The following is a 288,358-nucleotide window of genomic DNA, read 5'->3' as shown; positions in this document are numbered from 1 at the left end:
CGGGCTTTTACTCTTTATTAACAGAAAAATGTTAGGCCTGAGCCCGAGCTCAGCCCGACCAATGGGCCTACAACTTGGGCTCGAGCCCGGCCCTGATAAAAAGCCCGAAGCCCGACCTAATAAAAGAAATTCGAATTTTTCCCTATTCAAATGGACATTATCTATTTTAATTCAAATGTTTTTTCCCCTATTTAAATGAACAATGGGCTTACAATTGAATCAACAACCTTCTTAAATCAAAAAATTTATTCAAATGGACATCACATAGGGCTTTTACTTAGGTTAAACTATATGTTGGGCCGGGTCAGGCTCGGGCCGGGCTATTTTGGCAAAGCCTGAACTCGGCTCGAATTTTATGCGGGCCAGGCTTTTTGGCCCGAGGTTAAGCCTACGGGCCAAAAAACCTGCTCAAGCCCGTGCAGGGGCCGGGCCAGGCTGGGCCACCCGGCCCATGAACAGATCTAATGCGGATAACCCTGCTAGGTTTGAGCCGTGTGCATAGGCCAAGATGCATGCCACCGTTCCGGCATTGACATGCTTCGGCCTCAAAGATATTTGTCAAAATGCCTAAAAGAATACTACTTCAGTCGAGCTTGTATTTGGTCCACATTTCCTGTGGTCACAGGGCCCGATATGGTACAAAGTACTCACTGTGAGGTACTCGTCGTGGTACCAAATAAATTACGACATTTCCCAACAAATGAGATATATTTTTTTTGTTTATCACCATACACATGATTGCATCATTGTCGCAACCTGTGCACAATTCGGGGCCCATTTCCCTCGGCATTTGTCGCATTCTTGGTGTAAGTACTATGTTTTAGATCTGACCTGCCGAGTTACAAGTTTTGTGGTAACTTCTAGCATTCTGAAGGACTACAGGAGGAATTCCAGATGCCATTTGGGTATATAAACAGGAACTGTAAATATTTCCTTTTTTTTTTGGGGGGGGGAGGGGCGGGGGTGGGGTGAAGGATTCGATGCTTGGTCTTTGCTGAAAATGGTCCCATGTGCTCTGTTTCCACCCTCTATCCATGGGGCAGCTTCAGTCGAGAAATCACTTCCTTGTCTTCCCTGAGATCCCTTTTGGTGTTTTATTCTTTATTATTTGTAAATTGGAAAATAAGAATTTTGGACGGTTCATTTCAATTTCGGTAAGGTTACGATAATTGAATTTTATGATCTTTGGATCCTATAATTGACATATAGACCAAAGTTCCCTATTTTCCAAGGGGCAGGTCATTTCATTTCCTTGGAATTGGGGTAGAATCGAATTTCAAATCCATTCTTATTCTACTAGTGCATGTTATATAAGTCAAGGAGTCACTTCTGGCCCTGTTAGGGCTATTTAAATTATAATAATGTCCCATGCACAATAAGTGAGGGAATAGGGAGGAGGGATCTCCTGAAAGAAAAAACTCTATTGACACTACAAATGGATGGACATTGGAACATCTCCCCACGAATATATATAAAGAGGAGAGGTGAAGGGTCCTCAAACCATGGATCTCACATGTGTCTTCTCCTATTATTTTTTTTTTACACACATATTTATTTGGGTCCTTATTATCTCTCATAAAAACCATATTTACTCTCTAATAATACTGTTCTTCTCTCTCTCACACACACATTAATAGTCAAACTTATAATAGCTCCCTTTTCCAATTAAATCCCCCTTTTCCTCTTAAATCTCTTTTAACCCCTTTTGGTTGGGGGTATCGACGGTATTTGAAAATCCGATTTTGAATTCGATATTCAATATAATCAAATCAAATTTGGATGATTCGAATATCTAATCGATCGAATTCAGATATCCTATTCATACCGAATAGTTAATCGGATTCGAATTCGGATATGATCTGATTTGATTTGATAAATATCCGAATTTGACCGATTATTTAATTCTTATATATAATATATAAAATATTTTATATAATTTACATATATAATAATTAAGTTATATAAATATTTTATATATTTATTAATTATCTAAAATAATTAATTAATCAAATTTTGTTCGAATCGAATTGAATATTAAAATATTTAATCGGATTCGAATTCGGATATTAATTTTCAATACCCGTCGGATATCGAATCGAATTCAGATATCAGATTTTCTAATTGGATTTGAATTCGGATATTGCCTGATCCGATTCGAATTTGATTTGTTTATATCCCTACTTTTGGCTCTTTCTAATAAAGTAGGGTTGTTAATTAGATGAATTGGGTTAGGTTAAGGGCCAACCTAACTTTAACCCAAACTAATATCAAAACCCAAAATTTCCCACTAATACATGGGGTGAACCAATTTTCTTGTTATATAAAAGTTTAAAGAAATCATTTCTCCTTTCCATGGGTTGTTAGGTTTTTCTCCTTTGGTTATCTTTGTTTGTTCGGTTTTGAAATTGTTTTTTAGGCTCGATTATTAATCTCATGTTAAGCACATTTTTTGGCTATATAATTTGAAGCTCAATAACTAAAAAAGAAAAGAAGGTTATTTTTTCTACTATTTTATATGTAAATAACTAAAAATATATAAAACATTGGTGAATCACTATTACTTCAAAAATTTCCCTTAAAAATATATTTTTAAAAAGCAATCCATGCATTGTACAAGTCACCACTAGTTTATTAAATAATGTAAAGAAGATATTTTCAATATGCACTTGGATGCCAAGTTCTCTGGAGATCCTATCCCATATACACTTAGCGTCTGTTTTGCATCGATGCTTTTGCTCCAGAAAATGGTGACACATTAGTGCCACATTGGAAAAAACAGTTCTCCAGGAAACGCCTATTTGTTTGGAATAGATCTGTTCATGGGCCAGGCCGGGCCGGGCTCGCGCTGGGCTTTTACTCATCATTAATGGAAATACGTTAGGCTTGAGCCCGAGCCTGACCTGCAATAAATTCGATAAAGCATATGCTTTTTTAATCTTCTTACCAAACGAGAATTCCAATAAAGCATATGCTTTTTTAATCAAAAGCCCACTTGAATGTAAATTTACTTCTTTTTTATTGATGTACCTTTACATCTTATTATTAATGTAAATATACATTGGTTTGTCATTTGTCAATGCAAAAATGCAATGTTGCCAAATACAGGCAAAAGTGAACCAGAGTGCAAATTTACCCTAAACTGGGATTTACACTCCATTTGCATCGTTTGCAAACGCAGCCAAAACAGAAAATGAAGAAGGAAAATACACCAGATGGAGTTTGGTTCCCAAAATCAATGGAGTTCCAACACCCTTAGAATTTAGCTCTTAGGCTACTTTTGGTTGCAACGTAAATATGGACCTGTTGCAAATTTTGTACCCTGTTCAATTTTACATTTGTTTGTTTTAATTATGATTTGCATTCTTATCTGATAAAATGGTGACCACGTCATCTTGTTTCCTAATTCACTCCTAAACACATGGCTCTCCTCCTAGCTCTATTCTCTTGCATATAAGGTGGGGCTACACCATTTTACTTCCTAATTTACTTTTTACAAACAAACAAGTTAAGGTCACATCTAAAGCAAAATTAAATCACAATTTATACTCAATCTATTTGCATTTCTTTGCATTTACACAAGTGCAAATGAACCAAACTCAGCCTAAGTTCATCTAAGACTCCCTTGAACTTAACCAGGACGACTTATTAGTAGGGTAACTGAACCATAACACTTTTTTGTAAATCGAATCGGTGGTACCGATTTTTTCAATTCTCCAAACCAAAATCGAACTGGTACTGCCGGTTTTGGTTTTTGACTAGTTTAAATCTTTGGTTCTTCGGTTTTTTATATTTATAATATATATTATACAAATATATGTATAATATTATATAATAAATAATAAATAATATATGATATATTATAAATATTTGAAAAATATATAATATATAATTATTTATAAATAGATCATTATAAATATAATATAAATATATATTTATATATAATACATAAAAAATATGTGAAATATATTAAAAATATATATAAAAATATATATACCGGCTGATTTGATTAACCGTTGATTTTTTTGTAAATTATCCAAAAACCGAACCGATTCTTTGGTTTTTCAAAAATTCTAAACCAAAACTAATCAAACCAAAACCATATTTTCTCGATTCGATTCGGTTTTTCGATTTTTTATGGACCTACTTATTAGATTGTTAGTTGATGAACATGAACCGATCATAATGGGAATCCCATCATTATTTTCGAAAAGCTCCTTTTTTATTAGAAAAAAAGAGCTCCTGAATAGATGGGTTGCTTACTTATATTGTTCTTTAACTCTTCACAAAATACTGTCTCACCAAACTTAAATTATTTCTTCAATCCAATCCATTTGAATTGCTGATTTGAAATTTGTCTGGACATCTTCTTTTCTTTTAAAAGTTGCTTCACTTCTACTTTTTTTTTTTTGTTTTGTTTTGTTTTCTAATATTTAACTCTATAGTTTGCTTTTTGGATTTGTCTTTTTGTATGTTTGTGTGACCAAGCAAGCTTTATTGGGCTGAGTCATCCATCCACTTGGACGTGAATATTCAAATGCAGATCTGGTTATCCGGATCCAACCAAACCCGTTACATATAATACTAAGAAATCTTTGCTTTAAAGGAAGAAATAAAGGTCAATTTCTCATATCTTTATACTTTTGAGTGTGTCTTGTCTAGAATAATTCTTGTCTTAGTAACTAAAGGCAATATCATGGATTGAGGGACGGTTTTCGTGCCTCTAATTTGCCACGTGTCCATGATATACGCATTACTGGACAAATATCAGCTCAATATATGGTTCTATTTGTTTGTTTTTCTGTTGGAAATACTTGGATAGTTTGGATAATGAATATTCTACATGGCAAGTATTGGGCCCCATGCTTCAACTACATCATATCCTGTGGGCTCTGGCCCAGACGGCCAGACCCACCACAGTCCCATAACTAGGGCAAGATCTAGGGTTTGCAGGAAAAGACTTTGGATTTTGATGGATTTGAGCTCCCATAACTCCCAGCATTGAACATTGTTTTGAGCATTGATTGGGAACCACAACCAGATGTTACTTGTATTGCAATTCTTCAATTGGGAGTTTAGGGCCCTTTATTTATGGGTTCTGTGTAGCCAAGTCCTAGAATCAAGACCGTTCCTTTAAGATCTTTTTAAGTTGGGACATATGATGAATTGGATCCGGATCTAAGAGCCACGTGACCAAAATTTGAATTTACCGAAAGCCAATCTGGATCTGACCGTTTGCAGTTGCAGCCTATTTGACTTTGCTCTGACAGCAACATGACCAGCATTTGGATTTTATCGAAATACAATCTGGACCCGGCCGTTTAGCCCCCGTGAACGAACCCGGATCTAAATTTAATGTGACCCAACATTGGATATATTTTTTTTTCAATCCAATCTGGATATGACCGTTTGAGCCCAAATCCGACCGTTTAGGCATTTGGACCCTTCTCTCTCTACACACTTCTAACGGTCCGTTTTTTGATGATTATTTTAACGGTCTGTTGGATGTAACAACAGTTTATTAGGGAACTCCTCTGCACGTGGGATTCTCAATAAGCAAACACTGTACACACTCTGGATGTCCGGACATTTAAAACATTTACGTATGAATACATTTATCATATGGTAGAGATATTCCAAATGTACAGCTGGATGCTATGCAAGTAAAGTTTTTGTTCACGGGACGAGGTCGGGTTCCTCTCTTGCACGAATTATGGTTTTTAAAACTGGATTGAACTGGATGGTTGGACCGAAAAAACCAGGAATGACCGATTCTATTTTACCCCAAAACTGTTAATTTGCCCAAAAACGTTGAATGTATTTTCTCCTCATTATCATGGGTTTTTGAAAAGAGTAATTGTAATTGTAATAATATTTTTTAATCGAAAAGAAATATAAGTAATCAAAGGGGTAACGTCGCATGTATTTTCTCCTCATTATCAATCTTTCTTTGTTGAGCTTTTGAAAGATTCACTTAAAGGGATTTATCAAAAACCTGATTCGGGCAATCGGGCTTGGGCTTGGGCTTAGCTTTTACCGAAATTAGAATATGCCCGAGTCAAAGCAGTATAAAATGTTCATGAAGCCCAGTCCAGCCTGTGAACAAATCTACCAAAGACCCACTAAAAATATGTCATCTCTGACTTTAAAAAAAAAAAAAAAACAAACACAGCCTAAGAATGTTCCTCCATGACTACCGAAGAAATACATGGAAGAGGATCATTAAACCAATACATTTCTCTGACCCTTTTTGGGCCTCTTCAACATGGGCATGCCCAAATAAAATTAGTTTAAACCCATATTGAATTTTAAATATTATGGGCCTTTACATCTACTATCTAGTTTGGGCCATCTCAACCGAGTTATTCAGATATTAAAGGTTCAGTGTCCAACAAGGTAATACCATTGTAAAGAGCTTAACCAAACTATTTCTCTAATAAGGTAAAATAGAAGAAGATCCGAAATAGCAGACAAATGGGTTGGGATGTCTTTGGTGCTCTTGATCCTGAATTTGAGAGCTTGAACATTCGTCATAGACCTTAGAGAAATTACTTCTATAAAATATATATTACTTAAACCTATTTTTACCATTAGTATTAATTATCAAGGTCCAAATTAAATTAATAGACTTCATTTGGAAAGAATGCAAATATCAATGCCATTATTTTCACGAACCTTGCATATTTGTATTTGCACTCTTTTCAAATGGAACCTAAGGATGCGTTTGATTGCAGTGCAGAGATGCAAAACTATGGTAGTGCGAATGATTTAAGTGCAAATTCTGAATTTTCTTTTGCTTCATAGTTTACCTTATTTTGTTTGACTGCAGTACAAAAGAAGTAAAATAAGACCTTAGACAGAATAAAACAAAACCCACAATAAAATTAAATGAGAATTTGCATTCTTTTCATTTGCACTTCCGTAAATTTATACTAGTGCAAATAAAATTGTACTGCAATCAAACATGGTCTTAGATTCAATTTGAAAATAGTATAAATGCAAATATTTACAATATAAATTCATACAAAATAATATAAAATACAAGGTTTTACACTCTACATGTACTCCTTCGAATACAAGGAGAGAAGAAGAGACAAGTTTTAACATAATTTCAGCAATTTTTTGCCTATGTTTATGTTTTATTTTATATCTTTTGTTTATTTACTCTCGGTGATCAATAGCTCAAATTGATTAAAATAAGTCCTTTGTCCTTCTTCATTGTTACTTTCTGGGGCCTATTGATAGTAGAAACTGGGCCCTAATTCTCGACATATCTCATTTTCAGAGAATTATGGCCCTGTCTATTGAATGAGAGTCAAGTGATTTAATCGGCCAAACTCCCGGAAGATTTATCACAATTAAGCTGTGGGTCTCAATTCTCTGAACTAGATGGGGGCCAAGCCCACTATGGGTCCAATAACTTAGTCTGAGAATTGAAGTTTGTTACTTCTAATGATGGGACACAATTAAGCTGTGTCCCATCATTAGATTTGGTCTATGCAATATCTAATTCTTCACTCCTCCTAACTAAAATTGTGATTATCTGAGAATTCATATTTTTAGACATTTTCTTGCTAAAGGTCTTTAGGCTGTGTTTGGTTGCAGTGCAATATTATTTGCACTAGTATAAATGAAAAAAATGCAAAATCTCGTTTAATTTTATTTTGGGTTTTATTTTATTTTGCTTTATGTCTTAATTTACTTCATTTGTATTACAGTCAACAAAATAAGCTAAAATTTGAAACAAAAATAGGTTAGAATTTATACCCGAATCATTTGCATTGCCATAATTTTGCATCAGTGCAAATGTATTTACATTTCAACCAAACACAGTCTCATGAAAATTGTCATTGACAAATTCCATGGAAAATTGGAAATGAATCTCATCCGTGAACTGCCATTGACCACTAATTTAAGCCTTATTCCTATTATATGGGATTTATTACATGAATCCTGTTTTTCCATTCCATTCTGTTCACTACAATATCTATGGTCAAATTATGAGCACTTAAATCATTTCTTACTCCACCTGAATCCTTTTTGGTCTCGTTATCTCTTCTAGTTTCTTCAACTTATAACAAATCAACTCTTTTAAAGGGATATTGTAAATGGTCTTCTATGCACCTTACCAAACTATTTTCTCTCATTTTTATTTTAATTTATACTATTTAATAAGATTATTAAAAATATGAATACAGCATAGTCTAGGGACAGTTTAGGCACAAGGAAGAAATCTCTATTATTACTGTTTATAAAGTATTTATCATTGCAATTGGTATGCTTTGCTGGACTAGAACCGGAAAACCAGTTGTTTGCAGTGGGACCCACTTCTCGATCAAATAGTGTGCTAGGCCCATAACCAAACATCTCACCACCTACTATCATGCGTATGTCAATACCTTGTCTATTTCAGGATCCAGGCATTATTTTGGACCATTATTGTACAGCTTGTAGACAAACAATCAGCTTAATTACATGTCTCTACCCATCTGATCCAGACTAGTCTTGTGTTTCTAGCCATCCAAAGTAGATGCACTAATATTATGTAATTATAAGGCCCATATTTGTCTACCACGGGCCCACAATCTGAGTACCCCACCCATAGTATTAAAGCCGAAGCCAATGCATCCAAGGATGAGGTGTTTCCTAAATAATCCAATGATGCAAACCCCATAATTAATTCTTTGTTTCATTTTTTCAAGTTATAAAAGTTACAGGGTAACAGGGTCAGACCAGTAGAAAAAGTCTTGGGTCCTATTTACTTTCCATGTGTATTGGTCTCAGAGGGCTAGGGCCCAATTTTATGGGTCCCACCTAGGGTATTAATTCTGATAGTTAACAAATGTGAAAAGCAAAAGATTATGCTTTAAAGTTCACTCCTAACTGGGAAGGACAGGGAATGGAGGGAGGGACCTTTTTAATGTTAATGACCTTTTAATTAGACCCATTAATGGTGGGTTTAATCCTGAGAATATAAACTTGTGGTGCTTATAGACAAATAAAAAAGAAAAAGAAATTGAACCATCTTGATCTTCACTAGTACAGTTGTCCCATTGGTTGCTTCCTTCTTGTGAGCAGAGTTACTACTTTCTTAGGGGTCCCCAGCGAGCCCAACCAATAAACAGAAATGCCAAATCAAGGCCATATAGGGGGGGCCCTAAATTGGGACTGTTATTATTGTAAGATGTCTGATAATTCTATCTGTGGTCTCTGTTGAAGTTTGTATGCCACATCTGAGTGTTTCCCTAGGCTTGTATGTACTCTCAGCAGTCCCTAGGCTGTAATTACTTCTTTTCTATAGTTGATCTATTAATTCCATTAATAGTAAAGGAGGTTTGATATTTCATGGGCTCTAATTATTTGCGGTGCTATTTCATTTGCACTAGTAAAAAATGCATACAGGTGTAAATGGGAAGAATGCAAATCCTGATGCAATTTTGTTTTGGGTTTACTTTATTTTGTTTCAGGTTTTATTTCATTTCATATGCATTACAATTAAGGGTATCAATGGACTGGTTTTGGATTGGACCCCATTCAAACCAAAATCAATTTGGATGGATTGGACAAAATGTCAAGACATTAAATTGGACCAGTCCAGACTTAATGGTCCAAAGTATTTATTGGATTGGATTGGACCTGATCCATCAGTAATGAATTTATATTTGATAGGGTTGGATTGAGCCTGTATCTTGTCCATAGATAGAAAATAAGAATATGGGTAACAATGGACTGGGTTTGGATTAGAAGTAATCTAAATTGTAAAACAATTTGAATAGATTGGACAGTCCAAACATTGAACTGAACCGATCCAAAATAATCATTGGATTGGATTGGAACTGATCCATTTGCAATGGAATCACATTTGACTGGATTGGATTGGACCAAATCCAGTCCAATTGACACCCCTAATGACAATTAAACAAAGGTAAAATGTGGATTAAAAATAAATCAGAATTCACACTCCCATTCCTTTCTGATCCAAAATATTCATTTGACACCATTTTGTATGGTTATTTCTGATAATTTCACAGAATGGAATGGCATTCCAACATAATTCCTATATCTGACCACATATAGTTGGGATAAGGCTTTGCTCAATTAAACTCGAGTTGCTTCTGGCTATTAAGAAACCAACAACTCTGAATATGCTTCTAAAGCTGAGTGAACAAATGTACAGAAATTCTATATATCTGATTGACATGTCATCTCCTTCTATATTTAGATTATATGACCTAATGCTATGTTTGGTTTAAAGGAAAAAGTAGGGAAAAGTAAGGAAAGGGAGTAACCTTGTATATATTTTCTTACCTTTCCTTTCCTTTCTCTACCTTTCCCGGCCTAATTGTATTTTAATATGCTTCCAAAGTTGTATTTGCATTTGCGCTCTTCCCAAACCTTAGGCTCTGTTTAGAAGGAGTATAAATACAAATTTGTAAAATACAAAACTTTGTATTTTATATTATTTTCTATGTATTTGCATTGTATATATTTGTATTTATATTTTTTTTGGCTCAATTTAGAAGTAACACAAATACAAATATGTAAAACTCAAAACCTTATATTTTATATTATTTTGTATATATTTGTACCGTAAATATTTGTATTTGTATTCCTTTGAAACTGAGCGTAAGTTCATGCTCATAGAAGTTATTTAGATGGACTTTGATACTGGAAAAATATGATATGGAAAAGATTTACAGCCAGCCGATCAACCCGTATCATAAAAGAGGTGACGAATAAGATAGTATTGACGATGGTGCTTTGATTAGTCAAAGCTCATTCGATACCATATCTTTCTGGTATCATAGATTATACCATTTTTATGTCATATCATGATGTGGGGTATAGTGATTATGCAGGTTTCTTGACTCTTCATCAACCTCCTCTTCCCAATGGCAGCTATTGTTCTTGCCGAACTCTCTCAATTGTTCCTCCCATCTACGTCCAATCCTGTAGAGGCCCATAGAGAGGATAAAATAGTTACTTCTGAGTGGACTCGTACTTTGATATGTCGTGTTTTTACTGATAGACCAGTCAAGTTTGCAGATTTTAAAGAAGGTTGGAAGATTGATGGGAATCGTATTTCTGAGTTTACAACTACTTCTTATCTGATCAAATTTCCCAGAAAGGTGAGGCGGACAAACAACCTGATGAGTACACTTGGGATTATGCAGATCTTTGAACACATTGCCGCAGCACTTGGAAATTAAGCCGTTTGAACCGGCAGCAAATGAAGTTGAAAAATGGAGTAAGCTTGTACACATGTCGTTCCGTATAAACTTTTGAATGGAAGACTCATAAACATTCGGGTTCAATGTGAACGACTATCCCGATTTTGCATGTTTTGTGCTCGCGTTGGCCATGACAAGGGAACTTGTCGATTAAAACATCGAGTTGAGACTGCTATTCAAGAATGTTCTCATGATGAGATTCGCCAGAAACCTGAAGCTTTATCGGTGGCAAATATTACAATGGACATATGACCTTCACTGCCAACAAAACTTGCGCGTGCCTGCAAGATCTCATCTTCATCAGCCTGTACATCGCCAACATCCGTTCGTCCTAACCGGAAAACAACTGTTCCGATGACCGGCGTCAGTTTCACTCAGTCCCATTGGACGGCGGAATTACTCCCGTTTTTGACGGCAGTGGTTCCGCCAAATCAGGTGAGCAGTTACCACCACCCTCTTCAGTTTCAGTTCATGATTTTGTTATTATAAATCCTGCAGCACGATCCGTGCACTCCTAGCTGGCTGCTGACTAGTTCCTTATTGGCAACGGACAGCACCTGAGAAGATGGAAAAGAAGGATTCCTGGGGATTTTACCCGGTAAAAATATTCCGATGCTTAAGTTAGAACGCAAAAAGGAAGGAAAAGAAGAGCTGATAGCTAAGAGTGTAGGTTGCGCTTTATCACTATACTTGAGATATTAGAGGTCTCAAGAAGAAGCTTCTCTTCTGCCTTGAGGGCTTTTATAGGGGCGTTCTGGTCAGATCCGGCATAACCGCCACTGGGCCTCTGCCACAGTCGTTACCTGCTAGGGCTGCGTAGGTGGCCGTTGTGACGTACTCCTCGCCCGGGTGAGTGACACGTCTCCAAAGTGACAAGCATGCCTCTGCCTGCTGAGAGACGTGGGTGCAGACTATCGAAAGGACATGCATGCCTGATCGGTATGGCCTGTCAGATAGAAGCTTCCTGAGGAATGCTCGTGCGGCCCATTCGCGAGCTCGGAATACTTCAAGAGTACCCTTAGTAGAAACTGGTCCTCGGGATGACTTGTCTGCTTGGGAGCTCGGGCGAGCTGGTTTTCTTAGCTCGCGAGCTAAAATTGCCTTAGAATATCTCTTTAGAGGTAGCTCGGGGAACCTGGAGCTCGCGCTGTGGTGAGCTCCTCCTTTTGTGCGCTATGATGTAGCGAGCTGCCTTACGGGCCCGTTACTTGGTTGTACTGGGCCACAATGCTGAGCTGTCGCTTATGCTGAGCCAGTGTCCACGTGTCGCCGTCTCATAGGTCGGGACAAATCATCCTCCATCAATTGCCCCCCACTCTTTGAGTTGAGAGCGTTGCCTTAGCGCGAGGAGTTCATGAAGCGTGATGGACTGATTTGACCAAAATTCAAACTCGATTGACTACTCACATTAAACACATTTGCGGGAATCAAGAGATTTTCTGACTTTTCAGACTTTTCGGGTTCCAAAAATGTGCTGAAGTGGCTCTTAACTCCGGACGTCGTGCAACCACCATTTCCTTAATCATGGAAGACGTGCCGCCAATCACCTTCGATTTTCAGAAGACGTGCGGTCAGTGCGCTTGCGAGCCGTTGGATCTGCTTTGATCTGGCCCATCGATTCAGGGACGTGGAAGCTATAAATAGGAGGGCCTTCTGGGCCTCGTTTCCCTTCACGCTATCTTGCTGTCTTCGGATCCTGTGGTCGTGCACCTGTCAAGTCTACTCAAGTTCCTCAACTTATTTCATCCCGTCCCCTTTTGGTGAGTCTTATTGTCAATCATGTCGGGTTACCCATACCATGCTCGTCACCGGGGCAGTGACCAGGATGATGATGCTCCCTCGAGCTTGAGGGGAGCTTGGGAGCAGGTTCTGGGGGCCAGGGAGGTCTCCAGCGAAGGAGGTTCCACTTTGCGAGGAAGGGAGCCTGATACTTTTGGCCCTTCCTCCATGATAGAGGGGAGACTTAGGTCTCTGATTAGCTATTTCCACCTTCCTACGGACCTCCTCTACTACATCCCCACTAGTAATTTTCCATGGGAGCACGGTCCTAACGATATAGTCATTTACCAGGAACAGCTCGAGGCTGGCCTACGTCTTCCTCTGCACCCCTTGATAGTGGAGGTGCTAAACCACTTCAATGTCACTATTGACCAACACCATCCCAATGTCATCCGGAACTTGGTTGGGACGATATCCTTGTGTTGGGAATACTGTCTTCCCTTGAGTCTGGACATCTTCTCCGCCATCCTCTGTATAAGAATGCCACTCCTGGGGCTCCTCTGGAGAGGCGTCTCTACTACTTCTCTCCCCGTCGTGGCTACAAGCTCTTGCATGAGCTCTCGAAGAAAATCCCTGCCTAGAAGCGGGATTATTTTTTGGTCTGCAATCTCGAAGGGTGGCCCTTCCCTACTTCTTGGAGGGGCGCCATCCAGGACTCTGGGGTTGAATTGGACCCCGAAACTTAGAAAACGATACTGTCTTGGGCATCGGTTGGCTTCCTTTGTTCGGATTACTTGGCCGAGGAGAAGCTTGTGCAAGCCGGACTGAGCCCGGGTAGGTTGTCCTTTTAGGTCATGTGGTTTTTGTCACGACTGTGTTCATATGCATATATATCTCGTTCTTACTGAAATAATACTATGATTTCTTCTTGGCAGCCATCATGTTTGGTATCGACTCGCGCCACCTTCTTTCAAGCAACCAGGGACGCAAGGTGAAGAGGTCGCGTCCCGATTGGACTCCTACCTCGGGGGGTACTGAGTTCGGATCTACCGAGCCGACTTTTTCCTCCCCTTCACTTGAGATCCCGCCGCCTAAAATCCTGCCACCTCATCTGAGGGAGCTAGTGAAGCTGGTCTTGAAGGGGGCGAGCTCCCACAGTAGGGGGTGACTCCCCGTAACCCTCTTCAGCCATCCCCTTACCCTCCGTTCCCAGTGGGGAATTGGGAAGGGGTGAATGACTTCACCGTGGCTCGACGGAGGAGCCAGAAGGCGATTTGCAACGACGAGGTCACCCACTGGGGGAATATGGAGCATGGGGACCTCGCCGCATTTGCCTCCTCTCACTGCATGGTGGTAAGTGATTCTTTCCTTTCTTCTCTTATTTCGCTTCCTTTTGCTATCCTCTGATCCTCTTTTTTGTTGGCAGGTGAATACCGCCATCCATGCTATGACTCTCCAAATGCACATCCACCACGTCGACGCCATCGATCAGCGGACTACTAATAAGAAGCTCTAGGGCGAGTTCAATCGGATTCGGGGCTTGCTTAATCACACTCGCAGGGGGAGTGAATCTTAGGAGCTGCTCGTCCGCGACCAGGAGGCTCAAATTGCCCGGCTTTCTGAAGAGAGCACGCGTTACAGGGAGGAGTCATCGAGGGTGGCGGCGGAGAGGGAGCTCCTTCGGTAGTAGGTGCAGGACTTGGAGTCCTTTTTTCCCTTTTTGTTTCTTGTCGATGTAGAACCATGTGCCATTCAATAGAAAATTCTAAAAAACGAGTAGTTCTAGTAAGATTTAGATGGATTTGGTTCATAGGAAAAATTCATAGGAAAAAAAAAAGAAGTAAAAATCCCGAATTGGATCCCAAATTGACAGGTTAAAAATACTTATGTGAATAAAAAAAAGTAAAATACTACTAAATAAAATAAAATAAAATAAAATAAACGGGCGGGCATTTTACCAGAGGTTTCTATTGTATCAATCTACCCTTGTGTGATTCCTGTTGAGAATATTTCAATCTTTTTTGATTCTATCATTTATAATCCTCTTCCAGTTGGATTATAAATTTTGACCAGATGGTGGAGGCCGAGCGAGAGAAGGCGGTCTGGGATTTCAAGGACTCCCAGGAATATCACAACCTCCAGGTGGAATATGACTTGAGTTCGTACCGCTCTAGGTTTAAGCTCTACCAGTGGTTGGTTTGGAAGAAGTTCTCCGGGATCAACCTCTACGACATCACTATGAAGGGCCTGTCTCCCGAGACAGCAGACCAAGCGAAGGAAGAGGAGCTTGACTCTTCGGAGGACGAGGATGAGGAGGCGGATCCCTAAGGCGGTGTTTTTCCTAGACTTCTGGTGGCTCCTGGGTGCCACAAACCCAGTCTTTCAAAAGATCTTTGGTTGGGCGGTTGTGCCCTGTAATTGTCAAACTTTCCCGAGCTGATTAGCTCGGTTATTTCCTTGTTATTTTTCTCTTTCTTTCTTCTTTTCTTTATTTTTTTTGAAATGGTAATGAAAGTTCTCCCTTTTTCTTCCAAATATGATGTGCTCTCTTTACCTTTGCTAAGGCAATCTCAACACCCAAGCTATTAGAGCTACATACCCGAAGTGGGACTTCTCGATAATCGTTGTCTCGGATTGTCCCTTAAATCATTTAAGGCATCTCTATGGCGCATGGCGAAGTGGTTACCACGTGTGCTTGAACTATGCACTCGTCGATTTTAGTTCAATCATCGTACTGTAACGAGCTATGCTTGGCGGGGTTTTGGCTCGAGCTGTTCACGCTTTTCATACTTAATCCCCATCGTTGAAATGGCTAAGTCTCTCTTGTTGCCGAGGTGTTGGTTAGCTCGGTGCCTTAACTCGTAAGCCGAGGGGTGACTTGTGGTCTGCCTTTGAAGTTTGTCCATGTCATGGGGACGACTGGGTCTTATTGCGTCGAGGTCATGTTAGCTCGACATTTTGGCCCTTAGGCTTTGGAAGTGACTTACAACCCACTCTTGGAGTTCGCCTATGCCATAGAGGTGACTGGATCCTATTGTGCCGCGGTCATGTTAGCTTGGCATTTTTGGCTCTTAGGCTCTGAGAGTGGCTCATAGCCCACTCAGCTATTACAGGTAATACTGTCTTAAGTTGACAATATTCCATGCCCGAGGTACCTGTCTTCCTTTGAGAGTTTCGAGCTCGTATGTTCCTTCCCCGAGCACTCGCTTCACTCGGTAAGGTCCTTCCTAGTTGGACCAGAGCTTGCTAGTGCTGGGCTCAGGTACCATAACTTTACGTAGGACCAGGTCGCCGACGCGGAGATTCCGCTTCTTGTCCCTGGTGTTATAGTACCGAGCTACTCTCTATTGGTAAGTTACAGTCCTGATGTACGCGAGGTCCCATACTTCATTGAGGAGATCGAGGTTGGTGCGTAACTCATCCTCATTTGTCTTATCATTGTATGCTTACAGTCACAACGTGGGTACTTCGATTTTTGCCAGGATAACTGCTTCGGTGCCGTAGGTGAGGTTGAAGGGAGCCTCTCCTATGGCGGTTTTCTCCATGGTTCGGTATACCCATAGAACACTAGGTAGCTCGTCTGCCCACAACCTTTAGCTCGGTCCAACCGTGCCTTCTCTGTTTGTGATCTCTGCCTGACCGTTTGCTTGAGGGTGTGCAACTGAAGTAAAATTCTATTAGATTCCCATGTCTTGACACCAGTTCTGGAATTCAATATCTTCGAACTGCTTGCCGTTGTTAGAGATTAATACCCGAGGTAACCCGAAGCGACACACAATGTTCTTCAAAAAGAAGTTTTGGACGTTCTGAGCTGTGATCGTTACAAGGGGTTTGGATTCTACCCACTTGGTGAAGTAATCCACTGCTACCACGAAGAATATTCTTAGGCATGCTGCTGGCGGGAACGGCCCAAGTATGTCAATGCCCCATTGCGCAAAAGGCCACGGGCTGGTGAGATACTTGAGGTCGGCAGCGGGTTGGTGGTGAATATTGGCGTGCTTCTGGCATTTGTCACATTTTCTAATGAGCTCAATGGCGTCTGCCTTCATTGTTGGCCAATAATACTCTTGTCGAAGTGCCTTTTGGGCGAGGGCACTGCCCCCCAAGTGTCTGACGCACAGACCCTAATGAGTGTCGCGGAGTACGAGCTCGGCTTCGGTAGGTTGCAAGCAACACAGGTAGGGGAGTGTGTAGGATCTCCGGTATAGCTGTTCGTCTATCATGACGTATTTGGCTGTCTGGCACTGCACCCTTCTGGTTGCATTGCGATCTACAGGGAGGGTCCCGTGTAGCAAGAAGCTTGCGAGCAGGTCGATCTAGCTCGGCTCTGCTTGAACAACGAGAGCGACCTCCTCTGCCGGCCCCCCCCCCCCCCCCCCCGAGAATTCTAGGCTGATGTAGGTCCTCTATGTACACGATTCTCATGGTGATGTCAATGGTGCTAGCTAACCTGGACAGGGCGTCGGCCTCAGCGTTCTCTGACCTCAGGATTTGCTTGATGAAGTGTGACTGGAAGTTGAGCGGGGCCTCTCTGACTTTGGCTAAGTAGGTAACCATGGTTGGCTCGCGAGCTTCATACTCGCCAATGACCTGGTTGACCACGAGCTAGGAGTCACTGTAGATAACGATGTGCTTGACTTTTACTTCTCTGGCTAAAGCTAGTCCAACTATCAACGCCTCGTATTCCGCTTCATTGTTAGATGTCGCGAACTTGAAGCGTAGCGCATACTCCAGTTTCGTGCCACTTGGGCCATGCAGAACTATTCCGGCTCTGCTGCCCTATTGGTTTGAGGAGCCATCTACGTGAAGGATCCAGGGCTCCTCATCCTAGCTCGCGCTTGGCTGAACTAGGAAAGATGCCACACTGGGTGCTACCTCACAGGACTCGGACTGAACCAACCTAGGAGCTTCAGGCTCACCCGAACTGGGGACCTCGTGCTCAATCGGCTTGGGAACTTCGGAGCTGAATGTGCATTCGATGATGAAATCTGCTAAGGCTTGGGCCTTAATGGCAGTTCGCGGCTTATACCGGAGGTCATACTCCCTGAGCTCAAGGGCCCACTTCGTTAGCCGACTAGAGACCTCGGGCTTAATTAAGACTTGCCTCAGAGGTTTGTCGGTGAGGACGGTAACAATGTGAGCCTCAAAATACGGGCAGAGCTTTCGAGCTGCAATTACCAGTGCATATGCTAGCTTTTCTATCTCCGAGTACCTCTTCTCTGCTCCTTGCAATACTTTACTAACATAATAGATGGGTCACTGGACCCGATCTACTTCCTTTATCAGTACCGAACTGACCACTTCGTCGCTCTCCGAGAGTTACAGTTCTAAAACATCGCCGTCCTTGGGCTGGGTTAAGATTGGCACACTAGCGATGTATTTCTTGGGTCCACTCGAACCCTTTTGCTCTTAATTGCCTTAAAGAATGGGAGACAGCGGTCCGCCGACTTGGACATGAAGCGGCTCAGGGCTGCTATGCGGCCATTTAACCTCTGAACCTCATTCAACTTTAGGGGTGGTCTCATATCTAAGATGGCCTTAATCTTATCTGGGTTGACCTCAATGCCGCGCCGATTAACGATGTACCCTAGGAATTTACCTGAGGTAACACCGAAGACACACTTGTTCAGATTCAACTTCATATTAAACTTACGCAAAATTTCAAAAATAGAATCATAATCTTGAATTAATTAATGCAAAAATTGTGTTTTGACGACCATGTCGTCTACATAACATTCTACTTTTCTGCCAATTAATGGATCAAACAATTTATTTACAAGCCTTTGAAAGGTTGCCCCTGCGTTTTTCAACCCGAAGGGCATAACCTTGTAACAGTATAGACCGAACTCTGTGATGATGGCAATCTTTTCTTCGTCCGCCGGGTCCATCTTAATTTGGTTATAGCCCAAATAGGTGTCCAAAAAACTTAGCAATTCGTGCCATGAGGTTGTGTGCACCAAGCGGTCGATTCTGGGGAGGGGGAAACAGTCTTTTGGGCAGGCTCGGTTTAGGTTGGTGTAGTCGACGCACATGCGCCACTTGCCGTTAGCCTTCTTCACCAGTACGGGGTTGGCTACCTAGCTCGAGTAGTGGACTTCTCTTAAGAAGTCAGCTACGAGGAGCTTCGCGACCTCCTCGTCGACTGCTTTCCACCGCTCTAGGGCTAGGTTGCGTTTCTTCTGTCTAACGGGCCTAACTACATGATCAGTATTGAGCTTGTGAGTTATAAGGTTAGGGTCTATACCGGGCATCTTTGCCGCGAACCATGCAAAAATATTTAAATTATGAAGTAAGAAACTTACTAGTTTGAATCATAGAGGTTCCTGGATGGAAGCACCGATCTGAAGTGTCTGAGCTGGGTCTGCTGCTAAAGTCAGAACAACGACTGTTTCTTCCATGGGTGTAGCTCATTCTTTACCTTGCTCCGTAGGCCGCTCTAGTTCGAGGTCGTTGGCCACCTTGGTCTTTCCCTTTAGGGCGGCAACATAGCAATTGCGGGACTTGAGCTGATCGCCCCGCACTACCCGTACACCGAATTCTATAGGGAACTTCATTGCCAAATGATTAGTGGAGACCATCGCCCGTAGGATATGGGTGATCGGTCATCATATTATGGCATTGTATGGGCAGGGGGTCGCGACCACCAGGAAGTCGTGGTTGAGCCTGACTGCGCAGAGCCATGTGCCGACTTCCACATGTACTTCTACTTTTCTAAGGGGCCTGACCTCGTCTCTGCTAAAGCCGACCAAAGGAGTATTCACAGACCTCAAGTCGCTTCCCTACAACTGAAGCTGGTTGAACTCGGCTTTGAAGAGAATATTGCCGAGCTACCTGAGTGAACGAGTACGCGCCTGACCTCGAAGTCGTTGATCCTCAGCTTTATCACAAGCGCGTCGTCGTGGGGGTAGTGGACCCCTCGCGCATCATCCTCCGTGAAGAAAACTGGTTCTTCTGTCTTCAGCCGCTTCGGAGGATTTTGCTCTTCCCGGGCAGCTTCACGAACTGACGTCCGACCTGCTGCTGAAGTACAACTTGTGACAATTGATCCTCCCACTATCACGTGGATGTTGCCCCAAACCGACCTCTCTTCCGGAGGCTACCTCTGTGGTTGCTCGGCCGGCCTATTGTTGGACTCAGGAGCATCCTTATCGTGCTCCCCTTACCGACTTGCCTTATTATTATTATTATTATTATTATTGTTTTGTACAAAGTTCCTTAAATATCTGCGACAGATGAACTCCTCTATCTCGTTGTGGAGGTTTTTACAACTCTTGGTACTATGGTCGTGACCTCTGTGAAAACTATAGTACAAGTTCTTATTTCTTTCATTGGGATTCCCCCTCAGGCGGGGTGGCCACTTCACGTACGGGGCATCCTTGATTGCCATCAGGATTTCAGCCTGCTTCGCGTTCAGTGGGGTGTAATCAGTTCGGTCCGATACAAGAGCTCAGAACGGCTGACCCAACTTTGCCCCCTGAGCTACATCTTTCTTCTTTCGGCTGTCTCCCTGGTTGGAAGGTTCTCCTTCTCTTTTTCTTTTCTTGGGCACGCTCTCGCCCTTCTGGTTGATCTCTTCCTCCGTGCCATTTGACGACTATGTGCCATTTGAACTATGTGCCATTTGAACTCTTTATGGTTGCTAGTTGGTTGACGACTATGTGCCATTTGAACTCTTTATGCATCACGCCTTTCTTGGCTGCTGCAAGGTGCACGGCGGGGTCCATGTGCGGTATCTGCATACACACATCATTGAACCGCTTGATATAGCCCCAGATGGACTCTCCCTCTCTCCGCACTATGCTGAGGAGGCTTTCTTCAGTTCGCGGGCACTGCTTGTTGGTGACGAAGTGGGATGTGAAGGCTTGCACGAACTGCACCCAACTTCTTATCGATCCGGGTGCTAGGTTCTTGTACCACGTGCGGGCCACTCCTCTGAAAGTGGTGGAGAAGGCCACACACATGCATGACTCACTGGCTCTCGCTAGGTGCATCTGTGACTGGAAGGCGTCTACATGGTCATTTGGGTCAAACGTCCCGTCATACTTGTCAAGAGCGGGGAGCTTGAAGTCCTTGGGCATTGAAACTGCCAGGAGCTTGGGAGACAAGGGAGATGTAACCGAAAGGAGGGGAGCCTTAGCTTCGCTCAAGCTTACCTCTTCTTTGCTTCCGAGCTCGGGCAGGTTGTGTGTGGCAGATCGGCGAGGTCGGCGGCGGCGTCTCTGCTTCTTGGCGGGCTCCACATTTGTGCTACTCACCTCCGTGATGCTAGGAATGGTTTGTGTAGGAAGTAGCTCGGGCCGCTGGTGATGGCTGCGGACAGAGGGATCTTGCTTGGAGTCTGCAGCCAGGATCTCAAACTGGTTCTCCAAGAGTGGGGTTTCGAACTTCGACTGCCTAGGTGATGTAGGCCTGGCGAGCTGGGGTCCTCCCGACCTGACCACCCGCGGTGAGACCAGGGTGGCTGGCCTATCTTGTCTGCCGCGGGAGGAGGCCTAGCTCTTAGGAGGGTTTTGGGAGGCTTCTTCTTGGCGAGAAGGGCGTTCATCTCGACGGTGAGACCTAGCTTGGTGTGAGGCTGGGTGCCGAGGTGGGAGCTGTGGCTGCTGAAGCTGAGGTTGAGGTAGCTGAGAGAATTGCTGCTGGTAGTGGTATTGGGAGATGTGGTGCAACACTTGCTGCTGGTAAAGTTGGTGTTGCTAGAGTTGCTGCACTTGGGCTTGCATGGCCCACATGCACTGCATTAGATCGTCGAGTTGGTTCTGGCTGGTCGCTAGAGGGATGACAGTTGGTTCAGCAAAGGTCGTTTCTACAGAGAAAGGAAGGGGAACACCCACAGGCGTTGTTGCTCGCGGCATGTTCTGTTAGACAATTTTGTATGCCCTTAGCTTTAATCGAAATGATGTACTTTATGAGTTTATTATAAATGAATAAAAGTGCATATTTGATTCATGTTCCCTTGGTATGTTTCTGTGTAATACCCTTAAACTGGACACTTAATGAGACTCGTGTTAGTTTAGAATGTTCACAGCCAGTGGGTCGGTCTGGGGAGACCTATCCTGACAAGGCTAACACTGTGGTGCCACCAAGTCGGTTGGGGTGGCTTGTCTCAACTACCGGGGTGAGACCCTAGGCACATACAATGTAGGATTAATTGAATCTTTGAACCAGACCAGATTTCCAGTATTGCCCTGGACCTTGGAGATTGATGGGCAAAACTGAAAAGTTACACCCGACCCCTAGACTCGATTATTATACTGCAATAGGTGTCGGATTAGGCTGTCTTTGATGTACCAATCAGTGAGATCCTTAGCGGGGGTCAAAACCTGGGTATGTTGGGACAGTCTGAGAATTCATCTGAGTGGGTGATCATAGTGACAGGATCAGCCCCTTTGTCGGACAAAGGTAATGATTGGGGATGCACTCTCACTGATGGAAACCAAGACTGCCGGCAACCGATTTCAATCGTTGAGATTTGTTTTGCAAAATATATTTTATATGAGATATAAAAGTATACATATTATGGTTTCGAAATGTTTGCAAATAGGTTTTAATTACCGGGATCCATATAAGCATAGAGTGCAACACTGATCCTTACAGCCGAGGGAGAAGTCCTCCATATAAGACCATTGAGGATAATACCTGATGGGCTAATTTTGCATCTGCCCACAGTCCCTGGGTGTTACAAGGTGGCTTGGTCCAAGGACCACTTAGGGTAAGTGTTGGGCTCATAGAGCCCATCTGATGGGTTTCAGGGGGTGCACTATCCATAACAGTGTATTCGGCCAGGCCTTGTAACAAAGGCTGGGCTGAACCCATGTGGCTGATGTGTAGATCAATGTTTGGGACCCACGCCATACAAGGAAGCCCAACTGGGCAACAGTTTGGAAGGCTTAATGAATACATAACCTTAAATGGGCCTTAAGCCCATTTCGAACTGGGCTAATTTGATTAGTCACTTAAGGGGTGAATTCTGAGATGGATCAGTTGATAGGATTGGGCCCACACCCTATCCACTTATAGAGTCCAAGATCTAAATAAGATTTAGATCTGGAAACTCCTAATTAGATTAGGAGATGACTGATCTAATCTACAGATAAGATAATGGTTATCCCTTATCTTAAAGGAACTTCTAATCCAGATATGATTTGGTTAGCAACTCCTAATGGGATTAGGAGCTGATCCCTTTAAGTCTATAAAAGGAAGAGGGGGCGACAGCCTTTAGACATCACAAGTAAGCAATAGATAGTCTTGTCTTCAGAGCTGAAATCACAAAAGAGAGAATTCTGCACCCTGAAAATACTCTCTTGCCGCCTCCTTCCTGCGGCCGCCGCATACAGCAGTTCGATCTCCAGTTCTTTCGAGAAGTCAAGATTGGATATTGATTCCAATCTTTTGGAGAAAAGATTGGTGGGAGTTGTATTCACAAGCCATCCAGGTGATTCTTGAGAATGATCAAGTTCTTTTGGAAGAACACTGCTGATTCTGCTCCACCTTGCACTGCGCCATCTTCAGTGGGAGCAGATTTTGGATGATTCCTTGGGTGTGAACACCTCCTTTGGGAGATACTATTTCTTTGTATCAGGTATTATCTCTCCCTACTCCTTTTGGTTCAGATGTGGTTATGTTTATGATTCAAGAATGATCCTTGAAAATATGATTTTCTAAATGAGGAATTCGATTCACAATTGAAGGGAGAGAAATTTTTTTTGAAATTTGCCCCCTTATTCTGCAATCTTTGGGCATCCATATGATGGATTTTCTATCCCTTCAGTGGTATCAGAACCATGGTTCAAATCTTGAACCATTATGTTTCAGATATGAACCTGCGCAAATAGGGAGGAGATCGAAATCTTGGTTTGAGCTTGAATTTATTTATTACATTTGGTCTATAAATATATTTTTTTAGACTCAATGTCTTGGCATTCAACCTCATGTAATTATTAATGGAAATAGGATTTTTATTTAATTTTTAATTTTGGATCGAAGATGGCGGCGCAGTGAAGGAGATTTCGCAGATGGGAGACTTAGAATCTGCGATTTGCAGTTTTTGAAACTACAATCTGTGATCTAACCTCTATTTTGCAGGATGGAGTGTGCGAACAATCCTGATTAACTGATTCTTGATTTTCTTTTATCAGTTATTTAATTTCAGATTATTTTCTTGAATTAATGATTTTATTAAAGATCCAACCCTAGACCCATTCGAACCAAGATTGGTTCAAAACTGTTTGGACCAAATCTAGGGTTTAATCAAGGCTGGAAGTCAGCCCTAATTTTTCCCACTAATGGGCTTAAGGATTGATATTTAATTAAATGGTTAATTCGGCCCAACCTGTAAAGGCCCGATTTTAAATAGTTAAAACTGCTATAAGCCCACTTCAAAGGATAAAGCTATATGGGCCGAACTGGGTAACCCTAATTCAGCCCATATACCTAGATAATATTAATGGTTAATATTATGGATTTTTAACGGGCTCCCAATGGGCCTTACAAATAATTAATTGATTGGATCAATTTATCCCTGCATGAGATGTATGGATGTATGATGTGTTGCGTACATGGGCCATAAGTGCTTGGCCCATGCTCATTTGACAGTGGCTCTTACGTACACCATGGCTGAATGCACATCATTGCCATGGTGTCCCTTTTGGTCATTCGATGACCTTTTCAGTGGTAGACCCCACACCTCATCAAGAGGTTACGTGCGGAACCCTAGCCGATTTAAGGCCCACTAAAATCTGACTTTATGAAAGTCAGTGGGAACCACTTTGGTTTGACCTAAATCAAACTAGGACGTAATTAACTGTTCCCTCCAGCTAATATGAGTGCAAGTGATAGAGAGATTCATATGATGAACTCTCTAAAGGCCTTCCGTCATTAGCATGAGGATGAGTCCTTCAGTAATGAGGAAATGCACAAGAAAATGGGCTTTCCATTTGCTGTTGGGCTTGTCTAAGTGTTTCATGAGATCATAGGGGCGTCATAGACCGATGTGGGAGGGGCTTCACCAGAAAATGGGAACTCTCTCACGGTACCTTGGCGTCTACGAACATGAAGGGTGAGCACTCACTAGACAGAAATGTTTACCTGAAAACGGCTCTGAACCTTGTCTGACAGAGGCCAAAGGAAAAACTCATATGATGAGTGGATATGATCCTTCACAGAAAGGTGGTAGGGTTATGCAGCTGAAACAGTTGGCTCCATGCACCCAATGTGATTTCCCACATTTCTAGAGACAACCCGTAGTCTCCATCACTGAGAAAGGAGGGAAATCTCAGAGATGAATAAATGGAAATGGCGTAGATTAAAATCCATATCTATGAAATGAACATGAATCAAATTAGGTTGTGGACTGATGTTTGCTCTTTTATCAGAAAATGGCAAATAGATCATTTGCAAAGCTTCTTGACGACAACAAGCTTAAGGGCCCAAACTATGCCGACTGGTACAGGAACCTTATGCTGGTTCTAGCTTCTGAAAAGCTAGACAAAGTGGCAAAGAATCCTGCCCCGGAGCGTCCGACTGACAGGGCTTCTGAGGCCCGAAGGAGAGACTATCAGGAATGGGAGGAGAAAAACTCCCTTCCCTGGTGTTACATCATTGCCTCCTTGGACAACCCAATACAGAGGTAGTTTGATCAGATCAAACTTGCCAATGACATATTGGATAGTCTCAGGATGATGTATGAAGAGCATAATCGTTCTACTCGACAAAAGGTCTTGAAACAGTTAATGACCACACAAATGTTCAAGGGCCAACAAGCTCGCGACCATTGTCTTCGGATGATGGGATACATCAACGAACTGGAGGATCTTGGATCTGGGCTGGACCTTGCAACCCAGATAGATGCTATCCTTAATTCTTTGCCTCATTCTTTTAATCTGTTCATCATGAACTATAACATGAACAAGCTGAATGTCAACTTACAAGAGCTCAACAATATGTTGCAAAGAGCCGAAGAACTGATTAGAAAGGATGAGCCTATAGCTATGCTTGTTGAAGCTAGCAAGACGGGCAAGAGAAAGAGGAAGGCAAAGAAGCCTCAGAAGAAAGCCACTAAGGGTAAGAAGCAGAAGAAAGACAAAGCATCGGATGCCTATCACTTCTGCAAGAGGACCGGCCACTGGAAAAGGAACTGTCCTGCCTACCTGGGATCCAAGAAAGGTAATTTCGAATCTTGTGTTATAGAAACCAATTTATTGGTACCCGGGTGAGTGATACATCTCCAAAGTGACAGGCACGCCTCCGCCTACTGAGAGACGTGAGTGCAGACTGTCGAAAGGACATGCATGCTTGATCGGTACGGCCTGTCAGATAGAAGCTTCCTGAGGAATGCTCGTGCGGCCCATTCACGAGCTACTTTGCAGCGAGCTCGGAATACTTCAAGAGTATCCTTAGTAGAAACTGGCCCTCGGGATGACTTGTCTACTTGGGAGCTCGGGCGAGATGGTTTTCTTAGCTCACGAGCTAAAATTGCCTCGAAATATCCCTTTAGAGGTAGCTCGTGGAACCCGGAGCTCGCGCTGTGGCGAGCTCCTCCTTTTGCGCGCTACGATGTAACGAACTACTTTATGGGCTCGTTACTTAGTTGTACTGGGCCACAATACTGAGTTGTCGCTTATGCTAAGTCAGTGTCCATGTGTCGCCGTCTCGTAGGTCGGGACAAATCGTCCTCCATCACAATCACAAGTGATGCTCCAAGGTCACAACATGGTAAGGGTGTGCTTCCCCGTCATCAACTCTCCTTCATTTGTTATGATGCGCCTTATACAAGCTCTACCAATGATCACTCGCAACATATGATATTGGTGGATCAAAATCAATCTTGCGCCACAAATGTGGAAGGTGGACCTACAGCTATCATTGATGGTTGTATGTCTACCAAATCAGGCAAGTCACTCTTAGCTTCGCCTCCCCTACATAATTAATTTAAAGTCAGCGTTTGCTACCACTGATAAGAGTTCTGCTTTCATGGTGGATGTCATTACATAAGATAAAACGGCTACTGCTGTCAAAAGTGGGGAGCCTCCTATTGTGCTGAGTTGCAAAAGAAAGGATGAGTCACTCAACTTTCCTGCTTCATAGCATTCAGTATGCCTGATGATTTATCACGACCAGTTCGTTTGAAGTCTTGCTTGAGGAAGTAGTGAACCTACCACAACACAAGTACCAATCGACCAATCTCTTAATGTTGCACTATTGCCTGAGTAGAAAGGGCAAACTGATGGGCTGAGGGTGGCGAGCCCACAATCGCCCCCATTGTCATCATGAATGTTTTGTGTTGGAATTGTCAGGGGCTGGGAAGTTCCTCTACAGTTCCTTATTTGAAAAAACTTATCAGCTCAAAGAAGCCAAAGTTTTTCTTTTTATCTGAAACCAAATGTCAGGAGAAAAAGGCCCGACGACTTCTTCGTTTCACTTATCATTAGGAGAAACTCGTAATCCCTCCTATTGGTCGTTTTGGTGGCCTCATTTTAGGCTGTGATAAGCAAATTAAGTTGCAAATTGTTGATTCCTCTTCCCAGTGTATGTGTCAAAGTGTTAAATTATCCAAGTTTCTCAGAGTGGAATTTATGTTGTTTTTATGTACATCCAAGTGTTGAGGGCCGTACTGCTTTTTTTGCTCATTTGGATGGCCCTACCTGTGCGTTGGGGGATTTTAATTGCATCCTTGATCGGACTGAAAAGTTCGGTGATATCACTCGTTTCCGGGATATGTTGTCTGTTTGTCGATTGTTGGATCTGGGCTTCCAAGGTCCTCACTTTACTTGGTGCAATAATCGGGCCGGAGACTTGATTCGAATGCGCTTAGACAGAGTAGTTGGTAATGCTGAATGGATTTCTTTATTTCCAGCTGCAAAGGTTCACCATCTTACTTCGGTTGCAAGTGATCACTCACCCCTCATGCTGCAAATGTTATCTTACCCCACCAGTCCGTCTAGAAAACGATTTGAAGCCTATTGGTTTGAAGATCAAAATTTCAAGAGACACTTTCAGGATATTTGGTGTGTCAATTGCTTTGAAACGTGCTGCTGTTCTGAATTTTTTTAACAACATGGGTAGGAGTGGCATTGCTTTCCGAAAAAAGATTACTGATTTGGAGAAACAATTAGCCGCCTTACAAGAGACAGTTTTGTCATCAGATCAGGTTTTTCTTGAACATCAAATTCGTCATGAATTAGAAGAATGGTTGACTAAAGAGGAGTCTTATTGGATGCAACGGGCTAGAGTGAATTGGCAAAAAGACGGAGATCGCAGCACGAAATATTTTCATGTCTTAGCCTCAAATCGTCGAAGGAGAAATATTTTCATGTAAATTGGTTGAAAAATTCTGATGGTGTTTGGACTTCCTCTGCAATAGAAATATCTCAAATTATAACATCTTACTTTCAACAGTTGGTTTTCTTCTACCAATCCTGTCCTTCATGATTTTCATGGTTTTCCTTCACTTCTTACCCAAGCAGAGACAGAATTGTTGTGCGAGCTACCTGAGGCCTTAGAAATAAAAAATGTTTTGTTTAGTATGGGTGCTTATAAAGCACCTGGACCAGATGGTATTCCTGTTGTGATCTTTCAAAGGTGTTGGGATATAGTAGGAAGTGATATTGTGAATTTGGTTCAGAATTGTTTCTCCAATCTAGAAGCAATTGATTCTATAAATCAAACACTCGTATTAAAACTGACCATGTGGAGTTTCCTTCAGATTTTAGACCCATTGGGCTAAGTAATGTGTCGTACAAGCTCATTGCCAAAATCATGGTTAATAGACTGAAACCTCTTTTGCAGAAAACTATTGGCCCAGAAGGCAAATTATTGATAATATTGTCATTGCAAAAGAAGCAAATAGGAAAAACTTGTTACTTTATGCTGAAATTGGACCTTTCCAACAAGGCTTATGATGGTGTTGAATGGCCGTTTTTATTGAAAATTCTATCTTCTTTGGGGTTTCCTCCTAAGTGTTTCAGGAATCTGGAGGGATTCGTCAAGGATGTCCATTATCTCCGTACCTTTATGTTTTATGCGCTGAAGTCTTATATCGTATGCTTACGCTTACTATGAAGATGTAGGAAGGAGGTTTAAGGGGAATTCATTTTGAGAGGATATGCTACTGTTTGGTAGGTTCTCTTTAAAGGAAATTGGTTGTCTGAAACAGCAATTAGATATTTCCTGTCAATGGTCGGGACAACTCATAAGTTTTCAGAAATCAGCAGTCTACTTCAGTTCTAATACAGAACGCAGAGTAAGAAATCTTATTTCAAATGCTTTGAATATATGGCAGACACATGGATAAGGATGAGATGTACTTAGGGCCTAGGGGTTCCCCGGAATATTAGTGGATGGTCTTATGTTTTAGAAGGAATGAAAGCTAGATTGGTAGGATGGAAGATCCCTTTATAATCTCAGGCGGGTAGGACTGTTTTAATCAAATCTACTTTAGAGGCTATCCCCTTATACTAAATGCAATCTCAGCTCATGCCTAAAGAAATTTGTCATCATCTTGATATATTACGGAATATATCAAGCTAATAGAATTCTGCCTACGGGCTTCTTTCGAAAAAATAATAATAATAATAAATAAATTGAAAATAATTTCTAGCTCATTTTATTAATAATATATACTTTTTTGATGATTTTTTAGTTAATTGAATACTGATGTGCGATATCTGAGATTAGGACAGTTGCGGCTTGAACTTGACGGGGAGGATCTGATTGGATCAAATTTGAATCTTGATATGCCTAATTCAAATGTAATTCATTTGCAGAACTACCTAGCTAATTGCTCTCTTTATGTGGACAATTTCAGCTTTAAACCCTTTATCCAACTGTGTCTAAAATAAAACCTTGTTTCGGGGCATCTTTTGAATTAAAATACTTGTACACTTTGGATAGGCTTTTACTTTTTGAGCTCTGTGCTTTGGAAAATAAAAATGAGCCAAAATTGTTTTGAGCATTTTTACTTACAACGAAGAAAATATGAAGTCAAAACCAGGGGTGGCCACGAGTCGAGTTCAAATATGAAGAAAATATGAATTCAAATATGATATTATAATTCTTACTTAAATAAAAAATATTTTATATATTTAATTTTTAATTTCTATAAAATATTGTTTTTCTCAAATCGAACTCGAGTTTACGAGGTTTTGACTCGGGCTAAACTTGAACTCAAGGCTTTAGCTCGAACCAATCTCGAGCTTGAGCCTCATACAATTCAGTTCGACTTGGCTCAAATCCACCCCTAATCAAAACATTTTTAAAACCCAAAGCACAGAGTATAAAATTGAGGTTTTATGCTTTTGGGTTAAAAAAAAGGGTAAAATACAAAAACCGTTTCTGAAGATTCTGAAAATCATAAAAACCCCCTCTCAGGTTTTACTTTAACAAAAACCTTCCTTAAACTTTTGAAAAACTCTACACATACCTCCCTTCCGTCACTTACCGAGACAGAAAACATTCAACCGATGCATTAAGTTTTACAAAATACGCATTCTACCCTTTGCATTTTAACTTGAAATAACCCATCTATCGTTCTCTTTCTTTTTTCAATCTCCTACTGTGAAACTCCGTCGAGTCACGAAGAGAGGTAGCATTCAGCCACCATAGACTCTTTCTCCCCTAAAACTTTCTCCGGTTAAGTACAAATAAATTTTCTATATTGAATATAGAGGATGCGAGCTCTATTCTTCCCATCAGAAGAGCCCTTAATCGTGTTTCCGTTAATTTTTCTATACTGAATACAGAGGATGTGTGCTCTGTTCTTGCTATCAGAAAAGCCTTTAATCGTTGTTTCAGCTGTAGACAACCCAATGGGGGTGGGTGATCAGTAGATTCCAAAAATACTTGCAAATCAACATTGCTTATTCGAACCCCAATTCCTCCACGACTACAAATTTCAGCTAGAAATTTCATCCTTTATCAAGCTAAAGCCCAAGCCCTAGAATATCCTGACCTTGCTTTCAATTCTCCTAAACCCACACACTAACGTTGCTCTCATTGAGCTTCGGAAATGGAACCACCTCCCTTTCATTGTCCACCTCGACCAAGATGATGCGAGAGGATTACAATACGTGAAATGTGTTGGCATGTAGTAGCTTGAGGCCATCAGGATTATGGATTCCATCCGGTGAGGACCATTTACTTACCTTTTATCCCCGATGAGGAAATCGGACGTCATGATTCTTGCCAACTAAATTTCTTTTATTAAAGTAGATGATGCTGTACAATCTGGGCACTCCTACCTGACTGTGATTTGGCTTCTAGTTGAAACGGGTGACACTTGAGAGGAAGAAGGTGAAGGGTTCCCGGGGAGTTCTCCGGGTGGAAACACTCTAATGGCTAAGTTAGAACTGGAGAAATCTCAAAGGAAGAACAAAGAGTAGGAGTGTTGAAAGTGCTTAAGCTTCAATACCTTTGCTTTGTGAGTGTCAATGTCCTTTTATACCGGAGCTTGGTCACATCAGGTGTAACCGTCACTGCCCTAGCCGTTACTGATAGGACAAAGGTGACAGGTGCAAGCTGCTATTATAGGCCGCTATTGTAGGGCACGAACTTGTCAGGCGTGCCATGCCTTTCAGTGACGGCAGGCAGAACACCGCCTGGCAAGGGATCCGAGCACTGCCACTGGATCCGGCAGGTACGGATGTCAGGCAGGCATGGATGTTAGGCAAATCTCCCTGCAGTCTACCGAGCTATCGTGCACCGAACCACCTGGGGCAGGTTTGCCTTGCACTGAGGCGCTAAGACACACCGAGGTGCCCGCACTGGAGGCGAGCTTTAAGTAAGTATGAGCAGGAGTCTCGATGGTGCTGTCCCGAGGTGTTTCTCCCTCGGGACACTTAGCCAAAAGTTGGGGTGCTTCCTTCTTAGGAAGGGAGAGTCTCAACTTGAGCTCGGGTCCCTATGCATGGGGGAGCTCGAGTTTCAGGAGGAGCTCAGGTCCCTTCGCATGGGGGAGATCGGGGTGCTCCATCGTCAGGTTTCAGGGCGAGCTGGGCCTTGCTTCTCGACGAGCTGTCACACCTGCCAAGTTGTTTGGCCGAGCCTATGTGAGCTCACTGCATCGAGTAGTGGCCAGGCTGTCACGCTGAGTTATCACTTATGCCAGGTCATGTCCACGTGTCCCTATGCTACGAGGTCGGGCCAAATCACCCTACATCAATTACTCCTCACTCCCCATCCTAGGGTTGTTGACCTAGCGCGGGGAGTCCGTAGTTTGCCAGGTGAATTTGGCTTGGAGTCCAAACTTTCTTGTCTGCCAGCTCATAGGTTGGACCCATCTTTTGCTCAGTTCTGCCAGGTGCAACTCGGGTTGCATACAGTCTACACGCGGATGTCACGTAACTTATAGATTCTACGGACGTAATAAATGCGCTAAACTAATTTTGCCTCGAAGATCGTGCAGCCGGTTTTCATGAGGGCCGTCAGATTGCTTCGATCTCAACCATTGATGCCCATGGATAGTGGCTATAAATAGTGGGGGTCCTGGTCATTTTCCCTCACCACAAACATTCAGATGTATTCTTGAACTCGCGTCCAAAACCTTCAGCTCGCGTCCAAAGCCTTCAGCTCAGGTTAGTCCCTTTCCAGTTTGGTCTTATTTTTCTTTGGTGAGTCACCCTAGCTTCTTCCTTAGTTTCAATTATGTCTTTTTTTGATAGTCTTTTAGATGAGCCCGAGGTGCCCGGGGTGGGTACCTTGGCTCAGGGTAACCCTACCAAAGTCCAATCTCCCAAGGCGCAGGAGGTCTCGGGTCACCAGGCATCCACCTCTCACCGAGTTCGGATGCCGGATAGGTTCGAACCCTCCACCATGACCATGGAGAGGCTTCGCCAAGTCATTCGACAATATAACTTGCTAAGGGAGTACACCTACAGTTTACCTGTGGGGAACTTCCCGTGGGAGCACGGCCCTGATGAGGTCGTGATCTTCCGAGAGCAGCTCATACCCGAGCTGCGCCTTCCCTTCCACCCACTCTTAGTGGAGGTCCTGAAATACTTCAACACTATGATAGACCAGCTTCACCCGAACTCGGTCCGTAACGTGGTCGGGACCATCTCTCTTTGTTATGAGTACGCCATGCCCCTTAACTTGGACATACTCTGCTCCACCCTCACCATCAAGAAGAGCGCTTCATGTGTTCTCCCCGAGCACAGGAGGGCTTACTACTTGTCCCCCCGCCCGGGCTTTAAGCTAATGCACAAGCTTCCTAGTAAGGTCCTGGCCTGGAAGCAAGACTACTTTGTAGTCCAGAATCTTGCAGGGTGGCCCTTCCCTACTCACTGGAGAGCGGCTATCCAAGACCCTGGCGTCATACTTGACAGGAAGACCAAGGAGGCATTCCAGTCGTGGGCTGAGGTCAGCTGCGATTTCAAAGATTATATCAAAGAGGGTATGCTTTTCCAGGCTGGCTTGAGCCCGGGTAGGTAGTTAGTACCTTAGTTGTTTGGCTTGCTCTTCTTTTCCCTCTTTTACTCGAGTACTAATACCAAACTATTTTGTAGGTCCTATGGAGGCAGACAAACTCAAGGGAGACCGGCTCTTTAAGCATATGAAGGGGAGGATGAAGCGGGCTGCCAAGAGAGCTCGCATCGAGTCACCGCCTGCCCCCACTCCCGATCCCCAGCTTCCACCGGCTCCGATCTCTAAGCACAAGCTCCCTGGGGCTCCTCCGATCATCGACATGGAGGAGTCCCTACCACCTAGGGAGCCTGAGGCCTCGGCTGAGGCTGTTGTGAGGTTGGCAGCCGAGGTTGAGGTTGCCACTGGAGCTGCGAACGTTGCAGCTGGAGTCTCCACCGTGCCCATTCACACAGCCGAGATGGCTGTCTCCAGTTTGGGGAGCCCAGATGGGGGCCGAAGCATCATGCTCCCCCAATGCAGTCTTCGAAAGAGCAAGGGGGCCACTTACTCCAAGGAGATTTTAGTTTGGGCCGATATGCTCAACCCTACTCAGTTTGGAGCCCGGGCTGCCACCCACACTATGGTGGTAAGTTTCCTTCCCTTTTCTTTTCCTTTTGTATTTGTGCTTCTTCAGTACTAACTATCTTCTTTGTCAGGCGAACTCCGTCGTGCACACCCTTACCCTTCAGTTCGAGAGGAACCTAAAGCAGGCTTTGACTACCGAGGAGTCTTCCCGCTCTACCAATACCGAACTGAGGATAGCTCGTGAGCAGATCCATCGGTTGGAAAACGGTGCCATGGCCCAGAGGGGTGTCATCACGGTGCTTACGGTGGAGTAGGATGATTTGGCCCGTGAGAACAACGAGCTGAGGGGAGAGATGGAGGCCCTTAAAGCGGAGTTGACACACGAGAAGGCCGTGCTGAAAGGCAAGCTGGATGCCTTAGAGCAGAGGCGAAAGACCTCAAGTAAAATAAGAAGGTTCTTCTACACGAGGTGGAGTACCTCAAGGTGGACATCGCAGAGAAGATTGAGATCTTTACTCAGGCGATAGAGGAGACGAAGGCCAAAGCCGTCGCTGAGTATATTCAGCCTGATAAGTTTGATGCCATTCTGGGGGAGGCCTACCGGAAGAGGTTCAAGCTCATCAGGTGGCTGATAAGGCATTCGTACCCCGAGCTCGACACAAGCGCCATCACCACTTCGCGAATCACGGGCAAGATAGCTCGTCAAGTTGCGGAGGACTCGGACTCAAAGGAGGAGGGTGGTGACGAAGAAGATACCCCTGACCAGCCTGAAGCTCCTAAGGAGGTCTCACACAAGGGTGGGGAGCCCCCGAAGTAATTACCTTTGTACTCTGAGCCTGAGAGCTCAGTCCTAGTACTTTGTTGTTTTCCTTTTTGTTGAACTCGTTGTACAAACTTTACCTGTTAATGAAATTGACCCTTTTCCAAGTATTGCTTTATCCGAGCTTATCATGGTTGAGTGTGCGGAGTGGTTTCCAAGTGTGTTATGGTGTCGAGCTCCTTGGTCAGCTCAGTGTTTCAGCCCTTTACGTTCATTCGCGTCATAGAGGTGGCTACTTGAGCCCGAACTGCCCAAACTGCCTTTTGGCTCTTGAGCCCTGAGAGTGACCCACAGTCTACTCCGTTACTCATAGGTAATACTGTCTTAGTTGACAATATTCCATGCCCGAGGTACTTGTTTCCCAATGCCGGGCTCAGGCACCATAACCTTACAGAGAACTAGGTCACCAACGCAGAGAGTCCGCTTTTTGACCCAGGCATTATAATACCGAGCTACCCTTTGTTGGTAGGCCGCAGTCTTGATGTATGCGAGGTCCCGTACTTCGTCAAGCAGGTTAAGGTTGGTATGTAGCTCATCTTCATTTGCTCTGTCCTCGTAAGCTTCTAATTGCAGCAAAGGGACTTCAATCTTGGCTGGAATGACTGCTTCGGTGCCGTATGTAAGGTTAAAAGGGGTTTCTCCCATGGTACGGTAGGCCCATAGTACACTGGGTAGCTCGTCCGTCTACAGTCCCTTAGCTCAGTCCAGGCACAATTTTAGTCCTCGAAGGATAGCCCTGTTCGTAATTTCCGTTTGGCCATTTACCTGAGGGTGCACCACAGAGGTGAAGTTCTGCTGAATTCCCATGTCTCGGCCCCAGTTTTGGAACTTAATGTCTTCAAATTGCTTACCATTGTCAGAGATCAGTACCCGTGGTAATCCGAAGCGAACTTCAAATTGAAAAGAAGTTCTACACATTCCGAGCCGTAATTGTTGTGAGAGGTTCAACTTCGACCCGCTTTGTAAAATAGTCCACTACCACCACTAGGAACCTCCTCTGTTCTGTTGCTGTTGGGAATGACACGAGTAGGTCAATCCTCCATTGTGCAAATGGCCATTAGCTAGTGAGGTATTTTAGGTCAATAGCAGGCCGGTGGTGGATGACGTGCTTCTGACACTTGTTGCATTTTTTGACAAGCTTGGTTGCATTTGCTTTCATTGTTGACCAATAATACCCCTGTCGTAGTGCTTTCTGAGTGAGGGCCCTACCCCCCAAGTGCCCATTGCACATGCCTTCATGAGTATCGCGGAGGATGAGCTCGATTTTTGAGGATATCGTAGGTAGCGCCGGTAGGAGAGCATGTAGGATCTTTGGTACAACCGTCCATCTATCATGACGTATTTGGCTACTTGACGCTCTACCCTCCTGGCGGCATTATGATCTGCAGGGAGGGTCTCATATAGCAGGAAGTTCGTGAGTGGATCAATCCAGTTCGGCTCTGCTTGAACGACGGGAACTACCTCCTCTGCCCCCCTAAGAATGCTAGGCCGAGGCAAGTTCTCTATATACACGATCCTCATGGTGTTAACGCCAGTGCTGGCTAAACGGGATAGGGCATCAGCCTCGACATTCTCTGATCTTGGGATTTGCTGGATGAAGTATGACCGGAAGTTGAGCAGAGCCCCTCTTACTTTGGCTAAGTATGCTACCATGGTTGGCTCGTGGGCTTCGTACTCACCCATAACCTGATTTACCACGAGCTGGGAGTCACTGCAGACGACGACGTGCTTGGCCTTCACTTCCCTTGCCAGGTCCAGCCCGACTATCAGTGCCTCTTACTCTACTTCATTGTTGGTTGCCACGAACTTAAAGCGTAGTGTGTGCACCAGTTTCACACCGTTTGGCCCGCACAGAACGATCCCAGCTCTGCTGCCCTGCCGGTTTGATGAGCCATCTACGTGAAGGATCCAGGGTTCATCATCCCAGTTCGGGCTTGGCCTAACTAGGAGAGATACTGCGCTGGTTTCTACTCCATGTGGCTTGAGTTTAACCTGCTCGGGAACCCCAGGCTCGCCCACACTGGGGGCCTCGTGTTGCATTGGCCTAGGGACCTCAGAACTGAAGGTACACTCTGCGACAAAATCTACTAAGGCTTAGGCCTGGATAGCATTTTGGGGTTTATACTGGATTTCGTATTCGCTGAGATTGATGGTCCACTGCGTTAGCCTTCCTGAGACCTCGGACTTGAGCAGGACTTGCCTCAGAGGTTTGTTGGTAAGGACAACGGTGGTGTGAGCTTGGAAGTACGAGCGGAGCTTTCGGGCCGCTATCACCAGTGCATAAGCTAACTTCTCTATCTCGAGGTACCTCATCTCTGCTCCCTGCAACAATTTACTAACATAATAGACAGGCTACTGGACCTGATCTACTTCTCTTATTAGTACCGAGCTGACCACATCGTCACTCGCCGAGAGGTACAACTCTAAAACATCACCCTCTTTAGGTTGGGTTAAGACTGGGATGCTGGCCAGGTGCCTTTTGAACTCGTCAAATGCGAGCTGGCACTCTTCAGTCCATTCAAATCCTTTGTTTTTTATGGCCTTAAAGAAGAGCAAGCAGCGGTCTGCTGACTTGGACACGAAGTGGTTCATGGCGCCTAGCTGATCGTTCAACTTCTAAACCTCCTTTAACTTTTGGGGTGGTCTCATTTCTAGGATGGCTTTGATTTTGTCCAGGTTGGCCTCAATGCCTTTCCGGTTAATGATGTACCCTAGGAATTTACCCGAGGTGGCACCGAAGACACACTTATTTGGATTTAACTTCATATTAAATCTACGCAATATTTCAAAAACTGAGTGTAAATCTTGTATTAATTCATGTGAAAATTGGGTTTTCATGACCATGTCGCTACATGACACACTACTTTTTTGCCAACAAGTGGCTTAAACAGCTTATTTACATTTGGAAAGTAGCCCCAACGTTCTTCAGCCCGAAGGGCATGACCTTGTAGCAGTATAGGCCGAACTCGGTTATGAAGGCAGTTTTCTCCTCATCAATTAGGTCCATTTTGATTTGGTTATAGACCGAGTAGGCATCCAAGAAGCTCAACAACTCATTCCCCGAGGTCACCTCCACTAGCCGGTCGATCCTGTGAAGGGGGAAGCAGTCCTTTGGGCAAGCTCGGTTCAGGTCGGTGTAGTCGATGCACATGCGCCACTTACCATTAGCCTTTTTACCAGAAATGGGTTGGCCACCCAGCTCGGGTAATGGACTTCCTTGATAAAATCGGTTGTAAGGAGTTTTCCAACCTCTTTGTCGACTGCCCTCCATCTCTTCGAGGCTAGATTGCGTTTCTTTTGTCTAACGGGTCTAACTACAGGATCAATATTAAGTCTATGAGTGATAATGTTGTGGTCTATGCCGGGCATTTCTGCTGCTGACCATGCAAAAACATCTAAAATTTTGAGTAAGAAGCTTATTAGTTGAGACTGCAGGGGCTTCTCAAAGGAAGCACCTATCTGAAGTACCCGAGCTGGGTCTTCTGTTGAAGCCGGGATGGGGATGGTCTCCTCGGTAGGTGTAGCTTGCTCCGTGAACTGCTCTACAGGTTGCCTTAGCTCGAGGTCATTAGCTACCTTGGCCTTCCCTTTGAGGGCAGCTACGTAACACTTGCGGGACTCAAGCTGATCGCCTTGTGCCACTCCGACTCCAAAGTCTGTAGGGAACTTCATTACCAAGTGGTAGGTGGAGACTATCGCTCGCAGGACATGTGTGATGGGCCGACCTACTATCGCATTGTACGGAGAGGGGGTTGCAACCACCAAGAACTCATTATTGAGCCTTACCACATTGGGCTAGGTACCGACCTCCACCGGTACAGTGACTTTCCCCAGAGGCCTGACCTCCTCGTCGCTAAATCTCATCAGTGGAGTGCTTGCGTGCTTCAGGTCGCTTTCTGGGAGCTGAAGCTGATTAAAGGCTGCCTTGAAGAGGATATCCGTCGAGCTGCCCGAGTCTACCAGGACGCCCCCTCGTGCATCGTCTTCAGTGAAGAAGATCGACTCTTCCATCCTTGGTTGTTTTGGGGGGTTTAGTTCTTCTCTAGCGGCTTTGCGGGTTGATGACCGAGCTACTGCCGAAGTGCAGCCCGTGATAATCGATCCTCCGATGATTACACGGATGGTTCCGCAGACTGGTCTCTCGCCTGGAGGCTGCCTTTGCGGCTGCTCTGCCTGTCTGCTGGACTCGGGGGCTTCTTTATTTTGCTCCCCGTGTCGACCTGCTTTTATTATTATTACTGCTATGCTGTACAAAATTTCTCAAATATCTAGAACGGATGAGTTCTTCTATCTCATCGCGGAGATTCTTATAATTTTCAGTACTATGATCGTGATCTCTATGGAAACTACAATATAAGTTTTTGTTCCTAACATTAGGATCAGCCTTGAGCCGAGGTGGCCACTTTACATACGGGGCATCCTTGATTGCCATGAGGATCTCGACCCATTTTGTGTTGAGGGGCGTAAACACACTTTCTGCTGTTAGAGCTCGAAAAGGATGGATTGGCTTTGCCCCCCGAGCTTGGTCCTTCTTCTTGTAGTTACTTGGAGCCAAGTATTCCGGTTTCCTTTTTCTTTTTTCAAGGACGTGCTCGCCCTTCTGGTTGATCTCCTCCTCTGTTCCTATGAACCGATCTGCGAGCTCGAGGAACTCAGTCACGGTCTTGGGTTGGTTGACAACCACGTGCCATTTAAACTATATGTGGGTGATGCCCCGTTTGGCCATAGTGAGCCGAACTACAGGGTCCAGGTCGGGTATCTGTAGGCAAGCGTCATTGAACTGCTTGATGTAGCTCCGGATAGACTCCCCATCCCTCTGGACTATGCTGAGGAGGATTTCTTGAGTCTTCGGGCACCTCTTATTGGTGACGAAGTGGGAGGTGAAGACCTGCACGAACTACGCCCAGCCCCTTATTGAATCCGGTGCGAGGTTTCCGTACCAAGTGTGGGCTACTCCCTTGAATGTAGTGGAGAAGGCTACGCACATGCAAGATTCACTTGCCTTGGTCAGATGCATCTGGGACAGGAAGGTGTCGACATGGTCGTTGGGGTCGAAGGACCCGTCATATTTGTCCAATTGTGGGATCTTGAAGTCCCTAGGCATGGGGACAGCGAGGAGCTCCGAAGACAGAGGAGAGGGGACTGAGAGAAGTGGTGCAACTCTTACCTCTCCCGAACTTATTTCTATTTTGTCCTTGAGCTCGGGCAAATTGTGGGTGGTGGCAATTCGGCGAGGCTGGCGGCGTCTCCGCTGCTTCTTGGATGGCTCAATGTTGGTGTTGCTGGCCTCAGTATTGCTGAGCTCGATGGGCCCAGGGGAAGGCAGGGATGACTATCGCTAGCTGTGGGCAGGACCTTGTTCCAGGTCGTCGGCTAACACTTCAAACCTATTCTCCGCAAGCAGAGGCTCGAACTGTGAATGCCGAGGTGACGCTGGCCTTATCGACTAGGAAGCCTCTGACCTGACTGCGGGCCACACGGCAGGGGTAGGGAGTCTTCGCTTCCTTCCATGAGATGATGCTGAAGTCTCTCCCCGGCGGGAAGAGAGTTCATTGCGGTGATGATTCTTAGTTGGCTCTGTAGCCGAATGCCGGGGAGGGAGTGATGGGAATTGTTGTTGGTACTGATACTGGGACACTTGGTGCAACACTTGCTGCTAGTGGAACTGAAGTTGTTGAAACTGATGCATCTGGGCCTACATGGCCCTTATGCATTGTGTCAGGTCTTCAAGTTGACACTGGCCGACCACCAGAGGGAGGATGGTGGGTTCAACGAAGGTCAGCCCGACTGTAGGGGCAACGGGACAGTCACGGGTGCCACCGTCGTAGGCACGTTCAGGCTAGGAACCCCGTCCACCAAGAGGGGGACGTTGAACTACCCGATGCAGACGATGGGCAGTTGGAGTTGCTCCTCTGGGATGTTCCGGTGTCTGGAGTTGCTGGGAGAAGCCATGGATGTCGGTGGGGCCGATGAGTTAAAGAGAGGGAAGTTTTATAGAAGTTAGAGGGAGGCTTTTTGAAGCGTTTCCTACAGACAATGCCAAATGATGCTGCACAATCTGGGCACTCCTAGCTGGCTGTGATTTGGCTTCTAACTAGAACGGGCGGCACCTGAGAGGAAGAAGGTGAAGGGTTCCCGGGGAGCTCTCCCGGTGGGAACACTCCGATGGCAAAGTTAGAACTGGAGAAATCTCAAAGGAAGAATAGAGAGTAGGAGTGCTAAAAGTGCTTAAGCTTCAATACCTTTGCTTTGTAAGGGTCAGGGTCCTTTTATACCGGAGCTCGGTCACATCAGGTGTAACCGTCACTGCCCTAGCCGTTACTGACAGGGTAGAGGTGGCAGGTGCAGGCTACTATTACAGGCCGCTACTGTAGGGCACAGACTTGTTAGGCGTGCCATGCCTTTCAGCGATGGCAAGCAGAATGCCGCCTGGCAAGGGATCCGAGCACTTCCACCGGATCCAGCAGGTACGAATGTCAGGCAGGCACGGATGTTAGGTAGATCTCCTTGCAGTCTACCGAGCTACTATGCACCGAACCACCTGGGGCATGTTTGCCTTGCACCGAGGGGTTGAGGTACACCGAGGTGCCCGCACTGGAGGCGAGCTTTAAGTAAGTACGAGCAGGAGTCTCGATGGTGCTGTCCTGAGGTGTTTCTCCCTCGGGACACTTAGCCAAAAGTTGGGGTGCTTCCTTCTTAGGAAGGGGGAGCTTGAGTCTCAGGAGGAGCTCGGGTCCCTTCGCATGGGGGAGCTCAAGGTGCTCCATCCTCAGGTTTCGGGGCGAGCTGGGCCTTGCTTCTCGACGAGCTGTCACACCCGTCGAGTTGTTTGGCCGGGCCTTAGCAAGCTTTCTGCACCAAGTAGTGGCCAAACTATCACGCTGAGTTGTCACTTATGCAAGGTCATGTCTACATGTCCCCATGCTACGAGGTTGGGCCAAATCACCCTACATCAGTAGATATGCCAAGTGAATTTCATTCTTTTTCCTCTTCTTTGATTGATATTAATTTAAATATTCAATTGCACTAGTTATTATCTCTTTGATTACATAAAGCTGAGTTTGGAAGGAATACAAATGCAAATATGTAGAGCATAAAACCTTATATTTTGTATTATTTTGTATGTATTTACGCTATACATATTTGCATTTGTACTCATTCCAAAGTGAGCCTAAAATTTTGTGTCACCAATCATCATTATTTATCATCTTGACGAGATTTAAGGGATTCTAACCATATGAAAGTTGAAGCATTCACATCATTTTGATATAATAGTTACAAATCAAAAAACTTCACTTGGTTTCATTCTACTGCAAAGGTCCTTCCGAAGCTCCTCTGTTGTTGGCGGTGGCGACAGGAAAGTCTCTAAGAAGTCACACCAACAACACAATGGCACTAAAGATGAGGATGAAGAGAGATATCGTAGCTCGCTCTCTAAGTCTTGGCCAGAGTTGCGGAGAGATGCCAATTGAGAAGCAAGAGCGGCTTTCAATCGGAAAGCCTTCTATAGTAATGGGTATTTATTTTATTTCAGCATCCGGGGGCATCTGATTTCAGTATCCATTTTACAAAAGGTAAAATGGGTATTTTGGAAAAAAATTATGCATCAATTTAACGTGTTTTTTTTTTTTTTGTCTTGATTAACGGAAGGGAAGTTTTAGTCAAAGTGAAACTATAGGGGAAATTTTTATGATTGTCAAAAATTTTAAGGGAGCGTTTTGTATTTTACCCTAAAAAAACAAATGTTCATGCTTAGTAACTACGTCCTTGATAAGTTGGGGCTTGTAAAATCTTGTATTTTATATTGTTTTGTATATATTTGTACTATACACATTTATATTTGTATTCTTTCTAAATTGAGTCATTTTCTTTTGCCTTGTTTTATTAAATTGGACTTTTTTCCTTTTAAATGGTTTTGGTGGTATGATAAGTTGAAGTGTTTCTAAAACGCCATGGTTTTCAAACCGTCACTGATTCGAACAGTTGGGCTGTTTGGCTCGAAAACTATTAAAGGAATCAGATCTGTTTTACTCTTAACTGTTCCTTTGTCAAAAACAATTGGCTTGGTCAGCCATCACTAATATGATCCATGTGGTCGAACATTTGAGCCAGTCAACTAGGATAATGGTTTTTAGCTTTTTTTTATGTTTAATTTTTAACTAGCGAAGGGGGCCCTACGTTGCAGGGGCTTGCTCATAAACTATCAAGCTCGAGCTCGATTCGAATTAGAGACTTGAGCTCAAGCTCGAGTTCGGCTCTAGTCAAAAGCTTGGAAGTTTGAGCTTGGCTACCTTTGAGCTTGGCTACCTTTGATTGCAGGTCTCTCAAGCAATCAAGGTGTCGAGCTGAGGTCTCCCTCAATTGCCGATGTGCCAAACCAAGGTCTCCCTCAACTGCTGAAGTGTCGAGTTGAGGTTTCCCTAGCAGGTGAGGTGTTGAGCTAAGGTCTCCCTTGGTTGTCAAGGTGCCGAGCTAAGGTCCCCCTCAGTTGTCGAGGTGCTAAGCCGAGATCTCCCTCAGTGATCGAGGTGCCGAGCCCAGGTCTCCCTCAGTGGTTGAGGTGTCGTCTAGCTCGAGCTCAATTCGAATTAGAGACTTGAGCTTGAGCTCAGAAGTTCGAGCTCGGCTCGGCTCAAACTCAACTACCTTTGATTGTAGGTTCCCTAGCAGCCGAGATGCCGAGCTGAGGTCTCCCTCAATTGGAGAGAGAGTGGCATTCTTGTAATTTAAAAGGAGAGAGAGAGAGAGAGATGGTAGGAGAGAGAGAGATTGGTATTCTTGTAATCTGTAATAAAAAGAGAGAGAGAGAGAGTGGTAGGAGAGAGAATGACATTCTTGTAATTTGAAAGAAAAAAAAACAAGAGAAAGAGAGAGTGGCATTCTTGTAATTTGAAAGAAAAAATGCAAAAGCGAGAGAGAGTTGGTAGAGACTGGCATTCTTGTAATTTCTATGAAAGAAAGGCAAAAAATTAGATTCCATTTCCCTCATCCTCATGCCTTCTTACGTACACATTTCAGCTTAATATATTTACTAGCGGAGGGAGCCCTGTGTTGTAGGGGCTCGCTCATAAACTTTTCAAGCTCGAGGTCGATTCGAATTAGAGACTTGAGCTCAACCTCGAGCTTGGCTCGAGTCAAAAGCTCGAAAGTTTGAGCTCGACTACCTTTGATTGTAGGTCTCTTAAGCAGCCGAGGTCTCCCTTAGCTGCTGAAGTATCAAGCTGAGGTTTCCCTAACTGGCGAGGTGTCGAGCTAAGGTCTCCCTTAGTTGATAAGGTGCTGAGCGAAGGTCTCCTTCAATTGTCGAGGTGCTGAGCTGAGATCTCCCTCAATGATAGGTGTTGAGTCGAGGTCTCCCTCAGTGGTCGAGGTGTTGTCTAGCTCGAGCTCAATTCGAATTAAAGACTTGAGCTTGAGCTCAGAAGTTTGAGATCGGCTCGGCTCGTTTCGAACTTGATTACCTTTGATTACAATCCCCTAGCAGCCGAGATGCTGAGCTGAGGTCTCCCTTAGTTGGAGAGAGAGTGGCATTCTTGTAATTTATAAGGAGAGAGATGCCATTCTTGTAATTATGAAAGAGAGAGAGAGAGAGTGGCATTCGTGTAATTTGAAAGAAAAAAGCAACAGAGAGAGAATTGGTAGGAGAGAGTGGCATTTTTATAAATTTTATGGAAAAAGGCAAAAAATAATGTTAGATTCCATTTCTCTCATCCTCAGGCCTTGTTACAAACACATTTAAGCTTAATATTTTACTAGTGGAGGGGGCCCTGTGTTGTAGGGGCTCGCTCATAAACTATCTGGCCCGAGCTCGATTCGAATTAGAGACTTGAGCTCGAGCTCAGATCGAGTCAAAAGCTTGAAAGCTCGAGCTCGATTACTTTTGGTTGTAGGTCTCTCAAGCATCCAAGGTGCCAAGCCGAGGTCTCCCTCAATTGTTGAGGTGCCAAATCGAGGTCTTCCTCAACTGCTGAAGTGTTGAGCTGATGTTTCTTTTGCAGACGAGGTGTCGAGATAAGTTCTCCATTAGTTGACAAGGTGTCAAGCTAAGGTCTCCCTTAGTTGTCAAGATGCTGAGCTGAGATCTCCCTCGGTGACCAAGGTGCCGAGTCAAGTTCTCCCTCAGTGGTTGAGGTGCCATCTAGCTTAAGTTTGAGCTCGACTCGGCTTGAACTCGACTACCTTTGATTGTAGGTCCCCTAGTAGCTGAGATGTCGAATTGAGGTCTCACTCAGTTGGAGAGAGAGTGGCATTCATGTAATTTATGAGGAGAGAGAGATGACACTCTTTTAATTTCTAAGAAAAAAAAGAGAGAGTTGATAGGAGAGTGGCACTCTTATAATTTGAAAGGATAAAAAGAAAAAGCAAAAGAGAGAGACTTGATAGGAGAGTGACATTCTTATAATTTCTATGAAAAAAAACAAAAAATACAATTAAATTTCATTTCCCTTGTTCTCACGCCATCTTAAATACAAATTTCATCTTAATATATTTATATTGATTGATTTAGACATAGATTTTTTAAATTGAAATGAACCGTCTAGACCATATGATTGAACCGCTGACAACAGAAACTGATGACAAAAGCAATTTCGGTTCCAGATCGATTTTTAAAATATTGTAAAAAGCTCTGCTTTTTGGTGGTGGTAGTGGTTACGCTTACAAGAAGCGTTTCTGCTGATTTTCTGTTCCCGGGAAGCAATAAAGGAGTTAGTTATTTGTTGATTTTTTCCCTGCTTCCAGGAACAGAAAAAATACTGGAAACGTCACCAAACGGGCGGTCGGGATGGGGTAGAAAGTAGAAACAAAGTGGGCTAACAGTAATACATACTAATGCCTTGTTTCTCTTCTCTCACTCATCAGTCAGCCCCACTTCTTCAAAGGGCGTTTGGTCCTGAAAGAGTGAAATTAACCTACATGCGAAAGGTCATCAAGTTCACCCTCTCTGCACCAGACTAATCAGTCTAACCAATTATTTGCAGACTTGATTAATTATGAACAACATCGATGGTTGCTTCTTTTTCCCAACAGGAATGAGAATCCCCTCAAAACCTTTGGCCTTGGTAATAGAAACATTTCCCATCAACCTATCCATGAACACAGGTTCTGTACTTTCAAGCGATCAACGTGTTCGACGATATTGTGCAGAGGGTGATGATAAAGGCTCTCATGTTGAGCCCGTGATTTACAAACCCACATTTTGCCAAGAGATGGGGTCAGATCAGACCATGAACTCGATGGGTCCGATGCTTCCTAAAGGGGGAACCATCCAGCGAACTCTTTTGAGCAACGTGGAGTTATGGGCTAACATGAATCCCCGTGCAAACCTTGGGAACCAAAGTTACCAAATGTCTAGTTACCCGAGGAAGAGAGAACGAGGCTCAAGTAGTGAGGTCATATTTCAACATCTACTCACCTCTCTCTCTCTCTCTCTCTCTCATATTGCGATGCCAACTATAGATGGTTGACGCTATCTGTTGTTGAATTTTGTTGTGCAGGCATGCATTACTTTGATAACTGTGCAGAGGTGAGAGGCCATATCCATGTATAAACATGCAATGCAGGAAATAGCAGCCAACAACTTCCAGCCTCTCTGTATGCGCAGAAGGTCGTCCGCTCCTCGTCCACCATATGCATTTTGATCCGCCATTGAAATGACAGGGCGAAACATGTAATACATGGGGAAGCTTGTCGCCTCTTCTTCTCACTGCAAGTGGAGGGTTATCGAACGTCGCAATTTATATGTGGCTATGAATCTACACAGTACTCCACCTACACATCTCCATTTACGCAGTTGGGCTGCAGGCCATCCCTGACTCGGTTTGGCTTGGAGATTTGGGGTCTGGTCTGCCATCTATGATCTACCCATTCCGACTCCCACCCGCAATGGACTCGGCTATCATCACTTTCTTGTCTTTTAGCGTGTGGATGTGACAATTAATTACACTTGTTATTGCAACCTCATTCGCGTTTTTCATCATCCAAATCGGGTCAGTATCTACCTGGTTCGGTCGGACCGTTGAATTTGAATTGAATGCATTCGTGTTAAATACCCATTTGGGTCCCACTTCCTCCTACTTGGGTTCTGCTAAAACGGGTATTAACCCAGGTGGGTCCTAAGTCCCAAGTATAACATTATCAGTATGGCCATTTTTTTATTCTATCAATAAATTTTGATAAAAAGGAGTTTTTTTTTTCTTCTAATTTTGATAGAAAGAGATGGTTATTCATAACAAGCCTTGACCCATCATGAATCCGATGTTCCCAAAGTCCGGATCAATTCTTGGGTAGAGAATGGATGATAAAATTTCGGGCTATGTTAAGGATGTATATTGGAGTTTACATTGCGCTCCACAACATTCTACAGAACATTCTGGCCGTGTATTAGGAACATCTTCCGATGATGACATCATCAATTTTAGTCTATTATGAAAAGATGTTCAAAATATAGGGCGGGAATGTGCTGTGAGACATTGTGGGGCGCAGATCTAAACTTTATGTATTAAATATTCAATTTGAAGAATTTACACAATTTCAGACTTGGCTCTCTGAGCCTAGCTCATTCAAATTTTAACATATGTGCTCAGCCAGACCCTGTCCAAGTTGGAGCACTAACAACACCCCCTAAACATGACACTTGTCTTACTTGGAAAAAGAGGGTAGGCATTTTAGAATTGGGATCTCACAGAGTGCTCATCACACGGAACTCACAGCCACATTCCACAGTGTATTGGAAATATTTCCAATACACTGGAACATGTTGTGAGGTCTGTGTGAAGAGCGTACAGATCTGGAATCGGCATTTTAAGACTAGAGAGAGTAGGTGTCTCATTTGAGATGGGACCACATCTCCCATGGACCCCGACTCTAGTGAATAGCTGAACTGGATGGCTGTAATTTTTTGGGTGGTCACAAAAATGGTCGCAGCAATTGTGAATTCAATTCATTTGAGACTCTTGAAAGCATAAACCCTATGAATACTCTTCAAGTGTGGGCATCCAGTTGTACATTCGAAACATCTCATGAATTTAAGATGTATATGCACACACACACATGAAATATACCCGATGTGTGGCTAAATTCTATATTCTCAAGGATTTTGCTTTTGGGAGATTCAAGTTCGATTAGAGAACTCCCTTGTGACACAACCAAATATAGGCATTGCCACCAATAGAAATTAAAAAAAAAAAAGAAAAAAGAAAAAGAGTTAAGATGATATTATGTATTTATTTCCATGTTTCATTGGAAGGTTGCAAGGGATTGCATGTGCCCTCTTACATTTTTTATTACTTGTATATTTGGTAATTTCACCTACTTTATTCTGCTGTTAATATTATAGTTTTCTCTTAAGCTGTGTTTGGTTTGAAAGAAAATATAGAGAAAGGAAGGAAAAGATAGGGAAACCCATACAAAGTCTGCACAGGTTTCCCTGCCTTTCCTTTCCTTCCCTACCTATTCCTTCAAACCAAACATAGCCTTATATATTATCTCTGCTAGATTTTTGGTCCCCCTTATAAAAATTTTCTGCATAAAATGTCTAAAAGGAAACTGAACTTGTCATGGGTAATTTTAAATAACCCCATATATTTATGTAACAAAAAACCCATGATTTAAATAAAAACACAAAATTCTAAGCTTGAATCTACTGCTCACATTGCTATGTGTAGGTGGCTATGTAAGTGAATATGTCAATGTTCCATACACACGGGCGTGGTGTGATCGCATAACCACTTACACACAGCAGTGCGAGTATCCCGAGAATAAAAATTTAAGGGGTTGGAAAGCAATATGAGGATGAGAGAGAATAAACTGACGTGGACAACTGCATTTTCTTAAGTATATGGAATAGATTGGAGTGTAGGAAGCAAAGATTGGTGACTCTTCATTTATAGAGAAAAGATGTCACTTTAAGTGGTGACTCCATTTATAGAGAAAACAAGGAGGGGAACCCACAGGACAACGACCTGCATCCCCATGTCATGATGGTGAAACATTATTTATGTGTTTTAGTGAGTGCGGATTTGTTGCTGAAGCTTTGTCAGCAAAACATAGATTGGATATTTAGATCAGTACATGTATTGGCCCACATGCCCCCACACAAATGCTTGCATATCCAATCATGGTGCTGAAGCCTCAGCAGCAAATAATCGATCCATTGCTCTGATTTATTAATTGGATTATTCTTGAAGTTTATGTTATTGGTGGCAAGTATATATACTAGAATGGGAATGGCCTCAATCATTTGGAATTTCTATTTGATTAATCTTTTTTTTTTCTGTATTTTCATATGAATTTCATTGTCATTTAGTGATGAATATTTCTAATTTTCATTGTATAAGAGTGCTAGCTGATTGCTGGTTTTAATTACATGGGGAGTTATAGATCCATTGCATGTCACCTAATTTGGCCTTAACACCTTGACAATTATGATTGGAGATGAAAAATCAACTTGAATTCTTATACGAAATATTTGAATAAATAGTTCTATTTACTCTTTGAAAGTTCTGAAAATGATGCATGGATCAGATTTTCATTTTTCTGACAAAAAATGTTCAAGGCAAACTGGCTTTAAAAATTCTGTTTTTAGTATATTTTATAAGTTCACAAAAATAAACCCACCATCCCCACAATGAAGAAAATGAATAAAGGCTAGTTCTTTGGAAAAGGCCTATAAAAATCAGTTGATCCTTTTATTGAGACCCAAAAAAGAAAAACCTAAAAGGTTGCCCAATGTTAATATTTCAGACTGATTAATCAAGGAAATATGGTCTACTGTCCATCATTCACTTACCTCATACATTTCTTCTGGTAAAATTCTAAGTAAAATTAAAGAAAAAAAGTCAATCATTTAAAAAAAAAAAAAGACCCTAATGAATACTGACACCCACTATTAGGTGAATAGTGAGTAATCTATTTATTACAAAAACATCGCAAATCTAATTCGGAATTTCACATTTGATTATGATTATCAAAATGTGAGTAGAAAAGCAAAATAAAAGGAAAAAAAAAAGGAAAAAGGGTCAAATCTACTGTAGAAGATACCAGTTTTCTGTTACCCGGTCCATCACCGTCATCATCAGAGACAACCTGTGTGTGTTTGATCTGAAAACTATAAATGCAGAGACAGATCAAGCTTTTGCTCTTTATCCCCCTCACCAGTTTCAATGCTCTGGTTTTGGTTTTTATTCTCCGAAGACGTGGACCTTAACATTAACGAACGCGACGATTCTCCACCACAATCGCCGCATCTGAAGCTCTGCCAATTCAAGCTGCTCTGCTCTTCCTTGCCAAACCGATATGAAGCAGATGAAGAACCCACACCAAAGCAATTGTAGGACCCATTTTCGAACCTGGGTGCACCGTTGGATGCGAACCCATCACAGAAGTGATGGCCAGGAAAGTATCCAACGCTGGACGAGTGTGCATTAATGCATACGGAGGGATTCAGAAGGCCGAGTTGATAGCTTGGAGACAAAACGTAGGTTGGTGGAAGTGGTGGTGTTGGTGCAGGAGGGCATGAAGCCAGGCTGCATAGTCTGTACTCTGAAGCCCTCTGGGCTTTCTTCGCCGCTGTTCTTTCCTTTTTGTGGGCATTCTGATGACCCCCCAATGCTTGGGAACTGTAGAACTTTCTTGAACAGAAGAGGCAAGGGAACATTCTTGATGCTGTCTCCTCTTCATTACCACCACTGCCTTGCATAGCCATGTCTCCTGCAACTTCTGGGCTTGTTTTATCTTCATCTCCCATGTCTGTAATCAAGCAAGAAACAATAAAACAGGCATAACATGAGAATAACACCAAGCAGATCAGAAGAAGAAAAAGGAATGGAGCTTAACTGTGTGTGGTCTGCAATGGATGTTCGATCTGACCAAAGGGAAGAAAAACAAGAAAAGGAGAGAGTTTGCACCGGGTTGGAACTTGAAAGTAGGAACAGGAGATAAAGAGGAGAAAGAAAGGAGAGAAATAAAGAGAGAGAGAGAGAGAGAGAGAGAGAGAGAGAGAGAGAGAAGTTTGTTGGCAGACGTTTTGCATGCGAAGAAGAGAGGAGTGATTGGTGGGTATTGAAAATGGCATCTCTCCGTCACTCCCTCCCTCTTTCTCTTTCTGACATTTTATCGGTTTTATGGGCACTTGGGTTTCCTTTTACAGACGTTCTTTCTCTTTCCCCTCTCTCTCTCTCTCTCTTTGACTAATGAGATTTAAATTAGGGTATGAGTAATTAAGTAACAGTTATTATGACTTATTTAGAGTTGTTGAGAATTGAGAATGGGTGACAGTCAGACTAAACTACTGCAGTCTGAGATGATCAGGGTTCCCCCGTCTCAATGGCCAGTGTGGACGATTGGATTGGATGACTTAAAAAGCTAAAACAACAAAACAAGTCCCCACTTCTGCACTGAGTAGTTGGCTTTGAAGCCTTGTTGATTGATACCCTCTCTCTCTCTCTCTCTCATATATATATATATATATACTCTGTGCATGCAACGGCTGTGCCTAACCTGTTAAAAGAGTTATGGGGCTTCTTGGGTCATTAGTTAGTGTTTATCTGCCACTCTGTACTCTGCCCTCTCCACCTCCAATCGATATAATTTGTCATTTTTCATCCATTCGTTGCATGCACTGAACTTCATGCCTTATAAATAAACTGAAAAACCATTTATGGAAAAGCTTAAACATACTTTCTTTCTTTCTCTTTCTAGGCTCCCAAACGATCAGTTTTGAATCGGGTCCAATCTCTTGGATTCAGATTAGACTCAATATTGGATATATATGGATGAATTCAATTATATTTGAAAATAATTTAAATGGTTGATTGGTTATCAGTTTTTTTAGGTACCATAGCTCATACTTTTACTGGTGTCACAGTCGGATTTGGGGTGAATCATCCAACTTTGAATTTTGATTGATTTGTTCATTGGCTCAGTTTGAAAAGAGTACAACAGTGCAAATACATACAAAATAATATAAAATATAAGATTTTGAGCTCTACAAATTTGTATTTATACTCTTTTAATTCCATACTGAGCCTTTGGATTCAAATTGAGATTCGGGCAAACGGATACCATTTGTCGCCCTCTCTTTGACCTTTTCTCCAATGTTTTTATAGGCGCTGCACTGTGCCCCAGGACAAATGAGGTTGATACACGTAAACAACTTTTCCAATCAAAGAGATCTTTTGCCTTTCGGGCCTCACATTTATTAATTTAAGTAGTTATGTTTCCATCAACCATTTCCCATGAAAAAATATTTATCCTTGAATTAAGTTTTTTGTAATTGGTCAAAAAATTTTCAGACCCTTATCATAGTCGAACCCTTGACGTTCAATCTGATTATGTTTCCCTCAGTTTGCTTCATCAAACACTACGAAACGATTTAGATTATGGATAAATCCTTGTGGCAACGCTTAAAACCAAGATCCTCTACACGATCAACACCACTCCACAATTGACATGGGGTTCCTCTTCTAAATGTAATTGTGAGAAGCCCAGATCTCTTAAGCAAAAACTCTGCGCACCAGTGTTTTTCAAATCGTGATTTACCTGGAAGGTCGGACCATTCGGCCCAAGAACCATTCAGGCAACTATTTCTATTTCACCCTTAACCTTTCTTTGACCGAAAACTGTTGACATGGTCAGTGACCCATTGATCCGAGTGATTGAATCATTGACCCATTCAACCTGAACAATGATTTTGACCTTTTTTACTTTTTAAATTGGAACAGGCTGCCTGTTTGAACTAGATGGTCAAACCACTGACCCAGAAACCCATGACCAAAGTGATTCTAGTTCTGGGTTGAATTTTAAAACATATCTGTGCACACAACATCTAACAATACATGGGGAATGTTCTCCTACGTATATGTTAAATTCATAAAAAGACATTCCCAATGTGCGGTTGGCTGTCTATATTTTCTAAGTGTGGACAGTTTTTTTTGCACACAAAAGGCCCCAGATACATTGCGAGAAATATGGACTGTGGACACTCCCAACAAAACTTGTTCTAATACGCTTTCAATGTGACTTTAGCTATAAATTTCAAACATGTTTCGTATTATCCATTTACCCCATCAATGAATACAAAACATATTTGAGATGTGTCACTATGAATCATGTTGGAAATGTGTTGGGACATGTTTTGTTAGGAGCAAATCCCAACTCCATTGCGAGGGTGCATTATGACCTTATTACCAATTCAATTATGATTCCCAAGTGGATTGGCAAGAGGTTCACAAAGACGTTCATTGCTTCTTAGAAAGGTGGTTCCATTTTTATTTTTATTTTTTCTTTCAATTGATAAATATTTCAGTCTCAGTTTGGCACATGCACTTTCAATGTTTTAAAAACCAACTCAAAACTGGTTGGCCACTGGTTTCTAGGTCAGCGGTTCAACCATCCAGTTTGAACGGTTTAGGGGTGAAATGGAACCGGTTGCCTGAATAATTTTGGGGCTGAACAGTTTGATCGTTTGGATCAACAATGATTTGAAAAAAGTATATACTTGCTGTGACCATGGGTGCAACTATCCAACTTGAGTTAGGGTTTGGGCCCATTCACCCAAGTTTCGAGTCCGGATCTCCTGCCCACAAGAACTCCACCCACGTCTACCCACATAATATTGCAGCCACACATGGGGAACATCTCATCCTCCTACATAAGATTATGCACGGGGAGATGTTCCCAATCCACGGAGGTAGGTGTTGTGGGTAGACGTGGGCAGAGTTCTTGTGGGCAAGAGATTCGGAATCCCAAGTTTCTGCCTTAACCTTGAAAGTGACCAATAAAATATAGGCAGATCAAATAGACAAAAAAAAAAAAAAAAACTGATCACGTTGATGCAGTGATGCTTTGGTTTTAAACAAAGGGCATTGTATCCGTGCTTTGTAGGGGTGCAACTTGGATAGGCCCAACCCAAGCCCAAACTGGCCCAGCCCCAAATTTTACATGGGCTGGGCTTGGATTTTCGGTCCTCGGACTGGACTCGGGCCCAAGAAATCGCTTTTTTATTTTTCGGGCCGGACTCGAGCTTAGCCCTTAGGTAGCCCGAGCCTGGTCCTATATATACACATACATATTTGCATAAATACATATATATGTATAATTTTAGAGTGGATTCATTGATCAACCCGAACTCAACCCGAGTTCATCAAATAACAATGCGGGCTGGGCTTGGATTGGGAAAATCGGGCTTAACCTCAGGCCCGGTCCAGGCTCGGGCCTTAAGTCCAAATTTTAAGGCCAGGCCCGGGTTGATCATAAACCCGGCTCAACCCGCCAACTTGCACCCCTAGTGCTTTGTTGGGATTACAAGAAAGTGTTGCAATTATAATGTGAACTCTTCAGTTTTGGGCTTTGGGCACATTCTCTATGCTTCTTTTTCTGGAATTCAAAATTCAAAAGAAATTGAAATAAAATCTTTCTTTTTTTTTTTGGGTAAAACCAAAATGCTAGTTCCATTCATCAGATCAAAATAAACACAGGATGATCCTTTTTAGCATTTACAGCATCCACAATAACCAGGTCTAATTTTCTCCACTCTCAACTGCACTTTTGGCAAGTTTGTCATTAGCTTTATTGAATCTTCAAGAAACATGACTAACCACCATTTTAGTGCTTCTCAAAATCTGAAGCCAGTTTGCAATAATATTTTCAATTTCCATGAAACCTGTATCATAGATGACCTTCACATCAACTTGTAGAGTTGCTTGAGAGAATCCAGTCGCACCATCTACATTAATCTTCAAGAAACTTTCAGGTGGATGAATCCATTTAGCTTCCTCAGGAAAAGTTGACGCATCATTTGTTGATGTAAAACCCCTGCCATCCACAACAGCCATGCCTCTAGCTAGGTTCACCTAGATGACCATTAATTAACTTGTTGAATGGTTCTAACAGGATCTGGAGCTTTTTTTTTTTTCCTCAAAAATTGTTGAATTATTTTGATTCCACATATATATGCCATAGCATAAGGACATTAATTTTCAAATAATACAAATTCTTCTTCTCCCTTTTAAAAGTCTAGGGCATTTTACCATTTTAGCAGTCAATCTTTTAGGGTTATTTGGGTATCCTCCATTCTTAGTGTTAAGGCCAAGCCAACCCATGTGCTTTGCCTTTGAGTGAAGCACTGGTGCTACTGAAATGCCTAGAATATGTTAAGAGGAATGCTGACGCAAGTTACAGTGAGTGATTAAGGGAGATTGTCTCTCACTCATCAAGAAGGTCAACAACATCAAGCCAGATGTTCCATGGTCATATATATTCTAGACAACCTAATATCAACTAAGGATATCTCCACTCCCAGAGAATTAAACAAAGTACCTCATAAGCTAGCTACTACGTAGTTTTCTTTTTTCAGATGTTTGTTTGGAATGGTCTATCTATTGACCCACCTGATTGTTTATCTTCATTAAAATTCCTTTACTTGAAGCAAAAAATAATAAAAATAGAGCTTTGGATAAAATCCATTTTTCAATAAAAATAGACCTTTTCTCCCCTTCTTACTTTTCATATTCGCGTGAATCTCTTTGCCATTATAGAGTTGTAAAAGCATAAACTTGCAAAATGCCATAGACCCAGTTGACCCGACTTGAACTCAAATCAGGTCAGCCCGATCCAAGCTGAGATAGCAAGCCAAGTCACCTGATCAGAACCATTTGCACCAACCTAACATCCAGAACATTATAAAATATTAATGAAAAGGAGGAATAATATATATAAATAGGGGAGTCATACCCGAATGTGTGACCCTAGACCCAGATTCTCTCTCTCTCTCTCACCCCATTTTTCTTTCTTTGAAATCTCCCTCAGAGTTGTTCTATCAACACCGCTGTCTTGGCCAAACCTGCCGACCTTACAGAGTTATCAAAGGTTTATTAGCTAGCTTGCATGAATGATGAAACATGTGCTTCTTTAAGTGATAGATTCAATTTGTTGGCAAGTTGTTTTGCAACGCGACGTGACCAGCAATAAAATAAGGAGGTCTCAAAAATAACCCCCTTAATAATCTATTCTTTTTCCGACAATTTTATAATAGATTTATTCTCTTATTGAGTGATGTCAAGCAGTTTAAAGAACTCTTCTAAATTAGGAATCTGTAGCTTATACTGCTACACTTCTCTTGATTATCTGACCATTCACCATCTACACTTCTAAGATTCCTGTGTCTTCTCTTTAAGATTCAAACAAAACAAAAAGATTGTATTATTGTCACCGTCGCGTATCCAAGCTCCTCAAGCCCTTTGTCTCCGATACAGCTCTTCTGTTGGTTGGGATTGGTAATTCCTTCCTGTTGCAGGCTGCTTCCATATGCTTTTAATATCTTTAATCTTGGTGGAGAGATTACCATATCTCTCAAGTATTTTCACCAGAAATCGGCTGAATAAGCATTACTAAACAAAAGAAAATGCAAGCATATATTAAAATGGAGCCATGCTTTCCATTTCCTCTGTTCTGATCTTGCAAACTCTGCCTCAGCCCGTGCTAGTTTCACAGACGATTCTTCACTCAACTCCATGGGAAACAGATTGAGATGGACGCCTCGCCGAGTGGTGACTGTCTTTATTTATAGGTGCTCTTGACGCAATGAAAAGGTCCACCCATTAAGGACCTTGATTTCTCTAAACGTTTCAAAAATACTTCAATTCTCTAGCTGTCCAATAAATGTATTTAATCTCCAACAATATGACCAACTACGTGATTAGTCTAGCAATCTCTTCTGTCCTCATCTATCCAATTCTACTTGGGTTGCTTTTCCTTTTTCCACAAATGAACTTTGACTATTCACGCTCCAAGCCACTGCTTGAAGTTGAAGACATCAGTTAAATATTTATCTTTTACCCACATTGCTTCTATTTTAATGATTCAGACTATTCCAGTTCAGAAAAGAAGAGAGAAAGAGGAAGAAGAGAAGAAGGAGAAGAAGAGAAGAGAAGATAAGCTGTCAATTAAGAAGTCCCATCTCTCCTAGTCGACCAAATATTTATATGTTTACTAAATCAGGGTACAATGTCCAATATGTCCTTATTTAAGTGTGGGACATGTGACTTAAAAAGAAACTAAATTGTCAAAACACACCATAACATATAATGAAAGGACAATTATCCTTACTCAGCCAACTTTTACACTCCCCCTCAAACTGGAGAGTATATGTTATATAGTCCCAGCTAGTTACATAAATAATTTACTCTTCCTGAATTCAACCCTTTTGTAAACAATTTTACCCATTAACCACTTGAATTCACATGCTTTATGCTTATCACTCTAGTGAGGACTTTCTCCCTTACAAAATGGCAATCAACCTTTATGTGTTTTGTTCCTTCATGAAAAACTGGATTTGATGGGATGTGGATTGCATCTTGGTTGTCAGAGTATAGTCTCATAGGTTTACTCATTAAGAATCCAACTTCCTGTAGAAGATATTTCAACCATACTAACTCACATGTAGTGTGTGCCATAGCCCCGTATTCTGTTTCAGCACTATTCCTTGCCACAATAGTTTGTTTTTTATTTTTTCATATCACCAAATTTCTTTCAAGAAATGTGCAATAACTTGTAGTGGATCTCCTATCAGACACCGAGCCTGCCCAATCTGCATCAATATAGCCAACTATTTCAAGACTTCCTCTTGGCTTGTACAACAACCCATGACTTGGAGCTCTCTTCAAATGCCACACAATTCTAAGAACTGTATCCTAATAAGGGACTTGGGGATTCTGCATAAATTGGCTTACACTAACAACAAAGGAGATATCTAGTCTAGTAATAGTTAAGTAGTTCAACTTTCCCAATAACTGCCTATATCTTCCAAGATCATCAAACAATTCACCTACAACACTACTTAACTTAACATTTGGTTCCATTGGTGTCTCAGTTGGTCTAGCACCTAATAGTCCAGTTTCTTCTAATAGATCAAGAACATATTTCCTTTGGCATAAATTTATACCCTACTTTGACTTGGCAACTTCTATACCCAATAAATACTTCAACCTCCTAAGGTCCTTTGTCTAGAAGTGATCATGTAGGAAAGCCTTTAGCTTGCCAATCTCCAATCTATCACTTCCAGTTATGATTATGTCATCCACATAAACCACTAGTAAAATCTTTTTGGATTTAGAATGATAGTTGAGCACTGAGTGGTCAACCTGACATTGTCTCATTCCAAAATATTTTACTACTTTACTGAACTTACCAAACCAAACACAAGGATATTGCTTTAACCCATAAATTTCTTTCTTGAGTTTATGCACCTTATCATCCTCCCCCTGAGCAATAAACCCTAGTGGTTGCTCTATGTACATTTCCTCCAATAGATCACCATGGGAAAAAATATTGTTAATGTCAAGCTAAAGTAGTAGCCAATCATACATAACTACTAATGAAATCAAGACATGAACCGAACCAATCTTAGCAACAAGAGATAAGATTTCCACATAGTCCACCCCATATAATTGAGAATATCCCTTAGCAACCAATAGGGCTTTCACTATTTTCACTGTACCATCTAGTATTGAACGGTACACAACCATTTACAATCAACAACATGGTTACCTAGATGAAGATTAGTGAGTTCCCATGTGTGATTGTATTTAATAGCAAAGATTTCTTCCATAGCTTGATACCACTCTCGTGAGGTAAGAGCTTCTTAGACATCCTTAAGTAGAGATATAGATGATTACGCAGAAACAAACTAGCGATGTAAAGTAGAAAGATGAGAGAAAAACATAATTAGAGATGGGATGCAAAGTACAACTACGTTTAGCTTTCTACAAGGCAATGGGAAGAACAAGTTCACAAGGAGGCAACACTAGGGCAAAAGCAACTACGGGATCCGCTGACGAAGTAGAAGACGAAGGAAGTGTCGGTATCTATTGATGAGTATACACTTGTTAGATTGATGGTTGTTCGGTATAATTCTATGTTGGAGGAACTGAAGGCAAGTCACAATAGGAACTACTAGAATGGGATCATCAACTAGAAGTGGAAAAGGAAGAGGGACCACAGGAGAGGAGGAAGACACATCAAGACCCGAGAAGAATGACACATTCAAAAAATATGACATTAGGACAAATAAACGATTCTCGAGTGATAGGATTATAGCACTTATACCTTTTTTGGATCTTAGAATAGCCAAGGAAAATACACTTAGTAAAATGTGCATCCAACTTGTCTAAACCAAGACCTACATTATGAACAAAGCACACACACCCAAATATTCTAAGAGTCAAAGGGATATGGAGATAGAGTGGGAAACAAAATAGAAAATGAGATCAACCACTTAGAATGAATGAGGGCATCTGATTAATGAGAAAACAAGCCATAAGCATTGCATCACTCCAAAACCATTTAGGAACATTCATATGGTGAAGGAGGGATCTAATAATCTCAAGTAAGTGTCGATTCTTCCTTTCAATAGCCCCATTTTGTTGAGGGGCGAATATACAAGAAGTCTAATGAATAATGCCATGTTGCTCCAAATACTATTGAAATGAAGTGAGAAAATATTTTTTTTCCATTCTTTAAATGAAGAACTTTTATTGAAAAACCAAATTGCGAGCGCATTTCAGCATGAAATTTTTGAAAAATAGAGAATAAGTCACTCATTTCTTTCGTTAAATAAATCAATGTCATTCTTAGGTAGTCATCAACAAAAAAAAACTTATAAACATTATAAGACTCAATTTTAATCGAACCCCAAACATCTAAACAAATTAAAGAAAAATTATTCAACATACGACTATCAACTATAAGACTAAAGAAAACCTGATGGTATTTCCCATACTAACACGACTCACACTACGAAGAAGAAAGACGATTCAATGAAGGAACTGGTAACTTGAGAGCCTTGAAAAATGGATGATCAAGCCCACAATGCCACTAGAGAGGAGTCAAGGAAATTTGAAGTACAACTATAGATCCACCACTATCAAGGTAATACAATCCACAACCGTAAAGGAAGAATGTGGTATGAACATTACCAACAAAATAAATGGGGGAAGTGGAACCATTGGATAGGATAACAGTTTGTGATGTGGAGGTTTGAGAGAGTGAAGAGAATACACTTGGAGTCCCGATCATGTGATTAGAGGCTCCAAAGTTAATAGTCCAATGAGAAGGTTTTGATGCCAGACAAGCCATACCTAAATGCGCAGGGGTGACAATATTTTATTGTGAAGTAGCTTGAAGGAACCTTTCATACTCATCACATATGGCACTCATCATCTTCTTCCTAAAAACAACTGTAGATGTGGGTGGTGTTTGATTAGTTGACTGATTATCATCCACTTCACCACCACCAACTGCTTGATTAGCCCAAGTGGAAGATGGGTTATGTAGATTATAACAGAAGTTAACTGTGTGTCCCTCCAGTCCACAATGTGTACACTCTCTAGTAGTACTACCTCTTCATCGACCACGTGTTCCCCCAGAGTCATGACCACCACCACGACCAAACACAGGGGTACGACGACCTCCCCAAATCAAACAACCTCCACCTCTATTTCGATGACCTCCTCTCCTTACGACAACAAACACTAATCTGTCCAAAGTTGTGGTACTCTCTATGGGTTCTAGAGAGATCCTACGGAGACAAGCAAACACCTCTTCAAGAGTAGAAATGGTAAATTCACCCAATATCTTTGCTTTGACTAGTTCATATTCCGACTTCAGCCCCACCAAAAACTTATTTACATCAAGTTGCTCTCTCTGTTGTTATCGAATTTTGACATGTGAGGTTAAGGGATGATAGACGTTAAGTTCATTCCTGAGATTTCTCATACTGGCATAATACTCTTTAAGGGTCTAATTTCCTTGTTGCAAACTAAAGTACTCCTGATAGAGTTGATATCCCTTGTAGTATTGTCTTATCTAGAGTATGGTTTCTTAGCATAATCCCATATTTCCTTGGTTGTATCTAAGAACATAAAATTTACACTTATCTTGGGTTCCATACTATTGCACAACCATGTCATAATTTGAGCATCCTCCTGGTCCTAATCACTAAATCATAGGGAATCAATAGAAAGTTTCTCCTCCCTCACATGTTTTACTTTCTTCTTGGCCCAACCTCCATCGACTTGGCCCATGGCACATAATTTTAACCATTGAGTTTAATTGATGTCATCTACACATTTAGAAAATCCAAGGGAATCATCACACTAGATTTATGATCACTACAAACATCCCTAACTGCTACCATCATGTTCTCAACTCAAGAAATTGTCACTACCTTCCTAATATTCAAATATCAACCCAAAAACAATCACTATTGTTCTCTAAACACTACAGTAGTCCATTCACCACCTTACAATACTTTCTCATCCAACCATCACGACAATACATATGGGATACCACTCAAATACATTCAGCCACCTTCTCTATCATAGAGAAAACATCACAACTTCTTCTTGCAACAAAACAAAGGGTCATCACTTCTAGCATCAAACACTATCAGCAAACTAGAGAAAACCCCCTTGAAACTGTTTAGTAGAGGGTTCAGACCACCATATATATCACCTCATGCACATGGTGATAGCAGTCCAATGACACCAAACTAGGCTGCCACATCTTTCTCTTGCTTGTAATCCAAATTGCAACAGCCCAAGAGCACTAGAATAGCTGAATAGGGATGTCACACCTTTCTCCTACCTATAACCCAGATCACAGCAGCCCAGGAGCACCAAAATAGGTTACTGCAGTCTTTTATCCTCTGTAACCTAGACCACAACCTAGAAAAGAAAAAAATCACAACACCAAGAACTTGAAATCATAGCCATGTTTCCTTTTATTTAATGCTCTAATACCATGTTTTAATGGCTTAGACTATTCCAGTTCAGAAAAGGAGAGATGAAGAAGAGAAGAAGAAGGAGAAGAAGAATTGGAGAAGAGAAACTGTCAAATTGAGGAGTCCCATCTCTCACAGTCGACCAAATATTTATATGTTTACTAAATCAGGGTACAATGTCTAATATGTCCCTACTTAAGTGTGGGACATGTGAGTTAAAAGTAAACTAAACTATAAAAACACTGTTAAACAGTGTATGCCCTTAGCTCCAATCAAATTGATGTGTTGATACATTTATTGTAAATGAGTACAAGTTTATAATTGTTTCATGTTATGATTGGTGTATTTTTGTGTAATTACCCCTTAAACTGGACACTAATGAAACTCATGTTAGTTTAGAATGTTCTTAGCCGTTGAATAAACTTGGAGAGTTTATCCTGCCAAGGCTGACACTAATGTGCTGCACCTTGGAGACTGATGGGAAAAACTAAAAAGTTACACATAACCCTTAGATTCAATTATGGTACTGCACTAGGTGTTGGATCGGACGTGAACCATTTGTTTATTGTGACTAAAACCAATGATTAATTAGATTAATTGAGAGGTCACATGACATGTTAAGCAGTCATGTGACTTGGGCGAATATGGGTTTAGATAAGGGTTTGGAGCACCCATTAGGATAAGAGGATAAGTCTATCCACTTATAGAGTTCAAATCCAAATAAAGATTTGGATTAGAAACCTCCTAATTTGATTAGGAGTGGTGCTACTTAAGGCTTATAAAATGAGAGATTGAACTGTTCTAGTTACACATATGCTCTCAGATCTTTCTCTCTTCTCTTGCCACCCTAGAAACCCTAATTTGTTCTCCATCTTTGTGACTGATCTTGATCAGTTCTGATTTTTGATTTTTGCAAAAAAATATCATATTTATTTCGTGCTCACCTCCCTTGTATGATCCAAAGAGTTGGATTGCAGTTTTTCTGAAAACTGTGTTGCTGAACCGACTTCATTCCAAGTTGCACCATCTTTAGTGGAGGATGGTTTTGGGATTCAATTTGGGTGTGAACTACCACTTTGGGAGCTACACTTGTGGAATCCGTATCAGGTATACTTCTCCCTTTCTTTTGGTTTTAGAATTGGTCCGGTTTCAGTGCAAGAACGAATCTTGAAAACTGTAGTTTTTCTAAAACTAAGAATACGATTCCCAAAAGGTTGTAAGAAAATTTTTGAAAATTTGCCCAACCATCTAGCATTGTTTGATAATCCATATGATTGATCTAACCTTCCTTCACACAACATAACATATAATGAAAAGAGAAAACTATCACTACTCAACCAACTCTAACAACTTCAAATCTGATGCATGGGGCTTAGGTCCATTCTTATGAGATACCTAAATCCCATATATCCTATTACCGGTGTAATTTGTGGTTTTTCTAAAGCACTAGCACTACAAACAATCACCATATATATCATCTAAAATAGATGTTTTTTTTCCTCCTTAAGGTTTCTGTGTTTTCCTAATAAAGTCTCATCTAAAATAGTTTCAAGGACCAGATGAAGTTTCTTAACTAAATGTCTTAATCATGTATTTTGATGCAATGTTTAGAATATCTACAATCTTTTTTTTTGGGAAAATTCCTGATTAGTACCCTATACTTTAGGCATAGTGTCATTTTGGTCCCTAAGCTTTCAAAATGTGTCAATCTAGTACCTGTCGTTAATCAGCTGTTAATCAATCTTTAAGTGATATTTTAAAAAGACACAAATGCCCTTCAAGTATCATCTAATTTTCTTTATCAACCATCCAAACGTTGGCAAAAAATTAACAGTCCCAAATCCTTGTCTCTTCTCATCAAGAAAGTTGGGGTTTGTAATTTTTTTGTCAACGTTCTTGAAATGAAAAGTCAAGGATTTGGGATTGTTAATTTTTTGTCAATGCTTAGATGGTTGATAAAGAAAATTAGATGACAATTGAAGGGCATTTGTGTCTTTTTAAAATGCCACTTAAAGATTGGTTAACAACTAATTAACGTCAGGTACTAGATTGATGCATTTTGAAAGTTCAAGTACTAAATTGTCGCATTTTAATGTTTGGGGACCAAAATGGCACTAGGCCCAAAATACATGGTACTAATCGGGTATTTTCCCCTTTGTTTTGGTAAAAAATAACAGGAGCCACCCAACAGGGGGTAGCTCAGCCCCTAACATCTGCTCTACAAATAGAAAGCAATTCAATAGGAATGTTAAAAGAGCAAAAATGCAAGGTGGTGTCATGGGAGAGGAGAGCTTCTTGAGCAGCCCAGGCCGCAGCTTGGTTGGCTTTACGAAACTCATGATGATAAGAAATCCTAAATTCCAGAAACTCGCTCAGCTTGCAACATTCATCAATGATGATCTTCAATCTCCAAGGGGTTTCGGACTTCCTGTTTAGACAAGAAATGATAAAAAGAGAATCACCCTCAATAGTAGTAACAAGGGAGTTAGCAAAGTTTAATGCCATTTTGTGGGCTTCTCAGGCCGCCTAGGCTTTTGCGAGATTAATGGTGGTGATTCCCATAAGATAAGCCTTAACTTCGAGCACCTCACCATAGAAGTTTCTGGCCACGCAGGCAATAGCACAAGAACCATCTCTGATTCGAGAGGCATCGAAATTTATCTTGATCCCCTCCCTTTAGGTGGTATCCACCCAATTTGTCTCCAAGTAAATGTTTTATCTTGCTTGCTGGCAGTCAACAATATTTTGATGGTTGATATTTGGATAGGATAAGTTCTAGCTAGCAGCCATCCAAACTTGATTTGCATAAAGCGCAACTCTTGAAAACATGATTTGTATCTTCCTCTTTCCCACAAAAGCCATCAATGGGAAAACCTTTCTTAAGAAGAAGGGCTTTTGTGGAGAGACGACCACAAAAGAGAAACAAGAAAGTTTTAATTTTTGGGCGTAACAAGAGCCCCTAGATTTTGCTTAGCATCATGTTTGGCTCTCTTAAAACTCTTGCGGTAAGACTAGCCTCATTATATGTCGACCTAACCGTAAACTTTCCTTTAGGCTCTGTTTGGTTAGTGCAAAGATTTTAGGTGGGATGGAAAAAGATGGGATGGGATGGGAAAGTGTAAAAATTCATATTTCCTTGGTTTTATATGGGAAAATAATGGGAAAAATACTATTCATCATCTCTTACCTTCGGACAGTGCTGTTGGAGATGATGAATAATGCTTCTCCCAGTCTTCCACTACCTGCCACACTGCCACATCGTTGTACGCGATTACATTTCCGTGCAGTAGAAATGTGCACGCCCGCAAATCCCCCGAAAGCATCTCCCCAGCAGAAGCAACCGTTGGGTTCAATTCGCGGATGACAGTTCACTGCTATTTGGAATGTGGTTGCCTTGGAAGGAGGGTTACTATCAGCTTCAGTATCGCTGGTTAATCTCAGCTTGAGTGTTCAATATCGTTGGATTTCAGCTGGTTAATCTCAGCTTTAGTATCGCTAGACCTGTTAATCTCAGCTTCAGCCTCGACTGGTTATTATCACTCTGGATTTCAGCTTCAGCATCGCTTCTCTGCTGAAATGAAAGATTCTCACTTCAAGGGGTGTTGGCAGAGAACGTCACCTGGCGACTGTCTTCAAAGAAGGGGAGGTAGCAGATCGCCGATGGTTTTGGTGTGACCCCTCCAGCTCCTGCTTCTGGGTTCGAATGCCACTGTCACCGAACCAGCTCCTCTTCTGTATCTTTCACACAAACCGTTCCTCACTCCCTCATCTTTCTCAAAATTTTCCACTGGGATGGTAAGGTTTTGGTGCAACCCCAAATCTATGATTTTGCGATCTGACATCCCACATATTTCTCATCCCATCCCTCTTTTTCCCTCAAAATAAAGAGAAAAAAGAGAATATTTTTAGAAATATTCCCTTTTTCTCATCCCCATCCCACAAACCAAACGGAGCCTTAAGATCAAACCTCCAAATCATTCCATCAACAACAGGGCTTGAGGGGAGAAGGATTGTTTTGATTTTTTGCCACACTTCCAAGGGAACTAATTCCCGAATACTACCTTCTTTCCACACCATTCTCTCAAAATCAATCAACTTAGCAGAGATTATCATTTGGGTCGATTGCTTGGTTAGTGATTTCTTTTTATCAGCCCAATTGTCTTCCCAGAAATTTACTGAATTACAAATTCCCTATCATCCAACCAATACTTTTTTTAGGAGATGTCTCGATTGGTGGACCCCTTCACACCCAAGAAATGCCTTTGGCAGTCTTGGCTTTCTAAAAAAATTCTCTTCTAAGGTACTTACTTTAGACAACTTACCCATAATTTGTTTTGATCGTTTAGAACTTTCCACCCAAGCCCGCCCCATCTCTTAGGGGTGCACACTCTCCCAATTTATTAGATGAATTGGCTTTCTGTCATATTCTTTTCCTAAATTAAGCTTCTCTACATCTTATTTATATCATTTATAGTGTTTCTTGAGATTTTGAAAAACCTCATAATGAATTGAGGCATCATGCTCGTGGAAGCATTAATCATGGTGATTCGGCCTGCAAGAGAGGGTATTTTTATTCCACCCAGTAAGCTTCTAGGTACACAAAAGTTGCATATCGAGCATTTATTTCAAAAGATACAATAACATTTTTATTTATTTTTTCAGCATAATATATTAGACAAGTAGACAAGGATGGGCATTAACATTTGAATCCATTAGAATACCCAGACTCAGTATTTATCGTGCCATATTGCCTCGATACTGATACAATACGCACAAAACAATGCGATTTGCTTTAAACCTTGTTTTAATGGATAGAATGGTCAAATAACAAAATATTCAAGTGTTTGTAATCAACCCAACTTCAGCCTCAATTGTGAAGGACCTCATAACCTCTTTAATAACTTATTCACTATAAGAAAAAGCAGTTCAGCCACTTCAATTGTTATCAATGCCCCCCTATTACCAATTGTCAAGAAGAAATCAGATATGTGTTTGTTTCCTTAAAATCCTAAAATAAATTTATTTATTTTTAAACCATTTCCTGTTGTCAAAGAATGGCATCACTTTAGATCGTCAGCTTCAGCTAAACCTATAGGCGAAATCACAATAGAGGTAATTCAATATCATGGAAGTTTTGTTTTTTAATAGGTTGTGGAACATTTTAAGGTGGCATCTGGAGTAAATTTTGGAGCTAAAAAAACTAATAGGTTGTGGAACACACCATGATAATTTGTTTTGCCAAAAAACTCAAATGCAGATTTGAATGACACCCAAAAACAAAAGGAAAAAACAAAGATAAAGAGAAGTAAACAGAGAAGACGTAAGAATTTACGTGATTTGGCTTATTGCTTATATCCATAGGCAAAAAAGGAGTATAAATCCACTATAAAATCAGGAATGGAGAAGAATACAGAGCTGAATATGAATCGGTTTGGATCCCAAATCCCAAATATACCCAGTCTCTCAACTTCTCTTACAAGACAAAGACCTAAATATACAAGAGAGAAAAACCCCAAAATGCATAACTCTTCATATTCGGTTTGGATCCTATAAGCTTAATATGAATCAGGTCTGTACTCTTGCGGGATGCTCCACCCCAGCACCCCCAATGATTTTCCTTTGAGTTTCTTCTCCACTTAATTTAGAGCGGGTTCATGAAGCAGGTCAAAATAAAGAATTCAAGACACAACCATACCAGTTTGAAAATAAATAATCTTGTAGTTGATGGAACATACGTAAATCTCGTGTTTTCAACCACACCAATGGCATTTTGGCTTACGTTTTGCAATATTTGATCAAATATATCTTTCACCTAAATTGTTTATACACCTTAAAAGTTAAACCGGCTATAGAACGCACATACCATAATCTACAAAATTCTACTTTGGAGTGTGTAGTAGTTAAGAACATGTGATTCTAATCACACCATAATAGATTCCCGTAGTTAATTATAATTTTATTAAAAAATCTACGCTTGACTATAATTTCTAAATTATAATTCTTAAGTTTATGGGATGGGGAAAATCCAACTCTCCTATCCAACCATAAAACATGCAATTACACAACTTCTAAGTGAAATATAAATAATAACTACTTATTATTTTATTTTCAAAAATTATAAAAATAAAAATAAATAAACATTATACAACATATTCAAAAAGTAGTTATTAAAGAAGAAATTTCAATTGCTTTCTAGATATGATAAATCATCCATAGAATTATAATATATTCAGCCATTGTGATAAAATGATAAAATATAATTAGTTAATATTTATTTTTAATTCTAAAAATATAAAATAAAAAAATTATTAAAGAAGAAATTTCAATTGTTCTATGGATATTATAGATTATCCATAGAATTATAATATATTCAATCATTGTGATCAAATGGTAAAATATAATTAATTATTATTTAATTTTAATTTTAAAAATATAACAAATAAAAAATATTAAAAAAGAAATTTCAATTGCTCTATAGATATAATAGATAAATCCACATATTTAAAACATATTAAGTCTTTATAGGCATATATTTTCCCTAAATATCTTCATAAAATTTCTATAGATCTACTCAACACAAAAAATTATGATTTTGAACGTAACAAATGTAAATCAACATAGATTTAAACATTTAAGGAAAAAAAAAAAAGAAATCACAAGATATTATAAAAAATGAAAAAAAAAGCTTAATTATTTTTGTCATATTTTTTAAAAATTTAAAAAATCTTAAAAAAAAATAACAATCCATGCTTGTTTCTTGCAAATTTTTGCACATCTAGCACTCTAGGAATGAGGCTTAGAGTTTTAAAGTCATTTAAGGGTAAAAAGAGAGCTTATTTCAGCCTTTTAGGGGAAAGAAACTTGCTTCCCCCCCCCCCCCCCCCCTTTTAATTTTTTTTCCCAGTTTTTGGCCGTATCTTTTTCAATACACCCCATATACGATCTGATATGGTGGAAAAAAGATGATACCACCCATTTTCCACTATCCCATATCAGACTTTTAAATATACGATACACCCATCATTTCGAAATTTAAAACCTTGCCTATTGGACTTCAATACTCTACACCAAAATCATGCTATTTCATTAAATAATCTCAAGTAGGTTATTGATCAAATTATGTTCTATAGGCCATTTATCCACCATCAACATGTTAAATAGCATATACGTCACCTACATGCTACAATACCACAAGAATGGATCATGGACATACATTACAAAGTTCAGTAAAGTTCGTCAATTCTAATTCCATGGGAGAAAACAAAAAGGATTTCCATAGAAAATATGTGAAGGATCATGCTACAAAGTTTGATTAGTAATACACTGAAACTCACCTTATATATGGGGGAAGGTATAATGTGAAAATGAGATAATTTTCACAAGAAAACTGTAATAATTGAATACAAGAACATTGGAAATGAAAACAAAGAAGAAAAATGAAAATGAGGTACAAAGGAAAAGGAGAAGGGGCAACAAAATGGATCTGGGAATTATGAGCAACCAAAACATCTTCTTACAGAACCAAAGCATTGTTCGTAGAAACCTGATGGCACTGGTGATGGTTGAGACTCGGGCTTTTTGGAAGGAAGATGCTTAAAGAAAGCTCTTACTGCTCCTTCTACTCCATCCTCAGATTTGATAGCTTTGGCTAGTTTCATTGCCCGCTCCTTCACCTGCAATGATTGTTAATAGGTCCATAAGGTATTATCTTTTGCTTGCTGTCCATGAAAATCTAAAATGCTTTAATAAATTTAAAGGATTTGAGAACTATGGACAGTAGATCGGATACCCTTAGCTTTGAACTACCAAAACCAGTTCCCAATTCTCAAAACCTTTCTTTTGTGGGGATGCTTGCACCCATATACAAGTTTTTAGATATATTTTTTTTTCTCTGGGTGGGGTGGGGGGGCTGGGGGAGGGGAAGTTGGATTTACAGTTTTGGAACTCTCTTCATACCTTCTTGCTTTCACATGAGAAAGATTTTTCCTTTTTTCTTACTGGTAGATGAGAGATAATTATGCATCACTGATCTGATCAGTCTCTCCAAACACGGTTTATAATGGTTTTGTACATCTTTTTTGGTTTGTAGTCATTACAGGGTGGCAGTAACTTCATCTCATGGAAGCAGGCCATGACATCCATCCTTGGATTGGAAACAATGCACTTGAGAACACCCAACAAGGGAAATATATTCTACAAAATTGTTGACTATTACCTCAGAATCTAACATGAACATAATCGCATCAACCAGCCTTGGAAGTGAGAACTCATCAACCGGGATAGGGGCAGGACCTACTCCTCTAGCATGCACTTGTTCTCCCCAGAAAGGTTGGTCTCCGAAGAAAGGGACAATAGTTGTTGGACACTGGATATATGTAAAAAAATGTGTTATTAGCCAGTAGAACAAACATTGAATAGAAACCAAGACAAGAAAACATGTGATCACAGATACCGCAGCTTTAAGGCCAGCAGCTGTTGTTCCGGCACCCCCATGATGTACCTGGAAACAAAGTTGAAAATGAATGCCACTTCTAGATTAATACTGAGAGATAAGTTAGAAAAATAGAATTAAAGTATAAATGCAAACTGAAAACAATCAATGTCAGAAATAATTAATTTGAGCTGAGGCTGAAGCCTATAAATTTCTTTTAATAATGTAGTTCTAGAATGCTGAAAACATCATAAACATCACCGGAAGGATCTATGCAGCAAAGTGTTGGGCAATCAAGAAGCAACATGTCCAAAGAGAGTGTGGCAGAAATGTGTATTCCGAGATGGGTGATTGGAAAAACTAGAAAGGATAGGATAAAAAATGAAACCATTCATAGGAACTTAGGAGTAACTCCAAGTGGTGATAAAATCATACAAGTACTTTGTATTGTTTATTGATGATTGTATCATGTATACTTGGATATATTTTTCTTAGACGAAAGTCAGAAGTGTTTCCAACATTCAAGTGAGTACCCTCTACTCAGACTCAAAGGGAGACAAATTCGAAGGAGAATTTCAATATTAACAAATTTGTTAGAGTACACCTTAGCAGATGGAGTTGCAGAGTGCAAGAAGCAACAAATAATCTCTAAATCATCTACTAAAGCGAAGTATAGGGCTACGTCATCTGTATGTAGTGAGATCATTTGACTACAATCTCTCTTGACTAAATTTGGTGTTGATCTTCCTTCATCTAATCCTCTCTATGATGACAATTAGTGCAACTAAGATTGCTTCTGATCTTGTATTTCATGAGAGAACTAAAAGCTAGGGCTGTACATGGGTCGGTTCGGTTTGGTTATACATAGTTTTGTCAACTGAATCGACTATATCGGGTTGACTACTAAATCAATCAAAACCGACCCAAAGAAATAAAAACCCAACTTGCAATAAAAACTATCGGTTGGTCAGTTTGTTCGGTTTCAACCAAGACCTCCTTCCTCCTCTTTATTGATAGGACTTAAAGCCCACAACCCAAGAAATTTTATTCTTTTCTATCATTCCATATACAAATCAACTTAATTCAAAACACAGTAAAATAAGAAAAAGTAATTGAATATAATACATATAGAAAAAGAAAAAGTAATAAAATAATACATAATAGATGTAGAGTCTTATTATTGTCCTATTAGCATTTAAAACTTCAGACTTGTCGTACTATACCTGAGAGCTAGGCCGAAGACTCAGATTAGACTTCACATTTCCACCCTCTTGCATGTTATCTCATAAAAAGACTTTTGTCTTTTTTTGCTTTTTTTTTTTTTGAAAAGATTGAACTAGGACATGAAAGCATCATTCATATGGTCGGTTCGGGTCGGTTTACTTTGGTTTACAAAGTTATAACCCGCAACCAAACCGATCAGTCGGGTTATGCATTTTTCTAAACCAAAACTGACCAAATTAAGTTAAAAACCGACCACATCGGATCGAGTTGGGTCGGTCTAGTCAGTTTGGTCGGTTTTTGACACTCTGTGAACAGCCCTACTAAAAACATTGAGGTGAACTTTCATTTTATCAAATTTGTTTCTTGGTAGTTCTTCCACATATAACCTCTAACATGTAGATTACAAACATCTTCACCAAGGCTATGAATCAATCCAAACACATCTTTCTTGTTTACTAGGGGTGCAAATTGGGTGGGACGGCCCGAGTTTTAGGTCAACCTAAGCCCAACCCTAAGAATTAGGCCTAAATCTCAAGCCCAACCAAGCCCAGGCCCACACTCAAATTTGATGCACTCAGGTTGGGCTCGGGCTCAGGTTGGTCAATCAGCCCACACTAAAAATTGATATACATGTATGTGTATACATATGCATGTATGCATGCAAAATGTGTCTATATATGCATATATACATGTATATAATTGAGTTGAGCTCGGACTAAGCTTGGGCTACCTAAAGGCTAAACCCAAACCCAGCCCAAAAAATTAAAAGCTCAAACTTTTGGGTCCAAGCCCATCCCATGTAAAATTGTGGGCAGGGTCGGTCCGGGCTTGGGTTGGGCCTGCCCAAGTTGCACACTCATTGTTGACAAACTGATGCTTATGTCCTATCATTTTGAGGGGGTGTAGAGAATTTGGGAGTAAAGTATGCATGTTGATTATATTATCATAGTCTCTTGTTGAATCTTATTCATGTTCTCTTCATATTTTTTGTTGCTGCCCTACAAGGGCATTTATGTAATTGTACATAATATTATATTCAGTAATATATATTGGCCTTTTTGGGGTGGGGGTCAATTCAATCTAAACACCCTATTTAGATTGACTAGTATAGGAGTAGTCAAATTCGAATTTGAATTTGAACAAACAGATCCATATAGGCAATTGACTAGTATTAGAGTAGGAAGGATTGCAGAACATTAATTAGAATACTAGCATTTTGCTATAAAAGAATATCACTTCCACAAAATTTTCCATGCATCCACACCACCTATAGTAATCTTAAACATATTATTTGCACATGAAGATATTGTACTAAACCTTAAAATAGTTTTTGATAATTGCAAATAAATATTATAAGTTATCAGATATTTTGTATACAACAATAAAGTTTTAAAAGTTATTTCTATCATAAATGTACACATCCAATTTTCAGTAACTCAATAACTTTATATTTTTGAAAAATCAAAACAAATATACTTCTAATTCTAGCTAACCAGGTAATGCCTAGTCATTCCTAAGCAAGGCATGTCAAGACTACTAAGGACCTTGACCACACTGATCAATGGTTTAAGTAAAGACATGGAAATAGAAAGTTCTAGATTTGGCATAGATGACATGACCATGGATTCTGCAGTGTATAAATTCAAGAACTAAATAAAAGGTACAAGTAGATATCATTCTGATTCAACATATGAAAACAAAATGGTAAGACATAATGTTACTACCACTTCACATAAACCTTTCACAATGTTCTTAGGTTCCTGCTTAAATTTCTTTTGGGTCTCCTATCCATATACTGCCATGGCAGTAACTACTAGAAGTGGATGTTTCTAATGTAGAGATAATGAGGGTTAATACATAATTTTATCTTTCCTTGTACTCTAGTTTTCTTGTACCTTTTATATTGTTGTATTTATCTCATTCTTGTAAGGACAGAATTGTCCTTCACACAATAATATAAACTCTTTGTTTGGGGGCTGCCATCATTAGACACACCCTACAGTCTTGGCTCTCCCCTCCCCTCCCCCGGTTACATCTTGCAATTTGTTAACATGGTATCAAAGCATATTGCTCTCTGATCAGGCTTTGTGTTTCTTTTGATTATTTTGGGACTTTTTTTTTTTTTTTGTGTTGTTCTGTGGATTTTTGCTCCTTCCATAAGCCCTTTTACCTGTTCTCCAGTGATTATTATCCTTTGGTTTGCTGTTTACATCTATTCTTGACTGAATATGGGATCTGAAAAGAGTGGTATCATATCTGTGAGGTTTGATGGAACAAACTACCTCTCTAGAAGTTTCATTTTCAATTATTTATTGAAGGAAAAGGAATGTGGGATTATCTGGATGGCACCACAACCATCTTTGATGCTACTAATGCTAAGGGATTGATGCAATGGAAAATCAATAACACCCAGATTGTTTCCTGGATACTGAGTTCGATTACAATTGATGTGGCTATAGCTATGAGGGGTCTGAAAACTGCAAAGCAGATGTATGGCTATCTTGAGGTCTATCAACAATCCAATATGTCCAGACAATATCAAATTGAAATGGACATATTCTCATAGACATAGGGGGAGAAGAAAATCCAGGAATACTATGATGGATTTATTAATCTCGGGATAGAATATTAATTGCTTCATTTTGGAGATGTCTGTATTGGCTGTTGCGTGAAGGTTATGAAGAAACATTTTGATCAGAGGAAAATAATGCATTTTTTTATCAATAACATCAAATTTTATTAATCTGAGTAGAATGTGGTAAGTACAGAAAGTTCAAGAACAGTTAAAGTTCATGAGAGATAAAACCTCTTATCTCTCCCCCAAGAAGCCCCAATCCCCTTACAATGGTGCCCAAAACAATGAGTCTCTCTCCACCCCTCGCTTAGCTAATGTATCAGCTAAGGCATTTGCACTCCTTTAACCCACCTTGTCCTTACCTCCATATCTCTAGTTAACCACCTGAATTTCTTCCTATCATTATTATGCATCCACATTTTCATTCCCTCATCCTGTAACCAGTTAATCACCAGCTTAGAATCTCCCTCAACACTTAGCATAGAAGACCAGATTGTTCACTCAGTTCTCTCTTGATAGCAAGAGAGAACATGATTTTGACACTGTTTTTAACTACTAAACCCAAGGGGAAGAAGGATTTCTCCAAGATTCAACGTTATGAATGTAAAGAGTTTGGACATGTGGCCTCTCACTATAAGAAGAAAAATTTTTGCACATACTTCAAACAATAGGCGCATATTATCACTGAATGCCCCACTCAACCCCCTATTTAGACAATTGCAGAATAATTTGAAAGGATTCCTCCCTCCACTTCAGCTTCAAAGAGGGAATCTCCTGGCACAATAATGAAGGATAGGATACGACAACTTATGTCTTCAGCTATTTCCTCTACTTTTTTTTGCCATTGATCTGTCTGGTAAGTCTTCTACCATCTATTCCTCAGCCAATGTCCCAGCCATATGTGGATTATTGATTCAACTGCCTCAAAACATATGACTAGAGCCTCATTTGGTCAGTCACCTAAACTTACTCTTCTAATGACCAAATAATCACTGTTAGTGGCGAGTCTCTAAAAATAGCTGGTTGTGATGATTTGTTGCTCTCTATTTCACAGGCATCTCTTTTTCATCTTCCCAAAACTTACTTTATTCCTTAGTTAACAACTAATCTCATGTCCGTTGGTCAACTTGTTGATGATGGTAGCCTTGCTCTATTTTCTCATGATGGTTGTATTATACAAGACCAATGCACCAGGGAGGTGGAGGGGAAGGGGCATAGACTTGGGAGGCCATTTGCTCTCGAGTTCAAGAAGAGGAATCCATTACCAACTTCTTGTTTTCTTTCAGCTACTAATAATGTTCTGTTTTCTTATTGTAATAATGTGTGGCATTTATGGCATAGGCGTTTAGGCCACACACATGCTGAGAACTTGGATCATTTGTTTCCTTTTGGTTGTTTACCTTCTGTTGCTTCAATTTCTAAGAATATTGATAAATCTTGTATGACTTATGGTTACAAAGAGTCATATTTTTGCCTTTTTCCCACTTCTTTTGAGCATGCTACAATTTCCTTTCAAATAATACATAGTGATGCTTGGTCGTCTCCAATTATTTCAAAACTTGGTAATAGATACTTTGTATTGTTTATTGATGATTGCACTAAATATACTTTGGTTTATTTTCTCCAAAAGAAAACAAAAGTTTTTATCACTTCCAAGAATGTTCACACTATGTTAATGATTCAACATAATGTTCACACCATGTTAATGATTCAACATTAGGAAGTTGCAAACCTATATGAAGCATCATGGTATTTTGTCACAAATGTTTTGCCCAAAACCTTTCAACAAAATGGGGTTGCTAAATGCAAGAATGGACACATTAGTGTAGTGAGTTCCCTTTACTTCATTTCCATGTCCATATTACCTTTCGGGTGGAGGCAACTAGCATAGTTGTGCATCTCATCAATATTTATCCTTCTGCTTTTGATAATCTCTCTCCTTTTTATTCTCTTTTACATTGTATACCCTACTCTATGTGTCATGTTTTTGGTTGTGTTTCTTTTATGCATCTCCCTCCTCATAAGCACACTAAGCTAACTTCTCAATCAACTGTGTGCTTTCATGGGTACAACTTAGACACAAGGGTTTTCTTTATTACGATCCTAAAGTCTGACATCTTTACATATATCAAAATGTTGTCTTTCTTGAGAATTTATATTTCATTATACACATTGTTAAATTACCTTCACCACCCTTCACTGTTATGCATAGCTTTGCCTCTGTAGGTAACTCTAAGCCTCATTTACTGTCTCTTCAAGTTTACTACAGGAAGCATCTAGCTATTCCAATTTCTATATCTCTTCTTCCATCACCACTAGTGCTTTCTCCTCCTTACTCATCAAAGTTTGTTCTTTCATCAACACTTTACCTCCCTTTCTTGTTCCTTTACGCCATTCTTCCAAAATTCCCCGTCTTCCTAACCACTATAGGTTTTCTTTTCTACACGTAGTTCCTTTTCTATTGTGTTGTCCTCCATAGAGATTCCTAGATCTTACCACTAGGCTATGGTAATTAAGCATCGGAAAGATGCCATCAACATTGAGATTCAAGCTCCACTAGAAAATGATGCCTAGGAGCTTGTTCCTTTTCCAGATGCTTCCATCATTAGGAGTCATTGGGTATAATTTATTAAACTAAATTCTGATGGGAGCTTGGATAGACATAAGGCTTGACTTGTTGCCCAAGGTTATGAAGAAGAGAATGGCATTGACTACAAAGAGACATTTAAGCAAATTGCCAAGATGACTACTTCAGACTTATCCTTGCTATCATTGCTATTAAGCAATGGATTGTTTACCAAATGGACGTCAAAAATGCCTTTCTACATGGATATTTGTGTGGAACAGTTTATATAAGGCCTCCACCAAGAAATCAATGTATGGTCTCATACAAGCACATCAGGCTTGGTATGAGAGGTTCCAGACTGGTGGTAGATGTTGGTTTTCAACAAGTTCATCAGATTATTCTCTTTTCACTCTCAGCACCAGGGTTGGGGGCTCGTGGGTTAAGGGATGGGCTACCACTTTGGCCCTTTTGTGTTTCCTTCAAAAAGAAATGAGACTTACCACAGCCTTGCACCGTAAGAATAGCCAGTCATGAGGGCAGTTATCCAGAGAATATACAAATTCCTTTTCTTCTGCCACTGGGGAAAAAATCCAGGTAAACAAATATGACACTCCTACAAGCAGAGTGTAAGCTCAATAAAATATATGAAATAGTTACCAAAACAAGGTTACATAAGAAACAAAGTTAACCAAATATTGGAATAAGACTTACAGTTCCCAAGGCCACCCCACCCTTTGCCAATGATGCCTCTCTGTCCAGTTTTTTCCAGTGCCTCCACAATTATTTGTGTCATCTTCTCAGGCTCTTGAACAGGCTGTGTTGAATTCATAAAAGGTAAAATATACAATCTACAGCAGGATCATATCAATTTATAAAGGTAAAAAATAAAGAAACAATGCAGGATCAGGGAAAACATCCTAGGGGTGATATGAGGATATGGAAATTTTCAGTGTCTGCAACATCAATTAGAAAACTATAATGCATCCATATGGTTAATTTAATATACAATCATATATCCTCCTAGCATAAATGCATAATCAGTTCATGCAATGATATAAAACAGGTATGTACATGGATCTTGGCAGAATCTAGTAATATTTTAGAGAAAAGGGGTAATAGTGTCATTTACTTTTCACTTGTAGGGGCAAATATGCAATCTTCTATATTATTTGCACAAGTATATCTATACTACTATAAAAAGCACAAATGAGGCCAAAGATTTCTAGAATTTTACTTGACTAAAATACCCCTCAAATTTAGACACTTTATTTTGGGGGTAAAAATGTAATTTCAATACCACTATTCAATTCATTCAATTCCCTTTCATTAAATCCCATATTTATGGTATTAACTCCTATTGATTTCTAGAATTTTTCTTGGCTAAAATACCCTTCATTTTGAATTTGGACAATTTTCACTTTGGGGGTAAAAAATGTAATTTCAATATCCACTATTCATTTTATTCAATTCCCTCACATTAAATCCCATATTTAAGGTATTAACTCCTATTCTCTATCATTGAATACTATATTTGAAGTATTTTTGTTTTTTTTTTTATAAATTCTATTAATTAAGTCCATAAATAATGATTTTCATAATATAAAAACCTATATTTTTTAAATAAACTCAGAAATGAAACCATTTTTTTAATCCAGGTGGTGGGTAAGTAGTTCAACCATCTAGGCTAAATGGATCAATCCAAAATGCCATAATTAAATAATAGAAATTAAAAATAGATAAATATATAAAAACATATAAAACAAAGAAAATCTATAGAAAATTTTGGACACATCACTACTATTATATATCGTCATATTAAACATAAGTATGATATTTTTTTTGTAAACTAAAACTTTATTGAAAGAGAAAAAAAAGGATATATATAATAGAAATGCCCAAATGGAGTATGCAAAAGCCCAGGCCACACAAGGGCAACCCAACAAATAAATATGATAAATATGAAGTATTTATCAATGACGAAAATAGGATATAGAATTTAAAATCAAACAAAGTCGTAACCATTTTCTATTTGGGTGGTAGGTTAATGGTTCAACCATTTGGGTTAAATTGGTCAACCCATAGTTTCATGATTAAAAAACGTAAGAATAAAGAAATACAAAAATTATGAAAAAGAATAAAACAATTTTGGGTACATGTCTAATATTATATATTTGGCATATTAAAAACTAAATGTGATAAATAAAAATTGCTTTTATTAATGATAGAAGTGGAATATAAAATCTAGAAAAATTAATGTCTAATTTGTGATTTCACTAACCGGGTTAAATGGTTCAATTAGGCCACGATGTTGATAACCAAGTAAATGGTCTTTTGCAAGTAAGTGGTTTGGTTATAAATGGACTCAGAATAATTGTTAAGTGATGGATTTACCCATTTGACCAGTTGATTTGACCATAAGATAAAACCAAGTAACCAATGTTCTAAAAGTCAATTGCAATTTGCATTTCCCTCCCAATTAAACAAGTTCGCTTGTAATGTCATAAAATAAATAATGAAAATACAAAATATAAAAAATTTTAAAACATAAAAATTTTGAACATGTCTTTAATATTACATATTATATATATATATATATATATTCTTTTTATCTATGATGCCAAAAGGTATGATACCAAAAGAATTTTAACCAATCATACCCCACTACGGAATTTTAATGAATACCACTTGATTGGCAGCATATGAAGAACGAACCCAGGAGTAGCTCCAAAAGGAGAAAAATGAGAGAAGGTATTGGTTTGGTCAGTTGCATGTAAAACCATATATAAATTTGTTTAAAAAGGTGTTCAATTTAATGTTGGAGGGACTAGAAAGCCAAGGATAAATCGAGGACTTAGGTGAAAGTAATAAAAAATATAAGTGCCCATAATTTAACGATGGATATAGCATTGAATGGTGAAAGGGGATTCATGTAGTTGATCCAACATAATTTGGACAAAGCTCTTACATGATGATGATAACCACCTAATTTTTATGATATCAATTACACTGATTTGATCACTTATCTTTGTTGCAGGAGCTCTAATAAGAACGTTAAAATTTTTTTATCATTATCATTATCATTGGAAATTGCCACATGCAACACATGCACGTTTACTAGTATACTGAAAAGTGGGTAGCTCAGATTTGGACTATTCCTCTCCTCTCTTGTGTTCTCTTTTTCTATTTCCTCTTCTTCTTAGATATCACTGTTTTCATTATTCTGCATATGCATGGAAGTGTATTAAAGATGGAATACAGCCAATAGTGGGAAACTAGAGATATACGGTAAATTAAATATTGCCTGGACTCTGAAAAGTGGTACCTGGATTTCCTTACATGCTAATACAACAATGTTTCTGACATGGCCAGACTGTATGAGCAAGATCCTTTCATAGCTTTTGGTTAAGCTAAGTTTAAAATGTGACAACTTTGAATTTCAGAGCTGCATTTTATATGTCATTTAATTGGCATAAGTAGGATAGAATATAAGTTCAATTCCTTAAATATTAATTAAGTGGCAATACTGTTTAGATTCATGACTTTTGAGGATGACTGCATTTAGGAATCCTGTGGCAGATAAAACCACTCACTGCTTGAACCCTAGACCCTAGCCCTCAATCTACATTAGCCCTACACCCCCATTTTGTATTTGAGTTTTCCCTGAGTTTATGCAAGTCAATGTTTAATTAAAAGATGCCCTAATGAGAGCATTTTCTTTTTTTTTTTTTTTTTCTTTTGCTGCATTGAAAAGGTATCTAAGCTGAAATTTGCCTAATGGATCAAGGGCATTAGTGCAGCAAAATGTAGGTCCCTTCAGAGACGACAACAACTATATCCACATGAAAGATTTACACTCCTTTAAATGGCTGACTAGAAGATCCTCCCCCCCCGGCTGAAAACTGATGATCAACTAGCAGATTTGTTGACCAAAGCCATGCATCGACCTTGGATTGATTTCATCTCTGGCAAGTTAGGTCTATATGATATATATATACCAGTTTGAGGGGGAGTATTAAGAGATATGTAACGTAATTAGATATTTCCCATCATTAAGCAAGGACACTCCAATCCTAATTTTTCATTAAACAGGGTTAACTATGTAAATATCTCTTTATTAGTGGAGTATAAATATGGGCCAACTACTAGATGAGAGATTATGTTTTTTTCTCATCTTAGCAGATCAGTGCCCTTCTCTTTTCTTCCTCATTCTTTCTCTCTTTCTCTTGCTGTTTTGACCATAACGGCTCTGTTTACAGATATATATTCTCCAGCTTGGGGGGAGCATTAGAGTTTATGTATTAAACAAGTAAGGGCACTCTTGTCTGTCCTCTTTTATAATTTAACAGAGTTAGACATGTGATTACACTTCTCTTTATATATCAGACATAGTTTTCAAGGCACAAAGGCGAGGCTAGGCAACAGAACGGTGCCTTGTCGCCTAGTTGCCTAGGTGGGTTCCTAAGCATCACTTAGACGATGGATTTGTTAAAGTAAAAAGCATATCCCTAGGTTCCATAATTACATTTCCTTAATAACTATCCATTGTTTATAAGAAAAGTATAAACTTCATGTTAAAGTATAGAAAATCGATGTATTCATGAGAAGCAAAAGGAAGATAGAAAAGAAAATTCAAAAAATCAACATATTCATGTTAAGTTCTTCCTTGCTTATTGGTTGACTTAGACGATGGATTTGTTAAAGTAAAAAGCATATCCCTAGGTTCCATAACTACATTTCCTTAATAACTATCCATAGTTTTTATAAGAAAAGTATAAACTTCATGTTAAAGTATAGAAAATCGATGTATTCATGAGAAGCAAAAGGAAGATAGAAAAGAAAATTCAAAAAATCAACACATTCATGTTAAGTTCTTCCTTGCTTATTGGTTCAGGTTTTGAAGTCTTTGAGGGTTCAATAAAGCATTTAGAAATGTCTGTTTTGATTAAAACCTAACAAATAAGAAAATAATAAAAAAGTGTATATAAATGCACAAAATGAATATTTTAGTTTAACAATGTCTATTTTATAATTATAATCTCAAAAATAAAGAATATAAAAATATTTTATAACACAATGTATGAAACTGCTTGGCGATTAGGTGAGGCAAGCCTCCAAAGGGCGCCTTGTTGCCTAGGTGTTTCCTTGACAACCTATGATATCACAACATGCCTAATAAGTGGAACATATTGATAAGTAGTCTCCACCAAACAGGAGTGTGAGGTTTTCTCCTCTTCTACCTACAGCTTATTATTCTTCTCCTCTTTCTCCTCTATTCTTCTCAAGTCTGAACCATATTCAGACATATCAATCAAAAAATACAGATTGGATTTTTCGCATACTTCTCACCATAAAGCCTTCAAAAATGTAATTAAAATAACATCAAAAGTATCTCAAACTAGTACCAAAGTTACCCTAAAATCATCCTTTACCAAAATCTAGTGTTTCCAAGTTTAGTCCTGTAAGTAAGCTATACACCTGACCTGATGATGTCATATGTATTCCCTATGACATGAATAGACATCATCAAGAGTTTGATCAGGAGGTGGATCTTCTAGGATGATTTATTACCAAGCTGAAGTTGATAAATCAAGAGAAGAAAAGCAAGATTAAAGAGAAAGAGAGGAGGAAGGAGAGGAGAGGGAAAGAAAAAGGAAACATGAAGAAGAGAATCAAAAAGTTATTATGCGATACTCTGGTCTTCATTATTACTAATAATGAGAAAGTTTCAAGAAAAAAAAAATCCTGTATGACAATTCAACAGGAAAGAGCGCTAGAGTCTTCACCAACATAAAACAGGGATATGGAAGTTTACATTTCTGGAAACCTTTTTGGTAGTATTTTTTTTTTTTAGTTTGTCATCTGCAGGAAAGTTGATATGACATTTAACTTTTTCCCTGGAGGAGAAGTTTGATGTGACCTCTAGTGTTTTGTGCTCCATTTGTGAGATTTTTCATTTCATCTTTTGTTGTTTTTGGCCATAGCTCTTAAGAGCCTTTGCCTATTATTGCATATTCCTTTTTGATTTGGTTCTTTGCCAATAATTTCTGGTTACAATCAAAACAGAGAGGTACACAGAATCAAAGAAAGAACCAAAAAAAAAAAACTTACAAGGCTACCAAACCCAATGTAGATAGGCTCTGAACCTCTTTCAAGCCATTCTACAAGATCTTTTGGAGGCTCATAATTTGATGCAAGGTCAAGAAAGCAAAAACCAACCACATCAACCTTAGGTCCCCAATCTGCAAACAAGGAATCAAAACTACAACTTAGATAAAAGGAAAAAAGAAAATCCTACCAAGAAGCAGTATGACACAAATAAAGCATGAAGTTGAGGATGACAGCACCAAAAAGAATGAGATGTAATGACATGCATTCAGCTACAACTTTATATTCTTTATTTTCTCATTAATAGGATATAATCATCATTATCATCATATAAGCCTTGTCCCAACTATATGGGGTCAGCTAAATGAATCCTGCTTCACCATTCTGTTTTGTTCAATCTTCAGTGCCATATCCATGCCAATATCTTTATATGAAATGAAAATTTTAGAATTGTTATATGAACATTTATATGCAAGGTTGCACCTCGTGCCTCTCCTTGGGATGCTTGTAACAGTTTTCTCATCTTGTTAATAAAACAGCCATTCAATTGTCAAAAAAAAAAAACATTTATAGTCAAGGTTAATCTCATTCTAGTAGATTGGTCATTCTTGATGGAAGTTCTGAGGAATTTTGGTTTTGGAGATAGGTGGCGTGGCTGGATTGAAGGCTGTTTGACAACTGCTCATTATTCTGTGTTGGTTAATGGAGTGGTTAGAGATTTCTTTCCAGCTACTAGAGGACTGAGACAAGGGGATCCCCTCTCTCCCTTCCTCATTACCTTGTTAGCAGATGTTTTTAGTAGACTTATTTTGAGAGCGGACAGGCTGAATCTGATTAGAGGATGGAGGGTTGGAAGAGAGGGCGTTATTGTTACACACCTACAGTTTGCAGACAACACTATTTTCTTTTGTGAGATTGGGGACCCTCAGATAGCAAGGAATTTGAAAGGGGTGATAAAGCTGTTTGAGGTTGTACCAAAGCTAAAAATCAATTTCAAAAAGAGTTGTGAAGTGGGGCTCAATTTAGAGGAGGAGGAATTGGATGAGGTAGCTGAGGCATTAGGTTGTCTGACATCAAGTTGGCCTTTGAGATACTTGGGCTTACCATTAGGAGTCAATCCTAGGGAGGGAAGCTTGTGGAATCCCGTGGTGGAAAGGTGAGTTAAGAAACTGGTGGCCTGGAAGAGAAATTATGTGACTCGGGAGGGGGGGGCGAATTTCTCGGAGCAGAAGGCAATGGTTGGGATGCTAGCATTTCTCAAAGGGCTACATTGAACTCTCCTTGGAAGGAAATCTATGGCCTTCTTCCACAATTCTTAAACTTAATCAGGTAACTAGAGATAGGGTTCTTTTCTGGGAGGACTTAAATTCAACCCTCAAGGACCTTTTTCCTCCTTTGTATTCCCTCTCTCGCTTTAAAAATGAACCAGTTTAACGATTTGTCTCCTCCTTATCTTCTAGTTTCAGTTGGGATTTGGGTCTCAAGAGAGATTTAAGAGATTCTGAGCTTAACCAAACAGCGCAGTTACTATGCTTGCTTGATCCTATCTGTCTGGACCCTTCTAAATCGGAAGCTCGTATTTGGTCCCCTAATCCTTCGAGTACATTCTCTTGCGCTTCCTTTTTCTCTTCTTTATGCTCTATCCCTAGCTCTCAGCCTTTCCCTTGTAAAGAGGTTTGGCCTAAACCTGTTCCCCCTGAAGTGGAAGCCCCTTGTTGGGAGGCCTCACTTGAAAAACTAAACACCTTGGACAACCTACAAAGAAGAAGGCCTTGTCTCAATTCTCCCCCAACTGGTGTGTCCTTTGCAAAGCAAGTGGAGAAAGTTGTTACCATTTACTAATATCTTGTCCCTTTGTTTTAGGTCTTTGGGATGCAATGGGGTATGGACTATTTGGGAAGAAAGAAATGCCAAGATCTTTGATGGAAAGGAAAGGAACGAGATCATTGTATGGGATTGCTTAATTAATAGAGCCATTAATTGGGTAAAGACCTTGGAACTATTTTCTCCATTCTCCTTTGATGATTTATGGAGAAATTGGGAAGCAGTTGCCAAAAGTTCTAGTATAAAACCTAAACTGTCAACCGAATGGAAACCTCCTTAAGAGGGTATCATTAAGCTCACTTGAAAGAAGAAGAAGAAGAACTGTTTACTGTATTAGAGAAGTAATACAGGTTCGAAGAGAAGAAAAGAGAGAGAGAGAGAGAGAGAGAGAGGAAGAAGAGTGAAGAGAGGAGAAAAGAAAGAAGGGGTTCGGTGGTTAATAATCTGCCGCCCCATACACTTCTTTATTTATAACTTTAGGTTCCTTACAAGAATAGGAAATAAACAAAAATTAGAAACAATAAGGCCACCCGGCCCCCAACTTAAAAGAAATTAGAAACTTCTAATAAAAGAAATTAGAAACAACTAGGTGTGGGTATGAAACCACACATACTAGAGCCTGAGTGCGGGTATAGAACCCCGCACTCGTGGCTAACCAACTATTTCTTCACTCCCCCTCAAGTTGGGAGTAGATATTTGTCATGCCCAATTTGCGTAGATCTGTCTCCAATTTGCCTTTTGTGACTGCTTTGGTGAAGAGATCAGCTAACTGCATGTCTGAGGCAATGTAAGGAAAGGCATACTTCTTGAGATGCGACTCGCTCTCGGATAAAATGTCTGTCAACCTCCATATGCTTAGTCCTATCATGTTGTATTGGGTTGTGGGCAATAATAATTGCAGCTTGATTATCACAATACAACATCAAAGGCTTCTCATAATCAACCTCCAACTCATTAAGCAAGGATCTCAGCCATAACACTTCTACAACACCATTAGCCATGGATCTGTATTCTGCTTCTGCATTGGAGCGAGCAACAACATTTTGTTTCTTGCTTCTCTACGAAACAAGATTTGCCCCCACAAATGCACAATATCTAGAGGTGGACCTCATATCATCAACACATCCAGCACAATCCGCATCTATATACACTTCTATTTTCATATGACCATTATTCTTGAAGAGTATACCTCTCCCCAGACATCTCTTTAAGTAGGCAAGGATCCTTTCTACTACAAGGAGATGGGTGGTCCTAGGAGAATGCATGTATTGATTGACAACACTGATGACATAAGAAATATCTGGTCGGGTTAGACAGAGATAAAGAAGTTTCTCAACCAGCCTTTGGCACATAGCCCTGTCCTCAAGGAGTTCTCCACTTTCTGCACTTATCTTATGGTTAGGCTCAATGGGAGTATCAGCAAGCTTCACTCCTAACTTGACAGTTTCTTCCAATAAGTCCAGAACATACTTCCTTTGGGAGATGAAAATGTCATGCTTAGATCAAGCTACCTCAATTCCTAGGAAATAGTGTAACTTTCCTAGGTCTTTCACTTCAAATTCCTTGTGAAGGTGCTGTTTAAGGGTTTCAATTTCACTAGTGTCACTTCCTGTTATCACAATGTCATCTACATAGACTACAAGTAGAGTCAGGGAATGACCTGTCTTCTTAAAGAAGAGAGTGTGATCTAATTGAGCCTGTATGTATCCAAATTTGTCCAAAGCCAGAGTCTAAACCTATCAAATCAAGCTCTCAGGGATTGTTCCAACTTGTGCAAGGCCTTCTTCAAAAGGCAAACTTTCTTTCCTACTTCTGTACTATAAAAACCAGGGGGTAACTCAATGTATGCTTCCTCTTGCAAGTCTCCATTGAGGAAGGAATTCTTAACATCTAGCTGAAATAGTGACCATGAGAAGTTTGCAGCAATGGATAGAAGAACTCTGATAGTGTTCATTTTTGCAACATGTGCAAAGGTTTCTATATAGTCTATGCCATAAGTTTGTGTGAAACCCTTTGCAACCAATCTGGCCTTATACCTCTCTACAATACCATCAGCATTATATTTCACAGTAACACCCATCTGCATCCAACAGGTTTCTTCCCTTCAAGCTAGTTAACTAGTTCCCATGTGCTATTCTTGACAAGAGCATCCATCTCTGCTTGCACTGCTTCCTTCCATTCAGGTATCAAAAGAGTTTCTTGCACTTTTCTGGGTATAGGAATAGCAAAAATAGATGCCAAGTAAGATCTATAGGATTCTGAGAGACAATTATAGGAAGGAACTTGGAGATGCAATGGGCAATGGATGAGGTGCAACAGCGCTTCCCTTTACGAATAGCAATTGGAAGATCAAGGTCATCTGTAACAGTGGGATCAACAGTGGGAGCAGTAGTGGTGTCTGGATCTGGAGTTGTAGAAGATGTTGGAATTGGTCTGGATTGCTGTTGAGTATGAGAATCAACCTGCCTCCACCACTTTTTGTGATACACTCTCAACTCCTTGTATTTTTGACAACCTTCTTCGCAACTCCCCCCCTCAGTAACCGGGACAGGTAAAGGAACTCTTGGAGCTGAAACTGAAATCCCTTCCTCACTACTCTCCCCCTGAGGAGAAGCCTAATGATAGTAGGGCATATCCTCAAGGAAGGTGACATCCATGGACACAAAGCGCTTCCCTGAAAATGGCTCATAACAACAATATCCTTTTTGACTTTGTGCATACCCAAGGAAAATACACTTAGTGGCTTTGGGATCAACTTGGAGCGATGAGGTCCAAGGATTTGAACAAAACAAGTACACCCAAAAGTTTTGAGGGGAATAGTGAATAGGTCCTTATCTGGATATAGAAGATTGAACGGGGTTTGCATGTTTAGGACCCATGAAGGAACCCTATTAATTTGGTATATGGTTGTATGGATTGCATCTCCCCAAAAGCGCATGGGAACATTGGAGTTGAGCATGATGCTTCTGGCTACCTCTAAAATATGCCTACTTTTTCTCAACAACCCCATTTTGCTGAGGTGTGCGAGGATAGGTGCTCTGATGAATGATCCCATGATTAAGGAGATAGGATGCCAAGGGTTTTGCAAAGTATTCCTTGGCATTATCGTATCTAAGAATCTTGATCTTGGTTTCAAATTGAGTTAGGATCATCTCATGGAAAGCTTGGGTCAGAGAGGGGACCTCATCTCGAGAGTGCATAAGATAGACCCATGAAAAATGGGTGTAGTCATCAACAAATAATAAGAAATATATGTACCCCCCCATGGTGGGAGTATGGTAGGGCCCCAAACATTGGTATGCACAATTTCAAAAGGAAGGTTGCTTCTTTTATAAATTAAAGGATAAGATGATCTACTATGTTTTGCAAGTTCACAACTTTCACATTTTAACTAGACACTTCTACTAACTCAAACAAGTTTGGAAAAAGACTCTTTAAAGACCCAATAGATAAATGACCTAAGCAGTTGTGCCAAAACATAATCTTACTACAAGACTGAGAAACAAACAATTTCCCTGCTTCACTCTACTCCCCATGTGAATGTTCCAGTAGGTAGACTCCATTCATCTCACGACCAATCCCAATCACCTTCTTCGTTTCCAGATCCTGAAAAATACACTGATCAGGGAAAAAAGTTACAAAACAATTTTGATTTTTAGTAATACTACTAATTGAAAGTAAGTTAGCACTAAGCTTGGGAACATGCAAAGCTAAGGATAGGGTGATAGTATCTAATAATCTAATGTCTCCCTTGCTAGAAATTGGTACAAGAGAGCCATCAGCAATAGAAACTTTGTCTCTCCTAGAGGATAAACAATAGGTGCTAAATAGAGTAGATATGCTAGTCATATGATCTGAAGCACCTGAATCTATTATCCAAGGTCTATTATTACCTGGGACAGAAGCATGACAAACAGTAGCTCTTGTACCTATATGAGCAAGGGCTGAAATGGCTGTTGAGCTGATGTAGGCTGAGTTGAATTACTAAATTCATTTTCTAGTTGAGTCAAAGCAACTCAGACTACAACTAGGTTATCTAGAGGAGTGCCTCTTGTGCCTGATGAAGTTGTACTATTAGCATTCCCTTTCTTATTTCTGAGCTTTGCTGGAACTAGATGAGGGTGCAACTTCCAATAGGTGTCCTTAATATGTTTAGGTTTCTCGCGGTGTTCACATACTAAGTTCTTTTTAGCTTCCTTCTTCTCCTTATCCCCCCTAGATTTAGGTCTAACTGCTACCAAGGCTGATTCGAAGGGTTGTTGCTGCAACATAACCTTTCTCCTAGTTTCTTCACTATGCACTAGGGAATAGGCTTGTTGTCTCACAATGTCATATTCAGAGTTTAGTCCAGCTAGGAACTCAAAAACTCTATTAGTTTCAACCTGCTTTCTATATATTTGTGCATCTTTCGACTCTCCCACTCAATTGTTTCAAGATGGTCAATTTCATGCCACAAGGATTTTAAGGTTGAAAAGTAAACAGAGACCTGCTTCTCTCTTTGCCTCAAATTTTTAACCTTGTTAACAGAAGCTATTTTATATATGTATAGTACCGCAGGGGTACTATTGTACTTTTCCTTTTCTTTATGTTTAGTTGTTGTCGCCCTAGTATAAATATAACATACTGCGCCACCTGCAGTATCTCTTTGGACTCTCAATCCTCTTGTCTCTCCTCTCCTCTCTCCCTTTCTCTCTTCTTCCTGTGCAACACGGTACCAGAGCAGGACATCCAGGTCTGAAGGGTGAAGTCGAGCAATCTGTCTTTTCCTCTATCAGCATGTAAAAGACAATGTTTCGAGGGTGACAAACTTTCAGAAGCTATCATTTGTTGTTCATCTGTTATTCAACTGCCCTGATGTTCGACTGAAGTACCTTTCTTTTACTTTGTTCTCATCTGTTGTTCGGCTGTCCTGATGTTCGACTGAAGTACCTTTTGTTTACTCTCTTCTCCTTTCTGGTCATGTGCCTGTGCTGGACCTGTTCTAGGTTTGCCGATTGGATGTGAGGTGAGCTGCACCTCTTTCTTTTACTTTTTTGTGGGGTCGTTTGATCCCTGTGAAACCGTAGGTTGTAAGGACCTTGTTTATGTGCTGCAACAGTAGCTTTTTGGTGGACTGAAGGTCTGGAAGTTGAAACCGTAGGTCGTAAGGACCTTGTTTATGTGTTGCAATAGCAACTTTTTGGTGGACTGAAGGTCTGGAAGTTGAAACCGTAGGTCGTAAGGACTTTGTTTATGTGCTGCAACAGCAGTTTTTTGGTGTTGTTTTTGAATCTGAAATCATGAGTGGTGAAGATTCTGCTACATCCGAAGTTTCCTCAATACTGAATGGAATGAGTGGGGGTATGGACCTATCTTTTCCCATGGCTGTTGTCCCTCTTGATGGTTTAAATTATTTAGATGGTCAAGAGGGATCAAGCTGTACATCATTGCAAGGGGGAAGATAGGTTATATTAATGGGAGAATACAAATACCACATTCTCAGAGTGCTGAATATGATAGATGGAATCAGGAAAACAACATGGTTATGTCTTGGCTTTTAGTCTCTATGCAACCTCAAATAAGGAGGAATTTCATGTGTGCTGAAACAGCAAATGAGATCTGGGAACAAGCAAAATCAACATATTCGGAACTGCGACACTATGCAAAAATCTACCAACTATAGGCAGAATCGTCTACTTGTAAGCAGGGGAAGAGGTGTCTATCTGTATATTACTCTGACTTGACTTCTGTCTGGAAGGAGTTGGATCATTATCAGAGTGTGGAATGGAAGTGTGATGAAGATGCAAAACTGTACCAAAAACTCATCTCCCAACAGAGAGTGTTTGCTTTCTTACATGGTTTGAACCCTACATATGAGTCTATCAGGGTCCAGATCCTCAGTTCTAAGGATCTTCCATCAGTCCAGGAAGTTTATGCTCTTGTACAATCTGAAGAAAGCAGAAGGAATCTGATGAACAGTTCTGGTGGAGATGCAGTTGTGTTGGCCGCGAAAGGGAGTGTTACTACTAGTGGAGGAAATTCTTCCAAGAAACGAGAACTTCAGAAAAAAATGGATGACAAAGACAATTTGTGGTGTACTCATTGCCAGAAGCCCCGACACACCCGGGATACATGTTGGGATCTCCACGAAAAGCTGAAATGGGCTCAAGATCTGAATAAGAAGCAAAGTTCAGATGCGAATAAAAGGTCAAGACAGCAAGGTACAAAGAAACACACTATGGCCAACATGGCTATTCGAGAAAATCAGCCCCCCATCCATACTGTGACTCAGACACATTCATCTGGATCTGACCCAAGGGAGGATATTATGAATTCCTTCCGTGACCATTTAGAGCTCTATGGTAGAGCAATTCGTCAGATGGATGCTCCTCCCTCAACCTCAATTGCGTCTACATCAGGTAACTCTACCACAGCTTTCCATGTTGCTTCTCATACCCTCGACTCTCCATGGATCATTGATTCTGGAGCATCAAAACACATGACTGATACGTCCTCTTACTTTTAAATCTATCACCTTCTTTCTGGAAGAGACAAGGTGAGACTAGCTAATGGATCATATGCTTCCATAGCTGGTCAAGGAACCGTCTCTCTTCCCCTTGTCCTTACCCTCTCTGATGTTTTACATGTTCCAAAATTTCCAATTAATTTTTTCTCTGTTAGTAGTGTTACTAATTCCTTAAACTGCTTACTGACCTTTTTACCTTCTTACTGTGTGATCCAGGATCTGGCCTCGGGGAGGACGATTGGTAGAGGACGTATGGTTGATGAACTTTACATGCTGAAGAATAAGGCTGGTCTTCATGTTACAGAGTCTAAGAGTCAATCCTGTAAGAGTCAAGTTTATTTATGGCATTGTCGCCTTGGTCATTTATCTTTTGAGTCTTTGAAAGTGGTGTTTCCAAATCTGTTTAAGTCAGTGTTTGTTTCAGATTTCTCTTGTCTGTAGAGAAGATGGGCCGAATGGCCCATAGGCTGTCATTCTATGTTATATTTATGTTCTTCTCTGTAATGGGCCTTATTCTGGGCCCATACTCTTCTATGCTGTGTTTTTGTAATTTCTTGCCCAACCAAGGGCCTCTCTTGTAATTATTCAAGAATTAACTTAATAAAATTGTTCTAGAGTGTTAGAGGGAGAGTTAGTTTGAAACTCTCATCTTCTCATTTGCTTGTTTTTCTGGTTTTCATCTAATCTTACACAGTCCCATACTTCAAAGGGTTGTTTTCAACTTTGTCAAACGTGTCAATTGAGTAAACACTGTAGAACTCATTTTCTTCCAAAAAATAGTAAATCTGAATTTCCTTTTCACATTGTTCATTCTGATGTGTGGGGCCCTGTTACTTTACCATCTGAGAGTGGTTACAAATATTTTACCACCATCATTGATGATTATTCTAGATATACTTGGGTATATCCATGCAAACCAGGGAGAAAGTACCAAAATTATCCAAAATTTTCAGCGGATGGTCTTCACTCAATTCCAAACTGAAATCCAAATTTTTCAGTCAGATAATGTGAAAGAGTATTTTCATAGTGATCTCACGGAATTCTTTGCTTCGCGTGGTTCACTTCACCGTAGCTCTTGTGCCCGAACACCACAACAAAATGGTGTTGCTGAACGAAAGAACCGCCATCTCCTTGAAGTGGCACGGGGTTTATTACTCCATATGAATGTCCCCAAACATTTTTGGCTTGAGGTTGTCCTTTGTTCTACCTACCTTAGCTTCTCTTCCCTAAAGCCCCCCTTCTTCCCATTCCTCCTCGCGTATTTGGTTATCGATGCTTTATCCAAAATCTGTCTCCCACTCGTGGGAAATTGAATTATCATGCTATTCCTTGCATATTCCTGGGGTACTCCTTCACTCAGAAGGGATACCGTTGTTTTGATCCTGTTTCTCGAAAATTCTATGTTTCCATGGATGTCTCTTTCTTTGACAATGAGCCTTTTTTCCCTGTTTCTCCTCAGGGGGAGTGTAGGAATGAGGAGAAACTGGTTCAGCTCCCTCCTCTTCCTGATCCTCCGCCTTTTCGTGTCTTCTTCCGTCGTCACAAAGGCCAATCAAATTCAAGAGCTGTGGAGAATCTAGAAGTTGTACCTCCAGTGCCATCAAACTCCTTGGGGGCGGATCGTACTCACTCAGGTACCAAACAATGATGTCCCTGACCCCATTACAATTGATACCTCTATTGCTAATGACCTTGACCTTCCTATTGCTCACAGGAAAGGTGTTAGATCGTGCACCACTAAACACCCCAGTCCCACTTTGTTTCCTATAAGAACATTTCTCCCTCTTTTCGTGCATTTCTTACTTCCATTGACAGACAGTGTCCCTATCCATAAGAATGTGGCAGAAGCTCTTTCAATACCTGAATGGATAGATGCTATGAAGGAAGAAATTAATGCCCTTCATAAAAATGGCACATGGGAACTTGTAGATCTTCCTAAGGGAAAGGATCCAGTTGGATGTAAATGGGTGTTCACAGTCGAACATAGGGTTGATGGAACGGTGGGGAGGTATAAAGCTTGTTTAGTGGCAAAGGGGTTTACTTAGGTGTACGGAGTTGATTATGCAGAGACTTTTGCTCCTATTGCCAAGATGAACTCTATTAGAGTTCTATTCTCTCTTACTGCTAACCTTGACTGGGATCTACATCAGCTTGATATCAAGAATGCATTCTTGAATGGTGACCTTGAAGAGAAAGTTTACATGATACAACCCCCTGGTTTTCAAGCTCAAGGCTATGAACAGAAGGTGTGCAAAGTTGAAAAAGTCTTTATACGGGCTGAAACAATCACCAAGAGCCTGGTTCAGCAGATTCCATGTTGCGGTTCAGCAGAAAGGATACAAGAAATGTCAATCTAATCACACACTATTTGTGAAAAGAGGATGTAGAGAAGATGGGCCGAATGGCCCATAGGTTGTTTATTCTTCTTGTTATTTTGGGCCCATCCTGTCATGTTAAGTTATTTTTTTATGTTCTTTGTAAATTCTGCCCAACTAAGGGCCTCCTTGTAATTACTCAAAAATATCTTATAAAACAGTGTTAGAGGGCTGAGATAGAGACTGTTCGAAAACTCTTCTCAGAACCCTCATTGCCGAAACACACGTCTCCTCTCCTTCAGTTTCAACATGGTATCAGAGCATATCTGAACTTGAACGTCCTAGGGCTGGAGGCTTAGTCACGTACTGCCTGATTCTTGGAGGTCATTGGACAAGCCCAAGACTAGAATCTCTTGGAGAAGGGATTCGGTGACTAGGAAGAACCAGAGAAGAAGAAAAAAAGGGAAAGGGAACAGCTCGGTTCTGCTTTTGAAGCTCGACTGTGTTTGGACTGCTGAAGCTCGAACTGTAAGTTGTGCTCAGTTTTTCTGGTTCTGTTTTGCATTACCTTCGACTGTGTTTGGACTATTGAATTGTTCGAAAATCCTAGTTGTTCTATACTACCTTCAACTGCATTAAATCTAGTTTAACCCAGAAATTTCTGGGCCGTTTTTCCCTTCTTCTTGGACTGTTAAAACCTGCCGAAACATCCCTATAACAAGGTTGTGTATTGTTACTCTTGTTCGGCTGTTTTTAGAGGGTTGTACGAACAGTTTTTGGGGTCTTCTCTCTTCTTTGACAGTGGGGTTGTCTCTATTGACCACACTATGTTTGTGAAAAGGCCTATTCAGCAATACCGATTGGTACAACCTTGAAAAGGTACTTCGGCTAAGTGCACAGTGCCTAGGAGTTTCTGATTTCTTCTTGAAGCCTGAACTCAGTGTGTTGCCTCCTTGTGGTCGGCTGAACTCAGTGTGTTGTTTCCTTGTGGTCGGCTGAACTCAGTTATTGCTTGTTCTTATCCAGCATACTTGTAGAAGTCATCTGAAATCATATTTGGAGTGTTTACATGATGTACTCCTCAGAGTTTGAAAACAAAAGTGGTGCTGAATATGGACTGGGTCAGGGGACTCCAATTGATTCCTTATTGACTGTGACCACAGTTAAGCTAGATGGAACTAATTATCTGGCATGGTGACAATCAGTAAAGATTCATGTTTGTAGTAGAGGAAAGTGGGGGTTCATTTCCGGGAGTAAGAAGGCTCCCCCAGAAGATGATCCATCCTACGAGAAGTGGATGCAAGAAAATTACACTGTCATTGGATGGCTTGTGAACTCAATGCAGCCACAGATCAGCCAACACTATCTATGGATGAATTCAGCAAAGGAAATATGGGATAGTGTTGCTGAAACCTATTCCCAAAAACTAAATGTGGCTAGAGCCTATAAGTTGAGAAGTGATGTGAAGAATCTGAGACAGGGGGAGAAACCATTATCTGTATACTTCTCAACTTTGAAGTCTTTGTGGCAAGAAATAGACTTGATAGAAGCTGTAACCTAGGACACCACCAATGATGCAGAGACCTACAAGAAACTGGTTGAAAGAAACAGGGTATTTGAGTTCCTAACCGGACTAAACCCGGAATATGATATCATAAAACAGAATATTCTTTCCAAGGAGTGTGTATCTTTGTCACAAGCTTATGCATTGGTGAGTACTGAAGAGAGCAGAAGGGCTATACAGGTTCAAGGGGCTAATATTAATGATCACTTTGCCAATATGGGGATTAAACCTAAAGGGAATGTTGGAACTTCTAGTGGCACAGGAAAGAAAGAAGTTGTACGTGAATACTACAAGAGGCCAAAGCACACCAAAGACAAGTGCTGGAAGTTACATCCTAATCTTGTTCCCATCAGGTTTCAGAAAAAATATGATAGTAAAAGATCAGGAAGTGCAAATGTAGCTGCCGGGCCAGATAGTGAAGAGATGTCTACTTCTGCACAGTTGGCAGCCATGAGAGCAGAATATGAAAAGTTTGGGAAGATGATCAGTCAGCTGAGTGATGTGACCTCTGCTACCGACCCTTCAGGAAAATCTACTACTTCAACATTTGTTCATTCAGGTATAAGAGCTTCTGCTAATCATGCTACTTCTTCAGGTAATCTCAAGATCCATTGGATTATTGACTCAGGTGCTTCTGACCATATGACCAATCTGTCTACCTTGTTTGTTTCATATGACTTACTTCCTGGATGTGATAAAATCACTTTAGCTGATGGTTCACTTGCCCCTATCTCTGTTAAGGGAACCATCAAGGCAATAGATTCCTTGTACCTTCCTTCTGCCCTTCATGTACATAAACTAAATACAAATTTGTTGTCTGTGAGCAGTTTAACCAAGTCACTAAACTGTTGTGTAACCTTTTTTCCTTCCTACTGTGTTTTTCAGGATCTGGAGTCTCAGAAGGTGATTGGGAATGGCCATGAGGCGAACGGAATATACCTACTTGATACTCCGGGACAATGCACTGATCATCTTGGGAATGTTGCTCTTGGATCTGTCTCTTCAGAGTCTGTTAGTCAGATTATGTTGTGTCATTGTCGTTTTGGTCATCTGTCTTTTTTGGCTTTGAGTCATCTATTCCCTGAACTATTTAAGGGAATTATCCGGTCTTCATTGTGAGTCTTGTGAATTGTCAAAGCATTGTAGAAGCAAGTATCCTTTGAGAAATAAAAGATCTTCTGTTCCTTTTAATATTGTGCATTCTGATGTGTGGGGGCCTTACCACTTGCCCTCCATGGGTGGCTACAAATATTTTATCCTGTTTATTGATGACTTTTCATGATTCACTTGGATATTCCTGATGAAATCTCGTGATGAAGTCCCAAGACTTGTAAAACAATTCCATGAATTTGTTCTAACCCAATTTGATACCAAGATTAAAATCTTTAGATCAGACAATGCAAAAGAATAGTTTGAGAAAAACCTATCCTGCTATCTTTCTGACATGGGGGTTATTCATCAAAGCTCATGTGCAAGGACCCCAGAACAGAATGGGGTTGCTGAGAGGAAAAACAGGCATATTGTTGAGGTTGCAAGAAGTATCTTATTTGCTTCACATGTTCCTACCAGGTTTTGGGGTGATGTTGTACTTACTGCTACCTATCTCATAAACCGCATGCCATCCAGGGTTTTAAGTCTCCCTTCACTCTTCTTCATCCGGACAAAGATCTTTTTCCTATTCCTATTCGTGTCTTTGGCTGCACCTGTTATGTACATGTTCCAAGTGTCCAAAGGCATAAATTTGAACCCAAAGCCCAAAAGTGTATCTTCCTTGGTTATTCCCCCAAACAGAAGGGTTATTGCTGTTTTGATCCAAAGTCTGGCAATCGGTATGTCTCAATGGATGTCACCTTTGATGAGTCTTCCCCTTTTTATGGTTCCTCTCCAGAAGGACATTGTCCATAGGGGGAGAATTTGACACAGGTGTTTGCTCTTCCTCTTCCTGTCCCTGTTAAGTCCCTTGATGTGTCTGCCTCTCCCTCAAATGAATCAAGGTTGGATCAGTCATTCCATTCTCCTTGTCCTGGTACCCTACCTCCTCGTCTTGTCCTCAATCCCAAGGTGTATCAAAGGCAAAGATCCAAAAATGTGCAGGTTGTTTCTCCTACAACACATGAGCCTCCTACACTTCCAGTCACAGAAGAGACAACAGGTACTGGTTCAGCACCTTTGGATTCATCCTTCCCTGACCTTGATATTCCCATTGCTGTTAGAAAAGCAAAACGGAAGTGCACTGCACACTACATTTCCAAGCACCTTTCTTACAGTTTGCTTTCACCTTCATATTTTGCCTATCTCTCTTCTGTTGCTTCTCATCCTATTCCCAGGTCTGTGTCAGAAGCTCTTAAGATTCCAGAATGAAGGGATGCTATGAAATCTGAAATAGATGCCCTACACAAGAATGACACATGGGAAGTGATGGATTTGCCTGAAGGGAAGGATCCAATTGGTTGCAAGTGGGTCTTTACTATCAAGTACAGAGCTGATGGTACCATTGAAAGGTACAAGACCAGGCTGGTTGCAAAAGGCTATACACAGACATATGGGATTGATTATTTAGAGACTTTTGCACCTGTTGCCAAGATGACATCTGTGAGGGTTCTTCTATCTTTATCTGCTCACTTTGACTGGCCCCTTTATCAATTGGATGTGAAGAATGCATTTCTGAATGGTGAATTACATGAGGAGGTTTACATGTCTCTTCCTCCAGGGATGTATGGAACTGATATAAAAGGGAAGGTATGCAGGCTGAAGAAATCTCTTTATGGACTAAAACAGTCCCCTAGAGCATGGTTTGAGAGATTTAGAACAGCACTTGTTAACTTTGGTTATGTGCAGACACAGTCCGATCATACTCTTTTTGTGAAGAGGAGTGGACCTCTGGCAGTATACCTCATTGTGTATGTAGATGATATTGTAGTGACGAGTAATGATGCCTCAGGAATTCAAGATCTAAAATCTTTTCTCCATACAGAGTTTGAGATTAAAGATTTGGGGGAATTGAGATACTTTCTTGGTATAGAAGTGGCTCGATCCAAGGATGGGATTCTTATCTCCCAAAGAAAGTATGTTCTTGACTTGCTTTCTTAAACTGGAAAGATGGGTGCTAGACCAGCTGCTACTCCTATTGATATGAGTCATAAACTCTCAGCCTCAGAAGGGACATTGTTAGAAGACAAAGGAATCTTTCAGAGACTTCTTGGGAAACTTTTGTATCTAGGCATGACTCGGCCAGATATTGCATATGCAGTCAGTTGCATTAGCCAATTCATGCATGCTCCTCGAGACACTCATTTGGCAGTTGCAGAGAGAATCCTAAGTTATTTGAAGGGCTCCCCAGGAAAGGGTATTCTGTTTGCCAAGCATGGTCATATGAAACTTGAAGCTTACACCGATGCTGACTGGGCCGGGAACATTGATGACAGAAGATCTACATCTGGGTATTGCAGCTTGGTAGCTAGTAATGTTGTTTCTTGGAGAAGCAAGAAACAATCGGTTGTTGCTCGGTCTTCTGCTGAAGCAGAATACAGGGCCATGGCACATGGAGTTTCTGAATTATTATGGCTAAAATCTTTGATGGAAGAACTTGGAGTTGAATATGACAAGCCAATGATGTTATACTGTGATAATCAGGTTTCCATCAATATTGCTCACAACCCAGTGCAACATGATAGAACCAAGCATATTGAAGTTGACCGACACTTCATTAGGGAAAGGGTCTCTTCGGGTGAAGTGTGTCTTCCTTTCATCACATCTGAAGGACAGTTGGCAGATTTTCTTACCAAAGGCATTCCCAAGGCAAAACTTCAGCATGATACCAGCAAGCTTGGCATGATTGACATCTATGCTCAGCTTGAGGGGGAGTGTAGAGAAGATGGGCCGAATGGCCCATAGGTTGTTTATTCTTCTTGTTATTTTGGGCCCATCCTGTCAATGTTAAGTTTTTTTTTTTAAGTTCTTTGTAAATTCTGCCCAACTAAGGGCCTCCTTGTAATTACTCAAAAATATCTAATAAAACAGTGTTAGAGGGCTAAGATAGAGACTGTTCGAAAACTCTTCTCAGAACCCTCATTGCCAAAACACACAAGTCTCCTCTAAGGTAAAATTGTTGCTTTTATTGTATATGTTGATGATATAATTGTCACTGGTGACTGGAAGGATGAAATCCAGAGGTTGAAGAGTTTTCTTGCCACAGTTTGAAGTAAAGGATCTAGGGCCTCCAAGATACTTCCTTGGAATTGAAGTTGCCCGCTCAAAAAGAGTATCTTCATTTCCCAAAGGAAGTATGTCCTAGATTTACTCCAGGATACTGGAAAAATGGGAGTGAAGCCAGTTGACTCTCCCATTGATCCCAACCATAAATTAGGTGACAGCCAAGGTGAACCTATCAAGGATGTGAAACAGTTTCAAAGATTTGTAGGGAGATTGTTATATCTTTCTATGACCCGCCCAGACATTGCTTATGCTGTTGGTGTCCTTAGCCTGTTTATGCATGCACCTTTGTCCACTCATCTTGAAGCAACAGAAAGAAGCCTCCGATATCTTAAAAAGGCTTCCAGGTGCTGGCTTGTTGCTTCAAAGACACGGGCATTTGAAAGTTGAAGTGTATACTAATGCAGATTGGGCTGGATCTCGAAATGATAGAAAGTCTACTAGTGGCTACTACACCTTCATAGGAGGAAACCTAGTTACCTGGAGAAGTAAAAAGCAAAGTGTGGTGGCCAGATCCAGTGCTGAAGCTGAATATTGAGCAATGGCTCATGGAGTGCCTGAAAGTATGTGGATAAAGAATATGTTGAGTGAGTTGGGTTTTCTAGTGGATAGGCCTATGACCCTATTATGTGATAACAAAGCAGCCATAAACATTGTTGCTAACCCAGTGCTACATGATAGAACAAAGCACATCGAAGTCGACAAGCATTTTATCAAAGAGAAAGTCATCACAGGCGAAGTGTGTACTCCCTATGTCAGCTCTGATGATCAACTTGCAGACATCTTTACAAAAGGACTACACCACTCAAGACATCATGGTTTATGTGACAAGTTGGGCATTATTGATATCTATGCTCCAACTTGAGGGGGAGTGTTAACAGATGTTATTTTATATATGTATAGTACCACAGGGGTACTATTGTACTTTTCCTTTTCTTTATGTTTAGTTGTTGTCGCCCTAGTATAAATATAACATACTACGCCGCCTGCAGTATCTCTTTGGACTCTCAGTCCTCTTGTCTCTTGTCTCCTCTCTCCCTTTCTCTCTTCTTCCTGTGCAACAAACCTCACATTTTAGCTCATAAGCCCTAGCAACATTAAGAGGCTGAGAGTATATTTCCTTCATAACATCCCATATTTCCTTAGCTATTTTGGCCCACAAGTAGTTTCGGCTGTGGTGTGGCTGCATAGAGTTGCACAGCCATGTCATCACCAAAAAATTTTTTTGGACCCACCAAGCATAAGTAGGGTCCTTCTTGGAGGGTTCCTTCACATCCCCTAGCAAGAAGTTCAATTTTCCTCTACCCCCAATAGCCATCATGGCTGATTGGGCCCATTCCAAGCAATTTGATCCATCAAACTTCAATAGTTGTAATCTAAAAGTGTTTTCAGTCATGTTACCTGAACCACCAGTCCCAAAAGCACCTTCCCCTTGGTTCTTGTACTCCATTCTAAGTTAAGAAGAGGCTTTAAACTACTGTGACAAGAAAAAACTGTATTTCAAGGCTAATAACAACCGACCTATGACAATGATTTTGCAGTTAGATAACAGTCAACTACTGTCTTGGGATTGATATCAGTCCTGAGATTTTCTATCCGTACCTCTCTGAGTGAATAACAAAGTCCTTTTGAGTATCAATCTCAAGAAAAGTTACTTACTTTATGAAGAAACTCTCTCCAATCTTAGGACAGCTACTAAAGCCTTCTTGCAACCTCCAAGAATCAGCCGAAGTAAGAATCTTTTTGAACTTTCAGCCCTAAACAATTCTCATGTGGTCGGCTGAATTAAATACACATGAGAAACCCTAGATCTAAGGCTCTGATACCAACTTGAAAGAAGAAGAAGAACTGTTTACTGTATTAGAGAAGTAATATAGGTTCGAAGAGAAGAAAAGAGAGAGAGAAGAGTGAAGAGTGAAGAGTGAAGAGAGGAGAAAAGAAAGAAGGGGTTCGGTGGTTAATAATCTGCCGCCCCATACGCTTCTTTATTTATAGCTTTAGGTTCCTTACAAGAATAGAAATAAACACAAATTAGAAACAATAAGGCCAGCTGGCCCAACTTAAAAGAAATTAGAAACTTCTAATAAAAGAAATTAGAAACTACTAATAAGAGAAATTAGAAACTACTAATAAAAGAAATTAAAAACAACTAGGTGTGGGTATGAAACCACACATACTAGAGCCTGAGTGCGGGTATGGAACCCCAAACTCGTGGCTAACCAACTATTTTCAAGCTCAACTTTGATGGCAGCAGTTTAGGCAATCCGGGTCCTTCTGGTGTTGAGGGAGTGTTTACAAATATAGAGGGGCTAATCATTGCTTTATATTCTGGCCCTATAAGAGTAGGGGATTCAATCAACACAGAAATTCAAGCAGTGTCACAAGAAGCTGAATTTGCCAAGGAACCGAATTGTTAACAATTGTTAATTGAAGGTGATTCCAAGTTGGTGATCCAGTGGTTAAAAGAACCAGAAACAGCAGCCTGGTCCTATAAAGGGGCATTATGAAGATTCAAATGGCTAACTACAAACATGTCAGTCCAATTGCAATGGGAAAGAAGATCAGCAAATGGGTTAGCAGATTTACTAGCTAAACAATGGGTGCATAGGAATCAGATGTTTTGGGCTAAACTGTAATTCTTGCTTTAATCTGCCTCAACTTGGGAACTTTCTCTGTGTATCTTTTATGCTATTAATCTATTAATAAATTCACTCATTATTCATCGAAAAAATGTGTCCATGCCAAACATTCATGAAAATAATTTGTCCATTAGTGTACAGAAGAAAAGAGAAAGAATAGAGAGAAAGGAGCAGCCATTTGGAGAGAAAAATTACTATTCAAATAAACCAGGCTTCTATTTATATCATTTATTCAATAAACAATGAAATTACATCATATCCTAGTTTAATAATAAAACAACATTTACTAAAATGCCCTATTCAAGTATTGAAAGTGAGTGGACTATTGTACCCCTAACTAAGGTGTTAGAGTCAGCAGTCAAGAGGGTATTTTAGTCTTTATATTCTGTTATTAATAGTTGCTTTGTCTCTTTTGTCTCATTTTAAGTTACACGCCCCATACTTAATTAGGGGCATAAGAGACTGTACATTAAAGTCCAAAACATATAAATAAGAAGGTGGTCAGCTGGGAGAGTGTGATTTTTCTCTCCAGCCGTTTCTCTCTATTCTCATCTCCTCTTTCTCTCCTTCTTCTCTACTCTTTCTCTCTTGTTTCTGACCTTGAACTGAACCGGGCATGAACAGTAAAGATAATACTCTCAACACTCCCCCCAAGCTGGTGAGTATATATTCTCTAGACCCAGCTTGGAAATAATAGAGTCAACCTTGGGTATATGCAATGCTTTTGGTGAACATATATGAAAGTCAGATTTGACAAATGGGAGATCCACATCATGATTCTGTAACTTGTCCTGGACAAAATGACAATAAATGTCAGTATGTTTCATCCCCTTATGAAATACTTGGTTTGAAGCAATATGTATAGTAGCTTGGTTGTCATAATGGAGGTGCATGGTGAGTGATACCAGAAATCCCATCTTATCTTTTGAAGTAAACTTTGAACCACTTAAGTTTTCCTGTGGTATAACTCACTTCTTGGTATTCAACCTTGGCGTTGTACTTAGCCGTTAGCAACTATGCTCTACTTCTTACTCTTCCATGTGAAAAGACTCCTGACAAGAATGTCTAGAAACCTGTAGTATATCAATAATTTGAAAGAAAACTAGACCAGTTTGCATCAGTATAACCCGATATACTCAAGTGTGCATGATCCTTAGTGTTGCTCAGTTAGCATAGTCTCTATCCTATTTTTCTTTCTTATACTTGAAAAATCAGAATGAAAAAAAAAATGGAGAAGAAGATGTAGATATGATAGAAAGATTAGAGAGAGTTTAGAGTAGCATAATGAGGCTACACATATTAGTTCATAAAGATATGGAAAAATTACATGCATACCCTTTATTAGCAAGGCTGCAAATGAATTGGATTTTGATCCGTTTCAATTTGAATCCGATTCGTTTATAACGGATTTGAATATCTGCTTATCTTAAACCAATCGAATTTGAATCTAACTATAGAGTTCATTTACTTATCAAGTCAAATTGGGATTGGCCCTGATTCAATCCCATATCAATTCAATTCAATTATATATAATATTATATATAATTATGTACCTATTAACAGACAAATGTACCCAATGTTCTCTATAAACATACATGTGTAAATTTTCAGAAAAAAGTGAAGGCTATTTTCTTTTCAATCCATCACCGCCTACTGCCACTCACCACTGATTTAGAAGAATGTTAAAGAATGTTAGAAGATGGAGGATAGAGATTGAAGAGGTTTTTATGTTCTTTTTTCCCTTTTAAGTTAGTTGGTTTTATGATTTTTTTATTAGCAATAAAATACTTTAATAACTAAGAGAAGAAAAAGTACAAAGGAGCTGGGAGGTTCCCAAGAACTCTTTTTGACATTACCTTCACAATTACAATTCAGCCCAAAAAAAGTTTATCCCTATTAACCCCTTGCTTGGCCAAAGTTCTTCCCACTTCCCAAGCTAACATACCAATCTCCCTTAGAGTTTGTCTATAAGGCCAGGCTCCTAATGTATTGTTTCTTATCTAAGAAATGACTAGCTTTGAGTCTCCTTCCACTTCCAATTGTTTAGCTGTCCTCAGCCCCTGCAACAGTGCCATTATCTCAGCTTTAACAGAATTGCAAATTTCAATAGGGCCTGAATACAGTACCTTGACAACACCATTTACATCCCTAAATACTCCTATTCCTGCCAGTCCCAAGTTGCCTATGGAGCATCCATCAAAGTTCAGCTTCACCTGTGGATCTACCAACAGTTTCAACTCCATTGTATCCTTATCCCTTTTTTTGTAAGAATGTGCCACATCACCCCAAGCTCTCATCACATCATCAACTAAGATGTCCTTGAAGTCTTCTGAAGTTTTTACCCAATGTGCAACCTTTCTTTATAATTTCCACTATCTCCTCCACAGAGTTGCAATCTTTTGATAATTATTCCGTTCCTTGCTTCCCACACAACCCATAGCAGTGCTGCTCTTTCTGCCCTCCACATTAATCTACCTCTTTTTTTGGGCTGCCTTAAGAAGTTCAGACAAAACAAGCTAGCTGCATTCTGGGGTGCTTCCCACTTGCAACCAAATAGAGATTAAACCTTCCTCCAAGCACAATTCACAAAAGAGCAGGATAATAGCAATTGGAAAAATAGTCTCACCGCTTGCTTTGCAAAGAAAGCAAATATTAGGAGAAAGGCACTTATTCAGCCTTCTTCGTTTTTATCCCTTTTAAGCTATTTGGTGTTATGGTTCATAACAAAACCCTAAGCTCTCCATCTTTGTGATGTTGTTGGCATTGGACCAACTGATAGGGCTACAAGAGAAGAATATTCACATAACATGTTCTTCACATTACCATTGAAAACCTGGAACAACCATTGCTCATTGCACCGCATGATATTCAGGGCTCCAAGCCCAAATCTTTATATATTACCAGTATTTTTTCCATTGTAGTCAATTAAGAAAGAAAAAAAAAATCTAGTTATTTATGATTTCCTTTATTTTATTTTTTAAGGGGAGAAATTATACAACCTTTTTTTTCAAGATTCTCCAATATTATTGTTTTATGAATCATATGCTATGTATTCTACATCAATGATCTGCCCCAATAAAACCCGCAATTTAACCTCCAGTTTCTTTTTTTCTATTTTAGATAATATGCAGTGGGTTAATTCCTGTAGAATCTACTTTGTCTTCCTCATTTGGTTTTCAAGATTTTGCTCTATCCCCTGATTATATCCAATTCAACTCTGCTTTCACTGATTAGGTTTTTTCTATTTGTTCCAAGGCATGTTTTTGAAAATCAAATCGAATCGAATTTGAATCGGATATCCAATTATTTAAATGAATTGAATTTCAAAATATGAATTTATATATCTGTCATATTCAAAACAAATTTGGATATACCCCTATCTGAATTCAATTCAATCTGTTTGCAGCCGAACTGATTAGTCAATAGATTATAATAAGTAAAGGAAAAGACAGAAATGCCCCCATTATTAACAAGGCAGCCTTTCAACACTCCCCCTCAAGCTGAGCATATAATCATGCATGCCCAGCTTGCATAGGTCACTATCAAACTTGAGGAAAAGGAAGAAAGTATCAAAAGACAATGAAAAGCAGAAGATATGAATTACTTCTCAAAGAACCTCTCAAGAATATACTAGTGCAATAATTTAATTAATTTTTTAATAAGGATCAAAACAAAGGCTTATAATTTCAGTGCACAAGATCATACAAGCTTTTTGACAAAAAAAAAATTAATGTCATCGATATCCATTAAATAATACATACCACTCTTTTATGCATTTTCTGTAAATTTAATAATTACTTTCATGTTTATTCTACGAAGGCTAATTAAATATAATTTTCTCCTGTCACTATCATTATAACATGAAAGAAAGTTTAAAGTAAGGACCTTTTGGTTTTGGAACAAGGTGAGGGCTCCAAATATATCCATAAGGCACATCAGAAGCAGATCCTTGGGAACCACTTAAATATGTGACAGGTCTTAGCTTCAGTTTTTTTTTCCTGAAATCATTTATCATGTCTCGTATTCCAAGCCAAATCAAAGAATCAACAATTTGATATGACAGCTGCAAAATGTGTCCAGGTTAGAAAAGATTGAGAATAATCAGACAAAACAATGCCTACAGAACATGAGAAATTGCTTCAAAACTAGAAAATCAATAATATGGAAGTATTCATATGAGCTCACTCTATATCCAGCTTGCTGTTTGACACGGGACAAAGGGTGTGGAAACTCACTTGTTGGTCTGTCATCATAATAGAAGATTGACAAAGCACATATTGCACAATTGAAACCTATAATCTTAATAATACAAAGTATAGAGCAGAAAAGAACTCGAAAAGGGAAAATGAAAGAATAATGATCACAAAAGAAAATTATTAGCAACATGGAGGATCTATTACTCATTTACTCAAATAGGACTTACGTCCATGGCATTGTGAAAAATATATGGAGTGGTACTTTTAGTGCTTCAGCTACATGTGTATGCCCTGAAAAAAAAATACAGGTCAGAAGTACATTCAACATTTCAACTTACCATTTTTATGAGTAATATATAGAAATTTTAATTGATACATAATGATGCATGAAGAAAAGTAATCTAAAGCATTATAATGTTTGAAGAGGAGAGAGAGACAGAGACACAGAAAGATTTTGAAGCAGAGAAAGTTTTAACTTACAACAATGTTCTTATGCCCATTACATGCTTGTCTCACTACACTCCCCTTCAAGTGGAGCATGATTTTTTTTTTTATCAATAACAATAACTTTATTAAGAAACAAATCCATGGATGGAACAGGGAGAGGTAAACTCTCTTAGCTCTCCCATAAAGGTACGAGCAGACCAAAAAACAAGAAAATTAGCAATTACAATTGAGGCCAAAACATTGCATCCCTATTCACCCCTTGCTTTGCTAGCCCATCAGCTATGGAATTGGCACTTCTTTTGGCCCGAACCACTTTAACTTCAAAATCCTATGTTAACCACTTGAGCATTTTCCTTTCATTGCTGTAATTCAAGTGGAAGCAGGAATAACACATGCTCAACTTGCTGAGACTTTCAGTCGACAACTTCAGTTTTACAATCCCCTTTGTCAGGAAGTCTGCTAATTGATAATTGGTGGTTACTACTGAAATATGTACTTCTAGTGATGCAGGGGCATTATCGTCCTTTATCTTGTGCTATGTTCACTCTTATAAAATGAGGAGTGGGTGCTACCACACCTTGCCTCTCATTCCTCTGGTTGTTTCTCTTCTATTCTTCTCTTTTCTTATGATTTCAAGGTTGTTATCATGGTATCAGAGCAGGAGATCCGATTGAATCACCTTCCAAGTTCTTTTTTCTTCCTTTTATCTCTTCTTTGTGTGACTGAAGAAAGAAGACTGATTTGGATTTCTTTTGGACTGTTAGGAGGTAACTTGTTGTATAGGGGCATATTGTCATCATTTTGATATATTAATACAAATTCCCTGATTTTTCAGATAAACAAAAGATAGTTTAAACAAAAACAGTTCAAAATACTAGACAATCATAGCAAACCAAGAATAGGAACTAAAAATGTCCAGAAGCAAATGGAAAAGATACAAGATTGTCCAAAAAGAAAAACGGTAAAATAAGTAACAAAAACTAACCATATGCTGGGGGATTTGCAATTATGGCATCAGCTTTAAAAGGAATACTGGAATCAACATCGGGGTTTTTGCATGCATCAAGTAAGGAGAAAATGATTTCCTTTATTTGTCTCCGTTGAATAGGTATTTCTGAAGGTCCAGATGGTAAGAAGCCTTTATTCTTGACCATATCTGCAGGCACAAGCTAGTTGTTATAAAGTAAACAAGAAAATTCATGTTATGTGTTCTGGTAACTTATCTAACTAAAGCTCATCAAGAATATAACAGAGAATTCCAAGAAAACTGTCTTAATTTGCAGTATTAGTGATAGAAACCACATTGAGACTGATGTTCCATGCATGTTTTACACTGAGATTAGGCACAAACAACATTAATTTAGGATTTATTTTGATTAATATAGAATTTAAATTTATTTGTAATTTTCTATTTTTGGGGTTCCTTGCAATTTGCAACTGCTCAATTGTTGTCACAGTAGATGGTCAATGGACCTAGGTTGGAAGACACCACATTGAGTCCCCATATGAAACTCCTCATCCAGATGCCTTCTTTGGCTTCCTAAACCACCACATTCGGTTTCAGTGGTGAAGTCTATAATGTATTGCTACTCCCCTCTCCTCCAACTGACTGCCCCACCATCCAACGTGAAGATATACTCTGAGGTGGATTTTCTGTTTTCTGGACCGAACTGGAAATCTGAGTCAATGTATCCTGGAGGTATGAGATCATCTCAATGATAAACCAGCATATAATGTTTTATCCTCAAACACTTGAGAATATTCTCAACTCTAGTCCAATGCTCCTATCCTGGATCACTCTGGAATCTATTGACCTAGTGTTTTCAAAGTGCGAGGGCCATTTTACACCCAAGGTGCAAGGCGTGTGCCTTTTTGAAGCAAGGTGCAAAAATGCAAAACAAAAAGGCAAAAATTTTAAAAAATGCAAAATATTAAAAATATTAAACACAATATTAATTAAAAATAAAAACCAAAATTTTAAAATAAATGTTTTTTAAAAAACCTATTATCTCAAATTAAAATACATAGACATAACATGTAAAACATATCTAAAATGAAAATTTAAAAATAAAAGCAAGTATAACATATAAAACATATTCAAGCATGTAAACTCTTAGGCTCCGTTTGGTTTGTGGGATGAGGATGAGAAAAAGGGAATATTTCTCTCATTTGGTTTGAGGGAAATAGAGGGATGGGATGAGAAAGAGGTGGGATGAGAGATCCCAAAAACATGGAATCGGGGTCACATCAAAACAGTGCAACCCCGGTGGAAAAACTGAGAAACCAATGTTCATTGCCTTCCAGTGACGAAGACGAACGACGACGAATAGCGATAACGACAAACAACAACGAACAACGACATGAACAGTGCGACCCAATCTATTCTCCATTGTTTTCTTCATCAGATACTAGCAAGGAACCACTATTCATTGCCTTCCCCGTTCGAACAGAGGAGGCGGTGGTGGCAAGAGAACCAGGCAGCGAGAAGAAACGTCGAACCAGACAGTGGAGATCTGAAGAGGTAGCGGTGGAAAAAGAACCAAGCAGCAGCAATTTGCTACCCTGCTACCATCGAGTTGTTGTGGCTCAGTTTACGAATGCGGACCCACGGAATAAGGAGCGTTCCGATCATTTACCGATGGAGACCACACTAGAATACCCCTCGCCTTCATCGGTCTCTGATGGACTAGTCCCTGCGGATAGTAATGCTTCCATCAACTGGTCCTTCGACATGTTCCCAGTGGGATCCGAAGATAGTGTGTTAGATTCTAGAATTTTTCTGGGTTTGACGATTATTTGGCCGACTATTTTCCCTCGTCATTGGATTCCTTGGATGAAGGAACAACGAACTAGGCAACGGTGATCTGAAGAGGCGGCGGCAGAGGAAGCGGCGGTGGCAAGAGGACCAGGCAGCGGTGGCCATCTGAAGAGGCGACTATTTTCCCTTTTCTCTCTTCTCCCTCGCCTTCTTCTTCTTTTTGTTTTTCCCATCTTCCTCCCTCACCTTCTTCTTCTATCGGCGAAGAACCAGCTACTGACATGTTTTTCCTATTATTTTCCCATGTATAAAACCAAACACTAGAAAGTCCAATTTTTACACTTTCCCATCCCATCCCAACCCATCTTTTCCCATCCCACCCAAATCTTCCCACAAACCAAACAGAGCCTTAATCTCTTCATTTTTTTTCTCAATTTCATTACTTCATATAGCTAATGTGATGTTAAACATTATGCATTCCTAATTCTATGAGTCGCCTTTGTACTAAGCCCCTCAAGACAAACCCAAACAAGTCCATATCATGGTCTTAAATTCTTAGTCCCTATAACAAAAGGTTTTATAACTTTAAGTGCCTTTTAAAAATATTGTTTTATTAGGATGAATGAATTTGAAAAATTAAAAAATATAGGGTTTTCGGAGACTCAAGGGCTTGGTCTAGGTTCCAAGGAAAAAGCCCTGGCCCAACCGCTAAGCATAAAAAAATAGACAATGCACAAATTTTCAAAAGGCACACACCTGGGCTGAAGAACAAGGCACCTAGGCGCACCAATCATGCGCCTTGTGAAAGTGTTGCGCCTAGGACCTAGGTGTGGCACATACCCTAAAATGCGCCTCACCTGTGCACCTAGGCAAGCCTTTTAAATCACTGTGTTGACCATCCCAACTACAAAGAAGATATCCAGTCTAGTGCACAACATGACATAAATGAGACTTCCCACAACTGATGAATAGGAAATTTTCTCCATGGGTGTCATAGGGCACTGATCCTTGGAGGGAGAAACCCAATGTCAAAAGGGAAAGAATCCTTTCTTGGATTCCTATGTACTAAACTTGACCAAAATCTTATCTATGTAATTGGCTTGGTTTAACCTGATGATGTTATTCATCTAGCCTTGCAGAAACTTGATACCAAGAACATAGTATGCATCCCCTAAATCCTTCATAGCAAAGTTGCTACGAAGCCAGAGCTTCACTGTAACAATATTCCCACATCATTCTTATTGAGTATTGGAAGAGCTAAAAAACTTGATTAAACAAGGCCGAAATTTAAAAAAAAAAAAAAATCCAGCCCAACCTAATAACAGGTTTCTTAGTATTTTGAAATCTGAATTTCTGGGTCGATCTTGCACTAAACTAGACCATATTTAAAACCCAAATTTAAAACTGATCCTACCTGATACAAAGTCCATGGAACGCAACTCCCATTGATTCATGCCTAATATCAGACCCAAATCGGTCTCCAACTGAAAATGGCGCAGTTGTATGTGCAAAGCTGATTTAGCAACACCGTTTTAGCAAAACTGAAACCCAACTTGCTTGGATCGATGTAAGTATGTGAACCTAGTATCCTCTGATATTTTTCTTCAAAAACACAGCAAAGGGCTGATGAAAATCAGCCCCTACAACAACTGGTTCAAACAAGGGTTTTTTTGTATAAAAAGGGAGAAGAGAAAGAAGGTAAGAGAGTGGAGAAAAGGATGGCTCACCCTCTCCCCCTTACCCCCTTATATATAGCACTCTTCTAATCCTATTAGGAGCTAATCCAAATTAAATTTGGATTAGGACTTAATCCATATTGAATAAGCACATTCTCTTCTTAAGAGAATGGACACTCCATTCCCATATCCATACCAACAATCAATCCAGTAGAAATCACTGTTTGGAAATCTAGATGAATTCTTTGTGAAGAGAAAGAAGAAGAGTTTCAACAATAGAGAAGAAAGAAAGAGTAGGATGTCAACCAGAATTGAATTAGTTCTGGCCGCCAACCCCTCATTATATTTTATACTTAACTTAAAAGAATAAGACATTACAAGAATGCCCTTAGTAGGGCAGCTACTAAAGTAGCTGAACAATCACAACTTAAAAACATAAGCTAATGAGCCTAAAGCCCAACAACTGCCTAACTTAACAACTTAAAAATATAAGAGCTAAATAACCAGGCCCAATAACTAGAAATCAGCCCAACTCAACACTCCCCCTCAAGTTGGGAGTAAATGTGTCACATTCCTAATTTGCGTAGATCATGCTCCAGCTTGTTCCTTGCAACACCTTTTGTGAGAACATCAACAAACTGCAGATAAGAAGCAATGTATAGGAGACAAACTTCCCCAGAAGTCGCCCTTCCTCTGATGAAATCTCTATCTACTTCAATGTGCTTTGTCCGGTCATGCTGAACTAGGTTATGGACAATGTTGATTGATGCCTGGTTATCACAGTACAACATCATAGGTTCTTTTGCCTGTACACCAATCTCTCCTGTCAGGGAACGGATCCAAAGAAGTTTTGAAACTCCATGTGTCATGGCCCTGTATTCAGTTACAGCACTTGATCTTGCCACCACTGTCTGTTTCTTACTCTTCCACGAGACAAGGTTACCCCCAACAAGGGTGCATACTCCTGAAGTAGATCTCCAATCATCAAGGCATCCTGCCCAATCTGCATCTACATAAGCCTCTAGTTTCAACTGTCCATGATCAGCAAACAATATGCCTCTACCCAAGTGTCCCTTCAGATAAGCAAGAATCTTGTCAACAGCCTCCCAATGTTGGACTCGTGGAGCATGCATATAATGACTTGCCACACTGCATAGCAATCGCCCCACAAGTCTGATATCTCCCAATGTCCTTTACTGGCTCACCTTCTGATGCATTACTGTGATTCTGATCAATAGGACTACTGGTTGCCTTTGTTCCAAGCTTCCCTGTTTCTTGTAGAAGATCCAAGACATACTTCCTCTGAGAGATAAAAATTCCATGTTTTGATCTTGTAATTTCAATGCCTAAGAAATATCTGAGTTCTCCAAGATCCTTAATTTCAAATTCTCTATGTAGATTCTTTTTCAGATAATCAATCTCACTTAGGTCATTCCCTGTGACAACAATATCATCAACATAAACAATTAGACTGACACCAAGGATCCCCTTCGCTTCACGAACAAGGTATGTGTTAGACAGTTTTGTATGCCCTTAGCTCCAATCAAGATGATGTACTTTATGAGTTTATTGCAAATGAATAAAAGTGCATATTTGATTCATGTTCCCTTGGTATGTTTCTGTGTAATACCTTAAACTGGACACTTAATGAGACTCGTGTTAGTTTAGAATGTTCACAGCCAGTGGGTCGGTCTGGGGAGACCTATCCTGACAAGGCTAACACTGTGGTGCCACCAAGTCGGTTGGGGTGACCTGTCTCAGCTGCCAGGGTGAGACCCTAGGCACATACAATATAGGATTAATTGAATCTATGAACTGGACCAGATTTCCAGTATTGCACTAGACCTTGGAGATTGATGGGCAAAAATGGAAAGTTGCACTCGACTCCTAGACCCGATTATGATACTGCACTAGGTGTCGGATTGGGTTGTCTTTGATATATTAATCAGTGACATCCTTAGCGAGAGTCAAAACCTGGGTATGTTGGGACAGTCTGAGAATTTATCCGAGTGGGTGATCATAGTAACAGGATCAGCCCCTTTGTCTGACAAAGGTAATGATCGAGGATGCTCTCACTGATGGAAACCAAGACTGTCGACGGCCGATTTCAATCGTTGAGATTTGTTTTGCAAAATATATTTTATATGAGATATAAAAGTATATATATTATGGTTTCGAAATCATTTGCAAAAGGTTTTAGGTCCTGGGATCCATATAAGCAGAGAGTGCAGCATTGTTCCTTGTAGCCAAGGGAGAGGTCCTCTCTTGTCGGGCAGTGTATGATCATTATGGGCTAAAAGGTTAAGTGCAAAACCATTGAGGATAATGCCTGATGGGCTAATCTTGCATCTGCCCACAGTCCCTAGGTGTTACAAGGTGGCTTGGCCCAAGGACCACTTAGTGTAAGTGTTGGGCCCATAGAGCCCATTTGATGGGTTTCAGGGGGTGCATTGTCCATAACAATGTATTCGACCAGGCCTTGTAACAAAGGCTAGGCCGAACCCATGTGGCTGATGTGTAGATCAATGCTTGGGTTCCATGCCATACAAGGAACCCCAACTGGGCAACAGTTAAGGTTAAGTGAGCACATAAGCTTAATGGGCTTAAAGCCCATTTCGAACTGGGCTATTTAATTAGTTAATAATGGGGGCGAATTCTGAGATGGATTAGCAGATAGGATAGGGTCTTGACCCTATCCACTCAGAGAGTCCAGATCTGAATGTGATTCAGATCTAGAAACCTCCTGATGAGATTAGGAGAAAGCTAATCTAATCTGCAAATAAGATAAGGGTTTATCCCTATCACCTAAAGAGAGGTCTTATCCAAATATGATTTGGATAAGCAGCTCCTAATTGGATTAGGAGCTGATCTTTTAGGTTAACAAAAGGAGGGGCGGCAGCCTTTAGAACATACAATCAGGTTTTCTTCAGAGCTGAAATCATAGAGAAAAAAGAATTAAGCAACTCTGCAGAATTCTTTCTTGTCGCCTCCCTGTTCTTTCCACCCTGTTTGCCAGTTCGATCTCCAGTTGTGGGAGAAGTCAAGATTCGATCTTGACATCAGTTCTTTAAGAAAGAATTGATAGGAAGCTGTGCTCACGTGCCATCCTATTGATTCTTGCGAATGACAGAGTTCTTGGAGAAGAACACTACTGATTCTGCTCCATCCTGCACTGCGCCATCTTCAGTGGGAGCAGTCTTTGGATCCTTCCTTGGGCATGAACACCTTCGTTGGGGGATACTATTTCTCCGTATCAAGTATAATCTTTTCCTACTTCTTTTGGTTCAGATCTGGTTCAGTTTATGGTTCAAGAATGATCCTTGAAAATATGATTTTCTAAATAGGGAATGCGATTCCCAATTGAAGGGAGAGAAAAATTTTTGAAATTCGCCCCCTTATTCTGCAATCTTTGGGCATCCATGTGATGGATATCCTATCCCTTCAGTATGGTCAGATTGAGTCTGAGTGTAGCCAAAAGCAACCACGGCTTTCCTGAACCTGTCAAGCCATGCTTTGGGAGACTGCTTTAAGCCATAAAGTGACTTCTTCAGTCTGCATACCTTTCCCTTTTCAACATCACTGTAGAAACCAGCAGAAAGATCCATATACACTTCCTCTTGCAAATCTCCATTTAGGAAAGCATTCTTCACATCAAGTTGAAACAGGGGCCAAGAGTATGTGGCAGCAAGAGAAAGAAGTATCCGAACAGAGATCATCTTTGCAACTGGTGCAAAGTTCTCTAAGTAATCAATGCCATAGGTCTATGTGTACCCTTTTGCAACAAGTCCGTATCGGCGGAATCTAGAGACTCCAAGGAACCAACAGGAAGTGATGTGAGCTCTATTGCAATGGAATAAACCTCCCTGTAAAGTCTCTGTCGTGAGTAACGCTGAGAATCAGGACGCAAGGGAGGTGGTAAGGTAGGTGACAATAGGAGGATTAGGCACAGGAGTGGGCATAGGAACTGGAACTGGAAGAGGGATAGACTAGTCACTCACTTCCCCAAAACACTCCCCCTGACAAGGATTCTTCGAGAAGTATGTAAACTCAAAAAAAGTGACATCCATAGTAACATACCGACTCCCAGAAAATGGATCATAGAAGTAGTACCCTTTCTGATTTTCTGCATATCCAAGGAAGACACACTTCTTTGCCTTCGGATCAAGCTCCGAACGATGATGACCAAGAATATGTGCAAAGAAAACACACCCAAACACTTTGAAAGGAATATGGAACATCTCCCCCTCAAGAAAAATGAGGCTGAATGGGTGCTGAATCCAAGTATACGGGAGGGCACCCAATTAATCAAAAATACTGTTGTGAGAACTGCACCACCCTAAAACCGAACTGGAACTATAGATGTGATCATCATGCTTCTTGCAATCTCAACAATGTGTCTATTCTTCCTTTCTGCAAAACCATTCTGCTATGGACTATAAGAACAACTACTTTGATGGACAACACCATATTCTAATAAATATGAAGCATGGTGTTTTCAAAATATTCCCCGGCATTGTCTGATCTGAACACCTTTACTCGTGTTCCAAACTATGTTAGCACCATCTAATGAAATTGCATTACCAATGGTGGTACCTCATCTCGGGATCTCATCAAGTAAATCCAAGAATGTCGAGAGAAATCATCCGCAAATAAGAGAAAATATCGATAACCACCCAAAGAAGGAACATGATAAGGTCCCCACACATCAGAACGAATAACATCAAAAGGAGATAAACATCTTTTATTACTAGCTTTAAATGAATGTCTACAATGCTTTCCAAGTTGATAACCTTCACACTCCAGACTTGACAAACTAACAGACTCAAATAGCTTTGGAAACAAAAGACTCAAAGAAGAAAAAGGCAAATGAACTAAACGATTATGCCAAAGCATAATTTGACTCATAGACCCTGACTCACAGACCTCTTGACATGATGACTCTAATGAGGAAGCACATCTAGGAGGTAGATTCCATTCACTTCAAAATCTTTGAATCCAGATCCTACAAGATACAATGACCAGGAGAAAAAATTACTGAACAGTTCAAGTTCTTAATCAAACTACTAACGGATAACAGATTAGTACTCAATCTGGGAACATGAAGGACAGAGGGAAGGGAAATGGAATCACTAATCTTGACAGACCCCTTCCCAGCAATGGGAACATGAGATCCATCAGCTGTGGAGACCCTGTATTTACCAGAACAGAGCCGATAAGAAGAAAAAATAATAGAACTATGGGTCATGTGCTCTGAGGCTCCAGAATCTATAATCCAAGGAGGTCCCTCCTTACCTGAAGAAGAAACATAACTTGCAATGGCATGTGAACTACCTATGTGAGCAAAGGAAGTAGAGTGTGCTCCACCAGAACCACCTGTACCTGGCTATCCACCTATTGTTGAACTAGAACTGGTTGTATCCCGCTGGTTCATAAACTACCCATACCTCTAAGTTCGGCCCTTACTACAGCAGCTACAACAGACTCTAGAGTAGTTGTAGTAGGAGGGGCCGGAATATCACCAATGACTGCCATGTGAGCATTTCCCTTTTTATTTTTTGAGTTTATTCGGCACAAGATGGGGATGAAGCTTCCAACAAGTATCTCTTCTGTGTTTAGGCTTCTTACAGTAGTCACAGATCAAATCCTTTTTGTCTTCCTTCTTGATTTCACTGCTACCCCGGTCTCCACCTTGTTTAGGTCTCACAATGCTAACCATGGCTGATTGATCAAACCCAGAATTTTTCATCATCACATTTCTCCTCTCTTCCCCTGACACAAAGGCATATGCCTAGGAAAGAGTAACACTGTCCCTGGAAAGAATGTGTTGTCTTGCAATATCATATTCGGGATTAAGGCCAGCAAGAAATTCAAACACCCTATACTTCTCTAGGAGCTTCTGTTGGCAGTTGCATCCTTAGTGGTTTCCCAAACAACTGTCTCCAAATGGTCAATCTCCTGCCACAGGGTTTTAAGGGCCGAAAAGTAAACAACAATAGGTCTATCTATCTCCCTACCTTGTAGCAATAATCTGATTTCTCAACTGATAAGTCCTAGCAACATTCTCCCTCTATGAATAGGTTTCTGCAACCCCATTCCATATTTCCTTGAATATATTTGCCCACAAAAAATTTTTACTTATATGGGGCAGCATGGAATTACACAACCAAGTCATCACCACATAGTTCTCTTGTACCCACCGGGAGCTGTTAGTTTCGAGTTTCACTTCTTCACCAGTGATCTACCCTAACTTCTCACGAGCACTAATGGCCATCTTTGCAAATTGTGACCATTCTAAGTAATTCGAACCATCCAACTTAACTATAGTAATGGTCTCAGCCCCGAAAAGGTCTCCAACACCTCCTCCCACTGGTCCCATTTCACTCTTGGGCTTGTTTTCAACTCCGTTACCCTCCATACTTCTCAAAAAGGGGATAGAAGATTACTGTAATATGCAAGAATATCAAATAAATCACTTTTTCTACCAACAACGCCCTTCTGGTGCCCTAGATGGTCCTTTCACAAAATATTGCTTTTCTGTGGGACAAGAGATGAGAGAGAAGAGGCAACTGCTCTCTCCAGAGACCTCCAAATTAGGCAGAACTTGAACTGCCCCCTATAGAGAACTCCAAGGAACCCTAAAAATTTAGGGTGCCACTTCCTAGGTCAAAACTAAAGAGTCCAACAGAAACAGGACTCCCCCCTTTCTCTAGTTTTCCCTGATTTTGATGGGAAACCCTAGACCAGCTACAGGGAAAAACAAATCCACCAAAAAATCCAAAAACTAGGCTTAACTGAGATCCTTGATCAGCCTCTTAAATCACCATGCAATCGGCCGATCTAGGGTTGCATGAGAAAACAGCTCAAGGAACCTTCGGCTTGCTCTGATACCAAGTACAAATCACTGTTTGGAAATCTAGATGAATTCTTTGTGAAGAGAAGAAGAAGATGAAGAGTTTCAGCAGTAGATAAGAAAAGAGAAGAAAGAAAGAGTAGGATGTCAACCAGAATTGAATTAGTTCTGGCCGCCAACCCCTCATTATATTTTATACTTAACTTAAAAGAATAAGAGATTACAAGAATGCCCTTAGTAGGGCAGCTACTAAAGTAGTTGAACAGTCACAACTTAAAAACATAAGCTAATGGGCCTAAAGCCCAACAATTTCCTAACTTAACAACTTAAAAATATAAGAGCTAAATATTTGGGCCCAATAACTAGAAATCGGCCCAACTCAATAGATCAATGTTAAGTTGTCATGTGATTTCTTAAACTAATCTCATTAGTTATGGGCCCAAGGCCCATATTCTTTAATGGCTCACATATCTAGGCGTTCATCGCCACATAGGCCTGAATATTATATGGTGGGATCCACAAAGGCCTCAAACAAGTTCACATGGGTTCAAACCTAACCCTAGAAAGGGGCAAGTCGAATTCACTACTTAAGGGCAATGAACCCTTGAGCCAATCAGCTTGGGCTCAGTTTGGGCCCAACACTTAAACACAAGTGATCCTTGGATTTAGCCACCCTATGAAGACCCAAGTATAATGAACTTATGTAAGATAAAGCTCATCAGGTTATCAGCCCTCTAAAGGTCACTTGCCCTTAATCTCCCAACCCTTAATAGTCAAAACACTGCTCATAGGGAAGGACCTTGTAGAGAGAGACTGGGCCAAATGGGCCCTAGTATTTGTTTTATGTTTAAGCAGTGTTTTATTTATTTTATGTGTTAATGGGCCTTTCTTTATGGGCATGTTAACTTCTTTTTAATTTCTTTTAAGTTATTGCTTAGTTGGCCGCCCACTTAAGGACAAACATGTAATTAGCCTAATTAATTCAGATTAATAAAAGATTAGTGAAGGGAGAGAAGAATCTATCGAACTCTTTCTCCTTTCTCTTCTTCTTCTCCATCTTCTTCTTCTATTCTGCTGTAATCTTCTTTTCTCCCTCTTTCTTTGCTGCTATAATCAGTATTTTTTTCTATCAGATTTGAAGGAGAGATTTACATCTTGGTATTAGAGCAATTCTTCCTCCTTTTTTGTTTTTTCTTTTTTTTCCCATACACCCTTCGATTAGAAGAATGCATGGAGATAAGTTCTTGATCAATCAGAGGACTATTTGCAAAGTTGGTAGAGAATTTGGAGAGTTAGAAACTGGCCGAAGATTGCCAAGAAGTGAAATTATTTTTTTGCCCAAAACCCTAGTCGTCTAGAAAGTTTTCAAGTTACAGGTTAAGGAGAAGGATTGGGTGTGGCGCTCAGGGCTTGGGAGGTTTATTTTGATCCCCAGAAGTGTGCGGTTGAGATTTGAAGAAGGTTGGGAAGCTCTAGTAGGAGGGGCTACCTCTTCTATCTTTCTCCCCAACAGTTGGGTGCAATGAAACCTTAGTATTTGAATCTCTTGGTACTGGACTGACCTTAGTTAGGTCTATAAAGACTGAAAAACTAGTTTTTTTTTTTGTCTGATCAATGGAGCAATCTGGAAGTGAAATGAAGCTAATGTCGGTATCTGATATTGGTCCAGTAGATTCGTTTTTTACTAGAGCGACCACAATTAAACTAGATGGAACTAATTATCTAGCCTGGGCACAGTCTGTACGAATTTATGTTTGTAGTAGAGGTAAACTACGGTACCTCACAGGCAATATGGTGAAATGGGTGCAGGAGAACTACACAGTGATTGGATGGTTAGTCAGCTGTATGCAGCCCCATATAAGTCAACATTACCTCTAGATGACTTCAGCCATGTAGATTTGGTATAGTGTTACAGAAACATATTCACAGAAGTTAAATGTTGCGAGAGCCTATAAGTTGAAGAGTGATGTTAACAATCTGAGACAGGGGAAGAAGAGTGTAGCAGTTTACTACTCCATGTTGAAGTCATTATGGCAGAAAATTGATGTTATGGAGACGGTTGTATGGAAGAGCACTAAGGATGCAGAGACATTTAGAAAACTGGTGGAACAAAACAAGGTGTTCGAGTTTCTTATAGGACTCAACCCTGAATTTGACATTACTAGGCAAAACATCTTGGCCAAAGATGAGGTCACTCTTGCTCAAACATATGCTATGGTAAGTAGTGAAGAGAGTAGGCAACAAGTACAGTTACAGGGACCACCTACAGAACACTTTGCACATGTTGGAATAAAGCCGAAAGGGCAGACTGAGAAGAAAGAAGTGATGTGAGTACTGCAAGAAACCAACATACTAAAGACACTTGTTGGAAACTTCATCCACACCTTCTTCCGAACAAGTTTCGAAACAACAACAATAACAACAACTTTAAGAAGAATGGTCAGACTGGGAAGCCTAAGAATGCTAATGTTACCACTATGCCTAAAGGTGGAAATAGAGAAAGTGAAGAAATATCAACTATGGAGCAACTAGCAGCAGTAAAGGCAGAATTTGAAAACTATGGGAGGTTACTTATTCACTTAGAGACCACTGTTTCAGCATCCAACCCTTCAAGCAACACCTCACCATTCGCATTTGCTCACTCAAGTACTTGTGCTTCTACAAATCAAAATATTGTTTCAGGTAATCATAAAATCCCTTGGATTATTGATTCTGGTGCATCAGATCATATGACCAGTTTATCTAACCTCTTGTTCACATCAGCTCCTCTCTGGTAGAGAGAAGATATCCCTTGATGATGGGTCTCTTGCTACCATCTCTGGCAAAGGAGATATCAAAGTCTCTGACACTCTTGTCTTATCCTTTGTTCTTCATGTCCTCAAGCTTAATTGTGAATATATATCTTGATGTACATTATTAGTATAGCCCTTGCTGTACAGTACTCTTATTATTTTATTTGTTCTTTTTATCTTTCAACCCTATAAGGGCATTCTTGTAATTGTACATATCTTTTAATATAAAAGGGGCTCTTTGGGGTGGGGATCGACTATTCTTGACACCCCTGAATCTGCTCTCTCTTGTTCTCAGTTCTGTTCACATGGTATCAAAGCAGGTCATCCATATCAGTTTGGGAGTTTTGGTTTCTACACAAAATTAAAGAGTGTTCTTCAAGGTTTCCACTAGTACTGTTCGGATTCTGATCTGGATCTACTTGAGGGTTGTTTCGATCAGCACAAAAACCCTCCTTTTTTCTGAAAAAGACGCCTGACAGGTTGGTTTTTCACACTTTTCTCTCTTTCGGCTGATCCAATCAGCCTATAACTCTAGATTTGGTTTCGCCCTAGGCCCCTCTTGCCCTCCAGTCACTTGGATCTCTTTTCCATCTCCTTTTTGAAGGGTTTTTGGTCCCTTCTTTGGTTCGAAGGTCCTGAAACTTACCTTTTTTGGATGGTCAACATTTTCTTTGTTTGCTGAAGTTGTTTGGACCCCTCTCTAGACTTCTTTGGATTACTTTAGTGATGGCTCGCCTTTTCCTCCTATTGGGCAGCAGTAGATTGCTGTTCAGACTAGTTTTTTGGACTATTGCCAAACCCTATTTTTGCTGCTTTATGCTGTAATGGCTTCAGACAAAGAGGATATTATTCCTGTGAAGATGAAGGACAAAATTATGGGATATGGAAATTCTACAGAGCATTTTCCAAAAGATGATGGTTCTTTCTCTCAGCTACCCCATTTTGTTGTGGGGTGTAGGTACATTAAGTCTGATGGATAATGCCATGTTGTTGTTGGCACGTGTTCTGGCGAGAATAGCTACCTCCAGATTAGAGCTCTACAGAAGTGGAGAGAAATGGAGTTCGTGCAGGCAGGTTGGTGGAGGAGATCCTTGAAGATAGAAGCAAAAAAATTCTTGTTCAAAGAGATGAGAATCAAGGGAAAGGTAAGCCTGAAAGTAAGGGAAGCGAAAAAGGGTACAATATTACTGGAAGGATTAGAAGTGATCAAGTGGCTAAGAGAGTTCATAGCTGGAGCCTGTTCATAAGGTAAGCAGATAAACTGGCAGGATTTTAGTACATTAGAAGGGAGAAGATATGTTGTTGAATGTAAGAGGAACAGAAAAGGCTTCTTTATAGCTTTGACTGAATTTTTTGGTAAAGGACGAAGGCAACCGGTGTGTCTACCAGCAGGAAAACAGAACCAAGGTTGGGGGGAAGTTGACTGGTTATTCAAGGAGTTTTTATCTCAAAGAGTAGCAAATGATAAAAAAGCCTCCATAAGGGAGGAGAAGGCATATCTCAGCAACAGCAGGGTCGTAGAACAAGGGCCAGTGATCATGACAAAAACAAAAGGCCAATGCAGAATGGTGGGAGGTCTAGAGAGAGAAGAGTGGGATAGTAAGTTTGTGATACAAACCAAGGAAAAGGTTAATGATTGGAGGAGGGTAGCTGACTTACTGGAAACCAGGTTGAAGCTGAAGAGTGTCTTCATAGTAACCCCTTCGATAACTGTAAAGCCCTCCTAGATCCAATAGAGAATGAATTGGAAATATCAGCTATCAATGTTCAAGCTGATTTCGGATCATTCAGTCTTTAAATGGAATCCAACTGTTAGAATGTTAGAATGAAGTCTCTTTGTACGAGTGTTCGGCTGATAAGATTTCTTATTAGCCCATACTTAAGTTTAAGTTATCCTGTAACGGGGCCTGTGTTAATGGGCCTAAACCTGTTTAATGTTTTAAGTTAACTGGGTGTCCCACTACTAATCAGGGGCATTCCAGTAATTACTTGTATTATTGTACTACATTCAAATATAAATAATAGCATGGTTGACTGGGCAGTCCAGTTCGACATTCACAGCATATCAGTGGTGTTCTTCTCCTCTCCTCTACTTCGAGTACAGCTCCCAAGCTCACATGGTTTCAGAGCACTAGCTTCTCTTTGGTTTCAGCCGGCACACTAGCTTCTACTCTCTCTTCTCTTGTTGTTCTTTCCATCTTCTTTCTTCTTTTCTGGGTTGCTGAAAAAACTAGGGTTGTAAGAGAACAAAGCAGATTCGAACCTAGGGTTTCCCTTGGTTGTAGGGCTCAAGGGAGGTAAGGCCCAGAGTGGATGTCCTACTAGGTTCTTTTTTCAGCAAATAGTAGCTATTTGGCTACTAAGAGAGGTCTGTATAGGACAGACCTAGTTGAGGACTGATTTCAGCAGTCCTAACCCTAGCCCTAGCCGAAAGGGGGAGAGCTTCTCCACAACTGCAGCTTCGAAGCCCCAGCAAAACCAGCATAGCACAGTGGAAAACAGCTCCAAGTTCAGGTTGGTTATCAGTCTGGAACCTCTCACCACTGCTGTACCCGAACTGCTTCAGCTCAAGTGAAGATTACCTAGGGAGCTGCCAGCTCCAGATTGTCCAGCACTGTGAACACTTCGGCGAGCTCTAAACCTACTCTAAGACTGAAGTCAGCATGTCCTCACTATCCGGAGAAGTTTCCTCCAGAGATAACAGACCTGCCACAAGGTTCTCTAACCTGGAAAACCCTAATCTGCACATTTTACAGATTACAAACGTGTTACTGGATGAATATAACTTCAGAGAGTGGTTCGTCTCAGCAAGGCTGTTCATTACTTCTCGTGATCTCACAGGCTATCTGGATGGAGACAAGAAAGAACCTGAAGTTGGCAGTCCTGAGCATGTCGTGTGGCGCAAGGAGAATGCCACAGTCATGTCTTGGTTGCTGGCCTCCATGACTCCTCGGGTGGCTAGAACTGTTCATCATTTCCCCACAGCCGCTAAGATTTGGGAGAAAGTATCCAAGACCTACGACCAGAAAAAGAACAATGCTAGAATCTACAGATTGAACCAAGATATTGCAGCTCTGAGGCAAGGAGACATGTTGTTAAGGGCCCGGGAATAGGATCTCGTCACGGGCCGGTCCATGGGAAAACCCTCCTGTTTTCCCTTGTCCCTTACTTTTCTTGAGGTACCTATCTTGGCGCCTTGGTGATTTGTTCAAGAGATCACCAACTCTCCTTACCCTCTTCTTGACTGAATATTCGATGCCTTTACTCAATAATAGTGGCTCCTTAAATAGGAGTTTACAAGAGTCCTGTTCTTAGGGAGACTCCTTGCTGAATAGGGAGACCTCCAGTGACCTCCAGCTCTATCTTGATAAGATAAGACTGATAAGATAAGATAAGTCTCTCTTAATCCTAATCTAATAAGATAAGTCTCTCTTAATCCTAATCTTATAAGATAAGGCAACCTAATAAGATAAGATAAGATAAGGTAATCTAATCCAATCTGCCGAACTGATAAGAATATTGTTGCTACCGAATTGGATAGGATGAGAACATCGGATCACTGCTGCTGCCAGCGGCAATGATATTTCTTCCCGAGGAACGCGTCCATATCATTACTCCCTTCTTGGACTAAGAGCTTGTCCTCAAGCTCGAACTTAGGATATGTGGCTTGGAACTCAGTCAAGGGGATCCAGGTGGCTTCGGCTGTTGATAGGCTGTCCCATTCCACCAAAACTTCAAGAATACCTCGATTGATACAGGAACATACGAGAGCCCTAGGTTGGGGAATAAGTTTGCCCTCCTTCAAGGGTGGCAGGGAGGGGACTCAGTCCGAAGGAACACCCGTAAATGGTTTTAGCAAGGAGATGTGAAAAACATCATGAATCCGACTGCTTTCCGGTAATTCCAGCTGGTATGCAACTACGCCAATCCGCCATAGAACCTTGAAGGGGCCATAGAATTTAGGGGCCAGTTTAGGGGCAGCCCTGTGGCGCAAGGAGCACTGCCGGTAGGGCTGAAGTTTCAACCAAACAAATTGTCCCAGTTCGAACAACAATTCCCAATGGTGCTGGTCATAGGTGAGCTTCATGCGGAGCTGGGCCTGCTGTAAGCGAAGGTGTACGTCGGCTAGAAGGGCATTGCGTTCTTGTAAGGAGCGATCAATTTCCTCCAAACAAGTAGAACCGGGTTCATAGGATAACAAGCGAGGAGGGTCCCGGCCATAGACGACGCGAAAAGGGGTCATGCCGAGGGAAGATGGTAGGCAGTGCTGTAATAGTACTCGGCCCAAGGAAGCCAATCCACCCACCGTCGCGGTTGGTCCCCCACGAAGCAACGGAAATACATCTCGATCATGCGGTTTACCACCTCCATTTGCCCGTCGGTTTGTGGATGATATGCAGAGGAGAAGGCTAAGGTGGTGCCATGTAGTCGAAACAGTTCCTTCCAGAAGGCACTAGTGAAAACCGGGTCCCTGTCGCTGATGATGGATTCCGGTAACCCATGTAAGCGAAAAACATGCGTAAAGAAGGTGAGGGCAACTGAAATGGCGTTGTACGGGTATGATAGAGGAATGAAGTGGGCATATTTAAAGAAGTGATCCACCACCACGAACAGAACTGATTTGCCGCCTACCTTGGGTAGTCCCTCGATGAAGTCCATGGAGATGTCGGCCCAGATCTGTGTTGGGATCGAAAGGGGCTGAAGGAGGCCTTCCGGGTGCAGGATTTCCCATTTATGTTGTTGGAACGTGGAGCAATTTTGGACAAAATCCCGAATAGAAGCCTTCATAACTTGCCAATGGAAATCAGCCCGGATGTGGTGCAACGTTTTCTGAATGCCCTCATGGGTGGAGTTATGGATGCTGGAGATGATGGAGGGAATCAAAGGGGAGTCTGGTGGGAGATGTACCCAGCCCTTATACAGTACCAACCCGTCATGAAGGGACCAATTGGAGTCTGCAGCCCCGGAATGAACTTTCTGTACAAGGAGTGACCATTCAGGTGATTGTGGTATTGCCTTCTTGATGTCATCTAATAGAGAGATCTGGGGTTGGGAAATTCCACATAGAACCATCGCGTCCTCATCGCATCTAGACAAAGCATCAGCTGCGCGATTCGAGGATCCCGCCTTGTATTCCACCCAAAAATCGAACCCAAGCAGTTTGCTAACCCAATGCTGTAGTGATCGGTTTTGACGACAAATGACCGCCCCCACAAGTACGGTCTCCAGTGTTGGACGGCTCTACCTAGCCCGATTAGTTCACGCTCATAGGTTGGAAGTTTTAAACATTGGTCGGCCAGCTTGCGGCTAAAGAAGGCAATCGGGTGCCCTTGCTAGTGTAATACGACCCTGATACCCATTCCGGATGCATCGTACTTGACTGTAAACTCAAGAGCGAAATTCGGTAGTTGTAGAACTGGGGTGGAGGACAGGGCATCTCTTAATGTCGCAAAAGCTGTATCGGCTACGTCGTCCCACCAAAAGGAATTTTTCTATAGTAGGTTGGTTAACAGGGCAGCCAACAAACCATAATTCTACACAAATTTGCAGTAGTAACCTGTTAAACCTAGGAACCCGCATAAGGCCTCGGCGGATTGAGGCTTGGGCCATTCCTTGATAGCTTGAATTTTGGAACTGTCGACCATCACACCTTGCCCGTGGATGACGTGACCTAAATAAAGAACCTGTCGCTCCCCGAAGGAGCACATGGACTGTTTAAGGAAGAGTTTGTGTTGGCGCAGAAGCTCGAAAATGGTCCGCGGATGGTGCACATGTTCTACCCATGATTTACTGTAAACGACAATGTCATCAAAGAATACTAAAACAAATTTGTGCAGATGGGACTGAAATACCTCGTTCATAAGGGACTGGAATGTGGATGGGGCGTTGGTGAGACCGAACGGCATGACTAAAAATTCAAAGTGACCGTGGCGGGTTTGAAAGGCAGTTGAGCTCTAACTTGGAGAAGTACTGGGCACCATGCAGCTCGTCCAACAGTTCGTCCACAACGGGAATAGGAAATCCTTGATCGTCCAGCAATTGAGCTCTTTGTAGTCAGCACAGAACCTCCAAGTTCCATCCCGTTTTGCTACCAACAGGACTGGTGAAGAGAAGGGGGAGCGGCTATTGCGTATCATCCCCTGTTTCAGCATCTCAGCACATTGTTTTTCTATTTCGTCCTTCTGTAGATGAGGGTAGCAATAAGGCGGGCAACGACTGGTTCTGAACCCGCCACCAGAGGGACTCGATGATCGCATGCTCGGGGAGGAGGGAGTCCCTTGGGTTCTTGGAACATATCTGAAAATTCGGCGAGGAGTCTTTCCATGGTTGTCGTATGCGTCGTTTCTGTTTGAAGCGCATGAACCTGTGGTGTTATCGCCTTTACCCTGCAACCTTGCCAAGAGACTTGCTTCCCATTCAAGTGAAATGTCATTGTTAGGGCGCTGAAGTCCCATAAAATAGGACCTAGGGTGATCAACCATTTGACTCCTAGAACAATATCGAAGCCATCCAAGGAAAGTACGAATAAATCAGCAGAGAATAGTTCAGAGTCGACCTGTATCTGGACGTCCTTACAGATTCGCGGACTGTGAACCCTTTCATCGTTTGCGACAGCTACCTGTAGTCGTGGCCGGAATTCCAATGGTAGGTTTAACTAAAGGGAAGCTTGCTCACTTACGAAGTTGTTTGTGCTCCCTGAATCGACGAGTATGCACACCGGATTACCTGCTATCTGTGCCTGCAACTGCATGGTCTGAGAGGTTTTTATTCCGGTGATTGCATGGAGAGAGATCTTCGGCTCAAATACGGCGGGTTCTTCTTCGTCCTTCTCTTGTTCATCCACTAGGAGGCAGAAAAGCCTCTTGCACCTATGTCCCGCCGAGTAGAGATCGTCGCAGTTGAAACATTGGCCCCTCGCTCGGCGTTCTGCCACCTCAGCCCTAGTCAAACGCTTAATGGGGGGAGCCACTACGTTGCTCCCTACACTTGCTGTCGATCTGGAGATGTTGTTCGTGTGAGACTTCTGTTCCCGGCTAGTTGCAGAATAAGGGGTCGTTGTTGCTGATTTAGGGGGTAACCATGAAGTCAGCGGATGTCACATACTAAAGGTCCCGCGGCTGAGTTGCGGCTTGCGCTCGAACGCGCAGGCTAAGTTCATGGCCGTAACTAGGTTGGGGGGATTCTGCATTTCCACTCCACCCTTAGGAGTTCTGCTAACCCGGCGGTGAACATGTCTACCTACTGGTCCAATCGCACTGAAGATGCCCTAGCGAGGAGGGTCTGGAACTGGCGCTGGTATTCTGCCATCGTGTCAGTTTGTTTAAGGTTTTTCAGCTCGCCTAAGCAGTTGCTTGTTAGTGGGGGCCCAAACCTAAGAAGGCAGTAGGACTTGAACTGGGTCCAACTGAGCCCGGGTTCTTCCTGTTCCAATGGATAGAACCAGAGTTGCGCTTCCTCCGTTAGGTGAAAGGCAGCTAGACTTACCTTGTCTCGGTCGTTTGTCCGTTGATTTTGAAAAAATTGCTCGCACTGGTACAGCCAGCCCAAGGGATCTCCCTTGCCGTTGTACGACGAGAATTCTAACCCGTTGTACTTGGGAACGACTGCGGCCCCCTGGTTGACGATCTACTACTCACCGGAAGACTCCAGCAGATCTGGTCGATGGCTGCTAGTGGTTGTCACCCCTTCTGTGTTCCTCTCCTTGCTAGAAAGGAATAGCTCCATCAGACACCGTAGCTCCCTGACTTCGTCCTTGATTTCACGTACTTCTAAGCTGGTCTCCACGAGCCGGTGCTCGAGTTAGTGGACCCTAGACGACAGCTGCTCCAAATCACCCATGACGCCTTGCTCTGATACCAAGTTGTTAAGGGCCCGAGAATAGGATCTCGTCACGGGTCAGTCCACGGGAAAGCTTTCCTGTTTTCCCTTGTCCCTTCCTTTTCTTGAGGTATCTATCTTGGTGCCTTGGTGATTTGTTCAAAAGATCACCAACTCTCCTTACTCTCTTCTTGATTGAATATTTGATGCCTTTATTCAATAATAGTGGCTCCTTAAATAGGAGATTACAAGAGTCTTGTTCTTAGGGAGACTCCTTGCTAAATAGGGAGACCTATAATGACCTCCAGCTCTATCTTGATAAGATAAGACTGATAAGATAAGATAAGTCTCTCTTAATCCTAATCTAATAAGATAAGTCTCTCTTAATCCTAATCTTATAAGATAAGGCAACCTAATAAGATAAGATAAGATAAGGTAATCTAATCCAATCTACCGAACTGATAAGAATACTATTGCTGCCGAATTGGATAGGATGAGAACATTGGATCACTGTTGCTGCCGGCGGCGATGATATTTCTTCCCGAGGAACACGTCCATATCACATGTCCGTGGCAACATATTTTACAACCCTGGAAGGCCTTTGGGAAGAGCTTGATCATCACTTGATATTGGATTGGGAAAATGCCAGGGACAAGGAGAGACATGACAAGCAAATTGAGGAGAGCAGAGCCTTCAAGTTTCTGGCTGAACTAGACCCAGTATATGAGGGCATAAGGTCAGAAATTCTAGGGAGAAATGAATTACCGGAGCTTCACCATGTCTATTACATGGTGAGGAATGAAGAAGTCAAGAGAAGGGAGATGCAAGTTGACTCCCAAACACAGTCAACTGAACTATCTGGAGAACATTCAGCCCTAGTCTCCACTAAGGAAAATAGATATCTAGACAAGAAATCCCTCAAGTGTACCCATTGTGGTGGTGAGAAACACACAAAGGAGAAATGGTGGGTCTTGTATCCACATCTGAAGCTAGCTGCTTTGAGAAAGGACAAAAGACAACATAAGGGTCACACAGCAATGGGGATCTTGCCACCAACAACAGTAATGACAACTCACAAAGTACTCCGACAGTGTCCTCTTCCTCCATAGGGCAGGCTGCCGACTTCTCTGGAAGTACTTTGGGCTTCACGGCTAGTGAGGTAGAGAATCTCAGCCGGGCATTAGCCCGTCTAAAGAACAATTCTTTAGCTTCCACCTCTCCTGCCAGATCAGGTACAATCTCTGCCTTAAGTGCAAATAGCTCCATTGATTCCACCTCTTCGGTGATTGATTCCGGAGCAACTGACCATATGACACATATGTCCTCCTTATTCTCTTCATATTATTTGTTGTCTGGCCAGGATAAGATGAGAGTGGTTGATGGGTCTCTCCCCACCATCTCTGGAAAGGGAGTGGTTGACCTAAGCAAGGGCCTCTCTCTTAAATCAGTCCTACATGTTCCTAGTCTTACCTCAAATCTTTTGTCTGTTTCAAAGCTTACAAAAAATTTGAACTATAGTATAACATTTTGTAAAGAAGATGGGCCGAATGGCCCATAGGCTGTTACTGTATGTTATCTCTATGTTCTTCTCTGTAATGGGCCTTATTCTGGGCCCATACTCTTTTATGTTCCTCTTTTTGTAATTTCTTGTCCAACTAAGGACCTCTCTTGTAATTACTAAAAGATTAACTTAATAAAAGTGTATTAGAGAGTTAGAGGGAGGTTATGTTCGAAACACTAATCCTCTAACTCTCCTTGCCGCAGCTTTCTCTTCTTCTCTAATCTCTCTTGCTAGTCTCCTTTGTTTCAAATACAGTCCCTACTTCTAGGACTGTTTTTCAACTTGGTATCAGAGCAGGCCACTGCTTGGCGTGTCCCTCATGTGGTTCTAGTCCAGCCAACTACATGAGGAGGTTCTAGGGCTGAGAGTTTACAGTCATACGCCTAATTCTTGGAGGTCATTGGAGGGTTCCCAAGCTTCTACACACTTGGAGAAGGGTTCGGTGGTCAAGAAGAATCAGAGAACAAGTTGCTTTGCCTGATTTAAAATCAGAGAAAAGGGTTTTTCGAAGTCATCCTAGAGGACAAGTGTTCAGCCTGGTTTATTGTACAAATCAGAGACTCTCTTACTGTAAGTCTTTGCTCAGTTGTTTCTGGGTTAATTTTTTCACTATTCTGGACTGTTAAAAGGGTCGAAGTTTCCTTGAAAACAATGCTACTAATCGGCTATCCTCTAGTCTGACTTAATCCAGAGATTTCTGGGTTGTTTTTATCTCTTTTCTGGACTGTCAAGTAGCCGAAATACCCCTGGAATCACTGCTACTGAGACTGCATCATTCGGCCACTGTTGCTGGACTGCTCCTATCCAAAAATTTCTGGGTTGTTTTTGGAGGTCCTACTCGGATGATTATTGGGTTGGGAAGTTGCTGAGACTGTTAAAACTAAGAGGTACTAGTCTCATCTTCATTCCAGCCCCTTCTTGAAGGCTGAAACAGTAAACAGTGGGTTGTCAAGTATTGCACACTGAGTGTTCGACAGAAGGTCTCTCAAGGACTGTATTTCTTTTGCCTTCCTCTTGGGACATTGACTGTTAGAATCAGAAATATCTTGTGTTTGGAGGTTGTTGGGTGTCTTTTGGAGGCTGAAACAGAAAAGAAAAGAATTATCACCGAACTTTGCATGATGGATTTCTCAAACTTTGAAAACAAGAATACTGCTGAATATGGGCAGATGTTGGGAACCCCAACCGATTCTATGCTAGCTGTAACTACAGTCAAGCTTGATGGGACCAATTACTTAGCTTGGTCACAATTAGTGAAAATCCATATTTGTAGCAAGGGAAAATGGGGTTTTATTTCTGGGAGCAAGAAAGCTCCTCTAGAGGATGATCCATCTTATGAGAGATGGGTACAAGAAAACTACACTGATTGGGTGGCTTGTGAACTCAATGCAGCCACTGATTAGTCAACATTATCTGTGGATGAATTCGGCTAAAGAGATCTGGGATAGTGTTGCAGAGACTTATTCCCAGAAGTTGAATGTTGCTAGAGCTTACAAACTGAGAAGTGATGTGAAAAATCTAAGACAGGGGGAGAAGTCACTTGCAGCATACTTCTCAATCTTAAAATCTATATGGCAAGAGATTGATCTGATAGAGGCCGTGACTTGGGATACCCCTAAGGATGCTGAAACATACAGGAAATTGGTTGAACGGAATAGAGTGTTTGAGTTCTTGACAGGGCTGAATTCTGAATATGATATTACAAAGCAAAACATCTTGTCCAAGGAAGATGTTTCATTGTCACAAGCATATACTCTAGTCAGCAGTGAAGAAAGTAGAAGGCAAGTATAGGTTCAAGGAGTTGGTATTAATGATCATTTTGCAAATATGAGAATTAAACCCAAAGGGGTTATAGAAGCTCACAGTGGCTCAGGAAGGAAAGAAGTGGTGTGTGAATATTGTAAGAAACCGAAACATTGAAAGGACAAGTGCTGGAAGTTGCATCCCAATCTTGTACCCATCAGATTCCAGAAGAAGAATGATAGTAGAAAGACAGGAAGTGCACATGCAGCCACAGGCACAGATACAGAGGTTGAATCTACCAGTGCACAGTTGGCAGCCATGAAAGCTGAATATGAGAAGTTTGGAAAGATGATCAGTCAGCTTGAAGGTGCATCTTCATCATCCATCCCTTCTGGAAGTTCAGCCACCATTGCCTTTGCTCACTCAGGTATAAGGGCTTCTGCTAACCATGCATCCACCTCAGGTAAACACAAAACCCCTTGGATCATAGACTCAGGTGCTTCTGATCACATGACCAACCTTTCCACTTTATTTGTTTCATATGACTTACTTCCTGGCCATGACAAAATCACCTTAGTTGATGGTTCTCTTGCCCCTATTTCCGGCAAGGGAACTGTCAAGGCTACAGACTCCTTACTCTTACCTTCCACTCTTCATGTGCCTAAATTAAATACCAATTTGTTATCTGTAAGTAGCCTAACCAAATCATTGAATTGTTGTGTAACCTTTTTCCCTTCTCACTGTGTGTTTCAGGACCTGAAGTCTCAGAAGGTGATTGGGAGTGGCCATGAAGCGAATGGAATATACTTGCTCGACACCCCTGGCCAATGCTGTGATCATCCCAAGAATGTTGCTTTTGGTTCTACCTTTTCAGAGTCTGTTAGTCAAATTATGTTGAGTCATTGTCGGTTGGGTCATTTACCTTTTTCGGCTTTAAGCCATTTGTTTCCAAAACTGTTTAAGGAAGTCAGTGTGTCCAGTCTCAATTGTGAATCCTGTCAGTTGTCAAAGCATTGTAGAAAAAATTACCCTATGAGCAATAAAATATCCTCTTTTCTTTTTCATATTGTGCACTCTGATGTGTGGGGGCCATACCATTTATCCTCTATGGGGGGTTACAGATATTTTATCTTGTTCATTGATGACTTCTCTAGATTCACCTGGATATACTTAATGAAATCCCGGGATGAAGTCCCAAGACTTGTGAGGCAATTTCATGAACTTGTTCTAATTCAATTTGGTACCAGAATTAAGGTTTTCAGATCTGACAATGCAAAAGAGTACTTTGAGAAGAGTTTATCCTTGTATCTTCGGACATGGGGGTTATTCATCAAAGCTCCTGTGTTAGAACCCCTGAACAAAATGGAGTTGCTGAGAGGAAAAATAGACATATTGTTGAAGTTGCAAGGAGCCTTTTGTTTGCCTCACATGTTCCCACAAGATTTTGGGGTGATGCTGTACTTACTGCTACCTATCTCATAAACCGTATGCCTTCCAGGGTTCTAGGGTTTAAATCCCCCTTCAGTCTTCTTCATCCAGACAAGGATCTCTTCCCAATTCCTCTTCGTGTGTTTGGTTGTACCTACTATGTTCACATTCCAAGTGTGCAAAGACACAAGTTTGAACCGAAAGCCCACAAATGTATCTTCCTTGGTTACTCCCCCACACAAAAGGGTTATTGCTATTTTGATCCAAAGACTGGCACCCGACATGTCTCTATGGATGTTACCTTTAATGAACTTTCTCCTTTTTATAGTTCCTCTCAGGATGGACTTTGTCCACAGGGGGAGAGTCTGTCACAAGTTTTTGCCCTTCTTCTTCCTGTCCCAGTTGAGTCTCTTGACAAACCTGTATCCTCACCAAATGAGTCAAAGGAGGATCAATCACTTCATACCTCTTGTCCAGGGGACCCTATTTCTTTACCCCCTCGCCTATCCATAATCCCAAAGTGTATCAAAGACAGAGATCCAGGAATGAGCAAGTGGTTTCCTTTACAACAAATGAAGCTCATACATTCCCAATCACAGATGAGATAACAGGTACTGCTTCAACTCCTTTAGAATCATCTCTTCCAGACCTTGATGTCCCCATTGCTATTAGGAAAGGGAAGCGGAAATGTACTGCACACTGCATTTCCAAACACCTTTCTTATGACATGCTTTCTCCTTCATACTTTGCCTATCTCTCTTCTGTTGCTTCTAACCCCATTCCTAGGTCTGTCTCAGAAGCTCTTGGGATTCCAGAATGGAGAGATGCTATGGAAACCGAAATGGATGCTCTACATGCAAATGGTACTTGGGAGGTGGTGGATTTGCCTGAAGGGAAGGATCCGGTTGGGTGCAAGTGGGTTTTCACCATCAAATACAGGGCTGATGGAACTATTGCGAGGTACAAGGCTAGGCTTGATGCAAAAGGGTATACACAGACATATGGGATTGACTACCTGGAGACTTTTGCCCATGTTGCCAAGATGACATCTGTGAGGGTTCTTTTATTTCTGGCAGCTCACTTTGATTGGCCTCTCTATCAGTTGGATGTAAAGAATGCATTCCTGAATGGTGACTTACATGAGGAAGTCTACATGTGCCTTCCCCCAGGGATGTATGGGAAAGATATGCAAGGAAAGGTATGCAGATTGAAGAAATCTCTTTATGGTCTCAAACAATCTCCTAGAGCCTGGTTTGAGAGATTTAGAGCTGCACTTGTTAAATTCGGCTATGTTCAGACACAGTCGGATCATACTCTGTTTGTGAAGAGAAGTAGATCCTTGGCAGTGTATCTCATTGTGTATGTTGATGACATTATAGTGACTGGTGATGATGCCTCAGGCATTCTGCCTCTTAAGTCTTTCCTCCGTACAGAATTTGAGATTAAGGATCTGGGGGAGTTGAGATACTTCCTTGGCATAGAAGTTGCCAGATCCAAGGATGGGATCCTTATTTCCCAAAGGAAATATGTTCTTGATTTATTGTCTGAAACTGGAAAACTGGGTGCAAGACCAACTGCAACTCCCATTGATATGAGTCACAAACTTTCAGCTACAGATGGAACTCTGTTGGAAGACAAAGGGGTTTTTCAGAGACTTCTTGGGAAGCTCCTGTACCTGTGTATGACTAGACCAGACATTGCGTATGCTGTCAGTTGCATTAACCAATTCATGCATGCTCCTAGAGATACTCATATGGCAGCAGCAGAACAAATTTTGTGCTATCTGAAAGGCTCTCCAGGGAAAGGAATCCTATTTACCAAGCATGACCACTTGAAACTTGAAGCCTATATTGATGTTGATTGGGCTGGAAATATGGATGACAGAAGATCTACTTTAGGATATTGCAGTATGGTGGCTGGTAATGTTGTCTCTTGGAGGAGTGAGAAACAATCTGTTGTGGCCAAATCTTCTGCAAAAGCAGAGTATAGGGCCATGGCACATGGGGTCTCGGAATTGTTGTGGCTAAGGTCCTTAATGGAAGAACTTGGGATTAATCATGACAGACCCATGATGTTGTACTGTGATAATCAGGCTGCCATCAACATTGCTCACAACCCGGTACAACATGATCGAACCAAACATATTGAAGTTGATAGACATTTTATCCAAGAAAGAGTCTCCTCCGGAGAAGTGTGCCTTCCATTCGTTACCTCTGAAGGCCAATTGGCAGACTTTCTCACCAAAGGCATCTCTAAGGCAAGACTTCATCATGACACTGGCAAGCTGGGCATGATTGACATCTATGCTCAGCTTGAGGGGGAGTGTAGAGAAGATGGGCCGAATGGCCCATAGGCTGTTACCGTATGTTATCTCTATGTTCTTCTCTGTAATAGGCCTTATTTTGGGCCCATACTCTTTTATGTTCCTCTTTTTGTAATTTCTTGTCCAACTAAGGACCTCTCTTGTAATTACTAAAAGATTAACTTAATAAAAGTGTATTAGAGAGTTAGAGGGAGGTTATGTTCGAAACACTAATCCTCTAACTCTCCTTGCCACAGCTTTCTCTTCTTCTCTAATCTCTCTTGCTAGTCTCCTTTGTTTCAAATACAGTCCCTACTTCTAGGACTGTTTTTCAACTCTTTTTTTCCTACTCATTGTGTCTTCCAGGACAAATTGATGAGGAGAACAATTGGGAGTGGTCATGAGTATGAGGGCCTCTACTATTTTGATGCAGACATCGGCTCAGCCCTACAAACTTCTGCTACTACTAGTCCGGAAAGTGTAGAGTCAATAGCTAGGCTGCACCTGTGGCATGCTGGGCTAGGTCATGTGTCTTTCTCTTCTTTAGCAATGTTGTTTCCCAAATTGTTTAAGGGAATTCGAAGTCAGAGTTTAATTTGTGATGTGTGTCAAATGTCAAAACAATGTTGAACAGTGTATCCAAATTCTAGTAATGAAATTCGAGCTCCTTTTGATTTGGTTCATTCTGATATATGGGGACCTTCACCCAATGTTTCAATTGATGGCTTCCGTTACTTTATCAATTTTATTGACCATTATTCTCGGTGCATATGGATTTATCTGTTAAAGGACGAGATAAAGTACCACGGATAACTATGGCTTTTTGCAAGATGATTGAAACACAATTTGATAAAAAGATTAAGCAATTCCAGTCAGACAATGCGGCTGAATATTTTGAAAGATCCCTAAACTCATTCATGGAAGATGCAGGCATGTTACACCAATCATCCTATGCTAACACTCCTCAGCAAAATGGGGTTGCTGAGCGCAAGAACAAGCACCTATTGGAGACAGCTCGAGCCCTACTATTCCAGCACAAAGTGCCCAAGCAATATTGGTCTCAAGCTATACTCATTGCATCATACCTGATAAATCGGATGCCATCTAAGGTATTGGGTATGAAGATTCCTTTCTCTGTTTTGTGTCCCACTCTTCCAGAATTTCCTCTTCCCCCACGGGTTTTTGGTTGTACATGCTTCATACATGTGAAGGATCCAAAGAAAACCAAGCTGGATCCCAAGGCTACAAAGGGAATATTTTTGGGGTACTCTCCTACACAAAAGAGGTACAAGTGTTATGATCCTGTCTCCAAGAAAAAGTATGTCACCAGAGATGTAGTCTTTTTTGAGTCTCAACCCTATTTCCAGTCTTCTCAGAATCCTCTTCAAGGGGAGACTAGTGGGTTGGAAGAGGATTATCATTCTCCCTTCTTTTTTGTTCCCCTTTCATCACCTTCCACTACTCCTAGCTGTGACATTTCGGGTCAACCTAGTGAGGCTCCCACTGTGCCAGTTACTTCTCCTGATACAGCAAATGCTCCTGAAGCCTAGTGATTTGAACAGAACAAGGTTTGAAGATTGGTTGAGTGAACAAAACAGCAGTGACGATTCCGATAGAGACGAAACTTTAAGTTTGGGAAGTCTGTCTCCGAAAAGCAACAATGATTTACTTAAAATAGAAAGTTTGCATAAAGAGTTGTTGTTTTTAGAGGAAGAGATTGAAGAGGCAGGTGGCGGGGAGACTAGAAATGGTGAAGAAAATGGTCCTAAAGCTGTGAAAACTCCTCTTCCCTTCATCGAGGGAGCTGACCCTGAGTCTAATGAATTACAGGATGTTGGTGGAGAGGGACAAGAATCGGCCGTGAGGATGGATGTGGGTATTCCAGTGTCAAAAACATAGAGAAAGGTTTTCCAAGTGGGTAGGTCGTCAGGAAGTGATTCTTTCACTATGTCTACTTCACAACTTTGTCTTCACAACTTTGTCCAAAAAGGGGAAAGGCCTTAAAACCATTTGTCGCATGTCAACAATTCAATTCCAGTGATTCTAGTCCTACCCCCGTCCTACCAGGTATGGGTGTCAATTCTTTTTTAGGTACTAACTTGTCTACTATGCCTGTAACAGATATTCCAGCTTCCCATCCAGGAGGTTCTGATGCAAGAGAGAGGGTGATAGTGGAAGGAGGAGAGAGGGTGATGGAAGGAAGTAGTAAGGGGGAGGCGAACAGAATTTGGGAGTTGATCTGTACAATGATGGAGGAACTAAAAAAAAAGGAAGGATTCTTAGAGAAATGTTGTAGCCAAAATAAGTGTGAGGAGGGTAAAATTCTTCCTCAGACATTGGCTAGAAAGGATGGAGAAAAGAAAAAGGTTGATTGTTGTATTAAAAAGCGGGGGGGGGGGGGGGGGGGGATGAACAAAGAAGAAAAAAAGATTTGAAGTGGAAAGGCTAATCTTAGACATTGAGGGGGATTTAGAATTCAGTGGTAGAGGGGATAGGAGGAAGTGCCTAAAATGAGGAGATTATGGCCTTTTCATGGGTTTTTTTGCTATTTTGTCTCGATGAAAATTATTAGCTGGAATGTAAGAGGGTTAGGAAGTGCAAGAAAGAGAAGGGTGATCAAAGACCTACTCTGAAGGAAAAACCCAATATTGTGTTGTTACAAGAATCCAAAATGATGGAATTAGATGGGAGATGGGTGAGGAGTTTTTGGAGGTCTAGAGGTTTAGGTTGGAGCTCGTCTCCTTCTTGGGGAGCCTTGGGGGGGATTGTAACACTGTGGAGGGAGGATGTGGTGGAAGTAGTGGAAGAATTTATAGGCAGATTCCCGGTTTCCATTAAGTGTAAGAATATAGAGAATGGGTGTGTATGGGTCTTAACCAATGTTTATGGCCCTAATTCCTATAGAGAGAGGAATGAGATGTGGGAGGAACTATATGCAATCAAGGGGCTATGGGATGGCCCTTGGTGCCTGGGCGAGGTTTTAATGTCATTAGATTCTCTGATGAAACTAGTAATCCCCAACAGGTAATTACAACAAGCATGAGGAAATTTAATGGTTTTATTGAAGAATGTGAACTGAAGGAAATACCTCTGTTGCAAGCCAGTTACACTTGGTCCAACCTTCAAGAAACCCCTTTGTGTTCGAAGTTGGACAGGTTCTTATTTAACCTTGCCTGGGAGAATAGTTTGGAAAACTTGGTTGCTAGAGCGTTACCCGGGGTCACCTCCGATCACTGTCCTATCCAGATAGGTACTGAGTTTTTTCCTATAGGACCCAAACCTTTTAGATTTGAAAATGAGTGGCTTACCCATCCAGATTTTGTGAAAAAGTGAAGGAATGGTGGGGTGAGGAGGAGAGGGGGGTAAGATGAAAGGGGATCAAGTTTCATAAGAAATTAAAAAGGTTGAGAGCCAAATTAAAAGAGTGGAATAGAGATCATTTTGGTAGAATTGAGGAGCAAAAATTGTGCCTAATCTCTCGAATAGAAAACTTGGATGTAAAGGAATCTCAAAATGGGTTGATCGAGGAGGACAGAGTGTCAAGGAGACAATTGAAAAAGGATTTGGAAGAGGTGTTACTAAGGGAAGAAATCAGTTGGAGACAAAAATCTAGACACAAGTGGATTAAGGAAGGCAATGGGAACACTGGATTTTTCCATGATTTGGCAAATGGGAGACGAAGAAAAATCTTGTGACCAAGCTAGAGATAGGAGAGGAGGTGATTACCAACCAGGATGACATAGCCAGAAAATTTGTGGACCACTTCAAATCAATTTATAGAAGACCTTTGAGTGAGAGAGCAATCGTGGAAGGGGTGGAATGGCCAAGAATTGATGACAGAGTGGCAAGGTGGCTGGAAAGGGATTTCGAGGAAGAAGAGATTAAGAAAGCTATCTTTCTAATGGATAGATCCAAGGCTCCAAGTCCAAATGGCTTTATAATGGGTTTTTATCACGATTGTTGGGAGGTGTTGAAAGAGGATTTAGTTGAAGTCTTTAAGGAATTTGCAGACAATCACACTATAAGCCCTGGAATTAATGCCACCTTTTTGGCCTTGATACCTAAGAAGAATGATGCCAACCACCCAAAAGATTATAGGCCTATTAGTTTCGTGACAAGCATCTATAAAATTCTGGCTAAAGTGCTCTCGTTGAGGATCAAAACAGTCCTTCCTTCTATCATTAGTGAAACCCAGGGGGCTTTCATTCAAGGGCGACAAATAACAAATCAGATCTTAATTGCGAATGAGTGTGTGGAGGAAATGAAAAGGTCTAGTAAGAGAAGTTTCATTTGTAAATTGGATCTTGAAAAGGCCTATGATTTGATGGACTGGAAGTTTCTATTAGAGGTTATGCAAAACTGTGGATTTGAGGACAAGTGGTGTAGTTGGATTTTTGGGTGTATCAGTACTTGTCACTACTCTATTCTGGTAAATGGTATGGTGAGGGACTTTTTTCCAACTTGCAGGGGTGTCAGGCAAGGGGATCCACTCTCACCCTTCCTTTTTACCTTAGTAGCCAATGTGATTAGTAGGATCATTACCAAGGCTGACAGTGAAGATGCCATTAGGGGTTGGAGAATAGGGAGATACCAAGTCCCCGTCACCCACCTTCAGTTTGCAGATGACCTAATGATCTTTCGTGAAGGAGGTTTTAACGAAAAGGTAGCAAACCTAAAGGAGTTAATCAAAGGATTTGAAGGTAGGGGAGGTCGAGGCTATTGCGGAGTGCCTTGAGTGTTCCACCTCTGCTTGGCCTATGTCATATTTAGGGCTTCCTTTAGGGGCAAATCCTAGGGAGAGTAGATTTTGGACCCTAGTGATAGAAAAGTTTGAGAAGAGATTAGCCTCATGGAAGAGGAATTATATCTCTTTAGGAGGGAGAATTACCCTAATAAGAGCTACCTTGGCTAACTTACCTACCTATTTTTTGTCTGTTTTTAGGATACCAGTTAGGGAAGCTAGGAAACTGGAGAAGTTGGTGAGAGATTTCTTATGGGAGTCGGGACAAGAAAAAAAGGATCACTTGGTTAATTGGGAAATTGTGTGCAGAAGTAAAGAAGAGGGGGGTTTGGGACTTGGGAGGGTAACTAGAAAAAATCAAGCTCTGTTAGGGAAATGGTTGTGGCGATAGCCATTGGAAAGAGAGAGATTGTGGCATGAGGTGGTGGGAAGCATTCATGGGAGGTCAGAGAATGGATGGGATGCTGGTGTATCAAGGCAAGCTAACCTAGTAGCACCTTGGAAGGCCATTCACAACACCCTTCCTCAATTTTATCAAGTATGAAGTTTGTCCTGGCAACTTTGTCCATTTTTTGAAGGATATTTGGGTAGGAGGCACACCTTTAAAGGATTTGTTCCCTTCACTATTTTCTGTTTCTTTGTACAAAAAAGAGGTGGTCTCAAAATTTGTCTCACCTTTGGGAACACCCTTAGATCCTACTTGGGATTTTGGGTTTCGTAGAGGACTTAGGGATGATGAAATTGAATCTCTTTCTGTTTTGCTTGTTTGTCTTAATCAGGTTTGTTTGGATCCCTCCAAGCCAGATAAGAGGGTATGGACTCCTAGACCCAATGGAACCTTCACTTGTGCTTCTTTCTCCAAGTCCACCTCTCAACTTTCTACTCACCAACCCTTTCCGTCAAAAGAAATCTGGTGTAGGCCAGTTCCCCAAAAAATTATGGTGTTTTGTTGGGAAGTATTCCATGGGAAAGTAAACACTCTAGATAACCTACAAAAGAGAAGACCTTTCCTCTGTATTTCTCCTAATTGGTGTATCCTTTGTAGAGCTCACGGTGAGGATTGTTACCACCTATTAGTATCTTGTCCCTTTTCTGCAAACCATTGGGCTTGGCTACTTTCGTTGTTTGGGAGTAGTTGGAGTCTACCAGTAGAAGTTCACATGCTCTTCAACCATTCTACCTTTTATTGGCCTACAACAATAGGGAGAATTATGTGGAGATGTGCTCGTGCTGCCTTGATTTGGACTCTTTGGGAAGAAAGGAATATTAGAATTTTTCAAGAAAAGAAAATGAGCAGTCAGGAATTGAAAGACTGTGTGTTAAATAGGGTAGTACATTGGCTGAAGACCTTGGAAATCTTTCATCAATTCTCCTTTAATGACCTTTGATGAAATTGGTCAGTAGTAGCGAGGTGTTCATCTCTAAAGGACAAATCAATTACAAGCTGATCTCCTCCATCTGAAGGCTCACTAAAGTTGAACTTTGATGGAAGTAGCATGGGTAATCCAGAATTATCCGGAATGGGGGATGCTTTGAGAAATGAGAAGGGAGAGATTTTGTTGCTCTACTCAGGTCCCTTGGGAATTGGGGACTCCATCAGGGTAGAACTTTTAGCTGTTGTACAAGGGATGCAATTTGCAAACCAGCTGGGGGTACAACACCTAACAATCGAGGGGGATTCCAAAGTGGTGGTGGGTTGGTTGAAAAATCCTAAAGAGGCTATATGGCGTTACAAGAATGAAATAAGAAATTTAGTTGGTTGACAAGGAATATGTTGGTCACTGTACAATGGGTGGGGAGATCAGCAAATACTTTGTCAGATGTGTTAGCTAAGCAAGGGGTAAATAGGGAAGATTTGTTTTGGGCTCAATTGTGATTCTTGCTTTTCTTTCCTAGTTTACTTGTAAGATTCAAGGAGGGGCTGCAGCTCATGCCTCTCCCTGGGATGTTGTATGAACTCACTCTAAATCTGCTTCTGAATTAATAAATTTATTATCATTCATCAAAAAAGGATAATGCCATGTTGTTCCAAATACTCCTGAAACGGCGTATAAAAGTATTCTCGACCATTATCAGAACGAAGAATCTTAATGTGTACACCAAATTGGTTGTGAATTTCAGCATAAAATTTTTGGAAAATGGAAAACAATTCACTCATTTCCTTCATAAGGTAAAGCCATGTCATCCTTGAATAATCATCAACAAAAATAACAAAGTATTTGTAACCATTGTATGACACTTTTATATGGACCCCAAATATCTGAATGAACTAAATAAAAAGGACTCGACATACGATTATCAACCCTAGGACTAAAGGGAACATAATGATGTTTCCCCAACTAACACGACTCACAATCCAAAACAAAAAGACGACTCAATGACGGAATAAGTGACTTCAGTGCTTTAAGCGATGGATGACCAAGTCTATAGTGCCACTAAAGAGGAGAAAGATATGTATGAAGAGTTGTTGACAAACCACCACCACCATCAAGATAATACAGTCCAGCAGCTTCATGTCCTCCACCAATCTTCATCCCCATCTTGAGATCCTGAAAAACACAAGGGTAAAAAGTGATAGAGCAATTAAGAGACTTTGTCAACTTACTAACAGACATAAGGTTAAAAGGAAATTTGGGAACATACAAAATTGAGGATAGGGATAAAGAATCTATGTGAACATTTCCAACACCACAAATGGAAGATGTGGAACCATTAGCAAGGGTAGCAGAGTGTGATGTGGAGCATTGAGAAAGGGAGGAAAACACACTTGGAGTCCTAGTCATGTGATTGGAAGCTCCAAAGTCAATAATCCAAGGGTTGGGTTTGGATGTTAGACACGGCATACCTGAGTGTGCGAGGGTAGCTATATTCTGTTGAGACGTGGCCTAAATAAACCGCTCATACTCATTATGTGGAACACTCATCATCTCCTTCCCAGAAACATCCGTAGATGTAGAAGGCATTTGATCAGCTTGTTGACTCTCCTGTTTGGAACTACCATCACTAGACACTGCATGATTTGCCCAAGTTGAAAGAGGGTCACGCAAATCATAACAAAAATTGATGGTGTGCCCTTCCATACCACAATGTGTACACCTCCTCAAACCATTACTATGTCCTCTACCACGAACTCCCCCTGAATCTCGACCTCCAATACGTCCACCACCACCACTACGACCGAGCTGAGCTCCCCGAGCTCCACTAACTCCACAACATCCCCCTCACGTCACTGCAAAGGTAGACCTGTCCGAGATATTAGAAGTCTCTATAGGTCCAATAGAAATCCTCCGAAGTCGGGGAAACACCTCTTCTAGAGAGGAAAGAGTTGACCCACCTAGTATCTATGCTCTCATTGGTTCATACTCAGGTTTCAGCCCTACTAAAAATCTGGTTACATCTAGTTGTTCTCTCTATTGTTGTTGAATCTTAACATCGGAAGTGAGGGGATGGTACACATTCAACTCATTATGAAAGTTCCTCATGCTAGCATAGTATTCCTCAAGACTTTGGCTACCTTGTTGCAGATTAAAGTATTCCTAATAAAGCTGGTACACTCTAGTAGTATTGTCTTGTCCCGAGCAAGGTTCAAATCCTATCTTTTGGGTCACGATATGCCTGTTTACAGGTGTTCCGGGACCCCACTATTTTCTAATGAAAAATATAGGTGATAAACTCCCAAAAAAAAATAAAAAATCATATTTCCGCGTGGTTCAAAGTACTGATAAATCTCTGCCAATACGTAGAGGTGTATCGATACTTTGAACCATAGTCCCGAGAACAACTTCTTGGCATGGTCCCAAATCTCCTTGGTTATATCTAAAAACATAAAATTCACACTAATCTTGGGTTCCATACTATTCCACAACCAGGTCATAATCTGTGCATCTTCTTGTTCCCAATCACTATACTCCTAAGAATTAGTGGGAAGCTTTTTTTCTCTTACATGCTTCACTTTCTTCTTGGCCCTGAGGAAGATCTCTACAGATTTCGCCCAAGGTACATAATTTTCCCCATTCAATTTGATAGAGGTCATCTGAGCATTCAGGTAATCAGTGGGAACCATGACACTAGATTTGTATTCACTACTGTCTCCCATATCTGATTTTTTTTCTTCCTCCTTTTTTTCACCTGTATATCACACTTCTAATTCACTTCTCACCACACACTAGTGGAAACACCTATAGTGATGGTTTTCAGTAACAACAGTTGTTGATACTCTTCATTCTCAGCACAACAAAACTACCTCAACATAGCAACTCACCAACCACTCGATTCATACTGAAACACCCATACAATCCACCTATTAGATCAGCAAAGAAACAACCTGCACTCGACTGTCCACTGCACCACCCGAAACAACCCTCTTCGTACCATCAATTAGAGGGTCCCCTACAAACCACCACAAACACCCACTAAACCACCAACTGAAGGCATGAAAACCTCCAAAGGGAAAGGACGATCACCCCATTTCAGACCTTTTTCCTTATCTCCAACTGATGATGCAAAAATCTGGAAAAACCTAGGCTGAATGGCAGTAAAGAGAATTCTGGGCAGATCTGAATTTGTCACAATTGCTCTGATACCATGATAGTTCAGACCTGCACTACAATTCAGTAAGAAACAACAGTAGCAGAAAACTAAAAAGGATAGAGAGAGAAGAGAAGAGTCGAGAGAAGGAAAAACTGGTTTGTACTAGAGAGTTCTATTCTCCCTAGTCGGCCAAATTGTATTTATACTTTTCTAATGAAAAACAAAAGGTCTGTTGTGCCCCTACTTAAGTATGGGACACATCACTTAACTTAAACATGACACCTCACACCAAACATAAACAAATTGACAAAACTACCCCTATACAGTCGACACTAACACTTTCCAAATTGCATTATTCCAAATAGCTAATGCAATGTTAAACATCTTTCCTTCCTAATGCATCTTCAAGCATGACAAACTTTAATAACCAACTTCAGATGTGGAAATCAGCCATTAAATAGGTATGATTTAAAGAAAATTTGAAATTGTCAGATATATCAATGGAGATATTGGGTTTACAGACACTTTCAAGAGACATAAAGGGATATGCATAGGATAAAAGACAATTATCCAATGTTGATTTCAACTATTTGCGGTCTTGGGAGGGGTGGCATAGATGGAAAATTAAGATATCCATAGGTATGCTTAGGAAGCACATATAAATTTCACATATGTGTTAGGAAATTAAGTGTGAACAATATGTTATGATCTTTTTTACTTTCTATTACTCCAATTTTTTCATTTCTCTGTTGCCCTCTTTGTTAAATCAGCAGAAAAAGTTCTTTTCTCTACTAAAACAAACATCAAATGTATTTCCTCCATGCTAATCAAAAGATAAACCAAGGGGCACCGTAAAGGACACTTACAGCCAGCAAGAGCTTTTGGATCCCCACCTAAAGGATAGAATTCCAACCCAGAAGTCAAAACAAACTCCTTAAAATTTGCATGAGTTGCCAATCTAACACGATGACCATAGTCCTGCATGCTAATTTCCATGTCAACAAAAACTGGAAAAAAGGACAACCTCAATAGGATATAAACAATAACTCTTATGGTAATCTAATTACATATATTAGCAAGCTATCCTTCTTAATAAATACGTGTACAAACTACAAACAGAGAGGTGGTATCAATCACACGCCAGCAAAGATATAATGCAACATATCATAGCATAACAATTTCTACCAATGTTCAGAGAACTGGACCGTGCATAGAACCGGAGAAGGGAGAGGTTCACAGGTCAGAGGTTCGACTGGGGTCAAACCAAAGGTTGAACCGTGATGACATGGCATATACATACATACATATATATACATATACTACGGGTCATATAAATACTATATATAATATATTTTACAACTTTTAATGTACTTAAATATGGTGAATGGATGGTAAGCTTCTTAATTTTTAAAACAAATGACTAAGGTTCCAGCCTTTTAACTTACATTTTCTTTAGAATATGTGCATAATAATGTAATATGTATAACAAATAGTCATTAATTAGCACAAGTAAAGAGGTGAATTAGTGGTAATTAAGTAATCCAAGAAAATAAGAGGTCTTGAGTTCAAATCTTGTTAACAACATTTTAAAATTACACTTATGTTTGGACTCGGGCGGTTTCATGAAACCAGGACCAGTTCACCAGTTTTCCAGTTCAACCGGCCGGTCATCCGGTTTCCAATGGGTTTCGAGCAAATCCAGTTATTGGGGTATGACTGAACCGATCAGGGCCCGGGTCAAGGTTCAACCAACCGGTCTAGTCTGGTTTTCTAAACACTGATTTCTACTACTAATCCTTCTTTGGATGTAATAGCCACTGCAAGAAGTACAAACCTATAGATGTTAGGAAACACAACCTACCAATAAGACAATATGAAATTTAAAATAATAGTAATACAACATAAATCATAAAATCAACTTCTAATAACTTTCTAAAGCTTACACAACTATAATACCAATCCTTCAAAACTACTTAAAGTAAATGTTTGTGCAATATGAAAAGAAAAGATAACAAAAAAGAGGGGAAAAGCAAGAGAATTCCATAAAATAGTAGAGTTGGCTTGTGTTTCCTAACTCACTATACAGAATTTAAAAATCAAAATGAAAAGACAAAAATACCCTCCATTACGCATGCCTTATATTGTTACAAGTTATTTTTAAGTAATAAAATAAATATTTCTCCTTTTGACATTGTGCATACTAATATTTGGGGGCTTATCAAACTATTGCTATGGGGGATATAAAGTATTACTTGTTATTTTTTTTATCAATAACACTTTCATTAATTCATCAGTAGAAAATTTACAAGTGGAAGACAAACACACTTATCTTCCAAGAGTCACAAAGAACTTCAAGAAAGGAAAAAAGAAAATACAAAGATACAAAGACCTATTACTTGTCATTTGTTGATGATTATTCCATTTTTCTTGGATTTATCTTATGTGCTCTTGGGATTACGTTCGTACTTTGACTTGTTACTTTCACTAGATGGTCCTCACTCAATTTGCTATGGGATCATTTGCCAAACTACCTATTCTTATGCTCCTCAACAAATGGAGTAGCTGAGAGATAGAATAGGCAAATTTTAGATGTTGCTAGTTACTTGATTAACAGAGTTCCAATCTTGACCTTTCTCACTTTTGTATCCTCAAAAAGATTTTCTTTCAATTCCTCTTTAAGGTTTTTAGATGTGTTTTTTTGTTCAGAATTTGGAACCTTATCGTTTTAAGTTTAATTAATCCTAACGCAACCATACGCATATTTTTTCAGTTATGTAAAAAATCAAAAGGGTTTTGTTGCTACAATCCTTAACCTAAATCTTGGTTTGTCACTATATATGTTACTTTCTTTGAGGATGTTCCTTATTGTTGAGAATATGTTTTGTTTGTAAGGGCTTATTTGCCTTTTTCATCTATTTGTATTTGGGCACCTATAGCTAAGGGCATATAAATAAAATGTTCACCTAATTAGGGGTGGAAATTACTCGAGCTTTTTACGAGCTACATACATATATAGGCCCAATATATATAATATTTTATACGTGTATATATATAAATATAAATCATTTTTATTATATGCATGACAATAAATAATTTTTATAATTCTTAAATATGTGTATGTAAAATAAAAAATAATTTTTATATGTATATTTTTTACTTTTTATAGAAAAATTGGCTCACATTCAAGCTCGAGTTGAGCCAAACTTGAACATATGAGCTTCTGATCTGAGCTGAATTCGAGCTCAAGTCTCTATCTCGAATCAAGCTCAAGCTCGAGCTCGAGCCTCATCTTGGTGAGCTGAGGTTGAATAGTCAGATATTCAGCCCGGCTCAACCCAAATCCACCCCTACACCTAATATAAATTTTTCTTTATGAGAGTGAACAGTAACACCCAAAACATACGAACATCTTGGTATCAGAGCTCAAAGTTTTACATCTTGGTATCAGAGAAGGGAGGTCTAGAGGTTCTTTGCTGAGGAGCTTCATCATCTTGGTAGCCTGTTGACGTCACATTGCCACCAAATGACATCAACAGTCTGTAGAACCAACACCAACTAAACTTGGTTTTGGTAGAGTTTGATGCACCCTTGTTTTAGAAGAATTTTGATATGCATATTGTGGAAATTTTCTATATTTTTTTAATAGAAATTATCGAAAAATTCAAAAATGGGCTTTCCTACTTGTTTGGCTAATTGCAACTATTTGAATATGTGAGACCTATGCCATTCAGATCACCTCTAGTTTCTCTGAAGACAGGGAGTGGTCTCATATTTTTCTGAGCCCTAGAAAATTTTTGGGGATTTGTTCTTTCCTTCTATTTTTCCACCAGTTCCTTTTTTGCCCTTTTTTACTGCTAAATCGTGACTGTACCTGAATGTTGATATTTGTTTTTGGTCCAGTTGTGGCTAGGGTGCCTTGGAAGTGGTGACAGAGTTCTTGGAGTGGGGATTGGTGTACCCAAAAGCTGTAATCTATGGAGCCTCCCAAAGATATTCAGATTACCTCTAGTGTTCTTCCTAGAAGTGTTGATGTGACTAGTGGGATGATAACCATTGTGAAACTTGATGGAACCAACTCCCTTCAGTGGTCCCAATCAACTAAGCTTACCATTGGAGGACAGGGTAAGCTAGGATTTCTCACAGGCAAGGAAACTAGACCAAAGTCTGAAGACCCGAAGTTTACCAAGTGGGAACAAGATAAATCTTTGGTAATGCCATGGTTGGTATGCTCAATGTAGTTGCATATAGCCAGGAATTACATGCATCTTTCTACTGCCAAAGATATTTGATATAGGGTGACAGCCACCTATTGCCAAGTTAAAAACAGTGCCAGAGTTCATGCGCTAGGGGGAGAGGACTTTGGCTATGTACTTCTCCTCTTCACAATCTCTTTGGGAAGAAATTGATCATTTGGAAGCTCTAGAATGAAAGGACCCTGAGGATGGTGAGAAATATAGAAAATATGTGGAAAAGAATAGGTTGTTCGACTTCTTGGTTGGGTTAAATGCTAAGTTTGACTTCACCAGGCAGCATATCTTCAGTGTTGATATTGTTTCACTTGCTACAAGCTACGACATATTCCTTGGTGCAAGGAGAAGAGAACAAGAGGGTTGCTATGATGCAAAACACTAATATTGAACACTCTGCCTTTATGTCTTCTAAACCTAGGGTTGAGTACAAGCAAGTCTGTTGCAAGTGAGAAGACTGATGAAGTGGTGTGTGAATATTGCAAGAAACCTAGACACACCAAGGACAAGTGTTAGAAGTGGGACCTACAATTGAAACCTGAAAAGTTTAAAATAAGGAAGAAGGGCAATGTTCATTTGGCTACAGTTGGTGGTGATAGTCAAACTACTGGTATCTAGCCTTCTCCACACGACTCCTTGATGTTATGGACAAGCTCAGGAACCTCTTGATTCAGCTAGAGAAGAGTGGGTCAACTACCTCTTTGGTTCTAGCAATCCTTCCACTTCTTTTGCTAAAACAGGTATTGCATTTGCTTGCCATCATTCCTCTTCTGGCTCTTGGATTGTTGATTCTCGACATAGTGCACATATGACCAGTATGCCTTCCCACTTTACCTCGTTAGTTAAACTCCTGGGAAAGGTAAGATTACTGTAGCAAATGGATCTCAGACTCGAATTTCAGGGTTAGGTGAAGTAAATCTTACACCTAATCTTTCCTTGAGTTTTGTTTTTTCATGTTCCCCAATTGCATAAAAATCCGTTACCTGTTAGCTCCCTTACAAAATCTTCTAATTATTTTGCAGCCTTCTTTCCCTCTCATTGTGTTTTTCAGGACCTGAACATGGTAAAAACAATTGACCAGGCTCTTGAGCAAGAAGGTCATGACATCCAAGAAAACCCTAAAGAATAAGATGTTTTTGAATTGTTCAGTCCATCTTGGGCTTGCATTATTGTTTCCATTTGGCCTTTCTTTTGGGGGTTAGTTTGTTGTGAAAGTGTGATTTGAAGTATATTTTGCCCAAATTAGGGTTGGTTGGTTTTTTCTTGTCTCAATGGTCGGAGTATTTTGTTTCTTGTTGTTGTTGTCTTGTTGGTTTTTTTGTACTACGGAATTCAGGTGGATTTTGGGGAGTGTTACATAGATAGACGGATAGGTTTCGGTCTTAGGGTGGTGAGGTGTTGAGAGATTGTAAGTTAGGGGAGTATTGGATGTTTGTAATCTGGTTGTTCTCTTCCAGGTGATTTCTTATCACCTTCATTGTACCTTCTTTTTTATTTTGACGAAATTTTCTCTTTAATTTTTTTTATTCTTCTGTAAGACTCACTCATTATATAGTTGTCTGCACTGCCACCTTAGATGTATCAATACATGTTAAAAATTTCAGATTTACCATGCCTCCAAAGGTTGTTGGGTTATTTGAACATCCTCAAGATTGACAAACTGACATTGGGTATCAATTTTACCATGCCTTCACCATATTGTTAGAATTATGGAATAAAAATGTTGCACCCCTTAGGCAATTTAAACTTCCAAACTTCAATTGTGACAAATGTACACCACCAGAGTAAAGAGATAGGTAACCTATAAGTAAACTCAATAAATCTTTGGGGGAAATGAGAATAGGGTGACAACCTGCAAGCGTTTACCAATGGCGATAAATGGTTGAACATCTCCCCGTGTACCAACAATAAGCATTACTATTTGCATTGGTGGTAAACACTGAAAGTCTGCTGAGTCAAGAGGTTCATCATGAACAGTAGTACATGCATCATTAGTTTGAAGGTCAAGATCCTCTGATTTCACATCCACTGGAACTTTAACTTCTACAGTTCCATCATGTTTCACAGTAGCTATTCTGTTCAAATATTTGAGCTGCACAATTGTAATGGTTTTAGTAGGAAGACAAATCGCAAAAGAAAGACCAGATTAAGTTTCAAAAACAAACAAGAGAAAATTGCATATCTTAATAATCACGCCATATGAAAAGAAAAAGAAATATTTCGGCCATATTCTGTATACTTGTGATAAAGAAGAAAATATTCATAAAATAATTCTTTCCTTGAAAACAGACTTTGAGATGAGATTTTAACATCTCTACAATATTGTCTTCTTTCAACAGCTATCAGAAAATTCACAATGGGAGTGGGACAAATCTGGGTGCTTCTCATGTAAATCTTTTTTCCTTAGCTCATTAATGGGGTTTCCCAGCAAGAAAGTTTACAATGGGATTTCCTAGCAATATGATCTGGAAACCCCAAGTGCCCTCTAAGATTGTGTTTTTTTGTTCGGGTTGCTGCTTTGGTCAAGTGTGTCACAAAGGATAAGCTTGTGGCAAGGGGTATGATGGTGGAAGATTTGCACTGTCCTTTGTGTAGAGACACGAGGGAATCTATTAACCATGATTTTCTCCTTTGCCCTGTTTCCTCTCAGATTTGGGCAGTGGTGTTAGATAGTTTTGGATGGAAAGGATTCTTTCCTGAATCGGTACTTTATCAAGCTGGGAAGTTGCAGGCCTTAGCACAAAAGGAAAAGTTTTGTGGGGTTTGGTTCCTTTTGCTAATTTTAGGTGTATTTGGAGAGAAAGGAATGCTCATATTTTTGAGAGAAAAGAATCTGACGTAGGAACTATGGTAGGGAGAGTCAAGGGATAATTCTTGACTGTAGCTTCATAAAGAGTTTTTCTGTGTCCCTTCTACAATTTTTTTTGACAGTAACACTATGTTTTCTTTTCTGGGTTGTATGGTTGGGTTGTGAATTCTCGCATTGTACAGTATCTCTGTGTACAGGGGCTGCTGTATTTGTTCTTTCATTTTAATGAAATTACTTCTTTCTTCCACAAACACACAAAAGTAGCTTTATAGATCATGGCATACCATAAGAGAGTTTCATTTTCTGGCTATCAGACTAAAGATCATGCTCTACTGGATAAGAAAGGGCAGTCCATATTTTCAGAGGTGTAAAACGGGCCGGGCCGTGAGTTTCATTTTCTGTCTATCAGACTAAACATCATGCTCTACTGGATAAGAAAGGGCAGTCCATATTTTCAGAGGTGTAAAACGGGCCATGCCGGGCTGCCCTCCCCAGGGATAATTTGGGGGGTCGGCACGGCACAGCCCAAGCCCGTGCGAGCCCATGTCATGCCGTGCCACGGGCCTGGACCGGGTGGGCTGCAGGCCATTCCATGGGCCTGGGCCGTGCTGGGCTGGGCCATAGGCCAGGCCTTGGGCGTGAGCCAAACTGGGCCAGACTGATTTTTTTTTTAACATTGTTTATTTTTTTATTTCTTTGCTAAGTACCTTTGGGAACTATTTGAAAAAATAAGAAATCTAACAAAGAAATGAAAAAAAAAATACTTAACCAAGTAAGAAGTCAAAGAGGCAAAGACTAAAAGTGAATAACAAATTGGAAGAAAAATAGGAAAATAGGAATTTTATTTCATTTAAATTTGAATGGTAAAAAGCATACAATGGTTGGATGAATTAAATATGAAAATTGGAAAATGGAATAAATTAATAAAATATAAAAATACAATATAGTTACAAATTGAAGATAAAAAATTACGTTATTAAAAAAATATCAAATAAATTAAATAAATTTAAACAAAATTTACAATAATTTGAAAAGAAAATGCTATACAACTATTGTTCTTGACTTTGATCATCTGCCTCAAGTGAAACATCAGGTGTAGTGTCATGCCCTCCTTTGTCTTGTAATCTATCTTAAGCATCTAGCCAATCTTTAAAGCAGATGCATATCTTTAGAATTGATTTATGTGGGACCGGTAGACCCTATCCAACACCATATCACCACCCATCTGGTGACGTATATATATATATATATATATATATATATATGCAAGCTCCCTTCCCCTCCTCAAACATCCTATCTTTCAGTAGGAGTTAGTAGAATCTCTGGGGTTCCAAACAATCAAATTGGACCCAACCACCTATGCATATTGCCTTTCAACTAGTGACCCCTACCAATGAAGTCTTTCCAAGGAATCAAGAGATGAAGAGACAAACCCTTCATCCATTAATCACACTTATAGGACTGTAATAGGGTCATATTCCGTAGAATCCAGAAACATCCAAATTAAATTCGATTAGTGAAAAATGAAACCCAAATTTAATGGAATCTAGAGATCTCAAGCCAAATCCTATTGAACTTGGGTTGGACCCTTTTTTATATTTCTTTAAAATAAAGAATGGAACTAAATAAAATTGCTTTTTAACTTATATATAATAATTTATATAAATATGAAATATTGAACATATTTTATATATGTATATATAAATATATATATATATATATTAAATTTTTTTGAAGATAAAATAAATTTTTATAAATTTATATATTTTACATAAAAGTTATTGTGCTTAGGTGGATGAGTAGTAAAAAAGCAAGGACAGGATCAGGAACAATGTTGTAAGACTCAGACCAAACACAAAATATAATGATCCATTTGTCCCACGTTGGTAGTATGGGATGCTAATGTGAGGTATCCCACATCAGTAGTATGGGATGTTGTTGTGGGGTATTTATGTGCTTGGGTTCCCTCCCTCTAACAGCTAGCTTTTAGAGGTGAGTTCTCTAAGGCACATAACACAGAATGATAGAACTAGAATGTTTGTTGGGTCATAAGTCAAATAGTTTGACTATGAGTTACATAAATAATATATTTTGTAATTTATAAGTGTAAGTTGCATCTAGATGGTTAGTTCCTTATTTTTTATACAAGCGACCAGGGTTCAAGTCTTACAGCTCACATTTCATTTATTATGTAAGTGTATCCCCAAAAGAATTAGATGTTCTCCTTACCCATTGTAGCTTTATCACCAAGTCTTGGGTCAGCCACTTAAACTTCTTCCTTTCATTGGCAAATTTCTTGATTCCACTCTCTTCTTTTTTGTAGCCAGCCTATAACCAGCTTTGAGTCATCTTCAACAATCAGTTTTCTGATATTCAACTCCTTTGCTCTTTTAATCCCTTCCATTACCGCCAAGACCTTAACTTTAAGTGAATTTACTAGACCAATAGGCCTGAAAATAAAGCAATAACTTTCCCTTCTTCATCCCTAAAAATTACTCCTATACCTGAAGGACGCGGGTTACCTTCACTGCTTCCATCAAAATTCAACTTAGGCCCTGTTTGACGCGTCTTTTCGCGCAATATGTTGGCTATTTACAAGCCCGGTAGACCGTGATCGGTCTTTTCCCGTTTGGTTCGCGGTAGATCTAGCCACCAATAGCCAACGCGAGAAACCCAATATGGGTGATTTTTGGGAAGCTCCAAATGGAACTTTTGCGTATTCTTTTTCTATTCATCTTCGCGAAGAAAGGCACGCCTTAACCAAGCGGGCTTCAAGCTGCTCAAATCTTAATGCAAAAGCTCAATGCGTCTTTTGATATCAGAGCTACCAAAAGATCTTCCCAAAAAGACTTGCCAAACGGCCCCTTAGTGAAACCAACATCTGGTGGTGACCAAAGTGGACAATTCATGGTTTTGAAAGGGGTTGAATTAGCCACTTTTCTTGAATAGATCATCTATAGATATACCCTCAAATAAGTCCAAAGCTTTCACCCAATGAACCACACTAACAGTGACAGTTTCAACGATGGTATCTCTACTTCTTTCCTTTTCAGAGGAAATAATTTGATTCCTTTATTCCTATTGAAAAAGTTGATTTTATTTTGTTAGGGTCTGTTTGGATGATTAAAGTGTTTTTACTTTTTCTGATTATTGTACTTTACTTATAGTAGGGGCACAAGGGTCATTTCCCTTTTTTTTTCACCCTATATATTATAATGAAGTTGGCGCCACCAGCACTGTTTCATTGCCTCTAATCTTTCTTTCTCCTTCTCTTCTTCCTCCTCTTCTCTTTTCTTCTCTTCTCTTCTTCTTTAATCTTCAATCGGATTTACTGTCAAGATGGTATCAGAGCGTGGCCATTGAATCTGGGTGATCAAGTGCCTTCTCCAAGCTGCTGAATCTGAGCGGAACAGAGGAGTAAATCGGGGTTGATAAAATCAGATCTGCAACTGGTACAGCCCTATTTCTTTCCTTTTTTTTATCCCTTGGTCGTGTGCCAAGAGAAAAACGAATGGTTCTGAACCACTGAATGTCGGCAGACCCTTGTGAGGTTTATACCTATGTTTGCTTTGGATCATGTGATCCTATACCTGTGAAAGGTGGCTGTAGATCATGTATGACCTGTTTTCTCTGCATGTTGGCTTGATGTCATGTGTGTAAGGATCCCTCTTAGTGATTAATGCTTGTAAACCTTCTGGAAAACTAGTAGGCTGGGACTGTTACTCCGTATAGATCTGAAAATCAGATTTATCATATTGTTTTTTCCTAGAAATTGGTGCTGGTCTTGTGCACAGATTAAGTCCAAAATTGAAGTGTGTGTGTGTGGACTGATCACTTATTGTGTGTAGAGCTTTTTGACCTAATATAAGGCGGGATCCTAAGTTGAGGTTTTAGATCAAAAATTCTGTGTTGACCATGTCGTCTGAGAATTCTACTACTTCAGGGATTTCTGGAAGTCAAAATAGAGTAAGTGAGGGAATGGATATGAGTTTCCCCATGGCTGTTATTCCCTTTGATGGTCTGAATTACCTTGAATGGTCTAGGGGAATAAAACTTTACATCATTGCTAGGGGAAAAATAGGATACATCAATGGGAAAGTGAAGGAACCGAAGAGCGGAAGTGTTGAATATGATAGATAGAACCAAGAAAATAGTATGGTGATGTCATGGCTCTTGGTTTCCAGGCTGCCACAGGTGAGAAAGACATTTATGCGGGCTGAAACTGCTTGTGAAATATGGGAACAAGCAAAGTCCACCTATTCAAAGCAGAGACACTATGCCAAGATATACTAACTGCAAGCTGAATCGTCCACTTGCAAGCAGGGGGAAAGGAGTCTCTCAGTGTACTATTCAGATTTGACATCGATATAGAAAGAACTTGATCACTATCAGAATGTAAATTGGAAATGTGATGAAGATGCAAAGGCATACAAATCACTTGTATCTCAGCAACGGGTATTTGCTTTCCTCTTGGGGCTGAATCCTTCATATGAGTCCATCAGGGTGCAGATCTTGGGAAGTAAAGACTTGCCATCAGTTCAAGAGGTTTTGCCTTAGTTCAGTCAGAAGATAGTAGAAGAAATGTGATGAATTGTACAAAGGGGGAGCCAGTCGCCCTAGCTGTCCGGGGAAGTTCAAATACTAATGTCGGAGGTGGTTTTAAGAATGGTGACTCTCAAAAGAGAACAGATGATAAGAGTAAACTTTGGTGCACTCACTGCCAGAAGACAAGACACACCAGAGATACATGGAAAACCTAAATGGGCACAGGATTTGGGTAAGAAGTCAACAACTGATCAGGGCAAGAAACCAAGTCAGCAGAATCAGAAAAAATATAACTCAGCTAATATAGCATCTCAAGAGATTGGTCCCATGGTAACTCAGGAAAGGCATCCCAGTTCTAACCCTAAAGAAGAGATCATCAACTCTTTCCATGACTATTTGGGGTTATATGGTAGGACTCTTTGTTAGATGGATTCCGGCCCTACTCCCTCTACCTCTTTCGCATCTGCATCAGGTAACAATGCCACTACCTTCCATGTGTCATCTTATACCTCAAACCACATGACCGGTAAGTCAAATTTATCCCAGGCATACAATCTTCTCTCTAGGAGAGATAAGGTGAGACTAGCTGATGGTTCTTTCTCCACCATAGCCTGCCAAGGAACCATATCTCTCCAACTCGGCCTTACCCTTTCTAATGTACATGTTCCAAAATTACCTATAAATTTGCTTTCCATTAGCAGCATTACTCACCCCTTGAACTGTCCAGTTACTTTTTTTCCGTCTCCGTGTGTGTTTCAAGATTTGGCCTCGGGGAAGACGATTGGTAGAGGAAGCATGGTGGATGGCCTCTACGTGGTGGAGAATAAAGCTGATCTTGTGGCTACAGAGTCCTTGAGTTTGTCCAGTGAGAGTCGAGCCTATTTATGGCACAACTGTCTTGGTCATCTTTCTTTTGAGTCATTAAAAGTTATATTTCCAAAATTGTCTGAGTCTTTGTCAGTGAGTCAATTGCAATGTCAGACATGTCAGTTGAGTAAACATTGTAGAAACTCTTTTCCTTTGAGAAATAAAAGATCTGAATTTCCCTTTCATATTGTTTATTCTGATGTTTGGGGCCCTATTACTCTACCTACTGAGGCTGGATATAAGTACTTCATTACCTTGATCGATGATTACTCTAGATACACTTGGGTTTACCCTATGCGATCTAGAGATGAAGTGCCTAAAATTGTGAAAGACTTTCAACACATGGTGTTCACTCAGTTCCAAACTGAAATCCATATTTTCCAATCGAACAATGCACAGGAATACTTCCATAGTGATCTCACGAAATTCTTTGCTTCGAGTGGATCGCTTCAACGAAGCTCTTGTGCTAGGGCACCCCAACAAAACGGTGTCACTGAAAGAAAAAACCATCATCTTCTCAAAGTAGCTCGTGGCTTGTTAATCCATATTAATGTTCCGAAATGTTTTTGGATGGATGTTATTCTGTGTTACATACATCATCAACCGTATGCCATCTCAATTACTAGAGTATAAGGCCCCACATCAGCTTTTGTTTCCTACAGCTCTGTTGTCCCCCATTCCAATGCGTGTTTTTGGGTGTCATTGCTTTGTTCATAACTTGTCACCTACTCAAGGTAAATTTGATCCTCGTGCTATTCCTTGTGTTTTCCTTGGTTACCCTTTATCTCAAAAGGGGTATCGTTGCTATGATCCCACCTCTCGCAAGTACTATGTCTCAATCAACGTATCCTTCTTTGAGAATCAACCTTTCTTCTCGGTTTCTCCTCATGGGAGAGCGGGGTTGAGGAGAAACAAGCTCAAAATCAATTACCTCCTCTACCTGACCCTCCTCCATTTCGTGTCTTTCTTCGCCACCACAAAAAGCCAATAGAGTTCAAGAGCCGTGGAACCTGACACTATGCAACCAACATCATCGGCTTCGCCAGAGGTTGATCCTTCCCATCAACCAAGTACACTTGCTCCTATTGATATGCCTGTTCCTCTCAATGTTGATTCCCTTGTCATTAATGATCTTGATGTTCCTATTGCTAAGAGAAAGGGTGTTAGATCTTGTACCACTAATCATCCTATCTCTGACTTTGTGTCCTATGACCATATTTCATCTTCATATCGTGCATTCCTCTCCTCTGTTGACAGTATCCCCGTTCCTAAAAATGTGGCAAAAGATTTATCCAAACCTAAATGGACAAATGCAATGAAGGAAGAGATTGATACATTACACAAAAATGTCACCTGGGAGTTGGTGGATCTTCCTGAAGGGAATGAACCAATGGGTTGCAAGTGGGTGTTCACAATGAAACACAAGGTTGATGGAACTATTGAAAGGTACAAGGCCAGACTGGTGACAAAAGGTTTTACACAAGTATATGGAGTGAACTATGCAGAGACATTTGCTCCAGTAGCCAAGATGAACTCTATTAGGATTCTCCTTTCATTGGCAACAATTATTGACTGGGAACTTCACCAGTTGGACATCAAAAATGCTTTCTTGAATGGTGACTTGGAAGAGGAAGTGTACATGACCCAACCTCCAAGTTTTTGGGATAAAACAATCTCCTCGGGCCTAATTTAGTAAGTTCCACTTAGCAGTTCAACAGATGGGGTTCAAGCAATGCCAGCCAGACCACACTCTATTTGTAAAGAAAGGTGAAGGGAAAATTGCAACTCTAATTGTGTATGTGGATGACATAGTGATCACAGGAGATTGAGAGGCTGAAATACAAAGACTAAAAAAGTTCTTAACCACTCAATTTGAGGTGAAAGATCTAGGCCCCTTATGTTATTTCCTAGGAATTGAAGTCACCCGCTCTCACAAGGGCATCTTTAATTCCCAACGGAAATATGTACTAGATCTACTAGAAGATACAGGCAAACTAGGGGCAAGACCAATTGACTCACCAATTGAATCTAACCATCAACTGGGAGACAGTCAGGGAGAGTTCTTGAAAGATATGAAGAAGTTTCAGAGACTTGTAGGGAGACTCTTGTATTTGTCAATGACCAAGCCTAATATTGCTTATGCAATGGGTGTCCTTAGTCAGTTCATGCACAATCCTAAGACAACTCACCTTGAAGCTGCAGAGAGGATCCTCAAATACCTCAAGAAGTTTCCTAGAGCTGGGTATTGTGCCTTTGTAGGGGGAAACCTAGTCACATGGAGAAGTAAGAAGCAAAGTGTGGTGGCTAGATCTAGTGCTGAAGCAGAATACAGAGCTATGTCTCATAAAGTTGTTGAAATCATATGGATAAGAAATCTATTAGGTGAACTGGGTTTTGCAGTTAGCAACCCTACGTCATATTGCGACAATAAGGTTGCTATCAACACTGTAGCTAATCTAGTCCTCCATGATAGGACGAAAAACATTGAAGTGGACAAGCATTTTATTAGAGAGAAACTTGTGAATGAAGAAGTGTGCACCCCATATGTCAGCTCAAAAAAACAACTTGCAGACATCTTCACCAAAGGTCTTCTTCATGTGCAGCATAATGATTTGTGTGACAAGTTGGGCATGATTGACATCTATGCTCCAACTTGAGGGGGAGTGTTGAAAAAGTTGATTTTATTTTGTTAGGGTCCATTTGGATGATTAAAGCATTTTTTTTCTTATTATTGTACTTATACTTATAGTAGGGGCACAAGGGTCATATACCTTCTTTTTTTTTTTTGCCCTATATATTATAATGAAGTTAGCGCCGCCAGCACTGTTCCATTGCCTCTAATCTTTCTTTCTCCTTCTCTTCTTCCTCCTCTTCTCTTTTCTTCTCTTCTCTTCTTCTTCTTCTTTAATCTTCAATCGTATTTACTGTCAAGAATTCCCAAATTGTCCAATAAATAGCAACTCTTGCACATCTCTACAAATATTATACTCTTCTTCTTTGACCACCTGACAAAAAAAGAAGCAATGAAGCTTTGTACATTTGGTAGGGGGTCCATCAACAACCAAACAAAGAGAGAAACCAATCCCAAATCACTGAAACAAATGGGCGGGAGATTAATATGTGATAGCAGCTCTCACCATTAGCCTTACACCAATTCGTTGATAAACACCAATTAGGTCTTTTTCTTTAAAGCAAATCACAAGCGTTACACTTTTCTAGTAAAGCTTCCCAACATAAGGCTCCTATCCTGGGAGGAATTGGTTTACCCCAAACTTCCTTAACTGGAAAAGGTTGTCCAAGGCCATCAAAGGGTTGAACTAGTGGTCTAAAGAGCAACACACAAGAAAAGGCACCAAAGGGAGATAAAGTCCAAACACAGGCGTCCACCCTTGAGGGATGTAATACCACCCATTCCAAAACTTGAATCAAGGCCGATATATTGGTCAATTCAAAAGCTCTAAGACCCCCCTTCTAAAACCCCTAATCCCACTCAAACCCATAATTTGAGTTAAAAGGAACCAAAAAAGTGGAAATAGACTCGGTTTTAAATCTTGAGAGGGAATACAAGGAAAAAGGAGCCTAGGAGAAGCTCCAATAGGTGATTGGATGCGGGAAAATAGATTGAGGTGATTTCGTCACGTACATATAAGACCAACTACAGCACCTATTAGAAGAAGTCATTGCTGGGGCAAGATGTAAATCAGTCCTCTAATATTAAGTTTAAACTTAGTGATTAGCAGAATAAAACAGGTCTGAATAACTGTATAAGAGAAGAAGATGGCGAAGAGAAGAGGTAAGAGAAGGAGTCAAATCATTCTCCATTCTCCTCTAACCCTATTTTATTAAGATTTAAATTTTCATGAAGACAAGAATGCCCTTAAGTGGGCGGCCAGCTTGGCAGTTTCATAAAGAAAATAAACAAGAATAAATAACAAGCCCATTGAGTGTGGCCCATCAACATAAAATAAAAGATATTACAAGAGAGGCTGTTAGGGCCCATTCGGACCAGTCTCCTTACACTCCCCCTCAAGCTGAGCATAGATGTCAATCATGCCCAGCTTGCTTATATAGTGTGTCAATTTCCCCCTTGGAACTCCCTTGGTCAAGATATCAGCCAGTTGCTCTTCTGATGTGATGAATGGTAAACAAATTTCTCCTGAAGAGACTCTTTCTCTTATGAAATGCCTATCAACCTCAATGTGCTTAGTTCTGTCATGTTGAACAGGATTATGTGCAATGTTGATAGCAGCTTGGTTGTCACAATAGAACATCATTGGTTTCTCGTATTCCACCCCCAATTCCTCTAGAAGGGATCGTAGCCATAGTAATTCTGACACACCATGAGCTATTGCCCCGTATTCTGCTTCAGCTGAGGATCTAGCAATTACTGATTGTTTCTTATTCCTCCAAGACACAATATTCCCAGCAACCAAAGCACAATAACCAGAGGTGGACCTTCTGTCATCAATACATCCTGCCCAATCTGCATCAATAAAGGCTTCCAACTTCATGTGACAATGCTTAGCAAACAGAATACCTTTCCCTGGAGAACCTTTCAAGTAGCACAGAACCCTTTCTGCAGCAGCTAGATGAGTATCTCTTGGAGAATGCATAAACTGACTAATAACACTTACTGCATAGGAAATATCTAGCCAAGTCATGCAAAGGTATAACAACCTCCCAAACAGTCTCTGAAACACTCCCTTATCAGGCAAGGTTCACCATCTGTGGCAGAAAGCTTATGATTAGGATCAATGGGAGTGGAGATGGGTTTAGCTCCAAGTTTACCAGTTTCAGCAAGAAGATCAAGGACATATTTGCACTGAGATATGAAGATACCATCCTTAGATCGAGCAACTTCAATGCCCAAGAAATACCGAAGATCTCCCAAGTCTTTGATTTCAAATTCAGAGTTGAGAAATCCCTTTAATTTGCTAGCCTCTGCAATGTCATTACCCGTGACCACAATGTCATCAACATAAACAATCAAGAAGGTCACCAGAGAGTCATTTCTTTTCAAGAATAGTGTATGATCAGATTGTGTTTGAATGTAGCCAAAGGAGACAAGAGCAACCCGAAATCTCTTCACCAGAGAGTCATTTCTTTTCAAGAATAGTGTATGATCAGAATGTGTTTGAATGTAGCCAAAGGAGACAAGAGCAACCCGAAATCTCTCAAACCAAGCCCGAGGAGATTGTTTGAGACCATAAATAGATTTGTGTAGTTTACACACTTTGACTTTCATTTATTTCCCATACACTCCTAGAGGTAGAGAGACATATAGACCTCTTCATGCAGGTCTCCATTCAGGAAGGCATTTTTCACATCAAACTGGTGTAGGGGCTAGTCAAAAGTAGCTGCTAGAGAAAGTAAAACCCTGACTGAAGTCATCTTAGCAACAGGAGCAAATGTCTCAAATAGTCAATGCCATATTTTTGGGTGTAACCCTTAGCAACCAACCGAGCCTTAAACCTCTCAACAGAGAGCCATCAGAGTGATACTTAATGGTAAACACCCATTTGCAACCAACTTGTTCCTTCCCTTCGGCAAGTCCACAATATCCCAGGTATGGTTCTTATGCAATGCATCAAGTTCAATCATCATAGCATCCCTCCATTCAGCTTGAGATAATGCTTCCGGTATAGACCTGGGTATCACATGGGAAGACAGAGAGGCAAAAAAGTAGTAGGAAGGGGAGAGAAGGCTGTAAGATAAGTGTTTGGAGATACAATGGGTTGTACACTTCTGCTTGCCCTTGTGAAGAGAAATAGGAAGGTCAAGGTCTGAGACAGTCAGAGATGGGTCAGTAGAGGGCTGACCTGTTTCCTCAGGAATGATGGAAGTGGCAAGATGCTCTTCTGAAGGAATGGAAACAACCTGCACATGTCTGAATCTTTGCCTTTGGTACCCACCTTTGGAGAGCATGAGCAAAAGGAGGAGGAGGAGCAGGGATATCAGAGGTAGGTCCAGTGGAAGAGGTGGACACCCCATGATCGGACTCACATGGGATGGGAAGAGGAACGGCTGGAGACACAACGGCTCATCAGATTTCTCCCCCTCAGAAGGAATACTAAAGAAGGGAGTCAACTCGGCAAAGGTGACATCCCGAGATACAAAGCGGGTGCCATGAACTGGATCAAAACAGCAATACCCCTTCTGTGTGGAAGCATATCCCAGAAACACACACTTATGAGCCTTAGGTTCAAACTTGTGCCTTTGTTGACTATGAATATGCACATAGCAAGTACACCCAAACACACGAAGAGGAAGAGAAAAGAGATCTTCATCCGGGAAGAGAAGACTAAAAGGAGTTTTAAAACCAAGGACCTGGGAGGGCATACGGTTGATCAAAAAGGTAGCAGTACGAACATCTCCCCAAAACTTTATGGGAACCTGGGATGCAAACAAGAGGGATCTGGCAACCTCAACCACATGCTTGTTCTTTCTTTCCGCCACCCCGTTTTGTTGTGGAGTATAGGAACAAGAACTTTGATGAATAACCCCAAAAGTTTCAAGATAAGTGGAGAGGGTTCTCTCAAAATACTCCTTAGCATTGTCAGAGCGGAATATTTTGATACGAGTATTAAACTGGATGAGGATGAGTTCATGAAAGATTTTAACAATAACTGGTACTTCATCCCTGGATTTCATGAGATAAATCCAAGTGTAACGTGAATAATCATCAATAAAAATGATAAAGTACCTGTAACCCCCCATGGTTGGCATGTGATATAGCCCCCCCCCCCCACACACATCAGAGTAAACAATATGGAAAGGAGAAAGTGATCTTTTATTGCCAATTGAATAGGAATGTCTACAATGCTTTGCCAGCTCACATGATTCACAATGAAGACTCAATAAAGACACTTATTTAAACATATCTGGGAACAGATGACTCAAAGCAGAAAAAGACAAGTGACCAAACCGAAAATGACATAATAAAATTTTGTTAACAAACTCTAACACGACTGACTCTAAGGCAACTCCATGAGGTGGTCCCAAAGTTTGATCCGGTGTGTCCAGCAAGTATATTCTGTTCGCCTCATGGCCACTCCTAATCATCCTCTGAGACTGCAGGTCCTGAAAAACACAATGAGTGAGAAAGAAAGTTATGTTGCAATTCATAGACTTTGTTAAGCTACTAACAGATAAGAGGTTTGTGTTAAGCTTAGGGACATGAAGAACAGAAGATAAGAACAAGGTGTCAAAGACCTTTATATCACCTTTATTAGAGATGGAGGCAAGGGACCCATCGGCAAGGGATATTTTCTCTTTCCCAGAGAGAAGGTGATATGAGCAAAAAAGGTTAGATTGACTGGTCATAAGGTCTGATGCACCGGAATCGACAATCCATGGGATTTTATGATTACCTGAATCTGAAGCATGATTTGTAGAAGCACGAGTACCTAAGTGAGCAAAAGCTGATGAAGATGATGTCCAGTTGGAAGGGTGAGCTGAAGAAATTGTAGCTTCCAGGTGATTTAGGAGCTTCCCATACTTCTCAAAATCCAGCTTCATTGCAGCCAACTGTTCAATGGTTGATTTCTCTTCACTCTCCTTACTTCCCCCTTCAGAAACTATAGCAACATTAGCAGTCTTGGGTTTTCCCACCTGACTGCCCTTCTTAGGGTTATTATTGTTCTTAAACCTATCAGGGAGAAGTCCAGGATGAAGCTTCCAGCAAGTATCCTTCGTATGCCGTGGTTTCTTGCAATATTCACACACCTGCTCTCTCTTCTCAATAGGGCCCTTTGGTTTCATTCCCGCATGTGCAAAATGTTCTGTAGGTGGACTCTGCAACTGAACCTGCCGCCTACTCTCCTCACTACTTATCATAGCATATGCCTATGAAAGAGTAACCTCATCCCTGACCAAAATATTATGTCTGATAATATCAAACTCAGGGTTGAGTCCAGTGAGAAACTCAAACACCCTATTTCTCTCCACCAACTTTCTATACAGTTCAGCATCCTTTTTACTCTCCCATGCCACTGTCTCCATAACATCAATTTCCTGCCATAGGGATTTTAGTATAGAGTAGTAGATTGCTACACTCTTCTCCCCCTGTCTCAGGTTTTTCACATCACTTTTCAATTTGTACGCTCTGGCTACATACAGTTTCTATGAGTAGGTCTCAGTTACACTGTCCCATATCTCCTTATCCAAAGACATCCAGAGATAGTGCTGGCTTATGTGGGGTTGCATAGAGTTAACTAACCATCCTATAACAGTGTAGTTCTCTTGCATCCATTTTTCAAATTCTGGGTCTGTCTCTTCAGGTTTCACCTTACTGCCTGTGAGATACCCAAGTTTTCCTCTACTACAAACATAGACTTTTATAGACTGTGCCCAAGCAAGATAGTCCGTCCCATCTAGCTTAATTGTGGTAACACCAGTCAAAACGGAATCTACTGAGGCAGGTCCAAAAACCGGCACCTGCTTGAACTCACTTCCGTATGTCTCTATTAATCAAACAGAAATCAAAGAATAGAAATTTTGACTATGTAAACTTACTTGAAGCCAAATCAGAACTTGGGTGCTTGAAAAACTAGGGTTTTACTCCGACCAACAGATGGGAGGAAGAGAGAAGATGTTGCCGCACCTACCAGACAAACCCGAACTCTTCCAAACCTGAACCACCCTCCTTTAGCAGTCACAAGACACCTTCCAAGCACAGAGCGCCACACCTGAGCTTCACCTTTCCTAGTAACCTCGAAAATCTCTAGTCGACTAGGGTTTCGGGCAACAGCAAAACAACAATACTTCTTGGCAAAATCCAGCTAGAACTAAACTCTCCAAACCCTTCTACCAACTAGGCAAGTGATTCTCTATACTATAGAGAACCTATCTCTCCATACAATCTCTTGATTTTAGAGAGTACAAGAACGAAGAAAAAAGAGGAAGAGGAACTAAACCTGCTCTGATACCAAGATGTAAATCAGTCCTCTAATATTAAGTTTAAACTTAGTGATTAGCATAATAAAACAGGTCTGAATAACTGTATAAGAGAAGAAGATGGCGAAGAGAAGAGGCAAGAGAAGAAAGAGTCAAATCAATCTCCATTCTCCTCTAACCCTATTTTATTAAGATCTAAAATTTAATGATGACAAGAATGCCCTTAAGTGGGCGGCCAGATTGGCAGTTACATAAAGAAAATAAACAAGAATAAATAACAGGCCCATTAAGTGTGGCTCATCAACATAAAATAAAAGATATTACAAGGGACGCTGTTAGGGCCCATTCGGCCCAGTCTCTTTACAGGGCACAACCACGCACACAATTCTCTCAAACATCTCATGGTTATCTCTCTTTCAATCTATGACAAAAAAACAATTACAATTTACAGCACAGTAAATATTCTTTTGTTAGTTACATTGTGTTTTCTGGTACAAAATTACATAGTTAATAGTTTAAAATTCAAAAATGATATAAAAAAGAGTAATTTATAACCAAAGATGCCTTATCTTACCTTTCTCTCAAAAATTAAGAAAATGAATGTTGAAGCATAACAAGAAAGTCAAGCCACATAATATATATTATGGAGAAAGCATATTATTTGTTGGAATGGAATTTCTTGATTGAGATGAAGAGAAATTGTGGATGTGGTGATAGATTTTTAAGGCAATATGGTGATAGATGGTGCAAATGGGCAAGGAGATGTTTGAAATCATGTCACTATTCCATGTTGGTTAATGGGGTGGTGAAGGATTTCTTTTAGGCAAGTAGAGGCCAAAGGAAAGGGATCCTTTATCCCTGCTCGTCTTTAATCTAGTGGTGGATGTCTCTAGCAGACTCATTTCCAAGGCAGACAAGGAAGGGAAGATTAGGGGTTGCAAGATTGGTGGCAATAATATTGTAGTCACACACCTTCAATTTGTGGATGATGTCATAATCTTTTGTAAAGGGAGTGAACAAGGGATGTTAGGGCATTTGAAGAGTTAGGTGAAGAAATTTGAAGTTGTATTGAATCTCAAAGTTAATTTTGAAAAGAGTTGCACTGCAGGGATTAATTTAGAGGATAGAGAAGTAGAGGCTATTGCGAAGAGGCTTAAGTGTTCCATATCTAGTTAGCCTTTGACCTATTTGGAGCTTCCTTTAGGAGCAAATCCCAAGGAGAGTAATTTCTGGTTTCCAATTTTACAAAGGTATGCAAAAACACTAGTAGTGTAGAAGAATTACATTTCTTTGGGTGGGAGAATTACTTTGATTAGACCAACTCTAGCAAACCCGCCATTATATTATTTGCCAGTGTTCAGTATTCTACAGAAGGAGGCTAGGAAGATTGAGAAGGTAATGAGGGATTTCCTAGAGCAACCAGCGGAGGAGAAATATCACCTATTGAGATGATAGTGACTAAAGACCTAAAGGAGGGAGGCTTGGGTCTGGGTAATGTAAACAAAAAATAACGCAGCTTTGTTAGGTAAGTGAGCTTGGGCCACAGTTGCACACACTTCGGTTAGAAAAACCAAAGCCACTACAGTTTGGGTAACTCCCCCAGAAGGATTTTTTAAACTGAATTTTGACAGAAGCTGCCAGGGTAACCCAGGACCGTCTGGCATTGGAGGAGTATTGAGGAATGGGAATGGCAACAACATATCCTTGTTCTCAGGCCCGATAGGGATAGGGGACTTTACAAGAGCTGAGATATTGGCTGCAATACAGGTAATTCAGATTGCTAATCAACTAGGAGTGGAGAACCTATTGATTGAAGGGGATTCTAAGGTGATTGTGGGCTGGCTGTCAAATCCAGACTCAGTTGTTCGGAGTTATAGGGATCTCATCAAAAAAGTTAAATGTTTAACAAGGCACATAACATGTAGATATCAGTGGGTGGGTAGGGAGGAAAATGCCTTGGCTGATCATCTTTCTAAACAGGGGTCTACTAGGACCATTTATTCTGGGCAGCATTGCAATTTTATTTCTGATTTCTTGTAATGTTTAGGGGAAGCTGCATCTCGTGCCTCTCCAAGGGATTCTTGTAAAATCTTATTTCTCTTGTTTAATGAAATCATTTTCAATTATCAAAAAAAAAAAAAAAGAGTTTGGAGGTGGCCTTTGGAGAGGGACAGATTGTGGCATGAGGTTATTGCTAGCATTCATGGCAAGATAAACTCTGGCTGGGATGTAGGAGTGTATTGATGGGCTACCCTGGCCTCACTGTGGAATGCTATTCATGGGTTTCTTCACCAGTTTCTCCAGTTTCATCAGGTATGATGTGTGTTCCAAGGAGGCTGTAAAGTTTTGGGGAGATCTTTGGGTTGGCTTTTCAACTCTTAAGGATTTGTTCCCTTCCCTTTACTCAGTTTCTTTCTACAAAAATGAGTGTGTCTCGGATTTTATTGTTCCTCCTATCCTTCCTTTGAATCACAATTGGGATTTTGGTTTCCAAAAAGGGTTGAGGGATTCTGAAATGGTAGAGTTGAATGAGTTATTGCAACTTCTTGAATCTGTTTGCTTGGGTCCTACCAAACTGGATAGACGTATCTGGGCTCCTCGTCCTAACATCTTTTTTCTTGTGCTTCGCTTTTCAAGTCTCTTTGTTTGTCTTCTCCTCCTCAGCCTTTACCTACTCAGGAGAGTGTGGTGTCAGCCCATTCCTACCAAAAATTGGAACCTTTTGCTGGGAGGTGTACCATGGGAAGATCAACACTATGGACAACTACAAAAAAGAAGACCATTCCTATGCTTATCCCCAAATTGGTGCACACTATGTAAATCCAGTGAAGAAAAATGTTAACACTTACTAATAACTTGCCCCTTTGCTACAGATATATGGGATTGGCTTTTCTCTTTGTTTGGTTGCAGTTGGTCCTTGCCAACAGAGGCAGATAAGCTTTTTTATCTTTCAATCTTTGTTTGGCCTAAAAGGAGGGGAAGGATTTTGTGGGAACGTGCTAGAGCAGCAATAATATGCACTCTCTAGGAAGAAAGAAATAACAGAATTTTCTTAGGAAAGGAGAGATGCATAGAAGTGGTAAGAGAATGCATATCAGTAAGGGTGATACATTGGCTTAGGACCTTGGATTCTTTTTCGTCTTGGTCCTTTGACAATAGTTGGAGAAATTGGGGCGTAGTGGACAGAAGCTAGTCCAAAAAAGGAAAAAAAAAAAGATGTTATGAAAACCCCCGGTTGCAGACATCATTAAACTAAATTTTGATGGGAGCAGTCAAGGCAACCCGGGCCATTCAGGCATAGGGGATGCTGAGAAATAAAGAAGGGATTATCATTGCACTTTTTTCTGGTCTTGTAGGAGTTGGGGACTCCATCAAGGTGAAACTGCTTGCAGCTAGAGAGGCCTACTAATTGCAAATGAGATGGGCCTAACAAATGTGGAGATTGAAGGAGATCCAAAACTGGTGACAGGCTGAAGGATCCATGGTCTATAATATGGTGTTCTAGGGATGAGATGAAAAAGTTTAAATGGATAATCAGAAACATGAACTTGAAAATCTCTTGGGTTAGGAGAACAAGTAATGCTACGGCAAATGGATTAGCTAAACAAGGGGTTAATAGAGACAGTTTGTATTGGGCTCAGTTGTAATTATTTTGTTTCTATCTTTCTTAAAGTTTGTGTGAGAGGTAACATCTCATGCCTCTCTGTGTGATGCTTGTAATGTGTATTCTCTTTGATATTTAATAAATACTTTGTTTACTTATCAAAAAAAAAAAAAGGAATATATATTATGAATTTTGGGATTTGCTAAATAAAATGAGGCGCCAATAGTAGAGATGACTCAAAAAATGTCTACAATAGATATTACCTTCTTTTCAACTGAAATTTTATTATCAAAAAATTGTGCTGCCTCTTGTCTGCGCCTCTCAGATTTTGATCTTTCCAACTTGAGCCGACTTGAAGTTGGCTCTGGTTTATCATTTGGTGCCTCCCCAGGCAAAGTATTTGCTCTCTTCAAATTCTTGTCAACAACCTCTGGATACAGAAGATTTGAAGATAGCATAAAATGTTTGATGACTTCTAGTATAAGCAAGTTATCTGGAAACGAATAATACCCATGCATGCCTAACAAGCAACATTTCATTCAGCTTACTTGTACAACTACAAAACACACACATTCTATAAATAAATTTTCACTTCATCCACCTATCAAAAAGAAGACATCCACAAGATGCCCTAAAGAGCATGTAATCTTGGGCAGACAGAAAACAAATACATGAACTGCAAAGCAAAATGAAGATAGCTTCAAAAAACACAAGAAACAAAGCATAATAAGATTAGTGGATTCTTACCACTAAAAAATAAAATGTGAGTGTTGCCACGTGTGAATGTTTATGTTCTTTTTAATGTGCAAGGGTATTTTTGTCCCTACACTATTTCTTATGATGTAATGCCCGTCACCCTAATATAAATAAACATTGGGGCACTCATTCTCTTGTCTACTCTTTCTCCTTCTTCTCTTCTGCTTCTCCTCTGATTCCCTAATCAACCAAATGGTATCAGAGCAGGAATACTGATTAGATTCAGACATTCTCCTCTCTTTCAGCATCAAATATTCCTTCAATCCTTTTTTTATTTGTTTCGGGCGACAGTACAGCTTCGACTGATCTGAATTCTGAAGTTCCTTTTCTTTTACTTTTTCTATTTTCCTTGGTCATCGCACTAAGGGTTTTTTTCTGGTCTCCGGCTGCTCATGATGCTTGAAAGGGTGAAAAAAAAAAGTTAAAAAATTTGGGATTTGAGGCCAAAAAGGGGGGGTTTGGCAAAAAAATGGTTGGGCAAGGCACCTTCGGTTCCTTGGGACGCATTGATCTCGAAACGTTACCCCAAATTGATATTAAGATCACCCCAATCAAACAACCGAGCACAAAGTTATGGCATCTAAAAGTTTGCATATACATTTAGTGTGCAACCTGTGACCCCGTGATCAGGTCGAATAGGTTAATGGTTTAACCGAGTCAAACAGTTTTTACCAAGTCATCGGTGGGTTGAAAGCATCAGTTGTCACAATTGCCAACAAGTATTATATGGTGTTCTAAGGTAGTTGCAATAGTGTTTTAAAAGCGCAAGGGGCAATTTGTGCCTAAGGCACAAGGCAAACAAAAAAATGCAAAATAAAATTATAAAATAAAAATATTAAACATTAGATTAAATATAAACATAAATTTTAAAACAAATGTTAAAAAATATTATTATCTAAAATTAAAATGAATAAGCATAACATGTAAAACATATTCAAATGAAAATTTAAAAATAAATCAAACATATAAAACATATTCAAGCATGTAAAACCCCCAATCTCTTTTTTTTTTCCAATTACATTACTTCAAATAGCTAATGTGATGTAAAACATTCTGCACTCTTGATTCTATGAGCTGCCTTTGTACCAAGCCCCTTGAGGCAAACCCAAACAAGTCCATGTTAGGCTCTTAAATTCTTAATCCCTACACACAAAAAGAAAATGATTTTATAATTTTAATTTCCATTTAAGAAGATGATTTATTACGATGAATGAATGAACAAATACTCATTGTAAACGAGTGTATTCTAGAAATGGAGAGATTTGGTGGAAAAGGACATTGTGCAAAGTGGATTTGGAAAAAGCATATGGCTTCATGGATTAGGCTTTATTGGATTATGTGAGATTGGTTTTGGGGACAAGTGGAGAAACTGGATAAGAGGATGCCTGCAATCATGCCACTATTCTATTGTTACTAATGGATTGGTTAAGGATTTTTCCCCACTAAATGAGGACTACTGGTAATGCCATCTTCTATCTCCTTTTCTGTTTATCGTAATAGCCTATGTCCTTAGCAAACTGATCATTCGGTAGTGTAAATTTCCTTTTAGTCTCATGCTAGTAGAGAAGGAACTATTCAGTAAGCAATACTGACGTTTTATATAAATAATCATAGGCGACCCTTTGATGGTTATGCAAACTTCTCACATTTCCGCACAGGATACTCACTGAATTCATTTTTAATCTATATTTCAGATAAGCTGACAACATTCCGGGTATCATTTTAATGCCGAAGTACTAAAAGAAAATCCCCTTGCAATTTAATAAGCCCACGTTAATTACTTGAGACATTTTCGAACAAGCGCTGCATAATTGCATTGCCACCAAAATCCAGTCACTCCTACCGAGCAAATACTCTAACTTTTCCAAATATAAATAAACAGTGCAGACACTATTTAGTATTTACTGGTCATCAAGCAGCCTTATGAGTTATGTCATGTCATGGTAAACTCAAACAAGAATCAAGACCAATTCAACGTTCGCTAGCTCTAAAGTCCAAAATCGAATTATAAGACCGTCAACACTCAACCTAATTAACTAAACCGACGACTACACTCCCAAAGTCCAGCAATTAATGAAAATGGCAATAACTAATGATAAAGAAACACTAAAAGAGAACTACTCACCATCATTCATAACACATAGAAACAAAACCCACCAACCTGAAGAGCTGTCCCTGTTTGATTCAGAACTTCCCGCGACCTCTCCGCTTCCCAATTCACGACCACTGCCACCTTCTCCCACAATCTCCGTGCCCAAAGTAACAGAGTCCTCACCGGAACTATCATCAGAACTCCGGTGATGCTCCCCCGGCTCTGCCATCGCCGACCACCGCCGATTAGCTGGTGCAGTCACTGTACTTTAGATCCAGATCTAAGGAACCTCCCAGAAAGACGTTAGGCAGACGGATTGAAAGAAGCAAAGCACAGATTCTCCTCCTTTCCCTCTTTGTCAGTAAAAAACAAATAGAAACTAAAACCCTAGAAGTTAGAATTTTAAAAAACAAAAGGAAAGAAAAAGAAAAGGAAACTGTTTCACATGGAAAATTGTTTGAACTCGAATCCAAATAGAGTAGGTTGCTCCGTTGCTGGAGAGTGGAGAGTGGCGCGAGTCTAGAGACCGGAGAGAGAGAGTTCTTGGGCCGATTTTGATTTTTGAGGATTCCAGTGCGACGGTTGACAGGTGGTCCTCACGTAGGCACGTTATTTCTGTAACGAAAGAGAGCGTACCGAGTTTTTTAAAAAAAGTGCGAATAAGGTGCGTGAGCTTACCGCAATCTTTTCCTGGTATCAAATCTCTGGCCGTTAAAATCATGAAGTGGGGCCCAAGCACCCAGTAAGTCGAGACTTGAGTCTAAAAACCGTCTATAGTTCACGTTGGCGCTGACGACTGGAGTGGGTCGGATGCCTTCATCCTCACGAAGACACGAGGGACATTAGTGACGTGGCAGATGTTGGTTGGTCCAATTCTAGCTTTCAACGAGATAAACAGACTGAATCAAACGGCTAATAATTTTTTGATTAAGTGACGGCTGTAATAATTCAATGCAATCATAAGATATGACGATAGTGAGCATTTATGTAAGGTGAATTTGCTGCTATGTTGGCGGCCTTCCGAACATCCCAGCAATAAAAGCGCTTCACACAGTCTATCTGGAATAGCAATAAAAAAGCGCATCACGAGATCTTTCTCTCTGGGGGAGGTCGCGAGAGCGGATCTGCTTTTTACACCTGGCGCTCACAGGCGCTTTACACGCACATCCTATCATGCATTAAAAACATCTTCTATACTTATTATATAATTAACGGGAAATATTCCCAATCCACGGCAAATGTATCTGTGAGACGCTGAGGAGTAGATCCCATCGCGGAGTTCGAACACGCCACCCTCTCCCTTCTCATTTCAATCTGAATGAGTTCAAATCTGTGCCCCAACCAGTTTTTCCCCATAAACTCCCCACATCTTCACCATCCGCCACCTGTCCCTTCACACGAGAGAAGCTAAACAGCGCGTGCGGGGCTAACGAAACGTCCGTTATCCCTCAAAAGTCCCATTTATTCGTTCAAACCCTTCATTCGACAGCTCCGCCTGACCCTGACTGCTTCTCCCTCGCCAGAGCATCTTCTCCTTCTCCGGCACCGGCCCTACAACGGCAATCGCGGTACTCTTCAGCTCATCTTTTCACTTTATTTTTTATTTTTTCTTTTTTTCCTGATATTTTCGTTTTCCAGATATCAGAGAAACCGGCGGCAGAATCATCTTCTCCTTCTTCGGCACCGGCACCTACAACGGCAACCGACGGTACTCTCCATCCCACCTTTCACCTCATTGTTTATTTTTTTTTCTTTTTTTGTGATGTTTTCGTTTTCCAGATATCAGAGAAATAGGTCTCCTTCTCCGGCACCGGCACCAAGATTCCCAGTACGAAACCGACCCCCTTTAAAGAGGGAAAATGTCGAAGGTGATCTGGGAGACGATGGGTTGGAGCCCTGAAATAGTCGGGGGCTTTTTGTTGTCACCGTAGTCTTGCATTGGAGCTTGGGACTGTTGTCGTATGAATATGGTGGTGGCACAGTAGACGCTGCGGTCATTCGGCACCGCAAGCTGGGGCCTTGAAACTGGTTCTGATTGCAAGCGCGGCGCTGAGGGATTGCTACCGCCAGACAGAAAAAGGGATAACTTTGTACAGCTTCTGTGACTGGGGCTGGGGCTGGTAGTGCGGCCTTGTTGCTGCTTATCTGCAACTGTGTTTTCTGTGTCTCGAGGGATGGAAGTACAGAAGGCTCTCCGCCAACCATGCCCATTTTGAGAGGTACAGGCCAAAGAAAGAACAACGACTGGAGGGGAGATGGTGTTATTCTTCTTCCTCTGTAATGTTTGTGTATGCCACCCTCTGTTTTTGGGGATTTGTAATTCTAAAGAACAGCTTTGTTGTATTAGCACTGCAGTTGCAGAAGGCAAAAGGGTAGGATTGGGTAGAGACAGAGGAACATAGATGGATAGAGAATGGAGACAAGAAGGGGATGATTGAAGAGATTGCAGCCTTGCAATTGCAGTGTGACGTTTATCTTCTTCTTCTTCTTGCTTGCTTGCTTCTGATGTTTTGCGCGGTGTAAGGATCACTGCAGCAGAAGCTTTCCCCGTTCTACCAAAAATATTTAAAAGATGGATGGCATGGAAGCCTGCATTCATGTATGCCTGAATTATTAATTGGATGGCATGGAAGCCTGCATGCCGGTGCCGGAGAAGGAGACCGGTTTCTCTGATATCTGGAAAACGAAAACACCAGAAAAAAAAAGAAGAAAAAATAAATAATGAGGTGAAAGGTGGGATGGAGAGTACCGCTGGTTGCCGTTGTAGGTTCCGGTGCCGGAAAAGGAGAAGATGACTCTGCCACCGGTTTCTCTAATATCTGGAAAACGAAAATATCAGAAAAAAAAAATTAAAAAATAAAAAATAAGGTAAAAAGATGGACCGGAGAATACCGTCTGTTGCTGTTGTACGTACTGATGCCGGTGCCAGAGAAGAAGAAGATGCTCTGGCGACGGAGAAGCAGTCAGGGTCAGGCATTCGAGAGGGACGAGAGGGAGAAGAGGGTTTTGAGAAGTGGGAAAAACCAATGGGTTGGTTGGGGTAACAGAAGGGGCTAACGGACGTTCTGTTAGCCCTGCATGCGCTGTTTAGCGTCTCTCGTGTGAAGGGACAAGGTGGCAAATGGTGAGCGTGTGGGGAAAAACTGGGTGGAGCGCTTGTTGTTTGTTTCTCTTTTCCCATTCCCTCTCTCTTCTCCTCCCTTCTCGGTCCCCACCGGCCACCGTCCCTACATCGCAACGAATACAACACCGTCCATCTTCATGGATTTTCACGAGCATTTCTCTTCCAAAGATTGAATCTGATTTACCGAAGCAGGCCTTCCAATGGAATCCAATTTAGTGGAGTTCCAGAAATGAAGTTAAGACATAGCAATCTTTTGACTCCACATTCAATGAGGAGGGGGCTTATTACAGATATATAGTCAAGAAAAGGTCGGTGTTTTCAAAGTTGATGGATGTGAGTGTTCGGGTTGTAGTTGAAGAGGCATTAACGGTGGCAGTCTTCATGGCCATTTAATCTCTTCAGTTAGACTTGTCCGGAATACCTTGGCGAATAAAACTTCATTCCGACAACCCCGAAAGTCTCATCCGAATTGGATATGGGTTTTTAGCTATAAATAGTTAACATTTACTCAAGTTAAGGGACTTTTGGATCTTCAGACTTTTATCTTGTCTTTCCTACTCAAACGAGCATTATTCTCATCTATTCGGCCTGGCCACTTACTTTTCATTCCACTGATTTGAGCATCACAATGTCTACCTGGGGAACAACTCCTCAGGCCTATCTTTTTCTTGATTTCAAATCTTGGTGCGCGGTTTCGTCCTTCCACCTCGGTTTCACCAGTTGTCAGGATTATCTAACTGCGATTTTGGTTCGAGACACCTCATATCAGATAATATTAGATTGACGTTGTCTATGGGAAATGCACAAAAATCCATTTCCCAAATCCCTTTCCGTGCAATCAAGAAAACCGTGCCAAGAAACGCATCTGACCACTCTAGAGCCTGATCCCCATCTCGGGGATCTCGTTCTCGTCGTAGCTCTCCACCTCAAAGCCCCAACAACAAGCCGCGGTCGATAATGCGTAGTTCTAGGCGATGCAACAAAAGGTCGACCAAATTCTTGTGGTGATGGAGACATTAGGAGAGCAAGCCCCCCAGGTTGTTCACCCTACTGCACAAATGCTTACTACGGCCGATCCTCGCATGAAGGACCCCAAAAAGCACTACCCAGACAAGCAAAAGATTCGGTCGGACCAAGAAAGATAGCAGTCATCAAGAAGACTAGACTCTCCAGTCCAATCTCACGCACACAATGTTCACGACAACTCACACCGTTCCACCCGAGTTCTGGCAAAAGAATGGCTCAACCAGCAGCTGCCACAACCGCCGATCTCGATAGCCGAGTCTAGTTCAGTCCGAGACCGACCTGGAATACCAAAGGGAGAAAGGTCCTTAGGTGTTGTCCCAATCAACAAAGACGCCAAGATCAGGGAATTGAGAAGTACGACGGAGCCTCGGACCTCAACGACCACGTCGAAAGGTTTAGGGTAGTGATGATGTTGCACAGCTCTTCTGAAGGATTGATGTGCAAGGCCTTTGTCGCCACCCTCCATGAAGTTGCCAGGACCTTCACATCATCATCGATGCATATCTTCTTGGAAACAGCTGAAAGACCCAATTATTGGTGCAATTCACAACCAACCAAAGGCATTAAAAGACCTCGGCTAGTCTCATGCAAGTGTGGCAAAGGAAGGGGGAAACTCTAAGAGAATACTTGGCGAGGTTTAACGTCGAGGCCCTATAAGTCGAGTTATTGACCAGTCTGTAGCGGTGACAATCATTATGAGTGGCTTGCGATCCTCCGCATTCAACTTCTCTTTGCAGGAGAACCCTCCTCCCAACCTAACAGTGCTCATAAAGCATGCACAAAAGTACATGAACGTCGAGGAAGCCCAAGCACTGCAGAGGAACGAGGAAGAGTAGCAAGACCTAAAGAGAAGAGACCATGACAAGCGCAGGTTGGACTAAGAGAGCAAAAGACAAAACCGACGATCTAATCGAAGACCGATGACCACGCCTCCAACGTACAGGAACTTCAGTCCTCTGAACGCACCTCAGTTCGAAATACTATTGCAAATTCACGGCCGCAGCTTCGTTAGATGGCTCGTGAAGATGAAGTCAAAGAATAATAAAAGAAGTCAAGACAAATATTGTGACTTCCATCGAGACCACGACCATGAGACGGAGAGCTACCATGACCTGCACTACCACCTCAAAGACCTAGTTAGGTGTGGATACCTTGGTGGTTTCATGGACATTAAAGAGCATAAGTCGAAGGAAGCACATCGGCTAGATGCACCTCTAGCCCGAGCTCCCCTAGCGGGAGTCGTTGCGGTCATCTCAGGCGGAATGGCTTCTGGGGGGAAAGTAGCTATGCCCGCAAGGCATATCCATGGTTACACCAGGTCAAAGACAGGGAGTAGAAAAGACAACAGTAAGATGATCCGATCACCTTCACTGAATACGATCTCAGAGGGGTCCAGACCTCGCATGACGATGTCCTTGTGATAAACGCTGAAGTAGCTAACTTTAAAGTTTGATGCATCTTGGTGGACATAGGAAGCTCGGCTGACATCCTCTTTGAAGAAGCCTATGAACAACTAGGCATCAGCAGGGATCGTCTCAATCCAGTCAACACTCCTCTAATGGGCTTCTCCAGAGACTACCGTAGGGGAATATCACCCTATCGTTGTTGATAGGGGATGGAGACATCAGCACCACAACAATGGTCGACTTCATTGTCGTTCGAGTCCTCTCTCCCTACAACTCCATCCTCAATCGACTGACCTTGAATGCTCTGCGGGCTTCGGTTTCCATGTACCATTTAGCCATGAAGTTCTCGACCCCGTACAGCGTGGGTGTGGCCTACAAGAACCAAAGGACTACAAGGTAATGGTGCCTGACGGCCTACAGAGGAAGGCCCCACATCATCGAGACACTCTACACAGAGAACATGGACTTAAGAGACGAGCAATGGACACAATGCGACCAGCTTGTAGAAAACCTCATCTAAGTGCCACTCTCTGATAAAGACCCCAAGAGGATGGTCTAGGTTGGATCCCTCTTAGGAGACTGTCTTCGGGATGACATAGTGCAACTATTGAAGGACAATGCCAACATGTTTGCATGGTCGACAGCAGATATGCCAAGAATTGACCCCAAGGTCATCACCCACCACCTAAATGCCGACCCGCGCTACCAACCTATCAGGCAAAAGAAGATGAGCTTCGCCTCAGAACAGTGATAGGTGATCAATGAGGAAGTCCAAAAACTGTTCGGTACCGTTTTATCCGAGAAGTGACCTACCTGGACTGCCTGACAAACATGGAGAATTTGCATTGACTTCACCAACCTAAACGACTAAAGGTCAAGAAGGCTAATGGACAGTCCAAAAACTGTTCATCGATGCAACGGCAAGGTATGAACTCCTAAGCTTCATGGATGCATTTTCGGGCTATAACCAGATTCAGATGCACCCAAACAACTAGGAGAAAACAACATTCATAATCGACCAAGGACTGCACTTGTAGGTACCATGGTAAGGCGGAGGTTGGTCAGCCTCCAAAGGTCCAAAAATGGCGATGGGGATGAGAGAGGACGTAGGGAAGAAAGGAGAGAAGGAAGTTGCCTCATTGTAAGAAACCCTAGGTCAAAATTATTATTGTGTTGTCTTCTGGGGAAGAAGTGCTCTCCCCCTTTTATAGATTCACTCAGCTCCATGCTCCATTTGACTAGGCAGACAGATGTCTCCGGCCTCTGTAGGACTTGGCCTTCTTCTTAGCTGAGTGCACCTTCTCAACATAGGACCCAACCAAGGTTCCACTAGCCTGGACTCTTCATGTAGATGGCTTGTCCAACCAACAAGGCATTGGGGCTGGATTCGTTCTCCTCAGCCCGGATAACACCATCCTAGAGCACACACTCAGGTTCGAGTTCAAAGCGCCAAACAATGAGGTCGAGTACGAATCTCTAAAAGTTGGACTTTAGCTCGCCTTGGACCTCAGAGCTAGGCAAGTTGAAGCCTTTAGCGACTCCCATCTTGTGGTCAACTAGGTCCTCAACCAGTTCGAAGCAAGGGTGCCAACTATGGCGAGCTACCTGCAAAAAGTGCAAGCACTCATTCAATGGCTCAAGCACTTCACAATACAACAAATCCCCCAAGCCGAGAGCATACGAGTCGATGCACTTTGAAAGTTCGCCAGCCCACCCCACATAGACCTTAGCATGACCATCAAGATGGACGTTCTAGCACAGCCCAACATCTTAGAAACAACCCTATTGGTCCTCCTTGTTTAGCAAGAGTTGTCGTGGATGGACCCCACAATATAGTATTTACAGGATGACACTCTCCCGATCGACTGAACTGAAGCAAAGAGGCTCACCCATAGGTCAGCCCAGTACTGCATTATCCAAGGACAACTCTACCGCCAGTCACACACTCTCCCCCACCTAAGGTGTCGCTCCCCAGTCGAGGCCAATTATGTCCACAGGGAGATACACGGGGATATTTGCGAAGACCACCCTGATGCTAGAACCTTGCCTCATAAAGCACTTCGACAAGGGTACATTTGGCCCACCATGAAGCAAGATGCAGCTCAACTTGTCAAGAAGTGCGACTGTTGTTAGAGACATCCGAATCCTCACCACCATCCAGTAGCTCCTCTAACACCCATCACCAGTCTGTGGCCCTTTGCCTAATGGGGAATGAACATCCTCGGGGCCTTCCCCACTACGTTTGGACAGAAGAAGTTTCTCCTAATCACGGTGGACTATTTCCCTAAGTGGGTAGAGGCCAAACCCTTGATGCACATCACTGCGTAGAACACCCATAACTTCTTATGGCAAAACATTATTTGCTGCTTTGGCATCCCTTAGGTCCTCATCACCGAAATGGCTCCTAGTTCACTAATCGGAAGTTCGAGGCTTTCTGTACAGAGTTGAAAATAGACCACTGGACCACGACCGTTCACTGACTACAGAGCAACAGAAAAACTAAAGTGATCAATCAAACCCTACTCCATGGCCTAAAGACTAGACTTGACAAGGTCAAGGAAAGGTGGCTCAAAGAAATGTTAAGCATCCTCTAGGCATACAAAACTACACTGCGGACAAATATCGGAGAGACCCCCTTCAGCCTAGCATACGGGGCCGAATTGATGATCCTCATAGAAATCGGTTCCCTCACTCTCCTGACCAAGATCTACAATGACGAGTAAAACAATGAAGACCTTTTATAGAGCTTAACCTAGTGGAAGAAACCCACGACCGAGCACACCTCATAATGGTAGTGCAGCAGCACAGGATGACCAAATACTACGACTTTAAAGTTTGGAGGGAGTTCAAGACAGGTGACGTCGTCCTATGCAAATTCAGAGTACCAGCACCAGGAGAGGGGAAGCTCTGACCAAAATGGTAGGGACCGTATAGAGTAATAGGGTCCTCGGACCGAGCACCCTATAAGCTAGAAGACCTCGACAGGTAACTGGTGTCGAGGAGCTGGAACACAGGAAACCTAAGGATGTACTACCAATAACTCGATTAATAAAACTATATATTCTTCACACAACTTGCACGTGCGCACTGCACACACCACCTAGCCGAACTCTAACGGCTGAGCTACTCGAACACAGCACATGCGCCACTGCACACACCTTCACATAACGATAGTGCGAAGATCATCTAGTACTAGCAGACTTGGCCGACTTCAAACAACCAAAGTCCAAAACGGGAACGACATCCCCGCTCAAGGGGAAAGAGGATGGCCATCGAACTTTGCATACCCAGCTAACAAATTGTCAAAGTAGAGCTAGCCGAGGAACACGACTAGCTTGAAAAGAGCACAAGGCTGCCCAAGACCAAGCGTCACCGAGAATCCCCAAGACGTCAAGAGCTCGAAAGCACACCAGCCAATGCAAAACTGAATACCCCGGTTACCTGACACCTCGACCAATACAAGATCGAGGCCCACACACAACTCATTCACTAAGCATAGTGGAAAAAGAAATGGACGAACACAATGCTCGGCAAAAATTTCATTTTTCATTAATTGACAAAATAATTACAAGGTTTAAAGCCCCGACATACCAAGTTGTATACATGATAAAAAAAGAAGGGGAAAAGGCATTGCACTTTAGTTGTCGACAGGAAGCTCCCCAACTTGCTTCTAGACCTTAGCAGTGGTCTCTCCCTCGTCAGGTGTAGGGGGTCGAATAGGTCGAACCCTTGAACAGCCATGGCCACTTCAAGAAGATGGTGCGCTATCCATTGCTAACAAAGAGCGAACCCCTGCCACTAGGACTCATTGGCGAAGTCATCCAGGTCATTTTGATAGGCCTCCGAAGCCTTATAATTGGAGGCCCCCTCTTCCTCTGCCCGAGCAGTCTTCGCTTCGACGTCCCCAAGCTCCTTCCTCAATGCGTCCCGCGCCCCATTCAAATGGCTCTTCAGCTTGCAAATGATGTCGTCCATTTCTTCAACATTGCGCTTTAGTTCAAACAGCTCCACCTTTAGTTGCTCAAACTCTACCTCTTGTGCCTCACACAGTTGCCGCAAAGCACGGAGGGGATCGACGAGGCCGACGACCGAACAGACAGACTGCAAAATGACCAACTGTTAATACAAAGAAAGAAGTGATGAACAACACAACAACACAAAAAGAAAAAGAAGCAGAACTCACCGCCATGGCCTGGTGCATGGTCACGCTTTCTAATGAGCCACTAGTCAAACTGTTGGCCTCCTCCTTAATGATAGAAAGCATCAAACCCTGGGCAAGCTGCTTAGGCACCTCCTCCGTCTCAACAAAATCCCCAATCGGATGGTCCATTGCGGCATGTACAGCCCAACTGAGCTCTCCATCGTAGCACGCTCTGGCACACACCCACATCGGTGGTGACAGATGATCCAATTGAGGGGCGGCCTCCTTTGGGTCGATGACTAGAACCTCCTCTAGAAGCCTCAACCTCTTTCCTTTTTGAGGCATGCGCTCTGTTGATCACCCCTATTGCTCGACGACCCTAGGCTGCGCACTTGGAGCCCTGGCCACCTGCGTCCTCCTCTTCTTTGTGGCCCTCATGCATTGGGTCATCTCCTCAAAACTAGCCATGTCAGTTCATTGCACAAGTCACCACGAAATCAATACAAAGTAGAGGCCTCAAAAAGCAAAGAAGAAGACCCAGCATGACCTACAGACAAGACTAATAGTGCTCGGTTGTGCCGCTCATAAGCCTAGCACAGATCAGCATCAAGAATGACGTGTACTCCTGCATGTACATCCTCTCTATCTGCCTTATAGACACCAACTCCTCCTTAGAAAACTCAACCTCGGCCGGTGCCTTCACTTTAGTCCTCAGAACAAGAAGCTCAGCGGTGACAACCATCTTCCCGGGCAACACACAAAGAAGAATCTCTCCTTCTAGTGCTTCATCAAAGAAAGAGCCCCGCCAAGCACTTTATTATGCTACCGAATAGAGAAGTAATAATAGCCCTATTGGTGCTTCTTCAAATGTATGAAATAAGCAAACATTGACAGGGTGATGTTGAGGTCACGGACCAAACAGTAGGAAAGAAGGTCAACCAGGTATCTGAAGGAGTTGGGCATCAATTGGACTTGTTGGACATGGTGCCACCTCAACACCGTGGCTATACTTTCATTCAAAGGAAACCTCAGCCTAACCATCAGATTGTGCTCGTAAACGCAAAGTTTTCTAGGCCGAGCCGAGGTGGCCCGCTCATCGGCACTAGGATACCTTAGTTCATACTCATCAAGGATGCAATACAAGGCCCTAATCCTTGCTAGATCCCCAAGAGTCAAGCAGCAAGGAACAGATGCAAAGCGGCTCCTGAGCAACACAGGGGTGTTGGGCCCCTCCTCGGACATGATCTCTACCTCAACTTCATTGACCTCAGTCCCCCAGACCGCATCCTCCTCCACTGCCTCAACTTTATCCTCGAATCTGTCGACCTTGGTCCCTTGGCCATCTAACGGACCATGAGCGTGGTGGCCTCGGCAAGACACCCATGCTTGGACTCACTACCTGATGAAGTAAAGGAAGAAGACCAACAAGAAGAACCAGGAGATGAAGAAGAGGAGGACATCTTACCAGACGAAGTGAAGACTACACCGTGGAAAACGGAAGCACCAATCGAGGACTATTTCTCGCCGAACTCCAAGGAGTAGACTCTTCGCAAATGACAAAGTGAAAATGCTCTTCATTCCTCTTTTATAGGTCAACCAACGACCCAGATCATGTCAGATCAACGATGTCAATTCAACGCCGCCCTCTGACACCTCAGGAAGACAAAATGACACATCCGCTATCTTCATGCACATAACCTCGGGGAAACGAAAGATGTACTTGCCAACCCGTCTCAGAAATGACATGGGTGTCGAACCTACCGGTTCACCCAACAAACCGGTTTCACCTTGGGCCACTCAACTCGAAAAAACGTAATCAACCAAAGTTAAAGTTCCTCAGCCGAGGACCTCAATAACTCTTCCATGCCAAACCATGGCCAATAACTACACTCCTCGACTTTGGAATTGGGGGAGTGGTGTTTGTATTGTGGTTGAGTTGGCCACTAATGCCATGTGGCAGCCCCCACGGCCATTTTATCTCTTCAGCCACATCGGCACCATGTGGGATGGATAAGTGCAACCAAGAAGGAGAGTCCCATACGAACAAGAAAAGATAACTCCGTTGGGGAAGAAGGCTCATCTCGAAGACCTCGGCGGGTAATCTCATCCTGATAACCCCAGAAGCCTCATCCGAATTGGACACGGATCTTCGGCTATGACTAGGTAACCTCTGCTCATAGTAAGGGACTTTTGGATCTTTAGACTTTTATCTTGCCTATCCTGTTCAGACTAGCATTTTTCTTATCTACTCAGCCCGACCACTTACCTTTCGTTCCACTGACTTGAGCGCTAAAGTGTCTACTCGGGGAACAACTCCTTAGGCCTCTAGTCTTTTTCTTGATTTTAGATCTTGGTGCGTGGCTTCGTCCTTCCATCTCGGTTTCGCTAGCTTGTAGGATTATCTAATTGTGATTTTGGTTTGAGACACCTCGTATCGGACAACATCGAATATGATAAGTTTGCTTCAAAAGGTATGCATGAGAGCTTTGTGTTAAAAGTTTATGGATCCTTTTCTAGTATGCTCAAAAGGACCAATATGACGACTACAAGAATTGTGGCCCTTATAGTATTTGTGACAACATTACATCACCGATTTGTGAGTGTGTTCAGGGACTCCAGCCTTAAAACCATTACACTTGGGATTTGAAATATGAGAGATGGATTTGATGGGTGCCTTCATAAAACCAATTTTGTTTGTTAGAAGAATGATGGCTTCTTTAAAACCAACTCTGCATTAGGGGGTGAGACCAAAGAAGTCGATATTCAAAGACCCGATTTATAGGAGAAGAGGATTCTATTAGAGAGGTAGTTGAGAGTTATAGAGGAGTGATAAGGGGTAATTTGGTCCTCCAACAATATCATGACATGTGGCATCACACAACAACTGGGTGACACCTAGACACCACGTAAGCACACCACTTCGAACACTTAACAACTGCATCAGTGACCTTGATACCACCATGGTAGCTCGAATTGTGAACAGCTAGGCAGGACCTCAGGTCGGTGTAAGAGGCAGCCTACTTCCATCGAACTGCCTTGGCCCTAGTTAGCAACATGCTTGACGTGCTGAGCGACCTCCCCCTTAAGCGATCAATTGCCTCCGAATTCCCCAGGATCACAATGCCACGTTGGAATAGCTGGTTATCACCCACTTGTTACGGACGGGATTGGATAGACATTACCTGCTTACACAGGGCCCACCTCCAGGCATGGAACCACCTTTGAACTAGATGTGTCGAAGATCTTGGACACGTTTCGTGAGGCTCACGGTAACTCGCCTATATAAGGGCCTCACTTCCAACCTCATGAGGTATGTGCAATTGCACTCAATCTCTCTCTCTCTCTCTCTCTCTCTCTCTCTCTCTCTCTCTCTCTCTCCACAAAAACTCCAACTTGCTAACTTAAGCATCGGAGTGCCTACACTAGGTAAAAGTAGCCTGGGCACTCTAATCTTCTCTCTTTCTTTGTGGCTCGACCAAGCAACCTACATAGTCTGACGTCCGAGTTGTCCTCCAATGGGGAGCTACCAGATTGTGCACTATCAAGGAGGATAATGAGAAGTTTTTGTTGAAGCTCAACAACCAGATTGATAGGTATTAGAGACTCTTCCTCTTTTTTCTTCATTTCCTTAAATTTTATTTGTTGAATTGAGTTTTTTCCCTTGAATATACTTACCAAGTCACTTTCTCCTATGTTGTGCTCAGAGTTGGACTTGATATTCCAAAAATCGAAGTCCGGTTTGAGCATTTAAATGTTGACGCATAAACTTATGTGGGAAGCAGAGCTTTGCCAACAATCTTCAACTTCTCTATTAACATGCTTGTGGTGAATCAACTGCATTCAATATTTTGATCACCATGTATTCATGAATAGTTTTGTTTGGCCTATATAATCTTTGTATCCACGACACAAAATTTATAGATGCCAAAATTCTCATTCGCCCATGAACCAAGAATCTTCCTTCCCCTACCTTTAGATGGAAACAACTTCCTCATCGACAATGCCCCCGAATGGAGTGTCGTCCTCGAGATTCTGAACGTAGATGCAAGGGCTTTTGAAGACTACCTATTTGTAATTGAAGTCATTCAAATTCTAGAAATGACAGAAGTGAAGAGAGAGATATCACTTGTTCCATGAAACTGATTTAGAAGCTCAGAGTTCAATAAAGAGGTGCCTAAAAGACATATCGTATAAAAGACAAGTGAACTGTTAACATAATCCTGATGGTCGTCGAATAGGTGTTCTCTGTCTGTGCTCTGGCCTCTGTATAATGAAGTAATGAACAATAGAGGACGTATGTCGCAACTCGCATGTAAAATGCTACAAATAGATTAGTCTTTAATCCGATCCATTTACGATGGATTTGAATATACATTAGTCAAACCAAATCCAGATCAATCCAATATGATTATTCATATGCTATACAACTAACCGGGGGCCCTAGGGGCAAATGGAAAGGGAAAGGCAATGATCTTCATATATAAAGGAAATGGCAGTGAGAGAAACCTTGGCTTTTTCTACAAGATGCTAGGGTGTTGGAACCAGATATGGTAAGTTGAATAGTTTTGTCTGAGAGAAAGCTATCCATGAACTTTCGATAATAAAAAAGGAGGCAAACATTACACCTGATCCTAACACATTGATATATTCATGAAGGTAATAAATAAGCTACTTTGAACCAGGCACACTGAGATGGTTTGTTGTGGGGTCTATCCTTAAGAGAAAAACTCTATAGTTTGATAGTAAATTATAACTTCTTTTTATGTAGATTGCAATTGTTTTTTGATACATAGACAAACTACGTTTGTTGAATGTAATATCTGAAGTTTTTGTTTCAAAATTTCATTTGCAAGAGGAGCATATTAGCTTCTGCATTTAATCCTTGAAGTTGAGTTTTTTTTTTTTTTTTTTTGTGTAATCTTGTAGAAAATTTCACTAGAAGGACAACAAGCCAATGTAATCGCCGATTATATAAGGTATCAATGAAACTAGTGATGGATAACAAAGTATCAACGAAACCATTTTTCATATCTAGATGGTAGGTCAATGATCTAACATTTCGGGTCAAATGGGTCAATCTATAATGTTATCACTATGTAATAAATATTAAAAATCTATATATATATATATATAGCAAAACAGTCAACGTCACCATGCCTCTCCTTGCTCCATTACCCCCACCCTTCATTCACCTTGTTTCTCTCTCCTCTTCCCTTCCCACCACTTCCATTAAGCCAAGGCAACAAATTCTCTCATTATTCTAAATCCAATTACCTAAAAATATTCCTAGAATCTTTCTCTCTCATAATATATCTCCTTTGAACCCATCATATTACCCCAATCCACTATCACCTAAAATCATTCCTAAAATATCTCCATATATTCTCTTATTCTAAAATCATCTCTTAATTTCGATTGCACTTCCCTATATTTATCTTTGTTCTCGCTTTTATTTTTTTGATTTTAAGAGATTTCTTCTACATTTTTCCTGATTTTTTTTTAATTTCAAATTTGTTTGAAAAATGGGAATTGTGCATGGCAACTCAACACAGATGTGTACGAATAAAATTAGCTGGAATAGTTGTATTCCACTTCCACGTCTTTTCTCCTAACTTCTCTTAACCTTCTATGTTTTCTCCATTTTGCTATTTTCTGAAGAGAGTTGGAATAATTATCTTCCACCTCCATATCTCTACTCTCTTCTTGTAACCTTCTCTGTTTTCTCCATTCTGCTTAGTCTACCATTCCCCAACCATATCATCCAAGCTCTTTTATAGGGCCCGTTACAAACCATTGCATGCAATGGAGAGATGTTTCATACATCTACATTTTGCAAGGCTTTTCAAATATTTCATTAGCTTCCAGAATTTTAAGGACTGAAACATAAGAGAATTTGAGAGAGTTGAGTTTATTGGAGGAACTGCCTTAATTATACTCAAAATGTGTTAGTCTAATCGATTTTTTATCTTTTGAATTTGTTCTATCTCTCAGAGGTGCATGATACATTTGAGCTTCAAACATGCTTTAACTAACTTTTTAGACAACTTGGGGGTATTTTTGGAATTTTATAAAAATAGGGGCCTCAGGGATCCAAGACCATAGGTACATAGAGCCTAGAAACCCAAACCCGATAACACCAAGGTCACCCAAATCTGATATTGTTTACCCCTTCATCCTAAGACCCGAAGCCGAAACCGATTCTGATCGTTCGATCGGAATCACTTTGATCCTAAACCTCATTTCACATCAAATCCAAAATCTGAGACCATAGGTACGAAGAGCCCAAAAACCCAAGTCCAACAACACTAAGATCACCCGATTCCGACACAGTTTACCCCATCATCCTAAGACTTGAAACTGGAACCGATTTTGATCATCCGATTGGAATCATTTTGATCCTAAACCTTATTTCACATCAAATCAGAAATCCAACACCATATGTACATCAATCCCAAAAATCCAAGTCCGGCAACACCAAGATCACCCAAATCCGACACCGCTTACCCATTCATCTCAAGACCCGAAGTTGGAACTATTTCCGATTGTCTGATCGGGATCATCTCTGATCCTAAATCATATGCCACACTAAATCTGAAATCCAACCCTTTAGATGGATAGAGCTCGAAACTCTTAGTCCAACGGTACCAAGATCGTCCAATTTTGACACCGTTAACCCCTCCATCTTGAGACTCGAAGCTATAAACATCTAGAGACCCGAGCTCGAAATTCCTAGGGCATTTCACGACCAAAACTTCCTCTCAGACTCTAGAAACATTTTAAAAATCTAAGATTTGACCAGTTAGAGCCTCCAATTAATCAAACCAATCACCTAAATATGGAATGTCCAGTTTAGGTAAATTGGTGAAACCTTCTACTATTTGTCTTGGTTGATTGAGAGGGTTTCTCTCAAAACTGTCTTGACGGCCCATTCTCTCAATCAATCTCCCTCAAAAAACCCTTTAACCATTGATCTTTCTAGTCTTTCAATCTTATCCCTTCATTTTCTTGTAGAATCCTCCCCAAAAATCTATAAATAACATCCCTTTCTCACATCCTAGACACAAACTAGCTTAAGGAGAGAGCTCAACTCCCACAGCCATTACCCACGTCCCAATGCCTCCCCACTCACTCTCCAACATCCCTAGAGTCCCTCCATACCAATTTGAAGCCAAATAACACCCTTACTCAGTGCTTCAATTGAAGAGAAGTATGAAACATTCTTGAAGTGACGAGTATATAACAGAAAAGAACTATAGCAAATATATCAGGTAATTTTCTTCACTTAAATCCGTTTAGCTAATTATTTGTACACTCTTATCTCCGTCGTTTTCACATGAATGTTTTAGGTTAGTATTTTATATAGGTTAGCAATTTTATAGTTTTATTTTGAATAACGCTTACATTATGTTTCGTCTCTATTAATCTCTAGAGATAATTTCTGCTATAGGTTTTTAGTAGTTGAATAGGTTTGGCCAGCTAGCGAGCCATTCGAGGAGTTTATTAGTATTTATTTGGTTAGTTTAATAGTTACATGGTGTCTCTTATTTTTTTGTTTTTTTTGTTTTTTACCATCACATTCTTCTCCCCTTAATTCTCAGTTCGTGCATTGGAATAGCCATCACCTAGATAGTTCCAAAGATAAAGTTTTCTTTTCATTTTTTTTTTCTATTGAATTAGATTATAGTCCCATGCATTCTGTTAGCTATCATTCCTTAACTCACAGTTCAAGCATTGTTTTTTGAATTATATCATTATTGACAATGATCCTTTTACCCATTTAAAAAGTACCCTTTAATCTCCATTCGCTCACTCTCTTAATCTCCATTTATTCTCTCTCTCTCAGTTAGTCTTCTATAGGCATTTGTTAGACCTTAGGATGCACCGTCAAAATCACTAGCTATTTTTTCTTTCATTCCACACATTACCATTAGGTTTAGTTAGAAACCCTCATGTTCATTTCTATTAATCATATTGGTCTTTTTTTACTTTAATATCTTTAACCGTTTATGGCATTACATCTTATGTCACATTTATATAATTTATCATTAGGAGCTTCTTAAATTTCCAACTTCTTTTAGCTAGTTTTTAGCCTTATGCTTTAATTTTTTTTTCTCATCAATTTCGATAGTCGTAGCTTACATTTTCTAGTTGACCAATTTGGTTTAGTATTTTCTTCTCATATTAATTGATAGATAAGTGTTAGTTTTTCTTTCTTGATTAACCTAGTGTGTTGTTTATCTTTTTTAAGCCCTACAAAAATTAAATTTCCTTGGAACATTAGTGAAGAAGAGGTCGGTTTAACAAAGCGTGTGTAGGGTGCCTAACACCTTCCCACACTGTACTTTGGTCCTCATACCCTAAAAATCTCATCCCCATTGGGCAATGAGTCACTAAGAAAACAAAATGTTTTTCTTGAAAAATCTCAAGTTTTCCTAAATTCCCAATTTCAAAAATTTAGGTGGCGACTCCATCAAATCCAAACTCCATAACCAAGTCCGTCCCCCTCCGAGTTAGGTAGCCACACTGCTGTTAAAATTTAAGATCAAATTCTAATGAATTGTTGCATGTTTTGGACACCAAACCCTAGGTCGATTTGACCTAGTTTGGTCCAAATTAGTTGGGCTGAACCAATGGTTCGATGGGGTCTAATCACAGCCCCATGAGTCACATTTTTGGTGGCTCAAAATTGGTTATGGGCCAAGGGTTTGATGGCCCATCACATGGACCAATTCGGCCCTCCTCTTGAAAACCCAGTTTTGTTAAGTTAAAGCAACATCAGCCCATTTCAGCATAACTGCTATATGGGCTGAACTGCCTTTTGTAGTTTAGCCCATATACCAAGATGAAATTATTGGATAAGTTTGGGCCTTTGATAGGTTGATTGTGTGTTAACTTAAATTAATTAGGGTTTTACAAGCCTTTTGATTGATTGGATCAATTTGTGATTGTGGTTGTATTTGTGATGTGCTTAATGTGATTCGTTCATGGGCCATAATTGTTTGCCCCAAGTTTAAACATATGTGGCTCTCTGCGAACATCATGGTTGAATGCACATTATTGCCATGATGGACATAGTGAAGGGATAGGAAATTCATCATATGGACGCCCAAGATTGCGGAATAAAGGGGGCAAATTTTAAAAACTTTTCTTTCCCTTCAACTGGGAATCGAATTCCCTATTTAGAAAATTATATTTCGATGATCATTCTTGAACCATAAACTGAACCAGATCTGAACCAAAAGGAGTAGGGAGAGATAATACCTGATACAGATAAACAATATCTCTCAATGGAGGTGTTCAGGCCCAAGGTAGGATCCAAAATCCTTCATTTTCTATCCCGACTTGCTAGTTCCAACAAGCATGGCAATGGGCTCATCCATTTTAATCAATTCTTTGGCCCTCTGCAACATATCGCTGAGTTCCTGCAGGTTGACGTTCAGCTTGTTCATGTTGTAATTCATGATGAATGGATTAAAGGATGGAGGCAGAGAGTTGAGAATAGCATTAATCTGTGTTACCAGATCCAGCCCGGATCCAAGAACCTCTAGTTCGTTGATATAACCCATCATCCGGAGACAATGGTCGTGTACCTGTTGGCCCTTGGACATCTGCGCGGTCATGAACTGTTTCAAGACCTTCTACCGAGTAGAATGATTTTGCTCTTCGTACATTGTCTTAAGACTGTCCAATACGTCTTTAGCAAGTTCGATCTGATCGAACTGCCTCTGAATTGGGTTGTCCAAGGAGGCAATGATATAGCAGCGGGCAAGGGAGTTTTTCTCCTCCCCTTCTTGGTATTCTCTTCTCCGAGCCTCAGAAGCTCTATCTCTCGGACAATCCGGGGCAAGATTCTTGGCTACCTTGTCCAATTTCTCAGAGGTTAAGACCAACATAAGGTTCCTGTACCAGTCGGCATAGCTTGGGCCCTTCAGCTTGTTGTCATCAAGCAGTTTTGAAAATTGTCCGTTTGCCATTTTCTGATAAAAGAGCAAACATCAGCCCACAACCTAATTTGATTCATGTTCATTACATAGATATGGATTTTAATCTACGTTCCATTTTCATTTATTCATCTCTTAGATTTCCCTCATTTCAGAGTGGCAGAGACTGCGAGTTGTCTCTAGAAATGTGGAAAATCGCATAGGGTGCAACTATTTCAGCTGCATAACCCCACCACCTTTATATGAAGGATCAAATCCGCTCATCACATGAGTTTTCCCTTTGGCCTCTATTAGACAAGGTTCCAAGTCATTTTCAAATAAACATTTCTGTCTAATGAGTGCTTACCCATCATATTTGTGAACGCCAAGGTATCGTGAGAAAGTTCCCATTTTCTGGTGAAGCCCCTCCCACATCGGTCTATGACGCTCCTATCATCTTATGAAACACTCAGACAAGCCCAACAGCAAATGGATAGCCCATTTTCTGGTGCATTTCCTCATTACTGAATGACCCATCCTCATGCTAATGATGGAAGGCCTTTAGAGAGTTCATCATATGAATCTCTCTATCACATGCACACATATTTGTTGGAGGAAACAGTCAATTATGCCCTAGTTTGATCTAGGTCAAACAAAGTGGCTCCCACTGACTTTCATAAAGCTAGATTTCGGTGAACCTAAATCGGCTAGGGTTCCGCACGTAACCTCTTCATGAGGTGTGGGGCCCACCATTGAGGGAGGTTATCCAATGACCAAAAGGGACACCATGGCAATGATGTGCATTCATCCATGGTGTGCGCAAGAGCCACTATCGATTGAGCATGGGCCAAGCACTTAAGGCCCATGTACGTAGCACATCACACATCCATACATCACATGCAAGGATAAATTGATCCAATCAATTAATTATCTATAAATCCCATTTGAAGCCCAATTTTAATTCATAATATTAATCATTAATATTATCTAGGTATATGGGCTAAATTAGGGTTGATTGGTTCGACCCATATAGCCTTATCCGTAGAGTGGGCTTTTAGCAGTTTTAACCATTTAAAACAGGGCCTTTACAGGTTGGGTCGAATTAACCATTTAATTAATTATCAATCATCAGGCCCATTAGTGAGAAAAATAGGGCTGACTTTCAGCCATGATCGAACCCTAGATTCGGTTCAAACAATTTGAACCAATCTTGGTTCGAATGGGTCTAGGGTTTGATCTTTAAATAAATCTTTAATTCAAGAAAATAATCTAAAATTAAATACTGATAAAAGAAAAGCAATAATCAGTCTCAGAGGGTTGTTCGCACACTCCATCCTGCAAAACAGAGGTTAGATCGCTGGTTGCAGTTTCATAAACTGCAAATCGCAAATTAAATTCTCCCATTTGTGATATCTCATTTTCTGCGAGATCTCCTTCTCTACGCCACCACCTTCGATCCAAAATAAAATAAATAGAAATCCTAATTTCTATTAATAATTACATCAGATTGAACACCTATACATTCAGTCTAAAAATAATAAAAAAAAATATTTTACAGACCAAATGTAACAAAATAATCCATAATCTGCAAAATCGCAGGTTCCCTACACAAATCAAGATTTCGATCTCCTCTTGTACGAACAACCCATAAATCAAGAAAATCATAAAGAACAATTCTAAATAATAAGATTTATATAAAAATTAATTTCAGATTATTCGCCCATAATTTTGGGAACAAATTTCCCAAAACCCATATCTGTGCAAATTAGGTTGAACGCCCTCTGCCCATTTGTGTAGGTTCAGATCTAAAACAAATTGGTTCAAGATTTGAACCTGGCTCTGATACCACTGAAGGGATGAGAGATCCATCGTATTGATGCCCAAATCTTGCGGAATAAAGGGGGCGAATTTCAATTTTTTTTTCTCTCCCTTTAATTGGGAATCACATTCCCTACTTAGAAAATCATATTTTCAAAGATCAATCTTGAACCATAAACAGAACCAAATCTGAAAAAAAAAATGAATAGGACAGGATTATACCTGATACGGAGAAATAATATCTTCCAACGAAATTGTTCACGCCCAAGGAAAGATCCAAAGACTACTCCCACTGAAGAAGGCGCAATGTAGGATGGAGCAGAATCAGCAGTATTCTTCTCCAAGAACTCTGTCCTTCGCGAGAAACAGCAGAATGGCACGTGAGCATAGATTCCTATCAATTCTTTCTCAAAGAACTGATGTCAAAATTGAATTTTGACTTCTCCAACAACTGGAGATCGAATTGGAAAACTGGGCGGAAAGAACAGGGAGGGCGGCGAGAAAGAATTCTGCAGGGTTGCTTAATTCTTTCTTCTGTGATTTCAGCTTTGAAGAGGATGTGAGTATGTATCTTCTAAAGGCTCCCACCCCCTCCTTCTTTTGTAACCCTAAAGTATCAGCTCCCAATCTAATTAAAAGTTGCTGATCCAAATCTTATTTGGATCTGACATCCCTTTAGGTGATAAGGATAAACCCTTAACTTATCTGCAAATTAGATTAGCTTTCTCCTAATCTTATTAGAAGGTTTCCAGATCTGAATCACATTCATATCTGGACTCTCTGAGTGGATAGGGTCAAGACCCTATCCTATCTACTGATCCATCTCAGAATTCGCCCATATTTAACTTATTAAATTAGTCGAGTTTGAAATGGGCTTTAGGCCCATTAAGCTTATGTGCTCATTTAGCCTTCCTAACTACTGCCCAGTTGGGCTTCCTTGTATGGCGTGGGGTCCAAACATTGATTTACACATCAGCCACATGGGTTCGGCCCAGCCTTTGTTACAAGGCCTGGCCGAATACACTATTATGCACAGTGCACTCCCTGAAACCCATCAAATGGGCTCTATGGGCCCAACACTTAATCTAAGTGGTCCTTGGGCCAAGCCACCTTGTAACACTCAGGGACTATGGGCAGATGCAAGATTAGCCCATCAGGTATTATCCCCAATGGTTTTACACTTAATCTCTCAGTCCATAATGGTCAAACACTGCCCGACAAGAGAGGACATCTCCCTCGGCTGCAAGGAACAGTGTTGCACTCTCTACTTATATGGATCACGGGAATTAAAACATTTTGCAAACATTTCAGAAACTATAATACATATACTTTTATATCTCATATAAAATATATTTTGCAAAACAAATTTCAATGATTGAAATCGACCACCAAGAGTCTTGGTTTCCATCAGAGAGAGTGCATCCCCGATCATTAACTTTGTTCGACAAAGGGGCTGATCCTATCATTATGATCACCCATTCAGATGAATTTTCAGATTGTTCCAAGGTACCCAGGTTTTGACCCCCGCTAAGGATCTCACTAATTGGTACATCAAAGATAGTCCAATCCAACACCTTGTGCAATATCATAATCGAGTTTAGGGGTCGGGTGTAAATTTTCAGTTTTGCCCATTAATCTCCAAGGTCTTGGGCAATACTAGAAATCTAGTCCAGTTCAAAGATTCAATTAATCCTACACTGTATGTGCCTAGGGTTTCACGTTAGTAGCTGAGACAGGCCAGCCCAACCGACTTGGTGGCACAACACTTACACAGTTATGGACAATGCACCCCCTGAAACCCATCAAATGGGCTCTATGGGCCCAACACTTACCCTAAGTGGTCCCTGTGCCAAGCCACCTTGTAACACCTAGGGACTGTGGGCAGATGCAAGATTAGCCCATCAGGCATTATCCTCAATGGTTTTGCACTTAACCTTTCAGCCCATAATGATCATACACTGCCCGACAAGAGAGGACCTCTCCCTTGGCTACAAGGAACAGTGCTGCACTCTCTGCTTATATGGATCACAGGACCTAAAACCTTTTGCAAATGATTTCGAAACCATAATATATATACTTTTATATCTCATATAAAATATATTTTGCAAAACAAATCTCAACGATTGAAATCGGCCTTTTTCCTCTTATAGATCCATTTGCAACCAATTGCTTTTACCCCAGGGGTGGATCTACTAGAGTCCATACTCCATTGGTCTCCATCGAGTCCATCTCAGCTCTCATGGCATCTACCTACTTCAAGGAATCTATGTCTAACATAGCTTCCATATAAGTCACGGGATCCTCCTCATTAGTCGTAGCTTCCACCAGGTAACTATCCTGTCATAGCCGAAACGAACTGGAAGCCTGGATACCTGGGTAAATCTTCTAGGTTGGTCACTACCTGGAACTTGTGGGACATCTCCCACTGACCTTAAGCTTTCCTTTTCTAGAACAACCTCCTGACGATGATTGTTCAAGATGTAGTCATCCTCTAAGAAATGGGCATCTTGGCTACAGAACACCTTCTGTTCTCCTGGGTCATAGAATAGGTAATCCACAGAGCCTTTGGGGTAGCCCACGAATAGGCAACGACTGGTCTTGGATTCTAATTTGTTCGCACTCGTTCTTTTAACGTGTGTTGGACAACCCCAAATTTTCAAGTGTCTCACACTTGGTTTCTTTCCGGTCTAAAGCTCATAGGGAGTCTTCAGAACTTATTTGGTTGGAACCTGGTTCAACACGTATATCGTAGTCCCCAATACGAAACCCCAAAAGGATGTGGGTAACTTTGAGTGCACGAGAAGTGACTGAAACATATCCAATAAGGTTATATTCCTCCTCTTTGAAACACCGTTTAGCTATGGTGTTGTAGGAGGAGCTAACTGTGATACTATCCCATTGAAAATTAAGTAGTCCCTGAACTCGTTAGAGAGATACTCGCCACATTGATCTGATCGAAGGGTCTTAATTTCTCTCCCTAACTGTTTTTCAACCTTTTGTCTGAACTCTTTGAACTTTTCAAATAATTCAGACTTGTGTCTCATTAGGTATATGTAATTATACCGAGAATAATCATCGGTGAATGTAATAAAATACACGTGTTGGTTACAAGTCCTAACACTCAGGGGACCACATACATCAGTATGTATATGGTCAAGCATGCATGTACATCTTTCAGGCTTACCGTTAAATGGTCATTTCATCATCTTACCCTGAAGGCAAGATTCACAGGTGGGAAGATTTTCTATAGTTAGAAAATCCAAAGGACCATCATTTCCCAACCTTGTGATACGATCTATATTAATATGGCCAAGTCGGTAATGCCATAGGAACGTGAGAATGAGTTTAACTATATCACAAATTCTTTTCTTAGGAATATCAACCGACGTAGTTTCATCTATGTTAGTTTCAAAAGAAGGATGAAGAACATAGAGACCATTTTTCAATTTCTCAATATGCGATGAATTTGTTATTTATTTTAACATTAATCGTATTATCAAAAAGAATAGAATATCCATCCGTACACAAATTTGAAACAAAAATCAAATTTCTTCTCAAATTCTGTACATAAGACAATCTTTGAGTACAATGGATGTTTCTTTGAAAAATAATTCTATAGTTCCTATAGGCGCAACAACTACAACACTTGCAGAAGTCCCCAAATAAAGAGTTACTTCTCCGTCACTCAGCCTTCTGCTTAACCTGAACCCCTGTAGTGAGTTACACGCATGAGTTGATGCCCCAGAGTCAATACACCAGGAAGTAGAAGTTACCAATAAATTGGTTTCTATGACACAGGATTTGAAATTATCATGTTTCTTGGATTCCGGGTAATGAGGATAGTTCCTCTTCCAGTGGGCGATCTGCTTGCAGAAGTGACAAGCATTTGATTCTCAGTCCTTCTTCTACCTCTTAGACTTGGTAGCCTTCTTCTATGGCTTTCTCTTTGCCTTCCTCTTGTTCTTTCCCAACTTACATGTTTCAACAAGCATGACTATGGGCTCATCTTTCTATATCAGTTCCTCAACCCTCTACAACATATTGTTGAGTTCCTGGGTGCTAACATTTAGCTTATTCATGTTGTAGTTAATGAAAAACTGATTGAATGAAGGAGGCAAAGAATTCGGGATGGCATCGACCTTGGTCACATGGTCCAGCCCGGATCCAAGGGCCTCAAATTCATTGACATATCCCATCATCTGAAGACAATGGTCATGAACCTATCGGTTCTTGGACATTTGTGCGGTTATGAACTGTTTCAAAACCTTTTGGCGAGTAGAACGGTTTTGCTCCTCATACATTGTCTTTATACTATCCAATATGTCATTGGCCAGATCGATTTAATCGAACTGCCTCTGTATCGGAGGCAATGATGTAGCACCAGGCTAGGGAATTTTTCTCTTTCCATTCTTGGTAGTCCCTCCTGTAGCCTTAGAAGCCCTATCACCCGGACGCTCCGGGGCAGGGTTCTTAGCAACCTTATCTAGTTTTTCAGAGGTCAGGACTAGCATAATATTACTATACCAGTCAACATAGTTTGGTCCCTTTGGTTTGTTGTCATCCAACATCTTTGTGAATTGTCCATTTGCCATTTCTGATAAAAAGCAAATATTATTCCACAACATAAATTGATTCATGTTATCTACATAGATATGGCTTTTAATCTATGTTCCATTCCCATTTTTTCATCTCTGAGATTTCCCTCCTATCTCAGTGACGGAGACTGCGATTATGTCTTTGGAAATGTGGAAAATCACATAGGGTGCATGGAGCCAACTATTTTAGCTGCATAACCCCACCACCTTTCTGTGAAGGATAATATCCACTCATCGTATGAGCTTTCCTTTTGGCCTCTGTCAGACAAGGTTCATTATCATTTTAGTTTAAACCTTTCTGTCTAGTGAATGCTCACCCACTAATCGAGTTTAGGGGTCAGGTGTAACATTCTAGTTTTGCCCACTAATCACCATGGTCCATGGCAATATCCGCGTAAGTCACGGGATCCTCCTCACTAATCAAGGCTTCCACCAGGTAGGTATCCTAGTCATAACCATATCGGACTGGTGGTCTGGATACCCGGGTGGACCTTCTAGGTTGGTTACTTCCTGGAACTGGTGGGACATCTCCCACTGCTCCTGAACTCTCCTCATCAAGAACTATTTTCTAACGGTGAGTGTCCATGATGTATTCGGGTTGTAAGAATTGGGCGTTTCGACTGCAGAAAACTTTCTACTCACTTGAGTGATAGAATAGATAACCCACTGAATCCTTTGGGTTGCCTATAAATAGGCAACAACTGGTTTTGGATTCCAACTTGTTCGCACTTGTTCTTCTAACGTGTGCAGGACAACCCCAAATCTTCAAATGTCTTACACTTGCTTTCCTTATGGTCCATAGTTCATATAGAGTTTTCAGAACTGATTTGGTTGGAACCCGATTTAGCACATAGATAGCAGTCTCTAATGCATATCCCCAAAAGGATGTGGGTGATTCTGAGCGTACGAGAAGTGACCGGACCATGTCCAACAAGGTCCTATTCCTCCTCTTTGAAACACCATTGAGTTGTGGTGTAGCAGGAGGAGCTAGTTGTGACACTATCCCATTGTCCTTTAAGCAGTCCCTGAATTTATCAGAGAGATACTCGCCACCTTGATCCGATCGAAGGGCCTTAATTTCTCTCCCTAACTGTTTCTCGACTTCCTGTCTGAACTCTTTGAAATTTTCAAAGGATTCAGACGTGTGTCTCATTAGGTACACGTAACCATATCGTGAAAAATCATCTGTAAAGGTGATGAAGTACACGTGTTGATTCTATGTCCTAACACTCAGTGGACCACATACATCAGTATGTATTAGGTCAAGTGTGCCTCCAGATCTTTCAGGCTTACTGTCAAATGGCCACTTAGTCATCTTACCTTGAAGGCAAGGCTCACAGGTGGAAAGATTTTCTATAGTTAAAAAATCCAAAAGACCATCCTTTACCAGTCTTGTGATTCGGTCAATACTGATATGTCAAGTCGGTGATGCCAGAGGCACGTGGGATTAACTGTATCACGATTCCTTTTCTTGGGATTTTCGACCGACGTAGTTTCGGTTAGGTTAGTTTCTAGAGAAGGATGTTGAACATAGAGACCATTCTCCAGTTCCCCACATGCGATGAATTTGTTATTCCGTTTAACAGTAATCATATTACTGAAATAATAAATAGTATATCCATCAACACACAGTTTAGAAACAGAAATTAAATTTTTTCTCAAGTTCTGTACATAAAGACAATCTTTAAGTACAAGGACTTCTTCTCTAAAGACTAATTCTACGGTTTCTATTGCCGCAGCTGCAACACTTGCAGTTGTTCCCAAGAAAAGTGTCACTTCGCCATCACTCAATCTTCTGCTAACTTTGAACCCCTCCAGTGAGTTACATGCATGAGTTGAAGCCCCGGAGTCAACACGCCAGGACACAGAAGTAAGTAACATATTAGTTTCTATGACACAAGTTTCGATGTTACCTTTCTTAGATTCCAGGTAGGCAAAACAGATCCTCTTCTATTGGCTGGTCTGTTTGCAGAACTGACAGACATCAGATGCCTTGTTCTTTTTCAGCTTCTTGGGTTTGGTAGCTTTCTTCTGCGGCTTCTTTGCCTTTCCCTTTTTCTTGCCCGATTTGTTAGCTTCAGCAAGCATAACCACAGGCTCATCATTATTTAAAAGATTCTCAGCCCTCTACAACATATTGCTGAGTTCCTGGACGCTGACATTCAGCTTATGCATATTGTAGTTCATAATGAACGCATTGAAGGAAAAGGGCAAAGAATTTAGGATGGCATCCACTTGCGTGCCAAGATCTAGCCTGGATCCAAGAGCTTCAAGTCTGATAATGTATCCCATCATCCGAAGACAATGGTCATGAACTTTCTGCCCCTTGGACATCTACGCGGTCATGAACAATTTCAGGACCATCTGTCGAGTAGAACGGTTCTACTCTTCATACATTGTTCTTAGACTGTTCAATATGTCCTTGGCTAGTTTGATCTGATTGAACTGCCTCTGTATTGAGTTGTCTAATGAGGCAATGACAAAGCAGCGGGCTAGGGAGTTCTTATCCTCCCAATCTTGGTAGCCCCTCCTACGGGCCTCAGAAACCCTATCACCCGGACGTTCCGGGGTAGGATTTTTCACCACCTTATCTAACTTTTCAGAAGTTATGACCAACATAAGATTTCTGTACCAGTCGGCATAGTTTGGACCCTTAAGCTTGTTATCGTCTAGAAGCTTTTCAAATTGACCGTTTGCCATTTTCTGATAAAACAACAAAAATGTTAGTCCACAAACTTAGTTTGATTCATATTACCTACATAGATATAGCTTTTAATCTATGTTCCATTCCCATTTATTCATCTCTGAGATTTTCCCTCCCTTCTCAGTGATGGAGATGACAGAATGTCTCTGGAAATGTGGGAAATCACATAGGGTGCATGAAGCCAATTGTTTCAGCTCCAAAACCCCACCACCTTTCTGTGACGGATCATATCCACTCATCAGATGAGTTTCCCTTTGGCCTCTGCCAGACAAAGTTCAGAGCCGTTTTCAGGTAAACCTTTCTATCCAGTGAGTGCACACCCATCATATTCAGGTGACGCCAAGCTACCATGAGAGAGTTCCCATTTTCTGGTGAAGCCCCTCCCACATCGGTCTATGACGCCCCCTATCATCTAATGAAACACTCTAACAGATCCAACAGCAAATGGATAACCCAATTTTATGGTGCGTTTCCTCATTACTGATGGACCCATCATTGTGCTAATGACGGAAGGCCTATAGAGAGTCCATCAAATGGATCTCCCAATCACACGCACTCATATTTGCTTGGAGGGAACAAAATTACACCCTAGTTCTAATTTAAGTCAAACCAAAGTGGCTCCCACAGATTTTCATAAAGTCAGATTTCTGGTGGGCCTCAGTCGGTTAGGGGTTCCGTACGCATCCCTTTTTAGGGTTATGGGGCCCACTAAGTGGAGAGGGGTCTTCCAATGACCTTAAGGGACACCATGGCAATGATGTGCATTCAGCCATGGTGTGCGCAAGAGCCACTAACGAGTTAACATGGACCAAGTGCTTATGGCCCATGGTCGCAGCACATCATACATCCAAACATCACATTTAAGGAAGAATTAATCCAATCAATTAAGTGTTATAAACCCCATCGAATAACCCATTTAAAAACCTAAAGCATTAACAATTAATGTTTACTAGGTGTATGGGCTGAATAGCAGTTAGCAGTTCGGCCCATACAGCATTTCTCACAATAATGGGCTTTTGCAGTTTTAACCCTTTAAAACTGGGTTTTACAGGTGGACCGAATTAATCCCTGTAATTGAATACCAGATTTGGAATAACCAGTGTGAGAAATATGGACTGAAAAATAGTCCCTTTCGAATCTTAGATTCGGTCCAAACAGTTTTGGCCCAATCTAGTCCGAAATGGTCCAAAACTGATTTTTAATTCAAGAATTAATTCATGAGAGATCTGAAAATTAATAATTTTTTATTTTAGACAATCACAAATAAAAAATATGGACTGTTCGTCCCACCTACAAAATAGAGGTTAATCACAAAAGTTATAGTTTCATAAATTGTAAATCGCAGTATGCGATTTCTCCATCTGTAAATCTCCAGCGTCGCCATCTTCTTCATTCTTCTTTAATCAAGAAAATAAATAAAAACAAAAATCCTATTTCTATTATTTAATTACATTCTTGATCAAATCCTATGCATTCAGTCTAGAAAAATAAAAAAAAATTATTTACAGACCGAATAATAATAAAAGGAAGAAAAAGGTTGCGCAGACTATCTGCACCAAATCTGCACTGCAATCTCCAGGTTCGAACAGTCCATTAAATCAAAAATAAATAAAGAACAAATTTAAATAAATTTTTGTATTTAACAAAATTAATTTCAGATCAAACGCCCTTAACAAGAAACCATTTCTTGAAAAAAAAAGAAAGCAATCTGCGCAGATCTTGGCAGAACATTTTATGTTCATCTGCGCAGGGTCAGATATGATTTTCTTTTGGTTCAAGATTCGAACCTGTGGCTCTGATACCACTGAAAGAATGGTAGGATCCATCTAATGGACGCCAAGAAGGGTGCGGAATGGGGGGGCGAATTTCAAAAAATTTCCACCTTCTTCCAACTAGGAATCATATTCCCTAAATTTAGAATACATTATTCAATGATCTTATTTGAACCACAAACAAACCAGATCTGAACCAAAAGGAAACAGAAAGGATTATACCTGATTTGGAGAAATAATATCTCCCAAAGTTGGTGTTCACGCCCAAAGAAGAAACCAAGATCCACTCTTGCTGAAGATGACATGGCTGTGGATGGAACGGAACCAGCAGGGTGCGTCCTACACACTAGATTCTTTACAAAAACCTTATGGAAACCTTGAACACCGAATCCTTTTGTCTTTCTTGTAAGACTATTGTCAAGAACTGATTTCTTGATTTCCTGTTGCTGCAAAGATCCAAACTTCCAACAGCAGCGGCTAAAGGATGAGAAGTCAAGGGACGAAGAGGGCAGAACTGTCTCTTCTCTCTAGAGTCTGTGAGAGATCAAATCTCAGATTGTAGGATGTTTTTCTTGCTTACTCAAACCCCTAGTTCGAAATCTGATATTTCTGCTAGGGTTTTCTCCTCTTTCTTCTTGATTAAAAAACCTGCCAATATTTTGGGACTTATTCCAATCCAAATCAGTATTTGGATATGGGTTAATCTTAATCCTTTCTGTAGATTAAGTTAGTTAACTCATAATCTTATCAGGAGGTTACCGGATTCAAATCTAATTTGAATTTGGTCTCTTAGAGTGGATAAGGTTAAAGATCCAATCCTTTTACTAACATTAATCTCAGATTCGCCCCATGAACTGGTGATCATATTGGCCCAGTTCGAAATGGGCTTTTGGCCCATTAAGTGTTCAATGTTTAACCAGTTTCTAATCTGCTGCCCAATTGGGCTTCTTTGTATGGCGTGGGACCCAAGCATTGATCTACACAGCAGCCACATGGGTTCAGCCCAGCCTTTATAACAAGGCCCAGCCAAATTCACTGAAAGGCTCAGTGACCCCTTTGAGCCCATCACATGGACCCTATGGGCCCAACACTTACATTAAGTGGTCCCTGGGCCAAGCCATCTTATAAAAACCCAGGGACTGTGGGAGGTGCAAGATTAGCCCATCAGGTATTATCCTAAATGGTCTTACACTTAACCTCTCAGCCCTTAATGATCAAGCACTGCCCGACAAGAGAAGACCTCTCTCGCGGCTGCAAGGAACAGTGCCGCACTCTCCACTCACATGGATCCCGGGAATTAAAACATTTTGCAAATCTTTTGAAACCGTACATATACATATATGTATATTAATTTTGCAAAACAAAATTCCAACGATTGAAATCAACTGCCGACAGTTTGGTTTCCATCAAAGATAGTGCATTCCCGATCATTACCATTGTCCGACAAAGGGGCTGATCTTGTCACTATGAGCACTCACTCAGATGAATTCTCAGACTGCCCCAACATGTCCAGGTTTTGACTCCCACTAAGGATCTCTCTAATTGACACATCAAAGATAGCCCGATCCGACACCTAGTGATGTGTCATAATCGAGTCTAGGGGTTAGGTGTAACTTTCTAGTTTTGCCCATCTGTCTCCAAGGTCTAGGGCAATACTGGAAATTTGGTCTGGTTCAAGGGTTCATGCAATCTCATACTGCATGTGCCTTGGGTCTTACCCTGATGGCCAAAACAAGCCATCCCAACACTTGGTGGCACATCAGTATCAGCCTTGGCAGGGTAAATCTCCCCAGACTTATCTAATGGCTGTGAACATTTAAACTAATACAAGTTTCTATAAGTGTCCAGTTTTAGAGTCTTACACAGAATTACATCAAACAACATGAATCAAACATGCACTTTAATTTATTTCCACTAAATAACAAAAGTACATCAAATCCGATTGAAGCTAAGGGCATACAAGACTGTCTAACACCCCAAGACTCTTGAGGAGATTGAGGGCATGAGAGAGGTTCCCTATGCCTCTGCCGTATGGAGCATCATGTATGCCATGTGCAGTTGGCCATACATTGCTTAGATTTTGAGTGTAATAAGTAGATACCAGTCAAACTTAGGATAAGAGCACTGGACTTCCGTGAAAAGAATATTCAATTACCTTCGAAAGACTAAAGGGTATTATTTTGTCTTCGATGGTAGTTCACTACAGATGGTGCGGTATACTGATATAGACTTCCAGTCAGACCCAGATGATAAAAAGCCTATATCTAGTTACATTTTTATGATGGGGTCATATTGAGTAAGAAAAATAGTCTACGACCGAGGCCAAGCACATTGCCATAAGTGAGGCTACCTAATGGATGGAGTTGTTCATCTTGAAATTTGGAGTCATACCATATCACCCATTCCACTGTTGTGTGACAACATTGGATCTACGTGAGATTGTTGGTAGAGGAAACATCCAGATTCACAAAGTACTATCAACGAAGAATGTGGTAGACCCATTGACTAAACTAATGACACAGAAAGTGTTTGAGAAACACATGGACAGTATGGGATTTAGGCTTATACCTAATTGGACTTAAGTGCAAACAGCAGCTGTTAGATAGTGTATGCCCTTAGCTCCAATAAGATTGATGTACTGATGCATTTATTGTAAATGAATAAAAGTACATAATTGTTTCATGTTATAATTGGTGTGCTTCTATGTAATTACCCTTAAACTGGACACTTATGAAACTCATGTTAGTTTAGAACATTCTCAGCCGTTGGATAGACTTGAGGAGGTTTATCCTGCCAAGGTTGACACTGATGTGATTCCAAGAAGGTTGGGGTAGTTTGCCTTAGCTACCAAGGTTGGACCCAAAGCACATGTAGTGTGCGTTTGTTTGAAATACTGAATCCATATCAATTTTTAGTTATGCCCTAGACCTTGGAGACTAATGGGCAAAACTGAAAATTTACACTTGACCCCTATACTCGATTATGGTACTGCACTGGGTGTTAGATCGGGTTATCTTTGATATGTTAATCAATGAGATCTTTTAGGGGTCAAAACCTGGGTATGTTGGGGTAGTGTAAAAATCCACTTGAGTGGGTGATCATAGTGACAGGATCAACCCCTTTGTCGGACAAAGTGAATGATCGGGACTGCACTCTCTTTGATGGAAACCAAAACTGCTGGCAGTCGATTTCAACCGTGTTTTAGATTTGTTTTATAAAATATATTTATGTGATAATATATATTATGTTTTAAGGAAAATGTTTTTCAAAGGTTTTGATTCCCGAGACCCATCCAAGTAGAGAGTGCAACACTGCACCTTGCGGCCAAGGGAAATGTCATTCCTTGTCTGGTAGTGTTTGATTATTATGGTTTGTGAGGTTAAGGTTATGAGACTATTTAGGGCTATTTACCTGATGGGCTATATCATACTTAAGTCCATTATCCTTGGGCCTTCATAGGATGGATCTACTCAATGATCATTTAATGTAAATCATGGGCCCATTAAGAGCCTATACTGATGGACTCAGGGGCCCACTGTACTTGATAGTGAATTTGGCTAGGCCTTTTTAGAGAGGTTGAGCTGAACCCATATGATCTTACGTAGATTCATTATTGGGGTCCCACACCATACAAAGTAAACCAAATGGGCCAGCAACTACCTAAGGACATGAGCCACTTGCTTAATGGGCCTAAAGCCCAAGACTAATTGGATGAATCAAGTGGTCACATGATAGTTTAAGCAGTCGCGTGACTTGGGTGCATATGGGTTTGGATAAGGGTATGGATAAGCCATTAAGATAAGAGGATAAGTCATGTCCACTTTAAAGAGTCCAAATCTAAATAAAGATTTGGATTAGGAACCTCCTAATTCGATTAGGAGTGATGATCCTTAAGGCTAAGAAAAGAAGAGATCAAAATCTGCTCCAAATAACTCTGCTCTTACCACCTCGAAAACCCTAGTTCGTTCTCCACCTTGCGGCTGATCTTGATTAGCCTAGATTTTTATTTTTGCAAGAAAACACTAGAATAATTTCGTACTCACTTCCCTTGTTCGTCCCAAGGTGTTGGATCACAATTTTTCCGAAAATTGTGTTGCTGAATCGGCTTCAATTCAAGTTTTTCCATCTTCAGTGGAAACTGGTTTTGGTACTCTCTTTGGGTGTGAACTATCACTTTGGGAGCTACATTTATAGAATCCATATTAGGTATACTTCTCCAGTTATGTTGGTTTCAAATTTGGTCCGGTTTCGATGCAAGAACGATCCTAGAAAAAACAAATTTTCTACAACTAGGAATACGATTCCCAGAAGGGTGAAAGAAATTTTTTGAAATTTCACCCGACCATATAGCATGTTTCGGCCATCCATATAATGGATTTCCCCTTCCTTCACTTGAAAGTGAGTTTGGTCGGGCTGAACTCGGATTTTTTGGGTGGACATCGAAAGGTGAAGGCCTTCTTATGGGAACCTCGCCTCTCTTAGGCTGAGGACGCCTCCTCGACATAGGAGGCATTGCGGTCTCCCCCCTCGGACTCACTACCAAACATGAAGAAGAGACAAGAGGAGGAAGAACTTACCGAAAATTTCTAAGAATGAATGACTCTGCAAGATGACACATACCAAACCAACACAATGGAGCTCTCCGTCACTCAGCTCTTGCTTAAAGACAAAAGAATGGACCCCCCAAGGCCAACTATTTATAGCTGAAGGGCCCGAGTCCTCAACGGCTGTGATCAACCTCATTTGACAATTCAAATCGATGCAGCATTTCAGTTTTTGAGGCATCACGTCCACACGTATAAGCACGTGACCCTCCGGAAGCTTCCACTCAAGAGACACTGTTTGAACCATGGTTCGCTTGACCTCGACTCCGACTTGAAGAAACCAAGTGACCAGAAGCCCTTGTCATTGACCTACTCGCTTCGCCCGAGCTCTTCCACCTCGGGCTCGGGAGTGGGGGGCAATTGACGATGGGTGAAACCGACACAACGACCACCTGGCGCCATGCCACCTCGAATACCACATGACTTGCATGAGCAACCTCAGAAAGCATCTGCCATTAGGACAGGTTTGTGTATCCACAAGTGACCTCAGTAGATCGTCCACAATGGTCCAATCAAAGCCGGCCAAGACATCGGTTCCACTAGGCAACCCAGGCACAGATTGACATTTTGGTAGAATGACCTCGACCTGCCACGTTAGCATGGGGGACGCGTTCCCATGCAGTTTACATCTTCGAGATCTTTGGGAACATGTCAAGCAACCGACGAAAATGGCAAGTGACTCAACCGGAGAACACTCCCATGAACCCCTAAGAATCCACACACCAAGATCCATTACTTCTAAGAATCTCAAGAGCACCTTAATCATCCCCCAATTGGCCAACTCTACAAAAAGGGGTGCCTTCACTTTCATGGGGTATGCTCTCTAATAAGGTATTCTAGCTCTTCTTGCTCTCTCTGCTCAAAACTATTCTTCAACTCGTCTAGATTGGTACTAACTTTACCGCTAGAGCCTTCTTACCTAAGCTAACAATACAGGCTCTTTGACATCCTCTCTTTTGCAGGATTCAGGCTACTCACTACTCTCACTCGACAAGCACCATCACCACTCTTACGGTGGACTCCAATATGAAGGTGAGATGTGCGGTGCCAGGTTATTTGAATATGTTTTTATTGGGAGGATATCCTAACTCGTTTTGTTGGCGGAAGATCTTGATGGAGGGTGATTTGACCCGACCCCTTGAGACGATGACATGTGGACATGACTCAGCACGAACAACAGCTCAGCACCACAGCCTGATCGCGGTTGAGTAACAAGCCCACAAGATAGCTCGCTACGTCATAGCTCACTATAGGGGGAGTTCGCTACAATGCGAGCTCAAGGTCCCCTGAGCTACTGAAAGGGAATACTCCAAGACTATCCCAGCTCACGAGCTAGGGTAACAAGCTCGCTCCAACACTTAGGCAGAAAAACTGCCCCAAAGACAATCTTGAGAAGGGTTACCTCGAAGTACCCCTAGGAGCTTGCTACAAAGTAGCTCGTGACAAGATAGCTCGCAACTAAGCAACGTGATGCTTTCAGGAAGCTTCTATCTAACAAGATCGTATCCATCAGACTGCGCCATGTTTCATGGCTGAGGGCATAGTCCCTGCCAATTTAACAGACTGCACCCACGTCTCTTGACAGATGGTGGCGTGCCTGTCCTCCCGGGACGTGTCACTCACCCGATTGGGTAGTACCTTGCAACAGTTACCTGCTCAACCCTGGCAGATAACGGCTGTGGCAGAAACCCAGTGGCAGTTACTCCCGATTTGACAAGAACGCCTATATAAGAGCCCCTTAGTCAAAGGGGATCGAATACGATTTTGGATCTTGAATCATCTTACCTTACTCAAGCTTGCTCTCGAGCTAATCTGGAGCATTTAGTGATCTAGCGCGACCTACACTCTTAGCCTCTTTACACTCTTTACTATTTTTCCCAATGTTCTAACTTAAGCATCGGAGTTTTCCCACCGGGTAAGTCCCCTGAGAATTCTTCACCGTCTTCTTCTCAGGTGCCGTCCATTACTAGATAGGAACCAGTTAGCAACTAGATAGGAGTGCCCGAATTGAGTAGCATCAGATCTCAAAACTTAACCAGGCAGTGCGAGCTTACCCAAAGTTATTCATTTGCAGCCACATGCTAAGCCTAAGAGTCAAATGGGATCAATCACATGAATGGTTTGAACTGTCTGCACATGCACAAGTGTTGCTCTCCACTTGTACTCAGACTAATTTATTAGAGAAGGAATTGAAAAACTGAAAAAGTGCTTCCCATTAACAGAAAAAAAGAGTAAAAAGCATAACCCTTTCCCAAGCAAGCTACTCCAACTGGCTTCCATCCCACCCGTTCGATCTTCACGAAATCTAATAAAAAACATATGGGGCCCACCTTTGAAGTTCCCAACTCCACAGCACGTCTGCTACCACTTTTGCACCGTCGTCCACATGAAAAGGTGAACCGTGAACGTGTTTCTGTCTCGTGCATCCATCCATCCTTCGGCTGCTGCCATTTTCGTCCTCCGAGGTTGAGCGGCCTTCAGACTCAAGGCTCAAGTTCAAGTTCTCTGGTCAATCATCCCACTTGCTGCCGGCCATTAAAACACACACTCTCTCTCTCTCTCTCTGTCTTTCTCTGTAATTGATTCGCGAGAGAGACAAAGATGCATTACAAGAACTTGGGTCGATCTGGTCTGAAGGTGAGCCAGCTCTCCTACGGAGCATGGGTGAGCTTTGGTAACCAACTTGATGTCAAGGAGGCCAAGTCGCTCCTTCAATGCTGTCGAGACCACGGCGTCAACTTCTTCGACAACGCCGAGGTCTACGCCAATGGCCGTGCCGAGGAGATCATGGGCCAGGCCATCCGAGAGCTGGGGTGGAAGCGGTCGGATATCGTGGTGTCTACCAAGATCTTCTGGGGCGGCCCTGGTCCTAACGATAAGGGCTTGTCTCGTAAGCACATCGTGGAGGGAACTAAGGCCTCTCTCAAGCGTCTTGACATGGATTACGTTGATGTCATCTATTGTCACCGCCCGGATGCTTCTACTCCCATTGAGGAGACTGTGAGGGCTATGAATTTTGTGATCGATCATGGGTGGGCGTTCTACTGGGGGACCAGTGAATGGTCGGCTCAGCAGATCACCGAGGCTTGGGCTGTGGCTGAAAGGTTGGATCTCGTTGGCCCTATTGTCGAGCAGCCGGAGTACAATTTGCTGTCTCGGCACAAGGTGATGATACTGGCCCACGACTTTCTTCTTTTTTCTTCATTTCTTTTTCAAGTTCTTGATTCTCTGTTCTGATTACCCAATATGAGGGAGAAGTGATTTGAAGGCTCATTGTTAATATGACCCTTTGTACTTTGAGGGTGGGAATAGTGAAATAGGGTTTCTGTAACCGATTTGGGATAAGACTTCGGACGAGTTTGTCAGCCTCGACCCTAAGATCTAGCTTCTCTAATTGGCACGAACTATGACTTGCACTTTTACCGCAAAAAAGTGATTCATAACTCAACATTATACCAACTATATGGGGTCGTCTACATAAATCTTGCTCCACCATTAATTATGTTCCATTCAGTACCATGTCCCTTATTAAACTATACCATCAGTGTAAGGTCTTCAAATCGTCTCTCACCATTTAAGTCTATGCCCTTTTTGGCTGGCCTGCCCCCAACTCTTCTAAGACCCTTCAACTTGCAATAGATCACTTTTCTCATTTGGTGCCGTTTGGATGGTCTTATGCACATGCCACGCAAATTTTTGTTGTTCAGTAGAATTCTATCAGCCATCAACAAACAACATACACCATATAACCTCTTTCTAAGTGTACCTAATTAATTCGTTTGTGCTTACTGTGAAGAAATACATTCAAGGAATAATAGGTAATGGGTAATAAAAGTTGGGAAAATAATAGATAAATTGTTTGGATAACTGAAATGAACTAGTTGGTGTTCTTAAAGCTAGACTAGAACTAATGGATGAAGTTATATCCTCTATCGGATCTGAAAAAATTGGGTCTGATTTTTGTTCTATGTGTTAATTCGGATCAGACTATGTTGGCGAATTAGTTAGTCATGTTGCTACAGCTAAACTGGACTTAAATTTGTTCTACTTTTTCTTGGTTGGTTTGTTCTTATTCTTACATTTTACTGATAAATATGACTTGTTGGATTCTTAATCCAATTCTGGAAAGTCCTGAATTTCTTTTTCATTTCATGGGAAAACCAAAAAAACTTTGCTTGATAAACATCTTTTGTTACACATTAGATTTGACTTTAGGATTGGTATATTTATTCAGGTTGAATCTGAGTATCTACCTCTTTACAGCAACTACGGTCTAGGTCTTACCACATGGAGCCCACTTGCTTCAGGAGTGCTCACTGGAAAATACAACAAAGGAGTTATACCACCTGATAGTCGGTTTTCCTTAGAGAACTATAAGGTAAAATGTTCAATTCTAGATCTACAAAATGTTGATTCTTGATTTCTAGGTTACCTACAAAAAAGTGTTGTAAGGGCTTTTTTGTAGTGACAACTCTATACTCGTTTACTTTTCTATTTTGAAGGCTGGGGATGCTATAGTACATTTTGTATACGTGTGTACATATCGTATACAGATGTACTTCCTATAATATATTCTATTTCTTCTGAACAATATAGTTAATCATCAGTGTTGAATTTCAACTTTGCTCGTGGCCTGTTTCTCAACCTTGCAATCAATCTTATTTTCTTTCACTGTTTTGAGTCACTATCCTTGGTGGCTGTATTGAATTCAGCTATTTGTTTTTTTTTTGGGTGCTCCTGAATCCTGATTGATCTTTTATGTGTCTTGCTCGTTGCTGAAATTTCTATTTTTGTTATTTGAGTAGGTCTGCCTTGTGCCAAATCAATGAATATTTTTATGCATGTATATATTGCCATTTTTTACACTTGGATAATAGGAAGTTGGTTTCTCAACATGTCAAAATGTGCTTTCTTTCTTGTTTCCTAATTGCTTATTTTCTTAGGTTACCTATTCTCTTAACACCTCCACCAATTAGCCTAGATGATTTGGCTCATGGGGAAAATTGCCTTATAGAGCTTATGCAGAAACTGAAAAGTATACGGTAGTTTACCTCATCATCATCATCTTCATCTGATCCTTGTCACAACTATATGGGATTGGCTACATGAATCAAGTTCCACCATTCTGTTCTTTTCAGTGCCATATCCATTATTAAACTGTGGTCCTTAAAAATAATTTCTCACTACTTCAACCCATGACTTTTTTGGTCTCTCTCTATCTCTTTTAGCTCCTTCAACTTGTAAGTTGTAACAATTCACTTCTTACTGGTGCTGTAAATGGTTTTCCCTGCATGTGACCAAACCATCATGGTCTACTTTCCGTCATTTTATCATCTATCGGAACTTATCCTAGGTTCTTTTGAATAAGTTCATTACTAATCCTATCCGTTCTAGTTTTCCCACTCATGTATCTCTTTGGACATGTTTCTTGACTGCCGAACACTTTGCCCAACACTCATCTTAAGATTCTTCTATCATATAAGACACTGGATGCACCCCTCCATTTTGCCCATCCTGCTCTAATTCCATGGACCACATCTTCCTCAATCTCTCCCTTGGACATGCTTGTTTACTTGATGAATTTAATAACTGGTTCTATTTATGAAACTTTGTATTTATTTTGCTGGATGTGTAACATTTTTTTTTTGAAGTTCTATATGATCTACTTTTGCAAATTAATCCTAGCTGGAATTCTTGGACTCTTTAGTGAATATTAATGTGTAGCAGACTAGTGTATACAGTGAACAGCTTATGATCTATGAATTTTATGATCAGTGTTTAAACTATGATTTTCCTTGTTTGTAGAACCTTGCTAACAGGTCACTGGTTGATGATGTGCTGAGAAAGGTTAATGGATTAAAACCCATTGCAGATGAGCTCCATGTGCCTTTAGCTCAACTTGCAATTGCTTGGTGTGCATCCAATCCAAATGTCTCCTCAGTTATTACTGGTGCTACAAAGGAGTCTCAAGTAAGTTTGATATATGATATCATGTTTCTGATGCTTCCACTAACAGTGCAATTCTGATGAGAGCCTGTCTTCCCCCCCTTTAACTAAGAAAAGAGAAACAACTGAAGTACTTTTTGTTTTTCCTTATTTTTGTATTGGTAATGGTAGCAATGCTTTAAGCAAGCACAAATTAGAGAAAGGGGTTTTTGTAGTCAAGTTAGTCTCTATGGAGGCAGGAATTTTCTACTGGTTTATATGGGTGGGGGCCCAAAGGTTAGTTAAACCTAGTTCTCTCCACTCTCTGTACATGAGGGCAAGTTTCAGTTCAAAAACCCACCTCTCTAAAATAAGTCCTCTTTTGTGAGTTATTTTAGATAAAAAAGTTGGAACTTAGCACAACCAATATCGCTTGGGGAAGCTCCAATTGAAGGTGAGATATAGGGCTGCAGTCAACTAGGGGACCAAACATATGGACTATCCAGAGGTTCTTCCATCTGTTGCATGGACTGGATTATCTTTCCACCACATGACAGAAATAGGGTGGGACACTTAGAAAAAGGAGTCTAGATGAATAAATTATTTACCTTATTCCACACATGCACAAATGCGGAACAAAATGAATAATCAAAGGACAAAGGAAGAGATGAGGAGAGATAGAGTTCCACTACTGTTGAGACAGTGGAAAGGATTGTTTCATCAGAAGGGAAAATTACAACCTTATCCATGTTATTTAAAAGGGAGCAATCAAATGAGAAGGGAAACTTGCAGAAGCGACAAATTCAGACAACAATCTGTTTCATATGGGTATGGATCATCTTTATAAGGACTCTGTTCAGGAAAGTGAAAGTGAGGGCGGTTCAAGAGAGACAAAAGGTACTTGTAGTGATCTGGAAAGCGGTAGAAGTGTTTCTATAAATATCAGTGGAAGTGATGATTCGAATTTTAGTTTGGAGATTTACCTAGAGACTTACTCTGAAGTATTAGTTGGAAAGTTGGGCAAGGATTTGGGTAGGAAGCACGGAACAGTCTGTAACTAACAAAGATGAAGTTGCTGAAGAGTCTAGAAAATGAGACAATTTTGGTAATTTCTAAAAGACCAAGGGAACCAATAACTGTTTAGTTCATGCAACTAAAATCTTTTTCTCATTTGAAAGATGGTCTTATTGGAGCAGGTCCTTGTAATAAATAATTAAGTATAAGAGAATGTATAATAGGAAGGGGGTGAAAGTCAAAACTAGAAAACAAAAGTATACTGGAAGGAGTGACTCATATGATCAGGTGCAAAAACCGTCGGGTAAGGTGGTGATGGGTCTGAATTCCGATATCCAAGAGGTTTAGTCCAAAATGATAGGTATAGAATCATTGAGGAGATATTGTTAGGTTGAAAGAGAGGGCTATGTGTTGCAAGAGGAAGGTGATAATGAGACTCTTAACCAAGTGAGAAAGGTGGAGAAAAAAGTTTGACTTGGAAAAGATTATTGGTAAGGAAATTCAAGTAGGGGAAACTCTAAGGGTCTTTTTCTTCGGTGGGGAGGAGTTTGCAAGAAAAGTATTTATTGTAGAAGGAGAAGAGAAAAGGTATTGTTGATGACAAAATTGGTTTAAAGGTTGGGGTGACTTTGGAAGAGGAACAACTTTAAGTTGGTTGGTTGATGGGGTTCAGATTGTGGTAGGGGTGCAACTTGGGTTGGACCGAGTTAACATTTTACACTGATTTGGACTCAGGCCTTTGGGATGGGCCCATTCAAATTTTAACAAAAGCCCAACCCTAGAGTTTCACACCTGGGATGTGGGGGTATGATTTGGGCTTTTAGTTTGGATCTTGGGGGTTTCATTGGATGTGTTTTTTTCCTTGGGATAAGTATTGGCTATGGGCAGATTGGTTGGAGATATTAATGAGTTTTTTTGGTTTTGATTGTTTTACGTACACTTCCTTGCGGGTGATTTCTACCTTTTTTTGTATCTTTTTTCTTTTTAATTGTAATAAATTTTCAATTTGCTATGAAGATTGAATTTGATTTGTTAATCCTCTTGCTTAACACACCCCCCCCCCCCCCCCCCCTTTTACACACATGAAATCAAGGTTTAAAATGTCAGTGTTGGTGGAAATGTTAGTCATCCAAATATAGGAAACACATTGAAAATGTTGGAAATATTGTAAAAATTATAGACATGGAAACATTGTAAAACATGCAAAAATATAGAATGATATTTTATAAAACGATAAAAGAAGACACCTTTTTAAATTATTATCTTGTTTCAAATCATTAAACAAAGCTAAGAAACTGAGGTTATAGACAAAAGAATACATTCTAAAGTTGTCCTGTATACCTCAAGATTCAAAGCTTCACGATAGGATGAGTTAAAGCAATATTTGAACTCAGAAAATGTAAATGGTTGTAATAGATCAATCAAATAATCTATTACACAAACAAAAACTATTATTTAACTTCATGTTTCATGTTTGAAATGAATATTGAGCTAGCTCAAAGTAGTAACCATGTAAGTTAGGCGGGCAATGTCATTGTTGCTCCACATATCTACAATATTCTCAGCAACATAGTGTTAGTAGTGTTCATTGGTGTATATGTCGATTCCAATAAAATTTCATGTTGCTACCCATGGAAGTGGAGATAGAAATATGTTGTTGAAGCTATCTCTTGTACTCCACATGGTGTTGGTAGTGTTCATTGGGGAATGTCTGATTCTGGTAAAATTTCATGTCGCTACCCATGGATATGGAAATATGCCATGGAAATATTAGGGAAATTAGGGACGTTTTAAACCATCTTTTAACTAATTAGTACGTACACTACTCTGGCAGTCTAGCCTGCACCACTGGATGAAGTCCTAGACCAGTTGGTAAGTTGGTCTCCAAGGACTTCTTAAAGTTGAATTTCTAGCACCTGCGTCTCACCCATTAGAAATTTATAATTCAGCCCATAGATGCTTTTGACAACCAAGTGCCAGTGTGCCACAATGCCTCTTGTCTCCCTAGAGAATATCTCTAGCTATTTCCCAATAAAACCAAGTTCTTCTGTTGAATCTTCCCAATTCTGTGAACTAATAAATTACTAAGCAGACTTATCCAGTAGGAGAAACTCCATTGGTCTTAAAATATTAAATTTAGGATTAAGGACAGTTTTTTTAACCATTTTTAGTTTGAGATAAGTTCATAAAATGTCTAAGTACAAATTTAAAATACCCAAACATTTATTTATACAAAAAGAATGTGAAACAAATTAAATTGACACTGGGCCATATCATCCTTAGCTAGGACCTAGGAGGAATTTGTCCAGACCAGGATTATTCTTTTACAGAAAATACTGAATATCACTGTTCTGGCAGAGTAATAAACATGAAACCTTCAAATTACATAAAATTATCTTCAGATAAAACAAAGAGGATATGCTGGGCTGAGCATATTCCTCTTTTTTTTGTTTGTTTTTCCCCTTTTTTCCTTCTATGATCGGCATATCCTTTTTAAATTGTTCTTCCATGGAGCTTGCTAATTCTATCCCTTGGGAGCTTGGCTCTTGGTCTCATACGAAGTCGATGACATAAACTTCATTGTTTCCGTTTTATTAAAGAAATTTACATAATTATCAAGAAGAAAGAAATTAATAGTAGGTCAAGACCCAAAGGGGGGTTTGGGATAAGTTTTCAAGCAACTATCGATGCCTCACCGACTGTTGCATTGCCCCAAGTGCAAAGATGGTAAAAACTGACTGAAACGAGTCGTGTCCTCCTCATTTTGTGTTTTCTATCTACTGAAAGACCACTTCCATCGCTATGCAGATCCAGGAGAACATGAAAGCTATTGATGTCATTCCACTGTTGACACCTGAGGTCATGGAGAAGATTGAGGCAGTCGTTCAAACCAAGCCAAAGCGTCCAGAATCATACAGGTGAAGATTTGATATCCAGCAATTATTTGGAAAGTTGGCTACCCTGCTTGTCCATGCTACAGTCAGATTCTTCTGTCGAGTCTCGAGTGTTGTGTCGGGAGAATTGGTTATTGGGTTATTTACCTTCATCATAATTAGTTCTCCATCTGTACTTTTTAAAATTTTTTTATGGGTTTTCTTCTTTTGTACTTCTCAACCATGGTTTATGACAGATGACAGAGATTCGAAATACTGTAAGAAAATACTAGACGAAATTTAATTTTATCTAGATTTAATGCGATTGTTGGCTTTTTTTTCTTTTCGATTTGGTTAAAGTACATCTCGGGTGCTTGTAATGTTGTCATTTCGGTTACACCACAGTTGAAAAATATCTACAAGCTTTAGCCAACTAGGAGGGGAAGATTTGCAAATCCTATTCAGCAAATTCTCAGCATGATGACACTCGCATTTCTGTCCCAACTGTATTTTTCTTGATGATTTTTTTGTCCAACCGTTGTATCATGTATGCATCTTTCGATGCAAGGTTCCAAAAATGAAAAATCTCGTCCTTTTACGCTACCAGAGAATATTGGGCCAATCACTACGGATCCCATGGAAGACAGGACCAGAACAACATAGTCAGTCGTCACTCTCATTCTAGTGGCTTATTTTGTTGTTTTCTTTTGCTCAGCTAAGGTATACGTTTCAAGTAGGTTCCAATTTGACATCAACAAGAGTTGAATCGGAATCCTCTCTTTCAATGGGTCTGCATTACTTCAAACTTAAAATTCACCGATCAAAAATAAGTTTCTAGTAATCTGGAGCTTATTGCAGACCAAGATCTGAACCTTGTCATAAGCTCTATCTCCACCCCTTCTAAATTGTTTTTGTGGGATTATTAGAGGTTTTATATCCTCTAATATAATGCTTTCTGTTCTTAGGCCCCTTTTGGTTTGCGAATAGGGGTTTGGAATTGGAATTGGATTGTGCTATTCTGATTTCAACTGTTTGGTTGGGGGGAATTGGAATCCCATTCTCATTCCTGCTGGAATGACAATCCTCCATTCGAGGGAATGGCCATTCCCTGCCCCTCCGTTGAAAATGAAAATCCCATTCCTGTTGATTCAAATTTTCATTCTCATTCATGTTTGAACATAGATCATTCCGATTCTGAAGGATTTTGATCTAATTCTGAGAGTGAACCAAACAGATTCTTAGTGATAAAGTTTTAGCATCTGAAACCATATTTTGTGTAATTCAAAAGTTGAAGCCTTTTTTAATCTTTTTTAATTTGGTTCTGTTCCATTATAAGAGCTTTTTGTTTGCTACCTAACAGAATTCACGGAATGTTTGGTTAGAGTGCAGGTGCCAATATGTTTGGTTAATGAAAGTGCAAAAGTGGTTTGGTTTGCATTTAAAGATTTTGTATTCTTATTAAACATATTTGGTTGTTGATGGTGCGCAATCTGAGAGCTCCTAGCTGAAAAGTTATTTGAAGGCTGGTTGCGTAGCGGGTCTCTGCTTGGTAGTTGAGACAGGCTACCCCAACCAACTTGGTGGTACATCAGTGTCAGCCTTATCAGGATAGATCTCCCCAGATCGATCCATCGGCTGTGAACATTCTAAACTAACACGAGTCTCATGTGTGTCAAGTTTAAGGGTATTACACAGAACCACACCACAATAACATGAATCAAATATATACTTTATTCATTTACAATAAATGTCATAATGTACATCAATCTGATTGGAGAGAAGGGCATACATTGTCTAACATGTAGTCAGTTTCCACGAGAGACGTTGGATTGCGCAAATCTTGGTTGTCGAACCCCGAGCATGGTGGTTATAAATAGGGGCCAAAGGGGCCCATTTATCTCGCCACATATCATGTATTTGGGTTGTTGAGACTGCACTTTTGTCTCTAGGTTGGTGCTAGTTACCCATGTATCTGAGGTCGCCGTTTTCTTCAGTTTCTTGGTGAGTTCGTCTTTCTCTTGTTTCCCTTCTTGTTTGTCTTTTTTAGTTAGTTCGGCATGTCGAGTGCTAGTACAGATAGTTTATTTGATGTGAGTGATGAGTCTCCGGGGCCGAGGTGTGCACCTTGGTCCAAGTCGAGGAGTTGGGACCTACCGGGGTGAATGCTTTGGTTGAGGGTCCCGATTCCACTTTGGATATAGTGGACGCGTCGGGGCAAAACCACGAGGTGTTTGAATAGGGGGCATCCACCTTGCGTACAATTCAGATGATAGATCATTTCGGTCCTTCTGTTATGACGGCTAAACTGCTTCAATCGCTGATTGCTTACTATAGGTTTCCTAAGAACCATGCATATAGTATCCCTCTAGGTAGGTACCCTTGGGATTCCGATCCCAATGAGATCGCAGTTTTTGAGGAGCAACTCGTAGCTAGGCTTTGACTTCTACTCCACCCCTTTATCGTAAAGGTCCTCAAATTCTTTAATGTCACCATAGACCAACTCCACCCGAACTTCGTCTGATCTATTGTTGGCATCATCTCTCTGTTCTACGAGTACAATAGACCCCTTAGCCTTGATGTAATTAGTTCGATTTGTGTCATTAAAAAGAACCCATCCTGTGTCTTTAAGGACGAGAAGCAAAGCTACTACATCTGTCCTCGACCTGGGTTCAAGGTCTTGAAGGGCTTCCCAAACAAGGTATGGCTTGGAAGAGACGGTACTTCATAGTTTCCATTGTCGGGGGGTAGCCGTTCCCCACACACTGGAGGACGACCATTACTGACCCCGATGTTCAGTTGAATAATGAAACTTTGGTGATGATCCGATCTTGGGTCGACCTCAACTTGAAGCTAAAGGAATTTTTATCCAAAGAGAAGCTCGTAAAGACGGGCTGAGTCCTCCGGGAGCATGAAGAAGGGAAAGAAGAGGAAGGCCTCCAAGAAGGCCCCTCCCCAAGAAGTTGTCGTCCCACCTACCATCGAGACCATCGTGCCCTATCGTCCCCCCCGTCATTGACCTGGTCAATGAAGACCAAGGTAGGGCTTCTCTGCCTCACTTGCCTCAGGAAGCTCCAGTGTCCGAGCCCTAGACCGCTCAGGCGATCAACCCTTCGGGGGAAGGCTCCTCCCAAGCATCTCGGAGCATTATGAAGCCGAAGCTCTTCCTCCGCAAGAGCAAGGAGGCGGTCTTCACTGAGGAGGTCGTGCAACTGTCCGAGCAACCGGTGGCTCAAATCGAGGCAAAAGTGGCTAACTACTGCATGGTGGTATATATCTGATTCTTGAACGATTCTTTCTCAGTACTTAGATTTTATTTTCTCCCTTTTGGTAGGTGAAATCTATGATTCACACTCTAGTTCGGCAGTCCGAAGTGCATCTAAAGAAGGCCCTCCAAGCTGAAGAGTCCTCCATGAGCATTCAATGCGAGCCAAACTAGGCCCTCGGTCAAATCCACAAGTTGGAGAAAGACGCGCGGGCTCAGAAGGAACCGATCGGGCTGCTGATGGAGGAGAAGAAGAATCTCAAGGAGGAGAAGGAAGATCTCAAGAAGGAGAAGGAGAATCTTCAGGTTATTTTGCAAGAGCGCGAGTCTATCTTTGATGATGTGATCAAGGATGCCCTCGTTAAGGCTGTCGAGGACTACAAGAGTTCGGAGGAACAATGTGAGCTGCTGATTGAGATTGGCACGACCACTTACTGGAAAGGCTTCAAACTTAGTAGGTGGTTGATGCGACGTAAGTTCCCCAAGCTCGACCTCAAGGCCATTACCACGATCGGATTTGCTAAGGAGATGGCCAATGAAGCTGCAAAGGACCCGAGATCCTATGAGAGGAGTGACAACGACCTCCGCGAAGAGACAACGGGGGAGGGAGCCAAAGATGCTGTTGCCGAGGATGGTATGGAGACTGACCAGCCTGTTGATGTCACTGGTGGGGACGAGGAGCCTGAAATTGATTGACCTTGCTTGCCTCTATTCTTGGACCTGTTGTACATATATGATGTCTCGAGCCTCTGAGCTTGGGTAGATAGCTATAGCTCTTTTTCTTCTCTCTCTCTTTTTTGTACTTCAAACCCTTTTGAATGAATACAATGTGGTTATCGTATCAAAAATCTTGATTGTGCTAATTTTTTCTAAGTGTGGATTACTTCGAAGTGTCGAGCTGGCGAGCTAGGCATGAATAGGATTAAACAGATCTCAATGTACGCCGAAGTCAGCAAACACTATAGGGTATATACCTGACCTGCCTGTGCAATAGCTACTTTTTTGTTTGCGCATGCTGAAGGGACTGGGTCTTTAGTTGCCTATGCCGAAGCAACTAGGTCTTAGGTTGCCCTTACCAAAGAGGCGTCTGGGACTTATCTGCCCATGCCGAAGAGGCAACTAGGACTTGTATTGTGTTGAGATCTTTTGTCAGCTTGACACCATAGCCCTTAGGCTCTAGGAGTGACTCGTAGTCCTCTCTCCTGTTTGGCACCCTTTGACTAGTTCGATGGTTTTGTGGACTTAGCGAATTTTTGGAAATATTGGAATTGCGAACTCATAGGTAATACCTGTTAGACAGTCTTGTATGCCCTTAGCTTCAATCGGTAAATAACAAAAGTGCATGTTTGATTCATGTTGTTTGGTATAATTCTATGTAAGACCCTCAAACTGGACACTTATAGAAATTTGTGTAAGTTTTAAATGTTCACAGCCATTGGATAAGTCTGGGGAGATTTATCCTACCAAGGCTAATACTGATGTTCCACCAAGTGTTGGGATGGCTTGTTTCGGCCATCAGGGTAAGACCCAAGGCACATGTAGTATGGTATTGCTTGAACCCTTGAACCAGACCAGATTTCCAGTATTGCCCTAGATCTTGGAGACAGATGGGCAAAAATTGGAAAGTTACACCTGACCCCTAGACTCGATTATGACAAATCACTAGGTGTTGGATCGGGCTGTCTTTGATGTGTCAATCAGTGAGATCCTTAGAGGGGGTCAAAACCTGAACATGTTGGGGCAGTCTGAGAATTCATCTGAGTGAGTGGTCATAGTGACAAGATCAGCCCCTTTGTCGGACAATGGTAATGATCGGGAATGCACTCTCTCTGATGGAAACCAAACTGTCGGCAGTTGATTTCAATCGTTGGAATTTTGTTTTGCAAAATTAATATATATATATATATATATATGTACGGTTTAAAAAGATTTGCAAAAGGTTTTAATTCCCAGGATCCATGTGAGTGGAGAGTGTGGCACTGTTCCTTGCAGCCGAGAGAGAGGTCTTCTCTTGTCAGGCAGTGCTTGATCATTAAGGGCTGAGAGGTTGAGTGTAAGACCATTTAGGATAATACTTGATGGGCTAATCTTGCACCTGCCCACAGTCCCTGGGTTTTTATAAGATGGCTTGGCCCAGGGCCCACTTAATGTAAGTGTTGGGCCCATAGGGTCCATGTGATGGGCTCAAGGGGGTCACTGAGTCTTTCAGTGAATTCGGCTGGGCCTTGTATTAAAGTCTGGGCCGAACCCATGTGGCTGGTGTGTAGATCAATGCTTGGGTTTCACGCCATACAAATAAGCTCAACTGGGCAACAGATTGGAAACTGGTTAGACACTGAACACTTAATGGGCCAAAAGCCCATTTCAAACTGGGCTGATATGATCACCAGTTCATGGGGCGAATCTGAGATTAATGTTAGTAAAAGGATTGGGTCTTTAACCTTATCCACTCTAAGAGACCAAATTCAAAATAGATTTGAATCCGGTAACCCCCTGATAAGATCAGGAGTTAACTAACTTAATCTGCAGAAAGGATTAAGATTAACCCCTATCCAAATACTGATTTGGATTGGGATAACTCCCAAAAATATTGGGAGGTTTCTTAATCAAGAAGAAAGAGGAGAAAACCCTACTAATAGAAATATCAGATTTCGAACTAGGGTTTTGTAAGCAAGAGACACCTCTTGCGAATTGAGATTTGATCTCTCACAGACTCTAGAGAGAAGAGTTAATTCTGCCCTCTTCGTCCCTGGATTTCTCCTCCTCCAGCAGCCGCCATTCCCTATTGCAAGATTGGATCTTTGCAGCAACAGGAAGTCAAGAAATCAGTTGTTGACAACAGTCTTGCAAGAAAGACCAAAAGATTCGGTGTTCAAGGTTTCCAGAGGATTCTTGCGAAGAATCCAGTGTGTAGGACGCACCCTGCTGGTTCCGTTCCATCCACAGTTGTGTCATCTTCAGCAGGAGCGGATCTTGGTTTCTTCTTTGGGCGTGAACACCAACTTTGGGAGATATTGTTTCTCCAGATCAGGTATAATCCTTCCTGTTTCCTTTTGGTTCAAATCTGGTTTGATTATGGTTCAAGTAGAATATTTGAATAATGTATTCTAAATTTAGGGAATATGATTCCTAGTTGGAAGAAGGTAGGAAATTTTTGAAATTCGCCCACCCATTCCGCACCCTTCTTGGTGTCCATTAGATGGATCCTATCATTCTTTCAATACCTCCTCAAGTTGTCAATGTTCCAAGCTCAAGGTACCTGTCTCTCTTCCATAGTCTCGAGCTTGTATGTGCCCTCTCTGAACACTCGTCTCACCCTGTACGACCCTCCCAATTCGGTCCAAGTTTACCTATGTTGGTCTCGGGTACCATCACCTTGCGGAGCACCAGGCCGCCAACTCGAAACCGTTGTCTCTTGACCTGGGCATTATAGTATCAAGCTATCTGTTGCTGGTATGCCACGATCCGTATGTAAGCCAGGTTGCATGCTTCTTCGATTAGGTCTAAGTTAGTTAGGAGTTTGTCATCATTTGCCTCCTCGTACGCTTCGAGCGTAATGTCGGTACCCCAATCTCGATGGGAATCATGGCCTCTGTTCCATACGTAAGGTTGAAGGGCGTTTCACCAGTTGTAGTCTTGATGGTCGTCCTATAAGCCCAAAGGACACTGGGCAGCTCACGCTAAGCAAGCTTTCAATCCATGGAGGATAGCCTTGTTCATCACTTCATCCTGTCCATTCGCCTGTGGGTGTTCCACCAAGGTAAAATTCTATCGAATCCCCATCTCAGTACACCAACTCTGGAACTTGATGTCTTCGAACAACTTCCCATTGTCCGAAATCAACACCTTGGGAAGTTTGAAGTAGTACACTATGTTTTTCCAAAAAGAATTTCTTCACGTTTTGGGCCATAATTGTTACCAGTGGCTTAGCCACCAACCCACTTTGTCAAGTAGTCAACCACCACGACCAAGAATCTTCTCTGCTCGGTTGCCGACGGGTTGGTCAGGTACTTTAGATCGGTGGCAGGTTGGTGAAGGATGTTGGTGTGCCTCTGATAGTTGCCACATTTCTTGACGAGTTCGAGTGCATCTGCCCTCATATTGGGCCAGTAGTATCCTTGTCTTAGTGCCTTTTGGGCTATTGACCTGCCCCCAAGTGTCCTTCGCAAAGTCCTTTGTGGATGTTGTGGAGTACCCGCTTTGCTTCTGAAATTCGTAAGCAATGTACATAGGGGAGCATGAAGGACCTCTTATACAGCCGCCCGTCGATAAGAACGCACCGGGATGACTGACGCTCTACCCTCCGAGCTGCATTGCACTCTGTTGGTAGGGTCCCATGGAGCAAATAGTCAACGAGCGGGTCAATCCGGCTCAGTTCCACTGGCAACACGGGAGCGACCTCTTCTGCCCCCCCTCCGAGAATGTTGGGTTGAGGTAGGTCTTCTAGGTATACTATCCTCATTGTGTTGTCACTTTTTCTGACAAATCTTGATAAAGCATCGGCCTCAGCATTCTTAGACCTCGGTATCTATCGGATGAACCAAGAGCGGAAGGTCGGCAAGAGTTCTCTCACTTTGTCCGGATAGGCCGCCATAGTCGGGTCACGAGCTTCATAGTCATCGTTGACTTGATTCACCACCAGTTTGGAGTTGCTGCACATTATGAGGTGCTTCACGCTGATTTCCTTCGCTAGACTCATCTCGGTAATCAACGCCTCGTACTCTGCCTCATTGTTTGACGCCTCATATCCGAATCGGAGAGCATACTCCAGCTTCACCTCGCTCGGCCCATATAGTATTAGTCTAGTGCCGCTTCCTCATTGATTAGATGAGCCATAGACATGGAGGATCTAGGGCTCCTCATCCCAAGTCAGTCTTGCTCCGATTGGAATTGATGCCGCATTGGTTGACATCACTGATGTGTTAGTGGGCTCAGTTAGTTCATGGGTTGGCACGTTGAACATGCATTCTGCCACGAAATCTACCAAGACTTGGGCTTTGATTGCTAAGCGTAGCTCAAACTGGATTTTGTATTCGCTCAGCTCTATGGACCACTTCATCAACCTACTAGATACCTCGAGCTTCAACAGAATATGCTTCAAAGGCTTGTTAGTTAGGACGATGATTGTGTGGCTTGGAAGTAAGGGCATAATTGTCGAGCTGCAACTACTAGTGCATACGCCAGTTTCCAAATGTCGAGGTAGCTGATTTTTGCAGCCTACAAGACTTTGCTTACAAAGTAGACAAGTCATTGGACCCAATCTACTTCTCTGATTAGTACTGAGCTGACCACCTCGTCAATTGCCGATAGGTACAACTTCAGCTCGTCGCCTTCCTCAGATCGGGTTAAAATCAGTGCGGTACTTAAGTATTTTTTCAGTTCGTCAAACACGAGTTGGCATTCTTCGGTCCATACAAAGTCTTCATTCTTTTATTTTTTGGGGCGGTCTCATTTCTAATATGGCCTTAATTTTGTCAGAGTTGGCCTCGATGCCACACCGATTTACTATGTAACCGAGGAACTTGTTCAATGTGACCCCAAAGACACACTTGTTCGGGTTGAGCTTCATGTTAAATTTTCTTAGAATTTGAGAAACACAATTTAAATCGTTAATTAAAGAGTTTGACAATTGGGTTTTCACGAACATGTCATCAACATAACACTACTTTATTTCCAATAAGAGGTTCGAAAACTTTGTTTACACATCACTGGAAAGTTGCTCCAGCAATTTTCAATCTGAAGGGCATTACTTTATAACAATATAGCGCAGTTCGGTTACAAATGTAGTTTTTTCTTGGTTTGCTACATCCATCCTAATCTGGTTGTAGCCAGAGTAGGCATCCATGAAACTCAACAATTCGTGCCCCGAGGTCATGTCTACTAGGCAGTCAATTCTAGGGAGTGGAAAGCAATCCTTCGGACAGGCTCTGTTGAGGTCAGTGTAGTTGACGCACATGCGCCACTTTCCGTTGGCCTTCTTCACCTGCACAGGGTTGGCCACCCAGCTCGAGTATTGGACCTCCTTAACAAAGTCTGCTGCGAGGAGCTTCCCGACCTCCTCGTCAACTACCCTCCACCACTTCGGGGCGAGGTTCCATTTTCTTTGTCTAACTGGCCTGATTGAGGGTTCTGCATTAAGTCTATAAGTAATTGCGTTATCAACACTAGGCATTTCTATGGCGGACCAAGCAAAAACATTTAAATTTTAATGTAGAAAACTTACCTACTATGATATGAGAGGTTCGCTTAGCAATGCATCGATCTAGAAGGTGTTCGTCGGATCGTCTTCGAAGATTCGGATATGGAAGGTTTCCTCCATCGGGGCAGCTCGCTCCTTTGTATGCTTGGGTGGAGGCTCTCGTTCGACATTATCTGCCAACTTCGCCTTGCCCTTCAGCACGGCCATGTAGCACTTACACGATTCCAACCAGTCACCTCATACAACCCCTACTTTGTAGTCTATCGGGAATTTCATCGCCAGATAGTAGGTGGACGTGACTGCACGAAGGGCGTGTAGAATGGGCCGACCTAAAATAGTGTTGTAGGGGGACGAAGTCACGACCACAAGGAAGGTGTGCTTGAAGCATACTAGGTTGGGTCACGTTCCCGTTGCAGCTGGTACTGTTATTCGTCCAAGGGGCCTGATTACTTCGCTGTTGAATCCTACTAGAGGTGAGTTTGCTAGCTGCATATCACTTCGTTGTAATTGTAGCTTCTCGAAAGCTTCTAGAAAAAGGATATCCGTGGAACTCCTTGAGTCCATCAATATCCACTTTAGCTCGAAGTCATTGATTACTAGCTTGATGATGAGGGCATCATCGGGCGGGTACTATATTCCACGAGTGTCATCTTAGGTGAAATAGATGGGATCTTTTATCTGAGGTATCTTTTGTGGGTTTTTTGCTTCATGCTCGAGCTCTTGAACTGATGTTTTACTTGTTGCTGTTGTACACCCTACAACAACGGGTCCACCGATGATCATGTTGACCACCTCGCGGATTGGCCTGTCTTCCGACGGATGTTGCTGTTGTTATCGAGGTGGCGGGTCATTTCTTCTGCTCAACTTCGGAGCTTCTCTTCTCTGGTCAGTTTGACGGTATGCTGATTCTCTACTTTCGTGCAAGATGTACTTCTTCAGGTACTTGCGATAGATGATCTCTTCAAAGGAAGAGTCTTTGATTGCCATCAGGTAGTTCTCAATACTATGCCCAATGTCACGATGAAAATGACAATAGAAATTTGGGTTCCTGGTCATCGGATCTCCCCACAGCCTGGGTGGCCACTTGACAAAGGAAGAGTCCTTGATCGTCATCAGGATTTCTCCTCGCTATGCGTTGAGGGGGGTGTAGGACGTTATTTTAACAAGCGGGGTCCTGGATCACCGACCTGACCTAGGACCCCTACACAGTGACCTACTTTTCTGATGGGGTGACTTGCTTTTCCTTGGTGACTTACTTTTCTTCCGCCTGTACTTGCTGCTACTCGCTCATTCACCTTCTCTTTTCCTTTTGTCCCCCTGTTGGATCTCTGCCTTTGAGTCATGCTCATGAACCACTCAGCATGGTCGAGGAACTCCTAGATCATCCTTGGGCGATGTACTCTGAGGTACCACACGAACTCCTTGTGCTTTACTCATTTTCGCGCCACAGTGAGGCGCACAACCAGATCAAGGTCTGGTATCTGTAGACATTCTTCATTGAAATGCTTAATGTAGCTTAAGGGATGGGATATCCATCACATGGACGCTTAAGTCTTGCGGAATGGACTGGGCGAATTTCAAAAATTTCTCCCATCTTTGCAGGGAATTGAATTCCTTATTATAGAAAAACATATTTTTCAATGATCAATCTTGAACCATGAACCAAACCAGATCTAAACCAAAAGGAGTAGGAGGGAGGATGTACCTGATACGGAGAAATAGTATCTCCCAATGGAGGTGTTCACGCCCAATGAAGAATCCAAAATCTGTTCCCACTAAAAATGACGTAGTGCATGATGGAGCAGAATCAACAATGTTCTTCCAAAAGAACTTGACCCTTCGCAAGAATCAACATGATGGTTTGTGAATACAGTTCCAATCAATCTTTTCCCCAAAAGATTGGTATCAAGATCAGATCTTGATTTCTCCCAAAAACTGGAGATCGAACTAAAGGTAATGGCAACGGCAGTAAGGAGGCGGCAAGAGAGTATTCGCAGGGTGTAGAATTCTCTCTTCTTGTGATTTCAGCTCTGAAGAGAATTGAACATCAATCAATAATAGTTGCCACCCCTTTCTCCTTTCATAATCTTAAAGGGATCAGCTCCTAATCCCATTAGGAGCTGCTGATCCAAATCATATTTGGATTAGAAGTCCCTTTAAGTGATAAGGGATAACCCTTATCTTATCTGCAGATCAGATCAACCATCTTCGAATCTAATTAGGAGGCTTCCAGATCTAAATCTTATTTAGATCTTGGACTCTCTAAGTGGATAGGGTCTAGGGCCAATCCTATCAGCTGATCTATCTTAGAATTCGCCCCCTTTTTAATTGACTAATCAAATCAGCCCAGTTTGAAATGGGCTTAAAACCCATTTAAGGTTATGTACTCACTTAGCCTTCCAAACTGCTGCCTAGTTGGGCTTACTTGTATGGCGTGGGACCCAAACATTGATCTACACATCAGCCACATGGGTTCATCCTAGCCTTTGTTACAAGGCCTGACCGAATACATTGTTATGGACAATGCACCCCCTGAAACCCATCTTATGGGCTCTATGGGCCCAACACTTACCCTAAGTGGTCCTTGGGCCAAACCACCGTGTAACACACCGGGACTGTGGGCAGATGCAAAAATATCCCATCAGGTATTATCCTCAATGCTCTTATAATTAACCTCTCAACCCATAATGATTAAACACTGCCTGACAAGGGAAGACCTCTCCCTCGACTGCAAGGAACAGTGTTGCACTCTCTACTTATATGGATCCCGGGAATTAAAACCTCTTTGCAAACATTTGAAAACCATAATATATATATATATATATATATATATATATATATATATATATATATACTTTTATATCTCATATAAAATATATTTTGCAAAAACAATCTCAACGATTGAAATCGGTTGCCGGCAGTCTTGGTTTCCATAAGAGAGAGTGCATCCCCAATCATTACCTTCGTTCGACAAAGGGGCCGATCCTGTCACTATGATCATCCACTCAAATGAATTCTCAAACTGTCCCAACATACCCAGGTTTTGAACCCCGCTAAGGATCTCATTGATTGGTATATCAAAAACAGCCCAATCCGACACCTAGTGCAGTATCATAATCGAGTCTAGGGATCGGGTGTAACTTTCTAGTTTTGCCCATCAATCTCCAAGGTCCAGGGCAATACTGGAAATCTGGTCCAGTTAAAAGATTCAGTTAATCCTACACTGTATGTGGCTAGGGTCTCACCCCAGCAGTTGAGACAGGCACCACAACCGGCTTGGTGGTACCATAGTGTCAACCTTGTCAAGATAGGTCTCCCCAGACCGACCCACTGGCTGTGAACATTCTAAACTAACACGAGTCTCATTAAGTGTCCGGTTTAAGGGTATTACACAGAAACATATCGAGGGAACATGAATCAAATATGCACTTTTATTCATTTACAATAAACTCATAAAGTACATCATTCTGATTGAAGCTAAAGGCATACAAAACTGTCTAACAGCTCCCACTTGCACTTTGGTCCAATCAGGTACAAGCTGGAGTTCCATGCTTTCAACGTGTTTCTCAAACTCTTTCTATGATAGTGGTTTCGTCAATGGGTTTGTTACATTTTCCATTGACGCTACCTTCTGAATCAGGACGTCCCCTCTACCAACAATCTCCCGCAGTACATGGTACTTCCTCTCGATGTGCTTCGACTTCGAGTGGGATCGTGGCTCCTTAGCCTAAGCAATGGCTCCATTGTTGTCACACAACAATGGGATGGGTGATGTGCTGGACGGAACTTCTCCCAACTCGTGAACGAACTTCTTCATCCACACGGCTTCTTTGGCAACCTCACTTGTGGCAATGTATTCGGCCTTGGTCGTGGAGTCTGTAGTGGACCCATGTTTGCTGCTTTTCCAGCAAACAGCACACGATCCTATCGTGAAAACATATCTAGATGTAGACTTTCGATCATCTAGATCCGACTGGAAATCGGCATCTATATACCCTTGGATCTGTAGTGAGCTACCATCGAATACTAGACAAAACTCTTTTGTCCTTCGAAGGTACTTAAGTATGTTTTTCACAGCAGTCCAGTGCTCTTGCCCTGGGTTGGTCTGAAATCTGCTTACTACACTCACTGCCTGAGCAATGTCAGGACGAGTGCACAGCATGGCATACATGATGCTCCCTACAGTAGAGGCATAGGGAACGTCTTTGATGCCATCAATCTCCTCAAAAGTCTTGGGAGACATCTTCTTGGATAGAGTGACTCCGTGCCTAAAAGGAACATTTCCTTCTTGGAGTTCTCCATGCTGTATTTTTTGACTATTTTGTTAATGTAAGCAGATTGGGATAATCTTATTATCTGCTTCGATCTATCTCTATAGAATCGAAGACCCAGTATATAGGAGGCTTCTCCAAGATCTTTCATGGAGAATTGATGCGAGTAGAATGTCATTTACATACAGAACCAAGAAAATAACCTTATCTCCATTGTACTTTCTGTAGACACAGGGTTCATCCGGATTCTGCTCGAAGTCAAATGATTTGACAGCAAAGTCAAAATGGATGTTCCAACTTCTAGAAACTTGCTTAAATCCATAAATGGATCTATTAAGTTTACATACCATGTTTTCCAGACCTGCAGCAATGAAGCCTTGTGGCTGCTGCATATAGATATCTTCAGTAAGATTTCCATTCATGAATGTTGTTTTGACATCCATCTGCCAAATCTCATAATCATGGTATGCTACTACAGCTAGTAGGATCCTAATGTATTTAAGCATGGCCACAGGCGAAAAGGTTTCCTCATAATTAATGCCCTCTTTCTGAGTGTACCCTTTCGCCACCAGACGAGCTTTGGAGGTCTCAACCTTACCATCGGGGCCCTTCTTCCTCTTGTAAATCCATTTGCAACTAATTGCTTTTACCCCGGAGGGTGGATCTATTAGAGTCCAGATTCCATTGGTCTCCATTGAGTCCATCTCTGCTCTCATGACCTTCACCCACTTCTGGGAATCTATGTCCAACATAGCTTCCGCATAAGTCACGGGATCCTCCTCACTAGTCAAGGTTTCCACCAGGTAAATATCCTGGTCATAACCATAACGGACTGGTGGCCTGGACACCCAAGTGGATCTTTTAGTTTGGTCACTACCTAGAACTTGTGGGACATCTCCCACTGCTCCTGAGCTCTCTTCATCAAGAACAACTTTCTGACGATGGGTGTCCAGGATGTAATCGGTTTCCAAGAATTGTGCATTTCACTGCATAATACTTTCTGCTCACTTGGGTTATAGAATACGTAACCTACAGAGCCTTTTGGGTATCCTACAAATAGGCAATGGCTGGTCTTGGATTCCAACTTGTCTGCACTCGTTCTTTTAACGTGTGCTAGACAACCCTAAATCTTCAAGTGTCTGACACTGGGTTTCTTTCCGGTCCAAAGTTCATATGGAGTATTCAGAACCGATTTGGTTGGAACCCGATTCAACACATAAATCGCAGTATCTAATGCGTAAACCCAAAAGGATGTGGGCAACTCTGAGTGTATGTGAAGCGATTGGACCATATCCAATAAGGTCCTATTCCTCATATCTGAAACACCGTTATGTTGTGGTGTAGCAGGAGGAGCTATTTGTGATACTATCCCATTGTCCTTTAAGTAGTCCCTGAATTCGTCAGAGAGATACTCGCCACCTCGATCAGATCAAAGGGCTTTAATTTCTCTCTCTAACTGTTTATCGACCTCTTGTCTAAGTTATTTGAACTTTTCAAAGGATTCAGACTTGTGTCTCATTAGGTACACGTAACCATATCGTGAAAAATCATCTGTGAATGTGATGAAATACATGTGTTGATTTCGTGTCCTAAAACTCAGGGGACCACATACATCAGTATGTATTAGGTCAAGTGTGCCTGTACATCTTCCAGGCTTACCGTTAAATGGCCATTTCGTCATCTTGCCTTGTAGGCAAGGCTCACAAGTGGGAAGATCTTCTACAGTTAGAAAATCCAAAGGTCCATCATTTACCAACCTTGTGATCCGGTCAACACTGATGTGGCCAAGTCGGTAATGCCACAGACACGTGGGATTAACTATATCATGGGCTCTCTTCTTGGGGATTTCAGACGATGTAGTTTCGGTTATGTTAGTTTCTAGAGAAGGATGTAGAACATAGAGACCATTCTCCAGTTCCCCGTATGCGATGAATCTATTATTTCTTTTAATAGTAATCGTATTATTAAAGAAGACAAAATAACTATTTGCACACAGTTTTGAGACAGAAATCAAATTTCTCCTTAAATTTTGTACATAAAGACAATCTCTTAGTACAATAGTTCATTCTCTAAAAAGTAACTCCACAGTTCCTATGGTCATGGCTACAACAGTTGCAGTAGTCCCCAAGTAGAGTAGAGTGTGACTTCTCCTTCACTCAGCCTTCTGCTTACCTTGAACCCCTTTCTTGGATTCCAGGTAGGCAGGACAGTTCATTTTCCAATGGCCGGTCTTCTTGCAGAAGTGGTAGGCATCCGATGCTTTGTCTTTTTTCTGCTTCTTACCCTTAGGGGCTTTCTTCTGAGGCTTCTTTGCCTTCCTCTTTCTCTTGCCGGTCTTGCTAGCTTCAACAAGCATAGCTACAAGCTCATCCTTTCTAATCAATTCTTCAGCTCTTTGCAGCGTATTGCTAAGCTCTTGCAAACTGACATTTAGTTTGTTCATGTTATAGTTCATAATGAACGGATTAAAGGAAGGAGGCAAAAAATTAAGGATAGCATCTATCTGGGTTGCAAGGTCCAGCCCGGATCCAAGAGCCTCCAGTTCATTGATGTATCTCATCATCCGAAGACAATGGTCATGAACTTGTTGGCCCTTGGTCATTTGTGCGGTCATGAACTGTTTCAAGACCTTTTGTCGAGTAGAACGATTCTGTTCTTCATACATCATCTTGAGACTGTCCAATATGTCCTTGGCAAGTTCGATCTGATCGAACTACCTCTGTATCGGGTTGTCCAATGAGGCAATGATGTAACATCGGCCAAGCGAGTTTTTCTCCTCCCATTCCTGATATTCTCTCCTTCGGGCCTCAGAAGCCCTATCACCTGGACACTCTAGGGTAGGATTCTTTGCCATTTTGTCTATCTTTTCAGAAGCTAGGACCAGCTTAAGGTTCCTGTACCAGTCGGCATAGTTTGGGCCCTTAAGCTTGTTGTCGTCAAGAAGCTTTGCAAATGAACTGTTTGCCATTTTCTGATAAAAGAGCTAACATCAATTCACAACCTAATTTGATTCATGTTCATTACATAGATATGGATTTTAATCTATGTTTCTTTTTCATTTATTCATCTATGAGATTTCCCTCCTTTCTTAGTGATGGAGACTACGGGTTGTCTCTGGAAATGTGGGAAATCACATAGGGTGCATGGAGCCAACTGTTTCAGTTGCATAACCCCACCACCTTTCTGTGAATGATCACATCCACTCATCATATGAGTTTTCTCTTTGGCCTCTGTCAGACAAGGTTCAGAGCCGTTTTCAGATAATCCTTTCTGTCCAGTGAGTGCTTACCCATCATATTTATCAACGCCAATGTACAATGAGAGAGTTCTCATTTTCTGGTGCGTTTCCTCATTACTGAATGACCCATCCTCATGCTAATGATGGAAGGCCTGTAGAGAGTTCATCATATGAATCTCCCTATCACATGCACCCATATTAGCTGGAGGAAATAGTTAATTACACCCTAGTTTGATCTAGGTCAAATAAAAGTGGCTCCCACTAACTTTCATAAAGTCAAATTTCTGTGGGCCTAAATCGGCTAGTGTTTCGCACCTAACCTCTTGATGAGGTGTGGGGCCCACCATTGAAGGAGGTCATCCAATGACCAAAAGGTACACAATGGCAATGATGTGCATTTAGCCATGGTGTGCGTAAGAGCCACTATCGATTGATAATGGGCCAAACACTTATGGCCCATGTACGTAGCACATCACATTTTCATACATCTTATGTAGGGATAAATTGATCCAATCAATTAATCATTTGTAAGGCCCATTCAAAGCCCATTTTAAATCCATAATATTAACCATTAATATTATCTAGGTATATGGGCCGAATGGTTCAGCCCATATAGCTTTAAGTGTTAAGTGGCCTTTTAGCAGTTTTAACTATTTAAAATTGGGCCTTTACAGGTTTGGCAGAATTAACCATTTAATTTAATATCAATTCTCAGGCCCATTAGTGGGAAAATTAGGGCTAACTTTTAGCCTTGATTAAACCCTAAATTTGGTCCAAACAGTTTGAATCAATCTTGGTTCGAATGGGTCTAGGGTTCGATCTTTAATTCAAGAAAATAATCTAAAATTAAATACTGATAAAAGAAAATCAAGAATCAGTCAATTAGGGTTGTTTGCACAATCCATCCTACAAAACAGAGGTTAGATCACGATTTGTAATTTCATAAACTGCAAATCGCAGATTGTAGTTCTCCCATCTGCGAAATCTCCTTCTCTACGAAATCTCCTTTTCTATGCCGCCATCTTTGATCAAAAATAAAAATAAATAGAAATCCTATTTCTATTAATAATTACATCAGATCGAATACCTATACATTCAGTCTAAAAAATAAAAAAAAATTATTTTACAGACCAAATGTAATAAAGCAATCCAAAAATTGCAAAACCACAGGTTCCCAGCGCAAATCAAGATTTTGATCTCCTCTTGTACGAACAACCCATAAATCAAGAAAATCATAAAGAACAATTCTAAATAACAATCAGATTTATATAAAATTAATTTCAGATTATTCGCTCATTGATTTTGGGAACAAATTTCCCAAAACCCATATCTGCACAAATCGGGTGTAATGCCTTCTGCCCATTTGCGCAGATTCAAATCTGAAGCAAATTGTTGGTTCAAGATTTGAACCTGGCTCTGATACCACTGAAAGGATGGGATATCCATCACATGGACGCCCAAGTCTCCTGGAATGGACTACAAAAATTTAAAAAATTTCTCCCATCTTTGCAGGGAATCAAATTCCCTATTATAGAAAAACATATTTTTCAATGATCAATCTTGAACCATGAACCAAACTAGATCTGAACCAAAAGGAGTAGGAGGGAGGATGTACCTGATACAGAGAAATAGTATCTCCCAATAGAGATGTTTACGCCAAAAGAAGGATCCAAAATCTGCTGCCACTGAAGATGGTGTAGTGCAGGATGGAATAGAATCAATAATGTTCTACCAAAAGAACATGACCCTCCGCAAGAATCAACATGATGGCTTGTGAATACAGCTCCAATCAATCTTTTCCCCAAAAGATTGATATCAAAATCAAATCTTGATTTCTCCCAAAAACTAGAGATCGAACTAAAGGTAATGGCGGGGATGAAAGGAGGCGACAAGAGAGTATTCGCAGGGTGCAAAATTCTCTATTCTTGTGATTTCAGCTCTGAAGAGATTTGAACATCAATCAAAAATAGTTGCCGCCCCTTTCTCCTTTATAATCTTAAAGGGATCAGCTCTTAATCCCATTAGGAGTTGCTGATCCAAATCATATTTGGATTAGAAGTCCCTTTAAGTGATAAGGGATAACCCTTATTTTATCTGCAGATCAGATCAGCCATCTTCGAATCTAATTAGGAGGCTTCCAGATCTAAATCTTATTTAGATCTTGGACTCTCTAAGTGGATAGGGTCTAGGGCCAATCCTATCAGCTGATCTATCTTAGAATTCGCCCCCTTTTTAATTGACTAATCAAATCAGCCCAGTTTGAAATGGGCTTAAGACCCATTTAAGGTTATGTACTCACTTAGCCTTCCAAACTACTGCCCAGTTGGGCTTACTTGTATGGCGTGGGACCCAAACATTGATCTACACATCAGTCACATGGGTTCATCCTAGCCTTTGTTACAAGGCCTGACCGAATACATTGTTATGGACAATGCACCCCCTGAAACCCATCTTATGGGCTCTATGGGCCCAACACTTATCTTAAGTGGTCCCTGGGCCAAGCCACTTTATAACACCCAGGGACTGTGGGCAGATGCAAGATTAGCCCATCAGGTATTATCCTCAATGTTCTTACACTTAACCTCTCAGCCCCTAATGATCAAACACTGCCCGACAAGGGAAGACCTCTCCCTCGACTGCAAGGAACAGTGTTGCACTCTCTACTTATATGGATCTCGGGAATTAAAACCTCTTTGCAAATATTTCAAAATCATAATATATATATATATACTTTTATATCTCATATAAAATATATTTTGCAAAAACAAATCTCAACGATTGAAACCGGCTGCCGGCAGTCTTGGTTTCCATAAGAGAGAGTGCATCCCCGATCATTACCTTTGTTCGACAAAGGGGCCGATCCTGTCACTATGATCATCCACTCAGATGAATTCTCAGACTGTCCCAACATACCCAGGTTTTGACCCCCACTAAGGATCTCACTGATTGGTATATCAAAGATAGCCCAATCCGACACCTAGTGTAGTATCATAATCGAGTTTAGGGGTCGGGTGTAACTTTCCAGTTTTGCCTATCAATCTCCAAGGTCCAGGGCAATACCGGAAATCTGGTCCAGTTCAAAGATTCAATTAATCCTACAACGTATGTGGCTAGGGTCTGACCCTAGCAGCTGAGACAGGCCACCCCAACCGACTTGATGGCACCACAGTGTCAGCTTTGTCAGGATAGGTCTCCCCAGATTGACCCACTAGCTGTGAACAATCTAAACTAACACGAGTCTCATTAAGTGTCTAGTTTAAGGGTATTTCATAGAAACATACCAAGGGAACATGAATCAAATATGCACTTTTATTCATTTGCAATAAACTCATAAAGTACATCATTCTGATTGAAGCTAGGGGCATACAAAACTATCTAACAGCTCCCATTTGCACTTAGGTCCAATCGGGTACAAGCCGGAGTCTCGTGCTTTCCACGTGTTTCTCAAACACTTTCTGTGATAGTGGCTTCGTCAATGGGTCGGTTACATTTTCCGCTGACGCCACCTTCTGAATCAGGACGTCCCCTCTACAACAATCTCCCACAGTACATGAGTTTCCTTGGCGTAACCGGAATATGATGGGTGAGCACTCACTGGATAGAATGGTTTACCTAAAAACGGCTCTGAACCTTGTCTGACAGAGGCCAAAGGAAACTCATTTAATGAGTGGATATGATCCGTCATAGAAAGGTGGTGGGGTTGTGCAGCTAAAACAGTTGGCTCCACGCACCTTATGTGATTTCCCACATTTCCAGAGACATTTCGCCATGTCCATCACTGATAAATGAGGAAAATCTTAGAGATGAACAAATGGGAATGTAACATAGATTAAAAACCATATCGATGTAGGTAACATGAATCAAACTAAGGTTGTGGACTAACGTCTTTGTTGTTTTATCAGAAAATGGCAAACGGTCAATTCGCAAAGCTTCTAGACGATAACAAGCTTAGGGGCCCATATTATGCCGACTGGTACAGAAATGTTCACCAGAACGGGGTTGGCTACCCATCTCGGGTAATGGACTTCTCTTATGAAGTCAGATGCGAGGAGCTTCGCGACCTCCTCATCGATCACTTTTCACCGCTCTGGGGCTAGGTTGCATTTCTTCTGTCTAACGGACCTAACTACAAGATCAGTATTGAGTTTGTGAGATAAGGCTAGGGTCTATACTAGGCATCTCTGCCATGGACCCTGCAAAAATATCTAAGTTTTGAAGTAAGAAACTTACCAGTTCGGATCGTAGTGGTTCCTTGACGGAAGCACCGATCTGAAGTGTCCGAGCTGGGTCTGCTGCTGAAGTCGGAACAATGACTATTTCTTCCATGGGTGTAGCTCATTCTTTGCCTTGCTCTGTTAGTCGCTCCAATTCGAGGTCGTTGGCCACCTTAGTCTTTTCCTTTAGGGCGGAAACATAACACTTGCAGGACTCGAGCTGGTCGCCCCGCGCTACCCCCACACCAAAGTCTGTAGGGAACTTCATTGCCAAATGATAAGTGTAGACCACCACCCGTAGGACATGGGTGATCAGCCGACCTATTATGGCATTGTATGGGGAGGGGGTCGCGACCACCAGGAAGTCGTGGTTGATTCTAACTATGTAGGGCCATGTGCCGACTTCCACAGGTACTATCACTTTCCCAAGGGGTCTGGCTTCTTCTCCGTTGAAGCCCACCAAAGGAGTGTTCATAGGCCTCAAGTCACTTCCTTGCATCTGAAGTTGGTCGAACGCGGCTTTGAAGAGAATATCTACCGAGCTGCCTAAGTCAACGAGCTTGTGCCTGACCTCGAAGTCGTTGATCCTCAGTTTTATCACAAGCACGTCTTCGTGGGGGTAGTGGACCCCTCGTACGTCGTCTTCTTTGAAGAAAATTGGCTCTTCGGTCTCAGCCGCTTTGGAAGATTCAGTTCTTCCCGAGCAGCTTCACGAATTGATGGCCAAGCTGCCGCTGATGTACAATCCGCGACGATCGAGCCTCCCACTATCACGTGGATGGTGCCCCGAGCTGGCCTCTCTTCCGGAGGCTGCTTCTGTGACTGTTCGGCCAGCCTGCTATTGGACTCGGGAGCGTCTTTACCGTGCTCCCCTCGCCGACCTGTTTTATTATTATCATTATAATTATTTTGTACAAAACTCCTTAAATATCCATGACGGATGAGCTCCTCTATCTCGTCGTAGAGGTTCTTACAATTTTCGGTATTGTGACCGTGATATTTGTGAAAACTATAGTACAAGTTCTTATTTCTCTCATTGGGATTTCTCCTCAGGAGGGGTGGCCACTTCACATACGGGGCGTCCTTGATTGCCATCAGGATTTCAGCTTGTTTCGCATTTAGTGGGGTGTAATTAGTTCGGTCCACTATAGGAGCTCGGAACGACTGACCGGGCTTGCCCCCCCGAGCTGCATCTTTTTTCTTTCAGTTGTCCCCTTGGCTGGAAGGCTCTCCTTCCATTTTCCTCTTCTTAGGCGCACTCTCGCCCTTCTGGTTGATCTCTTCCTCTGTGGCTATAAACTTGTCTGCGAGCTTAAGGAATTTGGTTATGGTCACCGGTTGGTTGACGACCATGTGCCATTTGAACTCTTTATGTGTCACGCCCTTCTTGGCTGTTGCGAGGCGTACGGCGGGGTCCAGGCGCGGTATTTGCATGCACGCATCGTTGAACCGCTTGATATAGCCCCAGATGGACTCTCCTCTCTCTGAACTATGTTGAGAAGGCTTTCCTCAGTTCGCGAGCACCGTTTGCTGGTAACGAAGTGGGACGTGAAGGTTTGCACGAACTGTGCCCAACTTCTTATCGATCCGGGTGCCAGGTTCCGGTACCACGTGCAGGCCACTCCTCTGAAAGTGGTGGAGAAGGGCACACACATGCATGACTCACTGGCTCTCGCCAGGTGCATCTACGACTGAAAGGCGTCCATGTGGTCATTTGGGTCGAACGACCTGTTATACTTGTCGAGAGGGGGGAGCTTGAAGTCTTTGGGCATTGGAACTGCCAGGAGCTCGGGAGACAGGGGGATGGAACTGAAAGGAGGGGGGCCTTAACTTTGCCCGAGATTACCTCTTCTCTGCCTCCAAGCTTGGGCAAGTTGTGGATGGCGGATCGGTGAGCTCGGCGGTGGCATCTCTGCTTCCTGGCGGGCTCCACATTCATGCTGCTCACCTCCGTGCTGTCAGGAATGGTTTGTACAGGAAGTAGCTCAGGCCGCTGGTGATGGCTGTAGACAAAGGGATCCTGCTTGGAGTCTGCAGCCAGGATCTCAAACCGGTTCTCCAGGAGCGGAGTTTCAAACTTCGAATGCCGAGGTGATGTAGACCTGGCGAGCTAGGGTCCTCTCAACCTGACCGCCCGCGGAGAGATCGAGGTGGCTAGTCTTTCTTGTCTGCCACGGGAGGAGGCCTGGCTCTTAGGAGGGTTTTGGGAGGCTTCTTCTTGGTGAGAAGGGCGTTCATCCTAGCGGCGAGACCTAGCTTGCCGTGAGGTTAGGTGCCGAGGAGGAAGCTGCGGCTGCTGAAGTTGAGGTTGAGGTTGAGGCAGCTAAGGGAATTGCTGCTGGTAGTGGTACTGGGAGACATGGTGCATCACTTGCTGCTGGTAAAGCTGGTGTTGTTGGAGCTGTTGCATTGGGCTTGCATGGCCCGCATGCACTGCATCAACTCATCGTGCTGGTTCTGGCTAGTAGCCAGAGGGATGACACTCGGTTCAGTAAAGGTCGTTTCAATAAAGGGAGGAAGGGGAACACCCACAAGCCCCGTTGCTCGCAACTTGTTCAGGCGGGGGACTCCGTCCACCAAGAGGGGAATGGTGAACTGCCCAATGCAGACCGTGGGAACATGGGGTTGTTCCCTGGCGTTATCCATCTCCATGCTACGTCCGGCATTGCTTGAAGAAGCCATGAGTGTTGAGTTTTCAGGGAAGAAAGAACTGTGAAGGTTTAGAGGAAGGCTTTTAGAAGTGTTTCCCACAGACGGTGCCAAATGATGGCGTGCAATCCGGCCACTCCTTGCTGGCACTTGCGTGGCTCCCGTAGGGTACCTGAGATGAAAAAGAAGAATCCCCGGGGGCTTGCCCGGCGGGAACACTCCGACACTTAAGTTAGTATTCTATGGAAGAAGCAAGGAGAAGGTGAAGGCTAAGAGTGCAGATAGCGCAAGTGGTAGAAGATACCTCGCTTATTGAGAATAGGCTCCTTAAAACAAAATTTCGTTGCCTCAGGCCCACTAGTCTCTGACAGGGCAGGTATAACCGCTACTGTTAGCCTGCCGTAGCCATTACAAGCAGGGCTGAGGTGGCACGCGTGGGGCCGTCATTGCAGGGTACGTGCTTGTCAGGTGTAAGGCACCCTCTAAAGGTGGCAGGCACGACGCTGCTTGACGAGGGACACAGTTGCTGTCCCCTGATTTTTCGGGTACGATGGTCGGGTGGGAGATCTTCCTACGGTATGACGAACTACCCTTCTGTGAGTTACCTTGTGCCGGGCTATCACGCAAGCGGCGAGCTGCCTGTGGCAGGCTAAGCCGAGCTGTCTGGCTCGAGGTGTCTTCACCTCGGGGTATCTATAGGCGAATCGGTGTGTTCCCGTCTGGGAGTGGCCCGAGGTCCACTAGGAGGAGCTCGGGTATTAGAAAAGGTCAGGGGACCCCGAGTTCGGTGGCAGCTCGGGGTGCCTTAGCCCCGGGGAGGAGGTGCAGGCCAGGCGGCTCCTGACGAGTAGTCTATCCCGCTGAGTTGCTTGGCTGAACTTGGTGGGACCTTCCCTCCGAGTTGCGGCTACGCCTGCTGTGCTGTCACGCTGAGTCATCGCTTAAGCAAAGTCACGCCCACGTGTATCCGTGCTACAAGGTTGAGCCAAATCACCCTCCATCAATATGCATTGACCAACTTTGAATGTAAAAGTTTACTTCATTTTTTGGAAACAAACTTTGACCCCATTTTGAATGCAGAAATTTCAGAGCAAAACAAATTTACTGTTATTTTCAATGTAAAACTTATTCTTTCCAAACTCTAGTGAAACTAAACTAGAGTGCAAATTTGCTTCAGCATTTGCACTCTTACAAACGCAGCTTGAGAACAAATAGTGATAAAAAAGAGTTTGTTGACTAGCTACCTTTTATTTGTCATTATATTTGGAATCTAGCAAAAAGATCCTAAAGAATTCTTCCCATGGAGTCTCAACTCTCAAATAATTGATTGTTTTAACATAACTAGTGTTAAAAGAACTTGTTCTAATGATGATTGGAAATATCCTCTTGGAATGATCATAGCAAACAATTTTTCTTTTGGTTTGGTCTCCATATCTCATCAAAATGTTTTCTAGGTGGGCATTTTGTTTCTAGCAATGGAATAAATGAAGTAGAGCTTTTGGCAATATCTAAAGTTGTTTTACTTGCTCCTCAAGTAGCTGGAAGTAGGGGTGTCCACGGTTTGGTTAACTAAACGATGGGCAATTTTTATAAATCGAACCAATACCACTGGTTAATTGGTTTATAGGTTTCGGTTTTTTATCGGTTCGGTTCTTTGTTTTTTATATTTATAATATACATTATATAAATATATGTATAATATTATATTATAAATAATAAATGATAGATAATATATTATTAAACATTATAAAAATATATAGTATATTTATAAATAGATTATTATAAATATAATATATTATATATTTATATATACTGAATATTTATTTATATATAATATATAGAAAATATGTGACATATATTAAAATATATAAAATATACATATAAATATATATACTGGTTGGTTCTGTTAATCACTGGTTTTTTTTGTAAGTTAACCGAAAATCGAATCGGTTCTTCTGTTTTTCAAAAATACCAAACCAAAACCAAACTGATCGGTTTGGTTAACCGCATTTTTCAGTTCGATTTTTTCAAATTTTTCATGGACGCCCTTAGCTGGAAGAAAAGTGATATATTGGATCTGATTCTCTGAATGCCATCTCTGCTATCAATGTAAATAGGGTTTCCTACCTTTGTTTCGTAAAAAAACACAACTTTGAAATAAATGTGTTTGTTTTTACCCATAGGCCTTGTTCGTTTTTTCATGAAACTACTTATTCGGATAAAACATTTATTCATGTCCTTTCATTTCCTAGGTAAATAAATAAGATAATGGTCGTTTTATCCATAAAAAAGCTATCATTAAAAGGACAGTTTTGTGACGTCTAATGTTGGCAACATTCTCCTCTAATGGGAAAGTTATTTATCCACTTTGAAGATGGGCATCACTTACCCGGTTAAGTGATATCCAGAGAATGAATTTTATATGAATCCTACATAAAACTGAAAAAAAAAATATGAACATCTTGGTCAATGGGAACCAATAGTTTTTCTCTCTCTCAAAATCTCAAGAATGCCCATAAAGTAATTTAGTAAAAGCACAACATTCTTTTGAAAAAAAAAAACAGAATATATGAATATATGAACACAACATTCCTTTTGACCAAAAGCGGATCAAATTTGGGTCATGCTCAATGTGATTGAATACAAACAGTCGGATACTGTTGGCAGCTCTACCTTTTGACTCACCACTCAAGAAAATTTCTTTTGCGAGTAGAGAAAGTAGAAACAAACGGTTGTTGTTTATTAAGAAATGCCAAGTGCAGCGTGCAGGACTATACAATTAGTTAAGAAATGCTAATAACGCGGTGCATTCTTTCTCTTAATAAACAACTTAGTTTATGTTTGGTTTGACAAGAAATAAGAAGAGAGTGGAGGAAAGTTGTTAACCAACACATTTTGTAAAGATAAATTATAGATTGGTACCCAATACTTTAAGGGTAGTAATAGATACCTCGAACTTTCAACTACAACACTGGAGTACCCTAAACTTTCGAAAACAGACACTTGGGTCCACTTCCCTTAACTCATGTTACAGTGTATTGTAAATTTACCGAAATGCTCATATATTTTTTAAATATTAAAATTATAAAATTTAAAATGACCAAAATAACCCTCATTTAAAGTGGGGTACTATTCAGTCCGGGCATCACTGTTGTTCATTGTGGAGAGAAGAAACCATTACTGCCGCCTGAGAAGAAGATCAACCATTGCTGTCATTTGAGAAGAGGAAAGCAACACCAACCATTGATGCCGCTTGAGAAGAAAGCAAGGTGCCGCCTCCCCCCTTCTGTGTTTCCCCTTTTCGGTTTCTTGGGAAAAAGAAAACATCAACCGAATTCAAATTCATATCTTGTTTTATTTTTTAATATCAGTTTCTGCATTTTATTTTTTCTTTTTATACAGAAACAATTTTGTATGTTAAATGTAGTTGAGAAGGGTAATTTTGGCATTGCCAAATGTTTAACTGACAAAATTAGTGGACCCAAGTGTCTATTTTTGAAAGTTCAGACTACTTATGTGTTGCAGTTGAAAGTTTAAGATACCTATCTATCACTACCCCAAAGTATAGATACCTATCTGTAATTTACCCATTTTATAATGCAATGAAAGTTATAACATTTAACCTTGTGATTGTTGTGTAATACCCTCATGATGATGAATTCTGTTGTCAATAATAATAAACTAGGGGTGCAAATGGATCGGATCTCAATCCAATATGATGTATATTATATATTTATAAATATAAAATATATAATATACATATATATATATATATAATATACATATATGTTATTTATTTATTTATAAATATATTTTTTATATTATATTTTTATGAATTTGTTATATTATTTATTTTTTTATAAAAAATATGTATATATGATAAAAATAATTAAAAAATACATGTATTTTTTGTTTTTACTTTATTTAAACTAGTATATTTTTTAAATAATTTATTAATTTTTAAAGAAGACAATTCGGATTGGATCAGATCCGAAGATCCGACTTACTGATGGGATTCAAATTCAAATTGAATCCTATAAGATCCGATTGGATCTTCTAATCGGATCAGACCCGATATGAACAACGTTGGATTGAATTCGAATGTACCCTGATTCAAATCCAATCCGATCTGTGTGCGTCCCTAGAATAAACTAAGAATGTTTGAATCTAAAGATTTTGTAAATCTAATTTTTAAATATATTGAGTGCATTTTTTATTTTTCTTTAGTTGAAAGGGGGGGGGGGTTGATTCTTTTCTCTTTTTTTTTTTTCTAACCCCGAACTTTATTCTTAGGAATGTCAGTCGATTGGGTTCGGTATGGGTTTGACTGAACCCTAGCCACACCCTCCAATGCCCTTTTCCAAATTCGATTCACTAACGTGTAACTTTGAAACCCGATCCAACCCTATAGGATTTAACCCTGTATCAGCCCGACTCAATTTGCAGCCTTCCAATTGTTTTTTTTATAACACAATTTGAAAATTTAAAAGCCATTAATTTAAGTTGAAAATTTGATTTAAAGGTTCTAAAGCACCGCGTTTTCCATTAATAAAAGAAGAAAAACCAAAACAAACATAAAAATAAAATCAAAACTTTAGGATTTTGGAGTTAGAAGTGAGCAAATTCAAGAATACGCTATGCATATGTAGGGATATCATGACCATGTGGGGTGATTAAGGCCGAAACCCATACTTGACCTAAATTAAAGAATCAAAACCCTAATCCAACCCTATTCCACAATATACAAAACCCTAACCGACTTTACTGTTTTACCCAACCCATTGACATCTCCATTTACTCCGGATGGAGGGGCCGGGCAATCACATGTAGATTTTATTAACCTTTATCAACCGTAAAATTGAAAGACATAGCCCACAATGCCCCAAATCCATAACACAAAGATCTCATTTCCACCCTCTCTGCACCCACCCAAAAAAACAACCACATTACAGAGAAAGAAAGGCAAGAACTAGTCTACACACAGAACCTCGTGAATGTTGAAACATGATGAATTTTATTATAAAAAAAAAGTAAGAACATTCCTATCTGAAGATTTTCAGAATCTTCAGATAGTAAATCTCATACCCTCCCTTCCTTAGGATGTGAGAAATGTGTTTAATAGTAAATCTCATACTACCTAATATATGCATGATTCTTGTGTAAATGTAGGCCACCGACCAAGGATACGACATCATAATTTGCTGAACAGTTATTTCATTGTCAAGAAACTCGGCTTGAATATGGGTGGGGGTGGGGGATAGTTCTAACTAAAACTGCTTTTGAGTTTTGACTACACGTAAAGCAAAAGAAGGCAAAATGATTTCCTTGTAAAATATAAATCGTTTCTTAACTATTATAGTTTTTTTTCTTTTTTTGACTTGGAAAATGAAGATGAATGGCCCAAAAAGACACGAGATTTCAACCAAATGTACCAATTTTCAGATGACTTGGAAAAACACAAGGAATCTCGTTTTCTTACAACTTCCACTAACCTTTTTGAAAATGATTGCTACCAATGACTTTTTTTTTTTTCATTTAACCAAACCATTTAAATATCATTTGTTTTGATTTTTTTTCTATACATTTATACCATCGTCATCATCATCATTATCTAAGCCTTATCCCAACATAAGGTGACAACTGGTTGGTTGATAAGGTGCCAAGCTCATTGCGGCCGGCCTGAATTCGGGTAGGTTTCTTGTTCAGAGTTTTCTTTTTTTTTTTTTTTTTTTTTATGCCGAACTCATTTTTGCAGGTGTGATGGACATAGAAAGGACTCGTGGTGGGCACCTGTTTTAGGCATGAAGAGGAGGAAGCGAGTCGCCAAACGAACTCGTACCGAGCTGCCCCAAGATACGAAGCCTGAGGTACCAGACTACCCATCAGAGGATCCGCCCAGGAAGCCCGAGGTGGCTCCTCCAACACAAGAAGCGGCAGGGGCTCCTTATGCAGAGACTACTTACACGGGGGCTCCCGCCTACTCTGGGTCCGCTTATATGCGAGTTGGGCCCTCAGGCTCAGGAGCCCAAGGGGAATTTAGGAGCGTGTTGTCGTCGAACTACGCTCTTCAGAAGAGTAGAGAGGCCACCTTCCCTGAGGAGGACTGATCTTCCTTTGAACCCGATGGTCTGTCGTGCTGCCACTCATGCCATGGTGGTGAGTCAGATTTCTTGTCGAGCTCTTTTGCTTTTATTCCTCTTGCTATCGTTCTTCTGATCACTTGTTCTTTTTTTTTTGGTAGGTGAACTCTTCTATCCATGCCTTGGTGGCCCAAGTGGAAAGGAGCTTGAGGCAGGCACGAACTGCCGAAGAGGCTCTCCGTGCTGCCGAGATGACATCCCGAGCTGCTGAGGCGGCTGCTCACGCTGCTGAGGCGCTGCTCGTGCTGCTGAGGTGGCTGCTCGCGTTGCACAGACCAGGCAGGCGAGGTCTCAAAGAGATGCCGAGGCCATGGGAGTAGTGGTGAAGCACATGGCGAACCTGAGTCTGGATCTGCAGCATCAGGTTGAATACCTTCAGGAAGATATTAGGGAGATGACGCAGATCTTTTCTCAAGGCATCGAAGATGCCAAGAAGAAAGCTGTCAATGAGTACATCGCCTCGCCGCGCTTTGATGACCTGATGGTGGACTCGTACAGAAGGGGTTTTAAACTGAGCCAGTTGATGATCCGGAACACGTATCCCGAGCTCGATATCAGTGCCATATCCGCTTTGCGCATAACTCAGGAGATGGCCAACGCTGCTGATGGCGAGCCAGATTCTAAGGGCGAGGCAGGACCTTCGGGTATCGTTGAAGTGCCTTCTGATAATGAAGAAGTAGCCTCGGGCCTGTGAAATGTATTTTTTTTTTCGAAATATACACTCCCTTATTTTTGAAATGGAATGACTTTTCTTTTGGTAAAGTGTTGGTTGTTCTTTCTCCCGAACTAACCGTATTTGCAGAACTGACCATATGCTCGATCTGTTTCTTGCCCAGGTTACTGCACTCGCACGACCTATTTTGATGTTTAATACTGAGTCTCTGAGATGCCGATGTCCCTATTAGTTCATTGTTTCCGCTTCGCCTGGGCCTTTGGCCGACACTTTTCTTTGCTTGCCTATGCCGAGGTTCCTTCGTTAGCTTGGTATCCAAGTCCTTAGGCTCTGGTAGCGATTTTGTCTACTTCGCTTGGTGGTCTATAGGTAGTATCACCTTAAGTTGACGATGTTCCACGCTCGGGGTATTTGCTTGCCCTCTAAGGTTTCGATCTCGTATGCCCCCTCGAGCACTCTCTTTACTCTGTAGGGCCCTTCCCAATTCGGTCCAAGTTTGCCCACACCGGGTTTGAGCACCATGATCTTACGGAGAACCAGGTTGCCGACGCGAAAGCTCCGCTTCTTTACTCTGGCATTGTAGTACCGAGCTACTTTTTGCTGGTAGGCCGCTGTCTGGATGTAAATGATTGATCTTACAGAGAACCAAGGGAACATGAATCAAATATGCACTTTTATTCATTTACAATAAACTCATAAAGTGCATCATCTTGATTGGAGCTAAGAGCATACAAAAATGTCTAACAACGCAACGGGCAATGGACTGGCGAGGTACTTGAGGTCGGAAGAAGGCTGATGGTGGATATTGGCATGCTTTTGACACTTTTCGCATTTTATGGCAAGCTCGACAGCTTCTGCCTTCATCGTTGGCCAGTAGTATCCTTGTCGAAGTGCCATTTGGGCGAGGGCTCTGCCCTCCAGGTGTCCGCCGCACAGACCTTCATGAGTGTCGCGGAGTACGAGCTCAACTTTGGAAGGTCGCAAGCAACGCAAGTAGGGGAGTGTGTAGGACCGTCGATACAACCGTTCGTCTATTATGACGTATTTGGCTGCCTGGCGCTGCACCCTCTTGGTTGCATTGTGGTCCATAGGGAGGGTTCCATCTCGCAAGAAGCTCGTGAGTGGGTCGATCTAGCTCGGCTCTGCTTCAAGGATATGAGTGACCTCCTCTGCCCCACCAAGAATGCTAGGCCGAGGTAAGTCCTCTATGTACACGGTTCTCATGGTGTTGTGACTCGTGCTGGCTAACCAGGACAGGGCGTCAGCCTCAGTATTCTCTGACCTCAGGATTTGCCTGATGAAGTATGATTGAAAGTTGAGTAGAGCTTCATTTACTTTCATCAAGTATGCGATCATAGAGAGCTCACGTGCTTCGTATTCGCCTTTAACCTAGTTGACCACGAGCTGGGAATCACTACAGATAACTATGTGCTTTGCTCTTACCTTTTGCGCTAGGTTCAGCCCGACTATCAGTGCCTCATACTCTGCCTCATTGTTGGAAGTCGCGAACTCAAAGCGTAGTGCATACTCCAATTTCATGCCACCCGGGCCGCGTAGAACTATTCTAGCCCCGCTGCCCTACTGGTTCGAGGAGCCATCTACGTGAAGGATCTAGGGCTCCTCATCCCAGTTCGCGTTTGGCCTAACCAGGAGAGATGTCACACTGGCTGCTACTTCACGGGGTTCAGACTCTACTGGCTTGGGAGCTACAAGCTCACCCAAACTGGGGATCTCGGGCTCAACCGGCCCAGGGGCTTCGAGGCTGAACGTGCACTCGACGATAAAATCTGCTAAGGCTTGGGCCTTAATAGTAGTTCGCAGCTTGTACTGGAGGTCGTACTCACTGAGCTCGATGGCCCACTTCATCAGCCGACCAGAAACCTCGGGCTTGAGTAAGACTTGCCTCAAAGGTTTGTCAGTCAAGACGATGACGGTGTGAGCCTAGAAATATGGGCAAAGTTTCCGAGCTGCAATTACCAGTGTGCATGCTAGATTTTCTATTTGTGGGTATCTCGTCTCTGCTCCCTGCAGAATTTTACTAACATAATAGATGGGTTGCTGGACCCGATCTACTTCTTTTATTAGTACCGAACTGACCACCTCGTCGCTTGCCGAGAGGTACAGTTCTAAGACCTCGCCCTCCTCGGGCCTGACTAAGGTTGGCACAGTAGCGAGGTAGCTCTTTAGCTCGTCGAACGCGAGCTGGCAATCTCGGGTCCATTCGAACCCTTTGCCTTTGATTGCCTTAAAGAAAGGCAGATAGCGGTCTATCGATTTGGACTTGAAGCGGCTCAGTGCGGCTATGCGGCCGTTTAGCCTCTAAACTTCTTTTACTTTTCGGAGTTGTCTCATATCTAGGATGGCATTTATCTTGTCCGAGTTGGCCTCGATACCACGCCTGTTGACAATGTACCCTAGGAACTTACTCGAGGTGACACCGAAGACACATTTGTTGGGGTTCAGTTTCATGATAAATTGGCGCAGAATTTGGAAGATAGAATCTAAGTCTTGTACTAATTCCTGTGAGAATTGCGTCTTGACGACTATGTCGTATACATATCATTCTATTTTCATGTCAATTAAGGGCCAAAATAACTTATTTACAAGTCTTTGGAAGGTTGCCCCAGCATTCTTCAGTCTGAAGGGCATGACCTTGTAGCAGTACAGGTCGAACTCGGTTATGAAGCTGGTTTTTTCCTCATCGGACTGGTCCATCCTGATTTGGTTGTAGCCTGAGTAGGCATCTAAGAAGCTTAGCAACTCATGTCCCAAGGTCGCATCCACTAAGCGGTCAATTCTGGGGAGGGGGAAGTAGTCTTTTCGAAAAGTCCAGTTCAGGTCGGTGTAGTCGACGCACATGTGCCACTTGTCGTTTGCCTTTTTCACCAGTACTGGGTTGGCTACCCAGCTCGGGTAATGAACTTCCCTTATGAAGTCCGCTGCAAGGAGCTTTTCGACCTCCTCGTCGACCACCCTCCAACTCTCTAGGGCTAAGTTGCGTTTCTTCTGTCTAATGGGTCTAACTACAGGGTCAGTGTTAAGTTTGTGAGTTATAAGGCCAGGGTCAATACCGGGCATATTGGCCGCAGACCATGCAAAAATATCTAAATTTTGAAGTAAGATACTCACCAGTTCGGTTCGTAGAGGCTCCTTGACGAAAGCACCAATCTGTAGCGTTTGAGCCGGATTTGTAGCCGAGGTCGGGATCGTGACCGTTTCCTCTATGGGCGAAGCTCGTTCCTCGCCCTGCTCCGTAGGCCGCTCCAGCTCGAGGTCGTCGGCTGCCTTGGTTTTTCCCTTCAGGGTGGCAACATAACACTTACGGGACTCAAGTTGGTCGCCCCGCGCTACCCCCAAACCGAAGTCTGTAGGGAACTTCATTGCCATATAGTAGGTGGAGACCACTGCCCGTAGAATATGCGTAATTGGCCGCCCTATTATGGCATTGTATGGGGAGGGGGTCGCGACCATCAGGAAATCGTGGTTGAGTCTAACCGTACAAGGCCATGTGCCGACTTTCACAGGTACTATTATCTTCCCGAGGGGCCTGACTTCCTCTTCGTTGAAGCCCACCAGAGGAGTATTTGCGGGCTTCAGTTTGCTTCTCTACAGCTGTAGCTGGTCAAACGCTGACTTGAAGAGGTTGTCCACCGAACTACTTGAATCCACAAGTACGCGCCTGACTTCGAAATCGTTGATCCTTAGTTTTATGACAAGCGCGTCATTGTGGGGGTAGTGGACACCTCGCGCATCGTCTTCCGTGAAGAAGATCGGTTCTTCTGTCTTTGGCCTCTTTGGAGGGTTCTATCCTTCTCGGACTACCTCGCAAATTGACGTCCGGGCTACTACTGAAGTACACCCTACTACCACCGAACCTCCCACTATCACATGGATGGTTCCTCGAACTGGCCTCTCTTCCGGAGGCTGTCGTTGCAACGCTTCGGCTGGTCTGCTACTGGATTCGGGGGCATCCTTTTCATGCTCCCCTTGCTGACCTGCCTTAGTCTTATTATTATTATGTTGTTGTACAAAATTTCTAAAGTATCCGCGATGGATGAGTCCATCTATCTCGTCCCAGAGATTTATACACTGTTCGGTACTATGACCGTGATCTCTATGAAACTACAGTACAGATTTTTATTTCTCTCGTTTGGATTCCCCTTTAGGCGAGGTGGCCACTTTATGTATGGGGCGTCTTTGATCGTCATCAATATCTCGGTCCGCCTCATGTTTAACGGCCTGTAATCCGTCTGAACTGCTGAGGGAGCTCGGGACTGCTGACTTGGCTTCGCCTCTCGGGCCGGGTTTCTTTTGTCACCTGGGTTGGAGGGCTCACCTTCTCTTTTCCTTTTCCCGACCCCACCTTTGGTCATTTGGTTGATCTCTTCCTCTATCCTCATGAACTTGTCCGCGAGCTTGAGGAATTCAGCCACGGTCACGGGTTGGCTGGCTACCATGTGCCATTTGAACTCCTTGTGCGTTACTCCTCTCTTGGCCACCGTGAGCTGTACCGCGGTGTCTAATCGCGGTATCTGTAAGCACGCTTCATTGAACCGCTTGATGTAGTCCTGGATGGATTCTCCTTCTCTCTGGACTACTCTGAAGATCATTTCCTCGGTTATGGGGCACCACTTGCTAGTGACAAAGTGTGCGGTGAAGACCTGCACGAATTGGGCCCAGCATTTTATCGACCCGGGGGCCATGTTCCTGTACCAAGTGCGGGCTACCCCCCTGAAGGTGGTGGTGAAGGCCACACACATGCATGATTCACTAGCCCTAGCGAGGTGCATTTGGGACTAGAAAGCATCGGCATGGTCGTTGGGGTCAAAGGACCCGTCATACTTGTCCAAAGGTGGGAGCTTGAAATCTCTAGGCATGGGGACTGCCAGGAGTTCTGATGCAAGGGGGGAAGGAACTGAGAGAATTGGGGTAGCTTTTACCTTGTCCGAGCTCATCTTTTCCTTACCTCTGAGATCGGGCAGGCCACGAGTGGTAGTTCGGCGACTCCGCCGGTGCCTTCGTTGTTGAGTGGGCCTGGTACTAGCGCTGCTGGCCTCTGTGTTGCTGAGCTCGATGGGCCCGGAATGTTGGTAGTTTGCTGCTAGGGCCTTGAATCGGTTCTTTGTGAGCGGGAGCTCAGGCTTGGAACGCCGAGGTGCTGACTTTGCGGGCGAGGTTCTCGACCCGCCTACAAGTTGCAAGGCGGGGGTGATTTTCCTTTCCCTGCGGCCTGGGATGAGGCCTAGCTGTTAGGGGGATTCTGGAGTTGGGAGGCTTCTCCTTGGTGAGGGCGTCCACCCTGGGGGGAGGTCTTAACCGGCTTCGGAGCAAGGTGCCGAGGTGGAAGCAGTGACTAGTTCAGGGGTAGTTAGGGGAACTACTGCTGATAGTGATGTTGAGAGATGTGGTGTAGTACTTGGTGCTGCTGGAGTTGATGATGTTGGAACTATTGCATTTGGGCTTGCATTGCCCGAGCATTGTATCAGGTCGTCGAACTGGTTCTGGCAGATCGCCAGGGCGACAGCAGTTGGTTCTGCAAAAGTTGTTTCGATAGGGAGTGGAAGAGGGATGTTCATGGCAGGACGATTTACGGGTGCCACTACTTGTGGCACATTCAAGCTGGGGATCCCATCCACTGGAAGGGGGATGGTGAACTGTCCAATGCACACCACGGGGACTTGGAGTTGTTCCCCGGTGGTGTTCGTCTTTCTGCCACGTCCGACACTGCTGGAAGAAGCCATGGGTGTTGGAGTTTTTGGAAGAAGAGGAGGTTATAAGAGTTTTAGAGGGAGGCTTTTAGAAACGTTCCCTCAGACGGTGCCAATTGATGGTGCGCAATCCGACCGATCCTAGCTGTCGACGGCCTTGCCTCTGAACGAAGCTACAGGGAACCTGAAACGGAGAAGATGAGGGAACTTCGGGGGGGGGAACCCGATGAGATTGCTCCGAAGCTCAAGTTAGTATTCTCTCAAAGGCAAGATAAAACCAGATGGCGCAAAGTTCACATACCTTGTTCTTGAGGGGTAGGGAGCCTTTTATAACCACTTCACGCACTCACTCCAAGGCTTCTGTCAAGTCGGGTATGATTACTTCTGTGCTTCTACCAGTTCGGGTGTCATCCCCTCTGCAGGGATAGAACCGCCACTGCTCCTTGTCGGAGCCGTCTTTGTAACTGGAGATGGCGGTGGCAAGTGGAGGTGGCAGGTGGTCGTTTGAAGTGTGACTGTCAAGCGTCAAATCCCAAGTCAGTTAGGTGCGCCGCGCCTGGATACGAACTTCCTTGGTGTCAGGCATGGTACGTTTGTTCAGTTTGGCGTCCTGGAGGCGAAGTGCTGGAGTGGTGAGCGAGGTGAAGTCTTGAGTTCGAATAGAGGTGTGTCCCAACTGCCATGGGGCAGGCCAATTCGGGTTATTGCCCTTTGTGTTCGGAAGGCTCAAGGAGAGAGTTTGGGCTCCTTGCGGGGAGTTCGGGCTCCTCATAGGGAGTTCGGACCGTTGGTTCCTCCTTTCAGAGTTTGCGCCTTGGGCGTGCTGTTGTGCCGAGCTGTTACCTTTGCCACGTGTTGAGTGATTACGAGATCAGGCCAAATCTTCCTCCATCACTGACCATTCTGCAACGTGTTGTGTTGGTTTTACTTGATTTTGTCACATAGTAATTATTTTACTGATTACAAAATAATGTTTGTTTTTATTTGCTTATTGGACCAAAGAAGATCTTATATTGGGGCTGACCCAATCTAAATAAAGGGCAGACTAGAAATTGAACCCATGGTTTTTAAAAATGGATCGGATCAGACGGTTAGACCGAAAAACCGATAACCATTCAGCCCCCAAGTTTGGTTATACTATAAATCGGTAAGTCCTTAAAATCCGTTGAAAAAGTTAGAAAACCACTGACTTAGGCGGTCGAACCGCTAAACCGTTTGACTCAGGCAACGGTTCGCGAGTTATCATTTTTATTTTTGTTGATTTAAATAAAATAAGAAAAACAAAAAATAAAATGACCCCCACATCCTTGATCCCACCTTTTACGAATGTTTAGGGTTAGAATGACACCCATTTTTGTTCTAACCCTTCCCTCCTCTCAACCCTCACACCCAATCAACCACATGTGGCGGCCACGACCTATGGCGTCTGAAGGTGACACACTGACTGACGCTGATACACGGCGACTAGCGACGGCGGTGAGCTTCATCTACGGTGGCCAACGTTGATTTTGCAGCATATCTAGCAGTAATAGTTGCAGCAGTAACAGTCCAGCGATTTTGCAGCAGCGGGTGGGGGTTTCTAGCGGGTAACAGTTGCAATAGCACTTGCAGCGGCAATCACCTGCGACCAAACTTGAGCTCACTAGCAGCGATTTTTGTGAGTTTAACACCATCACACCACCATTACCGGTAGTGAAACTATGAAGGACTTAAAGGTATAAAATGCTTACTTCTTTGAATTTTTTTTCTAAATTCTTTGCTTAATTAATTACAGAGATTCACATATTCACATTGGCTTAATTACTTTTTCTTTATAATTTTTTTTTCAATTCCTTGCTTATTTGCTATGTGAATGATGATGATGATCAGATGATGTCAAAGAATGATAAAATCTCTTTTTTTTTTTTGGATTTTATATGATAAAATCATATTGGTTTTCATATGCAAATTATCATGATTCATGAAAATTGTTTAAATTTTTGCTTAATTTTTAATGGAAAACTCAATATGGTAAAATAACACCGTCATGATTGATTTTCATATGCAGATTATCATGATTCATGAAAATTGCTTAATTTTTATAGGAAAACTCAATATGATAAAAATTATCATATTGGTTTTCATATGCAAATCATCATATTGGTTTTCATATGCAATCCGTAAGGATTGCACCTATAAACCAAAACCATCATGATTGATTTTCATATGCAATTTATCATGATTCATGAAAATAGATTCTTGATTTTTTGCATTATTAATTTATTATTAATAAATGAATGTACTTGTATGGAGTGATTTTACATTTTGGTTGGTTCTTTTAGTCAACTAATGTGCTATTCTAAAATCTAAATTTTATATTTTGTGTTTGTATGAAGGGATTTATTTTTGAGTTGGGTTTCTTTGGTTGAATTAAAATGATGGAATCCTAAAGTCCAAATACTAATACATCTGATCCAACTCCATCACAAGAGTCAATTTCATCAAATGTTAGGGCAAAAACAGATTATGCTTGGGAGCATGTTTCCCTTAAGGTTGACCCTCTTAATGGATCAAAGCCAATGATATGTCTTTATTGTCAAAAGACTTTTAAAGGAGGGATTAATAAACATCTTGCCCAAAGAAAATGTGATATTTCAATTTGTCGTAAAGTACCCTATGATGTAAAATACAAAATAGAGCAATCATTGAATGAAATCAATGAAAGAAAAGGAAGTGAAAAGCAACCAATGAATTTTTTTGACACGAGAACACAGTGTGGAAGGAATGATAATGATGATGATGTTGAGATTAGGGAAAAAACCAACTACATCATCGGGAAAGGGGAAAGCATTTCTAGGGCTAATAACTAGCCATTTTGCTCCACGGACCACTCCAGGTGCACAACCTTGTATTAAGAGTGTATTGACATCTAATGGAACAATTAATCATGTGGGTCGTGCTGTTATGAAATGATTGTGTGATGCTTGTATTCCCTTGAATGTTTTGCGTTCAAGATATTTTCAGCCTATGTTGGATGCATTTGCTACTATTGGTTCAGGGTACAAAGCTCCTTCATATCATAATTGTGGGACTAGTTTGTTGATGGATTTAGTTCAAAAGGTACAAATGTCAATTGATAAACTCCGTAAGGATTGGACTACATATGGTTGCATTATAATGTCTGATGGTTGGACAGATACACGTAGCCAAACATTGATTAATTTTTTTAGCCTATTGTCCTATAGGAATTACATTTGTGAAGTCTGTAGATGCTTCTAAAACAATTAAGAGTGGAAAGAATTTATTTCTTTTGGTTAAGGAAGTTATTGATTGGGTAAAATAAAAAAATGTTGTTCAGGTGGTCACTGACAATGCTGCAAATTATGTAGCTGTAGGAAGATTGTTGGAAGCAAAGTTTCCACGGATATATTGGTCACCTTGTGCAGCACATTGTCTAAACTTGATGTTAAAGAAAATTGGGGAAACAGATTATATTGCAAATGTGGTTCAACGTGTATCTAAAATTACCAAATTTTTCTACAATCATATTTTTGTACTCTCAATGCTAAGGAAGAGACCTAGTTGGATTGAGATAATACGTTCTAGAGCCACTCGTTTTGCAACTAATTTCATTACATTTGATAGCATTTTGAATTTATTGACTCTAGGTATGCCAAAGATGCAAAGGGGAAGGAAATAGTAAAAATAGTTTTGGATTCTGAATTTTGGGCACAATGCAAAATGATTGTGGGTTTCACATCACCTCTTATTAGGGCATTGAGACTTGTAGATTCTGAGTTTAGGCCTACAATGAGGTATATGTATCATGCTATGTTGAAGGCAAAGGAATCTTTGAAAAAGTAATTTAATTATAAGAAACCTGAATATGGCCCAATCATGGAGATTATTGATAGAAGATGGAATAGACAAATGGGTTAGAAGTTTCATCTTGTAGGGTATTATTTTAACTCGGCCTTCCAATATGACCCAAAATCAAAAGTTAAATCCCCGACCATTATGTCTACAGTTTTTTATGTCATTGAAAAGTTAGCTAGCAATCAAATCAGATGATGTAGAGATAAAGCTGAACAAAGAGCTTATTATTTTTGAAAGTTATCATGGTAATTTTGGAAGACATTTCTGAGTGAAGACATTTAAGTCAATGTCTCCAAGTAATAACTATTTTTTTTCTTATAATATGTTTATTATTTCAATTTTATTTTATAAATTATATCCACTCTATTTCATTGCATATAGGTGAATGGTGGTCGAGATTTGGTTGTGACACTCCAAATTTGAAAAGGATTGTTGTATGGATCCTTTGCCAGTCGTGTAGTCCATCTGAATGTGAACACAATTAGAGTGTTTTTGAACATATACACATGAAGAGAAGGAACAAGGTGGAGCACCAGAGGCTCAATGACCTAGTATATGTTCATTACAACCTACATGTGATGGATGGGTAAGTGTTTCATATTTCATGATTGCTTATTTTTTATGTTTTTATTGCATCTAATGTATCATTTATTGCTTTGTAGGAGAAATAAATTGGGCATGAACATGCTAATGCTGTGGAAGAATGGATAATGCACGATGATGAGGATCCTCCATTACTTGATGGTTATGAGAATGATGATATGTTTAAAGTTGATAAGACAACATTTCCAATAATGGAATCACCATCAAGAAAAAGAGTTAGGACTGATGGTAACTATCATCGATATTATCTCAAATGGCATTTCTATACTTGATTATTTTGGCTATTTTTTGAGTTCTAATTTTCTGTTTTCGTTTTTTACATGGTGATGATGAATTTTTCATTGAACAATGGGGAATCATGGAGGAAAATGTAGCCAAGACCAAACTTGGAGATGCAGATGAAATACAACTTCCTAAAGATGAAGATGATGGTGAAATACTACCTGGCTTTGGTTGGTAGTTGGTACCATTTAGAAATGGGGCCAACATATCTTGAGAATTTGGATGATTAGATTAGTGAACTGAACTCTATGTTGAACTTGAAGTTTTGATTTGTGTTTAATACTTGTTGAACTTGGTTTGTGATCTTTTTATTACTTGTGATTGTGATCTTTTTATTTTTGAGTATTTAAGTATTATGTTTGATGAATTAAAAACGCATGATATTATGGCAATATGTATAGAATCTTTTGTAAATTTTCTTTTCTTGTCTTCTTAGTGTTTTTGAATAGGAAGTCCAGAGGAAACTCTGAGAGGCTTGACCATATAAAGGGGTTCATTTCCATTTGTATAGGTAAGGACATTTATAAAGCAAGTCTTGCTTTTATTTAGTTTTACTTTTGTTATGTACAAATTTATTGAGTTGCAATTTCTGATGTATAGCTGATTGCATATGGCCATATGCTATGAATAAAAGCGATAACCAAGGAGTAGAGAATTAGAGAAGTTTGATCTTCAAAAAGCTCAAAGGTAATTGAGTTTTTTCCTCCTTTTCTAAAGTATGACAAACATTGAAGTTTAGTGAACTCTATGTTTATATGAACTAGATAAGCAAAATGTTTGAACTTTAGAAAAACATTATAAGTTTAATGAACTCTAAGTTTATATCAACTCAATCTTTTCTGCTTTATTTTTCTGTTTTTCTTTGTATCTTATTAGTATTTTTTTTGTATTTATTTGCAAATTTCTATTTTATTTTTCTATATTTTTTCTGTATTTATTTGCACTTTTTTGTTTTATTTTTTTGTTTTTGTTTCAGTATTTTTTCCATATTTATTTGCACCTTTCTATTTTATTTTTTTGTTTTTACCTGAAAAATTTTAGTGTTTTTCTGTATTTATTTGCATGTTTCTGTTTTATTTTTATGTTTTTCTTTCTGTATTTATTTGCACTTTTCTGTACTTTTCTCTATTTATTTTCACTTTTTAAATTTATTTTCTTGTTTTTTCTCTATTTATCTGCAATTTTCTGTTTTTTTTTTGTATTTTTTCACTATTTTCTGTATTTATTTGCAATTTTCTGTGTTTTTTCTATTTTTTTTTTTACTTTTTTTGTGTTTTTATGTAGTTTTTTGGATTTTTTTTGTCTTTTCTGCACATGTATGAGTATGACTAAATACATCATAATTTATCTTTATTTTTTCTGTATTTTTTGGTGTTTTTTCTGTATTTTTTAAAATGTTTCTGCACTTTTTTGTATTTTCTGTTTGTTATGTGCTTTGTTATTTTTTATTTAGATAGTTTTATTTTTCTGTATTTTTTAGAATTTTTCTGTATTTTATTTTTATATTTTCTACGTGTTTTGTATTGCATTATTTTTGTATTTAGATAGTTTTATTTTCTGTTTTTATTTAATTTTCTGTTTTATTATTTATAAATATTTTTTGTTTTTAATTTATTTATGACATCATAGGTCAAACTGTTTGACCCAAATGGTTGAACCGCTTAACTAAAAACCTGTTTCCGGTTCGTTTTTAAAAACCTTGGTAAATTAAATGGACTGGCCCCCTAAATACATAAACTCTCAACCTCTCATGGCAGCTTATCTTGTTCTTAGTTTTAGTTGGTTTTCTTTCTGGTTTCTTGTTTTCTGTTGTTTGTTGTCTCTGTTTTCTTTTATCGTGTTACCTGATGCTTTTACCAAAAAGAAACCAATTTTACCAACGTAAACCTAACGAAATTTCTATTTATTTCTATGAATTGCATGGGTGTACGTCAAGGCTAAGAAATACTCCTCTTAATCTTCATAAAGAGTTAAAAAATAAATATAGTTTCAGACCTATAAGAACAATCTTATTCTACATTTGGTCAGTTTTGGTCAATAAATGACCATGGGGTTATAAATTAGGGGTGTCAATTGGACCAGATTTAGTCCAATTCGATCCAGTCCAATAAGTCTATTATAAATGGACTGGGTTAAATCCAATCTGATGAGTATTCTGGACCATTTTGGATCAGTCCTATTCAATGTCTGGATCATCCAATCTATGTAAATTGGTTTTAATTTAGATTGGTTCATTGATACCTATATTCTTATCTTCTATTAGTGGGCCGGATATTAATTCAATCCGACCCAATCCAATATAATTCCAAAACAGATGGACCAGGTCCAGTCCAATTCAATAAATACTTTGGACCAATAAGTCTGAATTGGTCAAATTCATTATGTCTTATTAATCTGTCCAATCCATCCAAATTGATTTTGCCAAAATCGATTCATTGACACCCCTAATTGTAATATATCAATCAGAGAAAGATATGTATAATAATTTCTACCTTGCTTTAGTCAGTAGAACACAAATACAGTGAAATTCAATGAATATTTATTGAATTTGAAGTTTGAATTCTATTTGTGCCATTTAATGTAAACATTCATACATCCAAGCCACTCCACAAGCAAATGACAATTTATAATTTTATATATTTTTGGGTGGCTACTGGAGAACAACCTAATTTTGATAAACTAAGCCCATCCAATTAACTGTAAAAGACACAAATTAAGAAATATATTTTAATACATATATGAAAGCACATTTGTGTTGACTTTCAATTAGGGGTGTTTATAAAGAATTGGGTGTGCCCAAGTCGCCACCCTTAATTGAATGAAACTCTCTAATTGGAAGTTAGAACTTGGAAGATTATATAACATGTAGTTAATTAACTCTTTAAATAAAACATTACTGTGTAACCATTTTTTATAATCTAAACACTGGTCCAACTTACAAGTGCTCTTTCTAGTGGGCAATCTGGATGGAAGGTGGTCCCACTAATTACATTGGAATGCACATTGAATTCCATTTTTGTCTTCTGTGAACAGAGCAGAGCCGCCCCATTGTAGATTGCCTCACCCATGTCACTACTGACTAATTTAAGTTCTAAACATAAGAAGCTCTTGCCACATGTCAAAAGGAGAAAAGCCATTCTTTAAAATTAAGGGCTGTCATTGGCCTAGGAGATGTATATGAAAATGGGGTTTGCATGGATACTATCATAACCAATTAAAGGGTACCTTGCTCATGGATTAGTCATGGCGTCTTTGCTTAGAAAATAGTTAAAAAAGGACCACAACTAAAGAACATTATAGCTCATCTCTTCAAAAGCAACCCTGCTTTAGAGATAGAGGCTTATCCTAATATAAATTACCTAGGTCAGACAAGAAAAGGGTAGGGATGGTGATTAGGCTCCAATAACTCATCTCTAGTTTGTCCCCTAAAGTTAGTGATTAGGTTTAACCAGATAAAAGCAGTCTCAGTGTTGCATGATAAAATCATAAAGAATATGTTGACACCTTTAAGATGCACTCTAATTATTTGCTGAAAGTTTCAGCACAAGTGCACTGACATTACTTCCCAGTCCAATGGCATGGCGGGCAACGGAGAAGACAATAAGGCTCTGTTTGAAAACATTTTACGGCTACGGAACATAAATAGGTTTGGGAAGAGAAAAACATAAGAAATAGCCCAAACAAGAACAAGAACAATGCTCCAAAATCATGTTCTCAAGAAAATAACAAATTTGATACTTCTCATTTCTCAACGAGAACATGCTGTTCCAGTTTGTTGGTTTTAAAATAGCGAACACGTGTGCACCTCTTTCATGTGTTAAGAGGTGTATTAGAGTAATTTTGCATCAAATTAGAAATTGGGATGTTTTCAAGCCCTAACTAAATTCGACAAACGTCTTCCTATTCATATACTACATCAACAAACCACCATTTTCACCGCTTTGCAGTACAAATACAAATATGTATATTTGCATTCTACGTATTTGCATTTGTATTTCTTCCAAATTCAGCCTTAACCCCAATAAAACTCGAATCGATATCTTCCTACTCCTCGTCCTCAATTGACGAGCTGTTGTTCTCACCCCTTGGCCGTGCTTCATCTCCGGCAACCCACCATCAGTCGCTATCATTCATCAAGCTCCTTCATCTTCTGCCCTTCTCTGTGTTTAAGTCCTAACACCATTATTCACTGCCCTTCTTTGTTTTGTTTCTGTTTGTGTAAAAAAAAAAAAAAAATTGTTCCTATGCAATAGATTGCCGAACAGGCCAACATTTGAATTACTTCCTAAGAACTAGAAACAGAATTCCTGTTTTCAAAGAGGAATTTCCTTTGGAACAGAAACAAGGATGAACATTTTCAAACAGGGCCTAAGAAGTCGCAAACCATTCCTCCCTTCAATCATCCACAACTGACGGTGGAGATATTATAATCAAATACCAAAATAATACTTTACCAAATTAAAGGGACCGTAACATAGACATATAAAAATGTGGCCATGCTTCTTTATCTCGACCTAATAACATGTTGGCAAAAGGGATTCAATTTGATTTCCACGTGGCAAGTTCACAGCCTTGTTCTATTCATCTGACGTCATGCACTGATGCAAATTAAACTAGGGTTTCGGTGGGTAAGGTACTGAGGTTATTAAATTAGATGCCTGATGGATGGTCAGCAGCTCTAATCGTTGGCTTGTGGGACCCGAAAAAGTGAGAGCAAAAGCGTTCTCGGATTCGGCCAGGCCAGCTCATCTCAAAGCAACTCTGGTGGGACCCACTAGTCATGTCCCGTCCCTTCGGCCATAGAGACAGAGCCTAGAGGAGGGTAATTGACTGACGAGGATGTCGCTTTTCTAGCCAAGATTCTTGACTTGTCCCTAGAGCATTCAGAAGGTCGTGGTGTTTCTTTTCTCCAACAACTTTGTTCAACGGTCATTAACGGCATTCAGGGGTCACCGGCTTATTCGATCTGATGAGCAATGCATCGGTTTCAGTCTTCTGGTCCATGCATGGGCCACTCCGGTCTAATCCAAAAATGTTGACACGGCCGGACTTGTTAATTAAACCGGATTTATATATTAAGAAACAAATAATCGAATGCTCTTTTATTGACGTTTTTAGTGCAACTACTGGACCATTTTGAAATCCAACCTACCTACTAAAGGCATGTAGAATTAATGGAACTTGAACCGTCTACGTACTCCAATGGGGTCGCTCAGGTCTCTTGGTGGGTACTCTTTTATTGATTTAATTTGTTTAATTAATGCGCCATTTTGTTTGCAGTGCAAATGAAAATTTGGACTGATACAAATGTATTGAGAGTTTGGGGTGAGTATAAATTCTAGTTTGGAGTGACTGTTTTGTTTGTTTGTGGATTGAAAGGAGTAAAATTGGAAGTAGAGTGATATAATAATCCCCACTTTTTTTGAAAGAGAATGGAAGAGGAAAAAGGTTGTTTGTTGGGAGAGTGAAATAGGAAATAAAATGATATGGTATCCCCACTTTATATATATATATGAGCGGACATTAAAGTAGGAAGTAGTAGGTTTTTTCACATCAATTTTATTTCTCAATAAGACAAATGTGTAAATTTTGCATCATGTGAAAGTGCAAATGATAGTTACAAATTAACATATACAAATTTTTACCCGATTCAAATTTGCAATTCAAATAAATAGAGCCCAAGTTTCTTTTTCTTTTTTTTTTTCTTAATTAGTTATAATGGGTATTTGGAACTTGAAACTGAAATTGGGAAGAGAAGAACAAAACAGGTATATGTAGGCAACTGTTTACTTGAGAGTTATCTAGATTTTCCTAGAATTTGCGACTAGCTTTCTTTATGTATATTTATTAAACTTTCCTCCGGGTTAATGGTATTTAATGGAAATGATGAATGAAGAAATGCTTGTAGAGCCTCAGTGGGATTATATAAAGGTTGTTTTGCTTGATATAGTATCAAATAATCAACACACATCTCATTATATTTGGCAATATCTAAGATCATAGAAGATATATTAAAAGATCAATTTTTTTCATGCTTCATGGAAGCAGCAATGCAATGATCAGAGGTTTTAATTTTTATAATACTAAATATATAATAGGGAAAATACCCGATTAGTACCATGTACTTTGGCTTGAGTGACAATTTGGTTCATGAACTTTAAAATTTGGCAATTTAGTACTCGAATTTTCATAATGTCACATTTTAGTACCTGAACTTTCTAAATGTGACATTCCAATACCTGTCGTTAACTAGTCCATTAATCATCTGTTAAGTGACATTTGAAAAGACAAAAATACCCTTCGAGTTGCATCTAACTCTTTTTATCAACCATCCAAACATTGACAAAAAATGAATTGTCCCAAATTCTAGTTTCTTCTAAACAATCACCAACTTTTTTGAATAGAAGAGGCTTGGATTTGGGACTGTTCATTTTTTGTCAATGTTTGAATGGTTGATAAAGAGAATTAGATGGCACTCGCGAAGAACGTTTTTGTCTTTTCAAATGTCACTCAACAGCTAACTAACGGATTGGTTAATGGTAGGTAGTAGATATTGTCACGTTTTGAAACCTTGGGTATTGAATTGTCGCATTTTAAAGTTTGGGAACTAAATTGCCACTTAAGCCAAAGTATAGAGTATTGATTGGGAATTTTCCCTAAACAATATTGTTTGTCAAAATAACTTTGAAAATTCCTTAATGTCAACGGGTTTTCTTGACTTAACTTTATTATTAAGATAAGATATGCCTTAATTGGAAAAGAAACCATTCCTTTTTTATTATTATTATTATATATATATACACACACAAAGATTAAATTGTTTGAACACTATATATATAAAACATGTTATCTTTTCCCTGAATTTTTTTTTACTGAAATCAAATCCAAGGGAAGGAATAAAATAATTAAAAACATAATCTAAGGTGTTTAAAAGTGTTTAAAAATAAGCGCTTATTTGAATAAGCACTTATATTGGGCCGGGACCAAACTTATTTATGTTTGGGAAATAAGTCCAAAATAAGTGCTTATTCTATCCGAATTTTGGGCTTATTTTTAAGTGTTTATTTCTTTCTTGGCCTATCTTGGCCCACCATGTCATTTTGAAAATAACTATACTACCCCTATTTAAAATAAGTGCTTTTTTACCAAACGTTCATAAGCTATTATTAGAACAAACACTTATTTTTCAAATAACACTCCTTACTTTCTACTTTTTCTTTTTGGAAAATTTTCTTATCTTTTCTTTTGTTTGGGGAGCGAGAGGGGTTAAAAGTAAGTCACTTCTACTTCTACAACACATGAAGAAAGTACACAAAGTGGATCAAGCAGACACAATAATGACCTAAAGTATGGATTTTTCTGAAAATACCTGAGCACAACAGATAAGATCCCCCAATCAATCACATCTTTCATGGAATCGTCCAAACAACAAATTGCATACTTGAACCCATCAAAGTGGCCTGGTGGGTAGCATCACAATAATATATGACACCCTTCTACCATTTTCCATTAATTTCTTGTCATGATGGAGACATTGTTAATGGTGTAGTATATAGCCTTGATGGAATGGGACCATCTATATATGCTCTATGCCCTTGGCCTCTAGCATTCTAGATTTCACCTCACCTTTATGGGTGGTGCACGTGTACATAGTGAAAGAATGAGTTATGATTCTAGATTTGAATGGAGTCCTATCCTTCGTGTTTCCCCAAGGGCTGCCTGCTAAAAGACAGATAGCCCTAGAATTGGAGAGGGACGGATGATCAATCAACAATAAACCATTTAGCTTTAGTTCTACCAGGTACTTTTCTTTGTGAGAAATTTTAACAAGGTCTTAGCCATTTCCCAATAACTTGTTCGCATTGTACTACTACTAGCAACGATTCTATGGCATCCAGCTCGGAGATAGAATTCTAGATTGGATTCTTTGTGAGGTTAAAATCCGATATGTTAATTTGGGTGTCATATCGCAAGTCTTTTTAGGAAGACCTTCTGACGGTCTAGATGGCTAAGGTGATGTTATGTTTGCACCAATGATGATTTCATAGAAATCGGTGCCACGCAGGATCCATATCAGAATTTAAAGAATCAGTGGTTTCTTTTTTAGTTTGGTTGGTCGGTTATGTCAATTTCTGAGAAATCAACCAAAATTCAATTATTGAGATCAACCCTTTTCCGGAATCACCTTTTCTGGTGATTCTTTGATTTTTAACTAATTCTAATTTTTTAAGGATGACATGGCATTGAATAATAACTCTAATACAGAAATAATAGGCCCTTGAAAATCAAATACCAAACAGACTCAAAGCCGACTTCTCAAAAATCAGTTTACATGGCATATACCAAACAACAATTTTTTGATGATTTTTCAAAAATAATTGATACCAAAAATCGGTTATATTTTCTGGATAATCGGCAAAAAGAAATCATCATCCATGCCAAACATCACCCAAAAGATGTGTGAGCTTTTAGGGTTTTGTGTTTGAAGATTTAGACCACATTTATTAGGTATCCTATGAATTCTATCATGATCCACATAAATGTTAAATGCAAGATTTTGGGTGTAGAAAGATTTTTTTGACTATTTTGGGTCTTTCATGAAATTTTTAGGGCACACATCTTTTTGGATTAATATATTTTATTGCCAAACAGAAAAAGCCACATTTTATTCTTCCGAGGCTTGAAAAATCTGAAAGACCACGTGAAATGATTTGCCAAATACTTCCTTGATTGAGCCATGTAGATTATATCCAAAAACCGGTTCTGGAATCTTAAAAAGTAAATTTTGGCAATTGATAATAAAAACTTGGAATCCCAATATATTTTGAATTTCAGTATCCTCCGAGTAAGATCCGACCGACGGTCCAGACTGTTTGGACCGGGAACCCTGTATCCAGAGGGGCTTCCCAATGTTGACGACTTATATATTGTTCATTGTTATACGCTCATTTTGATCTAAAATGTTAAAAGATAATCTGAAGATACTCATTTTGTATTTTTTTTATATTTTTAATTGAATCAGATCAAAGGATCGAACCAGACCGGTTGAATTATTTAACCCATGACCCAACAGCCAAGACAATTAGAACAATACATCAAAGGCATTGATTCTCGGTTTTAGCCGTGCGCTACGATACTATGGTAGTAAAATCGAATTCTCTCTCTGTCTGACTCTGACGTGATGGAGGCCTATTATGTCCTAACTTGCCACGTTGTAAGAGTGAGATGGTTTGAGCTGGCCTCTCACCTCTCTTCCTAAATGTGATAAAATTAAGCAACCATCCATAGAGGTTTTAGTGGACTAGCTAGTGGAGTGCTTGGTGACATTATATGATAAATATGGACCACACTTGACGGTGGGCCTTATCCACTGCCTCTCCTACCATTTCCAGCCGGAGATTCCATCGCCGATGAACAACCGAAACAGCCCGGTACGTACCTTCATTACAGAGTCTTCCAGACAAGAAACAGACAATGTCTCTTCCACTGCAAATGGTCCAAGCTTAATTAGCTTTCCGTCTGACGGATGGATGGACATACCCAATAAAACTGCTCCACGTGGCAACATTGTCCACGTGGCTAAGTATAAAAAACGACCAGAGGAGTAAAATAAATTAATGGGTCCATCTACGAAACCTTTTACAAATATTAATTTTTCACATTTAGAATATACAGGTTTTTGTATATGTAGGTTGTTTGTACCCTTCAAGGGAGAAATCAACAGAAACGAAAAAGAAAAGTGGGAAAAAAAAAAACGGTTTATCATTTAAAACCAAAAGCTTGAGCTTTTAGATCTTCAGAACTAACAAAAGTACCATGGAGGCCGTAGGGCACCCTTGAAGGAAGCTTTACTGAAGCTTCTTGATTCATGGTCGAAGCATTCACCACCACCAGCTCGGATGTCTCAGTCTTCTCATCTCTGACAAAATTCATGACATACCCATCATCTTCATTACTACCAGCTGATAAATCTAAAGAATGGCGCCCACCAGGCACGAAACACGGCTCTCCGCCGAACCTCCCATCACCATAAACAAACTGCTTTACCTCTCCAGTCTCCAAATTGACCTTGGCAAAACCTGAGCATTTCGGCCACGGCTCGGCAATTGCGAGGTAAGCGTATTGGGTCTTCCGGCCAAGCAGTTTCTTGTTAACTTGCCCTGCTTCTAAATTCAATCCCGACACAATTTCCCGACGACTGGACACACCGGTTGTCAAGTTTAGCTGAATTTCTGATAAAATGCTGCGAAGCGGCTCGTTCCGGTCCGCAAATACAGAGTCTGGAGGAGTCATGCAGGATCCGATGACCTTGATTAATTTGTGACCGTTGCTGGAGTTCTCTTCCCACGCGTTCCATAAGTGGAAGCAGAAACAGTTGGGCACATCAATCCATTGAATTCTGGACTCGTCTACGTCATATCTCGGCAAGACTCCGAATCGGGAAGTTTTCTTTTGGTCATAGACAACCGGCGATCCGCCGCGAACCATCTCAGAGAGCTTGAAAACTACTTGATGATCAGGGATGATGACGGAATTCTCAGTTATAGCGAAGTCGTGGATCATGGTTGGTTGTTGGAGGGAGATGGCAACGTCGGGGGACTTTCTACCGCGCGCGTCAAATTTGAAGAACTTGAGATAAGGCTTCCTGACCACGTCGTAGCTCAGGGTGAAAAGCTCACCCGTCGCTGGGTCCACTTTGGGGTGTGCGATCATCGGTGATCGGAGTTGCCCACAAAAGTCGTACCGCCCAACTGTTTCTAGGTCACCGTCAGCCGTGATCCTGACATGGTAGGGGAGGTCGTCCTCGGACATGGCAAGCAGTCGGCCATTGAAGTAAACAAGCCCAGCATTGGCCACTCCGATGCCTTGGCTTGCGTCGATTAGGCCAGCCATGGAGCGCGCACAGAAGAGCACCAGTCGAGCAATACCCGAGTGGCCATGCAGCTCTCCAATTGCTTTTGGGAAGTAGGGCCTCCCCATTGCCGCTTCTTGCACAAGTCGGCTTGTGCGCGTCAACCGGCCACTGTAGATAGCTCTGTCAGCAGAGTCCAACGACACGGCATGGATCATGCCATCTCCGTCAAACAGGTGGTGTCCTCCTGTCGGAGCAAACATGGGGTTTGCTCCATTCCGCACGTAAACCCCACCACGGAGGTCTGCGGGGATTCGACCGGCTACCTTGAGCCCATGCTGAACAGGCGACTCCTTCACTGGAGCAAAATTCCCAGCTATTTGAATGGCTGGGTCCACCGCCCGTGGTAGCGGATGCTTCTTCTCCATATGTTCCTCTACTATGGAGGCCTCCACCTTGTCCAACACTGCAGCTGCCAATTTCTGAAGTGGGTTTCGCTCGGAGGGCTGTCTAGGCACGGGCTTGGGCGGAGCTGAAGGTTGAGGTTGGATCAGTGGCTTTGGCTCAGGCCTCGGCATGGGTGTTGTAGGGATGGGGGGAGTCTTCCTCGATTGCGTAACATGAATTTTACATGTAAAAGACGGAGATTTTGCTGAGTTTTTCTTCATGGGTGCCCACATTTTCGGTTCAATTTCACATATGGGACTATTTGGGTTGTTAAAGAAGAGCTGAGAGGGTTGCATAGTTGGAGCAAAGGCAGAGGGAACAAGTGGAAAAGTGTTGGTGAAGAGTAGGGTGGATTCTGGGGATCTTTATAGGAGAGGAATTAATAAAGAGAAAGGTGGGATGAACAGATGACTTAATACGTGTAAGATGAGGATTCAAGAGAATTTATTCATTCATTGGATACTAATATTGAGTTGAGATAGCACGTGTGGGTAAGCGGTAAGCCATGACTCTGTGGCACGCCATTGGAAGGACAAGTCGGTCGAGAGAACCTGCGGTCGGCCCATCCCACTTTTCTCATGGATTTTCTGTTGCATGCACGGCTCATGGCTGCCCCACGTTTGACTTGGACACACTCGAAGAAGATGGCTCCTGGTTTCTGTGTTTCTTCTCATGTAATTTTTTTACTTTATTCTCTACGTGTAGGCCCTTAGTTCCTTAATTACACGTCATAAGCCCTTCATGGTCTGCGATTGGTCTACTCAGGCACAGCACAGCTTTCTCTAGCTATGTGGCTCTTCAGTCAACATGCAATCCTATTTCTGCTTGCTAAGTGGCTGCAGATGATGAATCATTGCCTAGATATGCACCATCCAGTGATGATCAAATCAAGTATTTGCTAAGTGACCCTGATCTGATTTCCCTTTTTTCTTCGGTCACATGGAATTTGAAATTTCAGCAACCAACCAATCAAGGTGGTGAGACAGAGTTGTATGATCTCCATACTTGTTCAAGGTTAGAAGTACAGAGAGAGAAACAGGCGGTGCAGAACGTTGTGCCAGTGATCACTAGCTACTAGCTATTGTGGGATATGATCATCAACTGCCTAATTGTAATGGGTATACTAGATTATTAGATAGGAAAAGGGCTTTGTGGGGGATGAAGAAGTGGGCCAAAAATGGTATTATTCCTACCAAAGATTCCTGTTAATACCCAACTTTGTTGGTTAATTATAGATATGGAAAAATGAAGTGGGCCAAAAGGCCTAGTAAAGCCCTTTTGCTATAGCTCATGTTGCCACATAAAGCCCTAATAAACAAATAATAAAGAAGGCTTTTAGTCATGTTAGGGTAGTCGCTATCTGATAAGGTCTCTTGAGATGGTCGGCTGAGAGAGGTCTGTTTTTGGTTATGCTACATATTAATTAGTTATGGGATGATGTAAGTAGAAATTTAGGATAAGTGGGCATTTGTTTTTTTCTTTAAAATATATGAGCGAATTCTACTGTGTACATATTTTTTTTAAAGGTCTAGCTGAATTGGAATATGTTCAAGGGGAAAAAAATTGGTGAATTTTGGATTAAAATGAAAAAGAATGTTAATTGGGGGTAAATCCATCATTGGAATGTCATCACTCTGTAAGGAATGACCTCACATACCAGCTGATTTGATGAGTCACACCAGTCAGACAAGAAATTAATCCACAAGAAGACAGTAAATTGCCTTTGAAAGAGGATTTTATACTATGATTAGCAATGTCACACTGAGGAAATATTCCCACAAAAATGTACAATTCAAGATTCAAGCAGTGATCTAACTAATTATTTTGCTTCTAAATTCGTGCTTCGTACTTGGGTTATAATCTCTTGTGCTTATCTTCCACGAAGAACTTCTACTTTGTGTCTCTTCACGATTCTCTCCATGGACATACAAGACCTCTCTCTCTCTCTCTCTCTCTCTCTCTCTCTCTCTCTCTGTGTGTCAGCTTCAGTGAATCTGTTTGTCTGTCTGTCTGTGAGTGTGTGAACATGCAGTATTTGGAAAAGAACTATCAACTTAGAAATTCAGTGCATGGGGAGAGTGCACGGGGAAGTGGGGAAAGGCAAAGAGGCTGTCCTTTCAACTCCCCATCCTTGATTTTGATTGCCCATCCAAAAGCACAATGCAGTGAACAGGGAAAGACGACTCTTCCCTTCTCTCTCTGTCTCTGTATGTTTTTGTGTGACTGTTTGTATTGAAAACAGACTGTTTCAACATACACAGTACACTGGGAAATTAAGACGAGGCTTCCCTTCACTTTAGTAGATCCATAACTACTCTGTACTCTCTTTCTCTCTCTCCCAACGACTAATAGAACTCATTGTTTGCCATACCGCAGGTCGGTGGCAAGCACAAAGCAGACAGCAATCTCTATATTTTATTCGATTCATGATTTTCTCTCGTTTTCTGCCAAAAAACAAGCAAATAAAACAGAATTCATGTCAGTTGGCTTAATTAAAAGCCACCCTTGATGATGCATCAGTTGGACCCTTCAATGGGTTACAGACCCAGCTGATGAAAACATAGTTCTTGGTTGAATGGTACCAACTGGCTGACAGTTTCCGTCCAAATGAACTGAACTGCATCCTACTTGTCAGTAACTTGGCAGGTATGAAGTCCACTCCAGCATCACATACATGTAGCAGATGCTTATCGTTGCCAATGTGAGTACCGCATATTTTTTATTTAGAAATTAAATCAATAGCCAGCACCACCTCTGCTCTGTGGATAGAGGTTGGCCATAGGTTAAATGTACGGTCAGAACCTTTGTTCGGCTTATTCCACAGAGTTGAGAGTACGCCTTCATTACTCTGTGGAGACCCAGATCAAACAGATGGCAGCTGATGTTGTCTGTTGGTTTTCCGACAGAAATGAGTCAAAAAACTCGTTAATTTACAGACGTGTCGTAAGGGCATCGTCCTTCGGCTTGTTAGAATCTTTCAGCTGAAGGGGGTTGGTAACTTGATATATATAGGAGCAGATTCAGCATTTTGGGCTAAATAGATGGAACCAAAGGCCCCAGATATAGTTAGATTATTGCAGGGTATGTTTGTTTGGCAGTTTGGAATGGTCTATTCCCATATTCTGTTTGATTTAGATAAGAATGCGAATGAGAATTAAAATTAGTTGGAGTAAGATTTTATTTCCAAAGAAGAAATAAGGAATAGCGATTCTCTCAAATGGGAGAATATCATTCCATTAGAAATGGGAATAAAATTCCGATTCCACTTAACTAAACAGTTAAAATTGAAATGGCTCATTCGGATTTCAATTCTAAGCCTTCAATTCCTTTAAATCAAACAGAACCTTATTAAATTATAGCTTACAATCACAATAATGGAGGTTGGACATTTCTGTCGGCCCTGGAGATTGATTAACATGGTCTCAATTAAATGGTATTGAGGTCATTCACATGAATCATGTAGTCATGTAGGCTGAGGTGTCCGAATCATTTGAGAACAACTCCAAGTGGCCCAAGAACATTCCACTGTAGCATGCCCAATAGGGCCCATATAGATATAGAAGAACAAAGATCAAACATGCAGCAAATGTAGAGGGTCTATGTCCAATTACATAGCCAATCACGTGGCAAAAACAGCCTAGCCCTACTGAAGTCCATCTCGGATGGGCCAATTGGTACAGCTAAGATGGTGGGATCATTTCCCTGGATATTTTGGATGTAAGAGAGCTCTTATCAGAAGACTGAACAACAGTCAATACTCAATAGATGCATCCTTTTCTTCTTTAAATGTTTCGTTATGGCAAACAGACAATAGATACATTCAAAATGGGAGCAAAATGCACCCATCACAACCAAATACAATGTAAAATTTATTAATGCAAAACCAAACCAAATTTATTCACATAGATACATGTGCTTATTTTTTGTTGGGTTATGTATATATGTAGGGGTGTCAATTGGACTGGATTTGGTCCAGTGTGGGTCCATTACAAATGGACCAGGTCCAATCCAATCCAATGAATATTTTGGACGATTTTGAACTGGTCCAATTCAATATTTGGGCCATTCAATTTATTTTAATTTATTTTAATTTATAATGGTTCTAACCCAAACCTGGTCCATTGGCACCTATATTCTTATCTTCTATCAATGGACGAGATAATTGGCTCAATCCAAACCAATTCAATATAAATTTATTATATGGATCAGGTCCAATCCAATCCAATAAATAATACTTTGAAGCATTAAGTCTAGACTGGTACCTTCAATTCAATGTCTTGTTGGTCCATCCAATCCGTCCAAATTGGTTTTGGTTTGGACTGGTACCTCCAAAACCGGTCCATTGACACCCCTATGTATATAAGGGTGGGTTGCCCAAATTAAAGAAATTCAACTAGATCGGGCTTGATTTAAGGTTTAGGCCTGTTAAAATATTTCACAAATGCTTAACCCAACCCAAGTTGCCACCCTCGGTGTGGGAAATGTCAAAATTCATTTCTAAGCATTTGGGGGGCGTCCCTACTTCAGTTGTACTATGTGATGTCATGTATTTGAAACCATCATTAGCTTATGGGACTCAGGATCTCCTACCCACAAGAACTCCACCCACACTTATCCACTGAACACTATCTCCTGAAATTGGGAACATCTCTCCATGCATAATAACATTTAAGAGGATGAGATGTTCTCCATACGTGGCTAGGATGCTATTGTGTCAAAATATCTCATTTTCTCCATTCCCAATGTCATAATGTCATAGTGTCATAGTTTAAGTACAAAAGTTGTGACTTAAAACACTATACATAGTACCAAACACCTTTCATATTAAAAAGTTTAAATGTCTCCATTGTTTTTATCCCACTGAGCTGCTTGGTGTGGTATCATAACCCCTTTCGATCTATAAATTCTCCCAAAAGTAGTAAAAGATAATTCTCCTAAAGATCAACAATGGAGTTGCAGCTTTCTGCTTCATATTTATTAGTGCAAACTGCAAAGTAGTGATTAAAAAAGAGGAATATTTGGACAAAAGTTTAGTGATTTTGAGCTGATTGTACTGGTTAATCTGAATTACAGATATCCCGTATAACCACCATTCACAAACCAACAATAACAAACAAACAACTCATCTTTAGTTATTTGTAACTGAAACTGCAATTAAAAAAAAAAATTGATTTGATGTGTGACAACAATTCTAACACCCATACCCCACCAGTGTACTGTCTCGAAGTCTAACCATAATCACAAGAGAACCGATCTCATTCTTGTCGGCCAGGGGTTCAAACGTATTGCGATCTACTCGTATCTTGCAGAGGTAAATTGACCAACCGTGTAATTGATCGATTTACCTGCATTCTCGCACAGCTATTATGGGATACTCTCCCGGAGGATTAATAAGTTGCTTATCTCTTCTCTCATTGAGAGAATAACGGTTCAGCTCATGGTCAGAATTTTTAGGCCCAAATTACAATTGGGGTTGATGTTAACCCATGTTACTTCATGGATGGACATTGATGCATAGAGTGAAGATATTTAACATTTTGAATATTTATAGATCTGCAATGCGATTTATAAATCTGCAATAGGCCATAGGCCTATCCGTACTTCTCCAAAGAACATTTGCTTTAAAAGTTACTCAAGCAACTTTTTTCTAAAAACAATTTGCCCAGAAAAAATACATTACCCGAGTACCTAAAAACAAACAATGCCTTGGTGGATCCATTATTGGATCACCAATAGGAATGTACCTTCAAAGCATGTAAACACATATTGTGTATTATATTACACATGCTTGAAGGTTTATTCTTATATGGGATTCGGCTATTGCATGGTGAATACAAGGTAGGCCTGTATGCACCTGTTAACACAACTCAAACGAGAGGAAGAAGAAAGGTTCATGCATTTTGAATCTTCTTTTCAGAACACTATAAATACAACAAGCATATAAGCTTTTAGGTTTGAATGGTTCTTTGAAAAGATTGAATATCAGCATGAATTCTTATCTCTACTGTACAAGTGGGATAAGTGGGATAAATTGTGACCATGGATTGATGTCAAATTTATGAGTAAGATGTGGTTTATAGCGGTGGCTACTAATAGACTATGGGAGGCTACAATTTCAGAATTCTGCAGTGGACTATAGTATACTTCTCAGTAAAAAATTATGTTAAGCCTTAGTACATCATTGATTATGTGCCAATCTTGCATTCTTCTTCATTCAAGGAGTGAAATTTTTTCCTTCTACCAGCACTAACCCACTAACTGGGTTTAGCATACACCACCCTCTGATGCATTGATTGGTACGAGTAAATTAACACTAATTGTCTAAGAGTACAAGTGAAAAAGAACTCAAAACAGAGTTGTATCTATCAAAGGGTCCATCAATGTTATGGCAGAAATCAAGGATTGAGTGGATTCTACCTCTTCATCTGACGTGGACTATCCCTCTATTTCTCTTCTACACTCGTACAAAAGTTGGTGCATGCAAAAGAGAACTCACCCAAAAGATCGGTCCCATTTAGAAAAGTAATAAAGACACTTGTAAGCTCTGAGTCTCAGCTGATGAGAGTGAAGAGATGAAAATGTAAATCCATTCTCTGATTTGCTGATGTGACAGTTAGTTTCGTTTCAAAAAGAAAAATCATAAAATCATATAGATTGACAAACAAAGGTGGCAGCATTTTCTTGTGACCCTCCAATCGTATATGGCCAGGCCAGCTATTAAACGAATAGATAGATGGATGCTTGTGTGTCCATATCTTGTTGGGGGGTCGTAGGCAATGCTTAGTGTTGTGAGCAACATGGTGGAAGAAGCAGATAGATGCTTTGTTGGCCAAACACCCCCTCTCCCCCAAATGACTGGACTAGAAATAAATAAAAAAGTAGCAATAATAAAGAAACTGCACACCCTGTGGTATTGACTGTTCTCCAGACATGCATGGCCAATTCAGACAAAAAACCTTTTGATACAGTTCCCCGGTGGCCCATTCGGATTGGCATAGGATTCCTTGACATGAAAGAAATAACACATGCAATATAATGGACCAAAATCGATACACAGATTCTGATTTTGGTACATAACTTCACCTTCAGCAGATGACGATGAATGGTTGCTGGCATCCACATCCATACAGCAAATCTCAGGTTGGATTTGAGACAGGAATTAATTTTTTATTTTTTATTTTTTGAAAGATAAAAGCATTATATTAGCTAGGAGAACAGATTAAAAGGTCCTTTAATTTACATCTGCTGTATCTGGAGGATATTGATTCAACAAAAAGTTTTTGGTTTTCATTAAAAGTCACAGGCTCGACCAATGTAGATAAGTTGTATTTTGCAGCGCATGCACAACTAGTTGGGAATCTGAATATATCAATAAATTAGATTTGGCCATTTGAAATGCTTGATGAATTCCCTGCTGTATAGCAAAAAGTTCAGCTTCCTCCACTGACTTTAGGTGCTTCCTTCCTCCTGTGATACAAAGACAATCTAAATAAGATGATGATGCCATAATTAAATAGGGAGTGATTAATTTTGCCAGCATCTGTAAATATAATGCAATCAGTATTTGATTTTAAATTGATGCAAAATTTTGGAGGAACTCTCTGTGCTACATTTGACTGAATCTGTAGAACATGAATGCTATTAAAGATACTATTGACTTTTCCTATAACCTAAAAATTGGGTACTGCTATCTCTTTAAAACATTCCTCATTACGGGCAAACTAGATATAATATAGCTACAGCATACCAACTAAACACTTGAATTAGCATAGTTTTTCAGGAAAAAGTTTTGCTAATTCATTGATACAATTGACCAATGAAGATTGGCGCAAATATTTCAAGGATATGAAAATAAGATAGACTAAGTGAATGAACACTCCATAAATAGATGATTTATGGTTTTTATACTACAATGACAAAAAACACAATTTTGATCTTGATCTACCTGTAAAATTTTTCCTTTAACGGGGATGAATTCTTGAATAATTCTCCAGAGAAATAATTGGTAACGCAGAGGGATCGAAAGATGCCAAATCGATTTCAAACATAATTTTAGGTTTTTAGACAGTCTATTTAGATGGGGCATAAAAGATTTTTGTAAGCTATTAGAAGAGAATTTTCCTAAAGAGTGTTTGGTCTAGATCCAAGATACAGGAGTGTTTACTGGTAGAATAGGTGTTTTTAAGATTGGGGAGATCTGTCCCCTATCGAAGTAAGCTCTAAGAGTAGATATATTCCAAGTTCCATTATGTTAGGTAAATTCAGTTGATTTAACATTTGGAAATTTTTGTTGTTTTGAATCCAAGGGAGGTGGTCAATTTTGCAAGTAGAATTTTCAGATGCCAGAAAACCCATTTCATGAAGGAGATTTTGGAGTTTCAAAGCAGTAGAATTCCAAAGGAAAGAAATTGATCAAGGGATTAGATAAGGGAAGATTGTATTATTCTAAAGATATTTTGATTTTCAAAGTTGGGCCCATAATTTATTTTGTTCATTGAGATATCTCCAAGATAGATTTTTTAGTAAGAATTGATTAACAAGTTTGATATCACTAAATCCTAAACCGCTAAATGATCAAGGTAGGGCGAGTTTATTCTATGAGAACCAACGATAAGGGCAGGGATTAGTATTAGATTTAGCCCACCAGAAATTCTTAATAATTTGTTCAATAGCAGTAAGAGTTTTTTACGGAAGTTGGGCTACACTCATCGTGTGAATGGCTTGAGAATAGATTGGATAAGGATCCTTTTCCCACTTGACTTAAAGTAGAAACTTTCCAACTGTTGAGTTTTGCTTTAAGGTTATTTAAAATGAAAGAAAGTTGGGAATGCTTATTTCATCCCCAATTCAAAGAAATATCAAGATACTTAGAATTTTTAGGGAGGGATTTCATTTGAAGTTGTCTTCGTATCATTCTCTAATGTCTAGGATGAAATTTCTTACTGAAGTAAATGCCCAATTTATCTAGGCTTATAAGTTGTCCTTACGCATCCTAGAATTGGTAAAGGTTGATTTTGAAGGTGTCTGGATTTTCACAATAACCTCTTAGAAAAATAAGAATATCATCAGTAAAGAGTAAGTGAGAGATAGTGGGGACCCCATTTGCTATTTGAATTCCTTTTAGATGATCATCTTCTTTAGCTTTAGCAATCATTCGAGTAAAACATTCCATTGCAAGAATAAATAGGTAAGGGGATAAAGGATCTCCTTGTCTAAATCCTCTAGTGGGTGAGAATTTCCCTTCCACAATCCCATTAATGAGTACAAAGTAAGAAACATAAGAGATGCATTCTAAGATAATGTGACAGAAGTCCTATGAAAATCCTAGAGCTTTTAAAGTTGAGAGAAGAAAAGACCATTCAAGATGGTCATAGGCTTTAGCCATATCTAGTTGACTGAAGTCCTAGACTTTAGTGCAATTTGCTTTTTTGGGGATAAGGCGAATGAAAGTATGATTAATACGTTATAATAGTTTCTTATTCAAGAAAAATTCCTTGGCAAAAGCTATGATTTTTGTGCCCATCAAATCCCAATGCTCTTTGTATACTAAAGTCGGCATCCCATCAGGGATTGGAGATTTAAGACTTCCTATGCTAAAAAGAGCTGATTTGATTTCTTCATCAAAAGGGATGAAAGTGAGGAACAGATTATCTTCATCAAATATGATAAGATTAAATAGATTTGCAATAAAGTTTAGGTCTCCAGAAGGTTGGTGGGTAAAAAGGTCTACGAAATAGGAGATAAAGATTTTTGTTATATTTTTATGATCTGTAACCCATGTTCCTTGCAAATTTTGGACTCCTTGAATTGCATATTTCCTCTGACGGCATATTGTACTTTTATAAAAATAGTTGGTATTCCTGTCTCCTAGATTTAGCCAGAGTTGTGGAGATCTTTGTCTCCAAAAACTCTCAACTTGGGATTGTATGACTTCATAAGATTTATACAAAGAATTGGTTTTCGCTTGATCCCAAGGGGTAGATTGCTCGGTTTGTATAATCTGATGTTCTAAATCCTTTAACTTTTGTTGAGGGTCAATAAATTTTGAATTTCTCCACCTGTTTAAGTAATTTTTAATACGATCCATCTTCAGAGAAAATCTATAGGCTATCTTGTATGACTTCTTTACAGGAATTATCTGAAAGCCACATTTCATAGAATTGAAAAGGTTTTAGATATTGATGCATTCTAGGATTGATATCTAAGGCTATGTTTGGTTTGAAGGAAAACATAAGGAAAGGAAGGGAAAGACAGGGAAATCTATACAAGGTTTGCAAAGGTTTCCCTACCTTTCCCTTCTTTTCCATGCATTTTCCTTCAAATCAAACATAACCTAAAAGAAGAGTGCGATAATTAGAACCCCATCGAGTAGACAAAGTAAGACTCGCATTTGAAAAAGCTGAAATCCAATCAGGAGTAGCTAGAACTCTATCACATGTTCTACTAATGTGACCTGATGTGTGTTTATTAGACCAACTAAGTTTGCCCCCTTGGATATTGATCTCTAGAAGATTTTGTTCTAGTACTAGGTGTTGGTATTGGGTTGATGTCGATCTAAAAGCACCATCTGAGGACCTAGGGTCTTGAACCATAATTGTAGCAGCCTCATTGTAGTCATCAACAAAGATATACGGGATATTCAAGGATTGTAACCATTTTTTGAGATTAAGCTCGAATTTATTTCAGTGGGCTTTAATTTATGGTTCATAGATAAAACCTAATAACCAATTTTCAAGAATAGGAGAAGAAGATAATTTAAGAAAGACATACCTCGAGTGAACCAAAAAGAGAAACAGGAATACCAATTTTCCAAAAAACAGCAAGCCCTCCAATGCATCCTTTAGGAGGAATTAAATAGGAGTTAGAATATTTAAAACAATTAGCCAAATTTTGCATTGTGTCCATAACAATTTTGGTTTTACAAAGGAATATAAAATCTAGATTATACTTTTTGACCAAAATTCCTAGACCTTGAACTGCCTTAGGGCATCCTGCCCCTTGGCAGTTCCAACTCAAGAGTAACATTGGTGGTGATGTGGTTGTTTGGGGCCAGCCACCACCACCGATTCCAGTAAAAAAAGGTAGAAAAAGAAAGCTGATCGGGTTTGACGCGCTTTCAAAGGGATATTCACAATTTTTTGCTTATCAACTTTGATTGATCATAACATTATCTCTTTCCTGGATAGATTGATCTATGGTAAGGATTTTGTCAATCTTGTTATCCCTGTCCAATAATTCAAGTCTATCATAGAAGGGAAGATCTAGAGTATCATCAGTCTCAAGATTTTCTAGGAGGTCAATCATGGGGTGCTTTCTCCTAGAAGATGAAGCACTCGAACTATCTGAAAATAGCATGCTGTTGAGAGTGTTTTGGGTTTAATGGGCTAGTTGGTAAGTTTGTGGGGAGACTATCATAGTGGATAGTTGGCTAGTGGGAGGGTTTGTAGTGGAGTGGGAGGAAGTAACCCAAGCAATGGTAGAATCAAAATTAGGGGTTGCATTCTGGGGTTAAATCAAGGGATTGTTAGGTTGATGGGTTATTGGGGGAGTTTGCATATTGTCTGGCTGAGTTAAAAGGTGGACAAAGTCACAGAATAAGGGTCGATGCCAGTTACGTCGCATAAGAAGTTTCGCTCTCATCCAATGGCCAGGAAGATGCATGGTTCTTTGATTAAAGAATTGTTCAAATGATTGTCCTATGATATGGGGAAGGGGTTGTGAGCAACAACGATAAAGATGGCCAACACCACCGTAGAGGAAACAAGTTGCGGGGAGGCTGGTCGATTATAATGTAGACCTTAGCTCGAATGTAATTTTGAATTACGGAAATATGTCGAGTCAGACCTATATGTTCAAAGATGGTTGAGATGTCATTCATATTGTGGTCTACCGGGAACCTAGGGTTTTAGAATGATCCACTGGCCATTGAGCATCCATGGTCCATTATTGTCTCTAATACGGATGAAGTCCTCCTCAAACTGAAATATTAACCTAAAATGACCACGTTGAAAGAGTGCAATAAGCGGTTTGGACCTAGATTCCAGAGAGTGTAACGGCCTTGTTCAAGTTCGAAGAACTGGTCAGTAAGTCGAGGGAATAAACGACAAATGATAGAAAATTTTCAATTGTCTTGAAGATTTTCAAGCAGATGGGGCCGAATGTCAACAAGGTCTATGCCAAGGAGATTATTGGCATGCAACATGTTTTGAAATGCTTCATTAAAGGCATCTAACTCATCCATGGTCGGTCACAATGGGTAGAGAAGAAAAGTGAGAAAGAAGAAGAAAGAAGAGAAGGTCGAAATTAACCAGACAATAGTAGAGAGGGGAGTAGAAGGAAAGAAGCTTGAAGATTGTTTTAAGAAATCTTGATATAATGACAAATAATCAAGCAAGATATCCCTCTTCACCAGATGGTAGACAATAAACAAATACAGAGTAAAAGCATCACTGATTTAATGATCGAAAGCTTGAAAAGACGTTTAGAAAAGACTAGAAGAGACATTAGGGAAGGTCGCAAAGACCTCTAGTTGAGAAATAGAATTGGGCAAAAAATAGCTAACTATCAAGTTAGAAATTAACTAGAACATAGTGTTCTCTATAGCGAATATACTCACCAGATAATCAGAATGAAACACTCCACATGTAACAGGATGTACCATAATTAGTAATAATTGGATATAAACTTAACAGTAATCAAATTAACAGATTTAGCATGAGTGTTCTAAGAAGATAAGATAAGAGATACTCTCTAGTATTTCATTGTTTCTTGACGATTAGAGGTCGGATAGTCTTTTGTGGTATTTGCTATCTCATAGAACTTCGCTCCTGGTCTGGTGGTGATATTATCAAAACAAACTACATGAAAGGCACTTGCTTTGGGGAACTTCCGATTAATGGCATCCGAGGAGTAGTCTAGCTATCCTAGTCTTTAGGTGTGATTTCAAACACAGCCTCTGGTAATCCAATGAGCTTGAGAATGACACCCAACACACTAAACAATTGTGATGCTGCAAAAGTTATTCTTGCCATTTTCTGATTGTTCCACCATGAGCGGATAAAGAGGCCACAGCGAAGGTAATCGAATAGGCACATTTTTGAGAAAACAACATTGGTTTTGTTTGGTACTAGTGCTGACAATAACGTTTTCAACATTAATCTATATTATCCAATGTTCAAGATGATGCCACATCATTGCACTATTGGCAACAATGCATTATTTTCTCAAAAAACATTGAATTTAGTGTTGCTCCATACCACACTTTCTCGATTTCCAAAGTGTGATTTGAATCAATGTTTTCTTTATCTGGAAAAATGGTACCAAACAAGAGAGCATTGTTTGAACTTTGAAGCACTGCTTTCTCTGATGTGGCACCTACGTGATGCTGTTTTCTCAGAAAATGGCATCAATACCAAATATCGCCTAAATATTTCAACATCTCATGCTCTCAATAGAGCTCTTCCTACATGATACATTAGTTTACACAAGCTCCTTGTAATAGTACAACCGGTATTGGATGCATTATTAGGTGAATCAATGATGTCACAAAGGGAGAGTCCATGTTCAACAGAACTTGGATCTTCTACCCACAAGATGTTGTTCCACAAGACAATATAGTTGGTGAACCTGGTGGGGGTAGCAATTAGCATCTTGTGGGTATGGTAGATTTGGACTTTGTTCAACAGCCTATGGTAACCATTGTCTCTCTCCTCCTCACATTAGTCCATGCAGTCATGTCTCCATAAAGGTAGCTTTGTGAATAGCGTAGGTTGAACATAGATGGACATTTTTTTCGGTGATGTTTTAGGCCGACCTGGTCCTTCTGCTCCTTGTTGTTTAATGGGCTCAAGATGAAACTTCATCATCACCTAAGCCTTCTCATAACTATATGAGATTAGCTACATGAATAATGTTTCACTATTCTATTTTGATTAGTATAATATCTATCATTAAGTTATGGGTACTTAAATCAATTTTTATTACTTCTACAAAAATTATTTTCAATCTACCTCTATCTCCTTTAGGCCCCTTCAACTTGTAATGGTTCACTTTTCCTAATAGGTGTTGTAGATGGTCTTCTATGTATGCACTTACCCTATGTTTGGTTTGAAGTAAAAAGTAGGAAAAGGCAAGAAAACCTATATAAACTTTGTATAGGTACCTTCCCCTACCTTTTCCTTCAAACCAAACATAGCTTTAATGTGTCTACTTTTTCTCATTTTATCACATATTGGAGAGTTATTCCTGTGTTACTTTATATGACTTCATTTCTTCCCTTCCTTCCTAGTTTTACCATCATCCATTTAAGCATTTACATTTATGTCACATTCATATGAACATGCAAATTCTTAAGAACCCAACATTGTTTCATACCCTTTGATTGATTGGTATGATGAAAGAACTTTCTTGCAATTTGCAAACACCTAAAACACTGATCAGGATACCCTTTGATTAGGTATTCAGTATTCAGTGAACATTTCAAAAGCTATGCACCCATTGCCTCCTTGGATCAGTTATGAACATTGGATTTTACAAAACTGTTGCTCTATTGTGAATGGTCTTGTTACATCTACGTAAATTTTTCACTTTAGAATTGAGAGCTTTGGACTTAGATAGTAGCTTGAGAACATTGAAGGCTGTTTGATAACTGTTGGATTGAGTGAATTACAAAATAATGATTTAAACATTAATAATTTAACAGTGAATATGACTTTAAATAGAACAGGTTTGCGAGAAAAGGATTCATGTAGCCAACACTCATGTAGTTGGGATAAGCATGGATGATGATGATGATGATGAGTAAATTAAATCTTATAGTGAAATATTTAGACATAAAGTAGTCAATAATATGGTATGCCATCAGCAATTGAGGAGCTTGAATCTACTAAATTAATTCCTTATTCACTAAAAGACAAGCCAATAGGCAATTCAGTTCATTCAATTCAGCTATTATCAATCAAATAACCCCTCTAATTGTGGCTTAAACTATGCCAAAATCCTAGAATTTTGGCCAAAATAACTCAACCACATTTTGCATCATATTAGAAAAAGCGTTTGAGAATTATAGTTTGTAACTCTGGCTAGAAATATATAAGCTTAGGGCATTGGAAGCTAGGTTGGGCTAGAAATGGTCATCCCTAGTGAGAAGACTTTCGAATTTAAACTACCTGCCCAGGCCAAATAAAACCCATCCTAAATTCTGTTGGGATTAGTCTACGTGGAGTTTGAGTTGGTAAAATTGGGCTTTGTCCTTGATCTATGGCCAAGCCCAAGGTCCATATCTAGGAATGAGACTAAAATTTTAGTCATATAGGCTTATATTTCTAACCTTAATTGTGGACTAAAACTCTGAAACGCTTCTTCATTACTTGGTATGGATATAATAAACAATTTTCTTTTAACAGAAAAGACAAACAAGGGATTGAATAGGGTGACGTGTCATGCAGAAGAAGCTCTCAAACAGCCAAAATTTTCTCATATTCTATGCTTGTCATGGCCCCTAAAAATTTTATCCTTCTTTGCATTTTTGAAAGATAAAAATAACTAAATGACATTAAGAACTCAATTTCCATAATTAAGATGTCTATTTATTAACTCTTTATTTAATTCAGTATTACTTCAGTTCTCTATTTATTATATTAGAAGATTTATTTAACATAAATATGAAAATTAAGAGAGTGTTCAACAACATAGTTGGTTTTGTTTTTCAAAACAAAAACCAACATTCTTTCCAAATTTATTTGGCATACCAAAATATTCGATATATTAGATTAGAAAAATATTAATTCATTCCAAATTTAATTTTATATTAATACAATATTCTATGCAATAATTTATAAAAATAATTTAATAAAATTAAAAGAAAAAAAAGACTCATGGATATGTCCATTCCATATTTTTGAATTCTAATATTACATACAAACAATTGATTCAAAGAAATAATTAGCATAGAATTAATCTGTATTGTATATAGAAAAAAGACTGGGCCTATCTCAGCAATTCAATCATTCTCGCCTGTAGTGGGTGGGTCAACACTTAAACCATTGGGCCCATGATGTTGTAAATAATATAATAAAATATAAAAATAGATAAAGATGAAAGTTAAAAAAAATAAATGAAAAATAAGTCTGATTATGTGGTTTATTGTTGTTAATGGTGAAATGGCTAAAAATACAAAATAAAAATGAGATTTAATAATTAACCTATGGCCCACAGACTTTGAACCTGGCTGGATGACAATGACAGGGGTCATCCATACTAATAAAGTTAACATGATATTAAAAACGAGTCAGTCAGTGTAAGACTGGTTCTAACACCCTTTATAGCCTTGCATTGAGAATATTTCCATACTTATGTGTTTTATTTCATGGGAGATATTTCCAATGCAAGGTTGGGAGAGACTGTTCGAACATTGTAGCACTGACTTGCATCAGTCAGTTAGTGCGAGTCAATGATCACACTATTCAAATATTCTCTCCCAACCTTGCATTGGGAATATCTTCACATGAAATAAAGCTCATAAGTACAGAAATATTTTCAATGTAAGGTTGTAAAAGGTGTTTAAACAGATCTTACACTGACTGAAGCTGAACTAATAATTGAAATCATTTGATAGAGAGGAGAGAGAGTGAGAAATCTGGGTTCATTTCAATTCTTTGGGTCTTGGGTGTGTCAAATGTATTGGGTCTCCATATGGGTATGAGGCCCTTATTTATAATATCTTTGAGCTCTTTTAATTTTAGAATTCTCATATATTTGCCTTTTTACTTATTTTATGGCGAATTCACTCCATGGCTGAAATGGTATGGAATCGCCACACATCTAGAATAGAAACAAGAGAGTGATGGGCCTCCCATGTTCAATGAACAAGGCATGACTCATACACACCCAAGATAAGGTTATTCTAGGTAATTTTTAGGGGGGAGAGGGAAGGTGTTAAGCACCCTTCTCCCACACTTTACATGTAGTACCATTCCCCTAATTTAGTAAAAAAAGAATAAGAACCAAAGGAAACAAAACCTATTAGATTACTAGCAACCTTACCCATCAAAGAGGATAGTCATGGTGGCTTGTTTCTCAAGTGATTCAACCCTCTCGTTCTCTTTTTTAGGTGAGGGAAACCTTTAAAGCAGCAAAGGATTAGGCAACTACATGCATTATCCTTCTTTATCCAATGTTCCCATCATTCCTACTAGGCTAATGAGAGAAATCAAAAAGGGAATCAATCCCCTGTAAGCCACCTCAAATAGGGCTTATTAAACACAATCTACATTTAGGATAAAAAAATCATAAAGCAAAATAATCAAATAAATAAGACAACGAACTAATTTAAATTATAATTTGGCATGAAGATAAAGCACCATTAAACACATATTCTAACATTCAAGCAAAAGAGCCAAAATGTATATTCACTTAAGTAGACGAATCCGAATATGAATAATATGAGAGAAGAAATTTCAGCAATGATATTGATTCTAATTAAGTTAAGTAACTACTAAACAGACATAGAATGCTATCCAAATCAACCAACCAACCATTCTAATGATTTTTACACCTAATAACTAGGAAATTAACCAACAAAAATGCCAAACACCATCCAATCAACAAAATAATCACTGCTAAAATGAAAAAAAAAAAAACACCTAGATCATTAGGTAGATTTAAAAAAAATCATTAAAATAAAATAAAAAGGATAAGGTGAGGGATTCACCTCTTTGTGGCCTTTTGACAAATACTTGGTGATGAACTCGGTGGTAAAAAATGGTGCTGAAGAAATGGCTTCGGATTTACCTAAATGCAATGAGGGGAATCTCTTTCTTTGCTTCTTGCTTGGCTGGCCGAAATGATGGAGAGGGATGCTCATTCCTCTTTCTTCTTTCTTCTTTCTTCTTTCTTCTTTCTTCTTCTTCACAACATAACCGAGTGGAGCCTTAGAATATGGAGAGGAGAGAGCTTGATAGGGGTTTAATGGTGAGAGGTCAGTGAGGGAGGACAACTGGTTCGTTTATAGTGGTTTCATGGAGGTTAGGGATGAGAGAAGGAAGGAGAAGGACCAAGATGGAGTTAGGGTTCGGTTCTTGAGAGGGATTAGAGAGAATGGTGAACGTGAGAGAGAATGAGGGAGAATGAAAAGTCCCCCATGCTATGTTCGGATTTGGGTCTTATGGCCTTTTTTTTCTTTGATTTTTTTTAGTTTTCTTTGGTTTTTCTTAGTTCAAAAAAGTGGGAAGGTCCTAGTTTTGTTTGGGGCTGGTTTAGTTCCATTAGAACTGAATTGGATTTAGTTTAGGGTTTGGTTAAACTTGAATCGAATTTGTAGAGTTTTGGTTAGGGTTTAAGTGTGAAAGGTTAGGGTTTTGGGATTGGTTTTCAAAAGAGATGAAAGACTAGGATGGTTCGATCTAATCTAAGGGATGGTGGCTTCTTAGGTTCTTTCTTTATTAATCTCTTGCCTTTTGACCAAATTTAAGGTAAGGAGACAACTTCCCTTAATTTTCTCCTCCTTGTCTCCTTCCCTTAAATGCTTAGAATGGGAGAGTTTTCAAATTTAAATTCAAACTTTGAATTGAAAATGGCTTTGCCTAATTTTTAAGGAGGATGGCTAGGGTTTTTGGGTGCTAAATGATGGTTAGACCGATCCTAGGATGGAGAAGCAAGGGGGGCTCAAATCTAAGGTTATGATTTATTCTAGGTTTAACGAGGGTTTTGGGGTGATTTCCATAAATGTGAAGGGACTTGAGTGAAAAAACAAAAAGTAGTTTTTTTGCAATGAGAGGGCAAGTCCAAGGGGTATAATGTGGAGGATTCAAGGAATGAGATTAAAATTCAAGATATTGGGGTTTCTCTCAACCAATGAGATCGCACGAATTGAAATCTTTGTAGATGGAGGGGTAAAATGGGGAATTTTGTAATGAAATTTTCCAAGGGGGTTTAAAGGTGTTTGAAAAGGGAAATAATGGGG

General features: G+C 40.7%; 4 protein-coding genes and 2 long non-coding RNA genes across 11 annotated transcripts; 1 reads left to right on the top strand and 5 right to left on the bottom strand.

Annotated features, from left to right (window-relative positions):
- Window positions 1-49,436: 49,436 nt before the first annotated feature.
- Window positions 49,437-50,753, bottom strand: LOC148878543 (uncharacterized). Of its 2 annotated transcripts, XM_088965824.1 has the most exons (2): window positions 50,524-50,753; window positions 49,437-50,436 (listed from the first exon to the last, which is right to left on the bottom strand). In XM_088965824.1, exons 1-2 carry the CDS (start codon window positions 50,717-50,719, stop codon window positions 49,796-49,798), a joined length of 837 nt encoding a protein of 278 aa, XP_088821950.1. In that variant the 5' UTR covers window positions 50,720-50,753; the 3' UTR covers window positions 49,437-49,795. The 2 variants fall into 2 exon arrangements, with proteins under 2 accessions (XP_088821950.1, XP_088821951.1); XM_088965825.1 differs by having other exon boundaries at window positions 49,437-50,570.
- Window positions 50,754-63,503: 12,750 nt separating this feature from the next.
- On the bottom strand, window positions 63,504-65,321 carry LOC148878542 (uncharacterized). Its single transcript, XR_016102742.1, has 2 exons — window positions 64,653-65,321; window positions 63,504-63,893 (listed from the first exon to the last, which is right to left on the bottom strand). It is a non-coding gene; the product is annotated as an uncharacterized LOC148878542 (long non-coding RNA).
- A 3,395-nt stretch (window positions 65,322-68,716) lies between these two features.
- Window positions 68,717-172,771, bottom strand: SGT (UDP-Glycosyltransferase superfamily protein). Of its 4 annotated transcripts, none has more exons than XM_088956390.1 (14): window positions 172,152-172,771; window positions 169,498-169,664; window positions 150,367-150,606; window positions 145,134-145,245; window positions 107,054-107,224; window positions 105,849-105,912; window positions 105,611-105,668; window positions 105,311-105,488; window positions 82,370-82,500; window positions 76,973-77,075; window positions 76,762-76,871; window positions 69,918-69,965; window positions 69,681-69,830; window positions 68,717-69,138 (listed from the first exon to the last, which is right to left on the bottom strand). In XM_088956390.1, exons 1-14 carry the CDS (start codon window positions 172,309-172,311, stop codon window positions 68,956-68,958), a joined length of 1,875 nt encoding a protein of 624 aa, XP_088812516.1. In that variant the 5' UTR covers window positions 172,312-172,771; the 3' UTR covers window positions 68,717-68,955. The 4 variants fall into 4 exon arrangements, with proteins under 4 accessions (XP_088812516.1, XP_088812518.1, XP_088812517.1 ...); XM_088956392.1 differs by having other exon boundaries at window positions 76,762-76,838; XM_088956391.1 differs by having other exon boundaries at window positions 145,161-145,245; window positions 172,152-172,701.
- A 36,768-nt stretch (window positions 172,772-209,539) lies between these two features.
- Window positions 209,540-217,329, top strand: LOC148878540 (putative voltage-gated potassium channel subunit beta). Of its 2 annotated transcripts, XM_088956385.1 has the most exons (4): window positions 209,540-210,357; window positions 211,427-211,570; window positions 212,998-213,162; window positions 216,940-217,329. In XM_088956385.1, exons 1-4 carry the CDS (start codon window positions 209,794-209,796, stop codon window positions 217,051-217,053), a joined length of 987 nt encoding a protein of 328 aa, XP_088812511.1. In that variant the 5' UTR covers window positions 209,540-209,793; the 3' UTR covers window positions 217,054-217,329. The 2 variants fall into 2 exon arrangements, with proteins under 2 accessions (XP_088812511.1, XP_088812513.1); XM_088956387.1 differs by lacking the exon at window positions 212,998-213,162 and having other exon boundaries at window positions 209,570-210,357.
- A 50,374-nt stretch (window positions 217,330-267,703) lies between these two features.
- Window positions 267,704-270,954, bottom strand: LOC148878539 (9-cis-epoxycarotenoid dioxygenase NCED6, chloroplastic-like). Its single transcript, XM_088956370.1, has one exon. The coding sequence runs from the start codon at window positions 269,691-269,693 to the stop codon at window positions 267,861-267,863; it is 1,833 nt and encodes a 610-aa protein (XP_088812496.1). The 5' UTR covers window positions 269,694-270,954; the 3' UTR covers window positions 267,704-267,860.
- Window positions 270,955-276,543: 5,589 nt separating this feature from the next.
- On the bottom strand, window positions 276,544-287,959 carry LOC148878538 (uncharacterized). Its single transcript, XR_016102628.1, has 2 exons — window positions 287,108-287,959; window positions 276,544-276,864 (listed from the first exon to the last, which is right to left on the bottom strand). It is a non-coding gene; the product is annotated as an uncharacterized LOC148878538 (long non-coding RNA).
- Window positions 287,960-288,358: the final 399 nt, after the last annotated feature.

Source organism: Nelumbo lutea, chromosome 1, assembly GCF_056320005.1.
Source record: "Nelumbo lutea isolate HS-2025 chromosome 1, American lotus-T2T, whole genome shotgun sequence".
Classification (NCBI taxonomy): Eukaryota; Viridiplantae; Streptophyta; class Magnoliopsida; order Proteales; family Nelumbonaceae; genus Nelumbo; species Nelumbo lutea.
The sequence above is the reverse complement of the archived record's forward strand: the minus strand, read 5'-3'. Positions and strand labels throughout refer to the sequence as shown.

Bases quoted from the DNA above. Each gene is read 5' to 3' on its own strand.
- SGT (XM_088956390.1), bottom strand. From the start codon at position 172,311: ATGGCAGAGCCGGGGGAGCATCACCGGAGTTCTGATGATAGTTCCGGT. The intron at 105,489-105,610 runs GTGAGCTCATAT...CACATTTTGCAG, and splicing joins AACAGCAAGCTGGATATAGA to CTGTCATATCAAATTGTTGA. The intron at 82,501-105,310 runs GTCCTTACTTTA...CCTTGTTTGCAG, and splicing joins CCTTGTTCCAAAACCAAAAG to ATTGGGGACCTAAGGTTGAT.
- LOC148878543 (XM_088965824.1), bottom strand. From the start codon at position 50,719: ATGCAAAACGTCTGCCAACAAACTTCTCTCTCTCTCTCTCTCTCTCTC. The intron at 50,437-50,523 runs GTTAAGCTCCAT...GCTTGATTACAG, and splicing joins TCCATTGCAGACCACACACA to ACATGGGAGATGAAGATAAA.
- LOC148878540 (XM_088956385.1), top strand. From the start codon at position 209,794: ATGCATTACAAGAACTTGGGTCGATCTGGTCTGAAGGTGAGCCAGCTC. The intron at 210,358-211,426 runs GTGATGATACTG...ATATTTATTCAG, and splicing joins ATTTGCTGTCTCGGCACAAG to GTTGAATCTGAGTATCTACC. The intron at 211,571-212,997 runs GTAAAATGTTCA...CCTTGTTTGTAG, and splicing joins TTTCCTTAGAGAACTATAAG to AACCTTGCTAACAGGTCACT.
- LOC148878539 (XM_088956370.1), bottom strand. From the start codon at position 269,693: ATGCAACCCTCTCAGCTCTTCTTTAACAACCCAAATAGTCCCATATGT.